At 47.0% G+C, this 275946-nt stretch overlaps 20 protein-coding genes and 3 long non-coding RNA genes across 41 annotated transcripts in view; 12 read left to right on the top strand and 11 right to left on the bottom strand.

Annotated features, from left to right (window-relative positions):
• The window catches only part of ERLEC1 (endoplasmic reticulum lectin 1), a 9072-nt gene extending 1403 nt beyond the window's left edge, over window positions 1-7669 (bottom strand). The window contains 11 exon segments of the mRNA XM_015856681.2: window positions 439-498; window positions 1878-2039; window positions 2456-2585; window positions 3878-4101; window positions 5031-5071; window positions 6190-6253; window positions 6371-6448; window positions 7101-7181; window positions 7258-7362; window positions 7449-7600; window positions 7603-7669. Of these exon segments, the coding sequence (XP_015712167.2) occupies window positions 439-498; window positions 1878-2039; window positions 2456-2585; window positions 3878-4101; window positions 5031-5071; window positions 6190-6253; window positions 6371-6448; window positions 7101-7181; window positions 7258-7362; window positions 7449-7600; window positions 7603-7660 (1155 nt within the window). The 5' untranslated portion in view covers window positions 7661-7669.
• ASB3 (ankyrin repeat and SOCS box containing 3) lies at window positions 7593-38020 on the top strand. Of its 3 annotated transcripts, none has more exons than XR_001553703.2 (11): window positions 7593-7741; window positions 16552-16763; window positions 17081-17239; window positions 17758-17870; window positions 18419-18554; window positions 18833-19010; window positions 19525-19722; window positions 21463-21714; window positions 22635-22768; window positions 23714-24037; window positions 35560-38020. XR_001553703.2 is itself a non-coding variant. In XM_015856673.2 (10 exons), exons 2-10 carry the CDS (start codon window positions 16568-16570, stop codon window positions 23980-23982), a joined length of 1635 nt encoding a protein of 544 aa, XP_015712159.1. In that variant the 5' UTR covers window positions 7593-7741; window positions 16552-16567; the 3' UTR covers window positions 23983-24655. The 3 variants fall into 3 exon arrangements, 1 of the variants encoding a protein (XP_015712159.1); XR_001553704.2 differs by having other exon boundaries at window positions 35504-38020; XM_015856673.2 differs by lacking the exon at window positions 35560-38020 and having other exon boundaries at window positions 23714-24655.
• CHAC2 (ChaC cation transport regulator homolog 2) lies at window positions 8518-16003 on the bottom strand. The gene is made up of 3 exons (XM_015856701.2): window positions 15816-16003; window positions 13274-13309; window positions 8518-11348 (listed from the first exon to the last, which is right to left on the bottom strand). Exons 1-3 carry the CDS (start codon window positions 15948-15950, stop codon window positions 10965-10967), a joined length of 555 nt encoding a protein of 184 aa, XP_015712187.1. The 5' UTR covers window positions 15951-16003; the 3' UTR covers window positions 8518-10964.
• On the bottom strand, window positions 25916-29668 carry MALL (mal, T cell differentiation protein like). The gene is made up of 4 exons (XM_015856704.2): window positions 28220-29668; window positions 26763-26930; window positions 26376-26504; window positions 25916-26135 (listed from the first exon to the last, which is right to left on the bottom strand). The coding sequence occupies exons 1-4, from the start codon at window positions 28319-28321 to the stop codon at window positions 26073-26075; spliced, it is 462 nt and encodes a 153-aa protein (XP_015712190.1). The 5' UTR covers window positions 28322-29668; the 3' UTR covers window positions 25916-26072.
• NPHP1 (nephrocystin 1) lies at window positions 29971-44121 on the bottom strand. Of its 4 annotated transcripts, none has more exons than XM_015856656.2 (20): window positions 43962-44121; window positions 43390-43454; window positions 42152-42212; window positions 41594-41730; window positions 41010-41217; window positions 40607-40708; window positions 39848-39936; window positions 39320-39362; window positions 38849-38933; window positions 38105-38199; window positions 37613-37741; window positions 36659-36733; window positions 36312-36422; window positions 35186-35268; window positions 34515-34591; window positions 34199-34295; window positions 33690-33802; window positions 32001-32074; window positions 31595-31639; window positions 29971-30407 (listed from the first exon to the last, which is right to left on the bottom strand). In XM_015856656.2, exons 1-20 carry the CDS (start codon window positions 44025-44027, stop codon window positions 30129-30131), a joined length of 2034 nt encoding a protein of 677 aa, XP_015712142.1. In that variant the 5' UTR covers window positions 44028-44121; the 3' UTR covers window positions 29971-30128. The 4 variants fall into 4 exon arrangements, with proteins under 4 accessions (XP_015712142.1, XP_015712141.1, XP_015712143.1 ...); XM_015856655.2 differs by lacking the exon at window positions 43962-44121 and adding an exon at window positions 43639-43809 and having other exon boundaries at window positions 29976-30407; XM_015856657.2 differs by lacking the exons at window positions 40607-40708; window positions 43962-44121 and adding an exon at window positions 43639-43809 and having other exon boundaries at window positions 29976-30407.
• On the top strand, window positions 39930-41440 carry LOC116653256. The gene is made up of 2 exons (XR_004306813.1): window positions 39930-40191; window positions 40806-41440. It is a non-coding gene; the product is annotated as an uncharacterized LOC116653256 (long non-coding RNA).
• MTLN (mitoregulin) lies at window positions 43832-44865 on the bottom strand. The gene has a single exon (XM_032443889.1). It carries the CDS (start codon window positions 44488-44490, stop codon window positions 44092-44094), a length of 399 nt encoding a protein of 132 aa, XP_032299780.1. The 5' UTR covers window positions 44491-44865; the 3' UTR covers window positions 43832-44091.
• On the top strand, window positions 44334-58302 carry LOC107310737 (two pore calcium channel protein 1-like). 2 transcript variants are annotated; one of them, XM_015856645.2, is made up of 19 exons: window positions 44334-44431; window positions 44570-44652; window positions 46294-46408; window positions 46946-47074; window positions 47312-47428; window positions 48528-48646; window positions 48848-48949; window positions 49985-50111; window positions 51118-51319; window positions 51910-52054; window positions 53803-53988; window positions 54396-54460; window positions 54745-54832; window positions 55120-55189; window positions 55758-55977; window positions 56075-56165; window positions 56492-56605; window positions 56969-57087; window positions 57779-58302. In XM_015856645.2, exons 1-19 carry the CDS (start codon window positions 44411-44413, stop codon window positions 57907-57909), a joined length of 2244 nt encoding a protein of 747 aa, XP_015712131.1. In that variant the 5' UTR covers window positions 44334-44410; the 3' UTR covers window positions 57910-58302. The 2 variants fall into 2 exon arrangements, with proteins under 2 accessions (XP_015712131.1, XP_015712132.1); XM_015856646.2 differs by lacking the exons at window positions 44334-44431; window positions 44570-44652 and adding an exon at window positions 45131-45474.
• A 374-nt stretch (window positions 58303-58676) lies between these two features.
• BUB1 (BUB1 mitotic checkpoint serine/threonine kinase) lies at window positions 58677-76368 on the top strand. Its single transcript, XM_015856630.2, has 25 exons — window positions 58677-58765; window positions 58840-58899; window positions 58970-59114; window positions 59458-59654; window positions 60504-60544; window positions 61221-61327; window positions 62314-62366; window positions 62473-62663; window positions 63005-63165; window positions 63482-63792; window positions 64640-64692; window positions 66295-66432; window positions 67415-67510; window positions 68422-68518; window positions 68892-68964; window positions 69406-69586; window positions 70166-70244; window positions 71292-71491; window positions 71759-71899; window positions 72528-72643; window positions 73680-73841; window positions 74035-74192; window positions 74276-74453; window positions 74729-74835; window positions 74993-76368. Exons 1-25 carry the CDS (start codon window positions 58680-58682, stop codon window positions 75186-75188), a joined length of 3327 nt encoding a protein of 1108 aa, XP_015712116.2. The 5' UTR covers window positions 58677-58679; the 3' UTR covers window positions 75189-76368.
• Window positions 76369-81213: 4845 nt separating this feature from the next.
• On the top strand, window positions 81214-90202 carry BCL2L11 (BCL2 like 11). Its single transcript, XM_032443279.1, has 4 exons — window positions 81214-81346; window positions 81536-81881; window positions 84259-84371; window positions 87002-90202. Exons 2-4 carry the CDS (start codon window positions 81545-81547, stop codon window positions 87089-87091), a joined length of 540 nt encoding a protein of 179 aa, XP_032299170.1. The 5' UTR covers window positions 81214-81346; window positions 81536-81544; the 3' UTR covers window positions 87092-90202.
• LOC116653126 lies at window positions 83377-100821 on the bottom strand. Its single transcript, XR_004306501.1, has 3 exons — window positions 100404-100821; window positions 91237-91344; window positions 83377-83985 (listed from the first exon to the last, which is right to left on the bottom strand). It is a non-coding gene; the product is annotated as an uncharacterized LOC116653126 (long non-coding RNA).
• Window positions 100822-104907: 4086 nt separating this feature from the next.
• Window positions 104908-137429, bottom strand: ANAPC1 (anaphase promoting complex subunit 1). 7 transcript variants are annotated; one of them, XM_015856612.2, is made up of 47 exons: window positions 137096-137429; window positions 136768-136929; window positions 136582-136633; window positions 136191-136303; window positions 135742-135824; window positions 134270-134343; window positions 133870-134018; window positions 133142-133362; window positions 132325-132534; window positions 131602-131697; window positions 131190-131280; window positions 130998-131063; window positions 130454-130591; window positions 129362-129502; window positions 129060-129120; window positions 128352-128539; window positions 127516-127590; window positions 126259-126524; window positions 124904-124995; window positions 123901-124040; window positions 122418-122496; window positions 122276-122312; window positions 122109-122179; window positions 121805-121983; window positions 119919-120145; window positions 118709-118827; window positions 117910-118181; window positions 117212-117446; window positions 116677-116768; window positions 116378-116512; window positions 116145-116227; window positions 115912-115990; window positions 115255-115329; window positions 114151-114227; window positions 113790-113880; window positions 113647-113700; window positions 113184-113377; window positions 112873-112959; window positions 112237-112354; window positions 111315-111392; window positions 110830-110897; window positions 109109-109244; window positions 108533-108619; window positions 107929-108024; window positions 107414-107612; window positions 106230-106364; window positions 104908-105274 (listed from the first exon to the last, which is right to left on the bottom strand). In XM_015856612.2, exons 1-47 carry the CDS (start codon window positions 137306-137308, stop codon window positions 105159-105161), a joined length of 5850 nt encoding a protein of 1949 aa, XP_015712098.1. In that variant the 5' UTR covers window positions 137309-137429; the 3' UTR covers window positions 104908-105158. The 7 variants fall into 7 exon arrangements, with proteins under 7 accessions (XP_015712098.1, XP_015712100.1, XP_015712101.1 ...); XM_015856614.2 differs by having other exon boundaries at window positions 133870-134015; XM_015856615.2 differs by having other exon boundaries at window positions 134282-134343.
• A 24-nt stretch (window positions 137430-137453) lies between these two features.
• LOC116653127 lies at window positions 137454-141171 on the top strand. The gene is made up of 2 exons (XR_004306502.1): window positions 137454-140438; window positions 140596-141171. It is a non-coding gene; the product is annotated as an uncharacterized LOC116653127 (long non-coding RNA).
• Window positions 141172-142978: 1807 nt separating this feature from the next.
• On the top strand, window positions 142979-162289 carry MERTK (MER proto-oncogene, tyrosine kinase). Of its 2 annotated transcripts, none has more exons than XM_015856633.2 (19): window positions 142979-143472; window positions 146622-146994; window positions 147233-147333; window positions 147520-147693; window positions 149468-149554; window positions 150341-150456; window positions 152306-152489; window positions 152799-152950; window positions 155842-155992; window positions 156615-156768; window positions 158085-158170; window positions 158276-158371; window positions 158667-158747; window positions 159393-159485; window positions 159563-159681; window positions 159898-160007; window positions 160356-160515; window positions 160895-161031; window positions 161747-162289. In XM_015856633.2, exons 1-19 carry the CDS (start codon window positions 143394-143396, stop codon window positions 162201-162203), a joined length of 2910 nt encoding a protein of 969 aa, XP_015712119.1. In that variant the 5' UTR covers window positions 142979-143393; the 3' UTR covers window positions 162204-162289. The 2 variants fall into 2 exon arrangements, with proteins under 2 accessions (XP_015712119.1, XP_015712118.1); XM_015856632.2 differs by having other exon boundaries at window positions 142980-143472; window positions 155839-155992.
• Window positions 162290-162409: 120 nt separating this feature from the next.
• Window positions 162410-168268, top strand: FBLN7 (fibulin 7). Its single transcript, XM_015856688.2, has 8 exons — window positions 162410-163500; window positions 164808-164967; window positions 165044-165214; window positions 165387-165512; window positions 165584-165721; window positions 165795-165932; window positions 166465-166603; window positions 166737-168268. Exons 1-8 carry the CDS (start codon window positions 163411-163413, stop codon window positions 167107-167109), a joined length of 1335 nt encoding a protein of 444 aa, XP_015712174.1. The 5' UTR covers window positions 162410-163410; the 3' UTR covers window positions 167110-168268.
• A 5054-nt stretch (window positions 168269-173322) lies between these two features.
• Window positions 173323-197646, top strand: ZC3H6 (zinc finger CCCH-type containing 6). Its single transcript, XM_015856623.2, has 12 exons — window positions 173323-173974; window positions 183180-183357; window positions 184574-184699; window positions 186059-186314; window positions 187432-187553; window positions 189483-189599; window positions 191082-191193; window positions 191677-191786; window positions 192062-192315; window positions 192765-193279; window positions 193546-193785; window positions 195195-197646. The coding sequence occupies exons 1-12, from the start codon at window positions 173883-173885 to the stop codon at window positions 196691-196693; spliced, it is 3621 nt and encodes a 1206-aa protein (XP_015712109.1). The 5' UTR covers window positions 173323-173882; the 3' UTR covers window positions 196694-197646.
• Window positions 197416-207921, bottom strand: LOC107310728 (vinculin-like). Of its 2 annotated transcripts, XM_015856619.2 has the most exons (8): window positions 207282-207921; window positions 206940-207155; window positions 206686-206869; window positions 202944-206195; window positions 202363-202533; window positions 201881-202053; window positions 201479-201596; window positions 197416-200523 (listed from the first exon to the last, which is right to left on the bottom strand). In XM_015856619.2, the coding sequence occupies exons 2-8, from the start codon at window positions 207143-207145 to the stop codon at window positions 200266-200268; spliced, it is 4362 nt and encodes a 1453-aa protein (XP_015712105.1). In that variant the 5' UTR covers window positions 207146-207155; window positions 207282-207921; the 3' UTR covers window positions 197416-200265. The 2 variants fall into 2 exon arrangements, with proteins under 2 accessions (XP_015712105.1, XP_015712106.1); XM_015856620.2 differs by lacking the exon at window positions 201479-201596 and having other exon boundaries at window positions 200314-200523; window positions 206940-207921.
• Window positions 207922-208020: 99 nt separating this feature from the next.
• NAPB (NSF attachment protein beta) lies at window positions 208021-214746 on the top strand. The gene is made up of 11 exons (XM_015856683.2): window positions 208021-208192; window positions 208645-208724; window positions 209013-209129; window positions 209562-209608; window positions 209726-209803; window positions 210104-210159; window positions 210636-210720; window positions 211028-211132; window positions 211598-211666; window positions 211967-212017; window positions 212205-214746. Exons 1-11 carry the CDS (start codon window positions 208095-208097, stop codon window positions 212307-212309), a joined length of 891 nt encoding a protein of 296 aa, XP_015712169.1. The 5' UTR covers window positions 208021-208094; the 3' UTR covers window positions 212310-214746.
• A 54-nt stretch (window positions 214747-214800) lies between these two features.
• On the bottom strand, window positions 214801-222611 carry GZF1 (GDNF inducible zinc finger protein 1). Of its 4 annotated transcripts, none has more exons than XM_032443878.1 (6): window positions 222498-222611; window positions 219992-221348; window positions 218365-218459; window positions 217617-217784; window positions 217041-217198; window positions 214801-216920 (listed from the first exon to the last, which is right to left on the bottom strand). In XM_032443878.1, exons 1-6 carry the CDS (start codon window positions 222514-222516, stop codon window positions 216564-216566), a joined length of 2154 nt encoding a protein of 717 aa, XP_032299769.1. In that variant the 5' UTR covers window positions 222517-222611; the 3' UTR covers window positions 214801-216563. The 4 variants fall into 4 exon arrangements, with proteins under 4 accessions (XP_032299769.1, XP_032299771.1, XP_032299770.1 ...); XM_032443880.1 differs by having other exon boundaries at window positions 219992-221361; window positions 222498-222605; XM_032443879.1 differs by lacking the exon at window positions 222498-222611 and adding an exon at window positions 222049-222175 and having other exon boundaries at window positions 219992-221361.
• Window positions 222251-230867, bottom strand: LOC107310716 (GDNF-inducible zinc finger protein 1). Its single transcript, XM_032443877.1, is given in 8 exon segments — window positions 222251-222526; window positions 222528-222634; window positions 223548-223705; window positions 224207-224374; window positions 224970-225064; window positions 226501-227439; window positions 229099-230403; window positions 230486-230867. Coding segments are annotated over 8 exon segments (2982 nt in total). The 5' UTR covers window positions 230587-230867; the 3' UTR covers window positions 222251-222417.
• Window positions 230868-255974: 25107 nt separating this feature from the next.
• CD93 (CD93 molecule) lies at window positions 255975-260868 on the top strand. The gene has a single exon (XM_015856671.2). It carries the CDS (start codon window positions 256690-256692, stop codon window positions 258352-258354), a length of 1665 nt encoding a protein of 554 aa, XP_015712157.1. The 5' UTR covers window positions 255975-256689; the 3' UTR covers window positions 258355-260868.
• A 4006-nt stretch (window positions 260869-264874) lies between these two features.
• Window positions 264875-267628, top strand: THBD (thrombomodulin). The gene has a single exon (XM_015856672.2). The coding sequence runs from the start codon at window positions 265129-265131 to the stop codon at window positions 266770-266772; it is 1644 nt and encodes a 547-aa protein (XP_015712158.1). The 5' UTR covers window positions 264875-265128; the 3' UTR covers window positions 266773-267628.
• A 563-nt stretch (window positions 267629-268191) lies between these two features.
• On the bottom strand, window positions 268192-270620 carry SSTR4 (somatostatin receptor 4). Of its 2 annotated transcripts, none has more exons than XM_015856690.2 (2): window positions 270386-270620; window positions 268192-270252 (listed from the first exon to the last, which is right to left on the bottom strand). In XM_015856690.2, the coding sequence occupies exon 2, from the start codon at window positions 269802-269804 to the stop codon at window positions 268623-268625; it is 1182 nt and encodes a 393-aa protein (XP_015712176.1). In that variant the 5' UTR covers window positions 269805-270252; window positions 270386-270620; the 3' UTR covers window positions 268192-268622. The 2 variants fall into 2 exon arrangements, with proteins under 2 accessions (XP_015712176.1, XP_015712177.1); XM_015856691.2 differs by having other exon boundaries at window positions 268192-270156.
• Window positions 270621-275946: the final 5326 nt, after the last annotated feature.

The following is a 275946-nucleotide window of genomic DNA, read 5'->3' as shown; positions in this document are numbered from 1 at the left end:
AGCAGTGAAGATGACTTAATGAGTGGAATGTCATTTCTAGAGCAAGTCTGCTCCTGTCAACATGACATCTTCTTGCATTTGGGACAAGCTATGAAGGATGATGTTATAGGCTCAAGATTCAAGTTGGTGGTCTCTTCAGAATAGTCATCTAGGCTGTGAAACATATTTCAATGACCAGAAGAGCATTTCCACAAGAAAGACACGTTATTTTCAGCTTTCATTATCACTGTGCTCTACCTGACATGGCATCTGTGTTACCCTGCATAAACTCTTACACAGCACTGAGGATTCACGCTCTGAAATCCGTGCTCTTAAACCCAAAATGCTGATCAGCCAAGACAAGGATGCTGCTTTTTTCAGACCAAATACGGATCCTCCAGCTTCCCCATCGCCACCCGCAGCCATCTAGTGGCAGAGCACAGAACTACGTGCACGTACCTCGTGATACTGATGAACGTATTTGCCGTAGCAGAATTCATACTTCCACCAACCGACACCCTAAGGAGGGGTATAAGTTCAGCATTAAACCAAAATAAAGCCCCCAAGCAAACACTCCCATTTCCCTCCTGACCCAAAACCGCTGGTTATTTTAACTGTAAAACTCCAATCTATTAATCAGAAATGTTGACTCCTGATTTGCATTGAAACAGAAACTCTTATTAGACAAACTGGCACAGTCAGGAGCTGGAATAGAGGAGTTCAAGCAAAGAGGACCTCGTTTTTATGTAAACTCTTGAGAAAAGCTGCAAAAGAACTAAATTCTTTCAACTATTTGTATCCCCTCTATTCATCTTGGACGGAAATGTTTTCTCTTACAAAGAAGGGAACAACTTCAGGTACCTTTGCTGGCTGTTTATGTTTAATCTGTTCTTTTCTGGCTTTCTCATTAACAAAATCAGCACAACTCTCATTTCACTATCTGTTCAAAGTCAAATCTGAAGACACCTTTCTAGCACAGACCTTGGTATAAAAACCTTCCCTTTACCAATGCAACCATGTGCAAGAGTACTGTTATAAAATTAACTTGACGTGGCTTCCGTAAGTTCTGCACTGGTTTTATTTAGATAATAGATAATATCGTTGCTTCAGCTTTGCATTTAGCCCAGCACAACCAAGCAAGCATGACTTAATGAGTCTTAAATAATCTTATGATTGTATTAAGCATGACTTAATGAGACTTAAATAATCTATTTAAGTACCTGAAAGTCAGGGAAATATCATTTGTGAGCATTAAGACTTCCAACTCTCTGCTCTTCAAATCCCAGTGAAAGCTATAGATTTACACCCCAAAAATGCTTTTCTCTTCAAACACAAACCAGTCCTATAACTAGCACAACAGGAGCACAATGTACCCAGAAATAACTGTAGTATTTGGTGGGTAAGGAGGACAAAAACCAGACAGTAGTGCTGGCTTTAAGGAAGGTTTTGCCACAGCACAATGCAACACTGAGATGCTGTAGGCTGAACATAGCCAAGACAGCATATTTAGAGATCCAGGATAACCATCCAAAAGCAGGTCTTGAATTTAGCAAAGAAGAATACTTGTAGTTAAGGCTGAATGAAATATCACAGAACACAGAATCACCAAGGTTGGATAAGACCTCAAGATCATCCTGGCCAACCATCCACCTACCATCAGTATTTCCCCATTTAGTACAACATCTCAACGTTTCTTGACCACCACCCGGGATGGTGACTTCACCACCTCCCTGGGCAGCCCCCTTCTGTTATGAGGAAACAGTGTGGCCCCTCACCTCCCATTGAGGGACTGATTTCATAGGGAAAGAAATTTATGTATGTACATGCATGCACACTTACAAAATGCTATGTGCAATTAATGAGTAGCTATTTGACTGTACTTAGCCTTTATTTCTTACCCCGTGGAAACAGTAGGAACCACTGAGAAATTCCTTTATAAGTTGGTCGTCAGTCAGTTTGGAGATGAGGGTTGTTCCTACAGTTAATAGCTGATGGCTACCAATAGCAACAGGCTTATGAATGGAAGAAAACTTTTCTTCTTTTGTTGAAGGAGCTTCTTCCTGAAATTAAAGTATATACAAATTTAATACATAGATTTAATACAGAATCATAGAATCACCAAGGTTGGAAAAGGCCTCCAGGATCATCCAGCCCAACCACCCACCTACCACCAATATTCCCCCACTAAACCACGTCCCTCAGTGCACTGGAACAGTTCTTGAACGCCTCCAGGACAGTGACTCCACCACATCCCTAAGCAGCCCACGCCAGCACCTGATCACTCTTGCACAGAAGAAACTCCTTCCAGTGAAGTAAGCTACATAAACAAGCAACAAACTTAAAGACTGTTCCAAAGTGTGATGTGCCCTTGTAATGCAGATTAAAACAGCCTGTTCCACCACACTGCACGTTATAGGTATTATAACATGAACAGTAAACACTTTCAAACTTAAGAAAAAATAAAGAAACCCCCTACCTCTTTAGCTCTTTTAAAAGGCATCTTCATCATTTCTTGCTGTTTCTCCAGCTGCTCCAGATTATGGGGTTTAAGTGGGGATCCAGGCAGAGACTGGCAAAAGATGTCATTCACAGGGGAAGCCCTAAACCTGTCCGAATGATTTACAGATAAATCACTTAGTATGCTTTAAAGATAAAACATGCTTTTTTTATTGTTCTACATTTCTGCTTGGCTTGGGGCAGTCAGTTTTTCCCTGCAGTTACACCACCACAGTCAAAGCCTCGATGTTCTCACAACTGATGCAAGTTCCTACAGAAACAAAATGTAGGGTATGTCTTCTTCCACTGCATATATGCCATTATTCCTCTAAAGCTCTTTGTTAGCTATTCAAAAAGCAGCTCAAGAAAGGAATAGCAGAAGGATGAAGCAGGGTTACACCTGCCTCCTTACTTTACACAAAGCAAGGTACCACTAAAAAGGAAAAAGCATTTTAAAAGTCAAATAGTAAGCAAAGAAGACACCAATAGTTCCAGTGGATATTGTTCTGCTAAGATAGTGCAGCTGCATCACTGGATAAGATGATGATTGCAGATAAAAAGGGCTGTGTCTGACCATTACTTATTTACCCCCTAAATGGCAAGCATTTATCAATTGCAGTCGAAGATTTTACCATTTGGACTTTGTAGCCTGCTTCAGAACAGCAGTTAAACACTCGCCTGTTCTGACACCTCTGAGTACGGGAAATTCAGAGCTCCATTGATGATCTCCCCTTTCATTTTTATGCATTTGCTTTGCAATTCTGTTTACAGTCCTGAGAAGGTCAAAACTATTGAAACTAAGAAACCAATCCTGGTTTTTGGAAAATCAACACAAACTGTGAATGCTTCATGTGAAAAATGACTCAGACAGCAGAAGCAAAGGCACTAAACCAAGACAAACACAGGTGGGAACTCCCTAAGCTGGGTGTACTGGTAAAATAAGTCTTATTAAAGTTACAGCTGAAGACAGTACTCTTGTTTTCTGAGATTAAATACACAAGTTGAAGTCTATGCACGCATATATGGCAGATGGGCAATGTGCAGTAACTGAATACCATGAAGATAAAGTAAGAGAAGAGACTGGGAGACTTCTTAATCTGCCTGCAACCCGCAGGCCCTGGTTTGTGCTTCTCCAGAATGACAGGGTTAGAAACTTAACTGTTGAAAATAAAGTACTTTCCATCTGCTTCTCACACAGAGTCAACCAGCAGACTTCCAAAATGCAAGCATTACCCAGCTTAAGACGAAAGCTTTTAAGACTTGGCAAAGTTGTACTTGCCAAATAAGTACATACAAGTGTCACAACTGCATAGCAGAAACCACAGGTGGATAGAAGGCTCATATAAGCACATGCATGGCAGCTGATGAAAACTTGGAGATGGACAAAATTTGAATACTGTACCTATATTTAGGATGGTTGCATAACAGAGGTGTCAGTATAACCACCTCATATTCACAAGTTGTAACTTCTGCTACTGAAAGAATCTCGTGTTTAGCTTCTGGATGACAGATGTACATGACTGTACTCGATCTGGGGAGGTTCTGTCTCAAGCTGCAGGGTGTGCCATTTCCCATTTCTACGGGATAGTATGGAGTCATCTGCCCCTCTATGTTTTTTGTGGGTATCTAGGGGGGAAGAAAACAAGAGTTAGGAATCACAGTAAAACTCCTCTGACTTTTCTGGAACAGCAAACACTGTAACAGTGTGCAGAGCCAGCAAAACTAGACTGAAAGCCCCAATTAGTGACTTGGATTTGCTCTAACATCCAAACACATTCTGGGTTACTGCCTGCAGCTCTGCTGCACAGATGCACCGCACCATGTGTGGCCTGATGACAAGTCTGACTGTAAAGGCAGCTGCTTCCTGTGCACAGGTTGCCCAAAGCTGCAGTTCTAGGAAAGCTTCCCAACTGGGTGCAATGTTTTGGAAGAGCTCCAAGCCAGCTGTGTTCCTCCTGCAGCCTCAAGATAAGGAATTGTGAGCAGCTCTGCCAGAGTCAGATCAGATCTGAGTGCTGCCTTCGCTTCAGTGTCAGGCCACGAAGAACCTGAAAGGGCCAGCTACAAAGCCATCTAAGGTGTCACTGCTACAGCCTTCAACACACCCATCCGAGAGCATCCCACACTATCTTGGCTAACAAAGTTAACAGCACACACTACATAAATCGCACCTTATGAAGTTTGAGACATGGGTGTAAAATGCATTTTGAATTAAAGTATTTTAAAGTAAAGGTACTCAGTAAACTTCTACTTCTGGAAATTAATTCCCCAGACTGACAGAAGCCCCCATCCCGGCTCTATGTTTGAAGCAGCCATCGTTCCTTGCTACCAAAGTTCTGTTTGTATAACAGCCATGTTAGAACCCTCAAACGAGGCTGCTTTGCTCTGCTGTTGCTTGGTCTAGTACAGGTTTTCACAGCCACTCTATACCTCGGGAACAGAGTTCCATTTTATTTTTATGCTTGTTTTGGTAGGGAACTACTTATATAATCTCACCACATACGAACTGCCTCCACTATGATGGCAAAAGTTAAAAATAGATGTTTTTCACTTGCCTCTTTTGCACTTTCTTTTGGCTTTTCCTTCTCTTCTTGATCTAGGGAATAATTAAGAATGAGATAAGCATAAAATCTGTAAACCCAAAATAAAGTGAACTCACACGGAGGATTTTATATGCTTTGTCTATTGTACTTTGTGTATTAAGCTGCCAACAGACAATTGTACCAACGTGCAGGTGCAAAAGAGGAAAGAAAGGAAATAAACAGTGATGTGGGATCCAGAGCAAAGAGAACAAAGAGGGAGTAAACATCTCCACAAAATGATTCTTAACCTCAATTAGACATCTACAAGCTGCTCTGTGATAATTAATTACCTCTGCACGGGACTAATGACAACACAGATGCTATCTCACTAATAAGAAAAACCAAACATCACGGCTTCTTCTCAGGACTAAGATCCATAAGCGAAGGCTGGAAGCAGCAATTTGAAGAAATGGGATTTATGGCTTTAGAATTGCTCCAGGATTAAGGCACTGAAGCTAATTTCAGGATGAAAAAACAGCAGTGCTCACCTTTCATGTACTAGCCTAGAATTAAAACTAATAAACTCCCTTGTTTCCATCAGCTTAGTTCGTTAGTTTTTAGCCTTCTCTGAACAAACGTCCTCCCTGTGTCAGGGATGCAGATATTGCCAGGTGTGTGCACAGAACTTCTGGCATCCACAAGAATTCCTGGGCAAAAATGCAAGTGCTCAGAACATTATCATAGACTGTAAGCTGACTTTGGGGCTCAGCTCCTTTATTTCCACCAGTGTCACACCTCAGAATTTCTGGATGTCTGTGGCAGAAACACCAACAAACAACTCTCTAACAATTCCAAGGATCGTATCTGCCTGCAAAGGCTCTAAGTGCGTGGGCTGGCAACCCATGTTTTATTACACAACAGCTGAGCCCAAGGCATGCTACGTGCTCTGCCCATCGGCTGGAAAGACACATCTCTCCATCCAAAAAGGAAGAGGCACAAAAGGACAGACCATCAAGCAGACTCACCTGTCACATACTGCTTCCATCTATTCTACTACGTATTTTCTCTCCCTCTGCACAACTGCACTACTTCTTTTGCATCGGGAATCAGTTTCCTAAGGCGTTATTTCTCAAACAACAGTAATTAAAAACAAAAGAACTTGCGAGCTTTAGTAAAACAACCTAAGACAGACCTGGTTCTGACAATGGGGTCTTCATCATCATATTCCCGAGATAGTATTCTTGGATGTTTATTTTCTGCAAGCAAAAGAAGCTTATGAAAGTTATCATTGTCCATACTCTTTCAGAGGAGCTCTGCATGCTTCCAACAGTGAGGGAGGCGGGACTGGGAGCTCCAAACAGCAAGAAATTCACCTGTCCTGTTTCTTTTTCCTCGTGATACTGGCGGATGTATTTCCCATGGCAGACCTCGTAAGTCCAGTAAGATTCAATCTTAACATGGAAAGCAAAAGAAGCAACTTTCTGTTTAGATAAGATACCCCTAAAAAAATGACATCTCCCCTCACATTTCTGGCTTTTGCAGCAATGAAACGCAGACCGAGCTAGTGGATGAAAGCAGCCTGAAAGCAACACCTGCACCTGGTTTGCTCTGCTGCTCAGCACAGCTTGTTTGCTATTGGTATTTTTCCTCGCAAGACACGAGTCTTGCAAACAGGATGGCAGAGCAATGCACAGCTGCAGGGCCTCATCCTGGAGTACGTGTGGTCTGAACCTTCAATGCTTCTTTAGGAACACCTGTCCCAGAACAGCAGTGTGGGAAGGGCCGTGCTGGTCTGTTGGCACATTGCTGCTTTACTCCTGCAAGTAAGCACTTAACATCCACAGCTTCACATCGTTATTACAACAGGAGAGATGGGGGTATGAGTACATCGGGTCTTCAGGTGAGAATTTACCAGTAAGATCAGAACAGTAAGCCTGCAGCATTGCAGAGAGACGGGAATTTACCAGTAAGATCAGAACAGTGAGACTGCATTACAGAGAGCTCGTTTTGGAGCAGGACGGTGCACGAAGCCTGAGTGGCACCACCAACACACCCCACACCTGAACGCGGCCCGGTGCCAACAGCACGGGAAGGGCGGCTCACCCTGTACGAACAGCTGCTCTGCTTAAACAGCGGCTCCAGCAGCTCTCCCGGCGCCGGGCCTCGGTATTCCTTCTCTTCTTCCTGTGGGGAGCCCGTTTGTGTTCGTTACCTCCATGTGCCGAGGCCGCCCGCCCCGTGTCCGCGCAGAGCCGCTCACCTCGGCGCCGCCCGCCGTCAGCGGCAGCACGCACTTGTAGCGCTCCTTGTCGGCCGTGGTCATCAGGATGTAGTTGTCCTCTCTGTACAGGACGCCCGTCGTGGGCTGAACAAAGCCCCGCGTTACTCGGCTGGGAAACGGCTTCCCACGGGGCCCTCCCACCCCGCCCGCATCCCGCGTCCCGCACGCACCAGGCTCAGCTCGGTGCCGGGCCAGTTCACCCGGAACGGGACGTCGTCGCTGAGGTGCGGGAGGGCGCGGCCACCCGAAGCCACGGCGGCCGCCAGCAGCAGCCCGCACAGCAGCGCCCGGGGCCGGCAGCGCCTCATGCCGCCCCGCGGCCCCGCAACAGGCACCGGGACACGTCTGCTTCCGAGCGGGGCGGGACGCTCCGCATCCACATCCGGGGCGGCCGCGGGGCGGGGCGGGGTTTGGGCTCCGCCGAGGGACGGACGGACGGCGGGTGTAGCGCGGCGGTACTGAGGTGAGAGCGGCGGGACACGGCGGGCGGCGGGAGCGGGACACGGAAGGACCTTGGTGTGGGACTGGTGAGGCCGCAGCTCCAGTGCTGCGCTCAGTGCAGGCCCTCACTGCGACAAAGGCACTGAGGGCCTGCAGCGTGTCCAGAGCGGAGCTGTGAGGGGTCTGCAGCACCAGTGTGATGGGGAGCGGCTGAGGGAACCGGGCTGTGCATTGTGCGGGAGAGGAGGATCAAGGGAGACATCATGGCTCTGTGCAGCCACCTGACAGGAGGCTGTGTGGTGAGAGGTAACAGCCTTAAACTGCAGCAGGGGAGGTTCAGGTTGGCTGTTAGGCACAAACAGGACAGCCACAGCTCTGTCAGTGCTCACAGCCCTGTCCGGCCTGATCTTGAGTGTCTCCAAGGATGGGGCACTCACCACCACGAGTAACCTGTGCCAGTGCCTTACTGTCACAAACTTCTTCCTTATATCTGGTCTAAACCTCCTCTTTTAGTTATAAACCATTTCCCCTTGTCCTGACACACAAATCCCTCTCAAGTCCATCCCCTTCCTTCTTTGAGCCCCTTCAGCTGGAATAGTAAACTGCTGTAGTTGGCAACTGAAATGAGGGTATGGGTGAAATCAAGCTTCTGCAGAAGGCTGCTAGAGAAGCCCAATTACTTAAGAACAGCATCTTTCATCATGACATCTAACAGCATTTTATAACGAGATGCTATTAAGATGCACAGTGGTGTCCATCCTACTACCGGGTACATCTTAAAGATAACATCACCAGAAGTTTCTTTCTCCAACACCATTAATAAACGTGATGCGTTTTATTGTATTGAAGTTGCATGCACAAACTGGAATGTATCATTACAGATATTATTGCAAATGTTCTGAATCTGGAAAGCAAGTGAACCAACAATGTCCTGACTATAATTAAAGACACAAAATGTAGAGCCATACAGAACCACAGCGCCCCAACACAGTACTTAAATAGAGCTTCAAAGAGAGAATCATTGCTGATGTTTGTGGCTCATTAGTGAGCATGTGCATCCCTTGCCCTGTTCTGAGGAACACAGATAAGCTTGGGAGGAAAGAATTAAAACATGCAAGTGGACCTGCTGTCCCACGTGTTTTAACTTTACTACAGCTTGGCTGTATCTGAGGCAAGCACAAGAAAAGAAGTGGACTTTGTTTTGCTGAGGGAGGAACACTTATGTATCTGTGACATAAATCATACCTAACATTTTTAGTAATGGCTGAATATCCCCTAACACTTAAGATTTGTTCTTTAAGTCAGAGGGGATAAATGCATGTGTTAATGGCATGTGTTTGTCGGTGTTGGCTATCGCTGTCAGTCGTTGGTGTGCGAAGTCACTCAGATGTTGATGTCATTACATGGTCGGGCATCTGAATGACTGACATAAGGACACCTGGATGTCCCCACCACCCTCCTGTCCTGCTGTACAGGTGCATTAGTCAGGGCTGCTTTTCCACTCAGTTGCATCAATCCTAAACCATCACAGTGCAGTGGACAATCAAGACCCCCATAGGAGTTTGCAAGTAACTCATGTACTGATGGAAGAATGGGGCCTCGCTACTATGTGTGATTCGGATGTGATCAGATTTGCTTCTGCAGGTTAGAGTCATCCATCAAGTAAGACCCTGTTACCCTTTTAAAATGGCAGCGTTCAACCATTAAACAGCAGATTCTAACAAGTAATCTGCTCTTATTTCCCCTCAGTGAGTGTACATGTGAGAGATGCCAGAAACACACTGAGTTTGTAACCTGGTCTTTAAGAAATATAGCTTTTTTAACTACGTATTTCAAGTGGTCTCATTGTTTAGGATTTAGGTTTCAAAGGTAATATCCTACAGTCTGCTTATCTGGGTGCCTTTTTCAAATGCTCTTTTAGACTTTTGTAGGTGGCTAAGAGAAATAACAGCAGCGTGTTATTCTGATAACCTCATCGTTTTTGAGGGATTACAGATATAAAACAGGACAATACAAAGAAGGAAAACAGACAACTTAGATAGTAGAAAGAGATGTTTTTGCAAGTACTAATGCAAAATATGAAGACACCCGAACTACTACTAAACGTATGCATTCCCTGTATGAGAAGACCTGATGGTACGTGGTATTTTGTTAACATACAAAAATACGCTTTGAGAAAAGTCACAAAAATAACATTTTGAGAAGTGAGACGAGTTGTTGTCAGGAAGCTCCACTGACCTCTGTTGTGCATAAAGGAAGGCTACTGGCCTCAGCTGGTGGCTTCCAACCGTGGCTGACTGGCAGCCCGTACAACACATGTCAGTTGACTGAAAAGGGGGTTCCTTTCTTAATGACCTTTTGTTTCAAATCCCTGAAATGTTGCTCAAAAACTGCTGTCTTAAATTGTATCCTCAGAGACTGGTGAATTTTCAAGACATGGAATTGCACCAGCATTTAAAGGCAGATATCAGAGCTGAGTTTCTGAGCATTCTTGCTGCACTGTGGCTTCAAGTCATACTCTTAGCTAATTTCAACAATTTATATTTGTTCTTGATATTAACCTTGAACAATAAAATAAGGCACTTGTACAGTATCGCTTGTTATGTCAGAGTACCCCATGCTGTGCTTTTCAGGTGCGTGACATAAGGAGCCAAGGGCAAAGACTGCTTTCCTACCACTGAAACGCTTTATCCTCTGTGCTTAAGGACAAACTAGGATCTATGGGATGAGGTCACTGATGCAGAGGAATAACTTAATTTCTGTGAAGGTGAACACTGATGGAAGTGTCCTACCATGCCTTTACTATGTGATTTACACGAAGTACTTCACGTCTCTCTTTTGCTGCGCTGAGCTCCATGCTGGTGGTCTTGAATTGGAAAGAACCATCACTTCAATGACTCAGGCATTGCATGTGAACTCAGACTTTGATCATAAAAAATACTGTGAAGATTTTAGTTTAAACCTATAGTAATGGAGAGGCTTAAGTGGTTCCCTGGTGATGCCTGGGTAAAATACCAATATACCAAATTCAAACCTAAAACGCTTCCCCTGCTGCCCTTTCTATTGATTCCCGAAATAATGTTTTTTTTAAAACAGTATGTTTTAATGACTAACTACTCTTCTGAATGCAATATTAAAATAAATAAGATAGCATAGTACAGAGAAATATGCCTCCAAGTCACATACCCACTGTGCAACGCAACCATTCCTCTGAAGATGCAGCAATACTATTGGAAGAAGTTATTCTATAGGCAGTTTAGGTTTTGTTCTTTTTCCAGGAGTTCCTTTACTAGTTTCTCTAAGGAGTAGAGATGCTCATCTACATCTTCTGGTACAAGATTTCTCATAGAATCAGCGAGTTCAAACAGGTATTCCGTGTTTCTTCCACTGGGACCAACGGCGTTAATAATCTGCTCGGCGATCTCCTGCAGAGGCGCAGGGCCCAGGTAGTTGGGGTTATCGCGACTGCCGATGTAGAGCAGTACATCAAAGGGTTTTACTGACGAGTCCTTTGGGTAGAAAAGAACGGTGGTGGTCCTGTATCCTCCCTTCTCTCTGAAGTCCAGGTATGCCTTGACTTCACATTCTTGTCCAGCTGGCAGTCTGTAAGCAATACCCCACACACAGCCCTGTGGGAGGACATAAGAAAATCCAAGCAGGGTTTAAAAATTACTCAGAAATAACCGTATTTCTGCTTAATTTTGGTAAAACACTTGACATTTTTTTCTGCTATTTTCAGGCTTTTTATAGCTATTTCTCGCACTGTTCTTGGAGTCCTAAATCAAGAGCGCTGTTCTATTTAGGAAATCTTCAGTCAAAATAGTAATTAGGCAGATCAATCCTGTCTCTACCTTCTTCCTGCTGCTGAGGCTTTTCTTATGGAACAGTTTCTTGTTGCAGCTAAATCTGAACTAATAGATAGCCTTCATGAGCTTCTGAACGCTGTCTATTAGGGAGCTGACTGAAGGATACCAAGTATCTTCCAGACCTCACAAAAATAGTGCAGTGAAAGTTAAAACTGTAAATAGTGCTAAATTCCAAGTAATTTTGATAAAGTCCTTCCTGTGTTTTCAGTTTCCCTTTTAAGAGCAGGCTGTCCCTCCTGTCACAGATCTGGCAGCATGAGAGCACTAATGCTGCCACGCTGTCACTGAGCCTAAGAAAGAAAAGCTGAGCTGAGCCTCGAGTTTGCACAATTAGATGCAGCAATGCCAGCTCCTCAGCAAACACTGACGGGCAAATGGGTGAGACCTGAGTTTGCTGTTTCTGTTTGTTTTGGTTTTGTCTGTTTGATGCAGCACAGGAAAATGACCGTGGTCTGTTATCCATTACATTCATGTATACATACAAGCACCACTACTTGATTCATTGTGCTTTCAGTGTAGGTGAATCCTATTTGAGATAAATGGGAAATTAAAAGCCAAGGAGTACAGTGTTCCTTATCATCATGGTTTCCTTTTAGATGGCACGGAACTATGGACAGAGCAAATTAAACTGACTGTGAGCTCAATGTTTGCAGACAGCACAGTGCCTCGCCGGTGCAGAATGGAGCTGGGGGCTGGCACTGCCAATGAAAGCACCGCTGCCACCAGTGTTTGGGTGTGTGTGCAGGGGAATGATGGCTGTAGTCTGTGAAGGGAGACTCCAAGTGAGCTGCTAAGATTGAAGTAGAGCACGTTCATATCACTTGATGTTTGTGTAAGATGTGATTATCTGGCTGTACCAGATTCTGGAGGAAAGGGGAAAAAAAAAACATCCAAACAAAACTGGTTTGCTAAGGGGAAAAAAGTTTCTATGTTTGCTTAACAATAGAAACAGAGGGACAACAAACATAACCATTCTTTGTTTATATAGGAGTCTGTAACATAATGGTACCCAGCAGCACTGTGATGTGCAAAAAACCCCTACTAGAAAGGTACAGAAAATCACAATGAGGGACAGCGCACTGCGTTTTGCTGCTTCTGCTAACTGCACAAACAGTCAAAGTTTACAACTGCTGCTAAACTTACCTCTATCTCTGAGCTACTTTGACAGAACTAAGTAAAATCTAAACACATAATTGTGGCATTTCATTCCTTAAAACGTTTTATCCATGCAGCAGAAATTAAAGCAAGCAAATCTTTTTAATCGCTGTGACTTAACCTTAATTTGTTTCAGTTTTTATTTTGGGAGGCTGAGATGATGGCTCTCATGCACCATCTCATGTCTGATATCAGTGCATCTCCAGCACCATACATACTGTGAAAGTAAACGAGCTTGCACTGTATAGCAGGAGAGCTGAAGTGACTATGTAGGAAAATACTTTAAAATATACCTTTGGTAATAATAGACACAAACTACTTCCAGTTGCTTAGTTTAGACTGATGGATTTATTTGAAGTAATGAAGAGTCACTGGTGTAACTCTCAAGTCATTTTGAGAAAACGCTTCATTTCAGTGAAGGTAACTCAATTATTGGCTTGTAGAGAAGCAAAAATGAATAGTGACTTACTACACAGGCTGGGAACACAATAGGACAGTCTCTATACTATAGAGACAGAACAGGAGTACTGTACCTCAGGGTCTTCAACCAGAGTCACAACTCTTCCAGGCTAAAATTAAATGAAAATCCTTGTTAGTTCAGTCAGCAGCTTTTACCGTAAATGACTGGTGACAATAATTAATCAGTGCAAAATTATCCACAGGATCCCATCCTCAGGAGCACGCTGTGTTTTCTCTAGAGCAGCAGTGAGGTGAACCTTCTCCCTTCTCTATAGGAAGTTTATATTCAGGCACAGCAGACTGATGTAACGTGGAAATCTAGCGTGGCTAAATGAAGCGAGATGCTTCCACTGCTGCCTTGTCTTGCACTAACCATCTCAGAGAATTATAACTATACATTATGGCAACTCCTAAGTAACTTCCAGCAACTGTAGGTACTATTTATTCAGTGTAAGCCATTTCGTCGTCTTAATAGCTGCTTATTTTTGGGAAAAAGTGGGCACAGCTCCTGTTCACCTGGGCCATTTGGGAACAGCCTCAATCAGTAAATCACCAGGGGCTGTTTTACTGTCATTCAGCTTTAAGCCTCAAGAGAAGCTAGTTAACACACTGCACTAATAATAGTGCTGAAGGGTTCACCTTGAGTTAGGCTAAATATACCATTGACTGTCTGTCTGTCGAGTATATCTTAACAAAGCTCATCTGGGCAATAACAGTGAAGTCACGCCAGGCTGTCTCTCACTGATGGGAAATTAGTGACGATCAAATGTTTTGCTAAATATTTCAGGGTTAAGAAGCTGGGATGGGTGGTGGGATGGCAGAACAGTCTGTTTGTCTAGGGAGGGTCAGGCTCTGTTTGATTGTTTGCAGGGAACTTCCTAAACCAAACAGTGTTATAGAACCACACATATTACCTCTGCAAGCTAAGTAAAGGAAATAGCATCTGTAAATGACTGGTTATATAATATAAATGAAAGCCATTTCCGCTGTGCCCAAGCAGCGCTGCAAACTTGAATGGTCTCCTAAGTCAGGTGTCTTTGAGGGGCTTCTGTCAGTTTTGCTCAGCTCACAGTCCCTCAGGTCTAGCTTATGTGTCCTATGAAATCAATAGGGCAAACAGAAGTAAGGTCTTCCACTGCTACATGAGATTATTTTCAGTGGTACATCGAAGTGCTCAGATCCTGAAGATTCTCTCAAACACTGGAGGCTAAAAATCCAGTTTGTGAATGTGGAAACCTGGTTGTTTTGCAGAAGGAGCTGGATTATTATCATAGCCCGAGCTACGTGCTTTGCTACTGGAAAAAGAGAAGTTGTAAATGTTGATGTTTTCAATGTATTTCCTCCTTTGCAGCTGAATAGAGAATGTGACTATGAGGATTTGTGCTCAAGGGTTTGGAAACGGTAGGAAGTCAAATCATGACTAAACCCAGTAATGCTAAGGTAGAAGCCAGCCTTACTAGCAGAGCTTTAGGAAAGTCAGAAATGTACTTTTAGGAGTGAAAGCACTAAGATATGCTTTAGTTATGTTCTATTAAATAGATGTTTATTGCTCCCCTAGATTTTAGTCTGAGAAATGGGAATGGGAAGTCTCTGTGGTGTGCTTCCTCAGCACAAAGTGAGGGAGCCCCTTTGCCTTGGAATAAGCAGCAACAACTGGTGGACTGAGTAACTGCAGAAGGCATTAACTTGCTGGTGCTGGGGAGGTGTGTTTTGTTAATGCTAAGCATTTCCATCAACAAAAATAAAACACATTCATCAACAAGCATAAATAATAACATGCTATTCCTAAACATAAATAGAACACCTGCTCAGTATGCTTGTATCCATAAGCACCGCGAAAGTCACCTTCTGTCAGAGGTTGGAGTTAGTGCTGGTTAGGACTGCATGAAATTCCTTCCAAGCTACATGCAGCACACTGTGCTTTACAAGAATCCTTCTGCCTTTGCTAGGGATGCCCTATTAGCTGCAGCCTGGCTTTAGAGCAGTGTCAGCAGGGTGCAGGTGTGAGGGCTGAATACATCTGACACAATATAAAGCAGCACTGAATGCTGGTGAGTTGTTAGCGCCATACCAATACAGGATCCTACACATTTACAGTGTGTTCCCATTTCTGATGACTCAACCGTGAGCAGCATCTGCAGCTGTACATAACGCGGTCCTGCCACATCAGAGCCATTCATCTAACCTGCTGTCCTGCCACATCATTCATCCAACCTGCTGGGCGCTTCTGGCACCTATTGTCCCCTTAGTGGCTGCTGAGCTCTTTAGCCCGTCTATGGGGAGGGCCACAGCACAGTGAAGTGGTGTTATTCCGGTGCCTTAAAAACACAAGTTCCGACCAAACAATATAACAGAATAAAGGAGAAAATTAAAACTGAGCCTGAAGAAGTGCCTCCCAGCGGCATGGTGGAGCACCAGGTGCCCTTGAGGCGCACTGTGCAGCTCCCAGCGGTTAGGTTCCAGGTGCAGGGTGCAGTCAGTGCCCTCAGGGCCGGCCCAGCGCGTAGTTATGCCGGCTGTCACTTGGCAGGACACGGTTTGGGTCGGATCCGCCCCGACGGCGCCGGGCGGGTGCCGAGCCCGGCGGAGCTGACAGAACCCGGCCGCCCCCCTCACCTTGCCCGGCACGCCGCGGTGGTCGGTGCTGCCCTGCCAGAACCGCCGGCTGTATCCGCGGATGCGCCCCACCATCTTCTCCTGGTAGGGGAAGTCCACCTTCCAGATGAGGGAGCCGTAGCCGAACACCCACATGGCCACGGCCGCGCTGCCCCGACTGCGGGCGGGACGGGACGGGCATGCGCACTGCGGGCGGGGCGGCCGCTCCGTGCCGCCCTCCTCCCGCCCTCCCGGCTGCGGGGCGGTACCTCAGTGCCGGGTCATGGCCGTGTGAGGACACGGTGCTGCTGCTGCCCCTTGTCCTGTGCTGCACAGCGCTACTAACAGCCGCCCACACACAGCTGGCTCCTGCACCTCAGATAAGGGCAGGAAGGTGCCCTCTCCCTCAGCCTGTCCTCACACGGGGCATGTTCCAGGCCTCTCGCATCATTCTGTCCCTCAGCTGTTCCTACAGAAGTTCCCCATCTTTCTTGAGCTGGGCAGCCCAGCACTGGGCGCAGTGCTCCTCACCATGGCAGAGCAGTGGGAAGGATCACCTCCCTTGCCCTGCTGCCCTCACTCTGTCATACACACCTTTGGCCTTACTGGCACCACAGCATGCTGCTGGATTATGGCCAGGCTGCTGGTCACCAGGAGTCCTGAGGCTCCTTCTGGCCTTGTTCTGTGGTGATTTGGGTGTGTTTTGTACTAACAAGCAATGCTTTTTTTCTCCTTCCCTCCCACCTTCCCACTGCAGGGCTTATTAGTAAAGGATGGATTTCACAGAGGCATATTCCGACCGGTGTTCCGCTGTGGGGCTTGCAGCAAGAGAAGGGAATGCTGAAGTGCTGCAGAAGCTGATCGGGCAGGGATACAGCCTTGATGTCCCTGACAACAGAGGCTGGATGCCAATCCACGAGGCGGCAGCTCACTATTCCAGCAAATGTCTGAGGCTGCTCATTAATGCGGGTGAGGAAAAATGATGTGAAATCATTAAAATCGCAGCTCAACTCGCCAGTGATGTAAGTTAAATAGATGTATTGTGTTCCTTTGTAAATTTGATTCATAGATATTGATAAGATGTGGTAAAGAAAAAAATGGCAATGTTATAGTCTGTGAATGATGGCTGGTTTTACTTCTCAGTCCAAACCGAGTATCTGTATATGACCAGCAATAACTGATACCCTGCGAGCCTCACACATCCAGCACCTCAAGTACTTTAGGTTGAGAACTGTGTTTTTTTATCTTATTGTTAAATGTTCCTTTTTCATTGTCCTCATCTGTAGCTCCATCTGATAACTACATACATTCCAAGACATTTGAAGGGATGAGTGCGCTGCACCTTTCTGCACGCTGTGGGTCCTTGGAGTGTGTTGGGGTTCTTCTGGAAGCTGGAGTTGATCCTGACCAAGTTACCACCGAATCAAACACCGCCCTCTTCCTAGGTGATGCCTTTCTGCTCTCAGAGTGACTGCTATGAGGGAGAAGCTGTGCTATAGTCCTGACTTAATTCTCTGTTTGTCGTATTTCATGCTTTTGTAGCCTAAAGAGTAGGCTTGGGGCTCAGAGGTGGAGTAGATCTAGAAACCACTCATTTAAAGAAAGTTCTGCTTCGGATTATGTCTTAAAAAACAATATTGAAAACATTAAATAGTTGGATTCGTTAATTAATTTATTTGTATAAATTAAAAATATGCCTTATGACCAGGTTTCATATTGATGGTGTAAAGTTTTAAACTGCACGATGGCAGTTTCTATCATATCCAACCAGCCATTTTGTGACTATGTTTCTATTCCACCTCCATTCTTTCATTTTAAATGTAAAAGTGAAGTAAGCAAATATAAACAGGTATAAAATCATTAGGAAAGTTGTGTCAGAAGCCTAAGTGATGAGACCACCTGAGTGTTTCAGTGAGTTCTTTAATAAGATGTCGGGTTTTTTGTTTTACTGTTTGATTTGAAGCTGTTGAAAACGGGCATGCAGATGTTGTCAGGTTTCTGATCCAACATGGAGCAAGTGTTGAAGGATCTCATTCCTGGTCTGGGTGGAATTCTTTGCACCAAGCTGCATTTCAGGTAACCTGTAACCGTATCATACCATTGCCATGTAACTAGTGTGTTCTGTGTAGTAATTCACTGACCTTGTCTTTTGATCAGGTGATGTTTCCCTGTTCTACCTTAACAGTCATTAATGCTAAAGGGCTTGCAGCGGACTCAAGGGTGTGTCTAAAACTTCATGACACGCTGATGTTGGGAAGCAATAATTAAAGTGTTATTAACAGTGCACGCACTTCCTGGCTCACTTACTGTATGTGGGAAGTGAATGTCTTATAGTATTTACTGATAAAGTCCTGTTGAGCATCTCCTAATCAGTGAGATACGAATTGTTTCCAGGATAGAAATATAGTACTATAATATTTCCAATAAATCAATTTCCATTTGCAAATGAGCAAATGTGAAAAAAATAAACTCCTCAGATTTTTTTCCAACACTTCTCTTGTCATATCTTTAGAACAACGAGTATATTGCACGTTATTTATTTCTGCTTAGAGTGTGGGGGGAATGTAGATGATGGCATTTCCCCATCTGGTTCTTTTGTTATGAATAAAAAGTGTTTATTTCAGCAACACGTTGAGATAATGAAAATACTCCTGGACAAAAGAGCAAACATCGAGTGTAAGGATGACTTTGGAATTACACCACTGTTTGTTGCTGCTCAGTATGGAAAGCTGGAGAGCTTGAGAACGCTTATATCCCATGGTAATGGCAGTCTTTTGTTGGGCCTTGTTTTTAAGCTTACATCAGATGCCTGTCGTCAGACAGAATTGTAATTCTACTTTTGCACTTTGTTAAGTTCACATTTAGATAATTAATTGTGATACCAGTTGTGGATAGATGCAACACCATCTGTATTAAAAGTTGCTTCAGTGATTTAGTGTGGTTTTCAACAAGTGATAGTAGGAAATAGTACAACAGTTACGTGTTAATATTAATTTGTTGTTTATTTTACACCAAGTAACCTGAAGTCCTTTTGTCAGGTGCAGACGTCAACTGCCAGGCCAAAGACAGAGCCACTCCACTACTGATTGCTGCGCAGGAGGGCCACGCCAAGTGTGTGGAGCTGTTAATATCAGAAGGGGCAGATCCAAATCTGTACTGCAATGAAGATAACTGGCAGTTGCCTATTCACGCAGCAGCTGAGATGGGCCATAAAAAGTAGGTGGTTAAAAGTTCATTCAGAGCAAACATTCTGGTAATAAAAGCCCAGCCAACAAAGGGAATGTTCAGCTCTAGGAGAAAGGAAAATGGGTTTTCAAGCTGATTTATAGCTTAGAATTTCTAATTCCCTTCATATTTTAAACACTTCAGCCGTCCCAGTAAAGCAAACAACCATTTTGAAGTCAGCATCTAATCTGGGCCAGTCTGCAATTTAATGTATTTAGAGGGTTTTACACTGTGCTGAATCAGATACTAATTCACTTAGTAGCCATATTACTTTTTAAATGTCAATAACAATAGCATGTGATTTATACATGACTTGAACAGTTCTTAATTAGAAAAACTGACAAGAAGGGGAGGCTGGTTGTTCTTCAAAGCAAACTGAGTAATGAAGAAACAGGTAGGGTTTTCTTCTGGAGCTGTAATGATGATTCAAATAAATGTTTGTAAGTTTGAAGCTCCGTTACTGCGTGAGATTGCACAAATCAATATTGTTTTTTAATACTCGCAGTATATTAGAGTTGCTAATACCAATTACCAATCGGATTTGCGACAAAGGAAAAGGCAAAGTGAGCCCCGTGTATTCTGCAATTTATGGTGGGAATAAAGAATGTTTGGAAATGTTACTTAAAGAAGGTTACAGTCCAGATGCTCAGGAGTGCCCAACCTTCAGCTGCAGATCACCCATGTGTATGATTTTCCAAAGAAAGTGAGTACAAATCTCATGTTCTGAAATTATTCATAACTCCATTGGGCTGTATCATTACATGTGCAGGGTTTTCTTGACCTTTCTCCTCAGCTCTTGAGCTGGCAGAGTTAAACTGTGAGTAGCAGGCAGGTGTGTGGGGTGGTTGTGAAGGCTCCTGATGGGGAGCTTGGCTCTCTGGCTCCTGTACAGAGTGACTGCAGTCCAGTTCTTGTGCTTTCAGAAGGCCTTATCAACACGTCTCTGTCTTGGGAACACAACTTGATAATTCAATCCAGAGGATCTTTAGCCAGATTTGGAAATTACTCTGTGGAGTAGTGAGCTGTTAACTCAGAGAACACTTTGTCCTCCTCCCAAACTGATGCAATGTATAAAACGTTTATAATATATATAATGCTTATATACTGATGCAACTCAAAGCAAGATGGAGAGTCAAATCCTTGCTACTTCTGGGCAGTGCTGAGCTTTGTACAGACATGTAATGCTTTATAATGTAACTGAGTCTTGAGAGCCATTATCTCATAGCATTTATACCTTGGAACAATGGAGAAATTTCGTGTTGTAGGGAATAAACTTGAAAACAAATTAGTTCACCCTCTGTACACAGCATTGTTAATGTGAAGTAATGATATATGCCTAAAATGCTCCATTAAAAATGTATCTCATAAAGACTTTTAAATCTTCTTTAAAGTCACATTCTAATGGAATGATTCATGTGTATTAATCAAAATTTGTTGCTTATACCGCCATTTGAATTCATGAGGTTTGGGTAGTTGTGAGTTTTGTCCAACCCCTATTACTAGATATTAAAATACACTTTATCTAGTAGACCTTAAACAGAGATTTTGGGGCCAGCTTAGATTGGTGATTCGTGATTTCAGTTTTCTCTTCTCGTTTATTGTCTTCCACACATGACCTGTTCTCAAATTCTGTAAGGAATAATAACCAATTTAATCAATACCTTAATGGCTCAGAAGTTCATCACCTACAAACTGGCTGGGATAATCCTTGCTGTATGCATAGGAATATTTGTGCCTACTATAACTGGTAATGATAACATTTATTTTAATGGAAGTTGGCTTTTTTTTTCTTTTTTTTTCCTTTTTTTTTCCTTTTTTTTTTGTTGTTGTTGTTTTGTTTTGTTTTGTTTTTAATTAAAAAGCAAACAAAATTGCAACACATTTTAAAATGTTGGCAGTATTTTGGTGGGTTGCAGAGCTTCCCACAAACACAGCTGCATATAAACCTTTAAACACCACAAATGTTGGGCTGCTCCTGGAGTTCAGCAGTGCAGCCTTTTGCTCTTTTCACATACTTGTGCATCTAACACACATGACATTTTCAAGGGGGATGAGCAGAGTGCTGTCTGTTCCTAACAAGCACATGGCAGAGGAGTGGTGTGGTGGTACCTCTGTGCTTCAGTTGCCCATAAATATGGTGACTTTGGGCTCATCTGTTTATCACCAAGGCTTGCTGTGAAAAGATGGGAACTGGAAGGAGCCATGTGTCCTTTTTTGAAGACAGAGAGGAGAAATGTGTTAAGTGCAAGGATTGGAGACACAGAAAGCAGACTTGATTTAAACTGATTGCAGTCAGAATGGAGTGATGAACTTCTCTTTGGGTGAGGGAAGGAGGAGAGGCTTATGGTAAAGCAGTCTGCTTTCTTAGCAACAAGAAGTGAACTAACAGACGCCTTCTGTGGAAAACTAATGGAACATCCTCTTCCTTGTGTGCTGCTGATAGGTTTTTTAATTTAATTGATACTCTTCTGAACTACGGGATCACGCTGCTTGGGATAAATTTGGGATACTGCCTGTACCATGACAAGTTTGCTTTGTTTCGACGCTTCTTGAAGATATGCTGTCCACTGCCTTCTCAGCAGGAGCTACCAGAGTTTCTAAGCTGTGCAATTAAAGCCCTTGATGAGTACAAGGAATGGCTGCCTTATCTGCTCTCAGCTGGCTTTGATCCAGTGAATTTACTCTACAGATTCTGGTAAGCAGATAATGTTACCTTGTTTTCTCAAATACTGTACGCTCATCTGTAAAGCTGTTGCTGATACTATTTAACATGTGCCTTCAGAGGACAGCACAAGATACTCACATGCCTCAGTCAGGAATGGTGAGGGGGGTTATGGAAGCACTGAAAAAAAATCCTAGTGGCTGGATTGAGCAAAACACATTTCTATTAGGAAGAAAGTTAGAATGAGGACTGAATGGGAGAAGCATATGTAAAGAATGGCATGTCTGCTTCTGCCTATCATATTGCTACATTTTGCATGTATTTTTGTGTGTTCAGAGTGTTCAGACTAAGGGTGTTCTACATCTAGCCAAGAAGATGTGCTGTGAAATAGCACAGCTGTTCATCATGTGTGATACTAAAGCAGCTGTTTTACTTGCTGTTATTTAAACCTCTGTAAGGTATTGCTAGAAGTTTAGAGAGTAAATCATACTGATTTCTGAGTGCTTATAAACTATCTCTGGTAGGAGAGTTTCAAACTGCAAACTTTGTTGATCTGTTTTTAAGTAGTAAAACAAATACATGTACTCTGACTTCTGTTTCCCCACACGTGATGGTAATGCCTTTTGTGCTCTTGTGCCTCGACACCTTACTCAAATTTAGGTGTAAATTGAATAAGAAATCAGTGCAGAAAGGCACTTACATTTGAGAGCAGGTATTTTTCTCTTGCAGTCTGACCAACTTTGGAAAAAGTAATGGAGGGAGATAAAATTACACTGGTAAAGGATCACGCTGTCAAAATTACATTGAATTTCTCCTTATGTTTTAAGCACAAAAACAGGAAAAAGTAGATGAAGAATTTGTTAGAGAATAAGTAAGCCTTCTGTGTGTTGTTTCTATTAATATAGTTACACTGTTGTGTAAAATGATATTTTACAGTAGTTTCTGTTACTCAGGATTAACTCTCTGGGTGAGGATGCTCTTAATTTAATTCTGGAGTTTACGAACTGGAAGAGGCTTCCTCCAGCTGTCGAGGAGGACCTTGCAAACTACAAAGAGAAGTTCACTTGGACTCCCAGGAGCCATTTTGGTAAGCAAAACAATTAGGAAAGAAGTTTATGTGTATAGCAGTCTCCAGGATGTAAGTGGAAAACAGCTCTTTGTGTGAGGGAGGTCAAAAAGTCAATCAAAACTGCCTCTCCAGAAGCTGGGCAGCAGAAACAACAGTTACCTTAAGCAAACGAGCAGAACACATGGAATCAACACAACGCACAGAACAAGCTGGGGATGTAAGGATGGGGCACAGCCCTTCCAAGAAGGACCTGGCTGTAGATGGATGGCAGCTGGACATGAGCCAGCGCTGTTCCCTCGCAGCACAGGGAGCCAACTGTATCCTGGACTGTATCCAAAGCAGTGTGGCCAGCAGGGTGAGGGAGGGGATCTGCCCCTCTGCTCTATGCTCTGAGACCTCAGCTGGAGCACTGCGTCCAGATGGGGAGTGCTCAGTGCAGGACAGACATGGAACTGTTGGAGCCCGTCCAGAGGAGGACCACAGAAATGATCCCAGGGATGGAACACCGCCCTGTGAGGACAGGCTGGGAGCTGGGCTGTGCAGCCTGGAGAAGGGAAGGCTCCAGGAGACCTGAAGGGGCTATAAGAAGGAAAGGGACGGGCTCTTCAGCAGGATCCATTGTGACAGAGCAAGGGGAAATGACTTCTAACCATCTCTCTCCAAAGAGGGGAGATATAGCCTGATGGTTTGGACCCACAGGTCTTCAGGCTTACAAAATATAGAGCCCTGTAAAATTCTTAATTACAACATAGAAGGATAAGTGTGGCAAATGCGGAAATGATTGCAGTTAATATTATAGCCAAAATACTGACTCTAGCAGCTAAGTGTCCTTCACAGACAAGAATTCTATCTCAGTATCTGGTATAGACTGGAGCTTCATACCAGGAGCATCTGTCTAAAGCAGGTGCCTGTGGATGAGCAGTGTATGACGTTGTTCCCTGTTTGACTTTTGTTATTTTTCAGCTGTCATTCCTTCCCTGTCTCACCTTTGTCGCCTTGAGATCCGGTCCATCTTAGGGAGTGAACGTCTGCGATCTGACCGGTTTATCCGGGCTTTGCCCTTGCCAGTCTGCCTGCAGGACGACCTGCTGTACCTACAGCTGCTGCGTGTCAGCACTGTGCCAGGAGCAGAGGAGAACCTGAGGCACAGCGAGGAGGGAGCTCCCTCTGCTGCTGCCTCCACCTCTGACCATACAGAGAACAGGGATGCCCGTAATTCCCCTGCTAGGTGATGGCACTGAACTCGGTGGCTGCAGACATTGTAAAGGCAGACAACAGAGAACTACTGTAAGTAACTTTGCAGTAAGAAGTCTTTTCACACTGTAGTTTTATATTTTGTTGGGAAGTTTGTTGAAAGTTCAAGGATGTGCTCATCAAAAAGTCTGTTGTAGCCTTCTCAGTCTGCAAATGTTTTCTGATTTTGAAAGGAATTTATAACTCTTACGGAGTAGAATTACCTTGTTCAATGAACAGAGGCTGTACATAGTAGTTGAAGTCTATTTGTTCAGGCACTGTTAATAGACACTGCATTCTGAGTATGGCATATACCAGATGAAATATCTGGAAGTCGAGGACCACAAAATAGTATCATTATTCTCTGCTCCTGTCTGTTGCTGCTCTTTGTCATTAGTGAAAAGCAGATCACTGCCTAGAAAGATGAACAGGGTTTCTGCCTTACTCAGTGACTAACACAGCAGTGTCTTTGAAACTGTAACTTTGGTTCTGAGCAGTAATTTCTTAAGAGCATTCCCCACACCTCAGACACGTCTACAGTGAGCACTGAACTCTGTGTGAGCTGCATCTGAGATCTTGAGAGAGGTTTGTTGCTCTCTTTGACATAGGTCAAAGTTTGTGTTCTTTGGTAACAAAGCTGGTTATGGAATAAAGGCAGTCCTTTTCTCTGAATGGCATTTCTTGCATAAAATCTGATTAACTTGTGGTATCTTTTTAAATACTTCCATACCACCATACGTCAAGCTGCACATTTTCTTTATTGGTGTGCAGCACGTTTTTGCATCATTCATCATTAGTGAATTCTCCTGGTGTTGGCAGCCCCTTCATAACAAAGGACATATGAGGAAAAAAAATAATGTTGACGAGTTCTTCCCATTTTCATGCTGGTTTCACTTTATGCTCCATCCTGCACCTAACTGTTCGGAAAGAGGCAGCTCTGCCACAGCAGCTTCCCTGATTGGGTGAAAATGACTGTGGGAAGGCCTGGAGAGCCCTCTGCTCTATGGAGGAAATTCACACTTGGAATGTGGGGACTGTCCCCAGCCATGGGACTAATTAGCACTTGGGTTACCAGGTAATTACCACCCCCCTTTGACAGAAATTCCCATGCGAAAGGCCAAGACCTCCCCCCGCCATGACAGCAGATGAAATTCCCTCTTGGATTAATGGTTATTTTCCCCACACTTGGAGGAAAATGCCCTATGGAACAGCAGAAACTTCCCTCTGCTTTGGAGAAAATTGCCATTGCGAGTGCAGAGAAGTTTCCTGCACATGTTGGGGAAGAGTTCCTCCTTGGAATGCAAGCAGTCCCCTCTAACCGCACTCCCTTGCCCTCCCATCCTTTGCAGCCCCCATCCATGTGCATCCCCACTCAGTGATTTCCCAGCAGTGCACAGATGCACCCAGGCTGGTGTGGGCAGCAGCTCCTGGCCGCACTGCGTGCTCCCCTGTCCCATCATCAAGGTACATTCCTTTCACCCCTTGCACTGGGTGCCCTCTACACTCAGCAGCTTGTAAATCATTCATTTCCCATGTAGCAAGATACCTGTCTACAACCTTTGAGCCTGGTGGGGCTGGGTGACGTTTCACAGTGGGAGAGGCAGCCCGAGGTGAACAGGAGCACTTACAGTGCTGTGCCAGCATGGGCACAGCAGCAGAGCAGAAATGCCCTGAAGCAATGAGATTGCCCAAGCTGTTTGCCTTCCCTTTACTTGATTTGCAAACCTTCAGCCTGTGGGGCTGGGGTGGATTTTGCAGAGGGCTCTGCAAAGCAGAGGGGCTGGGGCAGGATGGGGTGGAGATGAGGAGACATGCTGCTGCAGGGGAGACTGCTCTTCCCAGCCCTGCCTGGCTTCTCCCCTGGGCTCAGCAGAACATTGGAGCCCACAGGCCCCAGCATCAGATGTCCCCACAACCACAAGGACACAACACCATTGTACAAAAATCCTTCCTTCAATGAAATGAAGAAACAACCGTGTCGCGCTGGGGTCAGTTGAGGTGCCAGGACAGCATTGGGAGCCCACTGCTGCCTTTGCTTGAGGAATGTCCTCATCCTGAAGACTTGAAGCTGGTGCCATCTCCACTGGGCTCACTGGTAGTAGTTGCTGAAGGCATGAAGGATATACAGGAAGGTCGTGATGAAGGCAAAGAACTGCAGGAGAGGAGGAGCAAAAACATGGAGTCAGCAGAGTTGTACCCTGTCACACAGCGTTCTCTGTCTGGGGAAACCACTCCAGCCTCATAGAAGAAGCAAAGTCCCCACATTGCCCTGGATATCCCTGAGCTGCTGAGCGCCATGAACCCCATCGTGCTGGCTGCACAGTGTGATGGACAAAAGATGCTTCTGCATCTCCCCAGGAGAGGCTGCCAGGGCACTTCTGGACTGACTCACCGATGCGGCACAGTTGAGTTGGTAGTAGAGTGGTGAGCTGAAGTGGAACTCAGAGTTGATTGTGGCGTTGGCTTGCAAGACAGCAGCACTCATGTACAGAATGGCTGTGGCACCGTGGTACAAACTATCCTGCAAAACACAGGGGTGGTGTGGATCAAAAATCGCTCTGCCTTACTATCTCCCATTCACCCTGGGGACAAGGTGCTGCTGTCCAGCCTCCAGCATGAGTGTGCAGATAGGACACACACCCAGATGGGGGCTGGAACCAAGCGCTGCCCGGCTTCTTCCACCCTTGCTGTGTCCCCAGTGAGGAAAGGACACTTGTATGCAGACAGACTGGCCAACCCACCTCCACCCACCTCTGCCCATTTCTGAGCCAATCCTTACCAGCACTTTCCAGTTGTTGCTGTTTCTGTGAAATCCGAAGAGGTAACTTATGAGGAGCAACAGGGAGATGAGGCAAGAGGTAAGGGACACGTACATAACCCATCCCTGCAGCAGCGGGAAGGAGACTGAGGTAGCGGCAACGAGGATCCAAACCCAGGCCCCGCAGATCTGACGGCGACAAACACAAGCATCTCTGGTGAGCACAGGATGGGGAAATCCCTTTCTTTACCCTGGATCCTCACATTCCTCCTTCTCAGATCAGCCTTCACCTTTGGGCAGTGCAGCCCAGCCTCTGTGCAGGGCATCGTTGGACCAGCAGCAGCATCGCAGGCTGACACAAGTTGCCCTGACTGCTCTTGGGAAATACCTCCCAATGTTTCTTACAGAAAGGAAGCCATGGCTGCTTTGTTTGACAGAAGGAAAAGCCTCACCCCGAGGGCTTCGGCAAGAAGCCAGAAGTGCACTTTTATCTCGGAAACGTGAAGCACTGATGTCAGCCCAGCCCTGCCTGCACGTTAATCTCCTGGGCCTGAAATCACAGCACAAGGAAGTCGTCTCCTGACTTCACACAGCAGCCCAGGGTGAGTCGCTTGCTCCATATCCACCTCAAGTAATTCCTGAGCAGGATATAGCACGTAGGGCCGCTTCAATAAGCTCAGCACCTCACCAGCTGTGTTGGACAACCTCCCTGCTTTACACTGACTGCACACACAAGGTGTGGATGGTGTGTGCTGCTGGTACCACATCGTGGCAATGAGCTGCTGGGCCCTGTGTCAAAGTACAGCAGCAGTACATACAGCCAGGCAGGCTGGATGCCCTCTGGACTTGATCACAATGCAAAGATATATGGAATTTATATGGTACAAGAAGCCCACTTGCCTGTAGCCCTTTAGACCTTGCAAGGACTTAATACAAAGAACAAAATGCCTTTGATTATAAGCTCTTCTCAATTTCTGTTTGCTAAGTAGAGCTGTTGCTGCTGCTCTCCAGGCACACAACACTCTTAGAATCACAGTCACAAAGTTGGAAAGGACCTATAAGATCATCTAGTCCAGCGGCCCTCCCTTTACCATACCTACAGGAAACCCCTAAACCATATCTCCTCGTTCCCTATCCAGGCGCTTCTTGAACACTGCAAGGGATGGCAACTCCACCACCTCCCTGGGCAGGCTATTCCAGTGCCTGACCACTCTCTGAAAGCCTTTCTTAGCTATCTGGCAGCCCCCTGTGCAGGCTCTGTGCTGGTGCCGGAGCTCAGCTGGTCCTCAGGGTGCACCGAGAACAATTTAGTCAGGAAGAGCGCTTCTGTGCGTCCAGTATAAGCCAAAAGAAAAGTAGTTACTTTTCATTCGGGCTATTCTCGGGATCCTTCAAGGGCTACTCACAAATTGTTAACTCCAGCGTTCCCTTGAGTCGCTACCCAGGTGGCAGAGCACAGCAAAGCTGAGGGTACTCACTATCTCCGGCAGGATGAAGGCGTAGGGAATGGTTTTAAAGATGACGGGTCCGGAGGGCAGTGAGGGCTGCGAGGTGGCTGCAGTGGGAGATGCGGATGCCATCGCTCCTCTGCTGACGCCGTGGCCGCTCGAGCTCCGCTAGGCTCGCATGTGTCAGTGCTGCACCACTCCCTGCGGGGTTTTAACTGACACACCCGTGGGGACGTAATTGCAGAGACCAGCCCAGACTGGCACCGCGCTGCTTCCTCCAGTCAAAGAGACTTCACTAACCCCCCAGTTACCTCCTAACGCGCTCTGCTGCCAGCACAGGGATGGGATGGGCTCTCAGACCTGCCAGCACTGCCACTAGCAGCAGCACACGGTCAATTTAACAAGAAACGAAAAAGAATCCGTGCCATACTAGCACAGAAATGTTTCCTACAATCCGGTTTGTCCTTGGCACTCTCTCAAGTGTGAAGTATTTTCGTTTCCACTCTCTCTGCCTCCTCCCCTTTCTGCTCAGGTTTCTGCTTCTTGTTCACAAGAATCCCCCACACCCACAAGACATGTCCAGCCCTTGAACATTTACAGCATGCCACGGCCTCAACAAACGTTTTCTACAGGCAGTTTGATGCATTGGTAAAAGATCGGAGAGTTTTTTTGCTAAGAAGAACATCCACTAAGAGACGGCTCTGATTTCCAGCTCCTCGTAGCTGTGCTTTGGATTCAAGGTTCTGACTCACCCACTCAAGAAGTGTTGGAAATAACCAAAGGAATAAAAACCTGAAGGTGACATCTCTGGCCTGTGTCACAGAGTAGACAGAAAGACCCCATCAACTTGGGCAATACTCTGCAGCAGGAGGAGGAGGATATCCTACTGCGATATCATGTATCTCTATTGGAAGGGCCAAGTTTAGCCCTAGGAATTTGGCTTCCAGGCTCTTGAACAATATAGAATAGAATCAGATCCATGATGAGGAACATCATCTGAACCTGTCCTAGGCCAGGGAAACGTGCTTTGTGGGACTTCCAAAGGCTCCAGTTTAAAAATGCTGATCATTGAAAGACCTTGTTTCAAAATATCTCAGATCAGTTAGGATGTAAATGCACATGTGACTTGGTAAAAGCTCACCCCATCAAACACGGTGGCAGTGTGCCCATCCCCATGGACAAAGCGTGCAGGCATCCGGATACACCAGCACACAAAAAAACCCAGATGAGTAACTTCCTACCAGGAGTGTGTAGCACGTAGGGCCTGTGGTTACACAGCGCTCAGGGAAAAGAAGCCCTAAACATCATGGTCCATATGAGAAATACCCTGCAGCTCATCAGCCTGCACTCAGAAGTCAGCACAGTGGGCTAACCCACAGACTGGCCATGCAGAGGGGAACCACAGCATTCCCTGAATTCTCACCACGATGTATTTGTACTGGGTGGGGTCAGGCACACATTCCTGTGAATAAATCAACCTTTTCCTGAGTGAGAACGGAAAACAGCAGAACAGTCTAAATAAGGAGCAACCTGCAGTCTGCTGATTGGACAACAGATTGCTTTCTTCCTGACCTTGTTCCACAGCATTCTTAAAGATGGTGGCTGTTTTCCTTGCTTGCTGCCAGTCCACTCGGGTACTTTCGTTCACCCTGGTCAAAACAGAACTGGGAATCAATTGAAAGCTGTGCGAGAGAAATGCTGCCCCAGCATTCGCTCTGCTTCAGCACAGGACAACCGTGGCTACAAGAGGCTCATGTAGCAACAGAAAGCCATACACTGCAAAGGGGAAAAGGTAATATAATTTATTTTAGTCGAACCAATGAGACAGTGTTAGTCTCCCTCAAAATGTTGTTTTTAATGTATGAAAATATTTCTTGCAATTCAGACACAACATTTCTCTTTGGCAAAAGTTTACCTACATTGCTACCCTACAATCCATTCATACTGTGGGACTGTTTTTCCTCGTTTCTCCTAAGAAATCGTAGGCCAGCTCTGAGATGTCAAAAGCTGTTTGAGTATTTTCTGGGGACAGCAGAGACTGAAGGGCACCATCATTGTCTCGGCTCTTTCTCAGGAAGTCAGCAATCACCCTCCAGCGAGACGCTTCGGACTCCTCATCTGCCCACTTGTAGCTGGGGAGCAAAGTGGAGCGGAGGAGAGGGAAGGCTGAGTTGTGGTACACCTGGATGAACACAGACTTCAGGAATTCTCGGTCTCTCTGCAAAGAAAAGCATTTGATAACATGCAAATATATGCTGTGCTGTCAAGCACTTCTACATAGGAAAAACAAAACAAGAACATTCAGTTAGCTCCCACTTCCTGGGAGAGCAGACCTTCTTCAACATCTGCCAGTGTTGAAGCATCCTCAAGCATCAGGCTTTCTCCTGGTCCTACCTTCAACTTTGGACAGTCCCTTGTAAAACATGTTTAATTTAGGTTGGGCCAACAGAGGAAACACCACACTGGAAAGTCTAAATAAAAAGTCAACAGTGAACACCATTTTCTTCCTTTTTATTAGTGTATTAGTACTTAATATCTCACTATTAACTCATCTAGTCCCAACTGGCATTGGAACCTCTTTGCTACCCCTGGGAAGCCAAACAGTTCATGTCTCAGCAGAAGATTAGCAGCTGAGTGTCATAAAAGCATGCAAGAAGGAGCAAGACCAAGCTGTCATGCCAGGCAGCAATCCTGCCATAGGAGCGGCACGTGACAAATCAAGTAAAACTGGATGGTTCTAGGATCCTGAGGTGTTATTAATTCACTGAGCAGATCAGCTTACATTTTGGATGAATAGCCTTAAAAAAGCTGTTCTGCTTCTGTGGCGTTTTGCTTTGTTTGCAGAAATGGGGAGCACTCTCTGTACATCTATTCGGTAGCGTACGCAATGAGGACTGCTTACAAGATGGGAAGAGCCTTGCATCAACACCCAGTCTTTCCCATTCAGTTATCTATAGCTACTCTCTGTTCAGAGGATAGGAGACAGGACTAGACACAGGTAAGCTTGCTGATGTGTCCAGTTCCATTTGTCTGCAGCTGTCTGCACACCAAAATGGGAGACCAGAAGCGTTTGACATAGGGAGACTGCAGAACCTGGGGCCTTCCTCCAGGTAGACTGGAACAGGTCTGGAGCTGGGAAGCTGGAGAAGGGAAGATTGTCTTGTGGATGCACACAGCCCTTTTATACCAGTGGAAAGATTTTGCCAGGCAAAAGCTGCAAGCACATTGTGAAAGAGGGACACAAACCTATGACATCTTCCACATCAACAGTTATATTTACAAACACTGAGACATCCATGATGAGGGGAACTATTAACTCCAGCAGCAACACTGGAAGAAAGCTTCTCATTTGTATTAAATTCAGTGTACGTCAAAGAAAAAAAAAACAACTTGGTAATGTATTACCTTTTCTGATCTCTTTAAAGTTCTCTCTCTGTCCACCCAAGCGCTCTGAAACGAAATGTAAAACATACAATGGGAAATCAGATGAGATTGTGGACATCTGGCAAAGGTCCACTTTTACCTGCAAAAATCTCTCTTTCTGCAGCTCCACGGTGGTTTAAGCCGTTGTTGTGGCCCTTCTTTCCTCATGCTCTAATCACTAATTGCTTTGAGTCCCTACATCCTTTTCAGATGTGCTCAGATGTTCTCTTGCTTTTCAAGGCACAAGAGAGCTGCTTCATTATAACTTCTCTGCTGCTTGGCTTTTCCATTTATCTTTTCACAGTATAAATGAAAAAGCTCAAATTACATCAACTAGCTGGGAATTCCGACACACCAGATGAAACTGAACACTATACAGAACACATACCCGCAGCGCATCCATCAGGTCTGGCTGATCCGTGAGTTGCGGAAAAGTTGCTAGAATAGGATTACAGATTAATTCTGGAACAGAAAACAAACACATTGGAGGCAAAGAAGAAATCAGATGGTTTTCAAGGCAGAAGACGTGCTGTGCCTATAAACAGCCCCCTCCCCAAACTCTTCAGAGGGAAAATTGGCTGTAATAGTACTCCAGAGCTGCAAAGATTGAAGAGGTCTCTGACAAGAGCTTTCTACAGCAAACTCTCTAATGGCTGAGATGCAGTTAGCAAAGGACAGAACAGATGTGCATGCAAAAAGAGGAAAAACAACCAAAAAAACCCAATCCAAGAACCAGTTTATTAGGAGAAGCCAGCAAGTGTGATACCATACCAACTTAACCCAAGGGTAGAGGCAGAGTGGGGTGGTTTCCTCACTGCTGCACCTGTCTTTTTTATAAACATCTGAAACTGTGACACCTGGTTTGGATGTTGTGAATAAACATGCTTTCATTCTGCCTTGATCTGGCCTGTGTTGCGTATGGTTTGGGGATAGCTGGACAACAACTGCTTTTTCAGAACACAGCAGGCATTTTAAGGCACCCACTTTAGAAGTATTATTGACTTTTAAGTAAGAGCAGCCATTTGCCTTTGTAACATCCGAATGAAAAAAGGGAGAAAACTGCAACCTGAACAGCTTCTGAACTGAGGGGGTAAAGTCTTTAAAACAACTCAAATCAAGACTGAATCCAAATGGCAGCAATTTAACAGAGATCATCAGCCTGATGTATTGTCCTATGTTACAAAGTTCAAATCAGGCAGCTAAGGTGGGTCTTAGTTGGCCTTGAAACACTGAGCATCTTCAGTTTGTCAGTGACAGGCTGAATAAATAAAGCATTCATTCATTCATTCAAGGGTCTGACTTGTATGTACACTTCGACTGCTCGCTGTCTGAAAGCTCATGAAAACCAGGAAGGCAGTTTAGTTCTAAGCATCTTCAAAAGGTGAACCCGTAATTCCGGTGCCTCAGTATGGCATCACATGGATTGTAGGTTAAAATGCTTAGTAAACGTACAAGGAAATGTATTTGCCATAGGAACAGTCTGGGAAAGAGACTGCCATCATTCTGCCATCATTCAGTCTGGGAAAGAGACAGAGAAGAAAGCACAAGGAAATTACTCTGCAGTAGCACTGCCAATCCATGTGTAGTAGAGTTAAGACATGTAGTGTTTTCTGTATATCAAGTGTGAGTGTGTAACAGGAGACTGTAAGCTATCACAGTTCTGCTGAAGGAAAGCAAAACTACTGCGGTGGTTTCTGCCATCTTGCTGTGTGAACTGGTGCCAAACGAGGCAACGCATGAGATGCAAGTTGAAATATTTCTAGTTTGAAATGCAAACACACCAAGAGGCTGTTCCCTTCTGTTAGCAGGGACAACAGCTTTCAATTTGCTCCCACTGCACCTGCAGACAGAAAGTTTAAACACTGAAATCCTTGACAGAGGGAACGTGGCTTCCGATCAGCACCTCTTCCCTACCAGGAAACAAAATGCTAAGAGCAGTCTGTGTCATTGAGAGTTGCTCCTGCAGCCCCATTTAATGTTACGAAGGCTCTGGAGTGACTACTTCTCTTTGGGAATGTGATCCTCTTTTAAACACCCTCCACTACTGAATTCTTCCGTACAGCAGCACAATCCTTACCTGCACTTTGCATGTTTATTCTGTCTCTCAGGAGTGCGTCACCAAGTATTTGTCGATAGAATATCAAGAGATGGATGCAGCACATACTGCCAATTAACGTTTCTGGTAACAAACTATTGGGAAAAGAAAGAACACGTAATGAAGTTTTTATTCAAAACGTTCCTGCAAAGCACTGCTCTCAAAGTAAAAGAATACCGACAGGTTCAGAGAGGTGCCTGTATCAGCTCAGATGGGCGCCTCCATGAAGCACACAGCCTGGGAGGGCACACACTGATACAGCTCTAACAGCCAGATTTCTGCTGTTGCAGTTTTCAGTCTCCTCTAATTTAAAGCTTTTTGCTTGTTTTCAACAGTACAGTTTTAAGCCTCAGAGAATGAATGTAACACGCAGGTGGGACAGCGCTCAGATTTTTCCATAGCCTGTGTTGCAGGGAAGGAGAACACTTCAGACAGATCTCTGGGACCATTCTAAGCTACACTCTCATTTTACAGCACACACTGATACTTACTTCATGATGTCTTTTGACTGCGTGCTTAATGACCTCAGCTTCACTACAAGCACAGGCTGCTTCCTGAGTGATATAAGCTGATGAAGAACACCACTGCCTGATGAAGAAATAAATACACAGTTAATTAGTCACTTGGAAATAACACGGAGAATTATATTACGTGAATAGATATTGACATTTGCAAAACATGAACCTACAAAACAATACCAGACTGTGGTGACTGCATGTTAAGAACAGCCCCAGCTGAGCTCTGGGTGCTATAAAATAGGTATGACATATATTGTTTTACTTATGAAATGTTTGTGGGAAACCATACCTCTCCTTGATAGCGATGGGTCAACCTCAATGCCTCTCTCATAGGGAGTACCACCATTTAATGGCAGCTCATACAGTCTGTAAAGGAAGAGCAGCATGGTAAAACAATGTATGGATATGTGAACACAGCATAACTAGGAGAGAAACCTGCTATCTCAAATAAAAACCTGGCAGTGCTTGGGATTATGGCTGGTATTATATGTGAAATGACTACAGCTCACCACTAAGCAGCAAAACCTCAGGTGATAAATTTAACACTTGTATTATATTGGGAAACGAGTTGATTACTGGAAGTTAGCAGCAATGATACCAATATTTTCCTTGTATGCAAACTATCCGCTGTTTCACTCAAGTGTTCCTAAGGAATCACTGCTGAAGCACTGAATTTTAGATGCAGAAGGTTTTAAATGTTTAACTATAATGTAATCACAGATCTGTCAGTCAACGTTGAAGTAACCACGTGATTTCACTCTGCAGAGACCGTGTTTGACTCAGTGAACAGAAAACAATGCTAGAGACCAGATTTAGAAGAGTTACAAAGGCTAATACTCACATATGAGGTTGGACTACACCTGCCCATATCAATACCTGCCCATGTTAGATATGAACTTCACTCCTAACCTAAAACATGTATATGTGTAGATACAGAGATGGAGAACATCATAAACTTACTTGGAAGGAACAGGCATTCCATCAGAAGTAAAAAGCTTCTGAAATGCCCAGCCACAGCTTAGCTCCTGTCGTTCACCTGTTGACTGCAAAACAAAAGAGGAATGTAAACCTGAGCAGCTTAACCAGATGTTCTACACCACCCAGCAGAAAAGCTATGGTTGATCATCCACATAAAGCCAAAAAAACCACACTGAAGGAAAACCTACATATACCAAATACTAGAAAGCTTTACTACCAAGGGGAAATGGAGCAGATTCTGTGTGCCAGCTCTATCCTAGATCAGCTGCATGACCCTGAGAGTACCATTTTACCTTTCAGGATCTCAACTTGAGTGAATACCAAGTGAAAGCACATAGAGTTTCTTTCTTTTTAAGGTGGTCTAATGGATGAAGCAGAGAGAAAGCCCCAGAGCACTCCTAACAGGTAGGAACTTGCGCATACTCCTTTGTTTAACAGCATTCTTCAAATAGAAGCTGACAACTTTATATAACCTTGACTATTCAGATTTGCATAAGAAGGGCTTTATCTCTGGTTAGGACTCTGTGAACCATCACTGCACATCTTCACCACCAGCACTTACACAGTCTCATAGACAAAGCAGCTGAGATCTGAGGACCTCCCCCAGGAAGGCACTGTTTCCTTCAAACAGTAGTGCTTCCTATCCCCCTTTCTGTTAGTTCTTATGGAAAAAGTGCTTTACTACCTACTGTGTCGCCAACCACTGTACGTTCAGAAGCACCTCCTAGATGGATAGAAGGATATACCTTACAGAGACCAGTGTTCTATAAAACCCAGTAACACAGGAGAGAAAAGGCCCTTTGTGATCACATTACACAAAGTCTTCAGCAGAAACTGTTTTGGCATAAGAAAAACTACATTTATGTCCTGTAAAGAATAAAAGGCTTTCTCACAAATTATTGCCTAAAACTAGATTTTCTCAAAGCCAACACTCTCTCCTCACTTCATGTGCCAAGTTATAGACAATTTTACAATGTCAAGGAGAAAACCCCGAAACTTCCATTTGGATATCACAGTCCTCTGTTAAGATACTGCAGCTTACCATGGAAAGCAGGACAGCTGATTTGCTTGCTTTATAAACATGCTCGAAATGATTTTATACACTTACGTTGCGAATGTAAGTGATGCCAAGTTCGAATAGTAAACCAATGTCTGAAGATAAGGAATTGGACCTGACAAAACAGTCACCATCCAGTAAGCTGGGTGAAATGCCTGTTACCTTTACAGAGGGGGAAGAAATAACAATGTACATGTTAAGAAAAAGAAAGCCAGCAGTCACCTCTGAATTCTAAAGTCAATTAAACACATCACTAATTTACATAAGATCTCAGACCCAACCCCATTGCATATAGAAGAAAATGAGAAGTGGAGAACCAATTTGAGTTGAAACCATTGCTCTGTTTATTCTTCACGTTGCCTTTAACCACGGCTGTGCTACGAAGCACAGATACCTACCCTTGCAGAAAAGGTCCACGTCTGAGGGTTTTTAGGTTGCCACGTAGCTCTCACTGTATGAATGTTACTCAGTACCTAAAACATGATAGTAGGGAAAAATGCTAAAACAAGTTTTAGCAGCAGTGCCAGGGCCTCACCACCCTGTAAGTAAGAAATCTGAGCATGACCCTGCCCCAAATATTCCCAGGCCCATCAGAGAGAACAGAGCAGCCCAAACAGGGCTCACCTCCACTAACACAAAGAAGCACAACAACAGGTGGAAGAACCAAAACTGTGGATGCACAGAAATGGAGTCCCCACCCCAGCCCCTCCCAGGGCTATCTATGAGCTGGGTGTGACACCCATCAAGATGAGTTAACATGAGGGACACCCAGTATCACAGCCAAAAAAGGGTGCTGCTTAGGGCTGGGAGGCCCTGTAGGGAGGGAGGAAGAGAGAACATCTTGGGACTGCAGGTGCGTAATGTGATGTTCAGAGGAGGAACCACGGCAGAAAGAAGACTGAGGTGGTTTGTGGAATGCACTGAGTGGGACATTACAGGGGTAAGGGGATAAAGCAGTGTGCTTGTGAGAAGGCTGCTATGCATGCCTGGCCATGCCCTGCCCCTGATCAGTGCAGTTTATCCTGTCTTCTCATTCAACTTCATTTCTCACTCTTCTTTTTTTCCTTTGTACGCATGAATGGGCTCTCTGTTCTGTGTGCATGCGCATGGAGGCCCAAGTTTCAGCAACCAGAGGCAGCCCACAAGTCGCAGGAAGACTACATGTGACTGCAACTGAATGAGAGTACACACCTCAGCATGCTGTATCAAGCCAGACTAATAGGCAAGCAGGTTGAGCAGCCTGGGAGCCAGTTCTGAGTATATGTCTCTGAGGCAACTGGAGGAGATGGCTACCAGAGGGACCAGAGCATCACGTACACCTCATCAAGACCTCTGTTGATAATCAAACTTACCCGACTGCCATCGAATAGACAGAGTCGAACGTGTCTACTGAGAACCTGAATGCTGGATGCTGGGAGAGGAATCGTTTTACAGCTACACAAAGTTACAATCAGGGATACTCGAGTTGGTATAGGGCAGATCTGAAACACAGGCAACAAAAGAAGGAGTAAATCTAGAGGTTCTTTCTGCACATGGTTATCATTTTGTGTTCATTTACAGAGATGACTGACAGTAGTAACTATTGGACTGGATTCCTTGACCCACAAAACTAGCATCGTACTGGTGGCAGCAGCAACATTTCTTCATGTACATAAGATGTTAAAACATATATTGCCTAAAGACTCTAGGTTGACAGTGAAGAACTCTATCGTTATTTCACAGCAAAATTGATCTACTAATACAAAACTTCTTTTTTTTAAGGTTGCTAGCAGTTCATATCTACAGGTGTTGTCATTTTCCCTGGAACCAAAAAGCATCACAGCTTTCTTATCAGTCATACTCACAGTATTTTTTTCAGGGTCCCACACCAAATCTTTAAAAGCCAGCTGGGATGGAGTAAGTTTAGGCTGCAAGAAGTAACTTGCTCTGAACTGATTACCTGAAACAAAAGCCATTGAGGTAGTAGGTAGGTAGGTAGGTAGATAGATAGATAGATAGATAGATAGATAGATAGATAGATAGATAGATAGATACCCTAAGAGTCTTTTATGACCATTATTGCCACAAAATGAATGATGACCAAAATTCAGATTTGGCTAAGGTCCGTTTAAAAATTTGACAATACTGAAGAGGTTTCTACTACAAGTACCCTCTAAAATGGGAAAAGCTATTAGGAAAAGTCTTCTGCTGTATTCCATTTTAGAATCATTGGAATTAATTTTGTTGACTAAGCTACTGACTGGAAACAGCTTTAAGTGAAAAGATTAAGAAAAATGAGATATGTTGGATCTTCTGAAGTCTCTTCATGGAAACTCTGTGAGAAGAAGGGAAGGATATTAAAATTCATAATTTTCTGTCATGACAAAAAACAGGAAGAGTCTTCCTGGATTTCACTCAGATAGATTCAACTTATTTGATTAAGGGGAAGAAAAAAAAACACCTTTTAATACATTATTTAACTGGCCAAGTACACCCTCAATTACAATAAAGCAATGAAGATTTTAGCCCTGTCACTATCCTATTGGACTAAAAAATTCACAGCAGGCACCTCTAAATCCTGCATTGCAGTTATTGTGAGAAAACCTTACCTTCTTCTAAGAGCTGGGAAAGTGTGGATAGACGGAATCCTGCAGGAACAACTCCCATGGCTGCCAATATCTCTACTGTGTCACTCTATTAAAAAACAAAAGTGGCTATTTGTGTTCCTGCTGTTCGACAGCTAATTTGATTCTCATTTACCAGTCATACACAACCACTAGCAAAGACCTGAGGTATCAGCCACCTAACTTTACTTTGAAGCTGGTTTGATCCAATCCAAGGAATTACTTTGTGTTGTGTATGACCCCAGACAGACTCATTCTGTTAAATCCCCCTTCCATTACAAAGCAGTAGAGGCACAGCCTGTTAACAAAATAAAATCACGCCCATGAAAAAGAACTGGTGTTCATTAGAAACAACGGTCTATACTATGAGACGTGGTGATTACTAAAAGTCAAATCTTGTTTAAAAATAATTAACATTAAGATAGATTATATTGATACGCAGGAGATAAACCCTACCTCTGTGATAGCTTTTCTTACAGCACTCCAGTGAGAGTCTGTTCTGGAAGAAAAAAAGAAAGATTTTTCTTTCATAACATGTTATAGTCATGTGGACAAAAATCTGAACACTAAATACATGCTTGCTGCATTATCCAATGAGCTGAAACATGAGGTGACATGAGGAAGGGTGGGCTTCCAGGTGGTGGCAGAGAAGTGACAGAGGCAGCTGTTCCTGTGGAGAAGCAGATTTTGGTTTGGACAGGAAGAAGGGCTGAAGTTCAGCATGAAAGTCCATTCCAGCTTCTCCATTAGAACTTTTTGTCAGTGAGGCCCAGGCTCTTGGAAGCCCAGGGCAGGCGGGAAGCTGGGCCTTTGCTCAGCTCTGGACAAAGAAGACTGAGGGTGGATGGAGGGCAGCAGAGATACCCCCACCAGGGCAGCACCACAGGATGGGAAAGGCCTTGGCACCCCCAGCACCTGGTGGTTGCTATGAGGGTGGCAGTTGGCCAACGTTATACTTATTTGCCTTTGCATCATTCCATTTACCTTTTTTTAATTTCAGTTCCATCTGCTGTTTCATCCACCACTTCTATGTGTCCATCACTTTCCTCTTGGCTTTCATCTTCATTATGGACCTATAAATCAGATTCAGAAGGGATAAGTGCTGGATTTTTTCACAGTTGTGCTCTTAAAAATGTTTTCTCCAAACACAGCACACGTGAATGGCTTAGAAGAGGAGATCTGTCTGTAACGACTGTCACTGAACAACTCTGCCCTTAGGTCTGCAGCTACAGCAGGGGATTGGACTATTCCTACAAAGACATTCTAAGCAAGAAAAGAGCCACCCAACAAACCCTATGTTCTGAAAAGTGCTGTTCCACTGCGTAAAGGTCAGTCTAGCAGAGCTCAGTGAGCCAAATTGTGTACCCACATTTACACGTCCATCACAGCTGTACACTGGATACATGCCCAAGAATAAACATACTAACACAAGTAAGCCATTAAAAAAACAGGGGGAGGGAACAAAACTTTAACAATCAATTTCAAAAAAGGTCTTTTCCCATCAAATCACCAACACAACCCGGCTTTTACATGAACTGATGCTTCACATGAATCACGAAAAGCAAGGATTAGTCCACTACAGCTTGGAGCCTTCAGAGCTGATCTTTAGTGGCAGACTACAGCACTAAAATACCACTGCATGCACACGTAAGCACTGTGACCGATTTCAGGCAGCAATATGATTAATGTACATAGCACTACAGAGGTGAGGCTAGAACAGGAGGCCGCATGCAGCACACTAACCGCCAGATAGGTCCTAGGCACGAGGCCTCTCTCCCCTTTTGAGTTCTCGGCTACCCACCAGCCATCCGCCTTCTTATCATGTATAAGCAGGACTTCACCTTTCTTTGCCATTAGGAGAGATGGAGAAAAAAGACAACCAAATATTTCAAAATGACACCAAACACGATTTGAATAACAATTCAATTGTTCTCTCTCACAGGTCACAGACTACAGCCACAGATTCTGCTGCTACAGAAAGAGGCAAAAGAACGCTGAACTGCAGTAAGGGAAATGCAGACTGGGGGAAGCCTTTCTTCCTCAAATCTTTCTGAATCCCAAAAGCATAGGATTTCATTATTGCCACCACTTAATACAGAATGACCCGCAGCACCAACATGGCAATCAATTCTATGGGCCTGCTTACCGTAAATGTGAGGTCCCCTTCCTGCTGTGCATTAAAGCTTCCCACTGCAATGCATTCTTTAACATCAGGATCATCCAAGTTATCCCCATCTTCCTCATCTGCTTCTTCACTTTCTTCTTCCTCACTGCTTTCACCATTGTCATCAGCACCCTCATCCTCTTCTTTATCTTTGTGTTCTCTCCGAGAATCTTTCAGACTCCCCTTGTTCCTACCCAAAATAAATCAAACTTTTTATTCACTTTTTAATTTTATATATATATATATATTTTAATTGCTGTTAAAGCCTTACAACACGGGCTTCCCTGTGTTATCCAGAAATCTCTTTGTAGACTCTGGCCTGACCTGAAATGGTTTTTCATCCCTAAGAATACAGACCACAGTACAACCTACGTTATATCTCAGCCATTAAACAAAATCCTCGGAAAACTGCAGCGAGGCTCTCTTGATTTCATTAATAAAACAAGCCCCAGGAGAGCCAGCTCTTTTGCAATAACTAATAAGGAGGATAAGCAGTCTTTGAAGGTTCTTTCCAGTGCTGTATGTATGACACTATTTAAGTACAGATGCTTGTTTGGGTTACTTACACCGTGTCCTTTGTAGCTGCATTGTCCTTATCCAAGACATGACAAAATTTCTGCAGCTGCTGGGATAGCTTTAGCAACAGCTTTTCTTCTTCTTCTTTCCTCTGATCGTAATTCCCCACAGGCGCAGGCTCGTCAGCCTGAGGAAGGAAAATACAACAAACCTGGTGTTTCTCTACAGTTTTACAGACACATCTCATGAGTTTTGATATTCCACAGCAGTGATAACTCCCTGCTTATGATATTTTATTGCCTTTTACTTCAACAAAATGAACTTTCACACTACATTTTCAAACTACATTCTCCTCTCCCAACACAATGGAGTGGGTTGATAAACACCTTTAAATATATTGGGTCAAGAAAGATTTTAATGCGCATAACAAAGCATTAAGAATATGCTTTCAGATCATATACATTAATCTCAGAGATCCCATTCGTAGGTTATGTGGTGCTAGGCATTACTTTCATCCTGAGGCATCTGAAATTGAAGCAGGTTACCATTCTCTGAATATTTACCACAATATGTTACAGGGAAAACCATTAGCAAGTCTCTATACCTACCTTTTTCAAACTACGAAGAGTATTTGTATTCTCGTCCACCAGTTTCTGCAGCTGAAAACACCTGCATTGAAAGCAAGACAGACAGCGTTACCTTACATCTGGTTGACGGGATATTGAATCACAAAATCACTTAAATGCGTATGTTTAGATGCCCATACCTTCTCAAAGCTGTATGAACACAAAGCTTTACAAAAAGAGACCAGTTTAATTCCGTCTGTAATTCATAAACCAAGCGTTTGGTGTGTCCTTAGAAGCAGTGTTTTAACAAAACTCAAGAAGCAGCAGCAGCAGATTTGGAGCAGAGGGACAAAATAAGATAATCTCCTGGCTCTGACAAGTTCTTGGTGTCAATCATTCACACAAGAATCCCTGAAGAACAAAGGGATGCGCAGCTTCACTGCTTGTTACCTGTGATGTGCAAGTTCCTGCTTTAAACAACTTCAGCCTTGAGGATTTCAGACAACCTGTGTGGTTACCCGTGCTACATCACTTCACAGGCACTTGCTGTCACTGCCCACACCCAGCACTGGGCAGGGTGCTGAGGGAGCCTGTTGCTGTTGCTGTAGCCTAGTGCTGCTCGGGGATAAGGCAGGAGTGCCACTGCACTATGAAAGCTGAACCCCTGCTTTCCATAATGCCCCAAAGACCAGGTAACACTGCATTAAGTAGAGGCTCTGGTGACTTCCCAGGCTGAACCTCAGCAAGAGAGAGCTGGTTCTGTGTCCTGGTATAGCATAAGTGGAGGCAGGTGATGAGTGGTGTCCCACAAGGGTCTGTCTTTGGATGTGCACTTCTGCATCTTTATCAGTGACTCTGACAGTGGGATTGAGTGTGCTGCTGACAGCACGCTGAGTGGTGTAGCTGATACAGCAGGGGAAGGTGGGATCGTTCAGCCTGGAGAAGAGAAGGCTGCGGAGAGACCTCACTGCGGCCTTATGGTGCCTCAAGGGAACTCATAAATAGGAATGGGAGCAAATTTTACAGTCTGAGTGTCAGGACAAAGAGGAATTTGAGGTTAGACGTTAAGGGGAATTTTCACTCAGAGGCAATGAGACGGACACAGGCTGCCCATAGAACACAGAATGCCCCACTCCTGGTGGTGCCCACGGCTGGATGGAGCCCTGGGCAACAGGGTCAGGTTGGGGTCAGCAGTTTAAGGCGGGGGTTGGTGCCCAATGGTTGTTAAGGTCCGTTCCATCCCCGGTACCGAGCTCCAGGCGCCCCGCAGCCCCGCTCACCTCTGCCTCAAGGCCTCCCGCTGCCCCACGGCCGCGCCCGCGCTCTCTGCCCGCAGCGCCTCCACCTGCAACACAGAGGGGTGCCGTCAGCTGCCGGAAGGGCTCCCCAGCGGCTGCCGGTACCGGTACCGATACCGGTACCGGTACTGATGCCGATACTGATACCGGTACCGGTACTGATACCGATACCGATACTGATACCGATACTGATACCGGTACTGATGCCGATACTGATACCGGTACCGATACCTGCGCCCGCAGCTCCCTGCTCTGGCGCTGCACTCTCTGCAGTGGGCTGCGCGCCCGCCGCCCCGTCATGGTCGCTGGGCAACGGGCGGCGCTGGGAGATGGCGTCACTGCCGGGAGCGCCGCGAGCGTGGGCCGGGATGGAGGATATGGAGTGTATGGAGTATGAACACACAGCAGGAACGAACACACCGAGTCCGACACACACACTCGTTTAATGCCCCGTTTAATGCCCCGTTGGTGCTGCCGGGCGCTGCTCCGTCTCCCCGCTCCCCACTCGTTCCGTCACGCCGGGATCCGCCGCTCGCTGCGCGCCGTGTCCTCACCCACGGCAGCGATGAGCCCGCGGTGCGGTCGGTTCGGTCCGTGTGATCAGCGCTGGCTCCGGGCATCGCCGGGCGGCGGGTCCGCGTGGCTCCGGCCGTACGATCGGGAGCCGGGCAGGGCGGCGCGGGGTCAGGCCGCCTCCAGCTGCTGCCGGGCGGCGTCCAAGCGGCGCTGCAGGCGGCTCTGCCTCCAGCGCAGGAAGCGGCGGCGGGCGCGGGCGGCCTGCCAGCCCACCACGACACCGGTGGCGAAGGCGGCCAGCAGCGCCCAGCGCACCGAGCGGGGCCTCAGCGCATCCAGCACCATCGGGAACGTGGCTGCAGCGCTGCGGGCGGACCCTGCGGCTGCCGCTCCTCCTCCCGGCCCTTCCTCCGCCTCCCGTTTCCGCCGGCGGGGCGGGCCCGTTAAATGCCGCGGGGTCGGCGGGAGGTGAAGCGTTTCCCCGGCCATGGCTGAGGCTGCTTCGCAGGTAGAGCCCTCGCCTCGGGCTGGGAGGTGGCACGGGGTGTAGGGCGGCGTGTGCTCCATCCCCGCCTGCGGGGCAGGGATATCGCCCTCTGCCCCCCTCCCCAAGCACCCCCTGACCTGTGTTTCTTCCCCTCCCCAGGAGCTCCTGCTGGCTGCAGCGTTTGTCTCTGATGCTCAATACAACAGAAATATCCCTTTTAAGACTTCCCCCGAGGCTGTCAGGTAAGGGGGCTGCAGGGCTCCGCTCCCCCAGGCAGCCTGGGAGGGGGCTGCGGTGGGTTCCTTCTCCTAACGAGTAGTGGGGCAGAGGCACGGCTGCACTGAGAGGTGCTGGGGGTTGAGAGAGCTGCAGGTGGGGATGTGGCACTGAGGGGTATGGTCGGGTTGGGCTTAATGATCTCAAAGGACTTACTCCCCAGGAGGGGAGTAAACTCTTCGAAAGGGCTGATAATAGCAGGACATGGGGAAATGGTTTTAAGTTAAAAGAGGGAAGATTTAGGTTGGATGTTAGGGGAAAGTTCTTTACTAAGAGAGTGGTTAGGCCCTGGAACAGGCTGCCCAGGGAGGTTGTGGATGCCCCGTCCTTGGAGGTGTTCAAGGCCAGGTTGGACGGGGCCCTGGGCAACCTGATCTAGTAAATGTGTATGTTTGGTGGCCCTGCCAGGCAGGGGGGTTGGAACTACATGATCCTTGAGGTCCCTTCCAACCCGGGTCATTCTGTGATTCTGTGTGATTCTGTGACTTCTCCAATCTCAGTAGTTCTCTATTAGGGGGAGCCGGCCTGTGTCTGCTGAGCTGAATAGCACTTGTGAGGCTAAGTGGCCTTCTTGGGTGGGATTGTAAAGGGCTGAATTGAAGCCAGGATGTGTGTATTAGATACAACTCATTGCATCTTGTGGGAAGACAAATTAAACCTTTTCTTTCTTTTCTTTTTCTGAAGGTAAAAACCAAAATGAAGCTGTAGTGCTGGCAGAGATTAATGAGTATGGACAGCTCAGTGCTTGCCTGCATGGAAGGAAGTGCTGGAGTGTGACTGCGTGGGGTGTGAGTTACAGGGTTCTGGTAGCCAGGTAGAACGGCTCTGTGCCAGCTGGGTTGGTAATGGGGGTAACAGCTCACATGCACCAACACTTCAGCTACTCCTACGAGCTTGTGGTGACTCTGCTCAGGTGCTTTTTAGCAAGGACAGTGGCTGCTAGAAGCAAGCAGTCACTAACAGCTTGTTAATGGGCAGTCAGGTAGATGAAATTCCCAAAACCAAAGCTGTTTTGCCTGTAATATTGACTCTCCCAATTAGCTGCTGGTACAACATCAGTCCCACTTTTAATTCTCTTAGCTTAGCTATTGGAGCTTCAGGGGCTTTGTACCACACAAGTGTGTTTGCTGAGTAGTTGGACAGTTTTTACGTGGTGGTGTCTTAGTGCTGTTGTTAAGGACAGCGTTGTCATCCACTTTATCACCTGCCTTGTACCTTTGTCTGGAGTGATGGTTGGGCAGGTGAGGTGATTACCTGGCAATGCAGGCAGCCTACCAATTAGCAGAGAAACCTGGTGCTCTCTGTGTGGATGTGCTCCAAAAGGAGCCACTATTGCAGCCTCCTGTGGACGACAGAGCTGGATGTGTTCATGATTAATATCAGCAGTCATCAGAGGCTTTGCTAGAGGGGACAGGATACTTCTTGACTTGTGTGTGTACATAGAAAAGCTTACTCTGCCAGAAACTTTTGCACACTTCCCTTTTCTATCTGTGTTGATGCACCCTTCTTCCTTTACTGTTTGGGAAGTGTGTGCTGTTTTTCCAGGACACCATATGGGTATGTTGGCTGAACCCCTTATTTATGATGCCTCTGCCTTCTCTCTACAGGCTTTATTATCTCTATAACCACTGGTTTATGCGAACAGCCACCTACTTCTTCATCTTTCTCAACCTCTCCCTTGCAGTGTTTGAAGAACCTGCTGTGTATCCACTCCCTTTCCTGGTGAGTTTCCAGGCAGTGCAGAAGTGATAATGCAGCTACTATTGTGCTACTCAATGGTTCATGCTTTAGACACCTTATCAAAGTGTAAAGAGGTGGTTGTTGCTGATCTTCCTGTTCATACTTCCCATATGCTGGAATGGGGACAAAAATGGGCATAGAAACTAGATAGGGTCCCATGGACATCCATCCACAGTGGCTGATTTGATCGGGCTGTGTCGCAGTGCTCCCTTCCATATCTTCAGCCTTTGTTTTTTTCTGTACCGATGCTTGTGATTAATGTATTCCTTAAATCCTAACCAAATACAAAGTTGCAGGCTCTAACCTGCACTCAACAGGGAATTCCACAAAAGGAAGCCTACAACTATTGCCAATGCATGAGCATATGGAACAGCCAGCAGCAAAACTCACTGGCGAGACTTTTATATGGGCCCTATTTATTTTGTCTTGCCTCTACCTCAGCCTGAGAATCCTTATCTGTATGAAGAAGACTAGAGTTGCTTTTCTTAGTCCTGACATGAGTCCCTTGTCTGCCTGCAGGCCACTTCCTCAGTGGAGGTGTTGTGCCTTCTGGTGTTCTTTGGCCGATTGATGCACTTTGCCAAAATCACCCGTCGCAATGTGTTTTGGAAGGATACCAAGAACATCTGCATCATGGTCGCAATCCTGGTGAGCTGGGAGTCACAAGGGCTGAGCTGGGCTATGTGGAGGCAGCTTTTTGTTCCTGCTGTGTCCTTTCTGGGGTCTGCTGTACGAGGGCCGTGGCCAAAGCAATTGGTGCATCAGCCTGTTCTCACAAACCTGGTGTATTTGTATCTGCCTGGTCTAGATGGTGAAGGTAACTGGATTGGCTCATACATGGTTCCAAACTTGTTTCTGTGGATTTTGATCCTCTTTCTTCTACAGCTGTCTCTGACTGATTTGGCCATATACGGGGCCCTCAGGATATACAACATAAAGAGTGTTCGATGGTCGAGAATAGTGAGGCCCATCTTCCTGGTCAACTTTGCAGAGAGCCGCCAGGTAAGGAAGGGATCTAATGGGAGGAATTCCTGCTTCTGGACAGCGTGCTGCTTTCTGAGAACTGAGGGAATGGAGTAGAATGTAGAACAGCAACGTTCAGATTCCTTTAAGTGAATTTCTGAGATGACCTGGAGCAAGACTTTGAGATGGAGAACAGGGTACATTCACAGGGATGCTGCTTGAGCATAGTGCAGAGTACTGCAAAGCATCTTATGCCTGTGGACTGGGTTGCTGCTGTCCACAGCCCTGAGCATGCTTGAGACTGAAACCAGGGCGTCGTGCCATACACAGTGCTGTCCTGTCATCTTTGCTAAAGACTGACACTGCATAGAAAAAAGGATAATGTTTTCTACAAGCTCAGCCTATAGGCTGTGATTCCTTCAGTGTGTATGGAGGACCAATCTCTGTTTGCAAGCAGTTAGTTGCTGGTCTCAGAAGTAGTAAATGCAAGCAGTATATGCAAACATGTACAAGGAGACTGTTTCTCCTAGAGATTGGGGCCGAGTTACTTATTTCTGGAAGTCTCCTAGGCAAACAAGCACAAATGTTACACAGCTCTCCAAACTGAGCTTGTGGTCCAGATGGATGGTTTGGACTCTGCTCCCTACTGTCACTGGGAGATCTTTGCCCTGCTACCTGAGACTATTCAGTCCTCATTTGCAAACAAACCGTTGTGCTGTGGAGGCCTGCAGGAGGGAGCAGGTGAACTCTTAAGTTTGGAGCATGTTTAGTGTCCTGAAGTGACAGACTTGTGTCTCTGACCAGTCTTTTAGAGCAAGAGCACCTCAGTGGTGCCACAGGGCTGTCTGTCCCTCGTCTAACTGAGTTCATGATGCAATGTAAACTGGGAGGATGAAGAGGAAAGCCCTGGTACTCTTGCACTGGTTTGCCTGAGTAGCAGGGCAATCCTTTTGTTTATCCTAGGTAAACTCATGTAAGAGTAGAAAGAGCTCATGCAGTCAGAATCCTTCCTTCCAGGCAGCAGACAAGGCCTTGTGTCCCATTGTGATTGCTTGTCCCTATGCAGGTGTTCTGTCCTGATAGGAGGGTGATAAGAAAACTGGGCACTGCTTCTAAACACTTCCTTTGTCCCTGACAGATTCGAAGAGCCTTCCGCAGCATCCGCAATACGCTGCCAGAGATCACCTACGTCTTCTTGCTCTTCATGTTCAGCCTTCTCATGTTTTCCCTCATGGCCCTGAAGCTGTTTGGTGAAAGGTGTGGAAACATTTTAGGTTTTGGGTTTGTTTTTTTTCTAATGCTGTTCAGAGCATGTTGGGATGAATAGCTGTCATCCCTCTTTAGCAGGAGGGATCTGGCAACTCCAGATTTCTACTAAATACAAAGTGCTGATACCTGTAGTTGCTGGAGTGGGATGTGGTCTCTGTGCTTAACACCGGGTTGTTGCCTTCTTTCTAGGAACCTCCAGACAGCAGAAGGCCTGCCATATTTTAGAGACTACCTAGAAATTGTGTTTGACCTCTATGTGTTGGTGACAACTGCAAACAGCCCGGATGTTATGTATGTATGCTGAGCTTGCAGTCCTTGTGTTGTGAATGCTGCTGTCTGGCTCCTAGTGGTGGGGAAAAATAACAACTCTGTGATACCAAGTTGTGATTAGTATCTGTGGCAGATGACATCACTTACTAGGCCCATTTGGGGAATATTGGAGGGGGGAGGTGGGGAGCAGGGTAGAATCTTCTAATACTACCTACCCATGAAATGAACTGTGCTTGTTCTGCTGCTGTGTTTTTTCTCAGCTTCCTATCCTTCTGGCATGAGAAGTATCTCAATTGAACAGTTAAATGTGAGCACTCACACCCAGCTGTCTGAGCATTGCCTTTTGTGGAAAGTAAAGCTTTCCAAAAGACCCATCAGCCAAGTAAGGCATCAGTCTAAGAGATAGATCCCCTAGCTCATTGATTAGAACCTTTTCATAAAGAGCAATAGTGTGCTCTAGTGATTGGATGTCTCTTCTCTCGTGATGTTAGTGGCAATGTGTATGCAGGCTGTCATAACTTGCACTGCTGTGTTAAACTTATGAGAGGCTTGGACTTCTGAGCCTCATTTGTTTTGAGGTGTTACCATTTCATTGGGAAAGATGGGATTGAGGGTGGAGTGGGACTCTCATTAGTGTGCTGAAGATGTTATGGGGAATAGAACTGGAGTGTTATGGGGACCCCAGTTATTTCAGTGGTGAAATACAAATTGTTCCCCTAGGGAACTGAAGCAGAAGTGCAGTGAGGGACCCTGAAGCCAATAACTCACCAGTACGACTGAGACCCCAGCTCAAGACTCTGTATGTCTAAACTTAGACATGCTGACAAAAGTTTAATGCATGTCTTCTTTTCTGCATCATGTCAGTGAGGGACCAGTTAAACACAGGATTCAAACTTGGAATTAACCTTTTGTAACTCAACTAATAGACAGAGGTTTCTCCTTTCTAATTCCTCCAGGGAGACTTACTTTATTATCCAAAACATTCTGCAATTCATCAGGAAGATGGTTTGGTTTTATTTCCCTGTCTGCTCAGCAAGTAATGTCTCTTTCTTCTAGGATGCCAGCATTTGACTTCAGCTCATGGTACGCCCTGTTCTTCATTGCCTTTGTCATCGTCAACACTTACATCTTCATGTCACTCTTCCTGGCTGTTGTGTATAACAACTACAAAAAGCATCTGAAGGTAATAAGTGGAGGGGTGAACTGTGATCAGCAGCTACCTGCTGTTCTGTGTAACCTTGCGTGGGGGCATCTGGCCTTCCCTTGGAGGCTTCTGCAAGATGTGGAGAAGGTGACCAGCTTCTCCTGAATAAACATACAGCTTCCAGCCTATTCTGGTTCTCTGCAAATAAAAAGCACAGGTCTGCTTTTCATATAATGGAGATTACTGCTAATTGTAAGTGTGTGAAAATGAAATACTCTATCGTGGTGTGTTTGAAGCAGGTGGGAGGTGCATGTCTGTGAGAGGATTAGTTCTAGCAAAGAAAATCACTGCTTCTATGCAGTCTGTTTTCAGTTGGCTGTAAGTACACAGCATGTGTTTGCTGCCACTGCATGGACTCTCAGGGCAAGGCAAATGTGGAGGAAGGTTGAAGTAAATCTGAACTCTTGCTTCTTCTGCACCAGCTGAATAGGTGCAGTTTGGATAGGTGTGATCAAAGGATGAGAGCTGGAAATTCCTCGATGCCCCATGAGGGGGTTGATCCTCCTACCCATTAAGCAGTCTGCTAGGTTTTTCACCAGGCTACAGTCTCCCAAGGTTATGAGCTTCTTTAGTCTGCTTGTAATCTCATACAGAGAAAGATCTACACTCCTGATGCCAGCAGTATTCCCTTATAGATGGCAAAGTGTGTGTGGACGAATCCTCTTTCTTTCTGTGACCAGCAGGCATGCAGATCCTGTGATGGTTGGGAGATATTGCCTCATCTCCTTCCTGTTTGATACTATCCTTTGTCTTCCCTTCCGTTGTTTTCAATGCACCTCCCAACAGTAAGCAACCCAGTGATCCCTCCAGAGGCCCGTGGTTGCCCATTAAATGGCATTTCTCATCACCCCATTGATTTTTGCTGTACATCATATCTAGTATTACTCCAAACTTGTTCTTCTTACATCTCTGTGCTGGGGAAATAAGACAAACAAAGTAGAGGGAAATGTGACCAAAGCTGCCTGAATATTCTCATTCTTTTTAGAATGAAATCCGTACACTTGCTTACATGAAGCGCCGCAAGATGATAGAGGCCTTCAACCTTCTGAAGGAAGAGGAGGGAACGCTGTCTGTGGTTAGAGAAGCCCAGTGGAAGCAGCTTGTCAAGCTGGTGGCTCCCGATATCAGCAGCTCCCACAGAGAGTTGCTGCTACGCATCTCAGATGATGAGCAGAAGGGTTTCATAGGTGAGCAGTGGGGCCCACTGTGCTCAGGGGCTGGGGAGGAGCTTGGTTCCAGAGTTGTGCTGCTGGGACTTGTGGTACGTAATGGATTGAGAGGGACCTACTTCCCTCTCCAGATTATTCAAGTCCTGGAGGGCTGTTCTTTGTGCCTGTGCTGGGGGCAGTCCTTCATGGCTATTTGTCAGCAGGCCAAGTTCCCTAAGAAGGGTTCTTCCTCTTCTCAGCACAGGGCAAACATGACTTCCCTTGTTAGCAGATTCCTCCAAATAATGTAGCATATACTCTTTTAGAACCACTTGCTTTGTGTTGTCTGGAGTCAGAATACTGGGAGAGATGGGCTGGTCTTGTCAATGCTAGATCACTGGAGATTTGTCTTGTTTTTTTGGCCGTGCTTTGAGCCAGTCTGTCAGGAAGGGGATGCAGGAGCTGCATTGAATTTTACCTGTTTTGTGGTGCATGCCTCTTTGGATTTGTGCTTTGCTGGCTGCAGAGGTATCAAGTCCAGCTTGCTGCAACTCGTATGCATGTAGGTTTGCCAGACAGGGCTGTTTTTAAATGACAGTGGACTGATTAGTGCTCTCTCCCTTCTGCAGACAAGAAGTCCTTTGTACAGCTGGCAGATCTGCTCAACATCCAGGTGATTACCCTGAAAATACGCAGCCATCCACTGGGGCAGTGGATGCCTCGTATATACAAATCAGCAGCGAGTCAGTTCCTGCGCAGCGTGGTTAGGCACAGGTAAGTCTGTATTGGTGGAACAAGCAGCTCCTAACATGTAAAGCACTGTAGAGCAGTAGTGTTGTAAGTAAATGCTGTTCTGGGTGTCATAATGAAAGATTCAGGCTCTATTCAGGAAAACTGGGGGTTCTGCTTTTGAAAATGCTTTGTGAATTAACTGCTTTCAGCCTACTTTTGCTGGGTGTGGAGAAAGTAGACATGGATGTTAGTGGCTCTGTGTCTCTTCCAATCCCATATGTTCTTAAATAAGTGCTGAGTGTAGATAGCTTTCCCTGAAGGCAGGGAGTGCTTTATGGCCTGCTTAAGACCAGGCTAAAGGCTTTAATGGAAGGTGACTAGACTGGATGTGGCTCTGGGCAGCCTGGTCTGGTGGTTGGTGACCCTGCACACAGCAGGGGGGTTGAAAATAGATGATCGTTGTGGTCTTTTTCAACCTAGGCCATTCTATGATTTTATGGAAGTGGTGATCTTAAGTCAGCAGTAAAATCTGCACTGTGTTGTTTCATCAGCTTTTATTAAATTGGTGCTGTGAGTTGCTAGTGCTCTGCTTCACATCTGAGTCTTCCCAGAAATGCAGAAGTTATGGAGGTTGGGAGGGACTTCTAGAGATTGTCAGCTGTAACTCCCTGCTCCAAGCAGGGTCAGATGGAGTAGGTTACTCAGGGTTGTGTCCAGTTGAGTTTTGAATATTTGCAAGGAAAGACTCCACCACCTCTGTGCGACCTGTTCCAGTGTTTAAAACTGAGGATGGTCAAAAAGAAGGGGAAAGCTTTCTTGTTTAAATGGAATTTCCTGTATTTCAATTTGTGCCTATTGCCTTTTGTGCTTTCACTGGATACCACTGAGAAGAGTCTGGCTCCATCTTCTCTACACCCTCCCATTAGGTATTTATACAAATTAAGACTCCCCCCTGCCCACCAACCTTTCTTCCCTTCAGGCTGAACATCACCAGGTCTCTCAGTGCTGTGTGTCAGGCTACTCTGTTCTTTAAGCATTTTTTCATGCCCCCTTTGCTGCACTAGCTCCAGTAGGTTCCAGTCTTCAATGCTGGGAAACCCAGATCGTTCCATAGCACTTCAAAGGAGGCCTTCAGCATTCGTGACCTGTTCACAGCTCTCCTGCTAAGGTAGCCCAGGATGCTGTTGGTCAGCTTTGCCAGCAGGGTGCATTGCTGGCTCACATTCTGCTTGTCGACCAAGACACCCCTCTCTCCATATACAGCCGGCTATGTGCACTGTGGAGCTGCTTTTCAGCTGATCCATCCCATCTGCCCAGCTGCCTTCCTCCCCTTCTTCCCCAGCAGCAGGACTTTGCATTTCCATTTGAACATGATGAGACTTCTCTCCATCCACTTTCCCAGCATATTCAGTTCCATCTAATTGTAGCGTACCCATCTCCTCCCAGTTTTATTTATGGACTTCTGTTTCACATGACCAGTTCTGCTGCTTGATAAATGCTGCTTGACTTTGTAGAAGTCAATTGTAATGAATTTCTGAGAGCTTAATACTGAAAGTAGTGGCAGTGGTGTACCAGGAAGGCTGTGTTCTGTGCTAGACTTAAAGAGTAAATCTCAACTCCACGGTAACTTCCCAACACTCAGCTTTTGCAAGAGCTGATGGGTAGTTACCTAAATTATAATATCAGAGGGAGCAGGCACAGAACTCCTGAAGTAACTGATTTTATTGTACCTTGTTGAGAATGGTGAGCTGACTGTTTTTGTTGTTGTTTTGTTTTCTCTCTGCTTGCAGGGGATTTGTTTGGACTTACGATGTGATCATCCTAATAAACGCAATCTTCATTGCTCTGGATGAGGAAAGCCCTTATATTTCTTATGCAGAGTGGGTCTTCCTTGCTTTATATATAGTTGAGATACTTCTGAAACTATACACGTACGAACCAAGGGCATTCTTTGGCAAAAATCAGTTCTGGAACTGGTGAGTGTGCATTAATGTGAGATCTTTGTGTTTTGTTTGTCAAGAAATGAAAGTCTGAGGAAATAGGTTTCCAGAGACAACTTGTGTTCTGTGATGCAGTTAAGATGAGTTTATGTATGAGAGGACAGTGTACTCTTTCCTGTCTAACAGACTGCTGTTCTCTGCCCCTCTGCCAGCTCCAGTCAGCTGTGACTGCAGTGTATGAAAATAGTGGCTGGGCAGGGGAAAGTATTTTGCTAAACAAAGCTTTCCCATGTCCCTCTGTTGCAAGTAATTCTGAGATGAAGCAGGGCTGTCTGCTGTACAGAAGTAGTGACCCTTCTTCCTCTCGTGTATGTCATGTGGGAGCTTAAGTGCCCATTTTGTGTTGCCCACAAATCTAACAGCACTGCCTTCCCTCATGCTAGGTTTGATACCCTCATCATCTTTGCTGCCTTGACTGCAACGATACTCAATACCACCCTGAAATCGAGTAAGTGCAGCTTGAGCAGCCTGCATGCATCTGGGAGACTCAGTGGTTTTGAGTTGTCTTTTGCCATCATCTTGATCTTGGGAGGCTTTTTGGCAGGATAATGGAGTTCCTGTAGGGTTTCTAAGAACCAAGTGTGTTGTGTTGTTTTTCCCCCTCACTAATGACTACCTGTTGTGGTGTTTAAGTGTTTAACAAGGACATAACTCTTACAGATGTAAGAACGTGCTTTATATTGATACTGACCTGCCTGTTTTTCAAAAGACAAATCTTTTTTCTCTTCTCAGCCACGAAGTATAACAGTCAGCAGATCCTGGACATTGTCTTCATATTACGGGTCCTCAGGCTAATAAGGATCGTTGACAGTATTCAAAGGTGATGAACAGAATGGGGTAGGGATATGTTTGCGGGGCAAGCTGGATCAGGCTGGCAGAAATGGTGCTATAAGCTGCTCTGTAGGGGTTGCTTTAGATTAATCATGGCAATTGAAGAAAACATCCCAAGGCCTTGTCTCAACTTGCCTGGGATGAAGCCAGCTGTTGCAACCTCTCTGCAGTGATAAATAAGGATACATGGGGAGCTGGATGGGATGTAATCAGTAAGCATGAGCTTTAAAGAAAGAGCCTCCCTATAGAAGTGTTATCATAAATCATTTGCTGTAGGTTCCGAGTCATCATGAACACGCTGATAAACATCGTGCCGACCATGCTGACGTTTGGAGGGCTGACTCTGGTAAGAAAACCTGGTATCTCTGCTCACAGCACTCAGTTTAGCAGGGATGTGTTATAAGTCTCACGTCTGGTTTTCAAGAGGATAAACACAAATGTTTGGGAGTTGGGCCACTGAAACTCAGTGTACACTTGGTTCTTAGTCATTGCACATCTTCACATGTACAGAAGGGTTGGGTTAATTGCTAGTCGTCAGGTCAGAAATTGCCAGGGCATCGTGTCCTCCATGGGGCAGCTAAGGTGTTCAGTGCAGTCTAGGCCTTGAGTACTATAAGGAATAAAACTATGGTTTGGGCGAGAAGCTGAATGAGTACACTTATTTTGTAAAATCCCTTTTTAAGAATAGGTTTTCCTCTTAGGATATGAGAATGCTTTTTTTCTGTGTATTTGGTCTGCAGTTCTGGGCAGGAATAAGTCAAGTAGTTGCTTTTGAGGGGGCTTAATCTCTTAAGACTATGCTACTCTTATGCAAACTGTTGAATCAGTAAAAACTGAAAAGCTGCTGGAGTTTTTAGACCTGCCACGGGGCTTTCTGCTCAGTGGAGAGCCTGTAATGATGTTTCTCTTCCCAGGTTGTGTACTGTATATTTGCTATAATTGGTATGGAGTTATTCCATGGGAAAATCCAGTTCTTCCCTGCAAACTCAAATGCTCCTTATGCCATGGAATGTGGAAACCAGGCTCTCAAGGATTCTTTGTTTGCCCGTGGAAAATACTGCAAGAACAACTTCAACAACTTTGCATCTTCCTTCATTGTTCTGATGGAGCTCACTGTAGTCAATCAGTGGCACGATATCCTTTGTTTGTAGTTTTATCTGGTCCCTCCCTTAGCACTACTGTAGAGCAAGATCTTCTCCTTTAGCGGTTTCGTCCTTAATTCCCTTTATACTCTTTGCCAATGGATTTGCCAGTGTGACTGCTCAGCCTGCGAAGCTTTATTTCATTGCTTTCCACATTGTGATGGTTATAATTATTGTCAAGTAAGTTTTTGGGTTTTCTCTTATCCTTAGTGGAGTGAAGAGGGGCTCTGACCCTTGCCAGGGTGGTGTTATGATACTGAGATCGTGTATAGTGTGCTGCTCTGACATGCATCCTACCCCTCTCTCTTTTGAAGAGCCTCTTGCATCTGTTTTTAACTCTGAGTGGTGTTCTGCCTTAGAGCACATCATCTCCAGCAGACATTGCCATAAGCCCTCAGTACCTAGAGCTGGGCTATGAGCCTGTCTAATCAGAGTAGTTGATGTCTGAAGCTGGAGGGTTTCCAGTAAGGAAAAGCTGCTGTGATTCTACTTCTCATTTCTTTCAGCATCTTTGTGTCATTCATCTTGGAAGCTTTCTTTGTGGAGTACTCCCTAGAGAAGAGTGAAGTGGAGACAGCCATTGAGCAGAAAATCCAGGAGCTGGGAATGGGAGTTCAAGAGTAAGCAAGCCCCCTCAAACAGTAGTGCTGTGTGTGGTTGGCTTGGGTCTGGAGATGCTTCCTTCTCTGAGTGTGAACCGAGGCTCCTCTTCCTTGTCACAAAGATCTTGCTAATCTGTTAGACCTTAAAGGTCTTGGTCTAGGGCTGGCAGTAGAAAGTAAATCACTTTCCCCTTGGAGGTGGGAGCACAGTGAACTGTCTGCCTCACTGAGCTTTTCTGGCTTTAGACTGGTCATCCAGAGGTAGGAGAGGTGCTGGAGACCAACAGTGTAACCATGATGCTTCTCTGGTCCAAGGGAGTGCATTGCTGGTGTGTTTTCACGTGGGCCCCTGTAGGATAACTTCTGATTTTTCTTGTGTAGGGACACACTCCAGGATGAACAACTCCTCGATAACATGGAGAGTGCTGACAATGACCTTGAGGGGGAAGGTGGAACAAAGGCACAGCCTAAAGGGCTGGTGTTCAAAATTGCCTCCAAACGTAAGTGTTGCCCTACGGGTTCTTTCAGAGGTGTGGCGACTGCTACCATTATGTCTTATGTTTTTATTTAGAAGGCCAAGGCTCTGAACTGTCCCTGTTAGTTGCTCTGTCTCTGAGGAAGTTCCCAAGCACTTCTGCTTTCTTTGAGCCATGAAAACAGCTAAAACTTGGCTAGAGTTGCATTGAGAACTGCGGACTCTGCTGTTTCCTTCTAATTCTGGAGCAGCTTTTCCTTCTTTCTCTTACAGTGTGTGCTTGTCTTCAGTAGCCAGTCTGTGGAAACACTGCCTTGGTGGCTGGGGTCTTGCTATTGCCAAGAAGCCTGTCTTCTCTCCTTCCTGTATGTGCTCTGAACTCCTCCTGGCTTAGATCATGGGGTGACTATCCAGTGCTTACCTCTAGTTCAGTGCCTGCTTTATCTTCCACTAGATTTCTTGCTGTACCTCTAACCCATGCTGTCTGGGATCACAAATCAGTTGAAGGACACATGGGAATAGGTGTACCTGAATCTGTAAAATAGGAGTCTGTTCTTTACAAGGGCTCAAAGTGTTGAAAGGCAGATGGGGCATTTTTCTTGCCTCTGTAGTGTGAAACAGCAGGAGCAGCCTTTGAGTAAGAGCTCTATTAAGGTGCTTATGTTGGGGAAAAACAGACATGAATGCTTACAGTGACTCTCTTTTGCCACTTCCAGGGTACAGGACAGTTGATGCTCTGCTTCAGCGTATGTTTGAGGCAGAGATACCTCTTGAGGATGAAGGCCCTTCTTTTGAAGAGATCTTAAACATGTCCCCTGGTGATCTTACTTCTGAAAGAGCTGTGTAACTTGGGGCAAAAACAGTGGTCGACAAGGAGGAGCTAATCCTCAGCTGCACAGGCCTCCAGTATATTTTCTGGCTGCCTGCCTTCAGTCACTGTGGTGAGGTGCATCGTGGATGAGATTAAACAGTTGAAGGGGCAGCTGATGTGGGAAATGGTGTTGTCATGTAGAGGAGCTTTATCTCATGTAAAGTCTCAATATAAACGTGGAAACTGGAAGTGCTATCACAGGAGAGCAGATGGAGGGTTTGTGTATCCGGCTGTGTAAGCCAAGTGCAGTATTCAATATGTTATGAAGCACCTATTCCTTATAACTGGAATCTTGTATTACAGCACTTTTATATGCATCTATGGAGCAAAGTAAGCTGCATTAAACAGTTCTTGTTAGTACACAGTTAATTATTGACATCTGTTATTGTTTAATGGGGGGAGGTGGCTGGGTTCGCCATGTCCCTCAACACAACATCCAGTCGTTCCTTGCACACCGCCATGGTCGGTGACTCCACCACCTCCCTGTGCAGTCCATTCCAGTGCCTGAACACCCTTTGGGAAGTAATACTTCCTAACGTCCAGCCTGAATCTCCCCTGCTGCAGCCTGCAGCCATTCCCTCTGCTCCTATCACTAATGACAAGTGAGAAGAGGCCGACCCCCAGCTCCCCACAACCTCCCCTCAGGGACTGACTGACAGCACTGAGGGAGCGCTGAGGTGCCGGCGGGGGGCGGGGCTTAGCGGTGGCCGTGAGCGGGATTGGCGGGAAGGAGTTGACCAATAGGAATGCAGCGCCGAGCCGCACCGCGCATGCGCGGCGGGTTTAAATCAGCGGCGGTTGGCGCAGGGATGGATGAGGAGCGGGTCGCGCGGTGAGCGGGCATGGCGGGATGGGGGGGGGGGGCTCCAGTCTGTGAGCTATCTGTGACCCTTGTTTGTTCTACAGAAGTTACGAGGCTCAGATCCAAAACTACCAAGGGAACGACCCGCTGGAGCCATGGGACAGGTGGGTGTGTTGGGTGCCGGCAGCCGCCGTGGCGCTGGGCCCGTCTCTAACCTACCTGTTGGCTTGTCAGGTACCTGCAGTGGGTCGAGGGCTCCCTCACGCCTCAGGAGAAGCAGAAGCGGCTGCCGCGTCTCCTGGAGCAGCTGGTGAAGGCCTTCCTGGCCGACAAGAAGTACCACCAGGACGGCAGATTTGTCAGCCGTTGTGTTAAGCTGGTAGGTGAAGATCTTGTGAAAATAAAGCTATCCTTGTGCTTGGCAGCTCTGTGGCTGAAGGCAGCTTGTAGCTCCTTATCTCTAAGTTGTGTGTTTGTGTGCAAATGCTTGGACGGAGTCCTCTTTCCTGTGGCTCACCTGGTCCCCGGTTACTTACGCTGCAAGAAAGGCACTGAGGGCCTGCAGCGTGTCCAGAGAACGGCAGCGGAGCTGTGAGGGGTCTGGAGCCACCAGTGTGATGGGGAGCGGCTGAGGGAACTGGGGTGTGCAGTGTGGAGGCTCAGGGGAGACCTCATGGCTCTCTTGCAAGAGCTTATGTGTTATGTGTCTTTGTCTTGTGCAGGCAGAGTTCATCAACACTCCCTGTGTGTACTTTGACTACCTGTCTGGTCAGGGGATTGGTACAAATACCTCCATCTTCTATATTGCTTGGGCTCAGCAGCTTGTAAAAGAAGGCCTTGTGCAGTGTGCAGTATCTGTGGTTCAAAAAGGACTTCGCAACCAAGCACAACCACAAGAGAACCTGCAACAGCTGTATTGGTAATTGACACATCTCTTAATTACTGAAATATTTGAATAGCGTTCAGTTGTGGGTGTTGTTTTTTCCTTGGGTAGATATGCTGTACCATAGCAGAGGCAGACCAATGATTATTGCTCCTTCAGTGGAGGAGGCCCAAGAAAAGGAGAGTGCTACAACTAATTGATTCATCTCCTGTCTGTTCTTTTTTAAAACAGATTAAAAAATATAGCATAGTCTGTTCTACTTCACAAACCTACCCTGGATTTACTACTACGTGTGAACTTTGTTAGTTGAAAGCTGGAGCAATTGGCCATGCTAATGGCACCCGACTTGTGAAATGATTGTATGCTTGTGATGCTGTGCCAGTTGGATGTACATCACTTTGTAGCTGCAAGTACTTCTGACTGTCAGCTGGATGTACAGTTGTGCTGATAATTGATTCAATTGTTCCTTGATTTCTGGTTAATGGCAACAGCTGGAACTGCAGTGGAATTAGACATCAGTTCCTGATCTGAGTTGAATTTCAAGTCTGTGTTAGAGACACGTTGACCATCATATGTAGGTTCAGTTCCTTGTACTTCTCTGCAGGCAGGTCTGCTGGAGTTTAGCATTTAGCTGTTGGAAATGCTGGAGCTGGTGCTTATCATGAGATGTTTCCTCTGCTGATGATAAAACAACCCTATTTCCAGCTCTTGCTGTGTATTGTGGAGCTTTTATATGACAGTAAGGGTCCTGTAGCTCCATTGAGTATTTTAGAGTAACATTTCTAGGCACGGTGGTTGTGTACGAAAATCAAAGGTTCCTGGGGGTGGATGGGAAGGAATGGGAGACAGGTTACTTAATAACAACTGTTGTTTCTTGCAATTTAGCTGGCTGCAGAATTATGATCCTTGGAATCCTTCTCTGCAAGGTGAGACTACAGCTATTTGCCTGTGAGGTGTACCTAAGTTAGATCAATCTTTTACTTCAATCAGTGAGTTTTGTCGAAGTGAAGGAAGCTGTTGCATACTTTATTTCTCTCAGCTAATCTGATTTCTAAGTGGATCTTCACCTAAATGAGCTTTGCACAGGAAACCTGCTGTGTTGATTCTATTCTATAACATTAAGATGTTAAAACATTCAGCAGAGGTTTACTTCATGAAACAACTGAAGGCTGGGACCTTGCAATTTCAATACTATGTTGTTTCTATAATAAAGTTGGGAGTATTAAATAATCAAAATAAGAAACAATTTGAGTTGCACCTCTAAAATTAGAGTAATAATATTTTAATAACAACTTAAAATTCAACTTGGTGACGAGCTTATGCACCTTATCGGACTTGGGTAGCGATTGAGTGTTCTATCATTGGTAACTGAAAATGACAGCAGTATTTTCTTTGAGAATGTAATAATGTGCACTGTAGAAGACTGAACAGAGAGCTTTCATTGAATTTTGCAGCTAGTTTTGTGGCTACGAAGTGTAATAATTTGCCTGTAGAAATTGGTTTTTCTTCTGTTTTCTTAAGTGTGTTCAAAAGGGAGTATTAGTTGTGAGTAGAAAGATTTATCATCTGTTCATTAATACAAGCTAATATAATCTGTCCCAGGTGCTGCTACTGTAAAGCCACTTCAAACTTCAAATGCTGAAAATCAAATGGCTCCTCAAACGGGTGCTACAATTCTAAATGATCCAGCATACACATGCAGAAATCAGGTAACAAACTGGGGAATTAGTACTTAGCAATTGTAATTAGTAAATTAGTACAAGGAAGACTGGAATGTTCATATCCAATAACACTCTCCAATCTAAACGCTGTAAGGAAACCAGTGTATTCTAACAATGTCTTCCAGGTATCATGAACGTTAGTGGTATTTTTTACACCCTAAACATCACATATGCATAGGGATATTTTGACTAATAGAAATGCTTAATCACTCAGCAAGTTTCCAGTGATCACAGACAAAATGATGCCAGGTCAGTCTGCAGCAGGTTCTACTTGAGGTTCTATTTGTACCCAGTAGTAATTTTTATTAACTATACAGTCCAAATCCTGTCACTCTTTAGTCTTCCTTTGCCCCCATCCCCACAATAAAACCAAAAGAGAAACTGTGCTACTTCTAACGCATCTTAGATAAGTACCAGAATGCAGCACTGTTGATCTTCTGAGGTATGGCAAAGCTAGTTATGGTTCTTCACAGCTTTTCTGGCACAATGAGATGAAACGTGATCCTGGGGGATATCATCTGCCAGTATTGACCAGTGTCATGGGATGATGGAATAGAGCTTAAAGTTAGTCTTGCTGCCTGCCACCTAGCCAACCAAGTTGGATGGCTTGTCAAAGAAAGAAGTTGGAGAGGGCTGTCTAATCTGTTCTTAACAAACCCAGGTGGTTTCTAACTTAGGCTTTCTGAGAACTTCAGCTTCCAGATTTACATCTGTCTGCCTGGATTCTCTGGAATCTTGCTCATCTTCCAAAAGGTCTGAGATTACAGCGAACTGTTATACAGCTAATTCTTCAGGAATAGATTTCTCAAGTTCTTACTACTCATATAACTCTTTCTGATCTGCTATTGCTACGCTCATGGCCTGAGTTGCCACCTCTTCAGTCAGAATCTTAGAGACTTTCTGGTTGCTAGTCTTGTCAAAATGGATGGTGGCTATAATACTGGATTTCTTTCTTCCCCTCTCTGCAACTTTAGGGTCCTGATTCTGCTGGTACTCAGTCCTGCTCTTCTGATGGAAAACAACAAGTGTAAGTTTAAAAAAGAATTGGTATCATATTTTCTCTGTGAGGAAAAATTGACGTGTTCTCAGAACAAAATCGATGAACTGAAATGGAACTCTATTTTTCTTCACAGAACGTGTGTTACATACATCTCTAAATCTGAAGTTCTTCCTACATCGTTGTCTTCTGCTGTGGAATGCAAACAGGTTGCAATGTATGATAAAAACCTGCTCATTTGTGAAGGCTCTGAACTTTCATTTGAGGAACTGAGAGCCAACCGATACTTCAAGAAATACGAGCGCTTCAAAAGACAAAGAGAACAGGGTATTCTTCCATTTCAATCCAGCTATTTCTAAAGCATTCTTATAGTGTTGGAAATCTAGTGCCTGTCTGTACTTATGTATTTTCAAACTCCCTGTTAAAGCCTGAAAACTTTATGAAAGCTCAAGTTAGTGTCTCTGTTCAAAAACAGGGTGGAATAAGCTTGGAAGTATCAGTTAAAAATGCCAAGTGACTGAAGGGTTATGGTATTTGGTTACCTTCAAATTCTTCAATTCCCAAACTGGCGGCATGTTCTTATTTAGAATTTAAACTCATCCCTGGGTTTTGTCTTCTGCAGTGTGGATCTTTGTACTGTTTTATGACATATTCTTTTATTTTCTTAGAAGAGGAAGAGAAGGAGTTTGTGAAGGAAAAAGAGGCCGCTGTCCTTGAACTGCAGGCCCTGCAGCAGAAGCTGGAACAGCTCACTCAGCTCACCAAAACCTTGGAGGAAACTAGGCTGGAACCTGCATCTACAACATCTGTTGCACCAAATAAGACAGTGGTGTGTATTATGATCAATAGGAGCAGTCCTCATAAAACTCTTTCTTAAAACTTAACTGTGCTGTACCTGGTAACCTGAGTGGTTTGTTAACCAAATCTGGAAGTCGAGGCTGCAATATCTGACTAGCATAGATAACTGCCATAACTTGAAATACACAACGAAGAGAATTTTAATTGCTAAACCTCAAAGATTGGCATTGCCTCTGAAATTTCTCTTAAATGTGAGGAGCAGTTGTAAGTTATGTAAAATGGCAATGGTTATACATGTATATTATACACACCTTTGGGGGTTAAAAGACTCTTTCTTGTTTCTAAAGGTACACCCACATGTAGCACTCAATGCAACTCTGCAGCAGAGCAGGATGGCACCTTGCCAAAGCTCAGGTCTGGTACCACACCAGTCAAATACTTCATTATCAAAATCTCTTATGCTGGAGTCAGCAAAACCAGCTGGCCACTGGATGACATCAGCCTCCCTGACGAAAGCACCGCACAAGGAGGACACGGTCACAACTCAGCAGGAGCTTAGAGAAGTCCAGAATGGTTTGTTACACCCTCCATTCAATAATGTTTCAGCTCAGGAACAGGCACATCACAACTCAGCTGTTCGGTGGAGCACCAGAGAAGAGTATGTATAAACAGGCTAATTCTTGCTCTGTGTCTTTACTTGAAGCTGGCAATTAACTTGGGGGGAAAAAATAAAGGCAGGCTTTTTCTTCTTCTGAAAAAAATCTTAAGAACTTGTGGAAACTGATATTTAGAAGACATAGATGAAACTTTTATAAGTGATGGTCCTCATTTCAGTTTTTAATTCCTTTGACCTGTGTTTTAGTTGTAATAACTAAGAGTAAATTCAGTACACAACCAAAGTGATTATTCAGCATTTGTGTCCCTGGCATGCCTGAAATAAACTACAGAATGTGCTTAGTTCATGCAGATCCCAGATGTTACATCTTGGCTTCTAAGGTCCCTAGAGAAGAAAAAAAAAAAACGCTTGTATTTATTTTCCATGTTTTGGTTTATATGGCAGCTAATAAAAGAAACAATTTGGTGTCAGGGGAGAAAGCTAGGTGTACAAAATGAGTGCAGCTGAGGAGACTTGACCAACAGGAAGAAATGGAGTTGGTTGTCATTCATTTATGTCATAGGCTTACCTGGAGGCAAACTGTATTCAAGTATATTTGATGGCTGCATTTTTATCTTTTTCAAAGGACTGCTGCATTTCTGGTTTTGACTATTGGCAGCTGAGAATCTTGGACAGAGTGGGAGTGGGTCAATCTCTAAAGTTTACTTTTGACTTCATTTTTGCCTCCTTTGTGGGGGAGGGCTGTAGGATCGCTGATGTCTCTGTGATGTTTCCTTTGTTTCAAGTCTAGGAAAGGCCTTCTTACTGGTTAGAGTACATTATGGTTAAGTCCTGAAATGTAAAGAAAGGTATTTATTTCAACTAATGGTTTTTAATTCCTTTTTTGAAGGCACTCTAAGAAGACATCATCCACTGGACTAACTACTTGCGTGGGCATGGAAGGTAATAAACTAAGTTTTGACAGATACCAACGTGGTTGGTATGTCTTAACTGGCTGGGGGTGAATGGCATGTAGCATTTCAGTTTTGGTGGACCTATCTGAAAGCTCCTAATATTCAATATAAATGCATGTGAGACTTTATTGGTAGCTCTACCTTGTGCCTGAAGTCCTACATCAAATTTGGAAAGACAGCATTCCAGTCTTTATATTCCCATCCCATTTAAAATAAGACAAATTCTCTAACTTTAAAGAGCACCTAACTGCTGAAATTCCTTCCCAAATGAATTGTGAAAACTTTGATTTTTATATATATAGATAGACAAGACATGGTGGAATCTCATTTTATCGTTAGCAAGAATTCTGAAGGATGGACCTGATAAAGTTTTTTGTCCAGAAGACTGTTGGATACATACTTACCTGAGATTATATAGGAGCAGAAAATGACTTCCTGAGTTTCCCTTGGGACCCCCCTACTACTTGTAGTTCTGCATTAAGATGACCAAGTTGGTGTTTCGTATTTCCAGTTTCGAACAAGTTACTGTAGGAATCTGAATAGTTGACTGTTGCTTGTGGCTTTTGCCTTCTCCTCAGGCATCAGTACTAGTCACAGTCACCACTGATAAATATTGGTTTTAGTAGACTGGTATTCCAGAGAAGATGAGTCTTGTGCTAATTTGTTTTGAGATGCCATCTTTTTAAGTGGCAAATGATGATTTGCCCTTGGGAGGGGATTGTTCTCAGGTTAAAACTGGGAAGTTAATGGGAGCATGATTTTAATTCCATTGCTCACCTGCAGAGATGATGTGGCAGAGAAATGAGAGCAAAATACTGAAATACAGCTGTAAACTAGCTGAAATGATGACTCATACAGACAGAAATAGACTGTAAGGCCTACTAATCCCTTCCAGGTTTCAACTGGTAGTGCTTACAGGCTGTTTATACTTCATTAGCCCTGTGCAAACTAACCTTGTCTGTGAACTCCAGGCTTCCCTTATAATGCTTCCTTCCTCAGCTTTCTGCCACAACCTTCAAGGACCTGGGGACAGATCTTAGAGTAAGAATGAGGGCAAAACGCCCTTTTCCGTGTCATCTTTCACTAGGTCACCTATCCTTCTGAGTAGTGAGCCTGCTTTCCTGAGTTTCCCTAGTTTGTTTGCACAAGAAGCCCTTGTTGCCACATCTTTCGCTCGTTCCAATTCCAGCTAAGCTTCTTTCCTTCACCCCACACTTATGGGCAATTTCTCATTATTTCTTCTGTGTATCCAGTCCCCGTTCCCAATTTCTGTGCAGTTATTTTTGGTTTGAGTTCTGTTGGGAGATCTTTGTCTTTGCTGGCTTTCTGTCTGCTTGACTCGCTGTATCAGAATGGATATTTCCTGAGACTTGGTACCGATGTTTTCAAAGACCAAACGTCTGTCCAAGGTTCCTTCTGCCCTTCAGGGTAGTCTCCTTTGTGAACCCAACAAACAGATCACTGAATAAGGCAAGGTCTGCTTTACAAAGCCTCCGAGCTGTCATTTGGTTACTCCTCTTGTTTGCTGCTGAAATGTTAACAAACAATCCCAGGCTACTTTATGAATAATTTTCCCTGTTTCTTTTTCCAGTATCTAGAGCTGGAAATGCTTCCTTTGCTTCTGGAAATGCTTCTCAGGCTACGCCAAACACTTCACTGGGAGGAGCAACGCAGGCAACACCATTCAAAGTGCAACCTTCACCTACAGTTCATACGAAAGAAGCATTGGGTAAGCATTTGGAATAACATGCTAGCTTCACCGGAATTTATAGGATATTGCTTGTTAATTTTAGTGGAGCAGAATATATAACAAGGCTTTCTATAAGTGGGCACATTTATACATCTCTTTCAAAGAGGGAAAAGAAATAAAATTAATGGTACCGGTACCATACCCTTCTTTTGCAACTGAGCAGATGACCCAATACTTTTACTCCTCCTGTCTTAGAAGAACACAGTCAAACTTATCTCAAGTAATAAATACTTTACTAACACATTGTTAGCCCCAGGCTCTGCTGCTTCAGGCAGTGTGTTACTTGAGCTGCTCTTGTCAGCCCTGTCTGTGACTGAGACCTGTAACAGGCTAACATGGAAGAACAATCCGAAGTTTATAATTTGGGTTGAAGTTGAGCTTCCCCCAAAGCTGACACAAGTTTAACTTATGCAAGAGGTCTTCTGATTTATTAAGTAGACATCATCTTCTTTTAAACATTGGTTTTTCAAAATGCTGAGATGGAAATTGCAGTTTAGTTTCTTATGTCAGATGTGGAGTGGTAATATCCTGATGCTATTCTGTCCACCTCATGCATTCCTGTCATGTTATTCAATTTTGAGCCTCTTGACTTCTGCCATATAGGAAACAGCTGCAGGTAAATCTATAGAGTTTAGAAATACAGACCTGGAGTTCCTTGTTATATATCCCAGTCTCTAGTGAGATGAAGTTGCTCCTTCAGAAGAACTTTAAACTGTGTGTTTGAGAGATTTAAGAATAGAAAAGTAACTGGACCAATAGTTATGTATTGGCTAAGTTTGATCTTCCTATTTTGTTCAGTTATGCAGTGTGTTCAAATGAAATAACAGGGAACAACTGATCACTGGGATTTGATAAATATTAAGAATTGTAATAATTAATTAACGTTTGATTACTACACAGTGGAAAAACCCTTGACAGTGTATTTTCTGTTGGATGGTATTCTCTTTTCATTATTTGTTAGGATTTCTAATGGATGTATTTCAAACACCCGTCTTCCCTGAAACATCTCCACTTGAAGAAAGCGAGGAGCAATTTGAAGCCTTTTTCTGCAAAAGTGGTACATGCTTTTTTCCTTTTGTGCTATGAGATTTCACTGCTTTGCTTCCTGCTTACCTCTACTCAGCAGTCCTCATTATTGCAAGGTAAAAAGTTCAAGTAGGTGTAGAATGAAGGAGCGGCTTCTTAACTTGATAATGGATTTACTGACAAGGTTCTAGATGCCAGTGCATCTAGAGGAAGATGTGAGTACTTTACTACTAGCAGCCTATTAATGTTCTAATTAACTGCTGGTTCTCTGTAGACATTTTAGTGGTATTAATGTCTTAATTTTGAAAAAGGCAGATCTACTACTTTAAAAGCTAAGATTTTATTTTTCCCTAAAACATTTTGCAGGCTGGGTGTTAGTCTCTGAATCTTCAGCTTATCTGTAATAGCTGAGATTGCAAGCCAGTGCCTGGCTTTCAGACAACAGTGAGTTCAGAGAGGTTTTGTAATTGACGAGATGCTGCCAAGAAAGCTTATGTATTCCTGGATACTTTGTTTCTGAGACAGAAAAGTCATCTTCATTTCCAAAATTATATAGGAAAGAGCAGCTGAGTATCAGCAGCCCTGAAGGTGCTCCTGCTGTAGCTGATTGTAGCCATGACCACATCTTTTACTTTGTGTCTAGCACTTGCGTATTTGCCTCTCCATCTGCTTTGTTTTCTTCCACTTTATCTGAGGTCTTCAAGGAAATCTATCTATTTCAAGTCCTTATGTGCCCAAACTAATTCATTAAGCTACTGACCTTCCTCGAAGCATGCATCATAGCTCCAAATAGGTGCATTGCTCTAGCATATCTGTACCTGACATAAAAGATAAGTGCAATAGCCCAAAAGAAAAGCTACAAATTCAATCCCATCACCTCTTTTGTTGGGGGAGGGGGGAAATGTGAACTTTTGTGAACATTAGTGATCTTTTATCTTTAAGATCTTGATGGAAATGGAACCTTGAAAGCTAATGTCATCGCCCCCATTGTACCCATGTTTTCTATCTTTGAAGATGAAGAGGAAAAAGAGAACAATAGGTAAGGAGAAAAAAAAAACCAAACAACTAAGGCTTATTAAGAAGATGTAGAATATAATCAATGCTACGTGTACAATTTTTCTATGACTGTATTTGCAGTATCAGGATTGATTTGAGTAAAGTCAGTGAGCTGTGGGAAAGTGGCATGAGAAAGCTGCAGTTGCTTCTCTGTAGAATTACGCAACCTTCCTGTTTTGGACAGCATTCTTAAGGTCCTTAATTTTCAGGACAAGCGTGGATAGAATGATTCTTTGAGCTACTGCAAATTCTCTAGGTTATGCACAAATGGGTTTATTTTAACAAGTCTATCTTACTATAAGTCTCCTTTGAAATGTTTCTAGGGAAAAGTTATTCTAAATTGCCTTTTTTGTCAGGATTCCACCACCAAAAATCAGGACAGAAGAGCCCAGGACTGTTGGAGAGCGTCCTTTGACTGACTGCACAGGAGTGAGTGTTTGGTCTTATTGCAGGAGTTAACCTTGACATCAAGGGGCTTAGTAGTTAGAGGGCATATACCTTTGTTCTATCCCTGTCCTGCAACACTGGACTTGGTAAAGTCTAGATATACCCCTGTCTGTTTTCTGCCAATGAGATGAGCTTTGGAGAAGCATTGAACTTTAGGCTGCTTAACCTTTAGTCTTCTTTAGACTACTAGGGCAATTTCTTGATGTCCAGCATTTTGCTGTGAAATTGATTATTGCCCACATGCAGATCTGATACTAAACTAAATAAACCTGTGATTTAGGTCATGTTGCCACTCCTTTATTTTTTGCATGTTGACAGATGTACTCTGTGTTATTGAAGTGACTGGTAGCATGTTGCAGTGCAGATCCTACAGGTTAATTCTGATGGCTTAGCTTAAGTCTGTGTATTTATTTTCCCATCTAGGAAGAGACAAGGACACCAGAGTTCTTGCAGGATGATTGTATAGTGTGGAATGCATCGTGTACTAATAAAACATTAGCTTCCTGTCCAAACAACACAAGAGACTTTACAGAAGCTGCCCGGCTTGTATCAACACCGTTTAATTACCTGTCAGTGCGTTCACGGCAAGCTTTGGAGGACAAAGGTAAAACAGTGAATGCTTCAGGTTTAGAGCATCAAATTCAATGCTTTTCACCTCCGTTTCTGTGCTGTAGTTACCTTGTAGGCCTTGCCAAGTAAAGCACTGGTACTGTTCCTGCTGTTGTAACTTTTGAATGCAAATCCTTTGCAAAACAACTGCTAGGAGTGTATGAGCACTTATACTTTCCAAATTTTTTTTTTTTAATTGGGAGCAAAATAGATAAGGTGGCAAGGGACCAGGAGAGCCTTTGCCTTCTGCAGAGGTTCAGATCTATACAGTCTTTCTAGACTCTGAAAAGTCAAACAGTTGACTGAAATCCCAGCATCACCACCTTTGGTGAGAACCCTTATTATTGTTTACTCCTCTTTCAGCCCTGAATACTCTCTTCTAAACAGATCAAGCTATTGTGTTTCCCTCGACTGTTTTAAAATAGGCTTGTTCCTTTCTGGTTCTCATGATACCTCAGCAACTTCCACAGTTGCAGTGTTGACATTCCCTTCTTGTGTTGGAAATAATATTCTGAATGTGCTCGCCTTTGGGGCAAAATAAGCATGTATTATTGTTGCTGCTTCCTTTGTTCAGCTTCCAAGAATGACTTGCAGCAAATGGATTTGGAGTTTTCTGAAGAACTTCACAAGAAGGCAAAAACTAAGAAGCTAAGGTATAGCATTGACTGGGTGAGATTTTCAGGACTTCAGATAGCAATGCAAATTTATGCCAGAGTAGACAACTCTGCTGTGTTGCAATTGGGTCAAGTCCTCCAAGTAATCCAGAGCAAACATACTGGTATCAGCTTGACTCTGTTTAGCATACATATTAGTATTTTGTGGAGCTGTGTGAACCTGTGGTGATAGTATCTGTAAAAATGCTTGTGTAACTTAAGCTTTCTGGCAGACAACATGGGTAACAAGTGCTCTAACTATTGTACCGTTACTGTAAATGTGTTACTGTCCCTGCGGGGCCACAGTAAGAGCGAGCTGATAGTGCTACTGCAGCATCTGGGGAAACAGTGTTTGCAGAGTGTGTGGGTGAAAGTGACACGTTTGGCAAATGCCTGACTTTCATTGACCATAGCAACTTAATTACTGCACTGGTGGTTGTCTGGACCTCCCATGGTGTCTATTTAAAGAGTTGCAGTGAGGGGCTCAACAGTACCTTTTTCCTGTAATGCACATTTCACACTCAGGTGAAATGATTTAGTAAAGTTGTGATCAAGTAGAGAACTCAATACGCACATTTGAAGGCAAACTTCACCGTGTCAGTTCTGCCTGCATGCTTCCTGTTGTGGGGTGCATTTTTCAGTGCTATTAATGTGGAGGTTGGAGCAGCTGAGCAGAACTGTTGATGTGGGAAGTATCTTCGATCCAGAGCGTGAGGTGTTCTACAGAAGATCTTGTCAGAAACCATGTACAAGCATTATTAAGGGGTCAATGATTGCAATGCATAAGAGTCATGAGCAAATAAGGAATGCTGATAAGCCTGCTGGACTCTGTTGGCTTTGAACAGATTTATTTGTTGCTTGAAGTAAAAGGTGTACGTAGCTTGTAGAGGTTGTTCTTTTTCTTTATGTGGCTAGCCATGCCCAAAGTTCTTATGGTTATGGCAAAGGCAGCAAGTGCAGATGCTTGTACTTGTGGCTTGCTGAAGAGGTAAAAATGGCATGGCAGTACTGCCAATTAAAAGTTGTTTTTTTTTCTTAAATATATAGCCCTGCTTTTAAGCACATTACAAAACAAGGAGAGTGTCGAGGAAATGCCATCACTGCAGCTCCTCCTCACAAATTACATGAGCAGATTCCCACTAGCAGAGCTGAATATTCTTCATCTGTTGGGGTGGACAAGACTTCCCTTGAAAGACTGCCTGGAACTGAGCAGGACAGCAGGACAGCCACGACTGGTGGAGCTTCAGGTATGGAGCCTTGGCTATGGTTTTCTCCTGTGAAGTCTGAGACTGGAGCAGTGTCATGTTGTTGGAGCAGTGCTTTGTTCCACTATGAAGGTGGTCATTGCAGTAAGCACAATGCCTTGTGGCTCCTGCGAAGAAACTGCTGCTTATACACAAGCAATGGAAGGACAAGCGTGGTTTAATCATGCTCATTCAATTATAAGCTTGTGGTACCTCTTTGAAATGACACTTTCATTATGGCTTAAATATTTTTCTTTTTTTTCTATGAAGTTCTTGTTGAGAACCCTTGGGATAAGGAATTGATCTGCAAATTCTTATCAGAGCTCCCTAAGCCACTCAGTACCTACACCAACTATTTTGAATGGAAATCTGTTCTTCCACTTATCCAAGCGAGGGCTGAACTCCATCTTGGTAAGAGCTACTTCAAACATTTCATTCTGAAGCTCTTGTTACAGACTTTTCTGGAATCTGAGCTGTTTATTTTTCTAATCCAGCTTATGCATATACCCAAAGAGTTCCCAGGTTATCTAGACTTAAATTTGAAATTCGACCTTTTTGTTTTGTCTTTTATAGTTAGAATACAACTGTTTTAACTGGTATTCTGAGTAAGGAGGAAAAACTTTTGCTAGTTTTCCTCTCCTGATAATCTATGATGCAACTTTTGCACTTTGTATGGGACAGCAGCAATCCTCTGTCAACAAAGCCCGTGTGACAGTAATTGCAACATACTCGTATGTAAACATTAGTGTTTACTTTGTAAGAAATGCACTTTGGAGTCGAGCAAAAATAGAAACACTGATTTTTTTTATTATTTTTTTTAGTACACGGTACTTCACAGCGCTCCTTCTCAAGGGTGATTATGGGTTCTCTCTTATGAAAAGTTTGGTTAGCAAGAAGAGCAAGTAGAGAAAGCTTAGCGCTAGCATTAAAGCACTAACTTATATATGATTGGTGTGTTTTCTTTTGGTTAAGTAATTACATCTTTTTTTTTTGCTGAGGTTTGCAAGTGGGACTTGTTAATCTCTTCTGTCTTGTAAAGGTTCCCTCTCAGTCTGTGTGGACAGCTTGGTTGGAGAAGGAGCGTTTGCTCAGGTCTACCAGGCTTCTGTTCTGAATGCAAGTGACCCTAGAAACAATCAGAAAGTAATATTCAAGGTAAGTAGTACTGGAAAATTCAGTAGTCTTTAGGTAGTCTATTACCTCCCTGGATTTATTCTGCTCAGGTCAAGCTTTCTTCAGTTTAAGTGCTGCAATATCTGATGCATTCTGTGTGGAAAGTTATTTTTATCAACTTTTTTCGATTGATTTCCTACTGATCTTCTCTCTATCGAGTAGTCACGAGTCACCTGGCTATAATTCTTATGATATCTTTCTCAGCTGAGCAAAGCTGACTGCTTGTGTGAATGCTCTTAGTCCACAGCAAGTGAAAATGTGTCTAAATTGATGCAACTGGTGATACTATAAGGATACACCGAAAGGGCCATGCACTTTCCCAAGTATGTACCTGCTAGCTTTCCACAAGTATTTTGCACTCAGCCAGCACTCATTTTGCAGTGTGCAGACAGCCCTTCTGGTGGCAGCTGGCTGTTACATACTCTGCTAGTTGATGCCTCTAGGGTGCAGTTTTATTAACAAACAAGCTTGTCTAGATGGCAATCATAGATTGAGCAGCTCCCTCCCTGCTCTCCTCTTCTGCAGGCTGCTTCACTGCAGAAATGAGCAACAGGTGATAGGATGGACTTTCATCAGAACTACTGCCAAAAAGAAAGTCTGCACAACTGTGAGGTCAGCTTAGTGCAAGGGGGTTATATTAGATCATGCAACCCCGTGTCTGCTGTTGGCTAAAAGCCCATGTGTACACGTACTACAGCCTGGCTGGAATGTGGCTGTGTGATTGAGTCAACACCTCACCCCCGCCAGATCTTTTGTTCATAGCTTTGAAATCTTTTTGTGAATCTACAGTACTTTAGTTAAAGACTGACATTTTAAAGAACATTGAAAAGTGCATAAACCACAATGGAACAGTGATTCAATACGATTGAGTTCATTATCCCTGAGGTGGGGTGCTGTTGGTATATTTTGTTTCATCAAAAGTGATTAGGTACATTAGTCTGATGTTGAAGAGAAAAAGCTGAGAAGAACTGCTTTATTGTTAGCAGTTATACCTAGTAATGAACCTATTTTGTTACAGGTCCAGAGACCTGCCAATCCTTGGGAATTCTACATAGCAACCCAACTGGTAGAAAGACTCGATCCAAGTATACACCATCTTTATATCCACCTTTATTCTGCTCACTTCTTTCAAAATGGAAGTATTTTGATTGGTGAGCTCTATAACTACGGGACTTTGCTGGTAAGTGTGCTCAACTTGTGCTCTGAACATCTGTGTTCCTTTTTGAGTGTGATATGTAGAAGTCTCTTCACTTCATGTAACTTCATAGTGAGCTTAGTCTGTGCTTGTTATCAGTACAAACATGCAATCCATATGGAATTGTTTCTATGTAGCTGATGGTTCTCTCCTGTCTTTGGGTGTTTTTTTAATGCAGAATGCCATAAACATTTACAAAAAGCTTCCTGAAAAGGTGATGCCTCAAGCATTTGTAGTCTATTTTGCTGTAAAGATTCTTCACATGGTAGAAGAGCTCCACAACTGCAAAATCATTCATGGTGACATCAAACCTGATAATTTCATGCTTGGAGAAAGGCAAGTTTTTCCCTTTGCTACGTGAGATGCCTCTATATTGTGGTATTATAGTCTCTGACTGCTGCTTCTTGTCTTGGTTAAAGGTTTCTGGACAATGATACGTGTGACATAGATGATCTCTCTCATGGTCTGACGCTCATTGATTTGGGACAGAGTATAGATATGAAACTCTTTCCTGAGGGAACTGCATTTACTGCAAAGTGTGAAACATCTGGGTTCCAGTGTATTGAAATGCTGACCCAGAGACCATGGAACTACCAGGTAAGAGATTGTGTAGACAGCTCTGATATTCAGGGTTTAAGGCATGCATCTAATATAGAGTATAGAAATAATAACCCTCTGCACCAGTGCTGTAAGTTCAGCTCATTGCTCTCAGGGCATCATCCAGAACCCTCTTCTTAATGGAGACTGCTCTTTTAGCTACAAGGGGCGTGGAGGGGATTTTTGCTTTGGGTTCTTCCTATTTTGTTTTTGTTTGTTTAGTTTGTGATCTGGGTATGCCTTTTTAATGTGGAACTTGTCTGTGCTTTGATTAGACAGACTACTTTGGCATTGCAGCAACAGTCTACTGCATGCTGTTTGGTACTTACATGCAAGTAAAGAATGAAAATGGTGTCTGGAAGCCTGAAGGATCCTTCAGAAGGTTGGTGTCAAAGATCCTTCCAAAAACTTTCTCCTCTAGAAAGTACTGTTATCCTTAAACCCAGAGCTAATGCTTCATGAGGTAAAAGCAGGAAATAATATCCTAGCATTTTAAACTTTGAAGATTTATTTCATGCTTCTTTCTTGGCTCTTTGCAGGCTTGTCAATGCTGAAGTGTGGAAAGAGTTCTTTGATGTCATGCTAAACATACCCAATTGCCATAGCCTGCCTTCTTTAACCACTATGCGCAACAAACTGAAGGACTTATTTTGCAAGTCATATGCAAAGGAAATAAAGCTCCTCAGGAGAAGACTGGTTGTGTTGCTCATAGAGCACAAACGGTCACGAAAATAGGTGTTTAGCTCATAGAGTGATTGAGGATGGGAATGTCATGCATGTGGGATATTTTCATAACATCTTTGAAGCCTAAATATTGTTGGTCTAGCTATAGGAATGGTAACATTCACGTTTGCATGGGATAGAGCAGAGATGTCATCTTTTAGATGTTAATGGAACTTGCCCAGTTTTAGTGTGGGAAGCACAGGCATGTTGGAGGGGCATAATACGTTGTGTATTTTGGGGGGAGGAAAAGCTTCTGAAGAGGGCTGTACAGGTGAAGTAATTGCATTCAACTTCCAATGTATATAGGCTAGGAAGTATATTGGTACTAAACACTGTCCGGACAGGTGAAAGTCAGGCTGATCTTTGAAACTGAAGGAGTATGTGAGGTGTTCAGGATGTGTTTTCCTCAATATGAAGAACAGCAAGCAACTTTGTGGAAGGAGCAGACTGCTGGAAACTGAGCTGTAACTCCAAACTGCGGTCCTACCATTGTGGAAGACTCCAGAATCTCTTCTAAGAGAAGACAGTAATTGGATGCGAAATAGTGTGTGCTACTGGTTACAAGAAGGTGAACCTCTGTGACTTACTAGCCTTCATCATGGAAAACAACATGTGCCATGTGTAAGAACAGATTTCCCCCATGTCTCTGTTCTTCCACGAAACGCTGCTGGAGCCACCTGCAAATAACTATGGAACACGAGTGAGTGCAGTTCTGAGCTGTGACAATGAGCGCTGCTGCTTGTCCGTGTATACAAGACTGCTGATACTGCAATTCCTTGAGCTTTGCGGCCTGTATATTCACAGTGCTTCTGTTCCACCTTTATTCTCAGCAACTGCAAATCTCAGTTTCAGCATGGATGAGATTTGGATTAGATGGAACTGAACTGACACCCGTCAACTTGTTTGTTAAATTTGCTTCTGAACAGCCAAGAATTATAGGTGTGGGCAAAAGCAAGAGGCAAGTGTGTGTGTGTGTCCATGCGAGAACTGAAATAGTTGTTTCCTGGTCATGATGAGGTTTGGTTTTCCCTTACTGCGGCAGCAAGTTGTGCTGTGGTATCCGGCACCTTGGTCCAGAAAAGCTTATTTTGTAAGTACCCTTTTTTTCCTCTCTATTTTGTTTGTTACAATTAGCTAATTCTATGCATTTCAACTACAACAACCAATAAAACAGCGCTTTGATTTGCTATTACCAGCGCAGTTTGCTTTCTTGGGAGTTTGGCTTGACTTACGTGAGTCTTGTCAAATGCTGGATGTCAAACCTGCTTAGATCTGGTGCTAAATTAAAGTAATTCAGCAACCAGCTGGAGCACAGCAGCCCCACAGAAATACCCAATGTGGGTTTATCTCCTTAGCTCAGGAGCATGGAGCCACGTAATCTTGTTTGGAGCAACGTATCCACGCTCAGTCTTCCCAAGCAATCTTTGCAGGTCTTCAGACCTTCTCTGCTTTTGTATTTCTTGACTGACTGATGTCTTGGTTCTTGCAAGTGACCATTTAGAGGCAGGGCTGGACACAGGCTGCAGGCAGGAAGGGACTTTAGCCTCTTGAGCTCCCCTTAACTAAAGAATGACACTTCTTTTTGCTGCTCTCCATCCTTTTGCACTTCTCAGCTGAGACTTGCTGCTGTAACATCTGCCCCTTTCCTAGATCCACACCTCTCACCACTCCTGTGCTGAAGTGCACTGATCCACCTTCCCTCTCCATCCAGGACTCCCATTTCAGGGCTCTCAAGGCAGTCCCCTGTGCCAGCGTGCGACAGCCACGTGCAGCAGGTTTGCCTTTGGCTGCCTGCCCAACGAGCACACCGCGGCTTATTACTGCCTTCCTCTCAGCCTCTGTGCCCGCTGATTGATCTTGGAGTAAATACTGAGACTTTGTTCCTCGTACATGGGCATTGCTGAGCACTGATGCTGTGCCAGCTGTGAACAGCAGCTCACTTGTGGCATGCAGTTTGTGATTAAGAAGCGGGGCTCACCTGGAGGTTCCCAGCACTGAGGCTGTTCTGTTCCTGAGGACGTTTCTGTACAGGGATAACACGGGAAGCTGTGAGCAGGAGCCCCCTACGTGACAGTACGAAGCACACTGCTGTTATTTTGGAAGCTCAGACCTTAAAAGAAGGGGCTGCTTCGGCTCACATTGCCTGACTTGCCAAAGGCTGACTTTGAAAAACAACAAAGAATTCAAGCGAAGCCTCACCAGTAATTTGCCTGTTCTTTCCTCTTCTCTAAGATTACTTTTTAAAGGGACCTTCCTCCTTCAGAAGTGCCAAGGGTATGGTTGCCCCAGGCTGCTTTCAGGGCTGTTTCTGTTTAACTAAGAGCCTGATCCTGCCCTCTGGGAGCATCCAGCAGCAAGCGAGGTGTGTGTTGGAGCTCCACTTGTGCACTCACCCAGCTTCCCTGCTGCCAGCCCCAGCAGAGCAGCCTGCAAACACAACTTCCCCCAGCTGCTTTGGAGAGGGGCAGGATTAGCCCCAGGTTCAGTGAGGGTGTTATTTATGTCGTGCATCCCTCCACAGGAGGGAGACAAACAACAGATTTTCATCAATTTCCCTGTTCTTACTGCATTCGAGGGGTGCTTTGGTGTTGGTTGTTTTCAGTGGGTATCCTCCTCAAGCTGTTAAACCTGGAAATCACCCCCTGGTTGGGTAACTAAACTGAGCACGGGCTGCCCGATGCATCACCTGGATGCTGAGAAGAGGGCAGGGATAGTCAGCCCACGAGCTGAGACTTGCCATATCCAGAAGGTAGAGTTTGTTTTTTCACAGCACTTGCTATTCTGAGACCTCATTTTGGCCACGGCTGCAGTGGGAAAGGCAGCGGCACAGCGAGCTGAAATTGCAGGCTGCTTTTGCTTGTAGAGGTACTGAGGGAACTCTCGTCCTGTTGTTTTGATAAATCCAATTGCACTGTAGGAAAGCCTGTTGGTGGGAGGGGCATTGGCTGCAGCACATGTGTCATTTTTGGTAATTCCCTCCTTGTTTATCTTCCTCTCCCAGCTCTGGAGAGCCCCGCAGCTCTGTGCCACGTGCGATGTGCTGCTCTCGGAGTGCTCAGCCCTGCTGCACGCTGCTGGCAGCTCCCTGGCCCCTGCTGTGCTCTGCCTGCTGCTCCCACTCTCCCTGGCATGGTGTGGGGAAAGCCTTGGGGTTTGATCCCAAACAGCTGGCTGCCTCTGTCAGCTGGAGCGCATCAGCTGGAGTGGGGTTGAAACATAAACACCCGGCACTGGGGATTTTTATTCCTCCTCCCCTGAATTTTCTTACGTGCAGAGCTGCAGCCAGCTGTTCCCCGGCCAGGCACAGATCTCTGCCAGCTGCAGGAGCTCATTTCATTTCATATGTCAGCTCATAGTGCAACCTACAGTGCTTCTGAGTGTGGAGTAGGACCTGGGGATACCCAAACTTTACCCAACCGCGTTCACTGCCCTATTCCTGCCTTTGCACGCTAATGGCACGGCTGGGGAGTTCAGGTGTGTGACCCATATGTGCTCCCTCCCAGGAGAGCACAGGTGTGGCCCCAGCAGCTGCACCCAAGCCTCTAGAACCCAAATGTCAGGGTCACGACTCCAGTGCCAGAGCCTCTGCCTGCTCGCGTGGGTGTAGGAGTTTCACATTGTTCTCTACAGCCGGTAGAGGCGAGCTGCAATCTGCCCTGGCTTTCAGCTGTGGGGAGGCGCTGGCTGTGATTTCCCCATGCTAGGCTCCTAGATTCCAACAGCTATAGGGCGGTGTGGGGCTGAGGGGTGCACAGCTGCTGGGGACAGCTGGGGGTGCTGCCCACGCTGTGCAGGGCTGGGCCTGGGCTGCTGCTACCCGTGGTATTTCCCATTGAAAAGGGTAAAAGCATCCCAGGCTCTGTGAGCATGGTGATGGGGGGGGGGGGGGGGTGTCTTGTTTTCTAACCACCTTGAAAACAAGCTACTAAAAAAGAGCTTTGAGAGCTCAACCCAACCCCCTGCTGCTGAGGCTGATGTTTCCTCCTGTGTGCACTGAATCCACACCGATGCCAATCTCTAGGTATCCCCAGAGTTGCCCTTTAGAGATAGCTCATTCTGGGGCCCCCACCACCCACACCCAGAGGAGAGATTTCCTGGCGCGTGGGTGGCTTGCTCTTTCTTCTACAGAAAACCCAACTTTGTTCAGTTTTTTGCTGGGTGCCATTGGTGCCTGCAGTGAGGCAGAGCCCCCGGGGGGGGGGTTGGCATGTGTTTGTGCCATGTCCTCTGATGGTTTGGTTGCCACCTGTCACCGTGCACCTGCTTGGTGCCAGCAACATTCCCTACCGTGGCGTGTCAAACTTAATGCAATTTTTTAATTGCATTAAGGGAAGAAACAAATCACAAAGACAGAAGCTGATGAGATGGACGCGTGGTAATGCAGCAACAATCCCATAGGGACACAGAGCTAATGTCACCTGTGGTGCTGCCAGCCTGCCCCACTGAGTGCATGTCCACTTGGGGGTTGCATTGCCATCCCACACCATGCACATCCTCAGCCCTTGGGGGTTATTTTGTGTGTCCCACAGCCACTGCTGTCCCCATGCCTGTGTCTTGCTGCCTCTGAGCAGCACCACTCTTCCTTCTTCTCCCAGATAAGAATCTCCCTTTTTCCCCTCACCCCTCGCCACCTCTGGGGCTCCTCAGTCGATTCACAGACAGCTCTGTGTATATGTGTGTGTGTGTGTGCCTGGAGGGCTGAAAAGTGGCAGTATTTTGCAGAAAGCATGCCCCGTAAAGGTCAGGCTCCCAAACCCCTTCAGATAAAGGCTCATACTTCAGGCATCTGGCTTAAACTGATTACATCTGCCGGCTCTGTGTGAAATGCCATTTATCACAAGGGGCTGGAGAAGCACAAGTCATCTTTTTCCATCCCAGAGTGGAGCAGAATGAAGCCCCTCGCAGCCCACCCCATCAGCCAGCAGTGTTGAGGTGCTTGCAGGGCTGTGCCCATCCCGCAGCCCATTGAAGCTGGTTCATATTGAGCTTGGTGGGGCTGTGGTGCGTGAGAGAGGGCAGTCCTTGGGAGAGCAGGGATGTGGCCACTCGCTGACCCCCAAAAGGCACCGAGATGTGGTCTGGGTGCACAGGACATCCTGTTCTGGTGAGACATTTAGCCTCCAACCTCTGTGCGCGTGAGCCACCCACACAGAAACCAAAGTGATCTGCGGGGTGAGGACAGCAGAAGCGTCTGAGTGCTGCCGGGCCTGATGCATCCCTGCCCAGCCCGGACACGACGGCACCTGGCTTGTATCAGTGCGGCCAGCAGGAGCAGGAGGGGACCGGCCCTGTATGGAACCTGGAGTGCTGCGCTCAGTGCTGGGCCCTCACTGCGAGAAAGGCACTGAGGGCCTGCAGCGTGTCCAGAGCGGAGCTGTGAGGGGTCTGCAGCACCAGTGTGATGGGGGGCGGCTGAGGGAACCGGGCTGTGCAGTGTGGGGGAGAGGAGGATCAAGGGAGACATCATGGCTCTGTGCAACCACCTGACAGGAGGCTGTGTGAGGTGGGGTCGGCCTCTGCCCCCAGGGAACAGCCATGGGACGAGAGGGGATGGCCTCACGTTGTGCCAGGGGAGGTTCAGGTTGGCTGTTAGGAACAATTCCTTCTCCACAGAGCGGTGATGCAGTGGCACAGCTGCATAGGAGTGGTGGGGTCACCGTCCATGGAGGTGTCCCAGAGCCGTGGGGATGTGGCACTGAGGGACGTGGGCAGTGGGCACGGTGGGCTGGGGTCGGACTGGGCGATCGTAGCGCTCCGTTCCGCCCCCATGCCCTGTACTGCGGTGTAACAACACACAGTAACACACTGTAACACACTGTAACACACCGTACCGCGGTGTAACCCGCTGTATCTCGCTGTGCCCTCACAGATCCCCGCACGGATTTGAGCCGTGCAGCCTGACGCGCTCACGCTGCTGCGCGTTCCCGGCCGTGCTCGCAGTGCTCCTGGCGGCTGATCGCGGCGCGCTCCCGGCGGAGGGCAGCGGAGGTGAGCGGGGCGGGCCGTGGTGCAGCGGGGCCGTCGGGGCGGTGCTCGCGGTGGTAAACACGGGGCGGGGCCGCGCTGGAGGCGGAGGCTGCGGGCGCCGCGCTCAGGGCCGCCGGGTGCAGCCTCCCGCCGTCCGGCCGCCCGCTGCCCCTTCTCGTCCCCGCGACTTCGCCGGCGGCACCGTGAGCGGAGCGGGGGGGAGGGCGGGGGGCGGCGGGAGGGGAGCGGGGCGCGGGGCGGGCGGCGCGGGGCCGCGGGCAGAACAATGGGGCCGGGCGGGGAGCGGCGGCGGGAGGAGGAGGAGAAGAGGAGGAGGAGGAAGGGGCGGGCAGGGCCGGCTCCCGCCGCTCAGCGCTCCGCTCCGCCCGCAGGCGCAGCCCATGGCCAAGCAGCCCCCCGAGGCGAAGGCGCCCCGCGACCGCCGGGCCGGGCGGCTGCCGCCGGGAGAGGGGCCGGGCCCGGCCGTCCCGTTGCGGCCCGGAGCCCCCGCCGCGTTGCCCGGCGCCGCCCGGCCCGCCTCGCCCGGCAGCCCCGGGCCGTTCGCCATCCGCTCGCCGCTCTTCTTCTTCGTGCGGAGATCCCCGCTGCTGCAGCGCTCCTCCAGCGGGTACTTCTCCTTCGAGGCCGAGCGCAGCCCCGCGCCCATGAGCTGCGATAAGGCCACGCAGACCCCCAGCCCGCCGTGCCAGGCCGTCAGCCACTACCTGAGCGCCATGGGTGAGTGCGGCGAGCGCCGGGCGGGGCGGCTGCCAAGGAGCGATGCGGGGACGGTGCCGTTCGCTCGGCTTTTATTTTCCTTCCTTTCTTTCTTTTCTTTATTCCCCCCCTCCCGCCGCATCTCTGCGGTTACAGCTGCAGCGCTGACTGTGCCGTGCCCTTAGGAAAGGTTTGCTGCCCTTATGAGTTTCACAACCAGCTCCTCGCGTGGCACCGCCCGCACGGCGCTCACTGCTCTGCCCGGGGCAGGTTGAGCTTTGCGGGCACTCAGAGCCGAGCCGTGCTGTGCCGTGCTGTGCTGTGCTGGGGGCGGCCTGCCCGTGGGAGTGCCCGAAGAATGTCAGCCGAGCCCCGCAGCTGTCTGCTGCTGCCCCAGGAATCTCCGGCGGATGTTTGGCTCTCGCTGGGAGCCGACCCGTGGCTTTGCTTCTGTGTGCCCTCCCCGTGGCAGCGGGCTGTGTGCGAGCGGCACGGCTGTGCTGGCCTCAAGTCCTCGCTGGGCTCTGGTGAGGCTCAGAGGGGAAAGGAGTAGTTTCATCTCAGCCCTGGGTAAAGCAGAGGAGCCTTAAGGTGGAGGCGTGTGTCGGTGTGATATGGGATGGGTGCTGCTCTCTGCCCTGTGGTTGTGTCGGAGGGGATTTGTGTTACGTGTTTTGGTTTCCACCTGTGAGTGTGGGCACGGCAGCGCTGCTTTGCTGGGCTGTGCATCATCCTCGTGCCACGCTGCTACTCAGGGCTGTGCCTTGCTGTGGGTGGAGGTGGCAGCTCCTGCTCCACGGGTGACACTGGGTTGGGAAACTTGGCAGGCGCCTCCTGGGCTTCAGGCTACAGACTTCGCTTTGGCACATTAAGAGGAACGGCAATATAAAACCATAGAGCTGTTGAAATAGGGGCTATTAAGGTTACCTGGTCCAACTGCTTTGCTGTGAGTTCTGCCCCCCAAGATTGGGTGTACCCACCGCCTGCAGTCCCGCTATGTTGATGTCCCCATCCCCAGCAGCCCGAATTACCCATTACAGCTGCCTGGTGTGTGCGGAGCCCCCATCCGTGTGGCTCACGCTGTGGGGCCGCGGCTGCCCTCGGGCAGCACCAGCTCCCGCTATGACTGTGACCCCGCTCTGAGAGTTCCTCTGCCTCTCTGCAATTATGACTGGACGCTTTTGATATTGCGATCTGGCAGCGCCGCAGAAAGTCCTTTCTGAAAACCTCAGCCCGATTTCACTCTCAGCCACGCGTCCCTGCAGTGGGGCCACGCCGTGCCCTGTCCTGCGTGGTGCCATTGGGCTCCTGTGTGGGCTCCGCTCTCGTGCTGCAGTTCATTCAGCGACCAGGGGAAGAAATAACACGGGGCTGTCCCGGGAAGGCAGCGGGCACTGCTACTACAGTGTGAAAACAAAACAGCTCCTTGAGCCAAGCCGTGTCAGCTTGGCTCACAAATACATTTTCCAGTCGGGTCAGAGCCAGACTCCTTATTTAATATACTTTTTTTTTTTTCCCTTTTTTTTTTTTACTGCCCTACTAATCCTTTGAATATTTAGAGATTGGAAGCTATTTGTATTCCCTCGTGAGTCCTTTTGAGCTTGGGTGCCAAGTTTGTGAACTGCTCTGTTTTGTTTGGCGTGGTGTTTTTTTGCAGGGCTGTGTGTGTGTGTAGTGTTTTCTTTTGTTGTTTTCTATCTTTATTATTGTTTAATTTTTAGGCTGTGTTTCTTGCTCAAATCTGAGCTTTCCTTGGCAGGACGGGGCACAGGTGCTGCACCGGGGGTTGCTCATTTCCCCTCCAATATTTGGTGGCTTGTACCGTGGTTTTATCATGTGCTCAGGAACTTAAAATGGAGACTGAAGGGCTCGGTGCTGTGTATTCAGCACTGATAACTGATATATTAGCTCTTTTTTTCTCCTTTTATAAGTTGGTGCCATTTTCTTGAGCCTGGTTTATTTTCTGCCGAAGTGCTGGAATATAATATTGAAGAGCTGAGCCTTCCAACCCTGATGTGGGGATTAAAAGGTCCTCAAGTTTGTTCGGAGTGCACTTTGTCCAACTGTGGCTTTCCCCTTAGTGCAACAGAAACAGCCGCCCTCCTTGTCTTCTTGGATGCCTCCGCTGCTGGGGGAAGAAATAAGAATTAGATCAAATTATCAGGGCTGAGGTTTTTTTAAGGTAAAGGGGAAAATAAGGTTTTGATAGGGAAGAAGCTGCTGATATAATAACAAATAAAAGCCTACCAATAACACAAAACCGATACTGGTACAAGCCTGATGCGCACGTGTCACACAGCGAATCTCAGTTGCATTCTACCCAGGTTTAATGGAGCATTTGCTTTTTGAGTTGTTCCCTGTTTCCAACGCTCTGGTTTTGTTTTTTTGCTCTGTGCAGCTTCCAGGTGGCGATCTCATTCTCTTGCAGAAGAAATACAACCAGAAATATGGATTGCACAGGAGCTGCGGCGCATCGGGGATGAATTCAATGCCTCCTATTGTCCAAGAAGGGTAATTTTTTCTTATTTTTACTTTCCATTTCTTTACGCACGGTCTCTAAAAGGGAAAAGCTTAATCATATCTGGAAACTAGCTCTGTGGCAAGTGTTTTGCTCACTCAAATGTAGAAAAGGATGCGCGGGTGGCTGTCGTCTGCTGCCGCCGCGTCATTGAATATACTCAGCAACACCTTTCGAGTTGGGACCGGAGATTTTCGGGTATCGTGGCTTCATTCATGGTGCTGAGAGCCAGTAAAGCTTCATCTGTTCTCTGGGTTAGCGATGAGCTGGTGATAAGGAGGGAAGCACGTAAGGCAGGCAGAGCTCAGGTGCAGCTGTGTGTTGTTGGGGTGGCATCGGAAGGGGCTGTGCTGAGTAGCTGGCAGCTCTCATGTCCCAGCACTGTTGTTTTAAGGGAATTGCTGCTGAGAAGGGTCACTGGTACCGAAGTATAGTGACAGGTATGAGCCTGCTCTGGTAGCTTATTTCTCCTAGAAGAATTCAGCAAAAGCTCTTTCAAAAATCATATGTTTCCTGGAATCACTGAGGTTGGAAGAGACAGCTTGGATCATCCAGTCCAACCACTGACCTGTCACCACTGTGCCCACTAGATCTGTAAGGCTGTAAAATCTCACCTTGAAGTGGCACAACAAAAATGAGAGGTACTAACATGCACAAAAGAAAAGTCAGCACAAAGAGATGAAGTAACAGCAATTATCGGAGGAGCAGTGATAGCTGATAACATGCCTCTCATCCATTGTTCACAGCTGCATGTTTGTACATGTGGTTTCTAGTCCATCTCCCCTTCCTTTGGCTCACCTGTGGGAAGAGGAGGCAGGAGACCTTGGTGATGACGTGCTGACTGCCCACATCTTTATTCATCCTCATGAGTCACTTCCTCACTGTGTCCAGAGTCTGCACGGCAGAACCTCTTTCCCAGAATGGGTGCCTGTCCTGGTGCTGCCCCACATCCACTCCTGCCTCTGCTCCCTTACCAGCTCATTCTTTTGGAGTTCATATGTTTTCCCCTGCTCTGGAGTCAGCAGCTTCCCTCGTGGATTCGCTCTTGTTCTCCCTCCCTGTGCACGTGGGTGAGGGCTGCAGCAGGGCTCGTTGGGGAGTGCAAGGGCAAAAGTAGCATCGCTTCCCACAGGCTTAATTAGTCTGATGAATTCCTCTTGTCTGTTGCATCCAGAACCAAGCAGCTTTCAGACCATTTAAGTAATTGCTGTGGATTTATTGTTCCCAGCATGCTTGGCTATTGCTCCCTGAAAAGTTGTCTTTTCCTTCTGTGAGCAGCTTGCTGTTGAAGAAGCTCACGCTTGCAGAGCTGGATTGGCAGCACAGCACCAAGGAAGGGATAAACACAAGGTTTTGCTGGCAGCCTGCGTTGCCATCACCCTCCAATCGCAGCGGGTTCATTCGGGTTTGCCCTTTGAGTACAGGTGGAAATGAGGAAAACGGTGCCAAAACGGTGCTTGCCAGACAGGTCGGGGCTGTCGGACGGGTCGGCGCTGCTCCTCTGCCCCAGCGTGCCCAGCTGGGGGCCCTGGGGACAAGTACCTGGCTGGGCCCCCAGGAGGAGTCCCCAAAAGCAGCCTGGCTGTGTTCTGTCTGCCCTTAAAAGCTCCCCAGGGCAAAAACAACACAGGGAATTGGGTAATTCGGCATCGATCCACCTTGACAAAGAGGTTGAGCAAGCGGGAGTGGCTGCTGTGCTATCCTGTCTCCAAGCCAGCTCCATGCACTGCGGATGCATGGTGAGCTGAAAGTGCGCTGCTCATCCTTCTCCACCTGGCTGTGGGATGTTTGAGCATCCTCTGTGGGGGATAGTGCACTCTGTGTGCCCCTGTCCCTGTGGGAGGAGTGTGCATATCAGTGTAAGCAGCGTGGTTTCTCCCTCCAGGGCATGTACAGACATGGTTCTGCTGCAGTAAATATAGCCTGAACCACACCATGCTCTGACAGCGTGGGAAACCAGAGGTGGTGGTGCTGGCACTTCTGTTTCACTGGGGAGGGAAAACGGACCCCAAAAGTAAATGCTCTTTGAACGTTGATGTGAAATACCAGTCCTGTGCTCAAAGGAGGAGTGCTCTGCTGCACACAGAGCCATCAGAGCTGAAGCCATAGCCATCACCATAAGTAGGAACCTGCCTCTGCTACCACTGCTCTTCCTGCTGCAGGATCTTCATTTCTAGTTGGGTTTTGTATCGTTATTATTATTACCTCCCTGCTTTTCCTAGCACAGCTTACTGCTTGCTTCCACACTGCAGCCTCAAGCAGCGTTACGCGTGTCCCACACCCAGGTGAGGGAGTCAGAAATCTCAGTTTCCAGAGTTGGTGAGAGCTGAGAACTACGTGCTCAGCCTCGCTTGAGAGCATTGGGGTATTTGCCCTATTTGTGTTGGATCATCTTCTGCTTGGAAGATATCTCAAGTTGGCTTTGGTGAACTTGAGTTGAGCCCATGTTCTGAATGTGCTGGGGGGGAAATTCCTATGTTCCTAGTGGCAACAGTAGGGAGAAAGCTCAGAGTTGCAGTAAGGAAGGTACCATGTTCAGTTTCCTCATGTGCAGGAGGTGTTCAACTCATGGTAGTTGGGAATTCAAGCCACTTTCTTACTTTCCACCCTGTTTCCTTCCTAGGGTTTCTTGGATAACCACGCTGGAAACCCCCAGGTGGTCATTCTGCGCCTCCTGCATTATATCATCCGCCTCATCTGGAGGATGCAGTGACGCCAGCTGTGTGGGCTGCTGGGACTCAATGGCTTCTTCCAGAAACCAATGGAGAAGAGCCGATGCCAGAGCTTGGGAGCTTCCAAGCTGCCCCCCTGGCCTGGGCATGCGTTGGCCGGAGGAGGGTGGATTTCCCACATGGACCTGCCGGGATGCTCCGAAGCTAGATTTTTATCTGAGAGTGGTGTTTACTGTGTTTCTCTCAAATTTTTTTAAATTTTTTTTTGTAATTATTGTTTTTTAATTGTCTCAGAGAAAAGTCCTCAGTGATGATGTTTGGTCATCGTTTCTGGAAATCTGTTGGCTCGTCTTGGATAGGCCTCAAGACCCTCCAGATCCAGCTGATCTGCAGAGCTGCCTTATTTGTGCTGCAGGCGTTGCAGGGAGCGTCGGATGCGCCCCGGCTGCTGCGCTGCCACATCCTCCTGCCCACCAAAGAGGATGAGGATGGAAGAAGGGCAGAGGGATTTTAATTAGCACTTCTTTTACGTGTAAATACCTAACGCTACCCCAAATCCAACTTCGTTTGCGTCATGCAAATAGCCTATTTCCTGCTGACTGGTTTGGTTTTTTTGTTTTTTTCCCCTTTTGTTTTAAATTCTGAATTTCAAGACTTAGCTGTCAGATTCCCAGGGTCCAAAATATCACAACCAACCAACCAAACAAAAAACAATCCACCAGGTTGCCTTTTTAGAAATTCTTTCTATAAGACGTGTGAAAATGCTTATGTATTGTATAATATTATAATATATAATATCGGTGACTGAGTAATTCAGCAATAAGATGTCCGTGGAGGCAGGTTAAAACAGTTCCCAAACCACTGCAGTTTTGCACCCAGTGACAGGTCCTGCTGTGCGCCTCCAGGAACTGTTCTAAGGCATGGTTAGCGTGTTGCTGTTAAACCCAGGAGGGTTTTTGGCACACTGGATGTTTTGTGGGATCCTGTTTGGACTGGACCAGAGCGATGGGAGATGTCCTCAGTCTGCAGGCAAGGAGCGAAGGGATGAAGACCTGAAAGTTCCTGTGATGGGATCCAGCTGGATGAGGGGCCGTGCGGCGCTGAAGGATGCAGACTTGCTTGTGCGTGCTGTTCAGATGTTACCAACTCATCATGGAGCGTGGGGTCTGCACTCTGCTAGCCTTGGACAGGGCTTCTCCTCGTGACACATCTCCTCCTCCTGCCTGGGAAGACCTCAGCAGGTGTTTGATGACCCAGGACGATGCTCTGTCTCTCCTCCCATCTGGAGACCCTGCCACGTGGCTCGAGAAGGACACTGTGTATCCCAGTCAACAGAGACCCCGCCATCATCTCTGGTTCATCTCGTATGGGAGGCTTCTGCACAGCAGGTGCTTTTTGGGGCGTGTCATTGCTTCGACCGCCTGCATTTCTATGCACAAACGTACTCCTCTCACCTTGAAAACTGTCCCCTTCCCTCCAGCTGGTGCGGAGATGGTCCTAAAATCACCTTCCAAATGCTGCAGTTAGTTCTGGTTTCACCAGCACCATAAGAAGAAGAAGAAGCAAACCCAGCCCTGTGACAGCGGTATTTCCCACCGCGCTGCCATATGCACGTTGGGAAAGACTGTTCTGCGTGCCATTGTGTGAAGATCAGTGTTCCTATGTTAGAAGAGCTGTGTATAGTCTGACCTCCTTGTGCTGGCTGGGAGGTGATGACCCATTGGCGTGGGGCTGTGTGCCCCTGATTGCACTCGTTGGAAGGAGAGCGGAGCAATTCTGGCTTTTCTGGTCCTGCGTCCCATGGAGCACACCAAAGAATGGTGGCCAGCACCCAGCACTTTACCCTGTCCTCATGGCTCTGTGCTGTGGAGGAGAAAAAGAAGGGGAAGAACGCAAGGGATTGGCACCATCTGGCTTGGGCTGTTCCACATCCAGCCTTCCCAGCCTGAAGGCAGAGGAAAATGTAGCTCCAATAATAATAATAGTAGGCTTCATCACTGCAGGGTTGTGAGGATTGTTTATTTTTGGTTTTCTTTTCTTTTTAATGTCCCCCATAAAGAAGAATGATGGTTTAAAATCAGCAGTTCAACTCACTTCAGCAGTGTTTGCCGATGGATTTGGGGCGTTTTAAGCCCACGTCACCTGTGCTCTCTGTTCTGCCAAAACGATTCCATGAAGTTCAGTGGTTGCAGAGAGCCCCAGTGTGCTGGATGGTCTCACGCCACACTTCACGCTTCTCAGTTGGTAACTGTAAATACCTGACTATTTATTAGAGTAGGGCACTGTATTATTTTCATCATCTGAGCCAAATATCTGCGTGCAATGTATTCTCTTTCCATTCTCTCATGTAAGTTTTGTACAGCTTATAAGTAATCAAAAAAAAAAAAAAAAAATCCTGTTCTTTCCTAAACTTTTTTTAGAGTTAAACTTGGTAAATACTGTAGATTTCCCCCTCCTCCCCGTTTATTTCCCCCCCCACCCTCCACCCCTGTGTAATCAATGCACTCTACTGTTCCATCATGCTGTAACTTGTAGAAATGATGTCTATTTATTTCCTGCTTATTTAAATGCCTGTTGAGGTTCTGTCTGCCCCTCTCTCCTCCTGCCCCAGGTCTGTGGTGTGGATGGACCACGTGAGTGATGGACCTTCCAGCTCTGCCCGCTGGATTCAGCGCAGCCGACGCAGTGCAGAGATGATTGGTTTGAATGGCCTGAGTCCTGCACTCCCATAGGGATTTAGGCACCTCTAAGATAATTGCAGCATTAGTGAAAGTCAGGGGAAGTTTGGCTTCTCAACCACAGTTTTGGTCCTCCCTTCTTTAAAACCACATTGTCTTCCATCTCAGCCAAGACCCCGGACCAGCTTTTATCATCAGGTACAACTGGAGTGCACACTGATGTCCCAATTAATCACTAACTCGTTTCATAGGACCCAGCATATGTAGCATTTTTATTGCAATTTCCCTGGCTTACTTGTGTTTTGCACTGATGAATTTTGGACAGGGTAATTGCCACTTTACTTGTGCAATACTGCTGTAAATAATTGCAGATCTTGTTTTTGTTTTTTTGTTTTTTGTTTTTTTTTTTAAGATGCAATCTTTTATGTTCTTAATATGAGTTTTATATGAATAAAACCTTCAACTGTTTGACTAGTCACGAGTGCTGCTTTTTTTTTGGGGGGGTGGGCTTCTGGATGGATCCTCTGCCAGGAGATGGTTGATTTTAGGTGCCTGCAGATGTGAAGAGCAAGGCGGTGATCTGCTCATGTATTTAATTCAGTAGAGCTTTACAGGACTTTTTTCCTTCCTTTTGGCTTCTTTTCCTGTGTCGTTTAGGCTTCCTTAGTGAGGTTTTTGTTTATTTTCTTTTGTATCCGTACTCACAATCTGCCCATTGATGCCCCCATTTCGCTTTCCTTTCCCTTGGCCCTCCTTCCCTTTTCTGTCCCAGGTTCTGAGCCCTCCTCAATGTTTTATGGCCAGATCCACTTCAGGCTTGGAGAAGTTGAAAGAGCACAAGGGAATGGGATGATGGCTCCTTGCTCTGAGCCATCTACCCCAGCAATTGCTCACTTTGCCTTTATTTCACCACAGATAATAGATGGCAGATAACTGATAGCATCAGCTGTGGTTTGGAGCAATTATTTTGCTGTGCTCGCTCGTGTGGGGCTCTCAGCACAAAAGGAGCAGCCACGAGGTGATTGTGGGGCTTGCGAAGTTCAGCAGCAGAGGATGGGCAGAAACAAGAAGCCAAACAAGAAGCCAAGCATGCAGCTATGTATCTATGTACACCTCTCTGCTCCCTGAATGCAGCGCCCAAGCCGCTCGTTCAGGATTAGCACACCTCCCTTTGCTGGGAATTTGGCCCTGACCATGAGTCACAGTGGCGAGGCGAGAGCAGGGCTTGTTTCTGCAGAGGCAGCTGCACTTCCCTGTTTGTTTGTGTCTTGTCTTGTTTTGGTTTTAAGCTGTTCAGAGTCAAGGAGGGCTTACTTGAAGATCATAAGGTTGGAAGAGACCCAATGACGATCCACTCGAGCCGTCAACCCATCATCTCCAAGATACTGCTGTTCTCCTTCATCTACCTCCTCAGCTCTCCCAAAGCCTTAAGACTGCTGCCTGCTTTAGGGTAAATATTGATAGAAGGACAACAATAATTAATCATAAAATAATAAAAGATCCCCCACCTCTCATCAATCCCACCAGGCTCTTGGGAGGCTGCCTTTAACCACCAGTTTCCTGCTGCTCATTGCACACCACCGGGACGCTTTGGCTCAGCGCTGTGATGTTGATGGCTGAAAGGAAGGAAGAAAGTGGGGAAGGAATAAATCCGAGATAAATGTGCCCAGGAACCCTGGCCTTGTGAGAGGCTCCCAATGAAATATAATAAAATCAAGAGCCCACCCCGACCTTGACAAACAACAAAATATCTGGATTTTTTTTTTTTTTTTCTCGTGCTTGTTTCAAATTACAGAAGTTCTTGAAAGGGAAGTTTATAGGTTTCAGGTGCTATTTTAGGGGCTTCTTTAACTCAACAATGCCCGTATTGCCCAGCCAAGACCGCGCCATCTACCTGGGGATTTATGGTCCCATTCAGAATTATGGCGGAACTGGGATGTTAGGGGATGATTCTGGGGACAGCCCTGACCCCTCTGGGATCGACATCTTGCCTCTCATTTGGGGGAAAATCCCACAAGTCTTCCAAGCCAACTAACAGGGCCTTGGCCACAAGCTGGAGACGGGGCCAAGCCAGAGTGACCTGTGCAGGCAGGTTGTCCGCTGATGGTTCTCCCTCTGTCTTTGCTGTGACTCATTTTGGAAGGAGCTCAGCCTGAACCCTATGACCTCGGTGAGCCAGCAGAGAAGGGGAAATGCTCCCTGGCAGCATCCCACAGTCCCAACTGGTTTCTGCCCATGGCCACCAGCCTGGCCTAGGAAGGCTCTGGCCACATCTAGGTAGGCTATGGCCAGGCCCATGACAGTCACGGCCCATATTGGCCACGGCCCCATCCTAGCTTGCCATAGCTGATGCAATGGTGGCCATGGCCTGGGATGACCAAGAGCAGGTCCCAGTTGGCCACAGCCCAGCTTGACCATTTCCCAGGTCCACCAAAAACATGTTGTTTGGTCTCTCTCCAAAAGACTGGCTCTTTCTTTCTGTGGTCTTGCTTCAGTGACAAATTAAACCACCATCCATTTTGTGCTTGTTTGAATGATGACAAACTTCCTTTATTCCTTGAAAAGGGGAAAATACAACCAACCAACAGTTTGATCATGGGAAAAGCCACGTGCATAGCTCATGGCCACATGTGGAGCTGCTCTGAGCCTCTTTCAGCTGTAGCTACTGACAATACATCTCGTCTTGTTGATGTGGGACAATCTAAACCCAAGAATGTCTGCTTTGAGCATAACAGTGGGTTATGCTGTGTGGAAGGAAGCCCTTCTGAACCTCATTGGAGGTGATGATGTGGAGAATGGCCACCAAAAGCAACTCTATCGAGGGGCTCCTCCTGCCCACACCCTCACACTACGGCATTAAGCTTCTCTGTATAAATAAACAACTCTGAATGTCAGTTTCATCGTGGCTGGAATTTTGCTGGATTTCTACCTGGGATTAATTTTCTTCTTTTTTTTTTTTCTATATTAACCTATGAAGCCAAGTGTCTCTTTCCAAAAACAGTCTACGCAGGTAGGAGCCCTGAGCATCCTTGGGGTGCCATAGAATGATGAACAAAGCCTGGCCCAAGCTCCATCCCCCAGAAATGAGGATGAAAGGGTTCAGGGCCATCCAGCACCAGGGGAGTTGCAAAGCCATCCTGCCATACCCTCACTATATTTTTTTCCAATGACTCGCATCTGACCTTTCAAACACCTGTTCAGCCTAAAACAGCTAAAAATACCCACCAAGCTTTGCATCTGATTTTCATATTGCAACAAAGGTCACCGTTTCCAGTGGGTTTTCTTATATTTCTGGTGGGTTCTGGGATGTTTGAGCCCTGGGCGCTCTGACTTCACCACGGATGGGTATCTTGGAGGGGCTGGGTATCTTCACCAGGGATGGGTATCCCTGGCCTTTAGGGCAGGATTTCCCAAGCACTTCCCTTCCCCATCACTTCCCCAACAAGTCCTGGATCTGTGTGGCTGTGGTGGGGCTGGCTGCATCTGCATGGTGTGACAAAACCGTTTTCCTTCTATTGCTGGACTCCTGAGAGTCCCAACAATATCACAATGGCCACCTAGCTCACACTCCTTCCCCAGCAGTCCTAAGCCAAATTTTCCCAGCCCAAGGACACACAAATCCCACCAGCACCGAAGGAATAGGGTGGGAGTTTCTCCTGCCTGGTATTTTGATGGGCTCATCTTTTAATGTTGTCGGGAGTGCACGGGGGAGCCTTTGCTGCCCAGCCGTGTGGGCTGTAGTTAATTAAACCACTCTTTCTCTCGGTGTGATTCCCAACATCACATGCCAAATGGAAACTTTTTGACAAAGGCATCGGTTTAATTAGGGAGAAAATGTTTGAAGGCGATGCTATGTCAGCTCCCAAAGGGGGGCAGGACACGGCGGGCAGCAAAATGCCACCTCCCCAGCTGTGCACCAGCGCTGCCACTGCTGCTCTAATTGGCTCCAGTTTGCACATCTGTGTTGGCGCCGGGCTCAGCCTGGAGAAAATGTGAAAATAAATGGTTGGACTTTTTTTTGCTTTTTCTTTCTGTAAGACAGAAGCTGGCAGCACAAATCCCCCCCAGTGCTCCCTTGGGACACCCGGCCCAGCGCTGGGTCATGGGGCTGCATCGCGGCAAGGAGATGGCAGCAAAAATGTGAGCAGAGGGACACGACCTCATTCCTCCCAAATGAAAGATGGATTTCTAAGCTCAGTTGTTAATGCTGGGTCTAGCCCTGACCTTGGGATTCAGGTGGTGGACTGCTGATGGTGCCTGGAAGTGACGGAGAGTGGTTTTGGTGGCACAAGGATGTACCTAATATCCATGTTTGCTCAGAAATTATGGCTTGAATCTGTGTGTCATTGAATGCAAGGAGAACATTGCTGTCCTGGACACTCTAAAACCAGTTCTAAAGAGCAGTTCAGGGAGCAGGGCCTCTCTTGACCATGTGAACACTGTGCTGGCTCTAATGGATGCACTAAGGGCAATCTCCTTCATTGCATCCCTTAAGAGAAGCTACAGCCAGGGTGCGAGGTGGCCACCAAGCTCTGCTGCCAGCCATGGAACGCTGTGAGTGAGCGTCAGCATTCAAATTACTTATTGGCAGAAATGGGTTTAAAAATAGGTTTTTTTATGATAAACAAACTAACCTCATACAGGAAGTGAGCTGCAAATACTAAAAACTCGTACGGTGTTAAACATTTTGTCCAACTTTCTTGTGGGTTTGGCTTCGTTGGGTTTTTGTTTGTTTTCTTGTTTGTTTTACCTGTTTTGTTGCACAGAGAAAGCAGTTGGCATGGGAAAAGGGGAAAAGGTGGCTGGGAATAGGGGCTGCTCCCAGAGCTAATAGAGCAGGGCTGCCAGGCTCACACTCACCCCCCCCAAAATACAAACACAGGGTTGGGACACCAACCCATTGCTGGCATTGAGCTCCCGCATGCCCTGAGCAGGATCTAGAGGGACAAAACCCAAATCTGGCCCCAGGGTGATGTTTGGCTTGCCTGCATCCCATCCATATGCACGGCACTGATAGGCAGGGAAGAAAGGAGAAAAGCCACAGAAACCAGCGCGATTCAGGGCTGTGTGCTGAGAGCAGATTTGGTTTCTCACAGCCCTTTTTTTCTTATGGAAAACAGCAGGGAGGTAAAACGGTGCTGCAGGGATGCAGGAGTTGTGCCGTGTAGGGCAATGGGCAGTGGGGTTTCTGCCCTCCTTTCACACCCCAAATCAGAGCCAAGCCCCGGCAATGCACAGCCAGCTTTGAGCCACAAACACGGTGTTTCAGTGCCTTTGGGCTTTTAAAGGCGTCTGCTGCTGCTGCTGCTGCTGCTGCTGAAAAGGTTAAGCAGTTTTCCTACCGAAACCCGAGTGTGGGCTGTGAAAGAACATGTTAATGAAGAAAATTTCCCCAGGGCTGCTCTTTTATTATCACCAAAGCCATCAAGTTTCAGTTTGAGTTATTTGTATTTATTTATATATAAAAAAACACAAAGATTAAATAAGTAGAACAAAAACAAAAACCTCATCCTAATTTCTGTGCTCAACCTGATTTATTAAGACAAAAGCAACTCCCCTCCAGCAGGTAGCAAGGCAGCTTGCCGTGCTGAAATGGGGCTGAAAAACCCTCCTGCATCACAGCACCCAGGTTTTGCTTTCCCCCTCACTCTGCTCTATGGGGCCAAAATGATGACATTCACTGTGAGATTGCAGTGTTTGCAGAGAGAAAACAACCTGTCAGCCAGCCCCTAAAAAGCACCACCGTGCCCAGCATTGGCTCAATGCAGGGATGGGCTGCAAAGCAAAGTGCATCTCCCCCCAAAGCATCAGCAGAGCCCGAGGGCATGGGGAAGGGGCTGGCAGCCCCCAGCACTGCTGCCCCTGCCCCTTTTGCTGTCAGATATTAACAAGGGATCAGGTGATGTTTCTCTCTTGGTGTGTTTTCACTCCTGTCGCCAGAGACCTGGTTAGAAAACACACACACACACAAAAAAAGCCCTTCAGTGGTCTCATCGCCTTTAATGCGTTTGTTTTTCTACATATTTTATGTTGTTGGCTTTTGTTATCAGTCTCATCTGCAATTTGTGGCCAATTCTGTCATGCTTTAGGCAGACATCTTGTTCCCAAAACTGTTTGCAGCCTTTCAGTTACAGTACAGTGGCAAATACAGCGCAAGGCCGGCTGTGGCGTAACGAGAAAAAGGGCAGATTTAACCCCAAAATCACCCTCGGGTCAGATCCACTCTCCACAGAGGGCAGGCGGTGTGTGGGCAGCTCCGGCCTGGCACACCAACCCCTCTGGATACCATGGCATGGAGCAGGGCAGCCATGGTGCTATTTCCCAGTGCTTTACCCCCAAAATGCAAAGCATCCCATCCCTGCACAGCTGTTAGGGTCTCATTGGAGACATGAGGTGCTGGGGGGGCCATGGGGCAGCCCACAGAACCACAGCAATCCCCCCATGCCCCCTCACTAACCCAGCACCACAGCCATTAAATCACTTGAGCGCTTATTTACCACCGAAAACAAACGCCGCCGACCCGGCGCGTATTCAGTATTAATATCGAAACCAAAAAGCAAATTAATACCGCAGAATCAAGGGATTTAAAAATAAAATGAAAGTCACGCCGGGGAGGGGCCGGTTGCCGCATTCCGAGCGCGCTCTGTGGGTTGTGGGCCTGATGCCCACCCAGCCGGCCTGAGGTGGGGGCTCAGCGCCGCCATGTCGTGCTGCTGGACATGGCCAAACGAATGCAGCCATGCTGGGCAGGAAGGGCTCATGGCCAGGCCTCACGTGGTATGGAGACAACGGGAGCGAGGGGCCGCATTCCCAGCCGTCCCCGTGCCCCACACAGCCACCCATCACCAGGGATTTTCCACCCAGCCACCCCTGGTGGGCGGGGGGCATGACACATGCTGAAACCCCGCTCCCCTTCCTGGCCCTGCCACCGCTGCATCGCCGCCTCCCGCTCAACCGAGCCCACAACGGTTTCCGCGAAAGGGCCGTTGGCAGCGGCGGCTGCTGGATGGGGGATGACGGACACAATTTCAGCCCCTCTGATGAGGGGCACCGCAAGGCCCTGCCGCCCCAGGGGGCTCCGCTGGGGGACCCCAACACCACCGCTATGTACACACCAAACTGCTGGCCCCCCGTGCCCCCACTGGCAGCCCCTCATCCCTGGCACACGTGGGCCGTGACGGAGGGTCCGGTAGCCCCTGCCAACAGGCTGTTGTGCACTGAAATGGAGTGAAAAATGAGCGTGCCGCGGGTCTCCTGACGCCGTCTGCACTTCCTGTGACTACGCGCGGCACGGCGTCTTTCGGGCTGATCCTTCCTCTATTTATCGGATGGCAGCGTGGGACAAACACACATCCCAGGCCCCCAGCACAGAGCAGAGCACACACAGAGGGCTGGAAGCCGAGCTGCAGGCTGCCCTGTGCCCCATAGACCTCATCCCCACGCACTGAGCTCCCCATGTCCTGGATGGAAGCAGGGAGTCAAAACACAGCTACAACAGGCTGGGTTGGAGCACAACTTATTTTGACTCATCCACTGCTGGGCCGCCCGGCCCACCAGCCACGCTGGTATTCACAGCATGGAGAGGGGGGAAGGCACCCATGCGGGTGAGGTTTGCAAAATCCTTCTAAGTTTGACTCATGTGGAAAGAGTGAAACACCAAAGAGTGTCCTGAAAGTGGGCAGCACGGAACGCTTTTACTGCACAGCTGACCACAGTTGAAGAAAGCAGAATTTCGGACAGATTTCAGACAGCCATTTTGTGGGGGGTGGAGGGGGTGGAGGTGGGCCCGGGGTTCGGCTGCTGTTGGGGTGGGTAGGGGCAGAGTGGGGGAAAACAATACAGCCTGCACTTGGGAACGAGCTCATCTTGCTCTTTTCTAAGCTACACCACACGATGGTGGGGAGGAATGGGGCTGCTCTACCTGGCAGGAGCCATATGGAAAACCACACTGGGACTTCCATGGTGAGGGGGGTGAGCAATTGCCTCCATAGCAATTGAGATAAGAAAGAACTAACACACAAACACTGCAGCACAATGTCGAGGGCTATTCACTGCTGCAGTGCATCGAATGAAAGTGGAACCCAGGGAGAAGCAAAGCGCAGCTTTCCGAGCAAGGGGTGAGTGGGAAATCCCAGCTGTGAAGTACATAGGAAATAACATCCCCGGCCCCGTGGGGTGGCACAGGGCTTTGGGGAAATGCCCCCAGGTACGGTGCGGCAGCCGGGCGCCTCGAGCATCGCAGCGCGGCTCAGCCACGAGATGCCAATCATCTCATCAAAGCCAGCTGAAAACAAAACTGAGAAGCAGCTTGTGGTTTTACGATGAGCATTGGCATAAAAATATAGAGATTTTAAACACCTTCGGTGTGCCGTGAGGAGACACGGGGGGTGTTTGTTTGTGAGGTTCAGCAAGGTTTGCTCATGGATCTGGGCAGCTTTTTGCTGCCCTCTGCTCTCCCCGGAGGCAGACACGGGGCCATCGGGGCCATCAGGAATTAGAGAACCATTAAGACTGGGAAAGGTCACCGAGTCCAACCCCATCCCACCCCCACCGTGCCCACCGCCCACATCCCTCAGTGCCACATCCCCACGGCTCTGCAACACCTCCAGGGACGGCGACCCCATGTCATGGTTTTGTGCCCTTTCCTTACATTCCATCCCCTAAAAGCACGGCACAGACATCACAACACAGACAACGAGGCTTTGGAGCCCTCTTGGTTTGTTCAAACCCATCATGTGCCCCTTCCCCGGCGTTTCGGGGAGGTGCTGCTCCAGCCGCGGCGCTCTCAGCCCAGCGCTTCCTTTTCAGCGAAGCCCTTTTTCCTCATTTCTGAGTCATTTGGAGATCTAAGCGCACAAACACCCCCGGCTTTCAGAGCGCAAATTACGGCAGGGATCAGCCCGGCAGCACGCGGGGCGTGTGCAAGCCCTTACTCCACATAAACACACGTCAGGCTGGACGCCTTCCTATTCACACTCACAAAGTGCCTATTGCCGGGCTGATACGCAGCGTATAAAGCAGAAAATCAGCCGAAAAATGGAGAAAAAGCCGCACCTTTGCACGCTCCCCCCCCACCCCGAACCCAGTAGCGCCCCGGGGTGCCGCAGCCGAGGCGGGGGAGCTGTGTGCGGGTGGAGGGCAGCGCCCATCACAGGGCGAGATGAGCGATGTGATAAGGCGCAGCCAGACGGTGCCTCAGCGCCCCATCGGGAACGGCCGCCGGTGGGTGTTGGAGTGCCGAGCCCCGGCGAAGTGTCCTGAGACACTCATTTCAGACAAGCGTATGCAAATCAACGGTATATAAGGCTAAACCCTCCCACCTGGGGTCAAACCACATCCCATTATAGTGCGGCGCTGCGCTGAGCCGGTGCCGGGAGCGGGGCCGTGCCGAGGGCTCCCCGGCTTCTCCATTTTGTAGCAGCGGGGCCTCAGCCGCTGGGAGTGGGCGGGGGACCCCCGAGTCACCCCATCCCCTTCAGGATCCTCAGGGTGGTAGATCATAGGATCGTTACGGCTGGAAAAGGCCGCTGGAATCATCCAGTCCAGCCGTCGGCCCATCCCCACCGTGCACACCAACCGACCGTGTCCCTCGGACGGGACGCCATGCACCGCTCGCACAGATACGGGGATGTTTGCCCCAGCCGCGATGCTGGCTTTGCAAACCAAAATGCAACTTGGAGGTGGAACTATTTACTCTCAGCTCCGAGGCTTTGCCGGGCTCCTGGAGGGAAGGAGGAGAACGGCTCCCGCCCGTTATACAAAAGGGTTTGTTTATCCCTGGGTTAGCGATGTTTGCTTTGGAGCCGCTCCAGACTCTCGCGCACCGCCAGAAAAACACGCCGACAAAACACCGAGCGCCCGCGGGCGGCCGCAGCGCAGCGCAGCGCCTCGTACAACCCGCACCGACCCGCAGCGCCTCGTACAACCCGCACCGACCCGCAGCGCAGCGCCGACAGCCCCGGTACCCCCGGCCCAGCCCGGCCTTGGCCCGCGGGCTCCCCCCGCCGCCAGGAAAGTGCATCTCCCGTAGCGTCCCTTCCTCATCGAGTCGTCTATCAGAAAACGCGCACATCAAGAAAGCAGAAAGTCGGCAAATAACCCTGTCGGCTGGTAGCCCTGTCGGCAAAAAACAAGAGCAGGGAGGCAAGGGAACGGGAGCACCGTTTCCCAGCCCACGTTGCCCAAAAGTGATGCTCCTCCTGCAAGGTTTGGCCCCTCTGTATCACACCGGGCCCACCAGGGGTGTCAGGGCTCTGCGGGATCCCGGCTCGCGTTCATCAGGACGCAGAGATGCCGGGCACGGAGGGGAAGGTGAGCGCAGCACGGAGCGCTGCTTCCAGCCCCAAGGCAAAGCCTGCGTGGCGGTGGGAAGGTGAGAGCCAAGGGACGGCCACGAAGGCAGCCCGCAGCCGAGCCTGCTGACTCATTTTTGGTTGCACGGGGAGGTGCAGCACCTCTCGCCTCCGCCATTCTGTTCCATGGGGTTTTCCCTCTCCCCTTGTTCGAGCAGGAGCTGAATTACCAAAAGTGCTCATCACGTGGCCCCGAGAGTGCAGACCCAGTTTCATTTACTGTAAGTGCACGGGCTCAAAAATACTCCGGTTTCCCGCAGAGCAGAAGAGATGCAGGAGGTGAGGGCTCCGCAGCACGCTTTGGGTCCCTGCACCCCACTCACCTGAGATGTCTCCTCGGGGGGAAGAAGCCCACTGTGCACAGCTCATCCTCCATGGGGCCACCAGTGCCAACCCACCGCTGCGCTCCAGCATCCCCACGGATCTCCTGCACGCAGGGTATCGCAGAGGGAACGCGCCTTCCTTAGCAGGATGGGATGTGAGATGCTGTGAGAGGAGGGCGGCCTTCAGAAAGCAACTTTCAGCCATTAACACGAGCCGGCTGCTGTGCCCCAGAGCTGCGAGCAGCGGGATGCTGCAATGGGATGTACTGGAGGTTGGCTTCAATCCGGGAGGCGCGTGGAAATAACAGAGGTGGGAGGATGCAGAGGAGCCCTGCTCGCTGCAGCAGGGCAGCAGCATCCCTGTCTCATGCCATATGGATGCGTCTCATCCTTCCCAAGCTCCTGTCTGGGTTTATAGGGAGGAGCGGATCGGGGCAGCTTTCCCACGGCCGCTGACCAGCTACACCCACTGGGAAGCACGTGGGGTTTTTCCCATCAGAAAGTGCCTTTGCTATGGGAAACTGTGGGCTGGGATTGCCCAGCTGGGAGACAGAGAGGCAGAAATGGGGATGGGAACCCAGCAAAGGCTTCTGGCTTTTCAAATCCAGTGGGAAAACTCCCACGTGGAATGAAGGCAGAGGCCTTCGGAAGCCCTGGGAAAGGTCTTGTTTCCAAGGGTTTGCAGCAAATCTCTGTGTGGGAGATGGGGACAGAGGCTCTGCGTGTCCCCAGGGTGGCAGAGATGGCTCCAGGAGCAGCTGGGGGGCTGGGGAGGGCTGGAACTGGGCTCCCATTGCAGGGTGAGTGCAGCCCCATGCTATAGCTTTTAGCAGCACCACACCCCATCTTCCTCTCTTGCCTTATTTAAAGAGCGAGTCAGATTTGCTGCCATTCCAAATAAGACCTATTAAAAGGCCGGGAGGAGAGGAAAAACTGCTGACAGCAGACTTCATAGGGATGAAGAACAAAGAAAGAAATCCCAGCCCTGTGTTACCTCCAGGCAGGAGGAACCCAGCATTCCAGCACTTTGGTGCACGTGCCGGTAGCCATCAGCCCAACAACCTCTGTGCAACACGGGTTTGGCTCTTGGTGGCTGCAGGAAGGAGCACTGGCTGCACAAGCAGCTCCATGGCTGCTGCAGCACCCGAGAAGGGAAAAGGGAGTGAGAGTAGATGGCTCCCTCCCTGCTAATGGCTTCAAGGTGCCACGGGTGCCCGGTGTGCCAACACCTGCCTGACTGCGGCGCACGAAGCAAGGAGCTCAGTCACAGCTAAACCATGAAAGAAAAACCACAGCGACCTGAAGAGCTTCTGAGTCACTCCCCAGCCGCCGCGTCAGGACATTCCTCCTCATCTCACCAACAGCCACAGGTGGCTCCGGAGCATGGTGGCACTTGGGGTACCCACACAGCCCGCTGGAGCAGGCGGCGATGTTTGTGCTCCCCCCTGCTGCTGTTTTCCTTTCTCTCTCATGGAACAACCCTCCCCACTTTCTGCCCCACTGAGTGATTTCGCCCCCTTCCAACATGGTGATGAGCATCAGGGTGGCAGCGGGGCCAGGCAGCGATGCCGACAGAGGTCACTGTTGCTGTAGAAGCACCAGGGCAACGGCGCGCCACCCAAAAAGGGGAACGCTGGGGGGAAGAAGGCATCGATTGGGCCGGGCAGGTTTTGAAAAGGAACCTGCTGCAGCGGGGATGGGCACGGGGAGAGCCAAGGACAGAGCTGTGCTATGGGGCTGGCGTGTGACGGCACTGGGTGGCACCAAGGGGCTGTGGGTGCTGCGCTCTGCTCTGTCACCGTGCAGGGATTCAGATATGAGTAAAGCAAAGGCAGCCAGCGCACAGCTGGTCCGGGTGGGGAATATCCCTGTCATTGCCCAAAGCCCACGCACAAGAGCTGCTGGGTGCAGCATAACCTCCCCCCCCCGGGCACCGCAAGTGTCAGCCCACAGCTTGAGACTGCACTCCTGGTCCTGCCAGGTGCAGGCAGCACTAATGGAAGAGCCCCAGCTACTCCAATGTGCCCCTCCACAACCATCCATCTCCCCAGCACGCATCTCCACCGCACCCACTGAGCACAGCACTTGCAGTTCCAACACACACCATTCCAATCTATCTTCACCCCATGCCAAGGGCAGAGCCCAGCCCAAGCAGCAAACAGCAGCACAAGAACCACAAGCATTGCAAGGACTGTATATAAACGTTTGCATTATAACTTGCAGCAGATATATGGGTTCAAGTGCAATAGAAACACCCAGCAGACAAAGTAGCCACGCTCAGCATTTTTAGTCTCATAAAGGCAGCAAGCAGCACCTTACCCTGGGCAGCCAGTGGAGTGGGCACTGAGATGAAGGCAGGCTGCGCGTGGCCGGGAGCGAAGGCCGCTGTTCGTAACGGGCGCCAGAGCTGCTGAGCTGAAACTCCCCCCGCGCTCTGCCCAGATCATTGGTCCAGGTCACGGTGGTGGCTGCTTTCAAATTCTGTTAAAAGCTTAAAAAGGAAACAGGAAGCCTCGCAGCTTCGCGCAGCTCACACACACACACACACACGCACACCCACGCGCCACCCTCCCTGCAGGCAGCTCCCGGCTGCGCTGCCAGCACCACGTTGGACATGTCAATATCTACAATCCTCAGCTCCTTCCTCAGCTCAGCTCCCGCACACCTTTGCTTTGGGGTTTGGTGCAGCAGGACAGGAAGCTGCTGGTGGCCAAATCCCAGCCAAAGCCTCATCTATCCCACAGGATGGTGGCAGTCCCCTCTCACAGGCTCCTATTGGACTTTTGTCAACCCAGAAGAGGATGTCAGCCTCCCCCGGACAGACACGGTGCAGGAGCACATAAGGCAGAACCAAAACCAAGCGGCAGCTCCCAGAGCTTCCCCTTCCCAAGCCAGCCCATGCACTTAAGGTTTCAAAACCACCCTGAGTTTTCTGCACAGCTTGTGCTCAGCACATTTACCCCATTCATGGAAATTTTGCCCCCCTCCAGGTAACTCTGGTAGAGGCCATCTGGGATGGGAGACAGCCAGCCTGAAGCCCAGAGGTTTATTTAAACTCACACACCAAAGGAAGTGCCTGTGGAATAATATAGGTGGGTTTTGGTTTTCTTTTTATAGAACTAAAACCCAAGGTGCCTGTTTTCAGCTGTCATTGAGGCACTGCCAGGTGCTCCCCTCTCTCCCAAAAGCAGATTCTCCATCTCCTCATGCACTCCAGGCAGGAACTTCCTTCAGGTCACATCCGATTTCCTGCAGCACACACTGCTCCACCCAGGGATGAGCTGCACCAGGATTCATCTGCTTTTGCAGCTCCCGCTCTGACCTGGAGCCAGCAGCAGGAGCTGGAGGACAGGCAGCCCATGTCAGTGGGAGCAGCTCAAGGGCAGCTGTTCTGAGTCCCACGCTTTGTCCATCACATCAATTAACCTCCTTTGGAACAGAACATTGACTTTCCTGTGATAGGTGCCCAAAGTTCTGAACGGCTTTAAAAAACGAGGGGGAGGAGATGGGATTTGTCACAGGCTCAATATGGCTGGAATGCAACTCCTTGCTTCAGGACATCTTAAAACCACCGAAACCTCAGTTATTACACAATAGTTCTTTAGGAAAAGAACCCCAACGTTACAAACTTTAAGTGTTCTCAGACATTTTGCTTTGTTCAAAATCACTCTTAGTTGCCTTCACCCATTTCTACCTTCCCTAAGGCCCTCTGGCTCCCCTAGGTGAGGGCTTGGAGAAAAAGGGATGAAGGTCACTGCAGAATGAGATCAAACTTCACATTTCAGAACAGGCCAGCCCAACAACTTGGCTCTGGCTGCTCTTCTAGAAGTAATCATTCAACCTCGGGCTGCTTTTATTGGAGTAACTCCACCTGTTTTATGAAAAATTAAGTGCTTTGCCTGCCCAGAACAAACACAGAGCCAGCCACGCTCCAAGTTCAGTGCGCTGGGGAAATACATCAGGAATTGTAGCAGAGATGAAGGAAACACAAACGAATGCCCAATTATTTAAATTGTCTGTAAGTAGTTTCAGTTCTTGCCCAGACATAACGTAACATAGTGGAGGCAGGTGTTTTCTCAGCAGCAACTGACTAATTGCAGAACAAAGGCTACAAAAGGAAAGAGATGTAAACAGCACCGTGTTGAGTAGATGGAGGACAAGCTGGAGCAAAACAGTTCAGACCCAAAGGAACCTTATTGTTACAGAAGGCTCCATGAGAAGGGGAAAATGGAATGAATGAGACTGAAGGATCATGTCAGCTCTTGAGTAGCAGACTTGGCAAGGCACAAGCAGCATGGCAGGTGGCTGGCTTTCCCTTCCAACCTCAGCCCCAAGAGGAAAAATCAAGTCTGGCATCTTCAGGGCTGCTCATCTCCTGACTGACATCTACAGGACCTCATGGAAGCAAACTAAGATGCACTGCAAGCAAGCTACAAAAACAAGGAAGTTCCGCGGTTCCCAACCAACGTCTTTTCAGAACTCAGCACAAAGTAGGCACTTGAAATTGATCTTTAGTTACGAAAGTAAATTTATTATTTGTTCACTTTTAGATAATTTTTACTCTTGTAACAATTCATATGCAGCTCCTGGTCACAGTTATCACAAAGGGGATGGACTGAAGTTTGTTGTTTGTGAAGATCCCAAATAATAGAACATTTTTACCTTGGTGTTTTTGAACAGCATGGAACAACACTGGCTCTGTCGCTCAGTAACCTCATGTAAAATGAGCATGCTGCAGACTTCCATGCCAGAACACTACAGCACCATGGACTGGGGATTTTTAAGCAACACAGGAGCAAGCCTTAGTAACGCACGAACCAGCACGTTCCACTGCTTGAACTTCAAAAGCATCTCGGAAAAGTTGGTGATTCCTGGAGAGATGACAGAAAACAAAACAACAATCACGTACTGGTGTAACACTCACACAGGAACGGAACTATCAAGAGAGGAAAGTGTCAGTGCTCAGGGAGAACAGCTGGAGATGTACCACCAATTTTGCTGCAGTGCCTGTTTAAAAGCAAGTCCTTGTAACAGAGTTTTAAGACATCTCAGATTTGATTAATATAGCGTGGACTCCCAGAACGGAGGCTCGTATTGGGCAAAGAGAACACAAAAACAGGATTTCCATCAAGGCCTAAACACACCATTAGGCACTTGACTTGAAAGTACTGATGATGAGAACCAGAAGCTTGTACTCATAGGGTGCCACAGATCTAAACATGACTCCTGTGCTGGGAGCTGAGGCCTTTGGCAACATTCCTTTCACCACTGAGGTGGTGACATTCATTGCACACCACCGAGCAAGCCACACAGTTCCCCAAATCAAAGCCCAGCTGCACTCCTTTTGCAGCCTGAGAAACCAAGCTGGTCCTCAGGCAAACGGAGGACTGGTATCTCCCCAGGTTGGGCTCAGGGAGGACCGAAGAAAAGCTGCCACTGGAAATCTAAAAGGGAATGCTATCACTGTGACTAGGGGCTTACAGGAAAGATTTAAGGTCACTTAAGATACAGCTAGCCTAATGAAAGGAACGATTACTCCTGCCATTGGCCATCTCATCTAGTCCTGCTGCCTGTGAGAATATCATTTCCTGCAGGTCTGGAGAAAGCCAAGACTTTCACAGTGGATAACGCTGGCTTCTCTAGTCCTGTATCAAGTCTTTAACTTCAGTGCCCAGACTTGAGGCAATTAACAAAGAATAAAAATTGATGTTGATGGCTTTTGCAGAAGCACGGCCACGTAACAGAGAAGGATGCACTCCATTCAGCATACCAGATCAAACCCAAATGCATGTGTCCACCCAAATTCAGCAGGTACTCCAGCCTTACCTTCCAGGCCTCCAGCTGCCAACTGACCAGGCATTGGGACAGAGTGGTAAACGAGGAAGCACGCCAGCATGTTCTGCTGGGATTCATCTTTGGGTTGCCTGTTTAAGTAGGAACGCAGGCAGACATCCCCTCCAGCTGCAATGTATGAGATACAGTGATGAAATTTAGGGAGCACATGATGGTGGAAGAAAAGGTGAGGCATAACAGTACACCACCAGGAAGAGCTTGCTGAAAAGTCTCCATCTCCCCATAGGAGGTGGGTTAAGGGTTTTCTTTAAAACCTTCTGTTACAGACAGCTTTTACCCTACACCTTGTTTTCTGCTGTGCTCAACCCTCACTCTTGCTCCAGAAAATGATCTTAACTTCTTAAATTAAAGAAATTTCCCCTAAGGTAGCATAAAATCTTCTGAGTTAGTAAAACACTATGGCCATCATACTTAATTCAGTGGATGATGCTGCAGTCCTAATGTACTGAACGCTAAGAAAACTAAAGGTTGGTTGCCCCATCTGAGTTTTGGCACCACAACCACACATGAGAAGATAACATTAATGCATAAACAAACACAGAAGTACTTAAACAGAACAAGAAAATCAATAGTACAAATACCATATTACTGATTTCCTGCTAAAAGAGAGTACCATATCACTCAATTCTGGAGACTCTCCAATCGCAGTATCACTACGTGGTCAGAGAACACTCCAGCATTTGTAGTTTTGGTGTTAATATTTGAGAGATTAAAGACTCAGAAAAAGAACAGCTACTTGGAGGGCAGTAGCTGGAGCTTATCAATTGGACTCAATCGGTCAAACACATTACATTAACCCAGTCTTTCCCTGACAGACTTTCAGTACCATGCTGAAGAAAGACTAAGCAGTAAGCTGGTAGACAAGATATGTAAGCAGCAGTCATATGTGAGCAAGACTTCAGCCCTCTGCATAGGCAGCGTTGCTGAAGAAGTCCCTTCAATTCTAAATCCCATCCTGTTTGTCTCAGGTACGTGATATATGATACTAAGGCTAAAATACATGGCAAACAAGTTGGTGTATGTTAACATTCATTGCCTTCTCCTTTTCAGTACTTTGAGGCAAAAATCAACCTTAATCAGCAATCATCCCCAATCAGAAGGTACTAAGAACACTGAATCATGACCACAGCTGCAGGTTTAAAGTCAGTTCACTATACCTTGAAGCCACTGATCCAGAGCTTTATCAATAGTGCACTTCATCACAGGCAGAAATTCAGAGTTCATGAAGAGTCCTCTGTTTGGATTCCTGCTCATCCTCCCCTGGTGACATCTGGAATTGAAGAATTCTAACACCAGCTTTATCTGCCCCAGCTCAAATGTCTCAGACATTTCTCCTCTTTCCAATCTCCTCACAGCCTAGTAGAGGGAAATACAAAGCAACTGTGAGAATGGGAACTTAATGGAGAAAGGAAAGGAACCCTAAAAACTCCCCTCTCCAAGGGCTCCCCTCTTTAGCACCTACTTAGAAGATCCATCAGTGAACCTCACTGTGTAATTATAATTTCCACAGCCTTAAACTATTTTCCAATTTGCTTTTAAAATCACCACTCCCTTCCTATAAGTTCACCAACATATCCCCTCTATTCTTTGTTTCCATAGAATGGTATGCAATAAACATTCTTATGCCAAAGCAGTTTAAAGAAAACAATAACAAATACAGTATTTACTTCACCTGATCTATTGCTATGTACGTGGGCAGCATCTCTGGTTTTTCTTGGGTAACGCACTCATAGAGAATTGAAGAGAAAAAATCCAGCATTTCCTGTTTCTGATAAAACACATATCTTATGAATTGCACATGCCAGGCACAATTTATTTCAGGTTTTTACACTGCTTCAATTTCCTTCCACTAAAGTCAGCCCATGCACTGATGTTCCACAAACTAATAATAGCTAGGCAATGCCATGCAGCCTGCTTTCTTTCTGGTGATTGTTAATACTAGGTGTAACATAGCTGTATTTTACTTCCTGCCTTAGGTGACTTAGTGCAAAGAAATGCACAGCTCCCTTCTGCAGGACACTGCACAGGGCTCTCAGGATTTGGTCAGTGCAATCCACAATGAGCACAGCACAACCATTGGTGTATTCTGCAGCTTAACCAGCTCTGAGGTTGCATGAACAACTATAGAGTTAGCACTATTTTGTGCTTTCACGCTACAAAGCATCCCTCAGAAAACTCCCACAGGACTGAATTTTGTCCCTCACATCTTAGCAGACTTCTTCCCACCTTTGTTTCATGAAAAAGGAAGCACGGTAGTTCACATGTAGACATCATACCTGGCCCATGTTCACAGTTGGTTTGCAAAAGTACTCAGCAAACAATAATAGAGCAGGATCAGATGTAAAAGCTGAAATATCTTCTGGCTACAAAACAAAACACACTCTTAAAATGGACTTTTTGGTTTCATCACACAATTGAAATAGTGATTTATATCCATCTTTTCCATCCCCAGTACACAAGTGAGAACAGCGCAACCTACGAAAAGCATATCATGGGCAGAACCTGCCTGATTCTTCTGTGATGAACATACATTTGCATGGCAGCTGTTGGCCTAAGCATATTGCACACCTCCCTTAAGCAAAACAAAGGACTTTAGCACTCATAACCTGGTGGCAGTGCTACCTGCTGGAAATAACACAGCCCAAACCTGCTGTGCTTCCCCTTTTGTCTTTCCAGAGGTGACATTCTCAGTTCCTCACAGCCTGTCCTCAGACACTCCTCTGAGGTGACATCACTTCACTGCCAAATCCTTTGTTAACAAAGTTTAGCAGCTTTCACCTCTATGTGCCATGCTGCCCTTGTAAGAAAGCCTCCATGCTGCTCTGCATAAGAACCAGTAAAGGCAGTGATACCTTGAATGACCGTGCTTCGTTCCCATGAGTAATAGTCTGTGCTGAGAAACTGCGCCAGCCCATGGGATCCTCCTTGTAGGAGAGCTGCCCAGCTCTCAGCTTCACGTACAAGACACCACCCTTTGAAAGAATTGATCTGAAATAACAACAGCGGTGCTTACTTTACATTGGCAGATGCCCACAATGAGGCTGACCTGCAAAATAAACATGAACTCCACAGCTTATGCTTTGCCTCTATTATTTAAACTTGCACAAACCAACATTTTTTATGTATCTTCCAGGGAAGACTGCTATTAAATGGTGATGTGGAGGCAGGCAATGGTGATGAAAACAAGGTAAGCCCTGCTAATAAAAGGAGTGTAACTTCCTGAAGCAGGTTTTTGTCCAGCACCCAAGGAAAACCACACAAGCTGGAAGCCACAGCTCTAAAAGCACGCTGCAATGCTGAGCAAGTCCTTCCTCAATGGCAAATAAGCAGAAATGACCCAATACAACCCTTCCTCCCCAACCCTGACCAAGCCTACATATAAAAGCATGCAGCACTTCAAAAGTTACACTGCTGCAAAGCAGCTGCATGTTTACCACATTCAGAGTGTAGGCACCGGAATCCCTGTAACAATCAAGTTCTCCAAACTGAAGGTAACTGCTTTGCATAGTACAAGCAGATTGTGCTGTGTTAAGGCAGGAAAAAAGATTTCTCATATATGCTTTTACCTTCAAAACAATGCCAGCCAAGTCCCTGACACTGGAAAGGTCTTGGGACATGATAGAGTAACCGATGTTGTGACAAGAGATGGCAGAGTCAAAGCATCTGGAGTGCCAGAGAGCAGACAGAGCCAAAGGCAGCAACCTCCTCAGCCACCCATGCTGCTTTCTGCTGCGGCAGTGAGTGCTGGCAGGCTCTTTAGGGGCAAACAAGCACTGAAGTGTTAGCAGTCTCTATAGAAGGACAAAGCTGTGCCCTGCCAGCTCTGGTGTAGCAGATGACTCAGGATGTGTCTGCTGATCTGGAGGACTCCACACTCCACATCAGCTCTGTTATTGCTAAAGGCACGGATCAACAGCCGCAGCATTGTAATGCTTAACTTAATCTCAATGGTGGCATTTCATGTAACAAGAACAACTACGCTGCTGCTGAAAGATGCAGCTGGCTTCTTCCACACTACTCACGGTGACAAGTTACACTGTAGGTTGCTAAAAGCACCAAGTGAGAATGATTTTACTCACAGATACTGTGATTCCGGTAAGATTTCTGTTTTTCACAGTTGCCCAATGGAGAGTTAAAAATGCAGTAAGCACTGTATGCTACATGTAACATCAGAGAAATAGTATTTCACAAAGCGGTAACTGCTGGCTAATTACTGTATCAACAGCCTGGGAAACATGACATCACAACAACTCAAAACTAAACCAAAACCATGAGATTCAGATGGTTTCTGGTGCTGCTAAATCCCGCTACCAATATCTGTGGTTTTTACTATCAGGTTTTCCCCTGACCTGTTTTTTGCATGAATTATTCTCATCAACAGGTGAAACCAACTACGCAGTTTCTTTCTTCGCTTTAAAGCGCCATCAAATGCACAACAGCAATCTGATCAAAAGCAGACTGCTTTGCAAACCGTAGGTGTTACAAGTATGGGAGTGTGTTGGTTTTCTTTTCTCTTTTATTTTGAAATAAATACGAGGTTATTATTCATTTAAGCACTACAAATAGTACTTACTTGAGATGACTTGTTTCGTTGCTTAAATCTATTAGAAGTTCCCAGTACCGTGGTCCCTTCACTCTGATCTGTTGATTTAAGCATTTTTATTATGAGGTATAACCAGAAACGTAACAGGGTTTTCTACGTAAGCCTAAAGCCCTTTCCCTGCCATTACAAGGGGAAATGACCTTTTATCACGTTACCCACTCTGAAAACATGAAGGAGGGACTAGCTTTGTCTCTCTTGCAGTGAAGCTTTTGGTACAGGGAAACCCCTGCTACATCAGATCTTGAAAGCATGACAGCCAAGACCAAAGAGAAGCACGTGCCATGAGACAGCATGTGCACTCACAGTGACAACTGCCTTCAGAGCCACTGCTATAGACAGCATTGTCCACAGCCTGCCTAGTGTTGGGTCAAAGAAACTTCACCAAGTGCTCCTGCACCACAGGCAGCACACAACCCATGTAATTATATTCTCCATTAAACATGGACTTCTTTTACCTGCTTCAGCAAGTGAAGCTCTGGAAGAAGCGTGGGTGCCATCATTTCCTCGGTGGTTTCTTCATACCATTGTGTGCCCTTCAAAATGCCATCAGGATTCACATATTAGTAAAGCTCACTTTCATGTGAAAAGAAAGAAAACGTGCTTCTTGCAACACAGTTGCAGAGGCCAGTCAGTTTCTGTTGCTGAACTCTGACTAAATACATAGCTTAGCATTACCTTTAACATTACAAGACATAAGCCTGAACTAGAGAGCTACTTCTCATAGAAGAATCACCACACAACAGCAGGCACACTCCATTGAAATCCAAAAGTTTGAGAAGAAAATGATAGTATGGATAGCCCTATCTCCTCCCACAGCAAGGAACAGAACTTCAGCATCTTTGCCAGACCCATGGAGGATCTGCACTGCAACACTTCTCCCCTGAAATCTCAGCAACCCCTTCTTTAGGTCTTTCTCAAGCACCACCCATCTCACGTTAATCTATATGAGAATAAACAGTAGAGAAAGCATTCTTCCCCAGAAGGCACATCATGTAGAGAGAGACACCAAGTTGCCAGTCTCAGCAGAATTAGAAGGCAGCTGTTAAACCCACAAACGGCCCCAACCACCTCTGCATCTTTGAAAGTTTTCTCTTTAGAAAAATGAGAACTACAACTCTGGGTCAGCTATTACGTACTTGAAGAGTTTGTGGTGCTTTTTATTTGTCCTGTATTCTCCTCTCTGTGTCATCAAAGCACGTGTAACGTGTGAGTGGGCTGAACACAGCCCTTCAATTATTTGCCTAAAGAATCAGGCTTATCTCCACAACTTGAAAACAAACCCAAAACTGCAGGCCACAACAATGAAAATAGCAGAGCTTTGGTGTATCGGAGTTTTCAGTTGCCTCCCACACCTCCTCAAACGCCTTCACTCCTTACCTTGAATGTAACTTCTAACAGTGCGTAACAAGGAGTGTTTGAGTCCACATCAACGGGTATTAAGAGCCTTGGATCCGCTGCCAGCACGTACAAGTGCCGCAAAGCCTGAAGATGATACCTGTGTGTGGGGAAAGGAAACTCAAGACAAGCAGTACAGGCACAGAATAATCCCAAATAGTAAGCTACACACAGCTCAGTAACTACATACAGCTGTCAACTGAACTGAAGTTAAATTTGGAGTAATTAAGCAGGTTTCAAAGACTTCCTTAACATGGTATGCTTCAGCTAACAAGACAGGACTTCATGAATTTTAATTAAATTCATGAAGAATCATAAACAGACAGATCTTGCATGACTTTTTTTTTGCTGAGCAAGCTGGAACAGATAAGTCATTGTAGCAGAAGCCCCAGGACACCTGTTTGCATTTCCTCATTGATCAATGATCAGAACCATCATCTTACTGCTTCTGCTATTTACATTTCTTCAGGGGATGAACCTCCAAAAAATTAGCTATATCGTGCCTATATAAATTTCCAAGAGAATTTCTCTCTATAACCTCTATTGTAAGGAGATTATTTAGCCTGAAAGTTAAGGAGATATAAACTTTAAAGAAACATGAAGTTAACAAACACTTACCTATTGTCTGTGCTGTGAACAGGGAAGTGAGGGTACAGAGCACAAAGGAGAGCAGCAATGGAAGAATTTGAAGTGCTCAGTGAGTATCTGTTGAAAAACATTATCTATTAGTCTTACTGCCAACAAACACATGCCACTACCACAGATGTTCAATATGTTCTGGTCTCTTGCATTCGGGAAGGACAGTAACAAAGTACAGAAAAGGAATTTACAAGTGTATACCCACTAAAAAAAGAAAAAAATCGTGCACTGCTCCAGCTGTTGCAGAAAAGGTGGGGGAAGAATATGGCTTTAGGAAATGGCAAGTTTACCTTCCTCCTCCCAGAAAGAGAAGCCCCAAAGCCATGTGGTGAGCCAGATGGAATCCATAGTTCATCTCTCCGCCGGTCTTCTTGTGCATGAAACGGCAAAGCTGAAGAACTTTCAAGTTTCCAGAGCCAGCCACCACCATTGCAAGAGACAGCAGCAGGACGCTCAGGCACGTTTCGAGATTATAGTGACCTATCTTCATGTAGAACAGGGAAGGTGTCATTACACATCTGTGGTCAAATGCACTTCTGATCTGTCTAATATGCTGCTGTCTACCCCAGACTTTGAAAAACCACATTCCACAGAAAGAGGGAGAGTGGGGAAACAGTGAAGTCCTTAACAGTGATTCACAACCCTCCTACATGCTGTAAGTCTGTAATACACACAAGTAAGAGGAATGGTTCTGCTTGCATTAAGGTTTCAGTGATGGTAATCAAAGTAGAGAGAAAACTTGGAATAACTTACTATAGAAGCTGTTGGTGCTGACAAACTTTTCAGGAAATCTGTTGCGTATTTATCCTGGAAAGGAAAGAAATGCATGCTGAATAGAGATACAAAGGATAAGCTATAGCTCTATGGATTTTACATGAAGAAATCCAACCTCTTACCAAGCAGTTAAATGCTGCCTTATTTTCTGAGCCAGCAAATCGAAATCCCAGTGACAAACATGCCCCAGCAATGATGTAGACATGAGCTTGCCTAGTAAACAACACGAACAGGAATTGATGAAGTATTTATCTTTTTTATTAATCTGAGTATGCACTAAAAGCTCTTATAATAGGAAAAAAAAAAAAAAAGAAAAAAGACAGACCCTCTCCACTACAGAGAGAATAAATTCCTCAGATACCAGGGAAAGATTTATTTGATCCTGATATGTCTTCAAAAGTTCAGCTGCATTTTATCAGAAGCAGAATTTGGCTTTGTAAAATATTCTTTTATATGCAAGATCATCTTTTACAAGTTACTTACATCAGTGTTTCTAAACTCAGGTCTTCTGATGAAGGCAGCTCTGTTGCATGAAGAGGTATACTGTTCTCTCTTATGATCTATAAAAAAGGGTAAGAGAAAAACGAATAGAGAGGAACCTCTCTAAGCCCTCCAGCCATCAAGTGTTCACGTAATACAAAGTAGGTCTGTTTCAAAGGAACACAAGTTAGCTTTGCTTCAACATGTTACTGCTCCACTGTATTGCTGATCCAGAAAGCACACTTTTTAATGCTTGTGTATCTGGTTCCTTCGATATTTCTAGAACAATGGCATTATTATGTCAGAAGTGTGACAGTGCACTCAGATATCAGAAAACAGAACAGGATGAGATCTTGAGAGGCCAGGGAGTTCATCTCCATCCTGTATTTCTAAAAGATATAATCTAATTTGCTCTTCAAAATCCCAAGCAACATATCCTGGAATACAGTTGATCCTCCTGTAGAGGAGCTTTGCACCGAGTTTGTCTGGTCTTTGCAGAGGAAAGTTTAACTGCTTCCCCCTTCTAGTATCATTGTCATGAAGAATTCCATCCAATAATGCTACACAGGATGTGAGCCGCCAGGGCTCCTGGAACAGTCAAAGAACCCTGCATAACTATTATCTCTGTCACATAAACAAACTAGATGTGTTTAAAATGGCCAGAAACACCTGATGTCTTTAAGTCCAGCAGTCTTTGGTTCAAGCCCTTACTCAAAGAAAAACCATCTTCAAAGCTATATCATATTTGCTCAGGTTATCTTATCCAATTCCACTTTGAATAGTCTCAGAGATTCTGGGCTTTCCTCCTAATGTCTGATCACTCCCCTTGCAAACACTGTTTCCTTACAACACAACAGAAACTCCTATGTTGCAACTTGTGTCTGTTACATTCATCTTTTCCTCCTCTCTTCTCTGGCCTCAATGTGGTATGTGAACAGTGTTAACTGATAGCCCAGCCCACAGCCTCTCTTAAGTCAAATCACATTTCCCCTATTAAGAAAGCGCAGCAAATTAACATATGCTTTATTGTGCAGCTCATGCAACTGAGGAAATGTTCACTTGCACAAGACAGCAGGGTGTAAAACTAGGAAGCATAAATATACCTACTTGAGGCACGTTGCTATCAACCCATTCAGTGCTGGGCATGATGTCATCCCACAAAATCAGACACCGAGCTAAGGTCTAAAAAAGTGATAAAACCAAAAGGTAATAAAGAAAAAAAAAAAAGTTAAATCAGTGTTAGTTTTTAACATATTACAACATGCATCCAGAAATGTAGCTGCTCCCATTAACAGCTCCATTGCTGTTTCTTAGCTTTCATATTAGAAATGGCAAAATAGCTTTTATTTCAGTGCAATTAAAACTCTGCTTGGAGATAAAAGAGACACAGAATAAGCACTTGGGAAGCCTGTATCTTTAGCTGGTAAGCTGACATGAAAGCACATTACAGCTTACACAGATGCTGAGGTTTAACCGTTTGTCAACATTGAAATTAATTTGTGAAAAGCTATAAAACAATCACTTAAACATTCAAATTACTCAGCTCGAGATGTATCCTTCAAATGTTTCTCACCAAATTCTGTCTGTCTAACATAGTGTGAGAAGCAAGCAGAGGCTGTTTGAAGGTATGATTCTAGCTGACAAGTAACAGAGCAGCTATCTGTAGAAAGGGTCCTGTATGACAGGCGTATGGAGTTTATTAAAAAAATAAGATGTATTTTTTACCATCAATAAATAGACTGAGAAATAAAAGAAAAATCTTACTCTCAATAAAAGGAACTCTGGTTTTACAAAGTCCAGCAAGTACATGGTATCTGGTGTTTGAAGCCAATCAGCAATGGATCTGCAGAGCACAGTAAAGGAACAGGGTTTTCAGACTGTATTACAGCAACATGCAAACACCTGAGTGAGCCACATGAGGCAAAGCCAACATTATGGCAGCTCAAACTCCTATCACAAACTACAGCAAAGTGCTTGAGTACCTCCAAAGTTAGTACCTGTTATTTGTCTTTAGGTAGATCATAGCAAAGGCAAGCGTGGCTCCTGGACAAGTAACATCCACATTTATTGTGTCTCCTTCCTGCAAAAACAAGCATATACGTGTATACTAGTTGACTAGGAAAGGTGACATGAGTAAAGATTCAAGATCATTCATTAAGATACAGACTTTCGAAGACTTCTGAGCTAATATTACCTTCCCCTTAAACAAGTAAAGAACACCAACACATACCTTAATTTGGTAACTAGGAGACTTGTGCTTCTCCCTGTGCATTCCTGCTTGGAACCGCCTGTGACCCCCAACCATGTACTGGTAAAGCTGCTCAGGAACATTGAGGTCTGACATACCTATCAGATTACTGCCATGCTAAAGAAGAAAGAAAAGAAATAATAGGCAAGTGTTCCCTTACATAACAACAACAACAACAAAAAAAATCATTTAGCCAAGGGAAGGTTTGAAGATGAAATGATTCTCATTAGCCCTGCCCCAAAAACAATAATTCTTCTACTGAAGCGAAAAGAGGCACTTACTCCCAAGCACACCATGCCCAAGGCTAGTCCAGAAGCCAGTGAATAGGACTCCCTGTCTGTGCAGTACTCCATTTCTGGTCCAGGTGGACGTCCTGAAAAAAAAACCAACAATTACACATACTTTGAAGATCGCTGAGCCTACACAAACACCATCAGCAGAGTTCAAGAGCTGCCACTAGTTCAAAAGACTGCACATATCAGATTATCAGAAACAAGTATAATTCCATCTTAAAGTGCATCCCTTTCTCTATGTAGTGAACTGCAGTCTCTTAACTGAAGTTACACAGACACAAGGATGTTGGTGTTAGAAATAAAATCAGAATTACACAGAACGAAGACAATTCAGATCAGAACTTTACTGTTCAGAAGCTCTCAAAAGAAAAATTCTCAAAGGAAAAAAGATGAGGTTTGGGAAATGTGAGGTGCTTATTGCAGTGGCAGAGGTGTAATTAGAAGATTTATCAACACATTCAGATCACACATACATTGTGACTTTCCCAGTCATCACCTTGTTTTTTTCAGTGCTAGCACCCACCTATTTCAGCCAGCAGAACCTCAGCTGTGTGCCTGTGAGCAGTGCCCTGATAGACAAGGCCTATTCCTATCACAGCAGCCACCTGTACATTGTGGGGGACATCCAGCTCTGTTGAAGTTGGTGGAAGCAGGGCAGGTATGTGGATACTTAGAAGCCGCGTAATGGCCATATCCATCGTGCCCAGCTTGGCAGCAGAAACACCAAGTAACAGTCCAATACTTGTCATCTCATGGCCCTGAGAAAAGAAACACCAGCAACAAAGGAATGCAGGTACATTCAGAAAAGAAAGATGCCTGCCCCAGTATCAAAGACAAGTCTCACATTCTCCCTATACACAATTGCTAAAGCTTTGCAGGCAGCTCTTTAGGAAAATGAATACTAGCTTTTATGGGCATAACTGTATTTCCCAAGTTTATGATCTTGCTATAGAAGCAAACTTCAACCTAAATAAAAATTCTTACACAATGAATTGCTACACGTGGTTATAATACAGATATTCACTTCCTTGTACTCCTGACATACAAGATGTTTTAAGAACCAAAACTATGATTAGCAAAGCATTTCTGATATTTGCCTGCACCAGGAAACTCCCAATTTCAGTTCTTAAATACGCCGCTTTCTTTTTTAAAGCCTGTTTTGTTCACAGAAATCACATCTCAGAAGTATTTTTCTCTGCTGCTTATGAAAGAAGGCCTCACCTTTGTTAAGTAGTCATGTATATTGAGTGTGGCAAGCTTTGTGAGATGCCCACTGAGACCCAGAGCCATGAGGAAGCCAGCATATTCATTTGCTTGTTCAGCATTCTTAGGTTTGTTATAGATAATCCAAGAAGAATCTATCCGTGAAGCAGGTGCTATCTTCAGCCCAGCTGCTACCCCATTGTGAAAGCTAGCCCAGCAAGCCATGTTAGGAGGCACGTCGATATTCCCACTGTTCAGATCAACTGTAGAGTTCCTAGGAGGAGCACGGCCTGCCCATGAAATTGAAATCATTGACAGCAATTAGGTGAATGTAAACCCCGTCAAAACCTGCTCTGAATTTCAGTAGATTGCCAAGTGAACACTGGCAGCATGAATGTCATACTTCCAATCTAAAGACAATCTTAGATGTATCTTAAGGCACAACAGATGACGAGCACAGCACACTGGATAAAAAGCTATGAGGGCTCGCAGTACCTGCTTTCTGTAGACGACACTGAAACAGCTACACATCCTCGGGCAATTGCACTATTCTCTGCCAATCAGAATGTGCCTGATATAATGTCTGCACTAGAAAATAATGTTGGTCTTGACCACTCCAGGAGAAAACACTAGCAAGCAGCAGATTCAAAACAAAAAGTGCTATTCTTTCCCAAAGCCCATTTACACTATAGAAGAAAGACACAGAAGGTGCTGTAATATTGCAAGAGGTCAAAAAAAAGAGGGGTAACAACTAACAGAACATGATGTAGTTTCTTAAAGAATTAATTTCTTCAGAGGAAAATACCAAGCAACATACCAGTTAGATTCAGCTTAGGAATGGGCAGCTGTTCTGCTGGAATAGGATGATAGGAGAACAAAGTAAACATTCCTCGTCCAACAGGCAGTGCCATGGTTCGCTGGCACAGCTGTAACAACCTGTTAAGGGGACCAAAACAAAAGCCATTGCTTAATATATTCCAATAAAGTGAGACTACATATAACAGGCACTGGATGGACAGCTTTTTTTTCTCCTGATTCAAACAGTATTATGTTCCCCCTCTTTTTTTCTAGTAGGTTGAACTTAAAAAACCAAAGACATCATTTCAAGATTAATCTCAAAGACGCACTTTAACTTATGAGATGTTGAAATGTGTCTGTGTTTTTCACTTTAAGCTAGGTGCTGGTTAAACAAACCTGCGCTGCAGTTTAACAGCATATCAGAAGCGAGGTGAAAGGAGAAAGCAAAACAAAGTTAATTGCTGTGTGATCTTGCTATGACTAGTGATCACATCTAGTAATAACAGCATACAGAATTAATAGTCTACTTCCAGGAATACTGACCACAGTTCTCTATGATTTACTCTGGAAATACTTTCTAGACTTGTTAGATTACTCAGCTTGTTAGGTCAGGTAATAATGTGATGCATTCCTTTAGTTTTCTGTTTCTGTAGGGTGTTTTGTATGTTAACAACACTCTGAAGTTTTGGGTTGTTTTTTTTTTTCCTCCCTTCTTTATTTTATTTTTTCAAAGACAACACAATTAAGACCCCTAAAACGACTGAATAGAGAAGCAGAACAGGGAGGTGACTGACGGGGCAAGCAATAGCTCCAATAGGAGCTTTCAAGAGCAGGATAAGGCAGTGAACTTGCATTCTGTAGAACTACATCCCCTAACTTAAGACTTGCTTTGACCAGAATAAAGGGCTCTCCATGTTATAAAGTAGATAGACTAGAGATAGACTACAGTCACATGTCCTCCACAAAGCAGATACTACTTATATTAAATAAATTTCTAACCCTAAATGCCTCATGGGGTTCAAACGAACAGACTCCCTCATGTGCTGCTCCAATCCCAACAACTGTCGAATACAACACAACACAGCTTTGATGCATATTGATCCTTCATTAAGATCTGCCTACTTCAGTGCTGTGTTCAGACAGAAATAGACCATGCAATTTGATAAGACATACTTAAGAATATCCATTTTTCACCTAAGTGAAAGCCTGCTAGAAACAGAATTCTTTACCGGTTCTCTTTTTCTTCTATGAAATCATGGTCACTAGCTTCTGGCATCTGCACTACATTAACACGTACAGGACGGGCACTCTGAAGGAGCCTGCGTACTTCCTGCACTCTCAAATCCTTGCTCCATATTAGTGACATGACCTCATCGTTCATGTTGTTCATGCCATCCTCATCCTCTTCCGATTCAGCTGCAGATGGACTATCAGAAGACAGCACTGGGCCCATAGACTGCAAGAGAAAAGAAGTCATTTTCAGTAGTGCACAAGTGTTGCTAACTATCAGAAGGCATCAAATCTAAAACTAGAAAAAAACTACATCAAAACTAGATCTAACACGGGCTTTCCTAAGGCACATGACACCAGGAGTGCAAAGCAGATTAACAGGTGATGAATGAAAACTAATTTCTTCTGATAAATATGCGCTAAATCTCAATACATAACTGCACCACCCATACAGCCAGCGTCCGTTTTGAAACAGGAAACTCCACCCTGACCTCCTGAGAAATGACAAACAATTTGGTGTTTGAAGATCACTATCCTTTTAAGGTAACATATATTTGAGGCATTGTTGTAAAGCGATAAAATCAGATTTATCATCATTTTAAGATCCAGCACTGTTAGTGTTGGGAAAAGTTAACCAGCAGAAAATTAAATGCATTTTCTAATTAATGGTGCCACATCTGAATGAATAGTTTTACTTTGGTTCTATATGACTAAAAATAAATATTTAACTTTTCTGAAATGTAACCAGATGTCCCTGTTAAAAAAGAAATCCAAGTAATTTTGACATCACTTCCAATGCTAAGACAGTTAAAACTATCTTGACCAAGATGTACCTGACAATACAAGACCCTTTTCCTGACTTCTGAAAAAAGTCACAGTCTCTCTGCTATTATTTATGCAAACCATTAGCCAGCTTTCACATAGTTTTGGATTCTGGTGTCCTCAACAAGAGACACTTCAGAGAGCTCCAAGAGATGCCACTAATTCCCACCATCGAAAAATGATGCTTAAAAGAAAAACCAAGACACTTTTTCCCCCAGGATAAAAATAACTAAGCCCTTTCTGGAAAAAAAAAAAAAAAAAAAAAAAAAAAAAAAAAAAAAAAAAAAAGGAGAAAAATATGAAAAGCGTACTTCAGAAAACAATCCAGATCTTCCAGTGAAAAGGGTGACCCCAGCTATGCCAACTCAGGAAGCAGCTGAAAAGTCATATGAATGGCCTGGGTTGCAAATGACCACAATGATCACCTGGTTTTAACCCCGCTGCTAAGTGCAGGGTCACCAACCAACAGCCCAGGCTGCCCAGAGCCACATCCAGCCTGGCATTGAATGCCTGCAGGGATGGGGCATCCACAGCCTCCTTGGGCAACCTGTTCCAGTGCATCACCACCCTCTGGGTGAAAAACTTCCTCCTCATGCCTAACCTAAACCTCCTCTGTCTCAGTCTAAACCATTCTCCCTTGTTTACATGGGTGGTGATAGGACAGCTATTATTCCCACTCCCTTCTCCCTGGGCCACTGTGATGATGGCAGAGTTTCTAGACAGAGCACCAAAAAGGTAGTACCAAAACATTCTGGAGAGGAAGACTTACAATCAAATTGCTCTGTAGGCAAAACTTCCGAGTACTAAGCTTCAATGAAGTTTCAAATCTGTTTTACTGAATTTGCACAGCTATGATATGTACACTTCCTGGGACAGATGCTGATTTTTATACTAAAACCCTCATATGCATATAAATCCCATATTGCTTTAAGTTTTGAATTCTGCACCTTCCATGCTCCATTAATCTACACTCCCTGAGCATCAGCAGATGGTAGAAGAGCTTCTGCACAGAGTGCTGTGTCCAACATTCAGTATCACCAAATCCATTTATGCCCATACTCACAGATTTACTCTTCAGCAGGTTGCCCTCACATGCCTGTTTGGACAGATCCTGACGCCCAATCAAGACACAAACTGCTTCTGGCCAGTCTGAGGCAGGCTGCTCTCGGCAGTAATATACTGCATCTCTGATAGGCAGAGCCACACCAAATGGAAGAGTCTCCAGATCTCTTAAGGTGAAACCTTAACGTTAGCATGCATGAAAAAAAACCTCAATCAAAACATGATACAATGCTTTTCATACTGTGCAATTCTGATACTTATTTACAACTGTTACCATCTCACACAAAGATAAAAGTTGTTTATACCAATATTAGTCAACCAAATAATTAGCTTCTCGGCGAGGCTGGAAATAGATGTGCTGCGTCCAAAACAGCATCTGTAAAATATTGGAAAATAAAGGAGAAGCCAATAAAACCTAATCAAAAGCTTCACAGAAAATACTCAGAATTTAACACAATATTGAAAAACATACCGATTGTCATCCTGTTCTATTTGTTGCTTTTGTTGCCCTAGAAAAGACAAGGCCATGTAATCCCCTTGTTTCCCAAGCAAAAGGATAGCATATAACAAACAAGACACCAGGAGACAGCACAATGGCATTAAAGCATCATTACCTGAAGTAATTTTGTACAAATAAGGGGAAGCTTCATTAGATACAGCACTCTCATCGCCAAGTATGTACAGAGCCACACTCTGGATAGGAAAGAGACACCATAATACAGAGTCACTTCCTTTGCAGCTATTACTATTCTGCCTATCAGAACAAGCAGAAGGGAACTTCAGTAACTTAAACAGTGGGATGCGTTTGTTACGAAAACATCATTAAGTAAATGCAGATTCAAAGAACTAAAGCCAGTAAACTTCCACATTTTAGGTTTCTAGACTCATGTTTGGAAATATTAATTTGGTTTCCTCCCCTTCTTGAGTACTGGGTACTTTGTGAAGAACCTGGGAGAAGAGCATCCGCACCAGCCAGAAAAATCACAGCAATCCATCACTGTTTCCTTCTGAATACTACCATGCAAGTTGGCACTTCAAAGGCAAAACCACACCTAAGCAAAAACCTGCCATGATTTTCCCAAAGATATCTAACAATCTGCATCGCCAATGTGCCAGCTCTGACTTTGGCACAGAGAACTCAGGTTCAGGCAGAGATGGTGACAGACAAGTGACTGCCTGAATGAAAGGCTCTATTCTTCTTCAGAGCTTGAGAGTAGGGCAAATTTTAAGTGTAAGCATCAGCATTTCAACTTCTTTGAAGCAGAGGACAGGCTGACTCCTGTCAGTTCCAATGGAAGACACTGCAACTACTCTGGGACAGCTGGGTCACAACAGAACCTCCCTGCTCTGTTTATCTCTTCAGCTCAACATCACTGCTCCAAATCCTGTACTGACAGCTTTTCTCCACAAACACTTTGTGAAGAAGCCAACAAGGCTGACCAAAAGATAACATCAGCACTAATAACTACTCATGCAGTTCAATATTTATGTTGATACATGCCCAAGAGAAAAGCCAGGAAATTCTCACTCGTGAAATACAGTTAACTGAGTTACATTATTACTTTGCACATGCCACTACTGCAAACCACAAAAAGCCAAAAACATGAGCAGCGAAGCATAGGCCATTTACCCTGCACTCATATACTCTTCTCCCCAGTCTCCAATACCTTCTCTCACCTGCTAAAATTCATCTACATCCTTTAGTATTCAAGTTGTGACAGAACAGAAGTTAGGTCTTGTGGAAATTCCCCTCTGCTAAACATTTGTTACTCCCTCCCAGAAAGAGGCTGACACCACTAAGTCACAGGAGAACTTCATGCAGACAAATGAGTCCTGTTTAGTATAGTGCAGAAACACCTGGAGATGCTTAAGATGTCCAAACAGTACAGCTACAGCTGTGCTCCTCTGCAGTCATTCATCCCAGTCTCAGTACTGCTCCAGCGTGCTCCTACTGCTTTACACGTGACAGACTTTTCATCATTTGACTTCCCATTGAGGGCACTTCACTCACAGGAAATTAAGCAGCTAGAACAAACCGTGGCCACAGAGTTGTTACGCTGATAGAGGAAAACACGTTATCTTTGCCAGCGTACATACCAGTATTACCAGCTTGCTCCTTTCACAGATTCCTGGTAAGTAAGGATAAGGCTGAACACTTCCTCCCTTTAGACAGGAACTCAGCCACTGAAAGATACTTGGAGGCTCAGCAGAAAAAAATGCGGGATGATGCATGAAACCTGTTTGGATTTAATGGCACGAACAGTCTTGACACCACATTCATGGCAAATGCACAAAAACTGTTTTCTGTTCTCAAAACAAACCCTACACCATTTCTGGTATTTCAAAGCATTATGGATCACATCTGCCTTCTGTCAGATGCAAGCTTATGGCTAGACTGTAATGAAAGAATGAAACATCTTTGTGTCTTTTAAGGAAGTATCAACCTACTGTGAAAAGTAACGTATGTAATTTCTAATTTTCAAAAACCTCAGGGGAACAGTCTTGTCCTTAAACATCAAATCACTAAGTGAGAGAGCAGCCTAACTATAACCTCTTTGTCCTCCCTATTCACAAACACAAATGGCAAAGCCTGACCAATATGATGAGATTATATTTTTTGTGCCAGGAAAAAGAGTATTTTGTTTTGCGTGACCAGCAAATTTCAGCTGGTAGTACATTAAACAGATGCACAAAAAAATAAGTGATCTTATTTTAGCTTTCATCATTGTGCTTTGAGCTCTGATTTCATTTTAAAGGACTATAAACTGAGAGCTTGCAGCAGAAGCACACCTCATTACCAGGTTTTTCCATAGCTCTCCACAAATACTTCTCAGCCAGCCTGAGCTAGGAGTTTGCTGAAATAAAACCATCAACTTTCTCCCAGGTCCTTGCTGTGAAACATCTCATGAAGCACTACACTGAAGGCATCAGCTTGTCACTGCAGGGTTCTAACAGACTTTTAAAGACAAAGGAACGAGACAACCCATGCACAGTTTCACATTTGGTTTAAGTCCTATCCAGCTATCAACATGCTCAGTATTAAGAGAACTTACACACCAATACCATTGAGCACTCGCTTCACATAGCCTTAAAAACTCACCTTGATCAATTATGCAAGTCTGTCCAGAGCTTTTTACAAGGGCTGGATAGTCTCGGTAGTAGTAATCTATATAAGCTTCAAGTTTCAAGTCCCTAGAATGAAAGATGTGAATCATCATACAGTGAAAAACAAAAAGAAAACTCCACGCCTTCTTCCATTTCTGACATTTTCTATTTACTTTTAATATTCGTAATAAACATCAGATACAAGGGGTGAAGCTCTGACTTCTTTAACTAGAGTTGCTTATGGGCATTGCCCCTTTGCAAAGCAAGTAACCTGCATGCTTTATTTCCCCCCAGTGCACTACTTTCCAGCTGTAGTTCTGCTTTGTGCCACACCACCACCACTTACAGCATAGCAACTGTCACTACAACATTCCCAAACTTCCAAATGTTAAAAAGTTAGATAACAAGCTGAGTTTATCTGCAAGATGCGAATGCAAACAACAGCTTCCAGCCACAACAGATACACAGCATTTCATCACAGAGTTGCTTTTCATTGGCATGACAGGATAATGCACAGTTCAATCTTCCCAGGACTAGGGGCTACTTCTGGAAACTACTCCAGTCAACCAACTGCAGTGCCAGGGGAAGAATCTATAGCCAAAGAGATTTTGGTAGAAATATCAAATAAAACTTGGAGAGGCTTTACTGAGTCTTTTGCTTATACAGATAATTGTACGCATGTGTGTCTATACATATGCAATGCAATCTCAATGTGAGGGTGGAAGATGTAAGGATGCAGTCACTGGCTGCAGTAAAAACACCACAAAGATGAATATTTGATAAATCTTGTGAGCTTAGTCAATGCAGTAGACAAAAATGCGAGCTGTCCCGGGTACACAATTTCAGCTGCCAGGGAGGCAACACAGCATGAAAAGCAAGTACTGTGTTTCTTATCATGATCTAAACGGTAAGGTCATGTAAAACCAGAACCGAGATGAGATTCTGGTTATGTTTTAAAGCAAAACAAACACCTACCACCACCAGCAAGAAATCACTAAATGAAGAACACTTTTATCTGAGCAACTGAGCACTGAAAGTCAACAAGGTGTTTTTACTTCTGTCTGCACTCTATGATGTATAACATCTGTTGAGTAGACTTCCTCCCTCTCCCTTTTCTTGTATTGCAGGAGCAAAAGCCATCTACCAAGAACTACTATTTGTGAGTCATGCTTATGCTGGTAAGTGGTCAGGACTATACAAGAGATTTCCTATAACAAATATCTTCAACTGTTATTATTCATTTTCTTCAGAAATATGAAAGTCTGTTCACACTTTGGGTAATCCCCAAAACAATAACATCAAGAGATACTACACAACATACAGCACCTGTGATTTGTTGGTTTGGCATACCTGGCCAGCTGAACCAGAAGAACAACAAGTGACCGATTCTCTTCTCCCATCAGAAGGTTCAGTTTGAACTCCTCATAGACCAGATGAAGAACAAAGAAAATAGCAGGAATATGGGTGAAAAGGAGAGTTGAATAATCCAGGCTAAGGCTCTGTAAGAAGTCATCCTTTGGAGCTAAAACTTCCAGAGGGTCCAATCCCAAGACTTTGGATAGAGGATGAGACTCAAAATTTCTGTGGTAATCAGAGCTCAAGAGATATTCCCAGTCCTAGACAAAGCAAATAGGAGAAAGAGGCAACAAACAATGAACAGACTTTCAGCAAAAGAACTCCATGGCACCACTGCAGAGGGGTCTTCCCCACAACCAGTACAAACACCGTTAAGGTGCCACACAAACCCTGCAAGCTACATTGCACAGATTCAATCGTTACACTGTATCTTCCCATCCTTCCTCCAGTTATGCATAAAATGAATCAAAGCATTAACATTTAAGAAAACAGAGAGATGGAAACTGATTTGAAGTGCCTTCTTTGCACTAATAATTCTGTGTGGCGCCGTGCTGTAATTCACATAGTGCCCCCAGCCTTTTTTCTACTTCCATCACAGCATGTTGGGCATTTACATCTTAACCTGTTTCATACAGATTGCAGCCTGTAAGCCCCATGGGTTCACTGAGCTGCCAACCTACAAAACCTAGTGGCACAATTGTACCACTGTAGCTTGTAAGCTTCTTACAGTGGAATGCTAGTAAGCCTTATCCACTTCATTGCTTGACTATGTTAGAGAACAACCTTCCTACTCTTACCTAGGCAAAACCTGGTGAATCAATCTTGAACACACTGCTAAATTCAGAAAGAACCAGTGCATTCAGTGGAGCATGTAATTTGATGCTCTTAACTTGCTGAAGGTGCTGAGTGGAGGAGAGAGTAAGCCAACTTTTTTTTAAGGGGATAGAACATCTAGGATGTTCTATATGTTCTATTTGTTGTCTATATGTTGTCTATTTGGCAGTCAAAAAACTGCAACGTGTTGCTTTGTAATTCATGTTAAATTCATTCCTGAATCTAACTTCTCTGAAATTGGGACCTGACAAGAAAAGGTCACATGATACAGACGCAGCACAGTGCAAAACAGCTTTCCTTCCCCCACAGGCTTGCAATCCCTGGTGAGTCCAGATCAGAGGTGTTTCTTCTGGATTATCTTAAAAAACAAAACAACACACCCCCAGCTTTCATTTGTCAAAGAGAACTATTTCTTACTTCATCTGATCCTGTTTCTGATGGCCTAGCTTTCTTTGGTGCACTCACTGGTGACGGTGATCCTCCAACATTAAGCTGCAAGAAACAAGACCAAGGTTGTGTAAGTAATACACCAGTCCTAATACGTCCACTCAAACCACACGCTACATGACGTTCCTTTACCTAATTGTATTTTGCTTACATAAAATATGTACTGCAACGAGATGTTTTCTACACACAGCTTATTAGTCCAATGTATGCTGCACAAACCTTGAAGTCTGACTGTCTGACATTTGGTATTGGCTAGGACAGAGGAAATAGCAGGTATGAGCTAATGCAAGTTAATGTGGGTACACACTAATTGCTTTTATTTCATCAGTACACATACATACACCTGCACCCCCTACTCCTCCCATTCTGTGAGGACAACAAGTGTACTTGCTAGCAAGAAATTCACTGACAGAAAACTCCAAGTAAATTCAGATTGAAAGACGTAACTTTAAGTGCTGTAATTTGAAAACTGCAGGGAAAACCTGGAGAATCTGAACTGCATTTTGTGTTTCTAAATCAAGAGGCTTAATTCAGACTACTAGAATAAAATCTTTAATCAATCAGTGTTAGTACTGAAGTAAGATTCTTAATTTATTTTCATCTGATGTGTTAAGCACCTTATAGATATACACATCACAGACTAGAATACACCTGAAATTTAGAAATGCAGAATTAATTCAGTGGCATCTTGTTTTCAGGACAAGAATTTGTTTTTTATTTCAGCACCTCTCTAACCATTTCAAACCTTGAAGATTTATCAGTCGTATTAACACAAGCTAAGGAAACAGACATGTACACTTGCTTACATTACGCGTCCAGGTCAGCTTCTCTGTGTTATAACCCATCATATTCATGAGACAAGTTACAAATAAATTCCATTCCAAGCGGTAACTTGGTCCTCCAGGGGCATTATAAGCATTGTACCACTTGACAAGCATCTGTACAGCTACCTCCTTGGGTAGGATAGCCTTGACCCCTTGCAGACATGTTTTCACTGTTGCAAAAGAGGGGAAAAAAAAGTTAGGCCTGTTTTTCATTACTTCCAATCCTACTTATACAATTAATGCTACAAATTGTTACCGTACTTGGACCTACTTTTAACTCTCCAGGAACTCTTTCAATAAAAGGCACACCACATAACCCTTTGTTCCTTCAGTTTTGGTTAAACACAGACTCTCTAATTCACCACACAAAGGAGGGGGAGGGGGAGTTTTTTTGCTCATTAATGAAAACAAGTTGTGTCTGAACTGACATCTCAGCCCTGAGCAAGCATGAACAGTAAAGCATAAAGAGAACAAAAGAACAAAGAAGTTTCAAGAGTGAATCAGATGAAGCACTCAAAGAAGCAGAGCACACCTAAATGAATGGTAACAGCTGTACAAAGTAAGCCAATAAACCTCAAAATACCTCATACCTAATGCTCACACAGTCTAAGCTATGTATAAACTAAAAAAAAAAGACAAAACCCTCAAAACTCAAGGAATGTATTTCACATGGGAGATTCTGAATCATACCGAGCTCTGAAGTGGCAATTTCAGGAATTGTAATCCGAACCATTGTGTTACTGCTGAGTTCCTGGAGGAGAAAAAAAAGGAAGAGTTGAAACTGCAAAATACATCTATAAGTAGATATGGGGTCTTTCTCCTTCAGCTCAGAATTCATTTATGTATCGAGCATATTCCTAACTCTTAGCTATTTGCCACACTCAAAGTTAGCAACCTCAGATTCTTATATATCTCAGATTCTGTAACTCTATGAAAAATAAGCTTGACTGTTACTAACAAAGTCATGACTCAAATTACAGAATAACACCTACTAAAGTTACTCTGTTGTGGACAGGATCCCTTAGAGCATGAATGAAAGTCCCGTGCTGCTGAAAAGTGCAGTCCTCAACGTAAGTTGAATCATGGAGTTTTGAAGAATCCCTTAGCTCTGGAACTGGTGACAAAAGCATACTCTGCAAAACAGTAAAAATAGCTGCTTAGAATTGTTAAAGCAAGTATCTGAGCAAAAGACAGTTAAAATGACCATTTTTAAGTGTACAGGTATTTTAAAAGTCTTTTCAAAACTATCTCTGAAGTTCTATGAAAATCATAAATAAGGTAGAATATAACAGACATACTTTAAACACCGTATTCAGGGACTCCACAGGAGAAAAGTAAAAGACCTGGCTCCCAAAAACACTTAAAAAGTTAAAAATCATTTGAATGAAAGATGCCCAACTTTAATTTTCAAACAAATAAGCTGTTTTTCAAATCTCCCTTTTCAATTTACAGCATGTGTTTGAGACTTGCATCACACACCCAGCTCAGCCCTCACTGTATTTTCACTTCAGTGAGGGCTATCAAAGCATCCAATCAAAACATGGATAGAGGTTGTGGGGAAGAAGGCTGTGTATGAAAACTAGGGTGGAAAGAGAACGGTCTTGATGAACCACAGAAATTAGACAAGCAGAGACAAAACAAGTCTTTCACAATAGTTACATGAGGTTTAAAGTAACAGGCTTTCTCCTGAAAAATATTCATGATCTCCTCTAGCCATACTCAAGTCTTAATCCTGTACTACTAAGCAGTGAGAAGGGACTAGAAGCCCCTCTTTAAAGACCATCCACACATCTGCCTTCAGCTACTTTGTAATTAAGAAACAGATAGTCAGTGTTTGAAAGCTTCATTTTCACATGCCAAAGATGTTCATAGGGAAGCTCTCACATAGGACTTCATTTTTAGCTAATAGCCATTCCTAAATAGAAGATATCAGCATAAAGCAGCATTTCCATCACTATTTTATGCAATTTAGAAAATACAAGACTACCTTACAGGAAAAAAAAAAAGCTTCCAGTTACTCAATCAATTATGTCAAAGCTATTAAACCTAAAGCTTTTTCAAGGCAGGATTTGATTTCTGCTTACCTCTTCTAGAGGCCCCAGGTGTTTATTCAAAGACTTGGATGGAGTGCTGACACTATCCAAAGGAGTGCTTGGCCGAGGCATTTGGTTGGACATTGTCAGGGATGGAGCGGGCAGTCCAGGAATAAAAACCTTCCCCACCTTTTTTGAACAATATATAGGAAAGCAAACAGTTGATTTTTACATGCTGTATACAGTTCAAAAAATATTTACTTTGAATAAATAAAATTCTTACTTCCTATATCTTTAATATTTTGTTCATTTGAAAGCACTGTATTAGTTTAGCACTTTACTGTTGCAGAAAACAAGCTCCAGAGATTATTCAATTGTTCAATTCAAAAACCACAAGGTGCCAGTCATTCTTAAGAGCCACCCTTCCAGCACTGCATATAAATGGCACTCATTAGGAAAGCACAGGCACCTTATCAAGTGAAAAGTCTACAGTAGCTTCAAATGATAACTTGTAAGGTAGGATGCACCCTCTGCACAGCCTAGTTTATAACCAGAGTCAAACACTTATTTTGGGACACAAAACCCTACTACTTACACGAACAATTCCAGAATAAAGCACTAGATTTCCACTGCCTTCCAGAACCAACAGTGTATCAACACCCTGCAAGAATCAAACAGCATATTCAGCTTCTTGTGTTTAAGAATGACAACAAATGGATGACATAAGTAACAAAGGAAGATACAAAGGAAGATACTTTGCAACTAATAATCTATAAAAGTTACATACCTGCACTGGAGCTGCATCCTTTGCCTGAATATTGGTAAGAGAACCAAAGATCAGCTGAGACTTGTCATTGCTCTCTTGAAACTTAACACACCTAAAGATTTGAGAAAACAACAGCAAATTCCCCAGTGTGACTCTGACAGGTAAAGACAAGGATAAATACAAATACCACTCCAAGTACAGTGAGTGCACTCTTGCAATTTCCATTTTATTTAAATAATCAAAATCATCTACACCACACAAATTAAAAGCCAGTCATATGAGAGGCACTGACACCTGACATCACAAGGGATTCCTCTAGCTGAAGGAATAAATATGTTAAAGACTCGATCTAGACAAATTTTTAGAGTGCTTTGCTCCCTTCCCCTCCCCCTTTTTATTTCTTTAAACCTGTCCCCAAACTAGGAATTCTCACCGCAGCTGGAGCTGAGATTCCACTAAAAAGCACAAGAACTTCTGCCCACAAAGGTCAGTGGTAATGAACACTTTTGATGCCTGGGAATTCTTCTCTCTAAATAAGACACAAAGAGCAGCATAGTGTTGGGTTCATTATAAAAACTTCAGTTAAAGAAAATGTCCACAACCCATCGGGACACCAGTCTTCAATTAGTAGAGTTTCAAGTTGCAAAGAATGTGCCAGTCTCAGTTTCAGCCCATACATGAGAAATTAATTTCCTAGCACTCCAGTCTTTGCATTCACACTTGTTGGTGTGCAGTGCACATGACACTTGGCTTTGCTCTCCCAGTCAGTCTTAAGTTTTAAGTTGAGTTTTGCCCCTTTTCCATAGCAACAGGGCAAGAAATATTCCCACTAAGTTTTAAAAGGGGCACAAATGCAAGAAAAAAACCAATATCAGTGATGGTATTTGAATCTACTTTGCTTGAGAGATCTCACAAAAGTATTCCCTGCCTTGGAGAGCTAGGAGTAACAACAGGTAAAAACTATTCCAAGTGCCCAGCTCCCTTTACAAGTGGGCTGGATGCTTAGCAAGCATCACTTAAATATAAGAAGTGCAAGTTCATGCACCTCTCTTAAAGTACCACTATTTGCAGAAGGCTCACACTAAAATAAGCTGTTTTACTTTCTCTCTCTCTCCCCACTGTCAATCCCACACTTCTCTCATATTCCAACATTCACCTCATTTTTGTGATAGCTTCTGTCCACAGATGATCTATACACAGCTCAGGAACAATTGGTTCTGTTTCTGTTACAAGAAAGGAATCACTGCAAGCACTCTCTGGAGAATGGGTAATACTGTGCCTCCTTGGAGACTGAGCATTGCTGGATGAGTTGAACCTCTGCACTCCCGAGAATGAATGTACTCCCAGGGCAGGTGAATGAGAACGGCTGCAAGCAGAAACAAAGCATTACTGAAAAGAGAGCAAACAAAACCAGATAAAAACCCCAATTAAAGCACACTGAAAGCAAAAAAGAAAACAACCCTAAAACAGCAGCTAGTACAATACTAGCCTCCCTTCCTGATACATTTAATCATATGGAAACAACTCTTCAGCTTACTTTCCATTGTCTCTGTCAAAATCCAGGAGATGAGATTCCAACAGCAAACTAACATTTCAAGTTCTATGGTCCAGACTGTAAAAATGTACTCCAACCTGTGCTCTCTAAATATGACTTTCTTCAACTGAAAACACTCCTGAGACTCACAAGACCTTGAGACAGTCCCCAACTCAACTACAGACTGGCTGTATGAGAACAGAACAACCTCTTTGTCCCTTACACACCCATCATTCCCACCATGCTACAGAGACAACAGCAAGCAAATGTCACAAAAGCATTCCAAGAGTGCTTTCAGATGCTGTAAAAGAGAAGACATAGTACAGCTTAGATGGACAGACATATAAGGGCAGAGAAATACAGCAATGCCACGTGTAATGTCTATCCTATAGCTCATATTTGTTTGGTATCAGGTCTACACATTACGTTCAGCACCCACCTTAAAGCAGCCATGTTGGAGATGGATGGTGAGCGGGACTGCATGCTGGGTGATGACACTGATCTACTCTGGCTGTGAATAGATGAGTAGTTTTGGAAGGGTGAGGCCATAGGTGAGTCTCCTTTTGAAAGGCTCCTGAGTTGAGCAGTCAAAGAACTGCTAGCAGCCACATTCTGCGGTGTGCCCAGCTGCTCTGAGAACTTCAGCACCGTGTTCTGCTCCTGAGAAAGAAGAGACTTCTTATGTACTAATCACACATGGCCAGTACCAGCTAAGAAGCTCAAACAGCTCATGTTATCAGTTAGATGTTAGGATTGCATGCCTACATGGGTAAGGCGTAAAGGCACATTAGTCTAAGCAGTTATTCCATCCAACAGTGCTCTTCCTCCCAGTCACTGACACTACTCCTGTGATTCTTGGGGCAGAAAGTTGTTTGTCACTTTTCTCATGGAGGACAACAACTGAAGCAGAGTACAAACTTTCCAGTACAATGGAAGGAACATCATAAGCACTATATGTTGCATGGCCACTGTTTATTGAGTGACCTCCACAACTGTTGTATATACAGTATACAACAAGCAATATAAAGCACGACTTTTTTTCCTCCAGTAGTCACCCTATTAATAGAATAAATCACAATCGGGCATTTCTAACAGACAAGCCCAAGAATGGCACCTAAACACATACAAAAAACATATAATGACACATAGTCAGTAATAAATTTGTACCTCTGGCTTTACTCTACGAAGAGCCCAGACAGTATGTAAACTCTGTACAGTATCGTAGGTCATCACAATGGAAGGTTCAGCATTGACAAACACAATCCTCAAGGTATAATCGGCAACATACTGCACTCTAGCAGAGCCAAACACACCTGCTAAAGAAGTAGTTAACCTAAGTTAAAGGGAAAATATCATTTCTACAGTACTGTTATCAGATGAAGGATTAGTAATTTTTCATACCCTTTTTGCCCTGCAACCTGGACTTTTATCCTGACCAGTTTCCCTGTTCATAATGCAGCTAAAACAAGTCACTTCTGACTTCTTAAAAGAGCCATTATTGCACATTTTTAATACAGAAAATGCTTGAGTGATACATTAAGCATTTGATGTCAAGGCCTAAACCTACCTCCAGACTTACAGACAAGAGGTGTTATCTCATCTAAGGGATGCAGCATGCTGAACATAGTAGGCAAAGGTTCTCTAAAAAGAAACCAAACAAAGCATGTTCAAAAACCAAATGCTAATAAGCCTAACTGCCCTCTCTTGCAGTTGGTGCTCATGCTGCAATCCCAAAACACTCCTCAGACCTTAACCAATGAGAGCCTGAAACCTAACAGTAAAGACGTATTCCATTAACAGAAGCTCTTCTAATTGAGTAGAGTCAGCCAGTGGCTGGTCCATCAAACAGGGTTTTGCATTTTTCACATAGCACTTGAGAATGACCCCACCTGGTGGCCACATGACAAACTTTGGCTGGCCCAATGAACAGAGTTAGCTCCAGGGCAGCTAAAGGGAGCAAGAAGGGAAGAAGGCTCTTAAACTAGACTCAGCTGTAGAGTTTGAGTTCCACACCATCAGACGGACATCAGGTCATCTGTACCCCTCACACAGTAGCTATAGTGCCAACCATCTGTTGGTGGCAGTGGCAAAAGGGGAAATTCTTATGAAAGTCCAGGTCATGTAGGGTTAACAGCGAGTTTTCTAAAGTAACAGAGCAGGAAAATACAGGACCAGTGCAATTTTATTCCACAGTAATCCCAAAGGGGTCCAGCACAGATGTTAACCAAGGCCAGCCACAAGAAGCAAAACAGGGGATAGCAGGCTGGAAGACCTGAGATACGACAAAGGGTTCAGACCCAATGAAGCAAATCAGTGCCCAACTCCTTCCTTCACTGGAAGGAGGCACTTCACTATCCCTATGGACAGGGTGATGAGAGCACAGCACCAACACACTAAAGAGGTTATTTGCCTGGGCTAAAGCTTAACCTGGTACCAAAATTGAAGTGGAACACCCACTGCAGCCAGCTGGAAATACATGTTTCCAGATTTTTCTCGAATATTTTTAAGGTCTCCATATCTAACCTCAACTCTAATGAGGACTAGACAATAACACTGTGTGGAATGCACACAAACAACAAGGAAGAGCACAAGTGTATACTCAGACTACTTATCAGCAGGCCAACAAACCCCTTATCCTGCTTTTCATCTGTATATCCAGCCACAAAGCACATCATCTACAAACATGGGGCAGGATACTCCAGAAATTCAAAGCACGTTACACCTGAGAGAAAACTCCTCAATGCCAATTTCCCAATGAATCTGACCACCATCATAGCCTGGAAATAACCTCCAGGACAAACCTCAATGAAATTTGGTCAGTAACACTCTGCCTGCCATATCGTGTTCCTAGGATCACTCTCACACAGTTAAGACAACGTGATGTTGGAGGAAATCAGGACTCCCTTCCCAGGAGTTCCAGTTTCAGCTGTCCCTGTTATGAACACACATTCTTTCACTATTCCTCTTCAATTTTCACACATCTGTATGATATCAGTAAACAGCCCACAGCAAAACAATCTAAAGCCACTTGCTACGTACCTGGGTGGACTCGGAGGTACTTCATGTGAAGAACCACTACGCTCCAATAACAAGCCAAATTTTGTTGGCCAGATGTTTGCAACCTATTAAAAGATTAGAGATCCAGTCATAACAAAGATATCAAGCATTTAATGTATTGATAATTTCTCATGATTGAATATCGTGCTGTGACAAAACAAGTTGCCTACGCTTATCCTTAAGATAAGGGTTGTGTTGATGGGAGCTGGTTCTCAAACTACCAAGCTGACATACCCATGCTTTTCCACATTTAGCAATCTAACTGTTACTACTGCACCATAATCAATGCCACACTTCCATAACTGTGGCATATTCACCCACCAGAATCAATAGTTCCAGCAGTCACCAACAGTAGTAACACACACCCTTTACCTGCCCACCACAGTACCAGACAACAAGCCCACTGACTGAAAGCAAGGGGAAGCACTTACCTGGAAGGGTAAAGCAGCAATGTAATCCTTTCCATCCACGCTGTGCACATTTACACATGAGCTCTGCAATATGCAGACACATTTCTGTACTATTTCTTTACCACCTGAAACTGCAGAACAAAGAAAGAGCAGTAAGATTATCTCTTAGATATTCCCTGCACAAAAGAATGTATATTTAAGAGGCAGAGGGTAGCCTTAGTACAACACTTCTCACTGATTAAAATCCTCATGCCAAGAGGGCTGAGCTCAAAGTACTCAGCTGGCATTGCAATAGTGCCAGAGAGGTGGTAGAGACTCCTTCTCTGAAGATGTTTAAGACATCTGGGTGTACAGGGCAGCTGTTTTAGCATGGGGCTGGATTTGATCTCTACAACTCAGCAGTACAACTTACCATCAGCCTTGTCAGATTTCTCCTGCTGAATAGTGAAGTCACACCACAAGGCCTAAAATCAAGCAGAGCACAATTATGTCTGAAGAACAAGTGGATGCTACTATCAAAACACATCTTTCTGTGTTCTCCAGCATATCCTCAACCTCAAGGCACAGTTTGCAAACACACTGTGCTATCAGCACATACCTGCAGCACAGGGCTGTCAACGCTGAATGCTTTATAGGCAGCTGATGCTTCACTCTTACTCCCTTTGCTCCAGATGACCATGTTGCTGGCCACGTACAGCTCTTCATCATAGTCCACTTCCTCACCAAAATCACTGACACCTTTCCTCAGCTGCCAGCTTTCCTTCATTAAAAAGAAGAAACACAAAGCAAAATAACCACAAAAACAGAGGATTTTGTAAGTCGAAGCTACAGGAGATGTGGTGAACGGGCTCAGGAAGTGACAGACAGGTTCCCCTGACATCTCACCACAGGTTTCTCCCCCCATCACCGCTGCAGCCCGGCCCTACCCGCTGCCGTTCGTGGATGGTGACCTCGCGGAGGGAGCCCACCAGGCCGGCCGCCCCGTCGGACGAGCAGAGCTCGGATGCGGGCTGCAGCTCCCGAGGCTGCAAGTTATGAGCGCCGGGATGGCGGCGGCAGTGCTCGCGGCCCCGGGGAACGAACTCCTGCAGGTCGCCGGCCGCAATCATCGTGGCCCTCTCTTCAGAGTGGTCCGACATGGAGGCCCGATATCCTCATTATTTCTGGGGCACACAGCCGCAGCTCCAGCCCCGCTCCGCTCGGGACGCCGCCGCACACGGGGACCAAAGGCGCTCTAGGAGAGGGCGGCCATGTCGCTGTTCCCGCCCTGCTCCGCGCCGCGCGGGGCCCGACGGGAGACGGAATGGCGGCGGGCGGGAAGTTGTGTGAGGGGAGCTGCCCCTAAGGCCAGAGAATGAAGATATTGACTATTTAGTGAATGATAGAACTGCTTACCTCGCTATAAATGATCATAAAGGTCCTTAGTTGTCCCCCCCTTAGCTGGGGGCCACAGGGTTAGATGTGAAATGAAATCTAACAAATGAGTGTTTGTATGTGCTTGATACCCTTCTTACGGGATGGGGTTTGTGGAACAAACTGGGAGCTGGGATCTAAGCTTTGATTAGAATAAGGATTAGATACACATCGCGCAAGGTAATCCTGGCAGGTACCAATATGTGCATGGGAAAGCCCAATAACAAAGACCCAGCAATGTTGTATGGTGCTTCCCAAGGGCTCAAGAACAGCCCTACAACATCTGGTAATGTACTGGATAAAGAATGGAGCAATTGCAAGGAAAGAAATGGACAATTGCTTTACTACTAGGGCAGAGAGTTGCCATTTATGTACCACGGGTTGTCATAGCTCTTATGGAATAAAAGGGACATCACTGCCCCCCAGTAGAATGGTACTGCTTGAGCAAGATGGCATGACATTAAAAAATGCCAAGTGTTTTAAATCCTGCCTATAAATGAGGAAGATGAGATTGTTTGCAAGAAGCTGAATGGTTCCAGACAGACAGATCTAAGTGATAGCCCTCTGGAAAGTCCTGTCTGGGAGCTACTCACTGATGGAATCAGCTTTGTTCTTAAAGGGGAACAGAAAGCTGGATACGCAATTATAGCCTTGGAAGAAGATAGATATCTTAAATGTTAAGACTCCTGTTTATAAGAAAAGAAGGTAAGTTTGGTGAGCTGTTAAATTGTACTGAAACTACTGAAGAATAACAGGTAACACCTGATGAACAGTATGTAATTACCCCTCCAGTAGTGAAAGAATTAACAGAAAGAGCATGCAAGAGCATTCATCTGCAAGTGTGTATATACTAGGTACTGTATTGGAGGAGCACAAGCATATGTGGTAGGAAGCATCATTGTTATTGGTTGCCAAAATGTTGTTCAAATAAATGTCAAGTGGTCAGGTAGAAAGAATGAATCAAATATTAAAAAGACAATTTCAGTAGTTATGTCAAGAAGCGCATTTGAAATGAGTTGGCATTGCTGAGAGCTCAAATAGCCCGCAGCATGATGGAAGGAGCTAATCCTTTTGAAATCTTACACAGAAAATAATAATACTATAAATTTCAGATCAGATGCATGTAGCTGGTTGTCAAATACTTACTGAATATGTCTTTTCTTTGGCAAGGGTCTTTTTCTTCCCTTCTCAGGCACATGCAATTAGGAACTCCTGGACATGCCCACACCTTCCTCAAACCATGGGACCAAGTGTATCTCCAAACCTATGTCTGAGAAGTGAAAAGAACCTCATCTGATACTCCTAACAACAGACACTGCGGTAAAAGTAAGGGGATTGAGTCTTGGGTTCATTACACCAAGACAAAAACAGGTCCGTGTGAGAAGTGGAGAGGTGAAGAAGTCAATTTCCTAGAGCTAAAAATCAAGAGAAATGCATGAACTGCACCTGGAATGAATCGGTAGCTTATTTAGGACTGGGTTGTACTCTTGGAACTCTTTGCTTTTGTAATTTTGATTTTACTCGTTTTACATTTTTAACAAATGTATTGTTGGTAATTTTAGCCTCTGTCTGTTTATATGTTGTGTTGCAGTGTATATCCAAGTGTTGCTTGAAGTCAGCGAACAAAACCTCAGAGAGAACGAGATTAATCTAAACTGCACTGTTAGGTGCAAAGGGGGAAACTGTAGCGAGTCAAGTGGGAATTAATCTTTGTACAAGTCTTTATATGGGCATCCTTCAGATTCAGCAAAGACAACACGTAGTAATACACAGATTGAGTAACCAGTCATAGAGCTGGAGGCTGTACTGGAATAGTGGCCAAGTGATAAGAATGTGTATAAAAGTGGGCTGAAGCCTGAGGGATTTGTGTCCCAGCCCCAGGGATGAATATCCCTGTAGCCTACATGCTTGTGGCTGCCTCAGATAGCTTTTGCTTCTCACAATATACACTGTTTCAAGTGCTTTTCTGTTTTCCTGTCTGCCTTCAATAGGGCTTTTAGTTCTTTCCCTAGTAAGAGTGCATTTCACAGCTCTTCCATTTCCCTTGGCCTGGGAGAACAGCCAAGGGACTGCTCTCCAAGCTGTTGAGGCATGCGATGAAATCCACCCTTATAACCAGGCCCCTCTGGTTTTGGTTTACTGTGTTAACTTCTGCACTGACTGTTGAGCATCTCTTTTGCTTCAGCTTGCTGCAGCTTCCTCAGTGTGGAACTCATTCACCTGTAAAGTTTCTAACCCACTGAGGTTTGTATGTCTAAGGATCAACACAGGCTTGCAATACACACAAGGACTGAGAGTGCTGCAGCCCTCAGGGCTGCATTTCTGACTATCAGCACTAGGTGTCGGGTGATTAGAATGACTATCTTGAGAAGACCGGACAGATTTTGACAAAAGAGTGATGCATTGATGTACTTCATTCTAGAATCGAGTGTCATCCATGTGTAACCATCTGCTTGGCTCCCAATTGTCTGCTGTCCTCCCTTGGTTGTGGTGTCACAGCAGAACGTGCAGACATGCTGCTTTGGGATGTGCTCAGCTGCCAAAATCTGGCAGGACAATGAGATTATTTTTATTCCTGTAAAGACGAGCTTCACTGATGAGGTCAGCACCGTGCTGTTCATCTGCCCATCTTGTGGGTGCTGTAGCACACACACAACTGCCTGTGCCGTGTGGATGTGTCTGCTGGGACCCAGCTCCTCCCATCATAATTTCAGCCATTTGGACATTGCACTGTGGGTTCCCCTCTTCACCTCTCACCCTTATAATTGCTCACCTAAACAACAGGGTGTTGCTGCAGATCACGATTACTAGCTCTCACCGTATCACCACAGGCGTTCTTTCTCCATTCCTGTCGAGGTAGTGTATCAGAAAACACTTTTTCTTTTCTTTCTTTTTCTTCAAAAGAGGGAGAAGCGGTGGAAGCCTTGAAAACATGTTTGAAATTGCATCTCTAGCATGTGGTCTGGGGAATCCTTGCTTCAAGTTGTGACTAAAGGCATTATTGTTTTCTCAGAAATAAGAAGCAGCCTGCTGGGGAAAGCCAGAATTAGGAGAAGTAAGAGTTCACCGAGCTGCAACATGCTTTCAAAATGTATTGCAGTTTCTGGTAGGAAGAAGTAATGCCCTGGATCTGCAGATCCAGGGGCCAAACATATGTGTGAAGACAAATGGGAGTACAAGACGGTGCAATGAAAGCAGCAATTTTGTGGGCAAGAAAGAATGCCCAGAGCTCAGAAGCAAGGATGTTTTAGCCAGCGTCCAACCTTGAGAGATGCGTTCCTCTGCTTTTGTGAAATAATCTGCAGAACAGGAGAAATTGGCCTAGGAGGAATCAGCTGAGCCAAGGGACAGGATGGGCCAAGTGAGAGATGTAGCATGTACAGCGTGTCCAAAGAATGCAGCACAAGAAGAAAGGTATTTTGGTAGCACCACAAAGGGCTCACTTTGCTCTGCGAATCATTTGAGAGCTGTATCCTGTGGCCAGGATGTAACATTTAACACAGGAAAGCCATCTATCTGCCTGGAGCTAACAACACGTTCCTGGAGGAGTCTGCTATTTAAAAGAACAGGACACTACAACGGGAAGAAAAACACACACAAACAGAAAGCAGAAATAAAGAGATTTAATGAAATGGAAATGAAAATGGGAATACAGAAATAGAGAAGGGGGAAAAATCGGAGCGGGTAAGATCCCACGGCCTGATTGCAGTGCCATTTCTGATAAATGAAGTACTCTGTGCTTATTGCACTGACTCCAGAAAGTCTTATGAAGAAACAGTGTCACCGCTCTGAAGCAAAACTGAAAATATCATGAGGGATCAACTCTGGGCTCCAGTCTGGCACCACAGCTCTGGCAGCACTGAGAACATTTGCTGAGATGCTGCTAAGACAAAGCTGAGGATACTGCAGAGCTGCTGATGCTATCAGAAGTGGGTTAGAGCTTCTTGTGAAGGCAGGAGAAATCTACCATGATAGAGATCTTTGTGCTCCCAAACAGGACTCAGCATGAATGTGTGCGTACATAGGACTCCGAGGGCACCGGCCATTCCTCAGCATCAGCAGCTGAAGGGTGGGTGGGTAGGACAACCTTTGTGCTGGAAAGCCATTAAAGTGTGAGTCAGGAAGATCTTCTACCTGTGCTGTGCTACGGGCTCTCATTCTGCATCCTTCAGTCTGGGAGAGGTGGGTGCTCCCTGCAGTGTGGTCTGTGCTGAGCCATGAAGAGCTGAAAGCGCAACTGGTTGGGCTGGTTTGGGATGCTGGTGCTTGACAAGACAGACAGCCTTTGTTTCCCTCTCTTAAGGTCTGTCCCCCACAGATTATAGCCTCATTTCAGTCCTCTTGACATCATTTTTTGAGGGGAGGCTGGAAGATATTTAGAACCAAATCCTGGATGATGCCTGGCCACTGGACAGTGGGAGCAGGCAATATCTTATGGCTCTGGCCAAGTCATGTACTTTGGGACTGTAATATACAGCCTGTTTGCAACTCAATGTTCAGTTTCCCATTGAAAAGACAAAGGAGGAAGCAAAACCATTGCTGACACCAAGCTCTCAGGAATAAGCAGATGCGTGTATTTCTCCATGCGTGGAGTTGGACAGGGATGTCAGGACCTGATAGTCAGGCTCTTTTTTTTCTTCCTTCCTCTATCTTAATCACAGAACCATAGAACCATAGAATGGCTTGGGTTGAAAAGGACCACAATGACCATCTGGTTTCACCCCCTGCTATGTGCAAGGTCTCCAACCACCAGCCCAGGCTGCCCAGAGCCACATCCAGCCTGGCCTTGAATGCCTGCAGGGATGGGGCATCCACAGCCTCCTTGGCCAACAAGCTCCATTGCCCCAGGACCCCCTCAAGCACTTTGTTCCCAAAATATTGCAAAGCCAGCAGCAGCAGGGAATGGAGCCAGACAAAAATGCACCCGTGTGGCAAAGGCTGACCCTGAATGACCGGCTTGTGCTGTGATTCCAGAGAGGAAAGAGAGGTCTAAATGCCTGTTCCCCAGCCTGTGGGTGCTGGTGGGTGCCTGCTGAACACACTCAAAAGATGAAGCTGCACAGAAGGCAGCACTGTTAGGCACAGCAGGAGATGCCAAGCCTTCCTGCAGCAGCTTCGCTACGTTTTGCTTCTCCCCTTTAAGCCGGGCCTCCAGCCACACGCTCCCTTCCGTAGCTGCTGATCACTTCAAGATGTCAGGAGCTGCTCTGGAGTGCAAGAGGCAGCCAGGGGGGAATTCAATCCCTGTCACCAGGGCCTGGGAATGCGCAGTGAATAAGCAGCTTTGCAAGTCAAAGCAGTCTGGAAGTGATTGATTTTTTTGTTTGTTTGTTTTCTGTTTTCCCACTAAATTTCAGACATTTTTGTCTTCCCAACTGAAAAAAAGAAAAAAACCAACAACAAGATTTCAGACTGGATTTCATATGGTTCCTTCCAACAGCTGGAAAGTTACACTTCTGGGAACACGGAGAGCAGAAAGCAGAGGAACACAAGGAGGTCAGGGAGGCCGCCCGCTCCCAAAGCCCAGCCCCTAGTGTTGGGCTGATCTCAAAGCGCTGTTTGTGTTGGTGCACGCGTGTGTCCCGTCGTCACCGCACTGACCACCCCGCAGACCTCGCTACGCATCACCTCGTCCCTCGGGGTATCGCAGCCCGGTGTTGTCCCCGCCCCGTGCCGAGGCGGGAGGCGTGCCGTGCCGTGCCGTGCCGTGCCGTGCCGTTCCGTGCCGTGCCGTGCCGTGTTGTGCTGTTCCGTGCTGTTCCGTGCCGTGCGGGACTGCGGAGCGGGGCCGGTGCTCGGTGCGGCGGCGGGATGGGCGGTGGGCGCTGCGCGCTGCTGTGCGCGCTGCTGTGCGCTCTGCCTCCTCCGCGCTGCGGGGCTGCTGAGTTCGGTGAGTCCGGGCCGGGGCTGCGGGAAGGGGTTGCGGGCATTGGCATCTCCGTCGGCCCTCCCGGTGGGCGGCGGGACCCCGCTCTGTTTGCGGGGAGGGAAGTGATTTAGCGACCTGGATTTGCTAATGGAACGTGCCCCGAGTAGCGCTGGTCGAGATGGCTGCGTGGCCGTGCCGCCCAAAAGTGCTGAGTTCGTGGCACCGGCACGTTGTTTGTGGAGCTTGGCCACCTGGAAAAAACAATGCGAAGAGCCAGACGTGGTTTAGAGGCTTAAAGGCAAAGCGTGGCTGCCCCACACGAGCCGCTGAGGGTCCCTGGTCCATCCGGTGTGGGCCCGGATGCTGGTGGGGTCGGTGGGAAGATATGCTGCTCAGATGGGACGGCAGTCAGATCGGTTTGCTTTGGGCAGGGGAGAGTTCCCAGCGTGGGCTGTGGCTGGGGGAGCCTGCAGTACCGCAAACATACCGCTGTTGTGTGGTTCAAACTGCGAACCTGGAATGTGTCGCACAAAAAGTGTGTGAAGCCCAGGGTGTCTTTAAAAAGCCAGATGTGGCCCCAGGGCACAGCCATCTCGGACAGCTCTGGAGGGCAGGATGGAGGCAGCAGGCCCAAGAGGTGCTCCCCATCCTTCCTCACATCAGGATTCACTTCAACAGGTGCCCGGGCAGAGAGCAGTTGTCAGCAGGTGCATTATTTCTGCTAATACAGGAGTACAGACATGAGGCATATGGGGGCAGACCTGTGCATTTTCTAATACTTTCTTTCGCTGGGATTGCAGTAGGACAACTTACTGACTCCTTCACAGGGCATGCAACTGCTCATTTATTGTTTTCATCTATAGTAAACCATCGTACCCCTTTCAGCAGGCAGACTTTCTGCTTAGGCTCCCTTCTCCAGGCTTGTAGTAGAGGAGGCACAATGAGCATCGTCACTGCTCTGCCACCTACTTGTTTATTTATCCTGGTCCTGTGGTCTGAGCTTTGCTAGTGCTGCCAGTCCAGGTATGTTGAGTGAACAGCATCATGCTTGCACGTGGAGTTTCTTCCATGCCAGCTTATGCTGCTGCAGGGCAGTGGGCACCCTGTGTGTACCTGGTGGGCACTCATGCATGCCCCCTCCCAGCTCTGGGGCTCTGGCTTTTGGGGCCAGCTTGAGTATAAGCAGCTCTGCCCACGGGTGAGTCCCTGGGGACAGGCACACCCCAAACAGCTGGGGATGGAGGGGTGCTCGAAAGGGAGTTCTTCATTCAACAAATTCCTGTTGTCAGCATGAGTCAAAGAGGAAAATATTTCATTCCTGGGCCAGCAAATACCTCTTTCCACTTCATCAGTGCAGAAATTGAGGCTGAGATCCCCTTTGCTTTCTGAAGTTTGCCTTGAAGGGGAACACAAAGGGAGAGCTGGTGATGGCCAGAAACTGAGCTGGGACTGTGTGAGCTGCCCCAGTGCCACCAGGCAGGTTGTACCAAGCACCGCAGTGGGGCAGGATCATGGCTACTCCCATCAGGCAGCAGCCTTCATTCAGCCATCCTGCTGGGCTCAGTCCTGTCAGGAAGGGAATGCCTCCAACCCGGCTAGCCTCTGCCTGGAGAAGGGGAGGAGTTCTCTGTGTTGTTTGTTTGCTTTATCCTGGTCTTTTTAGGGGTTATCTGGCCACCGAAAAGCCACTCACCTGGCTGCTGTGAGTACGTGGGGAGGCTGCATTGAGCTGCAGTCACATGGACTTTGTTTGTGTTGCGATGGTGGAGATTAGGAAGTGTTTGAAAAGCTTAAAGTCTTTTTATTTTCTTTTTCTTTTTTTTTCCTCCTCTGAAAGGGAAACCCATTGTTTTGTGTGTCAGCCAGAAAGCCTTTCTCTGCCCCCCCATCCAGCTTCAAAACTCCTCTTGAGTTCCTGCCTAGAAGCACCATTTCTCAGGGGTTAAAAATAGCGAGCAACTTAGCAAAGCAGTACATCCAGCCTCAAAGTTAGACTGTGTTTCTTGGCTCTGTGCACCGAACGCCGGGCTCGTGCTCCATTTCTTACCATACTAATGACGTATCTTTAAAAACCTGGAGCTGTTTGATGTTTCAGGACTCAGACCTACCCCAAACCAAATGCAACTGAACTCAAGCTGAGCAAAAAGGTCGTGTTTTCTGCCCACAGCATTGCTTGTGCTGTTGTTTTTAACCCTGCAAATAGCTTTATTTGGGAGAGGGAAATTAATGGAGGTGAAACTCCTGTCTGGCACAGTGCCTCACTTGCAGCAAGGGAGATTTACTGATCGGCTCAGGATTTCTGGTGTGCCTCCAGGAGCTCGGAAATGAAAGCACCTATTTGCAGGGTATCCTCCAGATCGTTTCTCCTCAGAACATATGCTTTTGTTTTGGGGGAATGGCTGTCCATGGCTGTGCAGAATGCATGAGGAGGGAGGCGGAGGACCCAGCTCAATGACTCTGTGTGTTAAGTGGCATGTAGGTGGGGGAATGAAGGCCACAGAGAGAGCTGGCAAAGTGTCTTCTGTTGGGCAAATGCCTGCAGAAGGGGTAGTGTGGTGGGAGGAGGCTGCATAGCGGGCAGCTCCTACACGCTGTCTGAAGGCATGTCTCCATCAGTGCATTTATTTCTCCCCCAGCAGATGGGTGAGGGCAGCTCCCAGCAGCAGCAGCCTGACTGGCTCAGCTTGCCTTTGCCAGAGGGGCAGCCACAAAGCTGGGTGGTTTTGTACCCCAGAGCGCTGTGCTTGCCCTGTGCTGCCCATCCCCAGCTGCCCAGCTCACCCCACACTGGGGACAGAGTGGCTTCAGGAGCAGAAAGCCTAAAACCAGCCCATGCAAATCCTCTGCGGGGACTCCCTCCCAGCTGGAAACGCCTGAGATGAGGCCCCTGAAAGGGGTTTTCTGAGTCCCAAATTCCTCCTGCCCGATTCCAGTCCCCTGAGGCGTGATCCAGCACAAACAGCTCCCGCCTCTCCCCTGCCATGAGAAAAGCAGTCTGGGACTTTCTGGGTTGCTTAAAGGTGCTTTTGGAGGTGCTGCTTGTAAGTGCTCAGTCCTGGGACAGCCCTAGGCTCCCTGTTTCCTCCCTGAAGCTCCTACAAGAGGTGCCTCGGAGGCTTTTGGGAAAGTTTCTGGGTCACAAATGACAAACCTGAGGTCTCCTCTTGCAGGTGATGCTGCTGTACATGGAGGCCTGAGGTCCCTCTCTGTGGGAGCCCCGCTGGCAAGGCCCCTGTGGGCAAGGCACCACCGCCCCAAACGAGGCCTCACCAGTGGCCATTGGCCTCCCCAGAGCACAAAGACTTCTACCACCTCCCTGGGACAGCTGAAATTTAACCCCACAGTGGGACACGTTGTGATCAATGAGCTCAAGGATGTTACATTTAACTGCTCCATCAAAGTACCTCAGCTGCTGCTCCGGCCAGACTCCCCTGGCATTTCTCTGTGGAAGGATGGCAGGGAGCTGCACACACTGGACCGTATTGCCACCAGCCACTTTGAAATCCCTGATGAGGAGGAGGTAGCCATGACCTCCACGTTCAGGTAACCGGTGCTGTCCTTCTGTGCGAGGGATGTCCCCAGCGTGGCCCCTGGGGAGGGATGGCTGCCATCAGCTGGCAGGGGTGGGCTCCCTAGCCCTCAAAGGCAGGGTTTGCACACATGGCTGTGTGCTCTGGGCTTACTGATGCTGATTTCAACCCATCTCCCACCTACCTGTGTCCTGTGTGCAGGGCAGCTCTCCCCATTACAGCCCCCGTAACCTCCCCCTTCTTTTTCATAGCATCCGGGCTGCTCAGCGCTCAGATAATGGCTCCTACGTCTGCAAACTCAACATCTCTGGCATTGAGATCGCATCTGATCCCATCTTGGTACAGCTGGAAGGTGAGCTGGGGATGGGCAAGGCCAGAGATACCTGACAAGCTGCCATGTCTGCCACAAACAGGGAGGCCTGGATGGGAAGGGACTGGTTGGCAAAGCCAAGCCTGAGTGAGACAACGTGGGGCTGTTGTTGGAGCCGTGATGCTGAGCTCTCTGAATCTTTTGTTTTTCTGCTTTGCATCTGTGTAGGGCTCCCACACTTCATTCAACAGCCTGAGAAACTGAATGTCACCAAGAACAGCCCCTTCAACCTCACATGCCAAGCTGTGGGCCCACCAGAGCCTGTGGAAATCTACTGGTTTCGTAACAACGTCCAACTCAACGTGAAACCCTACATCTCCCCATCAGTTCTGACTGTGCCAGGTGAGCCCAGAGGGAATTTATTCCAAGGGAAGCAGACACAAGCATTTCTACTTCTGTGTATCTTGTCTGCCCACAAGGCTTATCTCTCAGACACCTCTTAAGGACTAACAAACCTGAGTTTAGATTTCAGCCCTCCAGTGCACATGAGATGTGCTCCTGGGAGTAACCCCACTGCTGTAGGTAACCTGTTGGCCTCCAGCATGCTGCTGCTCTTGCAGGTTGATCCCCTCTGGTCTCTGGAGGACCTCTGCTCAACATCTCTCTGCCAACCTGGTGAAGCATAGGGAGAAAAGTCCTCTGTGATACCAAACCCAATGTAGTTATGCTGTAGAGGCAGAAGAAAGGAAGGATTACTTCATTTGCTCACTCAAAGGACACCACTAGCTAATTAACAGCCAAGCTATAACTGAGTCGTCTTGGCATCCAAAGGCAGACTTTAAAAGGCAGTGAAAGCCGGAAGAAGTGACTCATTCCTCTTGGAATAAATCCTGTTGGCCCATGTTTGGTTGGGGTTTTTTTGGACAGTTCCCTCCGGGTCCAGAAGCCCTGTCACACTGACACAGGTGTCACTTGGTAAGGCCAGGACACTGCAGTGAGTCCTTCACGTTGCAGTAGCTGACAGGCATTTCACTATAATCAGAAAAGCATTTCATTAAAAGCATTCCCCATAAGGATGGTTTTAAGCTTCCAAGTAACAGGCTTTAGATACAGTGTTATATGCTGATGCTGCCAGATTTGGTGTCCTAATATCCTCTATTCATCTGTGGGCTTGGGTTAGTTAAGTTCATTCTACTTGTACAACTACAGGAGGCTGTTTTCCTTCCACCGGGGAGGAAAAGGCTGTAAAAGCAAGGCTTGGACAGTACCCAAGAAGCAATGGGACATGTTGATACAATAGAACAGGCTGGTACATCATTCCCAGTCCTCATTTCCATCCAGGGATGGCCACACCTTCCCCTTTTTGCAGCCAACCTCCCAACCAACTGCTGCACATCCAGGTGGATGAGCTGCCAAGGCAGACGACTCTTTCAGTGCACTTCCATGCACATCTCTGCAGTTTGCTGAGATGAATTAAAGATGCTGGGAACGCTGCACACAGCTGGAACCATTCTGGGAAGGCAGCAAGTGATGCACTCCCAGGCACCTGTGCTACCATGTGTACAGCAGGGATGGCTCAGCACCCGTCTCAGGTCCTTTGCATGAGACAAAAGTCCTGAGTGCTGTTGTTTGCTGGATCAAATCATGCAGCCCATGTTAACACGCAGAGGAAACCAGCAGCACTCTGCGCTTGGGTATTTCCAGCGGACCCCAAAAGAAGTCTTTGTTCTTTATCAGCTGGGAGATTTGAGCAGTCTTTGGAAAGCAGTCATCTGATTCAGTCCGTGGTGGTGGGCTCTTCTGCTTTCTGTCTTTCCCCTTTTGAACACAAAACAAGTGCTTACTCAAGAGGTTGTGCAACGATGTTGTAGAAGCACACAGTCCTGTCCTGTGCGCTGGTGCTGGCTGCATGCACGTGGCTCATGGTGTGGAAGGTGGTGAGAAGGTCTGCATAGGTCACTCTCAGCCAACCAGCTGCCAGCCAGAAGGGCAAAAAGCGGTGGAAAAGAAGAGGTGTTGGTGTTGCTGGAAAAAAATAAAGCGACATTAAAACAAAGGAAGCCACTATATATATATATATGTATATTTCTTTTTGTGAGCAACAGGTGGAGAGTTGGTTTATTTGGGCATTTTGCAGAGGTGCAGCAAACAGGTCCTTGTTTTTTTTCCCCTGTAGGTCTCAATGAAACAGCACTGTTCAGTTGTGAGGCTCACAACAGCAAAGGGCTGACCGCCTCCAACCCCGGGCAGGTCAACGTGAAAGGTAAGTGGGACCATGGTGTTACCTTTACCTGTTGAGTACATCTGTCCATCAGGAGCTGCCCTTACCTCCACACTTCTCAGCACTCTTTCTACACTAGCTGAAGGTGGTGTTTTTAGGATTTGCACATTTATTTTTCCCTGTTTGAAAACGATATTTAAAATCAGGTTGCAGGTAGTAGCACAGCCACCCAGTGCTGTTTGGTCATTCAAAGCATGCCCAGCCCCAGTGTTGCAGCCATGGGAGGAAACACCAAAAAGCACATTTGAAAGCAGAAGTGTCAGACCCAGTGTAGGTTTTGGAAGGGTTGTATCACTCTTTTCCTTCCTTCACAACCGGGGTAGCGCTCACAGTTTTCCATAGGAAATGGTGTTAATTCTTGACATTCCTATTGGGAACCACTCCGGTAATGCAAGGTGTTCCCTAAAACATGTCATTGCCTCTAAGCAATGCAGAGCATTGTTTCAGCTCATACAGAGTACTATCAAAACAAGGTTTTTCTACTTCCCTGCCAGTGGTCTAAAATATCTACAATGCACTGATACAGGATACTGCTGCAGCTCTAACCAGGACAGTTCCTGGGCTTCTTGCACAGTTAAACTGAGCCCCAGGAGCTGCCTGGGGGAAGCCAGCAAGGCCATGTCTGTGCTAAGGCTTAAACCTACTGAGCTTGTACTAGGCATGAGGGCTGTTGTGCCCCTACCAGTACAGTCTGCCTGCCCTGAGCTAGGCAGAGCTTTCCATAGCCCCCCAGCACAAGAGCTGACTGTGCTTGGCTTTGCCTTACAGGAATACCATCTGCACCAAAAACCGTGCATGTCCTGAAGAGAATGGCCAACAGCATTGTGATCTCCTGGGTGCCAGGCTTTGATTCATTCTCTGCCTTGAACACCTGCAGTGTGCAGGTAAGTGGTTGCTCCTGCTTCTACAACCTGGATGCCAGGCTCTTGGTGTTGGCAAATGGACTTTCCTAGTAGCTTTGAAAGGGGAAGCATGAAGTCAAGAAGTCAAAGCTGGGGAGTAGAGTCCTCAGGTGCTGGTAAACTTGCAGCTAGTGGAGCACCACTGTGGTGGACAAGAGGCTTCAAAAGGAGCTGTGGTGAGCCTTCACCATCTCTTCCAGATGTATTTTTTGTAATGGTTAATCTGTCCCCTGGTTCAGGCAGTACATCGTCTGTTCTGCCACTGCCAGGAGAAATCCTGCGTGGACTGAATTCAGCATCTTGTGGCATCCAAAACTTCCGCATTTACAAACCCTCTGTTTTCATTAACCTTCGTGTCAGAGCAATCCTTCTTAGGCTCTTAAACTGAAGGTCCTATCTCTCTCACAGCGTTAAAAATTACATGGCTTTAAGTAGACTGTGTGAACTCTCACTGGTAGGAAGTGAAAATGCTCAGAGGGCTGAGTGGCAGCGGTGACAGCAGAGCTGCAGCTCCCAGTTTGCTCCAGTGCCCTCCAGTAACCCTCAGACAGCTCCCACGAATCAGCGCTGTGTTTGCACCCATGGCCAAGCGAAAGGCTGTGCAGTGTGAGGAGCCAGAGGATGGACTGTTTCCTCCCTTTTCCTCTCAGCCTATTTCTATGCGACATCTCCTCTGACCTCTCAGGGGACAGAGGATGTTGGAAGGCAGGTAAAAGTGAAAGGAGTTACTGAGGGGAAAGGTACCTGAGCTAATATTAGTGCCGTGTCCACCGCCACATTCCTACTGGAGCTCAGGAAGTGGGGTGGAGAGCCAAGGAATTTCCTATGACTTCATGTTCATGGTCCGTCAGTAGGAAATAGCCTTTCAAATTGGAAAACAAGGCATGATTTCTGGCAAAAACACAGCCATGACTAAGCCTTTTTTTCTCCTGTCTCCTTTGATAATCCTCATGCTTGGGTAGCATGGCCCGTCAACCACGTAGATCATTTCTGTGCATTCTGGTGCTTAAAGCAGGAGTTGTTCTTATCGTATCTGCCAAGTTCAAGCTGTTAAAGTTTGTAAAAAGCACATTTTAAAGAAAAAACACCTTAATCTGATAGGATCTTTCTGGAAGACGTGTTTGAGCTGTCTTCTGAGTTATCCACGTTGCTCATGCCAAGGTCTCATTCTTCCCCTCTTCTGCCCGCCATCCCAATGAGGCTGCTCTTGTGGGGTTCTCTGTGTCCTGAGAACTTTGCTGACATGTGTGGAAAGCAAAACAGAAGAGGTGATGCTGAGCAAGCGTGTGGCTCTCATGCCTGATCAGAGCAGAAGCTCGATGTCCCAGCCCCGTATCTGGGGTCAGATCAGCCAGTTAGCGCCACCAGATGCACTGGAAAAATTGTTTATCTTTGTGCAAAAATCATGACTTGTTTTTAATGCATCGAATTCATCCATTCTGCTAAATGATCATAGAATCACAGAATGGCTTGGGTTGAAAGGGACTCAAAAAGCCACCCAGCCCCAACCCCTGTCCCATACCAGCTCAGGCTGCCCAGGGTGCCATCCAACCTGGCCATGGGCACCTCCAGGGATGGGGCGCCCACAGCTTTCTGGACAGCCTTCTCTGGATAATGATGGAGTGTAATGAGGTCTGTGATCAGTCCTTCTAGAGGGTTCGTAAGAGGGAAGAGCAGCATCTAAGAACAAGGCCCTAGTGTTGTTTTGATGGAGGACAGAAAGGGAAGCAGGGCCCTGGATCCTGTTTACAGATGTAAAATCCTGCTGTGCCTCTCAGCCTGCAGGTTGTTGCTGACTAATCCCTGTTTCTGGACTGATTTTTCCATTAAGGTCAAGGAAGCCGTTCCACGAAGCAATGTCTCACTTCTGCTCTTTAACACATCGGTGCCTCCCCACGTGTATCACATCCAGCAGCTGTGGCCCATGGCAGACTATAACATTAGTGTTTCCTGCAAGAATGAAGTCGGTTGGTCGGCATTTAGCCCCTGGATAACAGCCAGTACCACGGAAGGAGGTAGGAAATGAGTTGCTAGTGCTGAGAAGGGTTTCCCTGCTTAAAGTACGCTGTTGTGCTTTGTGCAGGGCTGCCTGGATGAGATGCTGGTCCAGAGAGATGGTTGTTAAGGGTCGGAATATCTTGGTTCTCAATTGGAGAAGGGAAATGTATCCAGATGTGATCACCTGCTGGAAATATTAAAGGCTATTGGAAATAGTCGATGCTGTCTGGCTGAGCTACAGCTCATTTTCTGCCCACCTGCCACCTCCCTTGTGATGCACAGATCTACCTGCCTCCCCTCACCTTATTTCTCTTTGACTTCTGTAGCTCCAACTACCCAACCACTGAATGTCACAGTGTCACTCAATGAATCCAGCTCCTTCCTGGAAATCCGATGGGTGAAGCCACCCCTTGAGAGGACACAGGGGGAGCTGCAGGGATATCACATCTGGCACACGTGGCAGGACTCCAAGGGGCTGGTAAGTCACTGGGGGACTGGGGAAGAGTTCAAGCACAGACAACCCACAGCACTGAGTTTTTAAGCTCAAGGAGCATGTTAGGGCAGGGGACCTGTCCACAGCATATGAAATCATTTGGCACAGCCTTACTTGCCTTCTCCAGGCTTTGGGACATCTTAGGTACTGGGCAAAGCAGCATTAAAGATGGAGGACAGGATCCAATCCAAGCTCTGCTTGTGGCCAGGGAGCCTTTGGATAATTGCATGGATGTATCCAGCCATCCCCTCTGCTCTGTGGTTTGGTCTTCCTCTGTCCCAGGCCAAAAGTACAGAGAGGCACTGACAACCTAAATTCTGTGTGGAAAAAGTGACTCATGCTCTTTTTTTGTAAGATGCTGCATTTTCTGTTCTCCTTTTGTGCTTCTGAAAAAGAGCACGTATAGATCCAGACTGAATGAAGTCAAGGAAACAATATTATGGTCTTGTGACCAGCATGGAAAAAAAAGAAATGCTGACACATTTGTCATCTCTTAAGCAGTAAGTGAAAAACAAGCTGTGCCCTTAAGCTCTGAGAAGCTTATTATTATTATTATTATTAATAAAATTCCCAAGTTAACTGCTTTGGCAGTGAAATTTCTGCTCAGGATTCCGGTCCATTACTGTTCTCATTCTTGCTGGTTTTCAGAAGGCTAAAAAGCCCCACTAATGGGGAGTGAGTTCAGATGGGAAGTAGGAAGCTCTGCTAGGCAGTTATCTTCCAGACGACCTTGGCTGTGCAGATCAAAAGGTGCAGTTGTGCTCAGTGCTACTTTGCTTTATCACCGCATGGGCTTTCTGAAAGGCAAAAATGCCTGTCAGGATGCCCAGAGGACACGAGCCAAGGGCAGGGGTGAGCACTCCTTATCCTAAGGGCTGTTACTGAATTCAGAGGCATGGGGATGGTGGTAGGTTGTGCCACGTCCCCTCACAGAGCATCCTTGGGCTGGTTGTGGAGCTGCTTGCAGTCTGTCTGCTGGAGCTGATTGAACAGACAGACCAAGGCACAGGATCAATGCGCTTGTTGCCTTTTGCCAAAAATAAATGGAAAAGCTTTTGTTTTCCAGACGTAAAGCCTCTGAATTTTGGCTCTGGAGAGGCTGGATATTAAATGCTAGATATCCCCTGCTTCTTTTCTCCCTCCTGTGCTAATGGCCCCATGGAGCACAAGTGCTGTGAAGAATCCTGCCCTTCTCACATCAGGCTTCCCCCCCAAATAACAATCAGTTTGAAAGTCCTGGCAGCAGAACTGCGGTGGGATGGTGGATCTCTGTGTCAGCAGGGCCACCTGCAGGCCACTTTTTCTCCTCAATCAGTTTAAAACACAGCTTTGAAAACTTCAAAAAGCTCTGGTTTTTATTTTTAAACCAGCGATTCTTGTTGGACCCAAAGCTGCAGGAACTGAGACAGGCAGGAATTCCTCAGCTACCACAAGACTCATAAAAATCATGACATTTGGCAATTCCATCCTGACTGAAAGGCTGTCTGCTTTGAAAATGCGCTCATCCTCTCCACGAGCTGTTTGATATCCGTTCTGCCCTGTCCTCAAGTGACACAGCAGGGCTGTGGGAGATGTTAAAGGATCCTAATGCCGTTTAAGGTTGGAGGTGGGAAAATGACCTCGTGTGCGTTTCCCTGATGGACGCCATGAAAGCAAAGCGGTTGGAAAAGAGATGTTTCTCAGGGCAGTGCCTTCTGCTAGTGCTTGTGGAGTTCTGCCTGCTGCTTGTGTGTGTTTCACATCAATCCTGGAGGCCTTTTTGTGAACAGAAATCAGTTCTGACTTCCTCCTCGCCCACCCCTGCTGCCATTTTTGCTTGGCCATGTAAAGTCGAGCAGAAGCACAGAGCCAGGCTGTGGCTCTTCCAGCAGCCAGCCAGATGTTTTGCACATCATGGGGCAGTTCTTTGCAGCTGGCAGTCAGCGGGGAGCAGCAGCAGGCACTTACTTTCTCATCTGCTTGGCTGAGTCACAGGAAGATCAGAAAGCAACAGGGAATTTGCAACAAAAGAAGATCACTTGTGTTTTTATCAAGGAAAAAAAAGACCTGTGCCATGAAACACATTGACATCTCTAATGTCACCGGGCAAGGATACACACTTTTAAAGCTGGAAATATGATTAGCTTGACATAAAATCAGAATATATCTGCCCTAAGGCTTAGTTTCTGTGGCCAGGCAATGGAAGGATGAAGCTGAGAGCATTGCAACAGAAGGCCATCAGGGCAGTGCCATGCGAGTGGTGGTAGCTCAGGGGCTCATGGGACTGCCTGGCACAAGGCTCACAGAGCCTGAGTGGCACCGTGGGGCCGTGGCCATCTGCCAGGCACAGAACAGAGCCCGTGCTGTCCCTGGGTGCGTCAGATCCCCACGCCACGTGGGACAGAGCTGCAGCATCATGGTGGCCCTTGTGCCAGGGACACAGCCCCAGGCAGTGGTACTCACACTGGAGTAGTGCAGGCTGATGTGTAGAGCACCTTTGTGGCCATGAAATGGGGCTGATGACTGCAGAAGTGAGAGAATTGGGAGGAGAAAGGTGTTTCAGCCCCTGGTGTGTGCCGTGCCTTTCCTCCTCCCTTGCAGGATGGCTTTCTTGCCATGGCTTTCTTTTCTGGCTCTGTCCTGCTGCTTCAGTTGATAAGCAAAGAGCAATAGAGGCATGAGACTGAAACGGGAAACAATGCTCAGCTCCTTTCCGGATCCCATCCGGTCCTCTCAGGGCTATTATTCTCCATAAATAACTTGCTGTTCCTTCTGTATTTCCTCTGGGCATCCAGAAACAAAGCCATGCAATAGTATAACAAACTCAGCAAACCTCTGGCTTTCACTGTTGATGTCAGCCCCATCCCATGCCTGTCTTCTCCTCTTGTCTCCAGCAGAACATCTCCTCGGAAGCCCAGCCTAACACCACTGTGGCCATCCTGCCTGTGGTGGCCACCAATGCCACGTGCTCGGTGCGTGTGGCTGCTGTCACCAAAGGCGGCGTGGGGCCCTTCAGCAGCCCGGTGGAGGTCTTTGTTCCTGCCAGTGGTAAGGAGATCCCTGTCTCTGTGTGTGGGAGGTGCTGTGGGAGCACACAGTGTATGCTTTCCCTGACTGGTGGTTTGCACAGATCTGGCCAGAGCTCCCTGCTGCCATCACCCTCTGTCAATGCCAGATGCTGTCCCTGTTGTCCAGGATATCTGGAGGCAGCACCAGGAAATTCATAGAATCCTTAAGGTTGGAAAAGACCTCTAAGATCATCTAGACCAACCACCAAGCCACCCCTACTGTGCCCGCTGCCCATATCCCTCAGTGCCAGAACCCTACAATTCTTGAGCACCTCCATGGACAGTGACCCCACCACTCCTGTGCAGCTGTGCCACTGCATCACCACTCTGTGGCAGAAGGAATTGTTCTAACAGCCAACATGAACCTCCCCTGGCACAACGTGAGGCCATCCCCTCTCGTCCCATGGCTGTTCCCTGGGAGCAGAGGCCGACCCCACCTCACACAGCCTCCTGTCAGGTGGTTGCAGAGAGCCATGAGGTCTCCCCTGAGCCTCCTCTCCTCCACATTGATCTGGGGTGGGCTTCAGTCACTGGAAGATCCTACCCTGCTCTCCACAGGCTGACACTCTTTCACCAACACTGCTAACATGATGTTTCCTTAGGGTTAATTACCTCTGCTCCCTCTTCGACACCATCATCTGGGAACACAGACTCCTTTGTAGTAGCACTGGGCTTTGTCTGTGGTACGGTTGCCGTCGGGTTGATCCTCTGCTTGTCTGTGGTCATCCAGAAAAGATGCATGGAAACAAAGTATGGGTAAGTCAGAGGGAGAGTAGCTGATGGTGGTGCTCTGTGCTGGGCAGGCAGCAGGTTTGCCTGCTCTGGATCCAGGGTGAAGGCTTCTGCCTCTTGCAGCATTGTCATTTCCCATTTTTATGCCATTGAGAGGCACAGGGGAACTGAATGTGATTTTACCACACGGTACTTTCCCTTCCTTCCTTAGCTCAGCAGTGCACCTTTTACTTAATTATTCCTATTTTTAAAGGGAAGTAAACTTGGGCAACTCAGTATGGGAGGTGGCCTTGGCATTTTGACTCAGTAGAGAGAGAACAAAATGTATGATATCCTGTGGCCTGAAGAAACCCCTCCTGCCTTGTCACGCACCAAACCTGTCTTGGTCCAATGGCTGAGTGCAGCAGCAGTGTCTGCAGGGCAGAGATCACTGAACCACACTTAGTGACGTTTTTAGTAGCACAGACAAAGGGCTGTTATCTACTGCAAGGAGCCAGCGCTGCACACTCACCCTTGTGACTTTCTGAGTGGCATTTAATTGCCCTGTCCTATTATTTGTGCTAAATAATTGTGGCGTTATCGGCTTTCCTTATAAGTGGTATCATCTGGATGCCCACTGCTGAATGGAAAAATGATATAATCGACTCCTTTGGAAATACATCACTTCAGTAAGGGAGTTTATTGAGCTGGTAGTGAATGCCGTCTGCTTTGATCTCCCATGGCATCACCTCAATCCCAGTCTGAGAAATGATTGTCTGTAAGAATCTCTTTTCTAACAGCTGTAACATGATGGGAATCTCCGTGTCCTTGCAGTTTTGGTTTCCCTGAGCTGGCTCTATGCGTGGCCCTGCTCCAGAGGGGTAGCACAGCATCTTCCAGCAGCATGCCATGCCCACCATTGATTTTGGGGCTGCGGTGTACACCTCCCATGACTTCTTTTTGGCTAAGGGATTGTGGTGACTAAAGGAGCTACGTGCTTATGTGAAGCTTCGACACGATCAAGGAGGTTGCTGTAGGAAGTGGTAGATCTGGGCATTATTGCTACCATCCCGGACTGCTGTAAGACTAGGAAATGAGTATCCCATTTCCTCCCCAGAATACCTCTGTGACTCACTCCTTTGTAGATCAGCCTTGTTTATCAAGTAGATGTTTTGATGGGATATTGGAGGCAATGGCAGTGATCCAGCGAGAGGGAAATGAAACGGATCAGAGCAAATGTGCATTTCCTCCTTTGCTGCTGATCTCACGGGTAGCTCCGTGGTCACCCATGCCCGCAGCTGTGGTTCTTTGAGCAGAGGGAAGACAGCTGAAGTGAACTCACACCATTTCTATCCCATCAGGAATGCCTTCAGCAGAAATGATTCAGAGCTGGTGGTAAACTACACAGCCAAGAAGTCCTACTGCCGGAGAGCCATTGAACTGACGTGTGAGTGTTCTTCTCATCCCTCTGCAAGGAGGTGACAGGATAGCAATAGGGCAAACTCTGAGCCTGACTCTTCCAGTCCTTCACTCCTCTTCCCCTCTCCTGCAGTGGGCAGCCTTGGTGTCAGCAGCGAGCTCCAGCAGAAGCTGCAGGACGTTGTCATTGACAGAAGTGCCCTCAGCCTGGGGAAGGTCTTGGGAGAGGGTGAGTGATGGTGCTGCAAGGGCTGGGGGTGGATGTGTGGCTGGGCTGATGGGGCAGGGACCACTGCTGATGTTCACATCATTGCCTGGCCCCAGGATGGCAGAGTGTAGGGCTGGGAATTTGGATCCCTGAATTTATGTTTTTGTCCTGCCATGAGGACTCAAGCAAAGCCCTCTGTCTTTTGGAGACAAGGTCTCTGTCTTGGAGCATTTCAGATCTTTGGGAAGGCAGTGGTGTCTCAACAGGCAGCATGTAGAGGTGTGGTTAACGTGGTTGCTTCTTTCCCATGGTGCAGGGGAGTTCGGGTCAGTGATGGAGGGGCGTCTCAGCCAGCCAGAAGGCACCACACAGAAGGTGGCTGTCAAGACCATGAAGTGTAAGTAAACCTGGCCTTGCAGAACCTGATGCTGTTTGTCACGGCGGGTACTGGCGCTCCTGACACCCCTCTCTGGGGCTTTCTCTATAGCCTGGAACTGTTCTGTAGGGATGCTGGCTTCTGCCACTGCTCCTGGTCCTGGTCCTAGCCAGAGAGACACAGCTGTGGCAGGAGATCTGCTGAGCAGATGCTGGGCAGTAGAAGGGAAAGCATGGTGGGATATGGGGAAAGGAGTTTGGGTTGTCTCATGCCCATTTCCAAATGGTGGCCAAAGCCCTGCTGGGAAGGGCACTCTTCTTACAGCCAGTTTTGTCTCGAGGAGCTGGGAAATAACAGGACTTGTCTCTGTCTAGATAAGAGGCCCCGAGCTTTTGGGGGATGCTCATATCTAATCCTTCTTTGTGCTGTGGCATCTGTCCACCCTGACCCAGTGCTTTCTGCATTGGTGTGGTGGGGCTGTTCCCTGCTTCCATGTGCTGCGTAACCCGATGCTGATGCAAACCTCCGGTGTGATGTCTCTGTCATATTGGTGGTCCCTTACCCTTTGCTCACACAGGAACTCTGCTGTGAAGGGATGTGGCAGCAGTGATTAAAGTGTTAAAGCTCTCAAGGTCTTAAATTTCCTGTTTGCCCTTTGCTTTCCAGTGGATAACTTTTCCCATAGAGAGATAGAAGAGTTCCTCAGTGAAGCAGCATGCATGAAGGACTTTGACCACCCAAATGTCATCAAGCTCCTAGGTATGGGGTCCCCAGGTTTGGGCTGGGAGTGGGACCCTGCTCAGGTCCCACATGTGAGCTGTGTCTGTTTGTTCTAGGTGTGTGCATCGAGCTGAGCTCTCAGCAGATCCCCAAGCCCATGGTAGTTCTCCCCTTCATGAAATACGGTGACCTGCATAGCTTCCTGCTTCGCTCCCGGCTGGAGATGGCCCCCCAGGTAACGAAGGCAGGTAGAAAAGGGGCCTGCAAAGAGCAAGGGGTGACCATAGCTCTTTTAGGGACTCTGGGCAAAACCTGCCCACTGCTGTGGGCTCCTTGTGCTCTCTGAAACTAACAGAATGGCTGTCCAGGAGCTGCCCTGAGCAGGGTCCGGTCAGACCAAACGTGCTTCCCAAAGCACTCGGACCCTCTGACCCACATCCTCCCTCCTCAGTTTGTGCCCCTGCAGACGCTGCTGAAGTTCATGGTGGATATTGCCCTGGGGATGGAGTACCTGAGCAGCCGGCAGTTTCTCCACAGGGATTTGGCAGCTCGGAACTGCATGTGAGTTTGTTTTCCTTCTGTTTTGGCCTGGCTAGGTGAAAACTAGTGGAAGTCCCGTGGCTTTATAGTGCTAGGAATTAGCATACAGAGCGGGCTCCCTTAAGTGAAACCTCCCTTGGAGTCTCCTGGAGAGACATAGCAAGGAGACCAATCTCAGGACTAGAGTCCAGAATTTGGCACATCAAACTTCTCTTTCTTATCATGTTTAGAGCTCTATAAAGAAGAGGCAGTCGTATACAGCGTTTCAAGGGCCAGCCTGATGGAGGCATGATCACTGGTCATTGTGCATCTGTCAGGAAAGCAGACTTTGCCTCCCCGTGGCTCTCTGACCCTGTTTGTACCTGGCAGGTTACGGGATGACATGACAGTGTGCGTGGCAGACTTTGGGTTGTCCAAGAAGATCTACAGCGGTGATTACTACCGTCAGGGCCGAATAGCAAAAATGCCAGTGAAGTGGATTGCAATAGAGTCCCTGGCTGACCGTGTCTACACCACCAAGAGTGATGTGGTAGGTACACACTGCTGGGCAGCCTGAAAGCAGGAGCCAAGAGCTAGAAAGAGATCCCTGAGTCCAGTCCTCCGCAGCTGTGGCACTTTGTACTTGTTGTACCTCGCAAGTGCAAAAGCCAGATGGAATGTCGGTAACGGGCCGTGCTGACCTTTCATTGCCTGCCCAGCATCCTGGAATAAGTTTATTGAGTGGGTTGCTTGCCTGTCGTATGGCGTGTCTTATCGTTTCCAATTCTGGGGAAGGCAGGACTGAAGATACAACTATTAGCATTGTGCGAGAGCCCAGTGGGTGCTAGGAAGTGACCTTTCCCCATGAAAAGACTTATTCATTCCTCCTGGAAATGTCCTTGCAGCACTCTTTCCCTTTGTTATCACAGTGGGCATTTGGCGTTACCATGTGGGAGATAGCGACCAGAGGGATGACTCCGTACCCAGGGGTGCAGAACCACGAGATTTATGAGTATCTGTTCCACGGGCAGCGGCTCAAAAAGCCTGAGAACTGCTTAGATGAACTGTGAGTATTTCTCCACTGCGTCCAGGCTGCAAAAAGCCTCCCATGTCCCCGCTCCAATTGTCCCCAGACACTGGATTCAAATAGAAATGTCGAGGACAGAAGCTTTATTTCCTTGTAGGGCTGACAGGCAGGAGTGCACAAGCAGGTTGGCTCTGAGGAGACAGCTGGTCAGAATAATGGTGTGGGCCAAATTTGAAGTGAGAGTGTCTCATAAAGAGCTCAAAACCTTTAATCTCCTGAGTTTTAATATGAGCAGAGTGTGACCCAGGAATGGAAAAAAACATCTTAACTCCAGGCAAAGTGTCACACAGCAACCTCCAAAAACATCCCCAAAGAAAGCAATGTGTTGGTGGGGTTCACACCAAGGGCTGACTGATGATGGGCTGCCTGCAGCAGGTGGTACCAGAGTTCACCTTGCCGGGTCCTGCAGAGGTGGCAGCGGTGCCCTCTGCAGTTTGTGGTGAAGGAGTCAAAGTCTTTATTGTTGTTGTTTCATTTTTAAGACTGTTTTGCCCTGAGTGTTTTGCCTGGGGGTGCTGTGCTCCTTTCTCAACAAAACAGTTAAAGTAGAGGAGTGGGTTTTGCTTTGTTTTAATGCAAAGTGACTCAGGACTCCCCCAGTTTCCAAGCAGGGAATCAAACCAGGTCGTACATCCCGAAGCCAAACACTCGGCAACATTCTCCACGACAGCTGCATTCCTCTCCTCCTTCCCAGGTACGATATCATGTCCTCCTGCTGGAGGGCTGAGCCCGCTGACCGACCCACGTTCTCACAGCTGAAAGTTCATCTGGAGAAGCTTTTGGAAAGCCTTCCTGCCCCGAGGGGGTCAGAGGACGTCATCTACGTCAACACCAGCCTGCCAGAGGAGAGCCCCGATTCCACCCAGGATTCAGGCTTCCCCCACGCGGACTCTGACTTGGAGCCTGGGGACATTGCTGAGCCCTGCTGCTCCCACGCGAAGGCAGCGCTGGTGGCAGTGGATATCCACGATGGGGGCTCGAGGTACGTCCTTGAGAGCGAGGGCAGCCCCACGGAGGAGGCTTATGTCCCACTGCTGCCCCACGAGGGCCCGGCATGGACCGAGGCCGGCACGTTGCCTGTTGGCAGCTCGCTTGCAGCTCAGCTGCCGTGTGCTGATGGCTGCCTGGAGGACTCCGAAGTGCTGCTGTGAACGGAGCCTGCGCAAAGCAGGGTGTGAATCGGGACAGAGAGATTTTATTTTAATAAACAGTCTTATTTCTTCTTGCATTATTTACATACAGGAGTCTGGGCCCTTACCTGATGGAGACCACGAGGTGTTTAAGTGCTCTGAGGATGTTTGATGTCCTGGGAGGCTGGAACTCTCGCTGGCTCACAGTATAACAGCCGTACTGGGGGTGGTCAGGGCTGATGAAGCTCTCTGGGGGTACTTCATACCACGACACATCCCTGCTGTAAACCACCAAGCAGAATCCAAATGAGAGCACGAGGACCTTTGATATCTCCTAGGTGGTTTTGGTTTGTCCCCAGCGCATCTCCACACACTGATCATCTTGGCCTACTTATATGCAGAGAAATGTCTTGCTCCTGCTGATGGCATGATGGCAGGTTGGATGGAGGAGGCCCAGCAGTGGTGGTGGGGGGTTCTGCTCTTCCCATCTCTGATTTAGAGCACCCCACTGCGGGGTGGGGAGACGTCCCTCCAAAACTCTGCCCTGCCTGTACCCAGACCCAGCTCTCATTACTGCACCATGCCCAGCAGATGGTGCAGGGACCCCACATAGTGCACGGTGTTCATTGCACCCCGTTGTGTGTGGCTGAGGGAAGGGGACACGGGCTCGGGGAAGGGGCTGCATGTGCCCCAGGAGTGGCCTTTTTGCAAGCCACAATCATTTGCTCTGCATGGGAATCCTACGGGCTGGTAACGTAGGCTTTGTTGAAGGTGGGGTGCAGCGGTGGAGGTTGGTTGAAATCCAGGTAGCTAAAGAGATAAGGGGAAATACGGTGAAATAGCTGATGAACCGAAGGCAACCCCCTCTTTAAGGGCAGGCCTTAGGTGGCCGCAGGCAGAAGGGCTGCACGCAGCCAGCCCTCCAGGCAGCGTTTGGGATGGCGGTGACCACAGCCGGGGCTCAGGGAGGAGGACGCGGGCTGCCCCCGGGCGAACCCCGAGCCTCGCTCTATAGGGCGAGCTCCGCCATCCTCAGCCCTTATCCCGCTTCACAGGGTGCGAGCAGAGCCCGGCACCCGCCGTGCCGTTCGCCAGGGCTCGGCTTCCCCGGCCGCGGTGCGCAGGGCGGCGTGGGAGGGATAACTCATCCCAGCCAGGAGGCAGAGGTGCCGGGCGGAGGGAGCTCACCGCCTTCCTCCCGCCGAGAGCCCCGCTCCACCGCAGGACCATGGCTCCGGGGCTCCGCCGCAGCCTCCCTCTGCTGCTGCCGCTGCTGCTGCTGTGCCCTGCGGCACGGCTGGCCGCGCCGGCGGCCCAGGTGAGCTCGTCCTCGCGTGGGTCTGGGCTGTCCAACGCGCGTCCTTTGGCCCCTCTGCCTCCCCAGGGCTGGGCGCTGCGGGGTCTCGGGGATGCCTCCTGCAAGAGCACATCTCCTTTCCCTTCTCCCCATAGCTTAGAGCACGCTAAACTCCCACCCCCCAACTCCTCGACCCCCTCTCGCAGTTTGCTGCAGTTTGTTCCCCACCCCAGCAGGTGAGACAAGCTGCAGCTCCGCTCCCCTCCGCGGCACCCAACGCTGCGGGAGGGAGGTGTGAGCGCGGAGGATGTTAGTGCAAAGCGAAGCTTCGGGGTTGGTTTTGTGCCGCTGTTTGTTTGTTTGTTTGTTTGTTTTGCAATTTCCCTGCACCTGAAATCACGAGCGAGTAACGCCCGGAGCAAAAAGCACCGCTGTTTTTGATGGGAGAGAGGGGGTTTTGTTCCGGCTCAGCACCCCGCAGGGAGCTCTGCTGGCTCCCGAAGTTCAAATCGGACCTAACAAAGAGCTGTTTATTGAAGTGCGCGGGATGCCAGGCATCTATTTGCATTTTCCTCCCTCTTCCTGTGCTGTGCGCCCCAGAGCTGCCGCCAGGGCTCAGCTCATCCCCGGCAACCCTGAAACAGCCACGACCGGCGGCTGGGGATGATGCCGAGTGCCCCCAGCACAACGTTTGGGGCTGGCTTTTCTTTTTCTCCTTTGCAAACCCTCGGTTGCAAAGCGGATCAACCCCTGCCCTGTAGCTCTGTTTGCTCGGTCCCAGCTTTGGACCCAGCTCCTTTTCCCATCACACCAGGGCACGGCTGCGGAGGGGGCTGTGCACTCCTGATAGGGATTGTTGTTCATCCCCTGCTCCACGTGCTCTGCAAACCTCCAGGCTCTAAAACTGACTCTGCTTTGCTCAGCTCTCGCTCCTTTCCCTTCGGTTTTCAGTTAATTCCTCAGGAAACCTATAATAAAGATGCCCGTCGCCTGCATGACTCAGTCCCTTGGTAACCATTAGCTTGCAGGCAGAAGTCCCACAAGTGTTTCTGGCCCCAGAAGAACTCACAAGACATCTGTTTTCCTATTATTTTGTAATATGGAAGTGGGACATGGCTCTAGCTCCAGCAGGATGAGCCATGGCATCACTCCCAGAGCTAACAAAGCTATCAGACTGATGTGCTGCCATGGTAGGATGCAGGAGGCCATGCCAGAGCTAGGGATTTCCCACACTAAGTTTGGGTTCAGAACCCCCTTGTTTGGCCAATGGGGGCAAATGATGGGCCCTGGAGGAGCTAGGTGGGTTCTGAGGCTTGCTGTGCCTGCAGGGCTGCCCAGGCAGGCAGCAGCTCCTGGCAGCTGTGCGGCAGATGCAGCAGCTGCTGAAGGGGCAGGAGACGCGCTTCGCAGAGGGGCTGCGCCTGATGAAGAGCCGCCTCAGCACATTGCATGCAGCACTGAGCAAGGCAGCCCCGGAGCCGGCACCTGGTGAGTGCCAGGGAGTGGTGGGGGCTTTGGGATGGGGTGAGCGATGGACACTTCTCCCCAACTCGGTCTATTGCAGTGTCCTGCCCAGCCCCACAGGCCCCCGCTGGTGGGCGGATGTTTGGCACCAAGTACCTGGTGGAGCACGAGGTGCACTTTGCCTGTGAGCCCGGCTTCAAGCTGCAGGGTTCCAGCACACGGATATGCCAGGCTGATGGCAGCTGGAGCGGACAGGAGCCGCGCTGCACAGGTACCATTTCCCCTCCTTACAGAGCTGGATGTGGGAGCATTTCCTGGGATCTAGGTCTGGCTGCAAGACCTGGGCTTACTGGAACAAGAGGGATTCTCGTGGTCCAGGTTTGGTGAAATATCAGGTTATGATGCTGCTTCGAAATACATCGGATAAACCTGGCTTTTTGCAGAGCTCAGCACATGCTCCAGCAACCCCTGCCAGAACGGCGGCACCTGCGTGGAGGGAGCGGGCCAGCACCGCTGCCTCTGCCCACCGCCATGGAGCGGGGCCGCCTGCCAGCATCGCACACAGACAGGTGGGTGATGCAGGGGGCTCGGGTTGGGTGCGTGCCGTGTCCTGGCTCACCTCGCCCCTGGTGCCCTGCAGAGCCCCCAACGTGGAGTGCAACAGCTGATCCTGCCTTCAGCCGCAAGCCGCGCTGTGCCCAGGTGGAGCACGCCCAGCAGTGCCGCTGCGAGCCGGGCTTTCACATGAGCGGCACAGCCACCGCCAGCCTCTGCCAGGGTAAGGGCTTAAGGGGCTGTGGGGTGAGGAGTAAAGGGGCCATGGGTGTGCAGCTCCGCTTGTTTCCCTGCAGATGTGGATGAGTGTGAGCTGTACCAGGCAGAAGGAGCCCCACGGCTGTGCGCCCACCTCTGCGTCAACCTACCTGGCTCCTACCGCTGTGCCTGTCCCACTGGGTACAGCCTGCTGGGCGATGGCAAGAGCTGTGAAGGTGAGGCAGCATGGATGGCTTTCCCACTTGGTCCAACCTTGCATGATTGCCCCCAGAATCTCATGCTTCCCCATTTTCAATGTGATTTCTGCTGCTGCAGTGTGTTTTCATAACATCTTGGTAACACTCCCAACACATATCCGCACTAAAAGCCCTTGGTCTTACTGCTAGGTAAGCCACCCTTACCTTACTTGGTGTGCTGACGCATTCAGCGAGCTTAGCAGAAAGTTAGGAAAACAAGCCCATCCCGCTGCCCTAACCCCTGCTGCCATGGGCAGAAACAGTAGGAAAAGAGCAGGAGTAGATGGAAAATGAGATTTGGGAGTGAACTTAATGCTTATTTCTGTCAGATTTGGGTTTGTAGCCTTACCCTGAAAGAGGCCAGTGCACGGGCAGGGAGGGATGCAAGAGGCAGGGTGCGATGCTTCCATGCTTTCCTTATTCCTGTCGAAGGTTTGCTCCATTTCACCTGTTTTCTGCCAAAATTCACTTGGAAATGAGTGTTTCCAGGTCTCTGCTGACTGTTTTGCAGACATCGATGAGTGCGCTCTGTCGCGGGACAACTGCACGCGGGGCACAACGTGCATCAACACGGGTGGGGGCTTCCAGTGCGTCAGCCCCGAGTGTCCCCAGCCCGGCGGCAACATCACCTATGTGAAAACATCACCCTTGTGAGTGCAGCATGAGAGACCTGGCCCTGCTCTGTGCACAGGGCATTCCAACCCCCCAGTCCCTCCTTGCAGGGAGGGGAATCACTGGAGGACCCCTCCAAACTTTCCTCCTCCTCCTTCATTCCCTTTGCAGCCAGTGTGAGCGCAACCCCTGCCCGATGGATAGCAGATCGTGCCACCAGGCGCCCAAAACCATCTCCTTCCACTACCTGCCCCTGCCCTCCAACCTGCTGACCCCAACCCCGCTCTTCCGCATGGCCACAGCGGCAGCACCCGGCCGGCCGGGACCCGACAGTCTCCGCTTTGGCATCGTGGGAGGCAACAACCGGGGTCACTTTGTGATGCAGCGCTCGGACCGGCAGACTGGGGAGCTCATCCTGGTGCAGAGCCTGAAGGGCCCCCAGACCATCCAGGTGGATGTGGACATGTCTGAGTACCTGGACCGCACCTTTCAGGCCAAGCATCTCTCCAAAATCACACTCTTCGTCTCTGCCTATGAGTTCTAGGGCAGAACAGGGGGAGGCTGCAGGGTTTGGGTGCTTTCATATGCGTGGTGGCCTTTTTTATGGTCCCTTTATAGCATCCTCCAGATGAAAGCACTTCGGGTGCCAGCAAGCACTGGAGCCCTGAAGCCAGCCATCCCCCTCTGCATTGCGGTGATTTTATGAGTTACCAGGTGCTTTTTACACCCACAGCACACGAGGTGCAGCAAACTGCATGCAGGTTATCTGCTTGCTGAGTGTGGGAGCAGGGCGTTACTTCTGCCCACAGCCTCCAGGAGGACATCCTATAACCTCTGCACCTACACAGTGCAAACCAGCAGGTAGAAACCAAGGTGCTTACTTCCTTTTTGATTCCCTTTTTTTTTTGTAGGAAAGAAGCTAAGCTGGTGCTGTCAGCCCTTCTCTGCACTGGGCTGGGCTTGCTTCCCTCTGAACACCAAGACCCCCAGCTGGGATTTGCTGAGCGGAGCTCAAGCTCTTGGTGCTGCTTGGGGTGGTGGCTGTGCCCTGCAAGCCCTGAGGTTGTGTGGCACAACACATTGCATTGCTCAGAGCATGTGGAGAAGTTCTTCCCAGCCTCAGCTCCCAGCACACAACTGAAGCAGAAAGTTTGGGGTGGGACTGTCTAGAAGTGAGGCTATTGCTTGCATTGGGGTCAGCCATCCTGAGGTCTCCAGAGATGCAGGAAGGACTCGGTGCCATCACACTTGATGGGCTGGAGATCAGGGATGTCTGGAAGGTTGTCCTATTCCTTAATCCTCTTGGATGGGGTCGTGCACCTGCATCCACCCATGTCCTGGCATGGACGTGCCATGGGGATGACTTCAGCTGAGCATGGTGCTTGTCTTGCAAGAGCTCAGGGTGTGAATATCTCACTTTTTAAACACCCCTTGTCCTCTTGCAGGAATAGCTGTGGGGTTGGCTCCTGCCATGGTGCTGCAACACGTGCCCAGGTCTGCACCAATGTGTTGCTCACCTCTGCTCCCCGGTGCAGCGCTTGTGCATGTAAACCACAAAAACATTATGCATGTTTCTCTTTCATGTAGTACAATTAAAGGATGATATAGCCTCTGAGTAGGTGCAGAGCAGAATAAAGTATCCGCAGCACGGGTAGGGTGTGTTCACCCACAGCCCACTGGGGATGGGTTCTGGGTTTATGGGACTATAGCTTGCCTTTGTTTTTGTTCTCCTGCGTTATGCTGCTGGGGAGGGATGGGGAGGAGGGGAAGGAGGTGTGGGGATGTGCCAGTGAAGGTGGGCACAGGGAGCTGCTGGGAAGCTCATCTCTTCCTTCCCCCCTCCCTGGTTTCCCAACACAGGGCAGCTCATGCCCAGAGTGAACCAGAGAGAACCGAACTGTGCCTTGAAAAGGGACTGAAGGATTCAGACTGGCATAGTCTGGGGGCTGAAAGGAAATTTAACCACCCAGTATGGCAGAGCCCAAATCCTGCCCACAGCCGGGCGGGATGGATGAAACGCACCTCGGCTGGGAAGCAAGAGAGGATGACTTTCTGAATAGTTTCCATCTGATGCTTCAGCTGGCTGATGAGGCTGGGGATGGGTGTTCGGACCTCTGTGTTGGAGGCTTTCATTGCAGAGTAATCCTTCACTGACAGCATTTTCCCAGTTCCCAAGGCCAGGGTGAACAGGTTTCCTCTCTTCAGGATGCACTGAGGCACAGAGGACTGGCACAGGGACATGTAGGAGCATCTCTGTTCTGCTTGCAAAGTGGTGCCCATCCTCCCAAGTGTTTCTGGCCTGCCCCAAGGGCCAGGATTTGAGCTGGGAGGCTTATATGTCTCATAGCCTTAGCTGGATGCAGATTGCTCTTTCAGCCCCAGAAAAGTTTCAGGTTGGCTCCGCTGTGCCTGGACTGGGCTGGAAACCTCTGGCCAGCATTTGAGCTGACTAAAGGAGATTTTTCCCTCTCCCAGAGCAGCAACTGTAACATCCTGCAGCCTGGAATGTGCAGTGTGAAGCTCTTCTGGCCCTGGTAAATACAACTTCTCACTGGGATAATAACATTTTAGAGCTCAAGAAATAGCTAGGTTTGCCTCTGCTCCCCTACAGACACTGAAGGCAAGCAGTCCCCATGCAGCTGGCTCCAGACTTGCTCTGCATGCCCTGGGAGAGCCCCAAAGCCACCGTTCTACCCCTCAAAGGGCCGATGAGAGCCCTCCCCTGCTCAGGAACGGCACTAATCCCTAAATCTAAATGTATAGAGAGATTCCTGGAATATCTACCAGACCAAAAATGTACATAGAAGGACAGAGGAACCCAGGGGATTTTTTTTTTTCCCTTCCCCACAGAAAAAATAAACCATAAAGACTTAACGTTTGCTGTGGCCCTGGACCTCTTGAACATTTTATCCTGTGACCTGTACCGATCTCCTTCCCCTTTTAGGGAGAGAATGATAGCAGCATTAAATGGAGGACGATCCTTTTCACGTAGGTCTGCCATGGTCTGCACTGCACTGAGGCCTGAAGAGATGACCTGATGCTTGTAGCACTGGCCTTCCTGAGTCACTCTCCCACCTGGCTCGTAGTAGAGCCAGACAAACAACCTGGAGCCCACACTGTCTGCCTGTGCACATCCAAGCCCATCCCAAAAGCTGCTGGATGGAGAAGGAAGTAGCACCTCGTTCCAACTGCTTCCCACATGGCTGCAGACCATCCTGACAATCCATCAGCTGCAGTAGGCATGGTAGGTGTATCCCAGCAAGGAGGGATTGAGTACTTTCCTCCCGGGACACATGAGAATAGGGTGGTGGACAGCCACTGCAGGCATCCCTCTCACTCTCCCAAGTGTCTGTGTAGCCACACAGGACATCCCAATCACAGACTGCTCAGGAAAGGGGTCTTAGGGCAAATCTGGGCAACCTAATGAATGGCCAAACTTTATAGGTGCCATCACACCAAAGCGACCCTCAGACTAACGAGAGAGATCCCCGCAAGCCCGAGGTGACAATTCTCTTGCTAAATGCAGAAGAGATTATTAACACAGCTATTACAAATGGCAGGCTAAAATCTGGACTGTATTACAGCTGTGCCATGCCAGCACCGCCAAGCAGGCCAGCCTGGTGCTCAGTGCATACATTAACACTGCCCTGTCCCCTCCCACAGATTTATATCATGGTTTGAGCCCTTGCTAAAGCAAAAGCCCAAGCACACATTCCACAACACTTATTAATTCTGCTACAGGCCTTAATGAAGAGCTGAACCGTGACATTTTTATTTGTTATGGTTGCTAGGTATGTTGCTAAGCCATACACACTATACCCCAGATCCCAGTATATCTGTAATATCTGAGAGAGAGTACTGGGGAATTTGTTGATCTGATATTGCCAAATTTAGTTACACTTTGAAAATGCTGGAAAAAAAAAAAAAAGAAGCAAAAAATAAGAGCCATTCACAAGCTTCTCACAGGCATACCTTTCTCCTTGACAACGCAAACACACGTAAGGATATTTAACTAAACAGCCTTCCCCTCTCGGTACTGACACATATTTCTGTTTGCTTTAAATTAATGTTGTGGGTACAACTATGCCCAAAGAAGCACACGCGGCTCTATTGCAAACCCCCACGGTGAATGAGTCGTCCCCAAAAGCAGGGAGCAGACCCAGTGCTGTATCCCCATAGAGAAACACCCCAGCAGGGGCTCAGCCACCACCATATACCAGGAATCTCTCTCACTGCACAAACCCCACAAAGTCCATACACCCCCACACATACTATATGAAAAGCAGGGCTTTTATTCTGAATTTGAGATGGTGGAGATGGGTTTTTTTTTCTTCCTATTGCCTAGGGAGATGGTGCTGGCATCCAGCACATGGAGATGCTCGCACACTGAGGACACTAATTAGCCATAATAGCCCCTACCAGCAGCCCTACCCCTTCCCATGCTACCTTTAGCTCCATTTCAGTCTGGAGATGCTCTGTGGCAGTTCTAGCTTCACCTTAGAGCTGCTTCATTTCCATGAATGTGTGTGTTGATCTGGATGTTTGGTTGAACCAGTCCATGTTCTCTCTGCCCTGCTTGCTTAGCCAGGCACGTGGCATCAGATCAGCAGGGATCCTAAGCTCCTGGTATCTGGGGCCATAGATGTGCAAACCCAAGGAGGTGGCTTTTCAGTAGCCTGGTGCAAAGCCAGACTCCTTGACTGTGTTAAAGCCAGAGGCTGGATATGGGGGAAGTCTAGAGACAGGAGTTCTCCCACCCATGCTGTCCAAGGGATTAAGGAGAGCTACTTCCCATGTGTTTTATATGGAACAGCATTACCTGTAGCCCCATGCAGTAGCACCTTTCCTCTCAGCCTAGCAGACCCAGAGGTAAGAAGTCACCTCAGGCTTCTGGATGCCAAAGAGGTAGGAGAGAAAGATCCTCTGTGCAGTGCCAAGGAGCAAAGAGCTGCAGCATGAGTCAGGCTGTTGCACAAGTGGAGCTCTAGTGGGATAATGGGAATGCTTCTTCCATGGGAAACGCTTTGTTCTGCAGACCACGCTTCAGCAGCGCAGAGCAAAGCAGGCAGGCTTTGTTAGCTTCACTCTGCACTCGACTGTTTCTTGTCTGACTTATAACAAGCCCTGGTTGCATGGCATTTTAGGCATAGGCAAAACTCAAAGGCGCTTTTTGTGTGTGAGTGTAAGGGGGTGTAAATGTCCTATATTGGAGCAAAGCAAATGCAGGAGCACCCCTCCCAAATGGGGACCGATGTGGGTGTTCTCATGTTTTATTTTTGTGTTAGGATTGTTGGCACTGGAAAAAGAGAGTCATATGTCCTGAAAAGCCCTGTAAGCCAGGGAGAATAGCCTGTAAAGGAAAATAAGGTGATGTAACTTGCTTGGGGTCTTTCCAAAACATCATGACAAAGTCCCTCAAAAGACAATGTGAAATGAAATAGCATGAAAATGGTTAGAGAACAACAAACGTTGCTCGCTCTGTGAACTGCTGAGAGTCAGCACAGCCGGGGCAGCAATGAATGACCAGCAGTCTGGCAGGTGGGATCGTCTCCATCCCAGTTCCAAGTGTTGTTGTCGTAAATAGATACATGGAGTTAATGGAAGAAACGACGAGCAATGAAACGACAACACTTTGCAGCTGATGCCATTTGTTTGGGTTGGACGAGACTTCGAGGTGCAGCAGTGCAGAAGAGGATGAAACTCACTGAAAACACAAAACGATCCACACAGAAAGAGATGCTAAGAGGAACAAGAGCAGCATCAGAACGCAACCAGCTGTCACAGAATCACAGAATGACCCGTGTTGGAAGGGACCTCAAGGATCGTGTAGTTCCAACCCCCTGCCTGGCAGGGCCACCAAACATACACCTTTAGTCACCTCCAACAGCAAGGAGTGCTCAGGTGGGACCTGCCCCACACAACACCTGAGATAAGAGTACAAAATGAGATGCCCCTTGCTGGGTTAAAGGGCCCTGTTTGCTGTTTGCTGCCCTATTGGGTTCAATAGGGCTCCTCAGTGTGAGGAATCCCACCTGTACCTCAGGGATCTCTCTGTGGAGACGCTTCCCATCAGGTCGGCTTCCTGAGGTAAATGACCCCATGAATTGCACGTAGCTGACCTGACTGCTCACTGCTTGTGTCTTTTTAATGCCCAAAGTGCTGTTTTTAATGGTAACAAAGATGGCGCGTTTCTGCCAGGATGAGCACCCACAGCTTTTATTACAAACATGGGACGCTTTTTAAATGAGCAGGACCGCCTCAGAAATGCGGGGCAGCAGCAGCACGGGACTCTGCGGAGTGAGACGCCGCGTTACAACGTACAGACGGCCCCAGCTCTGTAATAACCAGCGCAGCGCAGCCCCGCCTCCCTCACAGCCGCCCCACACAGCGAGAGGCGCCGCTCAGTTCTCGCGAGAGGACGCGATGGCGGAAGTCGGCCGCGAGACGCGCGGCCCGGAAGCGCCGTGACGGGCGGCGGCCGCCATGGCGGGCGGCGGGGCGCGCACGTGACGCCACAGCCCGCACTTGGCGCGGCGGGGCCCCGCCCCCGCCCTGTCAGGCAGGAGGGGCAGGAGCCCGCCCGCTCGCGCCACGTCACGGCCGCGTGACGAGCGGCTCGGCCCCGCCAATGGGCTTCGCGCTCGACGCGGTGACGCGCCTCCCCGGCGGCCAATGGGCGGGCGCGGGGGGCGGGCCGGCGGCGGCGGCCGGAGGAGGAGCCGCATCGCGGGCGGCGGCGGCGGGCAGCGCGAGGCGACGCCATCGCTGGCCCCGACTGGGCGCGGAAGACGCAGTGGTGGCGGCGGCGCCCCGCGGGCCGAGGCCGCTGAGCGAGCTGGGGGCGGCACCGGTGCTCGCTGCCGCCGCCGCCGCCCTCGCCGCTATCGCCGCCGCTGCCGCCGCCGCCATTTTGTGAGAGTGCCTCGAGCGGGCGCCATGTTTGTAAGGAAGAAATAGGGCAGCCATCTCCGGCCACCAGCACTTCCCTTCCCCCGTGTGTGTGTCCTCTCGTTCTCCTGTGCCCCGGGCCTGCTCCTCCAGCCGCCGCCGCCGCCGCCTCCTCTTCCTCCCGCCCGCGCGGGGCGGCCGGGCGCAGCTGTGCAGCCCGCCCTGCACTGAGTGCCCGTTAGTGTCCCACTAAGTAACCGTGAGTGCAACCTTCATCATCGCTCCGCACGGAGGGACCGGCCCTCCTCCTCCTCCTCACCGAGCCGCCCCCGGAGCGGCCGTGCGCGCCGCCGCCGCCTCCTCCTCCCGCAGCGGCGGTGTCCTGCCTTCCTCCACCTCCCTCCTCCTCACCACACCACGGCCAGCAGCATGGCCTTTGAAAGCCTGTTCTCCAAACCCCCAAACCCAGTTCTTGACCCAAACATGCCCGACTCTGACAGGCAACATGCAGGGGACGAAAGGTCGAGTAACATTCTTCTCTCTCTCCGCTTCTCATGTGGTGGTGATACGAGTGGGGTGATGGTGGTGATGATGATGATGATGATGGTGATGATGATGATGATGCTGTGTTGATGTGCCGAGGGGGTTAACGCTGGCGGGGAGCGGTCACCTTGGGTGGGGGGCTCCGGGGGGGGCTCACCGCATCCGAGGTGCCTTTGATGCATTGGCGGTAGGGTTTTGCTTTATGGAATGCATGCGTTTTACATCTTCATTTATTTGTTCTGCCTGGGAAGGTTGGGGGGCTGGTTTGTTTCTTTTCTTTTTTCCCCATTTCTTTCCATAAATTGCACTTTCCAGCGGGTGTCTGTTGAATGTCACCATTGTTCTTTTTTCTCCCTCGCTCTGGTGCTGCTAGTCAGGTAGGAAAGGGTGTTTGAGTTGGTTTTTTGTTCATTGCTTTTGTTTGTGTGAAATTCTCACCAGATCCATATTTAACGACGTTTTCTTGCCAGATTACACCTTCCACGTTTAACTGGATCTTTTTTTATGCAGATTATGCTCTGACTGACGTTATCTTTGCCACCTCTCAATCCCCATGCGCAGAAAACCAGAGTCCTGTTCCTGGTTGAAAGGACCTCTGTTCCTCCCTCCCTTTCTCTCCTGCAGCTGCTGGAAATTCAAACCCTTTCTCAGGGCAGCTCTGGCCTTCCAAACTAGTTCCAAAAATACCATTGCAGGGCGACAGCTACCAGTCCTTCGGCATCCATCTGTTTGCACAAGGGCAGGAGTTAACGTGCTGTTTTGTCACAGCTGCCTGTTGGTTCTGTCCACCCCACACAGCTCCACAACCCTGCTCGGTCCTTGTTTCAAAGGGCCCAACAACACCTAAAAAGCTCTGGAGTGAATGTTCCCTCACTGGAGGAAGAGTCATAAGTTACAAATTGGGAGACATAGGGCCGTGTGAGCTGACTAACTTGTCCAAAAATCACCCGGTGACATAGTGAGGGGTTCAGCCTTCCTGCTTTCCCCTCCTTACATTTAATATTGAAGTCCTGTAGTTTGTTCCTCGCTGTGCGTTCCTAAAAGAGTTGTATGTAAAAAGCAAAAGCAGCAGCACACTGGGATTGCTGAAGATGCAGCACGTACTTGTTACATCTTTGCAGCCAGGAATGTTTTGTTGAGGGTTCAGGAGTTCATAAGGCTGTGGCTTATGTGGATGCTTTTGTGTTTTGAAGTTCTCATTGAGGCCGAGCCCCCCCCAAAGACATCCCCTGTTTTGCTGTAAGCATTGTTTTGCTAGTTCCTAGTTCCTCATGTGATGCGATAAGCAGAGTTCCTCTTAGCAGCTGTTCTCACCACTGTGCTTGTTGTTAGGCTGGGAGATTGTGAAATAGAATAACTAAGTACTCCTTAACAGCCTGATGTGCTTCCAGGACGTGAGCATTTATAAGCATTGCTCTATAACGCTTTGGTTTCAGGAGAGCAGAAGACTAATGATATAACACACCTTCTAAATAATGCTTTTATAAAACTTCTGCTCCCCTCTGACTTATTTGTCAAGTGGATTCTTCATACACTTAGTGTGTTATAAAACACCCCAAATAGAAATCTTGCTGTATTAGATACATAAATATAATCCTGTGAAAGCTTAGTACCTTGCCTGGCTGAAATGCAGTGTTTCCCCACCAGCTGCTAAACTTGCAAGGCCCAAACAAAAGCCAAGCAGGCTTTCCCTGCTCTAAACCGTGGCTGGCTGGAGGGGGGGCAGGAAGCTCACAGCAAAATGCTTTTAAAGTGCTGAGTTGATTTTGTCCAGTCTCCTGGGTTGGGAGTTGAAAAGCAAGGTGTATTTTAGGTCTGTTCTGTAGTAACATTGTGAGTGTGCTCATGTTATAAGCTCACATGGACTTTTAGTCCATGACTAGTTTGGTGTTTTAAAGCTAATCTGTGTGGCTTTTAATATCTTCTGCCTTGAGTTCGGTGTTTTGCTGCGCTTGTAGCTCAGACTGAGCTGCTCGTTATAGATCCAGCCCATAATAGGAAAGCTAGCGAGGTCATTAACAGATCAATTTTGTGCAGCATAAGTGAATGGCATTTCTGTAAACATTTATGAGTTTGGTATTGAGCTGATCTGCGGAGTTAGGAGAAAGCGGGTGAGTGTTTAGAGCAGTAAGAAATACTAAAAGCCCTTGATTGTTCTGAGATGGAAGCTTTGTTCTAATCCAGAGGCTCCTTTCCCTTGTTTATACAAGGGGCATCTAAATGCATAAGGAAAACTTCATTCTTTCCATGTTTTTAGTTAACTCATGCTCTCTAATGTGTTTGTTCCATACACTCAGAAAACGAGTGTCTCTTTTTAAGTATATCCCATATGGTCACTTCTTCTGTAGGTCATGCTTAGAGGACAAGAAGGAATTCAACTTTTCTCTAAGTTTGAATGTTTTTTTTGTATTCTTGTTTTTAATACTTAAACCATCAGGTTGGTACCTGCTTCTTTCTGTTGGCCATCTCTGCTTTACTGTCATTTAATCTCCATGAAGTGCAGGAAAAATAGCAGTGACCCCGATGCTGGGTCTGAGCACTGAGACAACTCATAGCAGTGCACGTGATGCTTCTGCGCTCAGTGTGCTCTTGGGAATTGCACTGCCACTTTAAGGCCCCTTTTAATCAGCCCATGTGGTGCTCTGCCTATTCTCTATATTATTTTCTCCTGGTTTCTTCTTCCAACTCTCTCCTAGGAAGAAAACGGAGCAGTTTTCCGCTCTTGTCTTTGTCAAATACCATTTAAAACTGCCGATACAACAGGTTTGTCTGGTTCCCTGTAATGGAGAGCTGTTCTGGGAAATGACAGTCAGTGGGAAGCAAAGGGAAAAGCGCAAGTGGCTGGTTGTAAACAGGCTGGGTAACAGTAAATGAAATCCGTATTATACGCCTCAGTTAGACGTTTTCTCAGTTAGTGCTTAGCCAGCAATATTTTGCATGCTGCTCTGCCTGCATCTTGCCTTGATCCCTGTGGCTCACCAGCTCTGTGCTGCAACAGCACAGATCAAGGAAGCCTTTATTGAGCTGGAGGGCTCAAGATCTCCCTATAATCCTTGCTTATGCTGCCCAGCCCCGCCACTCTCCCAGCCTCCCTTGCCATAACCATCTTTAGTGTTAAAGTAAGTGATTTCAATGTGTCTTTTATTCTGCCCATGCTTTGATGCCCTCTGTCTGTATGTGCGCTTTTTGACTTGAAAATATTTACTTACAGCTGTTTGTAGAGAGATTTTTTGTTGTTGTTGTAATAGTTAATCACCAAAGAATGCATTCATGAGCTTTGTGATCCCAGCAGGCAGCCTTGTCCTGATTTATTGTCTATGAGCGTGATTTCAAAACTCGTTTTGACATTAAGAAAATAGGAAATGAAGAGAGAATCGCTCCCTGATGTGCCCTATGGGTAAAAGAAGCTTAGTTACCATCCGGCAAACCCTGCAGGAGTGGCAGAAGTGCATCTGACTGGTGTGGCTGTTGCTTCTCATCCTGTTGGGGCAGAGGAGGTGGTGTGTGCCAATGTCTGTAACTTAATGCAGTGCCCAGCCCCCGTTAGCAGAGGTGGGTAGGTGGCAGGGTGAGAAAGCAGGCCTTGTAGGCTGCTTGTTGGCCTCTGCTGCAGGAAGCTGGGTTTTGGCACGTCTTATCCCTGCCTTTCTGGCTTCCTTCTCCTTTATATGGGAGCACAGTATCTGCTAGAGCAAGCTTAAAAAGCAGAAGGCGGGGCTTGAAAGCCAAGCACTCTGCCCTATAACTTCTCACTGCCAGGCTGTAGGTTAATATCACTGTGCATTTGCAGAGCGGTCAAAACTAAAGGACAGCTGAAAGCTCTGCCCTAAGCAACCTGTGAAACGCTGTGGGAAAGGCCAGTGCTCATTAAACTGCAAGAACATCTACTTTTTGTAGTTCGTATTCATTCATAAAAGCTGCAGTGTACTGGATTGCAAGGAGTCGGTCAATTTTAGCCCTCTGGCATCCTGTTTTAGGCACGTGATTGTTGTGATGTGGTTGTGAGAAGTGATGAAGTAAAGGGCTGTACAGTCACTAGGGTGGGCTGGAGCAGCAGGAGTGCACAAGAAGCTGGAATAAAGGGCTTGAAGGAGAAACCTGGTTTAGGGGTACTAAGCAAAGTGTCCCCATAAAGGAGTTAAAGAAATACCCAGGGTGGCCTTTTTGCTTCTGGGCAATGCCAGAAACACTTGGGTTTTCTCTTTCCTGCATTATATGGCATTATTATGGATGGCAGCAGGATGGGTGTGTGAGGCTGTTATCAGCCCATGTAAGTGGAGGGCTCTTAGTCTGATGCTTGTATATGAGATTGAGTTTTTGGACATTCTGCATGTTTTATGATAACACGTCTTTAATTGCAGGAAAAAGAGGTGGAGATTTAACATTGTGCTCATTTTAGGAGGAGATAAAGGTTACTGTATTTTATTTTTGGACTGTAAAATTTGGTTATCACCAGGAATTAATAGCTGCTTAAAATTAATTTATTACTTAATGTATCAGGGTTCTGCTCATTTATATTTGCAGTCATAACATATTTGCAGAACATAAAGGATGGGGTTTTGAAAGTGACTTGGTCTAAGGGCAAGAAAGGTGATTGAAAGCTGAGTCCGAATGGTAGAAATTAAACTGGAAGCATTGGAGTAATGGTGAGTTACTTCTCATGTTGTATAATTGGTTTAGCAATGGTTTTACCAGACTGACTCTCCTGCCCAAATAATTTGGCTTCTGTGCCTTTCTAATCCATTTTGGAGATGCACTAAAATACATTTGAGGCAGTGGAAATGCTTTCTGATTTTATTCCACGTATCCATCGAGTTCCAAGTATCTGGAAATGGAGGGTTAGGAAGTGATCCATCAGCACTGTTGGTTCTTTCTCCTGCCTGGTTCCTTGAGGAACATTCACTTTGGTGCAGCATGTGTGGAATCCACTGATGTGTGCCTTTCTTGTTGTTCCTTCCCCATGATTTCTGACTCCTTCTTTGCTCCGATTCTTTGTTATCCTTGGAAATGCAGAAGAACACATATCAAATACAGTGGCAGCAGATGCGTGGGGTTAAGTTCAGCCTTCACAAATGCAAGTATAGTATTCAGGAAGGTAACATGGCAGAAGGCAAGAACAATTGGCCAGTGTTTGTTTCTTCAAAGCATCTTTTGACTCCTGAGGTGTGTAGGTCGTGTAGGAAACACATCACAAAGTGATCTCAGTGAAGGATATTTCTGTGTTGCGGGATAGTTGAAAGGTAGCCGGAGCCTTATAGAAAATAAATTGATGCTTTCCTGTTTTTATAGATCAAGAAAATGCTGTTTTTGTCAGACACTTCCAGCAATAATATCAGTGTGTTGAAACACTGTGTAACTTCAGAATCCTCCCTGTGCCCTGCAAAACAGTAGTTCCTATCATCTCTTGTTACATCAGCAGCGTGACCATAGGGATGTGCCAGAGGGGAAGCAGCATGAAACTAGGACCCGTTTCCTAGAAAATCAGCCGCTAGCTCTGTATTTTCCAGACCACAGCTGTTTGTTGACTTTCATTACTCAGAGTGGGAAAGGAGGCTGGATTGCAGCTCTGAAAGCCCTGCCCAGAGCTGCTTGCTCATAGCCAGCTCTGTGGAATAGGAGCTGGAAAGGGGCAGGCTCTGTGCTAACTCAGTAGCGTAGCACTCCTGTTCTCGCTTCTAAGTGGAAAAAAGGCCTGAGCTGAAGGTACTTTCTGCCCTGTCACTTCCTTCAGACTTCCTTTGAATTAAATTATTTCCAAGAAATGGTACATTTTGGACCATTATGTTTTCAAATTAGATTTAAGCAGCGATTCTGATGTTTTTCTTTATGCATTCCTTTCAGTTTGGCACTTGGAAAATGCTAGTTTTTTTTTTAGTGGAAATAATCATTTGGAGAGTAGAGAACTTTGGTAACCGTACCTTTGAAATGCAATCCAAAGGATAGTGTTACTGAGATTCTGCACAGAGGTTCTACCTGGAAAGTTACTTGAGACCTGCACATATCCCAGAACAATAAATAACTCGACAGCAGCTCCCACAGGAGCTGGTAACTGGCAAATGCCTGTTTCCCATAGAGCATTTACAGTGTGTATTTTACTGGATGACTTTAATTGGGTAGATGTCCTTGGCGGAGTCAGCTTTGCTTTCTGTGCATCTCTTCAGTCCCTTCTGGAGTCTTCTCCAGAAGAATCAACTCTTAGTTGGTGATCCACAATCCTATGTGGGGTTTGTGCACCGTGGTTTTTATTAGTATTGGGTTCTAGCAGGTTCAGGAGATGCAGCAGGACTAAACACAGCATCCATGCCTTTCTTTTCCCCTTTTCTCCTCCCTGGCATGTGCCTTTATTCTTCTTACATGAGGTCAGAACCGTGGCTTGCTTCTTTGTGAGCTCAGGACACTGAGGTGGACAAATTGCATGGTGATTCAATCTAGCCTAATTATTACCACTGCCCTAATACCTGTTAGCGCCCTGGGCACTCATTTAAGAGTCATTGTGTGCTTGAGGGCTTCAGCAGTCCAAGACTGTAAACTGCTCTAACTGGAATAAACTATATTGTGTTCTGGTTCCCTTTTCTATCATTTAAGTATGGTCTGCTAATGTTAATGTGTTCAGTTTGTATTGCTTTATTATGATCCAGGAGGCAAGGGAGAGGTGGATATTTTTCCTCAGAGGAGGAAATACATTCTGGCTCCACTCACTAACAAATACTGAAAATAATCAATCCAAACCCAAAGCAAACAAAACAACTGACAGAGCTCTGGACAGAAATTAAGCACTTCGTTCACAAAGCTGAAAACCTGTTATTACAGAGATGAATAGCCTTAAAAATTCAGAGGTGCCTTCCCACTCTTCTAAACCTGTTAGAGTCTCAAGGCAGTTTATTTTGTTCTCACATAATAGATACAAAGTTGTCTTACAGTACAGTGTTGGAAGGTTACCAGGATTATCTCTGGGTCCCAGGTTTGTTTTACTTCTGCTGTTTTCTTTTACACCAGGAACAATTGTTGAATGGAAGTGGCTTGTTTAAATCAGGGTCCCTCCGGATCATTCTGGAGCAAGGGAGCATTAGATGTGGTGGATCATAAGTCCTGTTAAGCAGTTATCCCAGGCTGCAGACTGCATGCAGAGTGGGTTTAGTTCAGGTATCTTTTGGTTTGCATGCTGTAGTGGAAATGCTAAGCCACAGCCTGAACCAGTGATTGAGCACTTGGTGGGAAAGCAGGGCCAACCCAGGGGATCCACCCCTTCCCAGACCTCATTTAGAGGCTGGACATCCCTTCCTGCCTGAGTCCTTCCAAAGGTGAGCAGCTCTTTTCCTTCATTTCTGCCTCCACAACTGCTGCATTTGGGCTCATTCTTATTTTCTCTAGCCAAAGACTAGAGAAACCTCTAGTTTTTCTACCTCGCTGTTATTGTGGTCCTTTCCATCCCATTGTGACATTGCACATACCAAATCATTTTACCTTTTTTCATCTAGCTCTGTTGCAAGTGAGATCAAGACCTGCCACCTGCCTTTTCCTTTTTCAGCAGCAAGGCTCAGACATAAAAATGTCACCTCTTGGCAATGACAGCAGTATTCCTATAGTGGCTTTAGGTCTCTGTATATCAGGAAGACAGATCATCTCTAAATATGTGAAAGTCACAGGGCTTGATAAATCATAGCTTTCCTGAGCTTTGCATTCTGTCCTGAGCTTCTTGTAGCTGTTCGTCACTTCTCTGGCAGGAAAAAAAAAGAAGAATATCAGCAGCTTTGAGGGTTTTTTGTTACCAAATTGTTTCTGTTCAAATACCAGCAGTTTTCCCAGACTTTGGACATGGATGTCAGACAGTTTTCTGCTTAAACAATTGTACGTTAAAAAAACCCAGTGTCTGTGCAGTTCTAATGGTGTAATTGTTCTCAGCTGTTTCATAGTGTAGATCTGAGCAGATCAAAGATCCTCATTATTCCATGTGTAGAAAAGGCTTTGAAGGCCTCTGATGCCCAGTTTCTCCGTTGTTTGAAATACACAGAGGCACAGATAACAATTTGTTATGACTTTTGGACTTGTCTTCCTTGTCTCCCACTCCTGCATTCCCACGGACATCAGAATATATCCTGCAAGGAACTCAGCAGTCATTGACTATGCACAAACTTCCAGCCTTCATTAGCGTGTAGCTGCAGTCCTGTACACGCTCTCCATCAGGTGGATCAAGTTGTATGATGTTTGTTTACTAGTAAATGAGGATTCTGACTTGTAACAGTTATAGAGGTTTCTAAAGAAAACCTCAGTTTCCTATTGTGTTCTTGTCTATGGTTTTCTGCTGTCTGTGGGCTTCTCCCCTTTCTCCAGCTGACAGCATTTCTTGAGCTTCTGCTAAATCTACTGCAGTGATGGGGTGATGGTGTTCAGCACTGGGGCACCAGTGGTGTTTTGTGACAACCTGTGTAGAATTCAGGATTGAGTTCCTATAAGGTTCTGAATTCCAGAAGCAGTAGAAAGTAATGATTGTTACATAAAGCCCAGTTATTGAAGTTAGAAAGTAGTGTATTCTTTCACAGCTAGAAGTAGCAAGTGCCAATTAATAGAAATTGAGATTGCATCAGCAGTACGTAAGGAGTTGGAAAGACATTGGTTTGTGTTGTGTTGGATAGATTTCTATCCCAGGTGAAATATTTTCAGGGTTGTTATTTGGGTCAGAATGTAAAATGTGAAGACTCAGTAAGCATAGATTTTCTCCCCTGCTACTAGTAATTTCTTTTAAAGAATCAACATAACCATGACTGTAGTTCTCCCTTTTGGAACTGCTCAGGATGTTGGCTGTTATACCGAGATGCTACAGACACAGATATTAGTTGCAGGAACTGGTTGGTGTGTTGAAGGAGATGCACTTGTATTTCGGTGCATTCTTTTCCCTGCAGTTCCTGTCGGTCTGTGTTACCGCTACTCCTGAATGTATGATTTCCACAGAGCTTTAATTGGACACTGTTAAAGGACATTTAATGACTTAATTCCATTTTTCTTCAGAAGAAAATCTTGAGTGTTTTTGGGGTGTTACGTGTGTTTGTAGCGTGTACTTGTGTGCATGTGAGAGTGCAACTGGTAGAAAGGAATACTGCCTGCTTTGCTTTTTACTGTGCTGTTATACGGTTGAGCTGGGTAATAATGAGGCAATTTTATTGTATTGATCTTTTCGTCCTACAGAGAAGATGGAGAGCTTGAGGATGGTGAAATAGATGATGCAGCTTATGAAGATGTGAAAGAGCATGGTTCAAAAGATGATAAACAGAAAAATGAGAAAGGACATCGAAAATCACGGAAGAAACGCAAAAAAGAAAAAGAAAAGAAAAAGTCAAAAAGGAGAAGACGGGATAAGCATAAGGTTAGGAAATGCAAACCACATAATGGAAGGGCTTATTTTAATAGCAGCATTTACAGGTTTAGACAAGAATCCAAGGCAATAGAGAAGTCATCTGAAAACAGTATTGCTATTTTAGACAGTTTTTGGACTCGGCATTTTTTGAGTGTCTTTTCTTAATGATGCATTTCAGTCTTGAAGAATTGGTTTAAATAGATTTTTGATACATGGCAGTGCATATTCACACGTTTCAGTGATAGTTTGTATGGGGTGGGAGATCACAAATCAAAGAATAATCGAGCTATAGCACATTCCAGATGATAGGCAAAGCTAACAAGTAAGTTTCTAAACCAAATGCGTGTTAAGAAACTCATGTTTCATTGACTTCTTTTTAAAAGAAGAACAAAATCAGATTGAGTATAAGTGTTGTTTTGTGGTACACATCTTCACTGGATGCTTGTTTGCTATTGGTAAGGGTGATGGTAGCTGAACAGTAAGGAATAAGCTTCCTTGCTCAGTTGTGTTTGTTCAGTTAATTACTGTAGTTATGGAAATGGAAGATTTCATGCTAGGTGAGTGAATTCTTCAGTAAACTTCATTAAGATAATGCCTATAATGTACATTTTAATTGATTCCAAAGTAGATGCAAGAGATTTTTCACCTAAAAAAAAAAAATTTGATTGTCACTGACTAAAAATCACAGAGCTGGAGTATTTTGGCGTGGTTTTGAGGAGAGTGGCAGAAGAATTACAGTTGATTTGTATACAGCTACTTGTCCCTCTGAATCTGCAAAACTAGACAACTAAATGCACCCGGTGTGAACTAATGCTCTCAGCAGGAAATGAGAGGATGCTGATCTGTTCTGTGGTCATATGCAAGTTTTTAGCCCTCTCCAAGATTTCTTTTTTAGCCTTCCAGCATCATCTCGACTATGTTGCATAGAAGTAGGGCTCGGAGGCAGACCCTTGGGAAACTGATGTAACCCAGAGTAACTGCATAACCCTCAGTGTTTCCATGCAAAAGCATCATAGGATCCGATCTATTTATCTCATAAATAGAGTGGGTCATCAAAGAATGTGTTTTCTTTGGTCTCCCCCAGAGACAGTTTGGGACAGTTAAGAAAATGTTTTTGTATACCGGGCTGGTGCTCCCTTTAAGTTAATATGCAGCAGACCAGTTGCATAATAAATTATATAACAGCATTTTAGACAGCTGTTTTCTTCTGTTTGTTTTTTTTCAGCATAACTCCCCTTCTAGTGATGACAGTTCAGACTACAGCCATGACTCTGATATTGAACGTACAGAAAGATCACATAAAAAAAGTAGCAGTTCTTCATACAGAGATTATGATTCTTCCTTCAGTCAGGTAATACTTCTTTAAGCTGATTCCTCGTGTGTTTGTTTGGATATACATTTAAAAATGCCAATGTGAAAGATGCAATTTTTGTTAACTGTTTGATCACAGCACCCCATCTCACAGTGTCAGTTAATACATGTAGTTGTCATGTCCTCTGAGTGGATTTCAATCATCATCTCTGACTTAAATGTAGGTGGTGCAAACAAACTTGATGCAAGTTTTCTGCTGTGGGGAAGTAATTAAGGCTACGCTGGATTTAGGCCGTACTGAGAGGAAACAGGCTCTTGAAAAGTCACCTTTAAATATCTAGAGTTGATGCTGCTTTCTGATAGCTCAATTTGTCCTGGCTTTTCTCGGTCTGCGCAGCTCAATAGCTCTCCTGTGACCACTGGGTGAAATAAAATGCCATTCTTGACAAGTGAGATAGAGTAGCTGGAGGCTTGATGGAACTGCGTTACTTCAGAGGAAGGGATGCTTTCCTTTTAGCCTGAAACCATTCCAGAAAAGTCCAAATAAGCTTGATTTATTAGTGAGCTGCAAATGCTGTCTGCTGAAACTGGAGAAGGGACAGTACTGGCTTGGGAGTGGCCGTAAGGAATATTTCATCTTGACTGATGGAGACAGGACAGATTGTATCATCTGTGTCCAAGATTATCAGGATACGCAGATTGTGAAGGGAAAGCTTTTATTTTAATTGTGGTTCCAACAAACCACTTGTATATTGGTTTTAACAAGTTAAAATTTAATTCTGCCTGCTGTTACTAAGAGAGAGCTTTGTTATTAATGTAAACACAGGAGTTTTGTTTCAGTCCTGCTGACTTTCCCTGAATGGATACTCTTCAAATTGTTTTACTCTGTACACCGAAGTATCCCCAGTTCCAAGAAGTGGCTCATTGCAGTCTTATACAGTTAATCAGCTTTGCTTCTTGACAAATGTCCAGTAACTTCTCAATTTCCAGCAAAACAAGCATTAAGAAATCTTGTTGACATATACATGCCTCCAAACTAAGTGTGAAGAAGAACCTCCTTATAGAAGTACCACTTAGAATGCAAAGATTGTGTGCATAGAAATTGTTTGTCAGTCCTTTGAGAAACATTCTGAAGTGTAAATGCTGATGCTGTGATGTTGGTTGATTTCCTTTTAAAAAAGAAAAGCCAAAAAATTTTTCCTTACATGCATTCAGAGTCAAAAAGTACTAATTATTACTGGATAGCTGATTTGCTTTGTTATTAATACTTGTTTGTGCAGATGTGTAGACAGCATGACAGTGTAACAGCATCAAAACTATTGGTTTTGTAAGAGCAGTTTGGAGGGGTGGTGTTTGAAATACTGAGCTGGTTCTAAACAATACGATCCCTTCCATACAGCATGGACACGTATCTGGAAATTACATGAGTTCACAGAAAATGCAACATAAAAAAAATGTAAAAAGCAAGGAGTATGATGACTATAGTCATTACAGCGATGAAAACTTCGGTAATTATAACGATGAAGAAAAAGATGAAGATTTTGCTGATCAGCTTAAACAATACAGGCAAGCTAAAGAGACGTCCAGTAGTGATTTAGGACTGCCATTTATGAAAGAACCAGTGAAAAAACAGGGGATGAAAGGGATCCAGAAAGGTAAGACGATTTGTATCGTTAGCTGTAGTATTGATGATGGTAGCAGTTGTATGCTGTGTCATTTCAGAGTGTTTGTTTTGAGAGGAGCGTAAGGAGAGCTGCCAGCAGTGGCTCTCCTTTGGGCTTGCAGTCTCTCATTGGGATGTGGCATGCTGTTTATTGGGGAGGAATAATATCGTATGGGTGCACTTCTGCCTTTACTGAGGAAAAAGATCAAGCATTGGGTAATGTGTAAATAGTCAATAAATAACCTGTTTAAAAACAAACAGACAAGATCTTGATTGTGTGGCTGCTTGACTAAGAAGTCATGCAGCTGTAAAGTGACTTTCTGGTGGAGTTCATGAAAGGGTGAAGAAAAGATGATGTGACCTGTGAATTCTGAAATATGACTTAGGCCAAAAATACATACGTCTGTTTTAGGTACCTAGAAATTTTGATGAGTGCCTAAATTTATTAGTATGCCCTATAAGTATGCTACCATCCTTTTCAGTTTGCTTTCTCAGATGTCTACAGAACTTGTTTTCTTTGGTTTTAAATTGATAAGAAGGTAGATAGAAACTCAGTCTCAGTGTTTCTAGTTAAGACTATGACTCACGATGTGCTGATAGCTGGAAAATTACCACCTTGAAACTTCCAGACAGTTGAATATTATTCTATTCAAAGATGTTCTGTCCTGTTAGGTTATGATCTTTGGTTTCTTTCATATTTGCAGGTATATGTGAACACCTGGGTGTCAGTTGTACTGATCAGTTTTGTATTCAGAAAGTACTGATTAGTTCTGTGTTCAGAAAGTGCCCAAATGGCACAAAATGTTTTAAGTATTTGGGCTTGTTTGAAATAATCTCTGCACTTCCAATTGTGAGAAGCTGCTTTGAACAGGATTAATTGTATGTGCACTTTGTCAGTCTGCTGTTGATTTGAAGAGCTCTTCAAAGAGCAGGCAGTTGCACAGAATTATAATTGGTTGTTGTAGTTCTACCTGCCAGCTCACAATTCAGGATAGTGTTTAGGAATTGAGATGGCAAAAAGATTTTGAGTTTTATATTTGTCTATATTTAATGTCTCTAGTTAACTGTACTTTTGGAGGACATTTTAAAAGGTTACTGCTGTGTTTCAGGTATTTCTCAACGAGGTAACAATTATGGTGTTGGTCGAGGACGTGGAATGCAAAAGAAATTGAAGCGTAAGGATCGTGGAAGAGGAAGGGGGGGCAATAAAGGGTCTGATGGCTTTCATGAGGTACGTGGAATTCAAGTTAAATTACTCATGCAGTTGTTTCTAATGACTGGATGCCTTGCTTTAACAGAAGTACATTTATAGCTACATATTTTTTCACTTCTTCTCTTCTCCAGAAAAGTTAAATCCCTTTAGTTGAGTTTTCCTGTACTAGAAGTACAAAGTACAGTGGATAACTTGAGCTGATAGATCATTTCATTGGAAATAATAACAATAAAAAAAAAAGAATATGGTTTATGAGCTTTGGTTATGGATGGCATATCAACTTAAATATTAACTTTCTGAAGGGTGATGTTTTGCTGCTACCAATTCACCTCAGCTTTTTCAGCAAAAAAAAAAGGCAACCTTCACAGCTTTTGCCAGTATCTGATTATGAAGGATTCCTCTTCTTTCCATAGCTAATTGTGGAAAAGGAGAGATGCACACCTTGCTTTTCTTTTAGATGAGACGCCTCTGATGGAGAGCCTCATCCCTGGCACTCTCAGTTGGAGTGTTTCAACCTTCTTTGGGCCACTGATTCAAGTGTTTTGAGGTGTGAGATGGTCACTGGTTTTCACTGCCCCCAGAAAGATGTGGGACATTGATTTCATGTCATATCTGAGTTCATCTTGAAGGGAATCACGTATTAGATCCAAAACTTTGATTGAAATAAACAGCTGAGATTTCTCCAAGTTTAATGCATTCAGATTAGAGAACAGATCTTAGCTGATCCAACTTGAGGATGTCTGCTTATGAATGTCGCAAAATCCGCTATTCATTCTTAGCGTTAATGTTTTGTGACATTCCCTGATTTGCCAAACGAACTGATGTTCACATTTTCAGTCCAGTTATAGTGGAGAAACATCAGTTCCATTTCAGGAGTTCCTACCCAGCAGTCAGATCCCTGCCCGTTTTTGTGGAAGTTTGCCATTGGAAAAGCCTGTTTTCTGTTCACGATCAGGTCAATAGATGACTGTCTTGTGTTGCAAAAAAGACATTAAAGTCAGATAATAAGGGAGTTGAGGGGAAGGATTGGCTAAATATAGTCTTATGGCTAAGGAGGTAGATTAGAGGTCTGATTGTTCATCTTCTGACTGGTACAGGCAGTACTTCATATTTGGTTAGACATTTGTTAAACTAGTAAAAACAGTAAATAAATTTGTTTGAATGTAACACCATGCGTGGTGGTCATGTGGGTAAGAAGGATTTGATAACAATGGACTTGTGAAGGAACTGTGAAGGTAAGTGGGCTGATGATCTGGGATTTCTTCAGCAGCAAGAGAGGAATGCCAGCAGGTCATGCACCAGCTGAGCTGCTGTTCAGTCCTCTTTTCTTGCTCTCTTCCCAGAAGTGAGTTGTCAGGAACACTTCTGTGCCCAAAGTCTTCCCACTCATCACATGGGGGAACAACTCCATCACAAAAGTCATGCAGTTTGGATCCAGAAGGGTAGAGGAAGGTAGAAACTGAGTGGTGGTTCAGGCCAGGGCACACAATGCTGGAACAGGGTGTCATCTTTCTCATATCTGTCTGTAGGATGGAAATGCCAGCTATTAATCGATGTACTTACCAAATGGACTGATGAAGATTAAAGGCTGACTCCTGGTGTGCTGTGCCAGCAAGCAGCAAACACTGCATGGTTTGAGGGAAAAATGGGAAACGTTGCATTTGGGCTGCTGTGCGACTTGAGAGTTACTTATTTGACATAAGGGTTTAGAGGTGGTGACAGGTTACAGAAGTGGTTCCCAAAGCCTTTGTGCAGAGGCACCCTGAATCAGGGGATGCTTGACTTGGTTGGTAGCCATGAGTCAGCCCTGCTTTTTAGTATAGTATTAAGAACTTAATCCTGGTGTAGTCACATTTTAGGATAACTGCTGAACCAAATTTGCTCTTAACGTTTTTTGCAGCTTCACTAAATAAGTAAACATCAGCAGAATGTTTATTTTTCTTACAGGATGGCAAACCAGTGAAGAAATGGGTTAACATGAGCCAGGAATTCATAAATCAGCACACAGTGGAACACAAAGGCAAACAAATCTGTAAATATTTCCTTGAAGGGAGATGTATTAAGGTAAATATGCACTGTGTCTTGTTGGCTTACTTCTTTGCTGCAAGGGAGGGGAGGAGATGTGTTGTTCTTTGTTTGCTTCAGCTGATGCAAGGAAAACACGTAGGTTGAAACTGTGTTTTGACTTCCTCTGTTTTATGTATTTATAGATAAATGCTAACAGAAGTGCTTGTGAAAAAATATCCCGTCTGTTAAATGCTTAGGGTTATGACTGATTCTAATGAGTGATTGCTTGCTAAAATATGCAGCAAAAATATCTTTGATAGTATTACAAACTTAGTCTGACAGTGTATCCTATGTAAATATATAACAAATCATGGAACCTGTAGATAGTCAATGATTTCTGAACGTATTAGATTATTTCTGTTTTTTTGCTACCAGTAATTTCACATCACTGAAGAAATTAATTATGCTGAATTATTTCTGTCTGTAAAGAATGAGGCTGTAGTAATAGTTCCCTTACCAAAGAATTGAAGTCATCTTCCTTCAGCCAGCAAGTGGAAGGCAACAGGAAGAAGAGAATCCTATTCAGAGCAGTCAGCTGTCAAGCAAAATCCCTAGCGGGACAGTCTGTTATTGCATTAGAACTTTGCTATTGCTTCATTTTGAAGCTTGAGCTGCTGTGAAGTTGAATCCTGTGCTGTCAGAATAGTTCAGTCAGTTACAAATCACACTCCATGCTTCTCAAATAAGTGAGTGCGCCATTTATATCTAGTTTCTCTGTGTATTTCATGATAGAACATTTTCTGTTGCTTTTTGTTTTTTGCATTATGAAATTAAGGATGAAATTTAGCATGCTTTTCTTCCCAGACAAGGGGGGCAAATGAAATAAACACGTCTTCTGCTGGCTTTATGTATTTTTAGTACGTTGTACTCAGTGAGATGAGTATTTGCTGCCACCTTCAGTTATAAGATGAGTAGTTGAAAGAACTCTTAGTGTGTTTGTCTTGAAAGTGATTGCAAAGAATCTGCAAAAAAAAAAAACAAAAAAACACAACCCTCTCTAGCAGCTTAACCCTAATGTACAATGTGCCAGGGTTGGCAGCTTGATGTCCTACATGGAAGAGTCAAATACTTTGCTTATTGGACTTCACAGTTATCTCATGTGTTGTTAGAGTCAGGTTTACTGATTAAGCGCACTGTTGCTTATATGTGAAAGAACTTTGATAAGGCATTGGTTTAAATGTCTTTTTAATGCTAATTGCTGGGTGGGAACAGAGAAGACAACTGGTATAGTTAGAGCAGCTTTTTTTTCCTGTGACCGTCATATGTATTCTTTAGAACCCAGATTCAGCAGTTGTTTCTCTGTGTCCCACTTCCCCCTGTTGGTGTTTTGTTTTTTTTTTAGGGGCATGCTTACAATACAATCCTGTGTTAGCAATTATAAAAAGCTTAAATTCAGTGAAGGAGAATGCTTTCCTTGAGATGTGAAATGGAACCACTCAGTATTTTGGACTGATTACATGTTTCTCTTCTTATTTATAGGGAGAGCAGTGTAAATTTGATCATGATGCAGAGATAGAAAAGAAAAAGGAAATCTGCAAGTTTTACATACAGGGTTATTGCACCAAAGGAGAGAACTGCATTTATTTGCACAATATCCTTTTAAAAAAAGTACTTGAATTCAACCAACTGTTCATATTTACTCCTCATTCACATAAATGATTGTAGAGGGTGGCTGTTTCTCTTCCTAGGAGTCCATACCAGTTTCTGTGTAGATGCACTAGAGGAAAATAAGTTTTCTGCTCAAATTGGAGGTAAAAGTACAATGTGTTTATCCATATATTTTACATACCTTTATAGCTGTGTATATTTAAATCCATGCTGTGTTTCAGCTTTATTTTTTATCATAGTCAAGTCAAAAACAACGCTAAGGTGACAGTAAGATAATAATTAGTAGAATGATGAATGAATCTAAAAGGTAAGTTGGTTGTTAGCTTTCAAGATTATTAAGATAGTGTTTTGGAAAGATGAAGTATTCCTGAAGAGCTGAAGGATGACTGACAGCTGAGTTTCATACATGTGTCATGGTGCAAACTGATCATTAGCTTTTGTTAAGAATCCTTAATATATTGCTTACATGAATTCCCGTGCAAGTTTTACCATACAGGAGCAAAATGTTATCAAGGAGATAAGTGCAAATTTTCTCACGCTCCCCTGACTGCAGAAACAAAAGAGCTGCTGGATAAGGTGAGCAGTTTGTAGTCTGTAAACACGAACTTTGTTCCTAAAAAGAATGGGGGGATACTCCTGAAAATTTTCATGGGGTTCTGGGGAAATGTGATGCTATTCAAAAACAATTACTGTATGTTGGGTCTAATCAGAAAAATGCTGCAAACTTAACACTAAAAGGCATTATGCATTCTAAAATGTACGTCATTTAAAGTGATTCTGTGATAGAAATGGACTTCTGTACAGTTGTCCCCTGGTGACTATAAACTATTTGCCTTATTACTTAATTCTAGGTTTTGAATAATGAGGAGGAACCGCAAAATGAAGATGAGAAGGAACTGGAGGAACTCAGAAAGCGTGGCATAGTTCCTCTCCCTAAACCACCGCCGGGTGTTGGACTTCTGCCCACCCCAGCTGAGCAATATCCATTTTCTGAGTCCGATATAGAGAATTATCAAGATCCTTCGGGAGATTATAAGAAAATTCCATCTCTCTTTGAAATTGTTGTGAAGCCCACCGTGGATTTAGCACATAAAATTGGAAAGAAGTAGGTTTTTGCATTTTCTGTAGAATTCTCCTTAGGATGTGGCTACATAAATTCATGACGTATTCTTTTTTTCCCTTAGAAGTGTATACTTGTGAGTACATTGCTAAGTTAATTATCTGTCAGACGCAGGCTATCAGTTATTTACTTAATGCTCTTCTTGAAAGGATTACTTACTGAGCCTTGACCTGTCAGAAAGCTACTCCTTTGGCTCTTGTTTTGACTCTGTGCCTGCCTTGTCTGTCTCAGTTTGCAAGCTGAGCAAAGTTCAGTCTCCCAGTTCATTCTCCTCCTAAAAGCTTTTTATGGTTAGCTCTTGACCAAAGATTTACTGAGATCCAGCAAGTATGTACAGGCACTTGTAAGAGCGAAGAGGGAGAGGAGATAGCTAGTAGACTGTTGACCATTATAGGTGCAGAATTTGATTCATTAAGTTCTTCTTTTGCTTACAGGCCACCAACCTTCTATAACAGCTCATCACCACCTAGACCACCATTTCAGGGAAATGACCCGCATTCTCAGCATATGTATAACCCAGGCTCAAGCCCAGGGCCAGGACCTGGCATGCCACAAGGACATAATGGACCACCAATGCATCCAGGTTCTCCTGGACATCATCCGTGTGGAGGGCCTCAAGGAATGCCGCAGAGTCCTCCTATGCAGGGTGTTCCACCAGGCTTTCTAGGACCGCAGAACCAGAGCGGCATGCCTATGCAAGGACAGCAGGGCGGTCCGCCTATGACACCACCAGGTCTTGGTGGATCTTATAATGCCCCTGGAGTTCAAGGACATATGGTGAATATGCCAAGAGATAATCATTGTCCTCCGGGGCCACAGTACCAGCAGATGCCTGGTGAACGACAGCCGAATATGAATTACGAGCCTATTCAGAACCCAGCTGATTTCTATGACAATTACTATTCTCATCAAGCTGTACATAACTTCCAGCCAGCTAATAACTCTGGTGGTAAGAACATTTAAGAATTGTTGTTCCTTGATGTGGTGGTTTGTAGCACTATAGCATTGAGTCAGCCTGGCTTCACTGCTGAGCAGCAGAAAGAATTGTAGAGAGCCACACCTCCCTTAAAGTCTTCACCATATATATGTTTTCAGCTGATGTTTTCCAGTCATGTAATACGTCCCATTGATTTTGCTTTGTTGTGTTTTAACTGCTCTGCTGTAAAAGCCTGTGCAGGGTAGCTGCTGACTGCTTTGGTTTTTTTTGTACTGCAGATGGAACGTGGCACGGAGAATTTACAGATCACCAGGCACACCTCATGGCTCAAGAGTCTCATCAAGGTGGAAGCGAGTCAGACTGCATGAGTGGCCACATGGGCCATAAACCAGCCATTAATGTACCAGACTTTCTTCCAGCAATGCAGAAAGCCCTGTATGTAAGGCTTAGTCAGAAGCATCAGAGAGATGGAGACTCTGTCAGCAGCCAGGGTCAAAGGGCAATGAGCAAAGAAGAAGGTAGAGTTAATTTCCTTCATGTTCAAAACTTACTTGTTGATCATATGTTATTCTTGAATAAATCTGTTTATTTGGGTTTTCATCATGTTACCATTTGTTATTGTGAGTGCACAAGTAACAAGTCAGTACTCAGGTCAAACAAGGTACTTGTTTTTTTTTTCCAGCTTGTTCTAGACTGGATTCTGAAGTGGTTCTAGATCAGTTCTGAAATGAATGCTTCTCAGTAACTGGACCTTCTGTTTAGAGGGCTTTCAGAGAGCAGTGTAACAGGAAAATGGTCCTGCTAGATGCCTTCTTGTGCTTGTGTCTTGTCACTCCCTGGCAGTGACCATTTGTTTGATGCAGCTAGCGCTGATCAAACTGTGCATTAGGTTGTGCATTAAGTAATGCATTACTGTGCATTAGGAAGTGGTGATGTTGGTGGGTTTCATCTTCATTTTTCTTTTTGCTGAGCCAGAATAGACCACTCATCTCCTTCTGTGAGTATGCAAGTTTAGGTTACATATTAGAGCATGCGGCTGTGTTGTTAAGCTGTATCACTCTCCAGTAAATTGGAGAAGATGGTTGAGAGTTTAGCCTTTAAATATTCTTATTTCTCCCCATTCTAAATCTTGATTACTCCCCAGAACCTTCTAATTTGAACTGTAATGAAGCAGCAAATTGCACATTTGTAGTGTGTCTGTTGTTAAGATGACTGTAAGGCACTATTCTATTTTTCACCCATACCACAGTGGAGGTCATTTTCATCAAGACTAAGATTTTAAGTGTTGCTTTCTTATTAGTACTGTTAGAAATAGTTGTTTGGAGGTAGGTTCTTGTCCTAGTTTCAGATGGGATGGAATTATTTTCTTCAGAGTGTCCAGTATGATGCTATGTTCTGGTTCTAGGAGAAAAACAATGGTGATAACACACCAATGTTTATAGCTGCTGCTAAGCAGTGCTGCACAGAGCCAAGGCCATTTGCAGCAAAGGGCTCAAGGAGCTGGGAGGGAACAGAATTAGGACAGCTGACTTAAACTGGACAAAGGGATGTTCCTTAATGTATGGGATCATGTGGAAGGAGTTTAGATAGGGGAAGGAATAAGCGAAGGACTGTGTGATGCCTAAGCTACCTGCTGGGTTAAACCACAACAGTAATTTACCCAGATTAATGCAGAGAGAGAAATGTAGAGAGAATGCAGCAGAATTTGGGAGTATCTGAGCTAACTTGATCTTTTTTTGTTACTTCAGTTCTTTATTTAAATTAATTTGTGTCATGTTGCAGTTGTTTTTATACAGTGAATGAGGATCTGATACTGGATGTTATTACTCCATTCCTTTTCACTGAGAAGTTATTTCTTCATATGAGTAGACATGTTGTTTTATTCCCTAGTGACCATTTGTTTCTGAAATCTTGTTTTTTTTCTCAGATGACAATGTCAACTGGTACTCCAGCAGTGAAGAGGAGGAGGGGAACAGTGTTAAATCAATACTGAAAACACTGAAGAAACAGAGTGAAAACTTTAGGAATCAGCAACAGCATTCCACAGAGCAGCACATGCTTGGTATTCCTACTGATCCCAGGCTGGCAAAAGATAAAGGTGCAGGGCCTCAGGCTGCTGACCCAAGGCTTAGGGCCTCCCCAAGATCAAACCCCAGAAAGCCTTCGGAATCTGCAGCCTTGGACCCCAGGCTGAGAGATCCCAGGATGCATAAAGTCAGCGACAGTGGTCACGCCAGCTCGTCTCTTGTGGGAGCAAAGTTAGATTTACACCACCCTCACACGGGTGTAAAAGTCAAGCAGAAAGGGATGGATGATGATGAAGAGGATTCAGAAAGAGAACTGAGGGAACGAGCTTTTCTGATTCCGTTGGAACCTTTGCCTGGTGTAACATTAAGGGATCCCCGATCTCAGCTTAGGCAGTTCAGCCACATTAAAATGGACGTTACCCTGATGAAACCAAACTTTGCTAAGCATATTGTATGGGCACCCGAAGACTTGCTCCCAATACCTTTGCCTAAGCCTGACCCCGTCTCTTCAATTAATTTACCTCTTCCTCCACTTATAGCTGACCAGAGACTTAATAAACTGAGGAATCTGAAAAACGATCCCCATCCAAATGTAATGCCGGCTGACCCAAGACTAGCTGCAAAAGCAAAAAACAACTTAGTGGGCAGGAGTGGCTACTTGGATCAGCCTGCAGATTCTCACGCCAGTAGCTCCAGCAAGTTAGGAGATCCTCGATTACAAAAAAACGTTGACCCCAGGCTCCACAGACTGTCTAACACAGATACGTATCACGGGGTCACAAAGGAGTCGCACCCTTCAAAGTTTGACCCTCGCCTTGCCAGATCTGCTGCCAGTTCATCACAGCCCTCAGAAGCTGCCACTGCTAAAGCTGACCCAGATGCTCTGCCTCCATACGCGCCCAAGCTGTCGGCGAGCGGTGTCAGGCTGGGGACTTCGGGCTCCTTACTGAGTGGTATTAGTTTGTATGATCCCCGAGATCACAGCTCGTCGTCGGACGCGGCTCCAGCCAGTTCCGGGGAGAACGGAGAGAACCAGAAAAAAAGTATTTTGAAGAATTCTGCTAAGAATGACCCCAGCCTCTCGGAAGACACGTCGCTGCCCAAGCCTGCCTCCAACGTAGAAAAAAATCCTGAAGGATCAGCAGAAGCTACTTCAGATAAAGCAAACAGCAACAGTAAATCTCAGGCTAAACACTCCAGCGCTGCGCCCGCAGTGCATAATCTTCCTATCCAAGCTTTATCGGGGTTAATCAGACCACAATACAGTGATCCGAGGCAGGTGAGACAGCCTGGACAGGTAACTCAGACACAGGACAACGATCCGAACGGGGAGTCAGATGACAAGTCCTTAAAAGATGTTTTCAAGACTTTCGATCCGACCGCTTCACCATTTTGTTAGCAGTTGATTTTAAGTCTTTTTACTGTTGTGAATATTGCAGTTTTCTGCTGTTTTTGTAACTGGTTTACCTCTTTGCTTTATTTATTTTTAAATTATAATTATCAACACTTTTCAGCTGCTAATCTCAGAACCACACGCAGTTATACAGTACGCTATAGTGTTTGCAAAGCTGTGGTATTTTCTATAGAATACTTTTCCAATTTCAGGGAGACTAATAATTGATGTGTAGGAAAAACAACCAACCAACCAACATGGATCGTGTTAAGAGCTGATGAAAGCACTTTCATTGTAAATAAGTCATTAAGAAAGTCCGAAGACCTGTATATGTGTGAGCCGTCTCTTTCATAAACAGCATTTAGATATGATTGCCACATTTGTATGATTGTATAGATACAAGCAATATTATGTACATTACTGTGAGAGACACTGTTTGACAAGGATTGTCTGATGCATCAAGCCAAACCGACTAACTTAAGTACATGGAAATGATCTAAAAGGAACACGGTGATCCTCCTTTTCCGATCAGTCAACATAGGACATTGGTTTTTATTCACGCAGTCAATATTCTTAGTGTAAAAGAGACCTATATCACATATTGAGGAGTAAAAATGTCATATCTTTTGAAAGTATTTTATTCTATGCTGTATATAGAAGAAATTGTGAAGTACATAACTAGAAGAAAGTTACTGTTAAAAGTGGAGAATACCTAAGTTGTCTAATACAAAAAAGGTTTTTATTTAATTTCTTTTTTTTTTTTTTTCACACATACAACAATTCCGATTAGTGCTATAAGTTACATTGTGGTGTTCATGTATTTCAATGTATTTTTGTATCCAGCCGCTTAATTTGTATTGCTTTTTTTGTATGGATGTAACTGCAGTACTTGTATTCATTGTGTCTTTACAACATTTTTAACAAAAGAATTAAAAAGGGTACAGTTATACGTCTGGTAATGACTGTGGTGTTGACGTGCTGCCAGCTGGCTTAGGCTTGGAGGAACAGCAGAGAGGGTGTCTGAAGGACACAAGTGACGAAGCCTGGTTTCACACCGCTCGCCAGTCGGATGGCGTTGGGTTTTTAAGCAGACCTCATGTCGAATCCCAACGGAGTTTGTGCTGGCTGAGCAGTCCTGAGATCAGACCTTCTGATCCAGAGGATGTTGGCGTTGTTCTCTGACCGCGGTTATCATCACTGCTATGAGAAATGTCGTGCATGTTCTTTAATTTGCAAAGATGTTGCATGCCGAGAGCGCGACTGTCCTCGAAACCTCTCTCCTTTTTGCCTTTTGGGTTGCTTTTTATATAGAGGAAATGTAGTTATTCCTAGCTAGCTACATTTAAAATAAAATGTTGCAGTCTGCTCAATTGCTACCTGGTTCCCTCCCACTTGGAATGTTTCTTTGCATTAAGACTCTTCCTTGGCGGACCTTTTCCTCTTGCTCTCTGCGTGTTGGCTGGGTAGCGCTGGCAACTGGGATGTGATGGTGTTGCAAATTCGGTATTGCTGAAGGCAATAGTGGTTTCAGTTCACTTTCCTATTTTCTTAAGAGTATAATTTGTATGAACGATGTTCTAAATAGCGCTCAGAATATTTTGAGATAACGAAGAACTGGACACAAAACATGGCTGTTAGACCTGCGTAATTACTTCTGCATCTGATGATGTTTGTTTGGTCAGGAATTCTATTGCAAAACTGAGCCGGCTGAATTGGACAGCCAGGAAGAGCAGTTTGGAAAAGCAGCACGTGGATTGATAGGGGCACAGAGAGAGCGAGCGCCGAGTCTGAGTTAAGGCCAAATGCAGGGCTTCGTGTTTAGATGTGAGAGGTTTTTAGATCATATTTGCAGAGTGGACAGCAGTAATCTGAAGTTCTGCAGAGCAGCAAAGTTATCATCACCAAATTGAACTCTGACTCGTTTTCAGTGTATGAGAAAAATAAGGGTCGAAGGAAAAATGCTGATACCAGGGATAAAGTGTTATGCCTTGCAGTGTAGATAGCCAGAGGATCTCAGGTGTTTTGCTGTTGGTCCAGGTGTGGATCCGTTTTGGACTTGCAGATGAAAATGGATTGTGTTTTGGTAAGGGGACCCAGAACGCTAGTTTCAAACACAGGAGATCAACTGCCATGTTAGTACCTTTAATATAACGTGGGGCTTCGTTTGGGGCAAGAATGAGGACAAGGTAAGGAGCAAATATAATCTGAAAGGGGCTGGCTTGTCCTTGCAATTTACTGTCTCTATGTGAAACCTTTCTCCTTCCATCCATCCACGATGGGCCTGGCCGGGAGCTCTGTGAGGGCATCCCCGGCTGCAGTGCAAGTGTCCGTGGGCTGCTTCCTCTCCTCTGCCTGTGCTTGCTTGTTTGTTTGTTGCAGATTTCTTCCCTGAGCTCGAGGTTGCTGTGGTGTGCCTGCTGCTACTGCTCTCTCTTGAAACACAGAGAGGATTCATCGCTACAGTGCAAGCATTGACCTATCCTGTAAGCCATAGGGAAAGTCTTGGGGGGTATCTGTGCCCAACAGAGGGGCAGAAAGGTGTGTGGGGACAGTCCTGCCACACTGAGCTCAGGTCTGCTGTAAGAAATGATTGTATCTCTTGCAGGGAAAGCACTTGCTTCCATCCCTTCCTCCAGCACGGAGCACCCGTTTCCCTCGGACACTTACAACTGCTTTCTGAGGCGGTGAAGAGCAGTAACAGGAGCAGCCAGTACTGGGGGTCCCACGTGTTCCGGATGCCCATAGTTGCAAGGTGGGTGAGCATCAGCACTGAATGTTTTACTGTGATGGTGTGCCCTTGAATTCTGAAAAAAAGGCTGCATTTCAGGCTGTAGGACCTGCTGAATCGGGGCCAGCAGGTGTGACAAAATGCTTCTGCTGGCCCTGGACTGTTGAAAGAGTAAAATAATCTCTGCCATTCAGAAAGACTGAGCATTCCTACATCAGCACCTGCTGTTGCTGCCCTGTGATGAAAAGACTATTCAGGAATTTCCTAGCTTCCATATGTAGCCTGTCTACATATTTTTCTGCCACAAAGGAAAGAATATTAATCCCTCACACTCAAAGTTATTTTCTTTATTGCAAAATGCACAGTGTTTAGTTGCATGACTGCTTTGCATTTCAGAAGTCAGTGACCCCATCCCTTAGAGCTCCTCACTCAGTTCTTCTTTCCTCGGGGTTTTGTAGTACTGTGGGTTGTGTTACTGTAGAAAAAAAGGTGATGGTTGCTGGGAATGCCCTTCAGCTCTCCTTACCGGGGTGGTGTCTGTTGTGTAATACTGCTAGATGAAGAGGAGTGTGACAGGGCCCTGAGAAAGACCTCCCAGCTCTGAGGCGATATGGTGCTGCAGATGAGCAACACCCTCTGATCCTACCAGCTGCCTTTGCTGCTGCTGCAAATGTGTTCCTGCATCCTTCTGTTTGCATCTGGAGAGCACAAAAACTGGCGAAGGTTCCTCCTGAAATGGCATCTTCCCTATGTCAGCATTTCAGAAGTTTCACTGACTGCCGCAGAGCCCCAGCTGTCTCACACCTGCAAGGTTGGGCAGCTCACTTGCAGCAGGAATCCTTTCCTCTTTCTAGAGGTGGCTGCCCATAATTGCATGTCCTTCAATAGATTTGGGACACTTGTGGGTTCCACTGGTCACAGGCGGCTGTCCTTCCACCATGGCTGTGAGTGTGGGCTCAGCCCATGCCTGAGTCTTGCGGAGGCCTAATTCATCCCTGTCTGAGTTTAAGCATCGCTTGGCTCTATGCCACAACAGGTTTTTCCTCCACTCGGTGCAAAAAGCAGCAGCTGCTGCTTCTTCAGAGTCAGGAGCAGGCTGTCGCAAGCCCTGTTGGAAGGAGACAAATATTTATGTACTTGAATCCATTAAGACAAATGATATATGTCAGAACGTAATGACATCTGTATGAGCGATGTGATGTTTCTTTTAGTTAATGCTTAAAAAGTACTTCAAATGCTTAAAAATCTGCTTACAGAGAGAAAAATGAGGCTGTCTCATTGGCTTGTTGGTAAATGGGCCCATACGTTTTGAAAGGGGAGAAGCTGGGTTATAAAGACTTTGTAATCTGGACAGTCGAGATAAAAGAACAGCTCGTTACATCAGGCTGTCAGCAGGTAACCCAGGCAGTACACCTTAAACAGCATAGGTAATGATGGACAGGAGGAGCTTTCCCATGCTTTTTGCTGATTGTCCATCAACCAAGATTCTAATCAGAACTCTTTCAAAAAGGCACGGAGCTCAGCAGGGGTTGTAGGGCTACATAGGAGATTAAGGCACGCAATGAAGAAGTACACCGGCACAGAGTGCAGTTGTATTTGTGCTTGTTTTCAGTGCTTTCACATCAAGTCTGCTCTCACAAACTATTTGCAGTTGGATCAGTCAGCCATTGCTGGCAGCTGCAATGTGAGCTCTTGGGAGTTCTGATCAAAGCCTGTCTTGAGACAGCGCAGAGGCTGAGACTGACACTGACTATTTCCAAATAAAGGCCTCCAATGACGTGCTGCCACTCTCCTCTCCAAGTATGAAATGGGAAGTGGACCAACTAAAGATGACTTCAAAGCTGGTAGCAGTGACAGAGCAGACTCAATGCCTGGAAAAATTGCAGAGGAGGCTTTGGAAACAAAGCAGGAAGGCATTAAACAGAACCATAATGGATAGGAACCTTGACCCCTGGCTATTGCTGACAGCTTCTGCATCCCCACCACCAGACGTGGCTGGGGGAGCTCCCCGTAGCACAAGCTCACCTTGCAAAACCTATTCAGTGTCATCAGCATTAACTTACTTTGATGCATGCTGCCTCGGTTGCCTTCAGAACATGTAAAACTGCTTGAATTAGGTTCTGCGCGTTGCTCACGAGCAGCTCAGAAGAGGACTTGCTCTCAGCTGTGACTGCTTTTACCCTTAAAGACATGTTGAGATATTTTATTGGAAGAGCATGGAAGCACGCACCTCTGCCACCAGGTGCTCTAAAGCCAGAAGCAGCATCCCCTTGCACTGTTGTAGTTTTCCAGGGGAAATGAGGCAAGCAAACAGGAGGAAAGGGCTGCTGGCAGCAGCAGAAAGAGAAGAACCTGCTGAACTGTAACTGAGCTCTAAGCTACACCCAGATCCAACACAGACCTCTGGAGACCACTGTGCACATCCCTTTGAGCCTCAAGGAAATTCCTTGTTGCCAGCAACTCACCTGGCCACGATGGCGAGCTGGCTGCTGATGGTGTGGGTCTGCTCTGCAGCACACAGCAGCTCTGCAGAACAGCTCTTGTCCAGGCAGATCTTCGCAATGATGCGGCCGAATGTAACAAATGCCTGCCCATCAGAAGCTATTTGCATAGCGCAGGCAACAAGCTGCTCCTTGCTCTAAAACAAAATGGAAATGTGATGGGGAGGAGGAAAAATAAACGTCTTTCCTGTAAGATGAGAGCGTCCAGAAAAGTCAGGTGTATTCTGAAATGAGGACAGGACTGGTCATGAGACTTTCATCTTCTTTCAGGAAAGTAATTCCTGAAATTACTGGGTGAAATTACTGGGTGAGATGCACCCAGCGCCACTTTCAGAAGGATGGGATAACAGGTTTTTCAGCAGGCACCGGGCATTTGGTACCTTCTCTAGAAGTCATCTTTATACCTATGAAATTGATGGGGTGGAGGGGGGTGAGAAACTCCGTACCGTGATGGGGCCCTTCTTCCTCAGGAACTGAGTCATGTGAAGCATCCTTACTGCCACGTCCTTGGTGATCTGGGTCATCCTGCTGGGACCTCCCTGCATTCTGTCACTGTCCTCCCTCTCTTGTTTCCCAAAGCTGCTTGTGAAGGAGGTACTGAGAGGACTGTTCCCTTGCTGTCAAGACAACAACTGAATGGTTAGAAATCTAGAATATTGCTTCTGGCAACTGGCAGCAATTGTGGGAGCAGGGTGGCTGTTACTCCTGAGGAAAGCTTACTGAGAGGTCAGGAGCTGAGCAGAGAGAGGTAGTGTTTTAGGAAAAGAAGGGCAGTGCAGCCCCCTGCTCCTAAGGAACAGTGTTTTGGAGATGGATTTATTTGTGTGAAGGTCTCTATTAGGTCAGATACCCAGAACTTAATTGCATGGGGCACCCAGCAGCTTGAACTAACAAAGAAATTGGCTCTGCTGTGGGCAGGGGTTGGACTGTTGGTCACCAGGAGATCCCTGCTAACCTCACTTATCCTTGTACTGAACAGCATCCATCAAACTGCACTAAAAGATAATGGGGGAAGGAACTAACGTACCATTTCACGTGCCTCTCTGATAGCTCTGCTTGCTTGTCCACTCCTGCTCAGGCAAGTTTCTGCTGACTTGGTGGGCCTCAGAGCATCAAGCTGTTGGGCTGGGGAGATCTTGGCTGTGCTGCTGTGCTCTTTTGGAGAGCACTGGTCCCCCATGTTTTGCAGGTGTTGTCTCATGAGCTCCAGGATGTGTCCATTGATGCCCTGGACAGCCTGAAGCTGCATGGCAAGGTAGTGTGCTTTAGCTGACCAGTACCAGACAATGCTGTCCAGGTGGAGATGCCTTTTGTCCTGGTGGCTTTGGAAGAGCTGGCTGGCACTGTCCACTGCATCAGAAGTGAGGACCAGGAGGTGGTCTGCAACAGAGAGCAGGTCTCCCCATGACTGCAGTTGAGCGGTGGTCTCCAGGACATTTTGGAGGGTGGTTTTGACCCACTGGATGTTGGCCATTAGCTGACTTGCCTTCTCTTTAAAAGCTTTTAGGCTCATCTCCCTGCACTCTTTGGGGAGGGAAGACAGGGCTGGTCCAACCACATCTCGGATGACTTGCAGGTGTTCAGTGTTGGCCTTCTCCAGGTGAAGCAGTAACGCCTTGGCCCTGAGGGCCAAGTCTCTCTGCAGGAGCTCAAAGCGAATGTACAAGCTGGCAGTAGGCAGCGGAGAGACCAAGAGGGTATTGAAGGCATCCAGCAGTGCTTCCACTAGCACCTTTATCTCTTCCCTGAGAGTGAGGATTTCACTGTGGCCGCGGTCTTCAGGGCAAGTGAAGTAAGAGAGTCGGGCAGCTTCCTGCAGCCTCAGGGAGGCCTCAGACACAGCAGCTAAGAGGCTCTGCGGACAAAGCTTGTTCTCCATGGCACTTCTTAGCTCCCTCAGGAACAGGATGTCTCTGCCTATGAACTGATCCACAGCACCCAGGAGCACATGCATGCTGATGGCCCAGTGGACACAGTGCAGCTCCAGCCTGGCCTCTCCCAGCTTGCAGGAGCCCTCAAAGGACATTGCTTTCTCAAGTAACACTTTGGTGTTCATCTGAGCATGTGAAAATTTGGCTTGGACCTGTAGAAAGTTTTCCCAGACACCAGGACAAATGGGATTCTGTTTACTACAGGCCATGCTTGCAATGTCCTCTGCTATCTGAACCGCTCCTGCTAAACCCATCATGGTCTCATCCAAAGCTTGTTTGCTGCTCATAAAGTCAGCGGCCAAGATAAAACCAAGCACTTGTTGAGACAGACTGTACCAAGAGCCTGCCAGGGCTGCCAGGCACTCTTTGGTCTCACGGATGGTTTCTGAAAGGGAAAGTGCAGTTTGGAGAAGTCTGTCTTGATGCTGGAGCTGCCCTGGGGCTGTTTCCCTGGCCAAGCTAATAACACATGGTGTCAGTAAGATAATCTTCTGGTACTGCCCCAGCATCTCCATTAGGGGAGAGGAAGCAATAGGCAGTGCTTCCTTTGCTGCATCAATACAGCAGGTAGAGACTTCGAGCAAGGCAGAGCAGGCAGCATTCACAGCTGCTGTATCATGGGCTCTTGTTGCTGCTAGGAGTGCTGTAATGACAGGGTGAATTTCTCCTTTCCTTGGAACAACATCTGGGTGTGAGTTACCTGCTTGTGGGGACGGATTACTTAAGGTATCTTCTTGCAGTTTAGTTTGGCTGGTAATGTTTTTTAACCCAGCATAGGATGAGTTGAGTTCAAGCTCCTTCGTAACATCAGCACCCCGTACTTGTTCCCGCAGAGGGCTGAGGATATCTGGGTGGTTGGATCCATCCAGCCCATCCTGAATGCAGTGAGCAGCATCCATCAGGGAGCTCACTGTCTTTGAAAAGACAGCCCTAGTTTGAAGGCAGGAGCATTTCTCCGCACAAAGGGCCATGGCTGCTTTCAGCTCAAGAATGGACTTGGCCAGCTGCTCAACCCAAACCAGCAGGCCGTTCCTGAAGATGGGGTCTGTTGCTCTATCCACATACCTGACAGCAGCTTCAGTGACCCACCGAGCCCAACTGGTGAGGACAGCAGCATGCCTAGAGAGCCTTTCGGGGTCCTGATGTTGTAGGGCCTTGTCACACCATTCCTTGTGCTTGGCCATTTCCTGGATGGACACCTTCATGAACTCATGCATGCTGATTGTGTCCTCAAAACACTGCAAGAGGTTTTCTGTTGTCCTGGCCCATGCGTGGTACAAGGACTGCAGCTGCTGAGCAGTGCTCGCGTGGGTTGGATTTCTGCTCATTTCTGTGAGCACCGGAGGGAGACTGGCAAGGAGGCTCTTCAAGTGCTCTATGCAGTCGTGGATTTCTGTAGCAGTTTGAGGTTTGGTGCACCTGCCCAGGACAAAGTCTGTCACTCTGAGCACCTGCTGGGCATGTGTGAAGAAGGTGGCAGTGAGGGGCTGAAGCTTCTTCAGTAATCCTCCCTGCTCTGCTGGAAAATACCCTGTATTTGCATGGGTAAGAGCTTCCTCTACTAACTGCCTCAGGGGCTCCTTAGCCTCAGAGAAGGCATTGAGGATTTCATGCAGAGTAGCTTTGAGCACAGCCTGGTCAAGGTCCTTCACCTCCTTTCTCATGGTGTGACATTCCTCCTGCAGGCTGCTTTCTCCCCAGCTTGGCCTTGTCCGTCCCTCCTGCTGACTTACGTGGCAGCAAATGCTCTTTCTGAGCTGTAGGAGAACCCAGCAACGTTTTACCAGATCCTGCTTTAGATCTGCCCTGCACATCTCTGCTAGAAGCATGCAGTAGAAAACTACTGCTTCCACGTGAGCGCTGAACTCGCTGTCAGAGAGGTGAACTGGGTCTGGGTGGTAGAGGAGAGCCAGCAGCCTTTGCACATGATGGGAGAAGGTCCCGTGTCTGTCCTGAAGCTCATTGCTGCCCTTGCTGTTGACAAGCAAAGAAACAAGCTCTTGGATGGTCCTCTCCATCAGCTGGAAGGCATAGTTTTTGGAGCAGTTGACTCGTTGAGGCCAGGAGCACTGAAGGTGGCGGTGCTTGGATTCATGGATCAGAGGAACGCACTCCTGAAGGAGCTGCAAAGTCTGGGCCAAGCGGGTCCGTCGAGGAGAGTCTTGGAGTTCCTGGAGGTGCTGTGCTGTCAGATTGCTCAGCAGAAGAAAGGCCTTGGAGAAGTCCTGGAAAGCACCCAGCAGTCCTGGCACATCCCCCGTATCCCGCAGCGTGCCCAGGCACTCCAGCAGCCAGCTGGCAGCCTGCGTTATCCTCCTTGTCCCAGCAGCACCTTCGATCCGAAGGATCTAGTGCAGCAGAAAGCAAAGGCAGCGTGGATAAGGTTATGCATCACTGTTGCATCCCTCTGGAAATGATACTGTATCTGCAGCTGGGAAGAAAAGAGGTGTGTAGTGCCCAGCAGGCCTGCCCTAGTGAGCACATAGGGAGTCCTGGCATTATCAAGGTTGGATGAGACCAGCAGAATCATCCAGTCCAACCCCACCGTGCCCACTGCCCACGTCCCTCAGTGCCACATCCCCACGGCTCTGGGACACCTCCATGGACGGTGACCCCACCACTCCTGTGCAGCTGTGCCACTGCATCACCGCTCTGTGGAGAAGGAATTGTTCCTGATACCCACCGTGAATTACAACCGGGCACAACATGAGGCCATCCACTCTCACCCTATTGAAGAAACAACTGTTGCTCCAACTAGAGCTCCCGCAGCTGGTCCCAGCCATCTCATCCCTCCTCCAGCTTCACCCTCCCCACCAGCACCATCCCCTCCGGCATTACCTTCACGGTCTCAGTGAGGACGCCCTTTGCTGCTGCAGCCAGCACCTCCCTGTGGCTGTGGCTGTCCGGCTGTCCCTGCAGCTGTTGGGCTGCCTGCAGCACGTGCCTCCCTGCCATCATGAGGGACTGGGCTGTGAGTTGTGTCTCCTCCTGGTATACCTTGTCACTGGATTGCTCGGCCAATCTGGAAGAAAAGCCTCAGAGCTCAGCATGTCCCCATTCCATAAGTACCACCCATCGGCCAGCAAAATTACCTTCTTGCAGCAGAAGCGAGTTCATCAGTGGCTTTGGCTAATCTTTCTGCATTCTCCTCTATATTGGGTAAGGTCTGACACATCCCATCTTCCTGTTCCAGGGCGAGGATTAGATGACAGAGCTCTGCGGCCATGGGGCAAAGGATCCTCTGGATAGCTTTGTTTTCTGTCTGTATTCCAAGATCATAGAGATAAAAAGGCTCCATTGTGTCCTGCCTGGAAAAGAAGGGAAATAAAACCTGGAATGGTTTGGGATCCTTCACAACGTGTGATCCGTTTCAGCAGCAATCTTGGGCTGGAGGAAACCCTGGAGGCCATTGGAGCGTTGAGTGCAGCACCAACCTGCAGGAGGGAAGGTGTGCTGTGAGTGACCCAGAGCTTCCCAGCCCTGCTGTAAGTGGAGCCCGTGTGTGCGTCCCATCGAGGTGCCGCAGTGCTGACAGCTCAGCTCTTAGCAGCTCCCACTGCAGCTGGTGTTATGTGAGCCTGGGCCGCACAGCGATCACCTTCCCTGGTATTGAGTTCTGCACCTGCAGAGAGCTCTGGGGCAGCGATCCAAAACCACGTGGGCAACTTAATGATTAATTCCCTTTGCGGATGCTTTGAAAAGCACAGGTCTGAAGGACAGGACCAGGAGCTGCAGCCCAGGGGCAGCACACAGCCAGGCTTCCCCTGTGGGCTTTCTCACTTTGTAAGCAGCAGATGTGGCTCCTTTTGGCAATAGGTGAGACCCACTTGGCAGCTCCAACCCGCCCTGCATCACCCAGCCCGTGTGTTGCCATGTTTGTGTGCAGCCCAGCACATCTTGGCCAAGCACACTGCAGCGATGGCGCTGGCATCCAGCGCACAACAGGGATGCTGGTGCCAAACTGCTTTGCCAAGAAGAAGGAATTCATCTCTACTTTGAGGAACGGGACAGGAAATGGGCAAACTGATTGCCTCTTCTCCTGGCTTTTCCTGTGCACGTTCACTGATGGAGAGCAGCCGCAGGGAGACCCTTCTGTGTTCTTGTGCAGCCCGAGGCCGTGCGCTGCGTGCACGCATCGTGCGCTGCGCACCGTGCTCCGCCTCCGTGCGCGCTCCCGGAGGAGGAAGAGGAGGAGGAGGAAGAGGAGGAAGAGGAGGCGGCTCCGGGCCTGGCCGAGCGCTGCCGCGATGGACAACTCGGGGAAGGAGCGGGAGGCCGTGCAGCTGATGGCCGAGGCCGAGAAGCGGGTGAAGGGCTCGCACTCCTTCCTGCGGGGGCTCTTCGGGTGAGCGAATCTGGGATGGGGAGGGGGAGAGGTTGCAAGAGGAAAAGGGGGCTGCGAAATAACGGGGTGGTGCGGTGCGGGGAGGTGGGGGTTGCGAAAGGGAGATGCGATGGGGAGGGGATGCAAAAAGGGGGAAATTGCGGAGGTGGGGTGATCGGCGTGCAGGGGGGTGCATAAGGGGGATTGCACGGCCCGGACGACACCCCCGCCCCATAAGCAGAGCAGGGGGTGGCGGCTCGGTGCACGCAGATGCTGTGCTGGGTGGGCGGCTGTGGATGTGTCCGCATGGCAAAGGCCGGCTGTGTTTTGCTGAATAATTGCTGGCACGACACGGGGAGCGGAGGGTGGGAGCCGCGGTGCCCGCAGGGTGCTGTGAGCAGCGCTGTGCAGGCACTGAAACCCGCCTGCAAAGAGGCAAAAGAGGCTTGATGCTCTCTCCTGCTCTCGTCCAGGGGTAACACCAGAGTGGAGGAGGCCTGTGAGATGTACACCAGGGCTGCAAACATGTTCAAGATTGCCAAAAATTGGAGCGGTGAGTGCGGCCTGGGGGAGGGGGGGCAGGACCGAGTATTTGTGCTGTTAAATGGGTCCGTCTGGGGACAGCTTACCACGCTAAACTGGAGCTATAGCAGCCCTCGGGGTGCTGATGTTGTGGGAGGAGGTTTGCACGGAGCCCAGCATCGCTGTGCTGACCTGGGTTGGAAATGCCTTTGGGGCTGTTGAAACTCTGAAGCTTTCCTGGTGCCGGGTGGTTGGCGGCTGTTTCCCTGCAGTTCTGTTCTCTCTGTGGGGTACACTCGGTGCTGTGCTTCTATTCCAGCTGCAGGGAACGCCTTCTGCCAAGCAGCCAAGCTGCACATGCAGCTGCAAAGCAAGCACGACTCGGCCACCAGCTTTGTGGACGCTGGGAACGCCTACAAAAAAGCAGACCCACAAGGTACAGGGGATCAAATCCGGGATTGTTTAGTGCAAATCTTCTTAGCAGCATAGGAGCGCAGCGCCACGGCTTTCAGAGTCAGCTGGTCCGTGTGCCTGGAGAGCCTCTATGCAGCCTGCTGGGGATTACTGCCATTTCTTCCTTGTGCCATCTCTCCGGCATGAGAGAGATGCTTTCTGTTGGCTGGACGTGGCTCGTCCTGATGGTTGTGTCACCGCCTGGTGTCGGGGCTGCTGTGGGATGGTTGAGGTGGGCTCAGTGGGTGAGATTCCCCTGAAGCTGAGGGCTCAGGGTCTTCAGCCCCATAGACATCCAGGTGTGCCCCCAGATGTTCCACATCTCTCAAGTTGTTTTTTGGGGGGAAAGTCTTAAAATGGGCGCTCTGGTGTGCCAGCTGACTTTGTGTTGTTTTTCTGAACACACATGCTGCAGAGGCCATCAACTGCTTAAATGCAGCTATCGATATCTACACCGACATGGTAAGAGGCTGGGGTTGGGGCTGAGCTGTGTGTCCAAGGCACGGTCACTGTGCCCACGTTATGACTGTGCGCCAGGCGGGGAGGAACCTCCTCTCACAGCACTTCTGTCCTCCCCAGGGGCGGTTCACCATCGCAGCCAAACACCACATCACCATTGCAGAGATCTATGAGGCCGAGCTGGTTGACATCGAGAAGGTAAGAGTGCCAGACCCTGTGTTTGCTGCTGTAGGGCACTGAGATCCCGAAGCATCACCTTTATTAAACATGCTTTGGAGTCTGGGGCTGTTAACAAGCATGTGGGTGAACGTTCAAGGGCAGCATCGCGTTTTGAGTTTGCTGGGTGCCCCTCTTGACCCACAGCCCCACAGCGTGTCGTCATCTCACTCCTTTCATCTGCAGAGCGGAAAAGCTTTTGTGAGCATGGTCACTGTGCACTGATCTAACCCAAACCCCCGCTGCAGAAGCAGTGTTCAAGCATAATGTTTCTGTCCCCAGGCGATTGCGCACTACGAGCAGGCTGCGGACTATTACAAAGGAGAAGAGTCCAACAGGCAAGTGGGCTTTGGGAAGTGGTTCCTTCTAGCAGGGAAGGGTTGGAAATGGGGACTTGCCCTAGATTGCATACATCCTCATACTCCTCACCCAACAGGCTCTTCTAAAACATCCTTTGGTAGGATGCCCAAATCCTACGTGATTATTTTAAGCCTAGCAGGTGCCCGTGCGTCATGCCAGTTGGGTTTCTAAAGGATGCTTACATTTCTGTGCAGGGTTCTTATGCTGCAAGCAGACTCATCTTGGTTGGTGTGCCTGTTCTAGGTGCATAGAAAGCACAAAGAGATGAGCGATGTCTGACATCTGGTCGGGCTGTGAGGTCTTTGTGCTTTTCCCTGGGTGTTTGTTAGTCACCTACTTTGTAGCTCGTGGGTTCTGCCTTTTTAGGCAGCAGGCGGAGGCTGGGATGCATGCAGGTGCTTGCAGGTGGCATGGATGCTCTCCTTCCTCACTTATTTTCTGGTATGGATTGCAGCTCAGCCAACAAATGTCTGCTGAAGGTGGCTGCCTACGCTGCGCAGCTGGAGCAGTACCAGAAGGCGATAGAAATCTATGAGCAGGTGAGGTGGGGCAGCCTGTCCTTCTGTGCCTGCAGGCAACACCGCCTGGGCTGGGCGCTGGGTTGCCCTGTTGGGCCTCACTTAAAGAAATCTGAAGGTGGGGATGGGTTTTCCTCTTCGGTGTCTCCCCCTAAAGCTGTCTGGCTGCCCCATAACTGTTTGCACAGACACTGGCATTTGTCATGGCTTTTATTTGCAGACGCTTGGGTGGTACTCTGTGCGGTTTTAATCAGGTGTCGTGCTTGTAATTCAGTTCCTACTGATGCACGTTTCTTTCCCAGCTCCAATAATTCCTTTTTATGCCCAGGTCGGAACAAACACGATGGATAATCCTTTGCTGAAGTACAGCGCAAAGGAGTATTTCTTCAAAGCTGCTCTGTGTCACTTCATTGTGGATGAGCTGAACGCTAAGGTCAGTGGGCTCAGAGTGGCTGCCCCAACCTCCTGCAGCCATGCTGACCAGGGAGGTGTTTCTGCAGGCTTTTATAGGGGCTTGTAGCTGGTGCTGTCACCTGCTGATAGCTGAATCGCTACCAGACTCCAGCATAAGCAGGATGGAGGGTGAACTGCAGCACATCCAGAGTGATGCTCAGGGGTAAATCAGGGCACGTGCTACTGCAGTGTCCAGTGCAGAGTTTTCTGCTTCCTTCCCAGCCTGTGCTCTGGCTGTGTCTGTTTGGTTCTTGCTGAGTGATATATTGGGCCACGGCTCTGAGCAGATTGAGGCCAGATCTGACCCTGCCTCTTCCTTTCCTGTTCTTGTTGGGTTTGCTCTGAATGATTTCTGTGTGGTTTTAGGACCAGAAGAGAAAAAAGTGAAATAAGAAGTGAGGAACTGTGTGTGAAAAGAGCCTGAGGGTGTGCTTCTCTCTTTCAGCTGGCGCTTGAGAAATACGAAGAAATGTTCCCAGCCTTTACAGATTCACGGGAGTGCAAGCTATTGAAAGTAAGTAAAGACAGCATTAAAATAACATGCTCACATTTAGAACTGTAAACTGCCCTTTGTGCTTTTTTTCGCCTTGCCACGGGTTTGGCCTTCTTTTCAAAACGCCTTAAGGGACATCAGACTCGTTCTGTGTTGGATTCAGACCAGGCGGGTGGGAGTAGCAGCAGCAGAAAGATGATTATTGTGGTTAACTTGAACAAACCTGGGTTTGTGTTTGTGGTGGGGAGTTGGTAGGTTGCAAAGGTCCCCCCTCATGGAGGGACTTGCAGTATTGTCTGACTTGTCATGGTGTTCTCCTAGAAACTGCTGGAAGCCCACGAGGAGCAGAACTCCGAGGCGTACACCGAGGCAGTAAGTACCCACCAATCTCTGTGTTTCTATCTGGGGCTCTTTGAGGCGGCCTCCCTTTTTCTCTTGTTTAACAGAGCTCTTTTCTACCTCGGGAAGAGCTGAAGGTTTAAAAGATTACACTTCAAGAGATGCACGGTGCTTGTTTTTGCGGCTGCTTTCCGACTGCTTTTCTCTTTCCCTTTAATAGGTTAAAGAGTTCGATTCGATATCGCGGTTGGATCAGTGGCTCACAACCATGTTGCTTCGCATCAAGAAGTCAATTCAAGGAGAAGGGGACGGCGACCTGAAGTGAATTATTCGTGGTGTTTGTGGCATGCAGCCTAAGTCATTTGTTCTCGTGTTACAGCCAAGGACCACTCCAGGATACGTGATAAAATATCTAGCTTAATTTTGTTGCTTCTAAGTCCCAATGACTGTGTGTTTCTTTAGTACCCTGCTCTTTGTTGTGGCAACGTGGGTAGTTGAGAAGCCGTGCTCTGGGTTATCACTGGCAGGTTTTTCTAAGGTGAAAGGAACACCTCTGGCAGAAATCTTTGTGTTTTTTTGTTATTGATCACCCTGAAGTTTGCACTTAGAACTCCTTTTTTCCCTTCCTGTTCCGTCTTAAGGTTCAATACCATTGAATTGAGCATGTACATTTTTGTGCCAGTGCAGTACAAATAGTAGATGCTGATCTGCTGCTGTATCATTGTTTCCTGTTTTTAAATGAACCTCTGCCAGATACACTTGAATCTTGTGGTTGTTTTGTTTTGTTTTTTTAACGATTGAGCTTTTTAAATGGTGCTAGTGAACAGCTTTGTGACTCCTAGACACAGATACACGTGTGCTGGAAGCATCGCACATCAGAGGGCAGGAGAGCAGACCTAGTTAACCGTGTATTTTGTATTTAAGATCTAAATATAAAGTGTAAGGCTCTTCTCTATTTTCTTGGATCTATTTTTCCACTTTGTTCTGTGGCACAGCCCCTGACCCTGCTACCCTACGATGACTTGACCCACGTAATAATATATTTTTCTAACTTCTCATTTAAATCAGCTCCCGTTGCTGTCTCCTGCAGGTCTTTTGTGTGTGCCAGGCACTGCCCCTTAGCTTCAGTCCCTTTTGCTGTTGACTCAGCTGCCTCGTTGTTGTGACGTGCAGAGGTGTTGGCGGAGGCTTGGCACTGAGCAGGACCCTTGTCTTATTAGGTGTTTGGGTAACAGATGGATGGAGCGTGCTCTGAAGAGATGTAGGCGCTTTAGAAATTCTCCTTGTCGTTTTAGAGATGTGTTTTCAAATGGCTGCAACCAAAGCTCCTCTGTGCAACGCGTTGTTTGACTAGCACTGATGAAGCTACCTACAGTCCAGCGTATAGACTGGCAGACCTGTGAGCCTATGCAATCTGTCAGCAGTTGTCACTTGGCATTTCTCTGCAGTGGAGTGAGACACTAAGAATGGAGACGTAGCTGCTTTAGCAGCAGTGCTGGTGGTGGCAGCTCTGGTGGGTACTGCTGCAGTTTGGAGTCTGTCTTTTGTTTCTCTCGCTGTAAGGATTCTGTCTGCTCCTGTCCTGGCAGCCCATGTGTTGGCTTTCACTGCTCTGTTTTTATTCTTTATGTTTATTGGAGTAGAAAACCATTCGATCAACAGACTGACCTAAAAGGGATCAGTAGTTGTGAAGCAGTACTGTTATTTCCTGCTTGCTCAAGAAAACCAAAACTCACTGCTGCTTTGCACATTTGTTTTTTTTCTGACTCTTCTCTCCAGTCACTTCTTCTCCATAGGCTGTTCTATGCATCAGAACATGGAAGGTGAGACCCAGGAGCTGTGCAGATCTAGGATGAGTCCAGTGAGCTGGGAAGATGCTCGGTCTCCCACACAATTTCAGTTTCCTCACATCTCAGGTGTGTTTTTATGGCCAATGTCTGGCTGCAACAAATCCATCACTGCAGCCTAACTCACCTCATTTCACATCTGTCTGTCACATGGCCTTGCCTAAGAAAGTCTCTGAATTACAGCTCTGTCTGCTCATCTTCATCAGAGTTGCTCAGCCCATCAGAAACATGAAATAAGGGGTTTTTTCCCAGCATGGCCTGGGGCTGTACCAGCATCCTCCATGTGTTCTATACCCAAAAATACTGGGCATGGGCATAGGACACAGCTAGTGTGATTGGCAGGTAGAGAATCTCAGAGCAAGAGTTAGACTGGCTGCAGGTATGGTCTCATTTTGTACAAGAGGACCCAAAGATGGTTTCATTTGTCTCTTTGCTAAGCATAGGCACAGCCTATAGAGAGGTTTGTCTTGACTTGGCTCCAGCACCTTTATAGCCCTACTGAGGGGAGGTTTTACTTCTGTTAATGTCACACAGAACCAAGGTGAGCGTTTTATGCCTTTTTTTTTTGGTTTGTTTTTCCAATTGTCAGTATTGTGCACAGCTGTGATAAGATGCTTCTGTTGCTGGTGGACCAGAAGACCGTACCCATGGGTACCCATAGGGTTCTATGGTCTGTTACCGTGCTCTGGAGTAAATATCATTAAAATACAAATGTTAGTTCTGTATAAATAGGCTACAGCATGACCTCCGGTGTATCAGTCGTAAACTGTTAACAGTTTTAAAATGACAATCTGCCACTCTGCTGTCTTTTTTCCCCCCAGTACACATACTATGAGAACTTATTAATGAAATGGCCTTAGCAAGAATATGTCTTGTGTGAACCTGTACATGAATAAAGTGAAAATCATGAACGTACAGAGCGAGCAATGTTCTTTATGGGAAAATACACAAGGCAGGGGAAGGTCCATCTTCATATTTTCAGTCTTTTAATAAGAATGGTTCATACGCATTAACTTACATCTGTCCATTCATGGAGTACAAAAGCTTCCCTGGCTACAGGTACTAACGCTCAGATTAACTTATGTGTATCTACAAACGCTTTACATTGGTCACTGGGAATACTGAGTTTCAACAGGACGTCATGCTTGAATAAATATTTCAAATATAACCTCTTGGAATGTTCTCTTAGAAAAAAAAGAAAATCCCTTTCTCTAGATTAAGTTATGATTCTATGGAAACACATCAGGCATCCCTTTAAGGTTCAAAAATAGCTCTGTGCCACAGTCTGGATATCTTTATTGCTTTGCCAACCCCTAAGCCTTAGAATAAGCCCTAACCAGGCTTGATTGTGCTTACCTTTGCGCTAATGCAATCTTTCAGTTTTTCTCAAAGCTTCAGCTGAGAAAGCTTCTGTGGAAATACTATATTTATATTAAAATAAAGGGAAATGGAAAAGCAAAACAGAGAAGTGAATTATATTAGCTCCGGGTTTTTAACACATTGACACTGGGAAGCTGGTCCTAAGGTTAATGATGCAGGCAAATTGCTTTTGATTCATTGCTGCTTCCCAGAACCAGAGTCATCCCAGTCAGAGTTGTCACTTGGCAGCTATTTCAAAGCTTCTGTCCCTGCCCAATGACAGCACCCTACTCCTCTCCCCAGTTACTCCAAGGAGGTGAATCTGAAGCTAAACAAAGTAACATTTTCATTTAAGTTCAGCTCCTGTGTTAGCAAAGATGCCCAAGTGAAGAAAACAGAGTGTGCTCACCCTGGGCAGTGACTCTCAGACTTTACCAGCTACTGGCCATGATGGAAAAGAACAACAGGATTTGCTCCCTGTAAGTCTTAATTTAAAAGGAGGCCTGTAGAACAGCAATGCTTAAGCGATGGTGGAGAAAAAGAACACTGCTGACCTATCTGGACCAGCATAAAAGTGCTTAGCTGCAATTCAGCAGGGAAGTGTCAGTAGGCTTTCTGTTCTATTCATTACCAGGTTATATCCTTCAACTGCTCCAGCTTATGTAAAGGCTGACTGAGTACAAGCATCCAAACTGCACCAAGATATACAGGAAAGTAACAACAGCACCCCCACCTGCACAGACACAGCACTTTGCTTCCACTTGCCTATGCAGCAACCAGAGTCACAATTCCTGGAATGAAACTCCAGCTCTTTCCAGAGCTTGTTCCCCCCCCCCTCCTATTCCCAGAGAGGGAGCTGGTTTACTGCTCAACTATTTGGCAAAAGCAGAGACTTAACCACCATTTCCTGAAATGCAAATCAGTGAAACTTAACTTATACAGAGGATTTCCACATGAGAAAATGCTGATTTGTTTAACTAAACCAGTGGGCTGAGTAACACAGCACAGTTTATCTCGATTGTACAGGTGTTATCATATCAAATGTGCACTTTCTTTGTAGCCTAGCTGAATGCAGGTACTTCTGCTCAACTGCACCCACCTCCAACCTTTTATCTGCAGGGAACAACCTTTCTTCAGCTGATGAAATCAAACTGGATTTGGTATTACTCTCCCCTGCCTTCAGGAGATGGAGCTACAGCTCCACACTGCATGTGGATAATTACATTTTGGAAGAAATTCTGGTCATCCAGACATGTCATTCACGTCTACTTCTGCTTCCTTTTCATAGCTTCTCCTTGTTCCCTCAGCAGGTCACTGGCAAAGTCAAATGACTATAAAAATCGTGCAGCTTGAACTGGATTTGTAACACCAAATTACTCCATATTCACCAAAGCGTGAAGCTGTGGCTGAATAGAGTCTGTCTGTGATTGCAGTACTGTCAGCTCACTGAGAGCGGTAGCTATAAGGGCTCCCTGGGGTTCTGGAGTCCCATCTGACTTACAGTCTGTCCCCGTTGCAGAACTGCTGTCATGCAGTGCAGTCACACCCCCCGGGACAGCAGTGAAGCTCTGATAGTGGCCGTTTTCAGAGAAAGACAGCAGCTTGTCGGGCATTTTAGGTAACACATCGTATTCTTCATCTGGGAGCTCTGTTTTGTGAGCCTCATCATTCTTAGATGCTCCTTCAACGATGACAAGGAAGGACTTCCACGGTGTGTTTTTATCATGGATCTGGAAAAACAAACCAACCAATCAACTCAGAAGGTTGAAGGCGTGGAAAGAAGCCCCCTCCAGGCACAGCAAAACTGCCACATCACTACGTGGCCACAGAAGGAGGCAGCAGGGTCTCACCGAGGTGTGCCGCCGCAGGGTGGACTTGTCGGTGAAGGTCCGTCCGCAGGCATTGCACATGAATGGCTTCTCCCCAGTGTGTATGCGATGGTGACGCTGCAGCGCGTTGAGCTGCGTGAACTGCTTCCCACACTGGTCACAGCAGTAGGGCCGTTCACCTGAAAGCACAGCACATGGTGTGTTACTCACTGGGTAACCTCCATTAGCCCCTGTTCTTCATCACAGAAAAAGAGATGATATTCCAGAACAGGAAAATGTCCATATATACACCATGTGGTATTTACTATAGGATCAAAGTAACATGAACAAATTGCATCCCATGGTATCAGGGCAAAATCCAAGTAGAAAAGATGGCAAAAGTGAAAGCTGGGCAAGCAGACAAAAAGGGATTGGCTCTCTGCAGTGCCTTGTTAAAAAACAGACTACATTGAGAATCAGAACTGGTTTGGAGGGCAGAAGTTCAAGTAATGGAAAAACCAAGAAATGAGAAACATCCTGTCTGAACTAAGCACTGGGAGAACAAAGACTTTAAATCGTAATGGTTTGTTTCAAGCAGCAACAAAAAGAACCTCCCACCTGTGTGAATTTTTATATGCTGGTAAAGTGAATTCCTCTGTGCAAACGTTCTGAAGCAAACTTCACATTTAAAAGGCTTGGATCCCGTATGGATTCTGTTGTGGTGCTTCAGGTACTCCTTAGAGGCAAAGCTCTTCCCACACGTTTCACACATAAAAGGTCTTTCCCCTGCAGCAAGGATGAAGAGAATTAAGCCAACGTAGCATCTGGGAACACTACTATACAGAGAGAAGGTTACTGTGTGTAAATTAACCACCTCACAGCAGGATCTGTGGAGACTAAGGTGATATCAGGGATTTCTGCATAAGGCTTTCCCCAGAGGGAAAGCTGAATGGACCACGCTAAGTGCGAGGCCAACCACAGCCATCTAGAAGTACACTAAAGTGCCAAGCCAGCTTCATAATATTCCTTGGACTAACAGTTCTGAGAAAGCCCCTTTTTATAAGGAGCTAGCCAGAGCCTTTATGGATGACTGACAGATCTCTGGACATTGCCCAACACCCAAGGCCACAAACCATGATTTAGGTGCCAGATCCTGAACGGGTTGGAGCTCCTTAATAAGCTCCTTCCACTGATGGCCTTTCCATCTGTAAGAACCTTTCTCACAGAAGTTCTATATCGGGATGAGAAAATCTAATGTTATATCAAGAACTGCAATAAGGCAGTTGGCTTCTGAGTGATGGTAAGATCTCCTGGTTTCACAGCAGGCTGCCTCCTAGGTGCAGCACGCTGCAGAAGCAAGCCTTACCTGTGTGACATCTTTTGTGATATATAAGCATGTGATTCTGAGTGAACCTGACACCACATTCATCACAGACAAAAGGCTTTTCACCAGTATGGATTCTGAAATGAGAAAGCAACATTAAAACACCAAAGTCTTGTTATTACTTTCCTTTGAAGCACACCGCAGTTGTCTTCACTGTGAGAAGAGTGACTATGCCTGCACAAGACTTCACTGTCTTTTGCAAACACCTTCAGCTGGGCTCAACTGTGCTTTATTGTAACGCTGCTCTCATTTTCTATTGCTGCACGGTCAGGGCTCAGAGGACGACTTGTTCAAAGGTAAAATACAAAATGTTACAAGTTAGAAATTGAATCAAGTGTAGAAACCTTATATGAGACTGAAAGAACGTCACCAGGCTGTGACCTAAAGTGAAGTGGTCATCTTCCCATCAGTGGCACTACCAACGCAATATTCCACACAGAACACAAGTGATGCCTTCCTTGACACACTGCTCCTTCAGGGCCATCAGGAAGGATGACCTACAATAGACACACATGGCAATAAGGAGAACAATAACATGCCACTTCTGTGTGGGCAGTTTAATTCCTGGCACTTCAAGCCAGCAGTGTGACCTCCTGTGAGGCTGTGTACAGGAGGGGCAGCTCAAACAAATCTTGCCTGTACCAGCTTCCTAGAGCTTAGATCTTCACCCTGTGCACACCTCAGAGGTCTTCTGAGTAGCGCTGAACACTGCCTTAGATGTAAAAAATACACAAAAAGATGGAAAATTCTCACTGCAGACTGTTACAATACACATATGAGGACAGTGCTTGGTTTCTAGCATTCAGCAGGCTTACTGAATGATCATGGTGGAGAAAAACTGCTTGTGTCAAAGTGCTGTTTGTGAGCAGCAGAAAGCAATTACTTGTGGTTAGGACAGGACACACGGGGATAGTCTGGCTGAAGAATTCTGTTCCTGCGTGTGCTTCCTACCACTGGGAATAAACCCACTGCTCCCAAAAGGCAGTGATAAAGCCCTTAAAAGCCAAGAGCCTTGCTAAAGAGTCTCTCCTTTGAACCTCCAAGACTGTGCATTTATACCTCCAGCTTTGAGCCCACACCTTATTTCACCATTCTGCTCTGGATGCCCTCAGTGCCTCACTCACTTACAGACACTGGCATGGCCTGTTCCTGGGTAAATTTCAGCTGTTTGCTATGCTTAGCACACATAATATGTGGCATTCTTCAATTTAATACACAGCTGTGTCTTTTTAGATTATTTTCATACTTACTGCATAACATTTTGCTACCAAATATAAAGAGGCATCCAATTAGCTAAAGTAATGATAGCCCTAAATGAACAAATAACTCATCATGGGGTTACTTTTCTCATAATACTCCTATGAGCAAAGTTAACAGTGCACTTCAGCAGCTGGCAGCCTGAGCCCACACACCTCTCCTTTGGCTGAAAGGAAATGACAGAACTCCCTTAACCTGAAAAGCAGGAGAAAAGCCACGAAACAAAGAAATACTGAAGTTTTCCAGTCAGTCACTTTTTACACCCCCACTTCACTGGAAGGCTCAAGGTGTGATCCAGGGGATTCAGCTTCTCCCCCCAGAATCTAACAAGGCCAGTTAAGTCTGTTCATACCTCATGTGTGTTTTAAGTGCAGAAGGCTGACAAAATTTAGCCTCACACTCTGTGCACCCATAAGGCTTGTCGCCTGTATGCGTCCTTTCATGGAGCCTCAAGGCAGTTTTGGAGCTCAACCCCTTTCCACACTGCTGGCACTGATGACGCTCCCCACCACCCTCATGAACCTGGAGAATGTGCCTCTTGACGTCCTTCTTCCTCTTGAACTTCTTACCGCAGAGCTCACAAGGGAAGTGGCGCTCGCTGCTGTGGACATGGCGCTGGTGGCTTTTTAGGTTGCACCGGTTGGCAAAAGTCTGACTGCAGGTTTCACACCGATAAACGATTTCGGCTGCGATGCCGTGGCTGTGTTTTATGTGCTTGAGGAAACTTTTCTCATACAGGAATTCCTTCTCGCACGTGCTGCACTTGAAGTTACTGCCCCGTTTCTTTTTGTCCTCTTCGGATTTTTTCATGTTTTCTTCCGTTTCGAAGTTGCCGTCGCATTCTTCGCTTTCAGGTTTGATGCTGTCTTCTGCTTGTTCCTCCTCCCTCTCTATATCACACAAGTCCTGGTCCTGTAGGTAACTGCCCTCTTCGACAGCAACCTCTGCATTCTTCTGCTGCTCTCTCAGCCGCCTCGTGTATTTCTTCTTTGGAATTTCCACAAATACTTTCCTCCCAGCCAGTCTCCCGCTCGCCCTTCTGATTTTGGCATAAGGAGGCTTCATCATTTCCTTCTTTTTGTCTGCTTTCTCTTTGGGTTTGGTAGCTGGCACCTCAAGAGACAGTCCGATTCTGGGCCTGCCACCTGGGGAGCCTGCAGGATCTGGAGGACAGCCCATCTGCTCGGGTTCTGCTACAGCAGCTGCTTTAGACTCCAGCAAACTGCTTGGCTGGGCTGCACTCTCTTCCTCAGAGTTCTGTGATTCAGAGAAATTCTGCAGCTCCAGCAGCACCGATTCAAGCATCTGCTTCTTTAACTGGAAGCAGGTTTCTGAGAGGTCCAAACACTTCAGCTTTTCAGCTATTTCTAGCATGCGCTGCACTCTGTCTTCTTCCACTTCTACCTTCGCAGTATAGACAAACTCAAGAAAGGAAGCAAAATCAGCAACCTGGACCTCGTTCAGGAACACGTTGGTTCTCGGGCCATCCATGCTCTTCTCGTTAAGGAAGACCTCCTTGAAAAATTTGCTCGTTGCTGCCAATACAGCCTTGTGTGCTACGAACTCTGCCCTGACACCCTGGTACTCCACGCTGACCGTCACATCACAGAGGTGGCCCAGGAGACGCAGCTGGTGCATTTCATTCAGCAGGTTGATGGGAGAGGACTTGGATTCCAGTAAAACCGCATTACTTTCCATCTTTCTTCTCTCTGCAAAGAAAAGCTGTTTACAACATGGAGTGTTAGCTGTTAGCACGAAAGCTGATAAAGCTCAAAGACAGCAGCAGCCAAAAACCACATCCAGGTTTCTAAGAGTGCTTCACGTCAGATTTAAGCACTTCAGGTGCTGAAGCTGAACAGGTTGCCCAAGGAGGCCGTGGATGCCCCATCCCTGCAGGCATTGAAGGCCAGGCTGGATGTGGCTCTGGGCAGCCTGGGTTGGTGGACAGAGACCCTGCATATAACAGGGGGGATTGAAACCCCCTGCTTGTGGTCCTATGCAACCCAGGCCATTCTATGATTCTACAAAACTAAGCTTTTTGCCTCTCAGATCTGAGCACCTACATGTAGCCCTACATCATTTCCAGAGTCATTCAGGTAAGGCCTTGCTTCCAACTAATATTTTACATCGCTCTAAAGTTCTCAAAACAAACAAAGCAAAAAAACCTCGAGGTTTTAAGGCACTTCCAGCAACGCCTTCCCCTTCAATGCACTGACTCCTGCTGTGTCCCCAACTGTGCACGCACACCCTTTGCATCTCAAAACCTTCTCTCATAAGCATGGACAGCGCGCTGCCTCCCAGGCCTGTCCAGCTCACCGTCCACCCGCCCCAAGAGGAGCCGTGACGCAGCGCTGCGGCGGCTGCGGGGCCGTCCCACCCGCGGAGCCCCTCAGAAGGCCCGGCACCCACCTGAGCCGCACCGCGATGCGGCCCCAAGGCCTCGGGCCCGGCCCGGCCCCGCCGCTCCTCACGGCCCGGGCTGCGGGCGGCGGCCGGAAGCGCTGCAGAGCAAGCTCCGCCCCACGCCGCTGTCGCAGCGGAAATGACGTCACGCAACGCGACTTGTGTTGCTAGGCCGCGCTTATAGTAATGAATGAGCTCGTCCTTTATGTGTTCACATCGCTCCTGAGAGCGCGTCTTTATTGAACCCCGCAGTGACAGAGACAGTACGGATATGTGCGCATATAGACATCCGTACACACTGCCCTAACAACATACCGTGTAATGCAGTCATAACTAGGCCGCACGAAGCCTCCCCTGCCCGCACGGCCTGCTGTGTTACAGGCACTGGTTACTAACACTGGGTGGCACATGCTGTACTCGGTTAAGAACGAGGCTTTCTGGTTTATCAAGTTTACCTCGGTCAACTGAGCACATTCCTGGAGCCTTCTGCCATCCAGGATCCCGGGAATGTCTCGATTTTGGACCAGTTGTGGTTTTTTTTGGTTGTAAGGTCGATTAAGAAGCTCCTCCAGTGAGCGTTTCGGTCATGGATCTAGAGAGAAAGGGGAGGGCAATGACATGAGACCTTGCAGCGCTCACTGCCAAACAGTGAATTCAATGCTTCCAAATTCAACCTTTTAACCTTATAACCTTGTGACTGGAAAAAGAACCACCTTATGTTCTCCCTTACATTATAATTTGAGGGTAGGAAGGTATAGATGTGTGAAACTATATTCATGGAGATGTTATAAACGATCACGCTAGAGGCTTAAAACACTGCAAAGTGTAGTTAGTATAACACAGAATACTGCTCCTTTTTGTTATTTAAATAATTAAGATACTTAATATAAGTGTATTAAATAACCCACTGTCCTTCCTCGCCTCTCTTAAGATCACGTTTTCCTTTCGAAGGCAATACAGCTATTTGGGAGCTGATTGATTCGGCAGCCAGCAGTGGGAGCTGCTGTGCTGCTAAACAGGAGAAAATTCAGTGCACTGCAGAAATGGATTTTTAAAAGCCATGTACACACTATGTCCACCTCCTAATCTTAATCTTCATTCTTCCACAGTTATTAGAGACCAGAACTCAAGCAACAGTGTGAACCTCCAGTAAGCCGTGAAACTTCTCTCAGTAGCTAAGAGTCACCACCACAGCCTGACTCCCACAAAGGTTTGAGGGTTCATAGGAATTACTTGGTTGAAGGAACCTCAAAGCCCGTCTAGTTCCAACACCCCGACATGGGCTGGTTGCCCCTCACTAGATCAGGTTGCCCAGGGCCTCATCAAACTTAGCTAGGATGGGGCATCCACAGTTAATCTGGGCAGTCTGTGCCAGGGCCTCACTGCTTCCTACTACCTAAATATCCCCCTTTAGTTTGAAACAATTCCCTCTTGTGTCTCATCTGCCCACATTAATATAGAAATCATTTTCCCTCCTGTCTGTAAGCTCCAAGGGGTTGGCGTACCAACACATGTCTGCGCAGGGTGGACATGTCCGTGAAGGTTCTCTCACACGCTCTGCACTTGTAGGGCTTCTCCCCAGTGTGAATACGCTGATGGCGACGGAGAGCACCCTGCTGGGTGAATGTTTTTCCACACTGTTCACAGAAATACGGACGGGTCTCTAAATGGCAAAGAACAGCAATCAGTGACTTTGAAGGCAGTTTCTTTTGGCTCCGATTTCAGCAGACAAAAAGCGTATGGAAGTTTGAAAAGATGAACATCGGGATAAAGCTGTGTATCTAGGAGGAATGTGCTTAGGGCCCTGGCTTCTAAGGTTAGGTGATAGATGTTCTCAGTCTCCCCTGGTTGTGATGGAAAGCCCAAGAACAGGACCCTGATCTTGCAAGGGGAATAGAAGCACTAATAACAGTCACTCCGACGTCCTCCAGCAGCACACAATACACCTCACTCTTCTGGACAAGTGTCACTTGATATAAGATGGTACCTTGCCCCATTTAACAAGTCAGGATCAGTAGCAGCCCTGTGTCTCCTCACCACCTAACTCAAGGAGCTTATAAAAGTGGTTCTGGAATAACATGTCACCATCCAAACTGTAAAGTATTTCAGATCTCAACTTCCAGTGCAGTTTATTTTCTCAGCCCCAATTTGTTTGTTTCATTACCTGCGTGGACATTACTGTGCTGAGCTAGTGAGGCTCTCAATCCAAACGTCTTCCCACAAACCTCGCACTTGTACGGCTTAGCACCCATGTGGCATCGTTTATGGCATTTTAAATATTCATTGGTGGCAAAATGTTTTCCACACACATCACACTTAAAGAGACGCTCACCTGAGTAAGAAGGAAAAGGCACTCTGAATTCTTGCAGAAGCTTGCACCTACCCATAACTCCTTCCTGGCTCTGAGCTGGGAAAGAATCCCTTCCTCCATGTTTATCTCATAGAATGGCTTGGGTTGGAAGGGACCTCAAGGATCACCAAGTTCCAACCCTCCTGCCACAGGCAGAGTTGCCAACTACTAGGTCAAGTACTAGATCAGATTGCCCAGGGTTCCATCCTCCTGATGGCACTCACTCAAATGTTTGGTTTTTTCCCTGGAACTACCATGCTTCATCATTTTTATCTTTTGCTTATCCAATTTCTACATGTCTTTGTCCCTTGCTTCTCTGTATATTCTTCTGTACACGTGAACTTACTCACTCACTTAACCCTTTATCATAATTTCATTCCACAAGACTCCAGTCCCACCCCCACACATCCAGTTTTGTACTTCAAAGTTACTTTTCAAGTGCCTCTCTGCCCCTGGTAGTTCCCTCCTGGTACCCTTCTATGAGTTAGAAAAGGAAGTGTTCACTTCCAAATCCCCACTAATTCTTATCAGGCAGCAATGGGAGGTGATGGAAGGAACAGAAGTATTTAAAGCTTACCTGTGTGTGTCCTTCTGTGGCCAGTGAGTTTCCCTTTATCAGCAAAGCAAGCACCACAGTCCTCACAAACGTATGGTTTTTCCCCTGTATGGGATCTAGATGAAACAAAACACAAAAGGCTATTAATAAAATAGTTCTTGTACTTAAGAGAATATATATCTCTATTTTAAATTATTTTCTATACATAAAAAGTACATTTGTTCAGTCAAGAAATAGAGCATTTAACACTATTTGTGCTACACTGAAGTGTTCCTATTTAAGGGTTTACCTTTTTCTCACTCTAAGGCCCTAGAAAATCCCCTCCCCACCCCCCTTTTTTTTTTCCCACAGGTTATAGTGCATAGTGTAGCACTGGAAGGAAGGAAGCAGGAAAGATGGCATGTTGCTGTAGAGCACATCCAGACTGCCTTCAGCACAGTGCCAGCAGCAGATCTTGAGACACTGCAGGCCACATTTGCAGCTTCCATAACCCCTCAGCCCTACATCACCTGGCCTGCAAAAGCTAAAAGGCACTAAAAAAAAGTCAGGAAAGCTTTGTGTCCAAACACATGCCAGACACCTGACTTTAAACTGGCTCAAATCAAAGAATTCTGAGGCAGGGATCCTGACACTTGATCTCAACATTTGATCTCTCCTTATTCCAACCCAAAAAGCATGACTTGAAAAATCATGCCTAGTTCTTGAGTCGTCAGGAAAAACACTGCACGTATGAGACAGACAGTTACCCAACACAAATCCCAGAAATCACTGTGACAAAACAGCGTAGGCTCTGCTGTTTCAGCTGACACAGATATTCAGACATTTCAGATGTTTCACTGCTTCAGAACCAGCATACCTCAAAATCTTTAAAATCATTGCAATAACACTCAGGAGACAGAATAGATCTACTGACCCCATCACCTGGGTCCACAGTCTCAAAGGACAGGATTCCTCTCTCCTAGTTTAGCCCTCAAGCACTACAAACTATCTGCTAGGCTCACTATTTGTTGAGAAAGATAGGACATTCCATGGCATGATTCACTGTCTCTTGGGGAGGACGCGTTTAACAGATACCACCAGAGAGCAATTCATCCATCTAGCTCTGCTGACTACAGAGGGAGCCTAAATGAGAAGTCCAGCTTTTGTACTGTGTAGAGGAAATGAAATCCTGCACTGAAATTACTTGCTCAGTCATACAGGAAGGTCTTTTTGTCCTGATCTCTGAAGTCCTTGGCTCATTTTTCAGCCTATTTCTCACCAGTGAGAACCATTTTATTCTGAAGGCTCTGTTTCAAATGACTAGCTTTTGCTTCTAAGTTCAGACAGAGCACCTGTTTCAAAATCCTGACCAAAATTTATGCAATGACCAGCTGCAAACAAAACCTTTAGACAAAAGAATTAATCACAGATATTATATCATATCCCAGCACTCGTGTCACAAAGACACCAAGGGAGAATGACTCAGAACTGGGAGATGAGAGGAAAAAGAAGTGCTGAAGTACAAGGGGGCATGCAGGAAGCAATAATGGGAGAAGCAGTACCATAGGCTGACCTGGTATGGATCTTAAGCTGTGATGGCTGAGCAAATTTGGAATGACAAATGCCACATTCATAAGGTTTCTCTCCTGTATGTGTCCGCATGTGAAACACTAGTGCTGTTCGGGAGCTGAGGATCTTCCCACAGACAGAGCAGAGGGGACGTTTGACTCTACCTTCATGCTTCCGCACATAATGTGTCCTCACATCTCTCTTTCTTTTAAAAGTAGCAGTGCACAGGCTGCAGGCAAACTGCCTTTCATCAGTGTGGACGCATGCTCGGTGCTCCTTCCAGCTGTTGTAACTAGCAAACGACTTGCTGCAGATGTCACACTGATAGACTTTACCAGGCAAGCACTGATGGATATCTCTGCAGTGATCCACATACTTCTTCCGGGAAACAAACTGCTCGTTACACTTATTGCATCTTATTACATAGGCGGATTTCCTATTCACCCCACTTTTATTTACCTTCTTCATTTTCAACTCTTCAGCTGACTCATGTTCTTCAGCACATTTTTCATTGGAGCATTCATCATCCTCATCGTCCTCCTCAGTACAGGCTTCATCATTATCTTTAATATCTTCAACATCCAAATACTCTGCTTCAAAATCTCCCTCCTCCTCTCCCTTCACACTCCTCTCACCTTCAGCTTCATTCCCTTCTTCACTCAGTGTTTCCCTTCCTCTTTGAGCTTCTGTACATTTCTGCTTCTGCTCTTCTTGCAGTTCACTACAATCTGCCTGTGTAACAGGTGGCCTTGCAGGGTCTTCCTCACAACTTGCCGACTCTTTGGGCATTGCACCCTTTTCTAGTTCAGCCTCTGACATCCCATCCCATATCTCCCTATCACTATCTTTGCCACAGCTTGCTGCATTTGGTCTGTGTGTAGGTGGAACCACCATCCAATAGACTGGCATAAGCTTCCTCTCTTGCCCAGATTCATGGATTTTTCTGTTAAAACAAACAAACACATGGAACAACTATAATAAGGTTCAATTGTTTCAATTCAGGCTTGTTTATCTTAGAGGAGCTGTTTTCCTTTTAGCTGTTCTTCACACCATTTAAAGAACATACAGCACAATTAGAGAACCAAACAGGGAAATTCTGCATGGAGCTGTACCAGGGAGTTAAAGAAAACTAAAACATCTGAGCCCATCAAGGACAGAGTCTCTGAGATATACATGTTTGTCACCTGGCTGTTACCAAAAGATGGACTGCATATTTTCTTCCAAGATCACAGTGGAGAGTGTAAGAAATGAAGGCCTTAAACCAAGAGAAATACAGATTAAATATATGAAAAAACAAAACAGAGCCCCTTGCAAGTCATCAGTTGCAATGGTTAACTCTTCTTATCGCTAGTCAGGGAGTGGAAAATGAACTGCAAAGGTTTTAAAAGCAAATCAGACACACATCTGCCAGAAATAACATCAGTACAGCAGAGAGAACCTCAGAGTACATGAATGCCCTGAATAGCTTTTACAGGCCCCTTATGGACTTGGCTTTCAAACACAGAAACGTGAGAATTAACAGATGCATTTTCTTACTCAAATACAGCTCGAGGTCCTCCTGATGGACATGTGATTATTAAAAATCAATAAATAACAAGCCCAGATTCTAACAGCCCTCCTGCCCTGGAGAAGAGCAGGCCCTATGGCTTCCCTGAAATCAGATTCAAGGCGAGTTAGCAAAAAGCATGCCCACAGTCTACCATTCCTAGCCTATGTCTAAAATGCTAATATGTTTAAACATAACATTTTTTTTTCCTCAGGGATTAATGCACACAATCTGTATTACAGTATTAAACATAATCCAAAATATAAAGCACAGTGCCAACTCGGATGTCCTCTGAAAAGCACAGAGCAGAAGTGCAGAAGAACAATATGTAAGGTCCTGGAACAGGCTGCCCAGGGAGGTTGTGGATGCCCCGTCCTTGGAGGTGTTCAAGGCCAGGTTGAACAGGGCCCTGGGCAACCTGATCTAGGAACTGTGGAAGTTTGGTGGCCCTGCCAGGCAGAGGGATTGGAACTTCATGATCCTTGAGGTCCCTTCCAACCCAGGTCATTCCATGATTCTGTGAGCAACTTCCAGCATTTTATATGCCTATAGTTACCTGGTGTAGCTACTGCCCTTTCCCTGCTGTCTCCATTTCACCAGATTTTTAATTGATTTGATGGTATTTTTATATAATTTGGCACTCTAAATCTTCATTTTGGAGTGAATAATTAGTATTACCATTTATTAGATATATTATTAAGAATCAATAAAGCACTGGTGTATATTTCAAGAAAGAGGAAAGATATTTTCACATGCGTTTTAAACAGCATGTTTAAAACGCCATTCTTTTGGGGTTCCAATTTTAATATCAAAATCTTCTGCACAAGACCTCTTTGATTCAACAGGAAATTCTTGCCTGAATTCCCAGTTTGGGAAACCTCAATCCAGACTGAGAACTTGATGAAGTAACCTGAAAAAAATCTGTACAGATTTCAACACCCGTCAGATCAAGTCCAAGGAATTCTCCAAGTGAAGCTTTTAGGACTTCAGAAATGCTTCTATCCTGCTGCTCACAAACAAGTGAGAGCTCACACACACAAACACAGAATGCTGTACCTTACATGAGTCTTGTAAGCAGACCTGTGAGCAAAGCTGGCAGGGCAGCTCTCGCACTTATAAGGTTTCTCTCCTGTGTGTGTTCGGATGTGGACTGTCAGGCCACACTTGGAGCTGATGACCTTGTCGCAGTACGGGCATGCCTGTGGGTCCCTCTGCTTCTCATGCACCCTCTGGATATGGTCATTTCTGTCCTTCTGATGCTTAAACCTCTTGTCACAAAACATGCAAGAGAAGCCATGTTCAGCACTATGAACAGTGAGGCAATGTTGCCTCAGGTTCTGGTGGCTGGAAAAGAGCTGCTCACACATGTTGCAGCTGTATTTGACAGACAGATTAATGCCATGCTTGAGCTCCATATGCAACTGGTAATTCTTGATTATGTGGAATGATTCATTGCACTTCTCGCATGCCAACTCTGGCAAGACTTTTGCCACACGCCGCAGTGATCTCCTACGTTTGGTTTTACAGCTAAGATCGGAAATCAAACTGTTTCCATCTTCCCACTGCTCAGACAGCATATCCCTAATTACTACGCAGGCTTCCTTTGACCCAGTCTGACTCATGGGAGAATGAGTATTCCTCTGCTCCAGACTAATGACATCCATGCTAAGTCTGCCTCTGTCATCCATTCTGTCACATTTGCGTAGCTTTGCTGTCCTAGATTTTTGCTGTGGAAAAGCAGTGCTTTCTTGCTCCAGATTTACTGGTTGGCCTTCAATGAGTTCATAACCAGCCAGCAACTTGTTACACTTCTGCCTCTCCCAGAGTTTCCTCTGCATGGGTACTGCCACCACTTGGGAACAGCTACTCAGTTTGCGGTCTTCCTCTTGCTGGATGCAAGGCCACTGTGGCACACCACTTTCACACAGCTGACCTTTCAGATGGAGGCTCAAATCCAAACCTTTCTTTCCCTCTGCTCTTACTTCCTCACAAATGTCAAGCAAGTCCTTGCACTCAAGCCTTTCTGCTATTTCTTTCATTCGTTGCAGTTTTCCTGCTTCAATCTCTACTTCTGCAGTATAGACGAATTCCAGAAAGGAGGTGAACTCTTCTGTGTAAATGTCTTGCAGAGTCACTGTGCAATTCTTGGTGTCCAGCATCTCATCATGCAGGAAAAGCCCCTTAAAATAGTTGCTGGAAGCTGCCAAGACAGCTTTATGAACCAGAAATTCCTCCTGAATTCCTAGATGTTGCGTGTGAACTGTCACGTCACAGAGGTGACCAAACTGGTACAGAGAATGCAGTGCCCTCTGGAGATTAGGAGCCGCAACCTTAGATTTCATTCGAATTTTCTTCTCCATCCTGCCAGAAAAACAGACAGATGTTTGAATGCTCGTTCTTCCATGAATTACCTCTTCATACACATACAATATTGGTCACTTACATAAAAAGCTCAGTGGAGAGCTGTGTCCCAATTCCCAATTTACAAGATGTACTAAAGGCCTCAAGGTTGCTTCTGTCAATGCAACTGTCATCAGCAAACATAGATTATGGTTTATTGCGGTCACAGATTTAGAATTACACTCTAGGATAATCCTTTGGAACCAATATTCTGTAGATGGTAACAGTAACAAAATGTGAGTAACATAATAACATGATACTTCATACCCACCCTTTTCAACACCAGAGGTCACAGCAATTCACAATAAAACTAAGCAACCTTCCCCATGTCTGTTGTATCAATGGGGGAACCAAAGTATAGCAGGTCACTTCCAGTTGTTTCCAGGCTGCTGTTAGAGCAAAGCCCATGTTTTGGCAGTGCCACACCGGACTCTACTCACTGTGACAGGCAGCTCCTTGTCCAAAGCAGGGCAGAAATCTCTGGACCTTGATCACTTTTGTTTCTGTTTCGCACACCCCTCCACATAAACAATCAGACCTGGTGGTTAAAAGTGTGAATTAGTAACTTATATTGTATTCAGGCGCCTAAAGAAATACAGAAAATGTGCAGGGACGAATTATGTATCTTGAAATACATATTTTTCTTTTTCCCTTGAGAAGGCAGTAGTATTTTATTTGGTAAACGTTTCCAAACAGCTTGCTCCTTCTCAGTCATCAAACAGAGGGGTCAGAAGTTTTCTGACATCTTGATGATTTCACAAAGAACAATTTGCACTTTCCCATCAGCTCTAGGGACAGATGCTACGCATCATTACAGTAAACCACATGCCTGAGAGCACTGTGGCTTTCCTATCTCAACCCATATACGACACCTATAACTCTGGAACAAGAAGTCTCATTTACCCTTGCCCATAAAGCACAGCAACACTGCTGACACCCCTACACCAGCCTTTAGATGATCCTAAATACGTGATCTGATACAATCCAATATTCTAAGCTTATATTCCCGATACAACATAGTTTCTAAATGCCTGTTATTTAGCACATATGAAACAGATCTGTCACCGAGGGAGGAATGTTAGGCCAAAATAAACAGACAAAGTAGCTTGCTATTGCTTAAAGGCTCTGCTTAGGGTTGGCTTGCTGTGCTTGCTTTCACTCCTCATCTGAATTATGTTTGACATTACATTAAATACATTCCTGGCAGATATAAGCTTTCTGATTAAGAAGACAAATGCGTCTTCAACATACAGCACTAGGAAGTTGAATACAGTACAGAGCCTAGAGAGAACAGCTTTGAATAGCAAGCTTAGTAAGAGAGAGCTTTGAGAATACTCTTCCTATTACAAGCTACTGCAGCAGGAACCACAGAGGATAATCATCTTCTAATCTGTAAGGCGTGACTTGTAACTTGTGACATCCCAAATAACGTTTTTAAAACTTTACATGTTTGTTTTTTTTTTTACATGTTTCAGTTGGTTTTCTAAAGGTGCCATTAAGAGTCACTGGAACGTGTATTATGTTCTTAGGAAACAAGGGAGATTTCTGCTAGACACTAAATGTCTGTACACTTGAGTTACGCAAAGCCTCAATATCTGTACTCAGTTAGGAGAGAGGATTCGGGATCAAACTCTTCTGAGCTCTTGTTGAGTAATCCCCCCCATATCAGCGGGACTGCTTGAGATCTCAGCCTTCCTGCTCAGCTGGTGCAGAACCTCCTGCCTCCCTTGTCTGCCAGTTCAAAGGCATTGACTCAAAGAAAACAAACAAACAAGCTATTAAAAGACAAACAACTTGGAGAAGCAGCCAAAAGAATGAGTGAAAAAGCAAGGCAGGTGTTGAAAGAGACCACTGAAACTGGAAATTACGGAGGGATGTGCAAAACAGCATTGACTAAATTCTACCAGAAAAGGACTGCTTATATCCAGATTCCTCCAAACACCTAATTAACACTTTCTCTGCCTTACGAATTCTGACCAGCAATGACAGTCTTAGTGAATGCATTCAGCATTGTTTTGCACCTTGTGTTGATCATGATTTTTGCAACCTGCTGAAAGCCCAGCTACTACTAAACGTTTACCCTGTAGAAGACACAGGGAATGCTTGCAAGCTGCAGGAAGAAACACAGATCCAGAGGCTAATGCCTATACTTAGCCCACAGACTCACAACAGCTACCACCTGATCTGTCTCCTCGCTTGCCCTTCTCAGTGTTTTCCAGCACATCACTCCTCACCTCTGAGCAGAGCTGACCTAGTGCTGAGAAGCTCAGTGATCGGTAGAGCTTAAGGAAATCAATGAGCAGAGCATGTGCTAATTCTCTCCTCCTCCTTTTTAAGATCCCCATCTGAGATAAATTCTCAGTACACGCTCTCATGTGAACTCAGCTAACACTTATATCTGATACAGAGCCAAACAAAGAGTTTTGTTCCAACATGATCTCGTCAGTTCATCTGGTTCTAGATTAAATCAGTCTGGGAACTGTTTACTGAAGCGTCTTTCTACTGAAAAAAATACCACAAATAAATCAATTCTCACCTTTTTTGCTTCTTCAGAAGAAAACGAGACTGCTTTTTGTTACTTCTTGGACAGGAAACTTGAGTTTTCTCAAGTAGCGTTGAATAATTTGTTTCCTCTCATTTCACTTTAATGAGATGGAGATCAGAACACAACGTTGCAATGGTGTTGAAACAGTATCTAAGTTGCTTTCTTCTTATTATTTTTGTCCTGAAAACTTGTCAGTAGAGAGTTTTTAAGTATGTTGCTTTCCTTTGGGGGGTAAGAGAACAGTTTCTTATCCCCAGTGGATTAAGAAAGCTGTTTCCTCCCTATCCTTTATATGTCATTAAAGCTTATTGACAAGAGAAAAATTATGAGGAATTCCCACCCAAAGCAATAAGAACAAGGGTGACAGAGCTGTGGTAAATCATTCCCTTATTTAATCAATGAGAAGGACACATTTTATGCATGATGATGTTGGCTTGAAACAACAGCCAGCAATCAAATAGAAAAAAATAACAGTGACATACTTATTAGTATAAGGCTTAATCTTGTTCCTCCACATATGAACACAAGACACCTTGGGGTTCATAATCTTAACTTCGGCTCCCAGCCACATCATTAAAGCAAGCTTACCCAAACCGTTTTGCTTTAGCCAGTCTCAGAACTCAGAACAACTGGCACTTCTCTTTCCTGCAGGACTTATATATGCCTTATATACGTAACCTTAACCCTGCAGAGTGGCAGAACACTAAACTGCTTGTGGCTCACAAAACCAGTAGCAAAAATGAGGAAGCAGGAAGCTAACAGCCCTAATGAATATCATTCTGCTTTACCTTACAGCTAATTCAGAGATCTGGCAGCAAGTTACTAACTTCAGACACTGACTTCTCTGGAGGCAAAGAATTTGGATGGATGCAAGACTTCCAGAACATTAGGCTAAAAGATCCACTGCAAAAGCCAAAGCATATTTCTATTCAATTACAGAACCTGAAAACACTACTGGAATAAGTCCATCTGTTTTCAAAACCAAAGCCTAGTAGTGGCTTCTAATCTGCAAGGAGAGATTTATGTTTTGTTCTGTGCCCCTCTTCTTTTTAATGCTACAGCAATGCATTCAACACTATCTCTCTAGTTAAATGAAAACAGGAAAACTGTGTCTGTAAGAGCAACAGTAAATGTTCCTAGAACAGAACTGCTTCTTGGCCTTCACTGTTCACCTCTACTTGGAGATTTTTATGGGCCAGAGCCTTAACTGATGTGATACAGTACAGCCCATCTGAGGTGAAGATAGTAACAGTATCCCCATCTGTCTGGGAGAAAAAAAACAAGAAAGGTCTAATGTCACAGTTTTAGATAAGCATGCTACTCAATTTATTTAATGCTCTGTTTTTTGCTAAGTACACACAATCTTTGGTTGCTCAAGTCTCCCAAAGTCTTTTAAATTAAACTCTAAATTTCTCATCAGGAAAGCAAAGAGGGACTTATTCCCTAACTTATCGTCCCAGGGAGGGATCCTTTATACCCTTGACAGCTGCTTGCATATGGGAATTCTTTACCTACTGACAGAGTGAGAAGAAAATGAGACCTCCTTTGACCAGTTATTCCCTGCAGGAGCTGCCCAAACACCTCTATGAGTGCACAGTTGTACTTCTGAATGCCTTGGCTAGAACTTTCCCATGTAAGATGAAGGTAGGTAGATTTCTTGTTGTTTTTTCCCCCCTGTCAAGTCAGATAGCATTTCGAGAGTGACTGTGCCGACATAATGTGAATGACAGGAGGATAATTAACCACTGTAAGTGAAAAAGAACGTTAAGAGCACATAAATAAGTGCAGGAGTTACTCACCTGCATTAATCACCTAGAAAATCAGGTTTATTCACACAAATTCCCACACTGGGTCTAGCGAGCTGTCAGAACAGCAACAACACCCACAGCACAACCTGTCACAGCCACAAATGAATTCAAATCACTCTTTATGTGTGGAAAATCGAGGCCACCCACCCAGGCCGTGGGGCTGAGCCACCTCGGGACACCCTCAGCCCCACCTCAGCGCTCAGGCCTCGCCGCCTCCATGCTCCATCGTGAGGCGTCAAGCCCGGCCCGAGGCCCAGCACTCCCTCGTAGCAATCTTACCCTACCGTGCCCCACGCGTGGGTTTGCGGCTGCCCCGCTCCTCTCGCACCGCCTCTGGGATAAGCCACCTTTCCCCCGCACCTCAGCGCAATGGTCTCACCCGCCTGCCCGAAAACAACATGGAGGCTTTCAACTTCGTCCCCTCGGCCGCTCAGCTTTTCCGCCATCTTGAGTGAGGGAAGCGGCCTGTCAGGAGCGGGCGGCCATCTTGGGAGCGGGGCTTTGGCTCGTCCTGCGTGTTTTCCAGGCCCGTTTTTTGGGTCTGTGTGGTAAAAGGCTGCTGGGCAGGGAGGGGAGGGGTTCGAAGAAGTCTTCAGCCAGCAACTAAATAACAGAAACAAAACCAAGCTGGGCTTTCTGAGTGAAGAACCCATGCTGCAGGCTTACCTGCAGGTTGGATGACAATAAAATGAACAGCTTCTGTGGGGACTTTGTTTTCCTAACAATTCATATATGTCTTCTCTAGGAAGATTGGGTTGAAAAAATGCATGAATATAAGAAGCTTTTGCTCAACTACTTTCAGTCAACTTAAGACCAGTCTGTTTTCCCATCTGCAGAATGAAGTGTTTCATGGTTCTTGCTCAACACGTCCCATAGACTTGCAGACTTACATCTGCCACTGAAATTTATTAGGGCCAGAAGAGTTAAACAGAGAAACCATCTGAAACTAAAAACCAGTGTCTTAAGCGAATAGTTTTTGTGTCTGTTTTTGAAACAACCCATGGGCTTGCACAGGGCACTGGGTTGCCTGATGCTGTCTGGGCACCAACAGGGCCCCATCTGTGCATCTCACTGAGTTACATAGGAAACAGCCTTAGATGGGCTACCGAAGAGTCCAAGCTAATGTGTCTTTGTCAAATAGCTCTTTGTCCTAAGAATTTCTGGTTTTGCTCAGAAATCTCAAATGGGGTGTAGTTAAATGGCTCATGTTGCCAAAGCCTCTTCACCTTGTTGTTCCTCAGCATCAATAAATGTCTTATCTCACAGTGTAGCTTTCTCCAACAGCTAGATCCAGCCCCTCCACATCTCCCAGCATGGATACTTTAAACATCTGCAGCCATTGTTCCTGCAGGACAAGACTGCTTCTTGTCCATAACCCAATTGTGGTCAGCTGGAAAGGCACTCCACAAGCTGTCCTTTATCATGTGAACTGATTTTAAACAGCTGATGGATGTGACAGGTTCACTCTGCGGGCTGCCAATGACTTAAACCACACAGGTCTTGTTTCCAATACAAATCACAGATAAATTCCTCGTGGAAACCATCATGTTAGCTGAAGTGGAAGTTTTAATCTTTAGTTTGCAGGAATGTTGGATGATGATTGTAATTCCTTGAAGTAAAACAAATTCCTCAGTTTACGATCTTGCTATGAAGCCAGCATCGCTGGGACTTATCATGCTGTTTACCTTTCTTTCCTCTGCTTCTATTACACAAGTTCGAACCTGGATCCTGTAATTATCAGGCTACTGGCCAGATATTAGGAAACATTCACACAGTTGTACGGCAACAAGACTACTGTCGGAAAGAATAAAAATATTTAGAATAAAAATAACCGGTGGAAATGCAACTGACTTAGGCTTGGATAGGCCAAGAGGCAAATCTTATCTGCTGGATTTCCCACTGAGAGTGTGCGCTTCCACTGTGAATTTGGTTTTCATCGCTGATTATTTTGTTTGTATTCGGAGAATGTTTCTATTGTCAAGATACAGCTCTAGGAGCAGAAAGAATGAGCAGCAATATGAGTGATCCATGCTAAAATGTCAGGATAATATTCCTATATCTTAGCACGGGGGAATGGTGTTTGCTTTTACTTTATCTGAAACCTGGTCTGCTCAACAGTTCTCACCCAGAGGAGTTGGGAGGGAAGATGAAGTGCCAGACTCCTGTCCAATTTAGTCTTGTGAAAGCAAGACTTGAGTGAATTGCTGCAAAAAGTTGGCAGTGCTGTTGTATGGGGTCATGCTGCGTGTCAATCCTTGTGGGTCCCCTTTGGAGGAATTCTCTGAACATTGGTTTTGCATGCTGAGGGCCCTCAGGGAGCAGGGCAGGCTGGGTTTCCTGCTGCCAGTAGTGTATTTCTGAGGTCAGAGAAGAAAAACTTGGTTCTCCACATGCCCTGGGTGCTCTAATGCACTTTGAGTGTTGCTCATGAGTTACTCCATGGCTTCTTAGGGCAGAATCAGATGTCTTCCTCATCTCTAAGAAAAATCCTAATTTCTGGAGGGAAAGAGAGAGGGCAAGTGGCTTATTTGCTCTCTCTAAATCAGGAGCTCTTTTCTGAGCCTTTCAACAGGAGGGATGAAACCAGCTGAGAGCTGGGAGGAAGATGCTGAACCTGAATGCCCTGTGCATGGGATGACTGATCTCAATGCAGGGCTGCTGCAATACAGCAGGACACAACAACTCATTTCATCCTCTCAGCTGAAATACTGCAAAGTCCAGAAGAGATGCACAGCCTGGGAAGACAGATTTTATCTATTTCCTTTGCCTGGGTGTGAATGCCTTGGGCTTTGATCATGATGAATAAGACCAGGAAAAAAGGAAATGTTGGGAAACAGATCTGACCCAAGTTTTTCTGCCAGCCAGGTCACTCTGCTGTGAACACCAGTCCTGCTTTTGGGCACCAAGGTCTTTGATAAGAAAAGTGAGGAATGGGAATGCAGTGCTCCAAATGCCAGGCTAATTGCTGACCTGTCCTTTCCTCTCTAAGCCCACAGGAAAGCTCCTGACACAGGGAGAACTGCTGGAGTGGTCATGCAAAGTGATTCCTGAAATCCAGGGCTGGTGTGAAGCCTCCCAGAAAACATCTGTTCTAACTGCTCTTCCAAAGAAGACCTGTTCTAAAGTCTGTGCTTGCAGGTGGCACATTTTGAGAAGCCCCAAACCCTGCCCTGGCAATGCAAGACAAAACCTCGCTGTACCTCTCCTTCGGGCAGCAATCCTTTCCTTGTGGCTCCGCCAGAGGATGCTGCAGACTTTGGGAAGAGCCCTGCAGCTCAGCTTGTCATTTGCAGCATTTTTAAATGCACATCTGGTCTCTCACTGATACAATCCCAGTCTCCTTGGGTGCAAGACGAAAAGACTGCAATGCCCAGCCCATCAGAAGTTAGCTCTGTGGCTTTCTGGGGCTCAACACCAGCCACTTTGCAAGTGGGGAGCAGGGATGGAGCAGGGATGGAGCAGGTCCATGAAGGGTGTCCTTAAGGGATAAGCTGTCAGCAGGATTAGTGCTGGGCTGCCCCTTTGTCAGAGAGAGAGGAAAAAGAGGAGTCAAGTGGTTAAGGAACCAGGAATCAGATTATACTGGAAAGGGAAAAAAAAAAAAAATAGTCCAATTTGAACAGTTTCCTTGGGGGACAAATTCATCCCATGCTGTTCAGATGACTGTGACACTGAGAGGAATCCAAGCACGTGTCTGCCAGAGCCTTTGAGGAGGAGAGGGCTTCAAAATGTATTTTTCCCAAGTTTGGAGCTGATGAAGCTGAAGCTCTCCTGAACAGGAGCCAAGCCACCACTCAACAAACCTTAGTGCTGTCCCCAAAATGGAGACAGAGCTTTCAGCATAGTCTACAAATGCAAATTCCAGACAAAGTCCTAATGAGAAACAAACAGCAGATTTTTGGTCTCTGTGTCAGTTGTACATACTGGTTAACCTCCAGTGCAATTCTCCATAATGCATTCTGACATATGATTTTGCTGCGAATCTAAGCTGTCATATATACTCCCTCTTACACTGCTTTTGCTTTAAATCATAAGAAGCTGGAACTAGGTATGCTCTGGAGAAAGATTCCAAGGTCTTGGTGTCATTTGATAAGCAAAATGCAGTGCTCAGCGAGGCAGGGTCTTGCAGAGGAGAGGCTGTGTGCTGGAGCGATCCAAGAGGAAAAAGTGCTTTCTTTACCTCTGGCTGATTGTTAATGCCCTTCCAGCAGAGAGGCTGCAGATACCTGCAAGGAACCATGCTCAGGGTGACACAGGACGGTCAGTGATAAACAGGACACCAGACGAGATGGACTAACAGCTCCTCCTGGCTTCGGAAATCGATGAACCTGTGAATTATGGGAAGCAGGGCTTTTTCCATCTACTTTTACTTTGCAGTTCACTCCTGCGTTCAGGCCCTTGTGACACAATATATTCCCACGGCTCCGGAGGGGCTGCTTTTGGGTTAATTCACTGCAATCCTGACACCACGCTCTTGACAAGTGGTGTGCTAGGCGGATGGGAAACAAGATGTAAGAGGTGTCTCAGCAAATGGTTTGCTACGTTACCAAATAAATCCCCCGCACAGCTCATCCCTTATGTGCTCTTGTTTATTACACATATTTAAGCTCTTGGCACATTGTAACCTTCTGCTTGCCCCGTAACTTTGAGAGAAGCAAAATATTTTAACCCGTAATAAACTACAGGCATCTCCCCCAGCAATTGCCTTTGCGAGCCTATGATTTCCTATCCTGCTCTAGGAAGCACTGAAGGTCTGATGCAGCTCTGGGGAGCTCAGCCAAGTTTTCCTTCTGTATGCAAACCTTTTTTTAACTCCATAACTCTTCCTGTTTCCAGTCAAGCCGATATTTAAATGGTTTGCCGAGTCTGGGGCTCGGTGAAAGAGGTCTGTCAAGAGACTACAAAGCAGGTGGATGATGTTTAGTCTCTGGCCAGCAGACGCTGCTGATAGCTACAGGATGCTGGTGCTTTCCCCTATTGGAAACAAACTGCCTCCTGTTTAGTTGCAGGCACTTAAATATTAATAAAAAATGTAATCAGCAAAAGGGGGGAAAAAGCAGCTTATTTTTTTCCTTTCCTCTCCTGCATAGGGCCAAGTGGATTTTAGAGTAAATTAATATTAGCACCTTGCTCCAAGCCAAAAGAAATAAAGCAGAAAATCAAAGTTATTCTTAACGCCAAGAACACTGCAATTTCTTGCCAGATGTACAGTCCCAGCCTCACGCTGCTCATGTTATCCTTTATTCTGACCAAGACATCATTAACATAGCTGCTGACTTGACAGAGGTGATGCCAGACAAACTTCACCTGATTCTAACAGTCAGCTGATGAGATTTTTCAAGAAAGAAACACAAAAATCCCAAACAAAAGGGCCCCATGAGAGGCTCCTGCGGGGTCAGAGCTGGCGGGACAGAGGGAAATCTGTTTGGTCTCCAAATGGGATGGGCAAGGGCTCTTTTACAGTGACAGCTGAACTTTAGATTGATGCTGCCTTGCTTGACTCCGAACTTAACCTGGTGCCTGCAGTTTGACTCTGGCATCACAATTCTTGCTCTGCACCAGTGTGGATCCCCAGAAACTGTGCTACTGACCTCAATTCAGGTGGGAAAGCAGACCCAGAAGAACAGCCTCTGCCTGGAAAAAGTCTATCAATCCAAATTCTTTGGCAATTGCAAAGAATTTAGGTTTGCATCAAGTCTCTCTGGAGGGCCAGAACTGATGTTTGGACCCAAGGATATTCAAGGAGTTGAACTTTTTGCCTTGGGCGTTCCCATACCTCCAGTAGAGATCGCTTACTCCCTAGTTGGGCTGAGAAATGCCCTTTCAATCAGCAGATTGGGCGTGGTGGTTTTGCACGATGAGTAAACACCAAATGCAGCTGCCTGGAGAAATAAACACCTGGCAAAATATTTTTGGAGGATTAGTCATCATCTGTGTGTTTGAGAAGGTTGCATCCCCAGCTGCACAGCGCCTGTCATGGGGAGCCTTCCTGAACTCGTTCCTTTGGATTCATTCCTGATTCTATTGTCAAATGGCTTTGCACGCACTCTGGTTTTTCAGCATGGATGCTGCCTTTCTTGTATTGCTAGGTGTAGTTGTGGGGCTACAAAATGTCCCAAGAAACACCTTGGTGTGAGACAATGGTCAGAGCACGTTGGCATGAATTTACATGTGAGTGTGACACAGGAGGACAATCCCTGCTTGTAGCTGCTGGGATCCCGCAGCACTGACTTCTTGCAGCGGGCTTGTTCCTTTGGCCAGAAATCTGGGTTAATGTCAACACAAGGAGCCACATGCAGAGCTCAGGGATTTCATCCAAGAAACCTGATCCACGTGATTTGAAATACAGATAAACAAAAACACTGCAGAAGGGGAAGGGATAGAAAACATTGGGAAGGCAAAACTATGGGAGAAAGCTGCTTGGACATGGCAGCAGCTACCTGCAGCCCATGCTCAGGGGATCAGTTGTACCCCATTATCACACCTACATTTGCTGCTTTGGGAAAGCTGCACCAGGTAGGGCTTTATTGTTACAGTGCAGCCCCTAAATCCTAATTTTTGACAACATGAGATGCAGCTGGATCAGATAAATCAGCCATCATCTTGCAGTGGCAACTGGAGATCAGCAGCATTTTGTCAGGCTCAGAGAAGGCTCTTCGCAGTTGTAAAGCTCTGGATAAATAGGTCCTCACCTTGCTCCTCACTGCAGAGAGATGGTTTGGAAGCAAATTACAGCAGCAGCAGCATGGAGAAGGGCACAGGAACGCTTGGCAGCAAATTGCTGCTTCCTGCAGTGGCAGCTGGTGAAGCACCTCATGTGTGCCAGAAATGGGCAGGGATGAAGCCTGCCTCCCAAGTACATGGTTCACATGGATACCAAACTGCAGTGCCTCCACAGCCTCTATTTTTGTTTGCAACAGTTTATCACGTTATCTGTCAACACTAACTTAAGAAGGTGTGTAATTTGTAGCATCACCTCTGATCCTACCAGGAACCCGTGCAATCACCTACCAGCTATCAGAAAGAACAAGAGACACAAAAGCTTCTTTGGGCTATTTAAATAATACTGACTTTATGCTTCCCATTAGGTTATTAGATAGCAGATTAATTGGAGGCATGTGATGCATCTAGTCTAGCTACAATACCTCCCTAACTTGGCTTTGCTGGGCGCAGAGAAGCCCAGCCTTTTCCTTTTATCCCACCTCTCCTAGTTCCCTTGAACTGCATCCTGCAGGATGGTGCTGGAGGAACATGGGACACTTTCATCTCATCATGTTGTGCAGCAAGCATTGCTCCCTGCAAGTGGAATCTTGAGCTCATTAAAAACACAGTTAATCCCCTTTTTATCTATCAGTGTTTGTTCCCAGCTCGGACATTAAATGAAGGACAGAAGTTTTGTCCTGCTAGCAAGCTGGTTATTTTTGGAATCCTACCAAGCCCTTGCCCTCTCCCAGTCCCAGAGGCTCCATATGTGAGTGGGAAATACTGAATTATTTACCTTAGAGAGTCACAGTGAAGGGCAGCAATGGAAAAGAACAGGAACTCAATCTGCTCATCGGTCTGGTGGTACCATAGGGCTGGTTCCCAGCAGACCTGGCCTTGCTTCCTGGTCACCTTTGGTTCCATTACCTCCAGACAATGGAAGAAGACAAGGGCTATACAGGTTTACCCCGAGGTCATGGCTGTTTGCCAGCTCTGTTTTCATATTTATAAGAATATGTTTCCTGAAATGCCATTATAAGGGGGAGAAAAAGTTTCCCTACTTCTCACACCTTTGAACAAAGCAGTGGTGACTTCTGCTCAGGCCACGAGCGCATTGTTAAAAGCATCTGCTTTCACTTAAGGATCTTGAAGGATTGCAGAACTCCAGCAACATGCAAATTCAAGAGCTATAGAAGTGCCAAAGTGGAGAAAGTTAAATGTTCCCTCGAGGGTATTTGAGTTTACAGAGTTTTAGTTCACTTTAATTAGAATCCCAGAGCATCATCTGCTGAAGGGCTTTTTCATTTGTGTTTTATTATTCTACATAATGTGTGCATATTCCTTTCTTGACCCCTCAGAGCTGTGCACCACAAGGTGAACTCAACTCAGATCACACTGGCCGGGGTAACAAGAGCCCATGTCACACGAGTGTGCAAGTGATGCTGCCGTACACAGGGGACAAAATGCAGAGGGAGGCAAGTTTGACTCGAATTTCCCTGCACAGGACCTTTCAATGCACTTTCAGTGTCCATCTGTATGTGAGTCGCTGGGCTGCCTTAAATGCACTCTGACCCAACTGCTGGGGAACTCTTGCCTGTTCTGCTGTTGCAAGGAAAGCACAGCTAAATCCCAGTGCTGCTGGGGCTGAGCACAGCAGTGCTGGCTGATATCCAGCTGAGGCTTCTGCTTTGGTGTTTTTTTGTCTTATTTACTTTTCTTCTCTCAGAATGTACATTGCAACTTAGCAGTAAAATTGCTTCTTTTCTCAATTGCTGCTCTCATCAGAAAAGAAATCATGTTTGCAAAATTGATAACGTGATGCAGAACCTGATCTTATCTCCACCCTTTGCTTTTGGCTCGGGAACTGCATGCAAGCACTTCAGCCCTCAGCATCATCCTTGGGCTCTATTTGCTTCCCATTTGCTGTGGTTTTAGATATAAAAACATGTTTGAGAGCAGAGTGGCAGGCTCTATATGCAATTTTATTGCTCTCGCAGGGCTGGGACAGGAAGTGCACACTGGCCACGCATGCTGTGCCCATGTCCCTACCAGCCTCTGTGCTTCCCATTTTATCATTTTCCTTAGCTCGTTTTGGGAAAGAGGTTAAGGAATTTTGCAGAAGGGCTGCCAATATGGAGGAAAATCAGTGGCATTGGGAAGTCTCAGACATCCTCACTGTCGCATATTTTAATCTGTGCAAACGCTGTGTCTGCAGATGGCAGTAAAGAATGCCTTTCATTCCTGGGAATGTGGGCAATAATTGCACTTTGGCCACAGCACCTTCTTGCTCGCACTTGGTCGCTGTGGCAGCACAAGCTGCCAGGACCCACAGGGAGCAGGGACCTTTGGGAGAAGGTGAGCTATGCTGGAACACAGCAGGTGTTGTACCTGCTTTGTTCAGAGCTTTGTAACCTTGGGGATGTCCTTTCATTTCTGTGCTGGTGGCACAGCTGGGGACATGCTGCCCCATGCCACAACTGGCACCAGCAGATCCCAACCATGCCTGATATATCTCACCACAGACGGCTGATCTCTGGCTCTGCCTTCTCATGATTTCTCATTTTGCTTCCTCTGTCTCAGTAAGAAAATATCATCCAGCTCATGACATTTCCTTGAAGTTCCTTGTGAGCTGTTCCCAGTGCTCGCCAGGGCAGCGCTGTACATAGACGGCAGGATCTTGAGCCAGCTTCTCCACCCAGTGCCGGGGCTGATGAACTCCCTGGAGATGTGTTTGCCATCACCATGGCCTTTAAGGAGTCCTGGATCATGTTCTAATTTCATGTTTTTTTCCATCTGGTTTGCCAGTTTAAAGCCATTTTCACACATGGCCAAAAATAACTTCATTTTTTTCTCGCATGAGCTCTGGAATCAAGGGCTTGTGTTGGTGAAAGGACACCAGGCATCCACGGGAGCAGCTGGGACACAGCAGGTGCCTCCTGTCCCCTGTAGATCATGGGTTAGGGGGCACACAGGGACAACCCTCAGGCAAAGAGGGGATGAATGCCTGTATGCCAGCACTGGATTGCTGTCACAGCTCAGACATCCCAGGGTCAGCCCCATGCTGCCCTCTTGTCCACCACATGTCATTGTCCCCGAGCCCCTTCTCACGGGACAGCTTTTAGCCCTGCTGAAAGTAGCACCAAAGGGAGGAGGCGAGATGCTGATGACCTCGCTGCTGATGTCAGAGCAGAGCTCTGCACTACGTTGCCATGGCAGTGGAGCAAGGACCACAACACACATTTTCTGGCACGACGTCAGCCTCTCCCACTGCATCCCAGGGAATGTTCTCACGGGACCATGGGCTTCGACTGCTGCAGTCTCATTCTTGGGTTCCTCATCTTGCAGGTACCTCCCCGTGAAGTAAAACCATCCCATCTCTGCTGCTCCTTCCCTCCCTAGGATGCTGTGCAGGAGTGAAGCTGATAATTAGAGATGCACCGTGGATGTGCTGAGAGATGCCAAGAAATACCATGGCCCTGTGCCTACGTGTAGCTTTATTATGACCTTGCGGTGATCTGGTGTCTTGCTTGAATTTTTCTTCTTTATTTTATTATTATTTTTTGAAACAGCTTCTCTCAGTGAGTATTTTCAGCATCTCACAGTAATTTTCTACACCCAGGAGGTGTTTAACAGAGATGAATCAGCTTTGTCAGGATGGGCAAAGGGGACTCGGAGCCTCAGAGCAATCTGAAGTGGAAAAAAGGCTGTGAGGCTGTCACTGGGGGGAGCTGATCCCCATAGCTGCAGCCAAGCCTTTGGGCGCAGGCTCAGCACGTTGTGAGGCAGCTGAGGGCACGCATTTCTCCCTAAATCCTTCTGTTTGTCCCATCCCTAATTCTCCACTCCTTTCCTTCCTGAGAAAACAGGGGGAAGGAATGTCTGGGGAGTGAGGTCAGTGGAAAGGCTGTACTTGCCTCCATCTGGGCTTGGCTGGGGCTGGGGCACGCAGGTGGCCAGAAGGATGGGTGGGAGGATGCGGCTGTGAGCATCTCCTTTGCACCTGAATGACTTCTGGTGTTATTATTTGATCCCGTGCGAACTGAATGATGTCGGGCCGTGGAATTTTGCTCCTCCCAAAGAGAGGAACAAAGTGGCCAGCTCAGCGCCCTGGCTGCTGAGTTCCACCGCTTGCTCCCCACCTCTCTCCTCCTGCTGCTCCTTTTGGGATAACAATGGCAGGATCCAGATGCTTATCTGACGCTCTCACCACCGCCCTCGGCTGTAGCACGGCGGCTGTGCAGGGGCAGCGAGCCCAGTCCCATTAGGATCAGGCCATAGAGTGAGAATTCACTGGGATTAGGTGTTATTGAGCAGGAGGCACCGCAGTGAAATGGCAAAGCTTTCGCATGTGAATGGTACTAATGCAATCCCACAGCAGCCACGGCAATAGCGCACATGGGTTTGTCACCCGTTGGTAAATCACTAAAATACAGGGTAAAACTAAGCTGTGCAAAGGACATAGAAATAAGAGAAGAAAAGCCTGGCTGCTGAGCTGCAGCTCCTGCATGAGATTTCCTTTCCCTGTACCTGTGTCCAGAGGACTGGCTTTTCCAGTGTCCACATATTGTGGTGATGCATTGCAGACAATCTGTATTTCCCCAAAGATAATCAGAAAACAAGTAATTATCAACCTCATATTGAAGTGAGAGCCACATCAGCCCTGAGGGTCCTTATCAAATGAACCAAGTGAGTTTTTGGAACCAGATTTTTGGAACAGCACCGCCCTGAAGTGCTGGATCAGGACAAATCCAGCTCACACAACACAGACGAAGCTCCGATGTGGCAGAGATGGGCTGTATGGGATATGTGCACGGTTATATGAATAGACTTATGGGAAGAATCTCTGGGTTTTGAATTTTCTTTGACATGGGTTAGTGCTCAGCAGTGAGGTTTTGGAGCAGCAGTGCCAGGCACTTTTCCTACAGCTCTAGGGAGTAGCATGCCAGGTTCTCTACACCGGTATTCTTCCCTCTGAGCCCCAGTGGCTTTTCAGAGAGAGGGGAGTGCTGTTTGCTTCTTATTTAATGCGATATTTTGCTATGTGGGGCCATAAGGGGGCACACAATGGATGCAGCAGCAAGGCTGCCCTGAGTGTGCAATAGCAGTAGAAAACTGCTGATGCTTTCCTGTATTGCGGGGTGCCTCCCTGCAGGAAATAGCGCTTTGTGGTGCGGAGCACTTCGCCTTCCTGCGTGGCTCCTCTGCTGAGCACTGGGAAAGGTGGGGTTGCACCCCATGGCTGGGGAAAGGCAGCGTAACACTGAAGTAACACTTCCCAAAAAGCCCTCCAAGGTCCACCATGCTGCCCCATTATATAAAGGTGAGTGAAAGGATTCGATCTGTGGATGCTGTCAGCTCACAGCTTGACGAGCAGTGATTTAACCATGGCAGCAGAGATGCAGCTGACTGCTGACTGCTTTGCTGCTCTCCCACATGGTGCCATGGAGGTGAGGCTGAGGAGCTGGGAGGAGGATGGGGTGTTAGGCACTGGAGCATGGCAGCCCAAGGAAGGGGACACTTCTGCCTCTGTGACCTTTGCTTGGAACCCCATCTTCACATGAGTCATTACGTGCAAGGAGGGTGTGTTCAGCTTTTCCTGTGCCACCTCCCTCCGGGGACCACGATGCTCCCCTTCCAAGCACGTTTCTCAGAGACAAAGCCTGAAGAAATGGTGCCAGAGCAATGAAAATACACTGCAGACCCAAGCATTGCCTGCACACGTGGTTCTTAATGTGCGGCACGCCTTTCCATCAAGCTAAACAATGCTGACCATCATTTCCAGGACAGACTGCCTTTGGTAACGCCTTAATAAACTTTTCCCTTTGTTTGAGATCTTGGTTTCCTTTTTTTTCGGACATTAAGCTGCTTCCTCTAGTTCTCTGGAGTTCTTCAGATCGAGGTGGAGACACATTTCAGATAAAGACATGCTATTGTTCTTATAGGGAGGAGCTGGGCAAGATCCCCATCCGACCTCATGTGTGCACCTATGGGATACACACCACCTCTCTGGGCAACTGTTCCAGTGCCTCACTACCCTTAGTGTAAAAAACTTCTTCCTTATGTCCAATCTAAGTCTCCCCTCTTTTAGTTAGAAACTATTTCCCCTTGTCCTTTTACAACAGATCCTACTAAAGAGTCCGTTCCCTTCCTTATACAGCCCCTTAAGATACTGAAGACCACTCTCAGGTCTAATGGAGCCTTCCATTCTCCAGGCTGCATAGCCCAGCTCTCTCAGCCCTGGGATCATATATTTGCATGCCAACGGACCTGGTCACTGCTGATTTCTGCCAATATCATCCCTCAAAGCCATAGTGTTTATGCTTCTTGTCATTCTCAAAGAAGACATTGTGTGGAGCAAAGCCTTTCATGATGGTTTGGGACTGAGACCCATCACCTCCATAAGTGAAGAGAGGGCTTGCTTGGCATCACCTGCTTGGTCAGGGGGCTCCTGTGTCACAACAAGCTCATGGCTTCTTTTTTTTAATTAAATCTCTCTCTTAATTGCTTTATTTTAAGTTTAATACTTCACATCAAAACCTCAGCATCCAGGCTCATAAGCTCTGCTTCCTCCAGCCTGACCCCAGGCTCAACTCGGTGCAAACAGACCATCCAAAGAAGCGGCCACCTAGCATGGGTGGTGCTTATCTTTGCCTTCGCCTTGACTTTCTGTTTATACATCATTACGATATGAGGCTTATATTGAATAATGTTAGCTGAAGATAACTCACTTGTTTACATTGGCTTTGATGACACCAGAAATGAAGCTCCAGCAGCAAGCAGCAGCTGGCTCCTGACACATCCTCCATGTGAGAGCTGTGCAAAGGAGATCATTCTGGCTTTGAAATAAATGCAATCCCCTTTCCCTTTGCAAGCGTCAAGTTGAGCTGAGTTGCATGTAGTCGAGTGTTGTAATGTATTAACTGAGTAAGATTCAGCAGATGCAGCCTCTCAAAGGATTTCCACCTCCTTTTCCTTCCAGTACCTGCCACCCAGACCCTGCCTGTTCCTCAGAACTATCTTGCATGTATTTGAGGCCAGCAGCTGTGGGGCGTGGGATGCTGCTGCATAGCCACACCGAATTAAATTTAAGCCATTTTGGGCCACCTTTGATTTTTTTCCTCGATTCTGTGTTTCCTGCTTGGAGGTCCCAGGCTGCAAACCTTAAGCAGGAAATTTAGGGGAAGATCACAGATATACAAACTCTTGCAGGAGGATGAATGAAAGGAGGCAGAAAATTGTGCATTGGGAATAAACATTCCATAAGAGGAGGAAATTCATGTTTAATACAAAACCCACCACTCCCATGGCTTTGCTCCAGTAAGGAAACCACAGAAATTTGGAGGCACCTTCACTCATGAACTCACGTGGGTGTCCTAGATGTAAGTGAGGGCCTCCCAAAGTCATTAAGGGGCCCCAAAGTCTTCACCTTGGATGCCACTATGTCCTGACATTCTCACCTAACAAGGATAAGTTACCCGTGAGAAAGAATCCTCCTGATCAGCAGACACCAAGAGCAACAAGTCCTTGCCTATCCCCCAAAATGCTGCAATTGATTCTCATCATGCCAGCACAGCCTTCATGCAGGCGCCAACTTGAGCAACTAAAAAAATAGGCAGTGTTGCCTCATCTCTGGGATGGAAGGAAGAAAGGAAGTGATGATGGATGGTGGTTTTCCTCCCAGTCCACTGCAATTTCAGCAAGTGGAAAGGATCTTCAAGGCTTCAGGCCTTGGTTGTGCACCTTGAAGGTGAAGAGGAATGAGCAGCTGGAGGAATGGGTGAGAGGCTGTGGGGCACGCTGGTCTGGATGACTGCTGATGTCCATCCTTGGAGCAGCAGAAGTGCCAAAGTCTGCACAGGAGAAGAGCTGTTTGAGTTCTGTTGAGATTGTTGGAGTTGTGCTGAAGTTTTCAAATGTCAAGAGGTACAAAAAAGGCACAAAAGCTTCAGAAAAATAGCCCCACCATGAGTGAAATCATTTCTCCCCAGTTCTGGGGAGCAGTTTGAGATGAAAGCTAACACACAGGCATTCAGCCTTCTGTAAGCCAAGGTTCACCTGCTGCTATTTTGAAACACTACATAACATTTTGGAAACATCTCTCCTATCAAGCAGCATTCCTCCATGGTCACTCCCCAGGCATGAGAGACCTCAGTGTGATGCTTACTATCGACATGGGAAACTCCCAAGCTATGCCAACAGAAGGAAAAAAAAGGCATTAAACTGCGTTAAAGATGTTTTTTCATCTGCTTTTTTTCCCCCAACTTCACAGCCAGCTTGGCTGTTTGCTCAGGCCCTTCCTGAACACACTGCAGACACTGTTTTTGGAAGCTGGGAACTCTTAACAACACTTTCTTTTTATTATTATTAATATATATATATATATAAATTATTCCTACTTTTTTCCAGCTACTGTCGCTGTCGTTGCGTGATGTGATTTATTCGCCATCCCAAGCTCACCAGTGGCTACCCAATGAGAAAGGATGGCTGAGAGTCCACCAGTCTGCATTCAGACCAAGGAAAGAACATCCTTGGGAGCTGGGCAAGGGGCAGATCTCCCCTCCTCCTCTGCAGGCAATGAAAGGGAGGAAGGGAGGCATGCAGCGCCAGTGCTCAGAAGTGAGGCGGTACTCGGGTGGGAACTCACCACTCATTTCCTTTCATCCAGATAAGTATTTGCTTACTCCATCAAAAAAACATCATCAATGCCTCTCCTCTGCCCTACAGTTACACTGGGATTTTGCAATGGTTTTTGTAGAAAAGGGTGAAAATGACAAAGAATGAAACTCCCAGCATGAGCAACTTTGAACGGCGTAACAAGTGGAGAGTGAACCAAGTCTTCCCACTGCTCCCACCTCTACAAATGAAGCTTTTTTCTCTCCCTGTCATTCCCCCCCCCCCCCCCCCCCCCTTTTCCTTCTCCCTGTGTTGATGGAGAGCCAAGGAAATGGGGAAGGGAAGGGAATGTGGAAGCTGTTGGCTCTACACCACAAGAGCTGCTGTGCACTGCACCTTTGTCCTTGTGGTCTTGCTATGGGTTGCTGAGCATTTGGACCTTTATGCCCCTCTTTGAACAGCCCCCTTCCTGTTAAACTAATTGGAAAACAAGCAGAAGCCTTCAGATGGTGAATGTCTGTCCAGTGAGAGTCATTACATCCACTCCCTCTAATGATGTCCATGCTTCCCAGTGGTGCTGCAGCCACAAGACTCACGGGTGGTCTCATTGCTGGATGCTTTCTGAGCCTGCAGCAGATCCAGCCTTCCAAAAAACATCTGCATGGAAACAGGATAGAAGCATTTCTGTATTTATGGTGGGTGTTTCTGTTTTTGGGGTTTCTTTTTTGTTTTTGTTTGTTTTTTATATGTTTTGTATTGTTTTGGTGTTTTTTTTTCCCCCAGGTGGAGTCCCGGCTGATAAAGAGTTAATTAAGGTTTTTTTTTTCAGGGCAAAGAGCTCAGGATCAGCACTAAGTGCTGCAAGATCTCTACCCTACCCTGCTGGGCAGGGTCTGGCCCATTGCCCACAGCTGTTCCCCCGTGTTACCTGAATTTTAGGCTGGAGCAGAGGGCATGCAGTGCTGGTGGAGGGTGATGAAATGCCCTGGGGTCAGCGAGGTACTGAGCTCTGGCAAATTTTGTTGCTGCCTTGGAGCAGGGAGATGTTTTCTTTCTCCTCTGTTAATCCCAAACACATGGCGGGGAGCGTGCAAGCTCGGAACGTGCATTGCAAACAGATGCAGAGAGCTAACCTCTGCTGTGAGCTGATGTCAAAGCATCCCCCTGACTTCTTGGGTCTTTCTTTAAATGTGCAGCAATGGGATGATGGAAAGGCTGGGGAAGCAAGTGAAAAACTGCTGCTCATTAATACAGAGAAGTGAACAACATTGTCATTAGTTCTTGTGGATATAGGGTCACCTTGGAGCATGTCAGAAGGGATGGAGCAGTAAGGAACCCAGCTCCAGGGATAATTTGTCCCCTGAGCAATCTGAATTGGGGAACAAACCCCATAAAAAGATCATTTCAGAGTAATTTGCCATTCCACAGTAAAAGCAGATACACAATTTACGTAGGAAACACCGCCAGGAAAATAAATGAGCATAATGAGTGGAAAGGGAACAGTCTAAGAGTTCTGATCTTCCCTGCACCGTGTCCTCACCACATATGTTTTAAGTTTCTTCCCATTCACCTCCTTGTTATTCCCAGGGAGACAACAAAGAGCTCCTCACTCGGACTGCCGGTGGGTGGAGAGCTTTTTGCTTGGCAGGAATGGAGGCGTCTCGAGCTGTTAGGAAAAACACCATTTCCCCTGGTTTCATTAGCGAAGAGGGTATGGCTGGCCAGTGGAGGGCTACTTGCTGGGAAACCCATATTGTGCAGGCACTGCCTGAGGGAAGTAAGCTGAGAAAGGAAAACCCACAAAACTCATCCCTTTTGGAAGTAAAAACTAAAAGATGTCCTTGCAGGAATAACTCAAACACCGTCTGCATCACATAAACTAACTACTTGGGTGGGTTTTTGTTTTGTTGTTGTTGTTATGGAATTCACATTGCTGGGGTGTTTCGCTGAGGTTAAAACACTGAGGAACATTGGTCCTAAGGCAGACCCCTGGGGGGCTCCATTCATGACCAGCCTCCACCTGGACGTAGAGACATTGACTACAATGCTCTGGCTGCGACCATCCCACTCTTTATCCACTGAGTAGTCCAGCCTTCAAACCCATATCTTGCCAACTTAGAGATAAGGATGTGGTGCGAGAGCAAGTCAAAGGCCTTGCACAAGTCCAGGTAGATGACTTCAGTTACCCTTCCTTTGTTTACCAAAACAGGAAGAGGACCCTTCTCTTTGGCACAGCAGTCCTCAGCCAGGGAACAGACTGCAAGGCAGCTGTATTTTCCTCACCTCTACAGTCCTCTTGGTGCATGAGCAGCTTAATTCCCAAGCCAGCAGGCTGTGGAAAATCCCACCAAGTTTACAGGGCATGGGAGCCATCCCCATGCTCTCCATCAGCTGAAATGATGCCAAGCCATAGGTTTGAAGCATCCCTACCCCAGCTCAAATGCCCCCTGTCTCAGCACTGGATGAAAAGCATTGCCTGCAGCACAAAAGCAAGCAGAGGAAAAACAATGAGAAGCTCAGAGCAAGGTGTGATGCCATGCTGTTTCTTCTTGGTTGGACGGGTGGAGGCTGGTGGCAATGGGAAGCATTACAGTGTGTTCACAGCCCTCACTACCTGTGGACATCCTGATCCTGCAGCTGTTGTGTTTGCATCACCAGATATGCATCTACCTATGTGCATCAGGGTCCCTCTGATGGTGGCCACAGCCCTGGGGATCTTCAGTCTCACAGCACTGGAAGGAGGGCTTAGTAAAATAACTCTCAATGATTACCACCAAAGATTCTGATCTGTTTTCTTATAAGCTCTCTTATAAACACTTATTGAGAAAAATAGAAGAAGGAATGAAGATTTTCCTCAGAATGAAAAAATAAGAACATAATATTCATAAATGCATATCCAAATAGGCATGTTTGTGCATGTGATATCATAATGTGTGTGTGCTCGCACCTGGTTCACAAAGCCTTGCCAGGCAGTCACTGCTCCGTCCTGTTACACTCTGAGTTTTGGAAGTGTTTGTATTTGTTGTTGTTGTTGTTTTTCCCTCCTTGTATTCAAAGTTCTTTGCTTCTCTACTTCCTTCCAGGCTTTTTAAAATAACCCCAGGGCTTTTGACAGCTTGGCTGATGCATTGCATCACGTGCGCTGGCTCCTGGTAGTGCTCTCTGGGAGGAGCTGGAAAAGGGAGGGCAGGGAGAGGGGCCCAAAGCTCCATGGGTTGGGGTCCAAAATCATTGGATGCAAAGATTTCATCAGAAAGATGATGTACCACTGACAGATGGAGACAGATAGAGCACCATAGAAACAATCAGAAGACACTGGTTTGGGGAGCTGTCCCATCTGTAAGAACCTTATAGAACATCACTGTTCTTTTTCACCTGGCTGCCAGGCACGCGAGCCAACGTGCCCATTGTTGCCATAAACGTAATTCAGATGATAGTTAGAAACTAAATGAACTAAATGAATCACCTGACAGTCAGTTTTGTCGCATCCCCAGCCACTAATTCCAACCACTAGGCATCAGCCTTAGAGATGTTCAACTGGGAAACATTCCAGTTAGTAAGCTTTTCCTACTTTAAAAGCAGATGATAAAGATCTGACGTGGAGGTTCCTGTCCTTACAGCATGCTAATCCAATCAGGTGTTATTGCAAGTCACAGAGGAGGCTATATAAATGGTGTTCTAAACCACCATCAGGAGCAGACCCTGCTGCACATCACTATATCTCACCCCAGCTTCTTACACTGACTTACAGTGTCCATCCCCATGGCATCGGGGTGGTGAGGCCCCGTTCTTGCTCGTCCTTGGGGTCCCAGAGGAAACCCAGTTCCTCCTATTCTTCTCAGCAGCTATTTGTACAGGTGTCCCCCCGCCTCCAGAGCCATTGTCCCTTGTCCTAGCCTTGAGCTGTCTGCACAAACACTTGGGGATGATGTCAGGCAGACTGTATACATTTCCTTCTTTGGCCTCTGAGAAATGTTTTTTAACCAACTCCTTCATTATTTTTATTTGCAGCGTGCCTTTGGGCAGGATTTCTGGTCTTGAGCAGATAATTCGGTTTTGATTAGCAGCCCAGACAGGGGTTTATAGACTTGTTCAACCATGGGGGCTGAGAAACCAAACCCTTTTAATTTAAAACCAGGATTTTTCTTGCTTTTCATATAGGAGCATCAGCCCAACCAAGAAGAAATCTTAATAAGTGTGATGTATTTAATACAAGTCATAGAAGCATGATGTATTTTTAAGTTACCAAAAGAGACACTCTTGCCAAACCTATGGGCAAAAATATTAACACGAGCTTTGCAGATGAAGATCTCACTAAGAAGTGCAGGGAGGTGGGGGGGCTTCCTGTCCGAATTACAACCAGCCTGTAAACAGCTCTAGCAGGAAAAGCCAAACATTTGTTTAAAAATAAAAAGCCAGTGGAAAAATTTATTACCTGTATTCTTGCAAATGGAAGGAAAGGATCTGATGGCATGGTCTTGATCTCATCCATAGCACAGGGAGGCTGACTGCCACATCTTAGACCCCGTTAGAAGGAAAAACATCACCAGCACCTGGGGCAACCTCTTATACATCACTTCTCATTGCACATCTAAGTACTGTTGGTTTTGTCCATAACCCCCATTGGAAAGGGTTCAAAGGATCTGGGGCTGAGAACAGGCCATTTTTGGCAGTGAAACATTGACAAAAAATGTTTGTATGAGTTGACAGAAATACATGGTAGACTGAGTGCTTAGTTTGTTGGGCTGTGTCAGATGGAAAGAGAAAACACTGGCAGTGTTTTTACAAAGGAAAGATATGTTCTGGGGTAACAGAAAGGAAATGCTTTTGTGTTGAGCACTGTTATTTTGTAACATATAAAAGGGAATTCTTCCCATTTCTTCCAGTAGGAAGTTTTGAGTAAAAATAATTCTAGATGGCATCAAAGTATTTTTTCCTTCCAAACCAGTGCTGGAGTTTGGTTGCTGAACCAGAATGTTCTGTGGCTTGCAAGTGCTAGCTGTGCTTTCCCTAAGCAACACTTCTTTGCTTAGAGCAGACAGGTAATGCCATCCCATAGCTGGCCAAAGTAGACTGCATGGGATGTTGGCAATAGGGTTGCATCTCCTGCCCTCTCTGTTGGGCTGAAGGTTGTGGCAGCTTTAGGTGTGCCAAGGTCTGCAAGCCAGTATGGGTACCCAGCACCCAGGTCTCCTGCAGGGATGTGGTACGTGAGCAAGTATGGGGAATGAGAACAGAAATCTGTAGTTTTTAGGTTTCAGAGATTTTCATATTTAGGGTGTGAATAGAGATGGAGCCCAGGTAGCTCAGACCCCACAGCTCTTCAGCCCCAACAGAGACAGACATAGTGCCCATCCTCTGGGTGGATGTGGCAGGCATGAGAACATCCACAACTGCAGCTGTTCCTCATCCCAGCTCTGCTTATCACACCACTTGCCTCACATCCCATGGCAGCCCCGTGGTGTGCCAAGATGCTGTGCTCCTCATTAGCACTTGGCTCTTTTGTTCTTCCACTCTCTCATATACCAGATGTTTATATGATTGGGCAAATGAGCTGTCCCGTATTGCTTGGTGTCATTGAGCCTCTCCAGCCCATTCGTCTCCATCCAAACAACAAATGAAAAGCAAAAGGATCATTGTATCTCAAGAGGCTTTTGTACAGCTCTGTGGGACGAGCTATTACTCAGCCTGTAATGCTGTCACCAACTTGACCCCTCCACAAACACTGCTCTAACTGGCAGGAATCAGCTTTAGAAGGACAGTTTGCAGGAAAAAAAAAGAAAAAAGAAAAAAAGAACAAAAGAAAAGAATAAATAAATAAGTAGCTGTCATGTGTTTGTTTAAACATCACAGAGCGCTGCGTTCACGACTTCACCCTGGAAATGACAGCCTCCTGTGGAGCCCTGACACCAATGTAACCCAGCGGACTGCCCTGCACTGGGATCGGGGTCAGGTGATGGGATACTGGGATAGGGCTGAGGCTGCAGCGGTGCTTCAGTGGGCTTGACTCTGTTCTGGCAGCCTGGAGGTTCTCACGACCCAGCTCCTATTCCAGGGCTTGTCCAGCTATTTAAAGCACACCAAGAGGGGAAAAGTGCTCCGAAAATGCAGTTTCTGTGCACTAGACGCTGTGCCAAATATTCAGTCTCTTTCATAGGCGAGGGATCCCATGGCTTGTCGTGTTGTTTTTTGCTTTTTTGTTTGTTTTTTTTTTTGCCCACTTTCAGCAATACATGCTTGAAAGCTACAAGGCCCTATTAGGGATTCAAAAAGTCATCTAGCGGGTGAGTATACCAAAAAAAAAGCAGGATTCAGGCTGCTTTCTCATCCAGAAAAAGTGCCGGCCAAAATAAAGAAAGCACTTCTGCAGTGAAATGCCTGAAATGGGAAGCAGCAGCCTGGGGAGAAGGGAAGAAACAGAGGCAAACATCCCGCCTGTGACCAACACGCAACCACGCTACAGGAAGCAGTAGCCTCCGGTGATAAATAGGAGCCCCGGCAGCACAGGATGCGCGTGGGGTGAGCTCGGCAGGCCGAGGGGATGTGAGGCAGTGTCCGTCCATCTGTCCAGCCGACGGGATGGCTGCGGCCCTGCTGCTGCTGCAGCTGCTGCTGGTGGTGACGGCAGTGGCAGCGGGTGAGGACGCCGAGGTGCTCTGCGCCGACACCGCTTGCTACACACTGCACCGGGCCGAGCTGGGCTGGAGCGCTGCCCAAGAGCGCTGCCAGCATGACGGTGGCAATCTGGCTCCAGCAGGCAGCAGGGCTGAGGCCGAGCGACTGGAGAAGCTGCTGGCAGCCAGCACGGCCACCTCGGCCTGGATCGGGCTGCGGCTGGAGCGTGGCCACTGCGTGCAGTCCCAGGAGCCGCTGCGGGGCTTCACCTGGGCGGCCAGCGGAGAGCCCGGCAACTACTCAGCATGGCTGGCCGAGCCCCACATCACCTGCCTCAGCACCCGCTGCGTCGCACTGCGGCCTGCCAGCTCCCACGGGCCTCCGGGATGGGTTGACCGGCCGTGTCGGGCCACGCTGCCCGCCTTCCTCTGCAAGTTCAGCTTCCGGGGGATGTGTGGGCCCCTGCGGCTTGGGGGGCCCGGCTGGGTCAGCTATGAGACACCCTTCAGGGTGAGCAGCCCTGCATTGGCAGCTGCCCCCTTTGGCACGCTGGCGGAGGTGGGCTGCGAGGGGGCTGCGAGCCCAGCCTTCTCCGTCTGCAAGGGACAGCTGGATGGGGATGGCTTCTCCTGGCATCCTCCTGGGCCCTTCTGCCCCAACACCTGCACCCACAACAACGGAGGCTGCCAGCATCTGTGCGTGGAGGCACCTGGGCAGCCATCACACTGCACCTGCCATCCTGGCTACGTGCTGGGCCCTGACATGGCCTCCTGCCTGCCTGAGGATGCCTGCCACAACAACCCCTGCCAGGGGGCCTGCCGGCCCCGGCCCGGAGGCTACGAGTGCATCTGCGAGGCTGGCTACGCTCTGGCACCTGATGGCCAGCACTGTGTGGATGTGGATGAATGCCTGGAGGGGCCCTGCAAGCATGGGTGCCACAACACAGCAGGCAGCTTCTTTTGCTCCTGCCAGCCTGGTTACCAGCCAGCAGGGCCTGGTGGCCGCGACTGCCGTGATGAGGATGAGTGCGCCCAGCCTGAAGCCTGCCCCCAGCTCTGCCTCAACATCCCCGGCTCCTTCCGCTGCACCTGCAGGACCGGCTACCAGCAGCAGCCTGGCAGTGATGCCTGCCTGGATGTGGACGAGTGCCTGCGGGACCCCTGCCCTGGGACCTGCCGCAACCTCCCAGGCAACTTTGAATGCATCTGCCCACCTGGCTTCCTCCCACAGGACGATGGACATGGCTGCCTTGCCGCGCCCACCACCGGAGAGCAGCTAGCAGGCACCATGGGGACCACCACCATCCTCCAGAACGCCAGCACCATGTGGACCATGGGCACCCGCAGCCCTGCAGCCGTTCCTGGTGGGCTGACACCACCAGCCCCCACGGTGGCAGGGTCAGAGCACAGCCCTGAGCATGGCGCTGATGGCCCCCGTCTGCTCCTCTACTACATCCTGGGCAGCCTGGTGGCCATCCTGCTGCTGCTGGCCTTCGCCCTGGCCCTGCTGGCCTGCAGGAAGAGGGCAGCAAGGAAGGAGAAACCAAAAGCCAAAAGCGCAGCGGACAACTACTGCTGGGTGCCCGAGCAGCCTGAGAGCCGCAGCAGGGCAGGCAGTGAGCGCAGGTAACGGTGCCAGCACTGCGGGGCTGCAAGCAGAGGAAAACCAAAGGGAAGTGGGGTGGGTGATATTCTTTCCGAGATGATTTTGCATGCCTTCATGTCTGAGAGCCTGTTTTGGGGCGTTGGGCAAAGCAGGATCCAATCCCAACCCCAAGGCAGGTGCAAGTGTTGGTTGCGCAGATATAAAGGCAGCCCAAATCATGCTGGGAGTGTTAGCTGAAATGTATAAACCTCTGCTTCCCGAACTGAAGGGTTAATGGGGAAGGAGCAGAGAGGCCGAGAAGGAATGTAGTGTAATACTGTAGGGGTTCCTTGCCCACATTGCTCCTCAGCTCTGCAAAACCTCACCAGACTTGGAAATTGCAGCAAAGGAGAATATTGATTTGGCTTCCTATGAGAAAACGATTAATCTCATCTGTCATTCGGTCTCTCCTTCTCAGATTTAAATTGTGGAGCTCCCAGAGTGATAATTTCCCTGCTCCCTCACCACCAATCCCTTGTCATTCAAATATATATATATATACATATGACTGTGCCTCACCTACACTGTGTTCTGCGGTCTGCTGTTCAACCCTGATGTTCCCCTTGTTCTCAGTGAAACAGGGTTCACATTTTGAAGTGTTTCACTGTGGTAAGAGCCATTAGCTGCAGCCACAAGCAGCTGGTTCTCATTGTTGATATTTGTGTTGTTGTTGCTTTTAGAAGATATTATTACAGAAGCCATAGAATAAGCATTAGCAGCAGAAAACTCCTCCAGCGAAGCAGGAGCTGCAGGGGTGGTGGGGCTTCAGGACTGCTTGCGTTAAGCTCGTGTGGGGTCTGAGCTGAATGTTTTCTCCATCCATCCCTGTAAACAATGCACTGGATGTTGTGTGTTCGCTAACTACTGCATAAAACCTCCAAACACCCTTCAAAGCAAATGCTCTCTCAGGGCAAAGTTTCGCCCCCATCTCGGGCTCAGTCCTGCAAAGAAGAGGGAAGACACATCTCCCTCTGGGAAGCAGCAAGGAGATGGAGCTGCTGGCTTGCAGAGGAATGGGAGCACCCCCAGCAGTGCTGCATCCTGATTATCCCTATGCAAGCAAGCACCTTTTGCCCGAGCAGCAAAGAGGCAGCTCGTGGCCTGCTTTCATTTGAAGGGTACATTGGTTTCCTGAAGATTCTGCTGTTTTTATTGTATACTTGAGGCTTAATTGCAACCAAAATGGGAACTTGAACACAAAGGATTTTGCTGCGGGCAGTGACCTGCATCCTGTTCTTCCGCATGTGGAAGAAACCGCTTTCCTGCTGTTCTTTCTTCTTCATTCCTCCATTGTAAAACAAAACAAAACAGGAAAGTGTAGCTCCTAGCTGATAGAAATGTTTTTTTAATGTTCTGCTCATGCTTCCTTTTCTCCAAGCAGCGGTTTGGAGCAGCAGCAAATACAGCAGTGGCGTTCTTGGAAGTCCTGCAGAAAATTCATAGCGTGTCTTTGTTATGACAACAAGCCAGCAGAGCTTTCTGAATACATGAATAAATTAAGCAGATGAATAATCCCACCCAAATCAGTGGGATAACCTACATACATAGCAAGAAGCCTGCACAGTCAGTCTGCACTAACTGGATGGGGAAGGAACAGTCACAGTGATGTGCCCCCAGTTCAGGGTTGCTTGGTTTGCTGGATCAAAAGCTGAGGTGTTTTCAAAACAGTGATAGTCTCAAGAGCTTTTCTGCCATGATTTTCCTATTATGGTATCATTTAATTGTTCTACACAGAGCACTGATTCCACTCTGAATAAGGGAAAAAGAAGCATAAGCGCAGACTCAGAGCAGGCAAAAACCTGGGAGTTGTTCATTCTGTAAAACCCCTCTGTAAAACCTGTAAGCTTGATTTCTGTTGCCCACTTGGTGTGTTCTGGTGCACATACTGCATCACCAGTGTAGCAGATCCTATGGCAGGAAGGCATTCATACATCCCTAGGTTCAGTGTGGCTCTTCCAAGCAGAGTATTTCCTGATGTTGCTTCCTCCAGCCTGGTGCTGTTCCACTTGGACAGTCTCATCTCCCTTTCTTACTGCCATGAAAGCAGCAGGAACATTTCAGTCTGTGTCCTCATCAAGTTATCCAGGGCCCAGGGTGAAAACCTTGGGCTAAATCAGATGGAACAGGATCAGACAGGTCGGTACCCCCGGCTTACAGTCAGGAGAGAGGGAATGCTCACCATCACTCCATCTGCACACATTGAGCAGGTCCTATAACCTGTCAGGATGGCAGGACTGGCCAACCAACACATCCCAAATGTTTCAAAGTGTTTTTGTGTAACTGTTTATTGTTCAGTTTTTATAGTCCAAGAATCCAGACATACCTCACCCTGTGTGAAAACTGCACGTCAGTACTGAGTTGTGCTTTGTGATCCCCGGAGCAGTGGAACAGCACTGCAGCTATTGGCTGCCTTCAACTGAAAGAAGAAAGTTCTCACATGCTAAACAGCGCTGTATGTTGCTTTCCTGATCAAACACCAATAAAGTCTTAATGGAATAAGTCTTTGGTGATCGTTTGATACATATACTCAAATCAAATCACCAACCCAAGCCTGCAATGACCAAGCAGTAGTTCAGCCACCCAACCCACTTGTGTTTATTCCCATTTGTGACAAAGGCACTGCGAGGAAACAAACTCTGCCAGTAGAACTTAGAGAACAGATAGTGAGTAACGTTAACATATAATCTGCAAAAATACCATGTGCCTTGCAAAGTCAGACGCTGCAAAAACAAATGCTTTAAAGTATCTGCTCATTTCCTCTTTTTTATCTTTATTTTCTCTAAATATTTCCTGGCATTTGGCTCCCTGAAGCTCTTTCAAGGCTGGTAAGTGAGGCTGATGCCTTGCCAAGCAGGGCCTCTGGTGACAATGTGACAGAGGAGAGATGGGGCTTTCCTGAGGACTCAGCATGCTCCTTGAGTGACTCCAGCTGCTGTGCAAGTGCTGGGGATGGTGCAGGGCTCAACAGAAAGCTCACGGAGTTCAGAGCTTACTGTGCTTATGTAAGCAAAACTCAGTGTTTCATCAAATGGGCTGGTAAGCTTCATCCAGCTGAGCACAGAGGAACTCAAAAACTCCTCCCTCCTCTATAAATTGAGCCATGTGTCAACCATCATTTACAGATCGGTTAATTCCCCCAGATTTCCTTAGGGTGGGGAGATATTAAAAAATATCTCATTGAAAGCCTTGGGTTGGAAGGGACCTAAAAGCCCCCCCAACCCCAAACCCTGCCATGGGCTGGCTGCCCCCCACCAGCTCAAACTGCTTAGGGCCCATCCAACCTGACCTTGGGCACCTCCAGGGATGGGACACCCACAGCTCTATGGGCAGCACTGCCAGGGCCTCACCAACCTCTGAGTGAAGAATTTAATCCTAACATCTAACCTAAATCTCCCTCTTTTTTAAGAAGCCATTCCCCCTTGTCCTATCACTATCAAACAGTGTAAAAAGTCATTCCCCCTTCCTGCTTATAAGCTCCCTACAGGTACAGGAAGGCTGCAATGAGGTCTCCCCAGATTCTTCTCTTCTCCAGACTGAACAAGCCTACCTCCCTTAGCCCTTCTTCATAGGAGAGTTGCTGCAACCCTCTGAGCATCTACACGGCCCTTCTCTGCCCCCACTCCAACAGCTGTTGTCCCTGCACAAGTCCATCAGTTGCCCTTCCTTTGTCCACCAATGCCATCACTCCATCACAGAAGTCTGTGAGGTGGCACAGAGGAGAACTAACCTCATTTTTGGGGTCTCCTGTGGGCCCCAGGTCCCCAGCAGAAGGTTGTGTGCTCCTAGCAGCCTGCTTTTAATTCTTCTCTCATTCTTGACATAACCTGAATATTAAAAAGGAGCGCTCTGTCAGCATCCCGGTATTAGGAGCCCCATTCCCCACAATTAACATATGAAAGAAACCCCATGACGCACAGCCCTGTAGCCACAGCTCAGAAAACCCATTGCAAGTGTCCAGTATCAGCATTCCCTTGGCAGAAGGGGTGACGGTGGCATTTGGGGTGACTCAGACCGGACTAACATGAAAACTCACTGTTCTGTTATCACAGCAGACAGCCAGTAGGAGCCTTGCAATAACTGTAAGTTGCAGAGCAATGTGATTAATCAACTTTTATCGAGGAATAGCGGCATGTCAGCAGGAAAGGCATTTCTTGATCTGTGACTCAGGGCCATATGAGCAAACGCCTGGGATGGTTTGGGGCACCAGAGGGAAAAGATCATCGGAATAGAAAAGCATTGTCAAACCATGATTAATCCCATGTCTTCTGCCTCTCATGTCTCCTGCTACCAGCAAACACAAGGGCAAGGACGTCTGCATGGTGGTCCCATACCTCACCCTTCTGGGAAAGCTTTGTTTTGGGATGGTTGGAAGTTTTTTCTTGGCAAATGTCAAAATAGTGGTTAGTACACAGAGCCCTGAAGGGAAATTTATGTTTCTACGATATCTTTATGGAAACAAAACACACTGTTTTTATTCATCACTGATTGCATTCTGATGCTTTGTTTTCCCATTGTTTCCTCCAACCTTCCCCCGGTATTCTGCTGTTTCACTTCTGAAAACAAAACCAAACAGAAGGGGGAAGGAAAATCAAGGCACAAGAAGTGGGGGGGAAAAAAACAGAAAGCCATTAAGATGAAAACTGGGGAAACAAAACACTGCCTTGCTTTTTTTCTTTTAATTTAAAGCTGTTTTGCTTTTTTAAAGCCAAGAAAGATGGGCGTTACCAAGCATTGGTGACAGCTCTCTTTCTGGCAGTGGCCAGAACTCCTTTAGAAAGTCACTGCTGTATGAGTAACTCGTCCTTCCTTTCCTAAGGAATAACTTTCCATGAAGTCAGAGCAAGGGACAGATATCACGTAGGAAGAGGGATGATGCAGGGAAGTGGGAGGGAGGGCAAGGATGAAGGGTAGCCCCGAGGCAGCAAGCCAAGGGAGCTGTTATCCATAGTATTGATGATTATTAATGATCATCATTATCATTAATCCCCATCTTTCCCTTTTTCCCAATGCCCGCAGCCTCCCAGGAGCAACAGGAATTGCTCAGGGCTGGCAGAGGGCACATCAGGCTGGAGGGTGTAATAAAGTCACCTCCTCGCAAGGAGTGGAGTGAAGCAGCATGGATTTGCTTCTCTGCAGAGGATCCCGAGGGCTAATTGCTGCCGCTGAGCCTTCCAAGTAGAAAACATCCCTCACTAAATTGAAAAGAAGGGTCAAATGCCCTTTTCCTTGAGTGGCGAAGCTTTAGATGTTTGCTTTTCATTTTTATTTTGCTCTCGGCCATGTTCTGATAGGAGAGGTGGATCCCGCTAGGATAAAAGCACGGATGGGGCCAAGCTGTCATAAAACCATGAGCAGGAGGCGGCCTCCAACTCCTTCCCCTGGAGAGCCACGTGATTGTTTTTAATTCCAAACCCACCTGACTTTCTTTAATTCCAAGCCCTGTTCCGTGCGTAGCCGCTGCCATGCAGAGCACAGCGGATGTTCTTCTGCCCTCTCACCTCAAATCTCCTGGCCTTGCAAACTTGCAAAGGAAGCTCGCAAAGGGATTGCCGCTCACCCCTGCTGACATCGAGCCCCACAAGTGCAAGGAAGCGCTGTCCCGAGTCCCCCGCTAACAAAAAGCTGCGAAACCCCGAATAGCTTATGGACCTACTTTCCCCTTTCGCACAAAAAAACCTCGGTTTCTTCTCAAAAAGCGACCCGAGCACTGTCCGTCCCCCCGGCGCTGCCACCTGCCGCCTGCGGTTGGGATCGCACAGCCGTGCCGAGGGGTCCCGCTGTTACTCGGCATCCTCTCCCTGAAGCTGCCGGGCTGCTCCGGGCCACCCCCACGGCCGCCACTCTCAGGCAGGAAGCAGCACCTCACCCACTGCCCTCCCGTGCCGCCACCCCTGTCTCCTGCCTGTCCCGGAGGGTCCAGCAGCAGCTTCAGCTCTCCCGCGATTGCCTTCTGTTCTCCTTCTTATGATGTCCCCCTCTCCCCCTTCTCCTCGTTCTATCCCCCCCATCCCCCCTTTCTCTCTCTCCCTCCTCTCCTCTCCTCTCCTCTCCTCTCCTCTCCTCTCCTCTCCTCTCCTCTCCTCTCCTCTCCCTCCTCTTCTCTCCTCTCCTCTCCTTCCTCTCCTCCTCTCCTCTCCTCTCCTCTCCTTCCCCTCCTCTCCTCTCCTCTCCTCTCCTCTCCTCTCCTCTCCCTGCCTCTCCTCTCCTCTCCTCTCCTCTCCTCTCCTCTCTCTCCTCTCTCCTCCTCCTCTCCTCCTCCTCCTCTCCTCCTCCCCTCTCCCTTCCCCTCATATTTCCTTTTTTTTCCCTTTCCTTTTAGTTTTTCTTTCCTTTCCTTCCACCCTCTCTTTTCTTATTTTCACTTATTTTCTTTCTTTTTTCTTTTAAATCTATCTCCACTCTTCTACTGTTTTTCTTTTCTCCTCTCTCCCCTCCCTTATCCCCGCCTCCTTTCCTTCTACTCTCCCCACAACTCCCCCCTCCTCACCTCTCCCCTCCTCCCTTTCCCTCCCGCATCCCCGAAGGGGCGGCCGTCTCTCCCCTTCCCTGCCGCGGTCACGCCCGGCCGGGCCCGGCCCAGCCCAGCAGCACCTCCCGACTCGCGGGGATTTCCTCCGCGCCGGAGCCGCCCCCGCCGCAATCCCTCCCGGCCCGGCGGCGGCCCGTCCCCGGAGGCGCTTCCTTCCTGCGGCCGGAGCTCTATAAAGCGGCCGCCCTGGTCGGCGGCATGACAGAGATTCGCCGCGCCGGCCGCCCGCCATGCGGCGGCTCCCGCTGCCGCTGCTGTTGGCCGGACTGGGGCTGGGGCTGGGGCTGGGACTCGGCGAGCTGGAGCCGCCCGTCCCGTCGGGGGCGCAGTGCCTGGAGCACGACTGCTTCGCCGTCTTCTGGACTCCGGGGTCCTTCGCGGCTGCCAGCGCGGCCTGCGAGCGGCACGGCGGCCACCTGATGACCGTGCGCTCCACGGTGGCAGAGGATGCGATCGGGCTGCTGCTGCGGAACCGCGGCGGGCGGCTGTGGCTGGGGCTGCGGCTGCCCACCCCGTGCACCGAGCCGGAGCGGAGGCTGCGCGGCTTCCAGTGGGTGACCGGAGACACCCGCACCGACTACGACAACTGGGCGCCGTCGGGGCGGCGTTGCGGGCAGCTGTGCGTGGCGGTGTCCCGGGAGCTGAGCTGGGAGGAGCGGCGCTGCGAGGAGCCGGCCGACGGCTTCCTCTGCGAGTACAACTACCCCGACAGCTGCCCCCGCCTGCCGGCCGCCGACGGCGCGTCCCTCACCTACCGCACTCCCTTCGGCGCCGCCGGCGGCGACTTCCTGGCCCTGCCGCCCGGCTCCACCGCGTTCGTCTCTCCGATGGGGCTGCAGCTGCTCTGCGAGGCTGCGGCCGTCGGAGGGAGGACGAGGTGGGGCCGCTCCGAGCCGGGCGCCTGGCCGTGCCGCCTGTCTAACGGCGGCTGCGAGGGAAGCTGCGAAGAACTGGATGGGACTCCGCGCTGCTCCTGCCCCACCGGCAAAAAGCTCGGCCCCGACGGGCGCGGCTGCCTGTCTCCATGCGCCGGTGCTCCCTGCGAGCAACACTGCGTGCCCGACGGGGAGAGCTTCCACTGCATGTGCTCCGAGGGCTACCAGCTGGGCCCCGACGGCAGCAGCTGCCAGGACGTGGATGACTGCGTCAAGGTGCCCGAGGTGTGCGAGCAGGTCTGTCACAACACCGAGGGCGGCTTCGAGTGCCTCTGCCACCGTGGCTACGAGATGGTGGAAGGGCACTGCATGCCCGTCCCCAACTGCAGCACTGGCCCCTGCGACCACATCTGCGAGGACGTGCCCGGCAGTTACCGCTGCAGCTGTGATGACGGCTATGTTGTCGACCTGAAGAATCCCACCCAGTGTGTGAGGCAATGTGAGGATGGCAGATGTCTGGCTGAGTGCGATGCCACCGGCCTCTCCTGTGTTTGCCCCGATGGCTTTGTGACAGACCACCTGCCTGATGGTGTCACACTCTGCGTTGACATCGATGAGTGCGAGAATAACTACTGCGACCACAACTGCACCAACACGCCCGGCAGCTACACGTGCCACTGCCAACCTGGCTATGTGCTCGTTGATGTCAACGACTGCAAACCCATCTCAATGGAGGACAACGTGGATGAGTACTCAGGAGATTCTGGGCCCTCCCTGCCCTTCCCCAGCCGTGTCCCACCCAAGGCAGAGCACCTGCACCCTGGGGCTCTGGTGGGCATCACAGTGGGCGTGCTGTGTGGGGCTCTGGTGCTGCTGGCTGTCGGCTACCACCTGGCAAGGAAGCGCTGCCAACCCCCCAGCTCTATGGAGTACAAGTGTGGCAGCCCCCGTGAGAAGGAGATGGGGCTCCAGCAGGTGTCCGCCAGCCAGAAGGTGTAGGGAGCCTGGCGATGCACAGGAGACGGATGGAACTGGGTAACGTTTGGTTGTAACCCCCCTGGTTTTGTAAAGAGAAAGCAAGGAAAGCAGTTCGTGTCATTGGCTTCTTGTGTTTCCCGTGTCTGTTGCATACGGACCTCTGGCAGCGGAGCACTCAGATTGCCAGCAGTGCAGGGACCCCGTGGAGCTCACCGTGGTGGGGTTAAAGTGCTGATTTCTTTCCCCTCCCACCATTTGGGGACTGTTTGGGGGTGCAGTGGGTATTACAGGAGCACTGGGGTCATTTGTAGGAAGGGCATTTCCAGTGCTGGTGATACTGTGCCTTTTTCCTCTTGTGTTTTTCCTTTATATTTTTCATCCTTTTTAAATTTTTTCATCCAGGGATGAGTTGAATTTGTGTGGATGTTGAAGGCAAAACTTCCTGGTGATGTTTGTGTTCCGGACCTTGCTGCTTGCTTTGCAGGTGTGGGCTGGAGGGTAAATGGGGTGGGAAAGAAGAGTTGGAGGGGGGAAGATCCCTGAAGCAGCCCCCGAGGCTGTCAGTGCTGAGGGTCTGTGCCCGAGTAGGGGCAGCTGCCACAGTGCCAAGCTTTTCAGATGGGATTTTGGGCTTGGAGCTGAGGTTTGTCTGTGCCCCTCAGGCACAGAGCAATGCAGCAGCCCCTGAGATGAACGCCAGCTCCACACTGCCCCAGTTGTCGCTTTCCTGATGTAAATGGTTGAACCCACTGTTTTATACACCCAGCACATGTGTAAATACTTATTTATTTATTGGAAATATACCCTACGCCACGCGCAATCACCTCGTGATGTTGTGTGCAGACCAATAAAGCTTTTACTGTCTGATTTATAGAAACCTGGGAACGAGCTGTTCTTCCTGCCCTCCCTACAGCCTGACCCCCCCCTCACCCTCCCCCGGCATCTCTCAGCCCCTTGATGAGGCTTGCAGGCTCCCCAGAAGCAAAGCAGAGCCGTGCTGAAAGCGTACCCTTCGCTGGCAGCATTAAAATAGAACGAATGAGCCAGAAATAGTGGAGAAAGGGAATAACACGAAAAGGACGACGCTCAACCCAAACAAGCTGGAAGTGGCTGATTTAACGCTGCTCGGTGCAGCTCCAGCTCTGCTCTTCAGTTCCCACAGCCGTGCTCAAAGTGCCCTTGAGGACGATGCTTCTCTGCAGCACAGTGAGCAGCCTTCCTGCTGGAAAGCATCGGTTTGGTCCCTCTGCTTGGGGATATGGGGAGGGTCTATGGGATATTTTTAGCTGTAGACCTTTGTGGAAAGTTTTGCCTTTCCCTTTAAGATGAGGGGAGAGACTCAAGGTGGGCACCTGCTAAGGACTCAAAGCTGCGGTTCCATTTGGAAGGTGGCTTTTTTTTCCATTCTGTTTTGGTTTTTTTTGTTTTGTTTTGGTTTGGTTTTTTTGCCTGGACAGGGATCAAACAGTGGGAAATGCTGGTGGAAGCCTGGCAGGGTCCCATGCAGAAGCAGTGACTGGGCCATACCGTGCCGATGACTTCATGTCCCCTGGGGCAGCACGTGGGTCCCCTCTGTGCCCATCCCATTGGCCCTCCCGTCCTGCATCCTCCCTTGGGTGGAACCCAGCCATTAGCCCTGGGACTCCCCGGTGGCAGTAATCACTCAGCCAAGGCTGGAAGCTGTGTCACGGGCCAGCGTTATGGCTTTTTATTTCATCAGGCTGCACAGCACGGTCAAAGAGTGGAGAATGCCAGGGGGACACCCCAGCAGAGATGGGGGCAAAGTCATCTGAAAAGCATTCTGTTCCCAAAAGGAGGGCGGTGTGGCCCTCCCCACCCAGCACCCTATTTGTGGGGCTGCAGAGGGCACCTTAGAAGGTGGTGGTCTTTGCCAGGAGGGTGCCGGGCTTGCAGCAGGGTTCAGGGCGTGCAGGCTCCTGCTGGCAGGGCAGCGGCGGGCACATGCAGCCCTTGCCCTTGGGGTCACTTCGGGGCACGGCGCGGTAATCCAGGGGCTCTTCCTCCTCCTCCTCCTCATCACCGACAGCCCGCACCTCGGGTGGGCAGCAGCAGAGGCTGGCATCGAGGCAGCGCCGCAGCACACCATGGAAGGAGTGCCGGAAGTTTTCCGAGAGGAACCCATAGAGGATGGGGTTGGCACAGCTGTTGGAGTAGCTGAGGATGAGGCAGGCATTGTTGACGGTGGCATCGAGGCGGCCGGGTAGCAGGAGGTTGACCAACTGCACCACATAGAAGGGCATCCAGCAGACAACAAACATGGCCACCACCATCAACACCAGGCGTGTCAGCTTGCCCTCGGAGCGCCGGCGCTGCTGCCAGCCCACACGTTGTGCCACAGCCCGCATCTTACCCACGATCAGCAGGTAGCACAGCCCCATGGCCAGCACTGGCAGCAAGAAACCCAGCAGCGTGGTATATACCACAAAGGCCGCCGACCAGGCTGGGCTAGGCCATAGCAGATTGCAAGCCACCGCTTGGCCATCACGAGTGACTGCAGTGCCAGCAAAGATGGGTATGGGCGAAGCCACCAGCAAGGAGAGGAGCCAAACGGCCCCATTGACCATCTTGGCCACCCGTGGGCGGCGGTAGGTGGCCGCCCGCAGTGGGTGCACCACGGCAATGTAGCGGTCCAGGCTGAGCACCGTCAGGCAGAATACACTGGTGAACATGTTGAGGCCATCAACGCCCAGCACGGTGCGGCACAGCGCCCGGCCAAAGGGCCAGTGGTGCAGGGCAGCCGAGGTGGCCACAAAGGGGATGCTGAGCATGAAGAGCTCATCGGCGATGGCCAAGTTGAGCAGGTAGATGTTGGTCTTCATCTTGGTGTAGCGCAGGATGACAAAGATGACCAGCGAGTTGCCCAGCAGCCCCAGCAGGCACACCAGGGCGTAGATGCACTGGATCACCACCATGCCTGCCAGCTCGCCCACACGCCCACCCCGTGATGATGGCCCTTCCATCCAGGCTGCGCTGGCATTGGGGGGCACCGCGGAGGCGGCCCACGGCAGGAGATGCTCAGAGTTGGTGCTCATGCTGCAGGGTAGCCCATGGGGGACGAGTGCCGGCCTCTGCCAGAAGGGGAGGGCCCCACACCGCCGTCCTCACCAGGCTCCGGGGATCTCAGGGGCCGTGGGGAGGGAGCGGGGGTGGGGGGCACCGTGGCTGCATCAGGAATCGGTGCTGGCCGATGGAACCCCTGCAAATCTCAATGGTTTCCTTCACCCCCGCAGTGGGAAACGAGAGGAACGCGAGGGCGATCAGGAGAGATTTTACCTCCCAGTCCGGTGGGGATGCACAGCCAGGGGGCTCCCGGCCGAGGGGTTGCAGGGCTGCTGCCGAGGAAAGTCCCGCTGACCTGGATCAGATGACCGACGGGATCCGAACCTTTTAAAGCGAAAGACAGACCGCACTGTCCGGGTTTTCATGCAGCCGAGCCTTGCCGGCCCGCATCACCTGTGCCATGGAAATAAGCTTTCCCGCCTTCAAAACAAATAAATAAATACAATGACACGTCGATATCAAAGAAAGAAAGAAAGAAAGAGGAAGAAGGAAAAAAAAAAAAGCCTAATTTCTGCTCGCTGCGCTCCCATTGAAAACAAAGCATCCGACATACCCTTCCCCCTTCTTTCTCCTCTAGGTGAGCGGGATTCCTCCCGCTCCGGCCATGGTCACTGCGGAGGCGGGGATGCCGCAGCCCTGCGCTGCGCTGGGGGGGCCCGAGCCGCACGCCTTGAGCCGAGCGGGGACCCCACGGCTGGGAGGCGATGGAGGCCTGTTGCCCTGGTGACGGCTGCGGCCCGCCCCCCCTCCCCGTGCTCGCTCCCGCATCCTTCACGCTTCCCTATCTGTACGCTAATTTCCCAGTGCGAGAAGTAACGAGGGGCCGTGCGGGGCGGGGGTGAGGGCTGCGATAGCTGCCCTAGTGAGGCCGGGAGCTGCTGGCCCTTTCATGATAGGATCTGTTTGTAGGGTGGGACCCCCAAAGCAGCACAGACCCTACAGCACATGTGTGCATCCCCATGAGTTTTTCATTTAACAAATCCAACTCACATACTCTGAGAGCAAAGGACTTGGTAATGTGATGTCCATTTACAAGATGGGCTGTAAGGAGGATCTGAAAGGAGGCTGTGTGAGCTGGGGTCAGCCTCTGCTCCAAGGGAACAGCCATAGGAGGTTCAGGTTGGATGTTAGGAACAATTTCTTCTACAAAGAGTGGTGATGCAGTGGCACAGCTGCACAGGAGTGGTGGGGTCACTGTCCATGGAGGTGTCCCAGAGCCGTGGGGATGTGGCACTGAGGGACGTGGGCAGTGGGCACGGTGGGGTGGGCTGGGGTTGGACGGAGTGATCTCAGTGATCATTTTCATCTCCATGATTCTGTGATTCTATGTTTCTCTCCCTTGCCTGCATGTCAGCTCCCAGCTCACTGGGCAGTGCCTATGGGAGTTTTTCCTGGGATGCAGTCTGCAGCCAGCTGGCTGCATTTGTTTATGGAAGGAGTTTGGACTGCAGCAATATAGATAAATGCACATATTATGTTACTGAGAACAGGCTCAATGTGCATGGGAACGCAGGTGCCTATGTCTTCTTGGTGCTCAAATATATGGCCATCGTTAATCCTGCAGCTGGCAACATTTTTGGCTAGGATGTCCTGGCTCAAATGTCCTGGCTGTGGAGAAGCACAGAAGGGGCTGGCACTGATTGAGGGCCTGGGTGAGGACACTGAGGAACATGGTCAGTGGGCATTGGTGGGAATGAGTTGAGGTTGGACTAATTGATCTTAGAAGTCATTTCCAACCTTAATGATCCTATAACACATGGGTCAAGCACCTGGTGGGTGCATACATCCAGTATGTATCTGATATATGGGGAGAACAGGCAGCCTCAGCCTGCACATGGCTTTTGAATGCTGAGCACCCACCCAACAGTCTGCAGCCGATTGACTTAGAGCCCTGTAAATGCAGCACCACGTACTTTCCTAGGCTCATACTTGATGTATTTCCTCCAGTTGCCGCTAGCTAAATATTTGTAAAGGCAAGCCTGCCCCCTGCCCTGCCAGGCCTCCCAACAAAAGGCCCTCAGTGTCTTTTTTCTGGCTGCAACAGAATATCCACCTTGAAATGCAGCCAAAAGAGGGGGAAATGGCTGATGCTGGCCTGTGCTCCTGTTCAAACAGCACTGGCAAGGGGGGAGCAGGCTGGCACTGAGCAGGTTTACCCACCCACAGGGCACAGAAGAATTGGGCTCAGGTTTCTGTGGTGCTCCAAGCCGTTCTCCAGATTCACTACAAGAACAGCCACCAACTCTTCCAGGGTTTGGCTGCCCCTGCAAGCATGGGGCAGGCAGAACCCTTGAGTGAGCAGCCAAGGCAAACAAAGAAAACAAAACCAAATAATCCTTCCAGGCGAGCCCCAAGTGAACTGATCTTCTTCTCCAGTCAGAATGAATGTTCCATGAGATGTGAAAAATGTGCAGAGAGGGTTCCCAGCACCCAAAGCCTGGGGTGGGCCTAGAGATGCGGCATGGATACACCCAGCAGCAGTGAACGCAGGCTGTAACAACACATGATTGCCTTGAATTAGGCCAATTTCCATGGCTCAGTGTTGATGCACACGCTCCTCATGATAAGGTATGTATCATTTCCTTCAGCTAACGGTCCCCGTGGCTGATTACATCACTATCATCAACTTACATCTGGTTTCTAATCTGATTCTCTTTCCAGTTTCATTGCTAAGGAGATTTGCCCTTGCTTGCATCAGCTCCAGCAGCGACATGGTAAGCTACAATAATGCAGTGATCTTAATAATGTTGCACACAAGTCAAATCAATGAAGTAGTAGTTAATAAGTTAGTGGCAACTTAGTGCCCTTGGAAAAGGAAGGGTTGAGGGTACCCAGTGTGACCAAGAAGTCTCACGATTGACTTTGCATGGGCCAGCAAGGGATTTGTCCCTGAATCTCTGGGAAGCACAACCTACAGAATCATAGAACAGCTTAAGTTGGAAGGGGTGTTAAAGGCCCACTTCTCAGGCCTGCTCAGGTCCCTCTGGATGTCATCCCTTCCTTATATTGTGTCCACTGCACCACTCGGCTTGGTGTCATCAGCAACCTTGCTGAGGGTGCACTTAACCCCACTGTCTATATCACAGATAAAGATGTTGAAGAGCACTGTCCCAAGATGGACCCTAGGGGACACCACTTCTACTGCCTGCACCTGGACATGGAGACATTGACCTCAGCCCTCTGGCTGTGACCATCCAACCAATTCCTTATCCACCAGCTTCAAACCTGTATCTCTCCAATTTAGAGACGAGGATGTGAGATAAGGAGATAAGCCACCTCTGGCTATGTCCTCACAATCCAATACAGCTTAAATTATATATTAGGTAAAAAAAGATGCGTACATTCAGCAGAAAATCAGATAACATCATTACCACTGGAGCAGAATAGTCAAGCACAGAAGGAAAAGAGATTTAAAACGCATTCGATTGCATGACAGGGAGGAGCAACCATCGCTCTGCGCATCCCACCCTTTCCCCCAGGCAAATACGTGTTTTCTTCAGTTATCAGTTGTGCAAGGAGCTGGTGGGAAGCCAATGGTGAGCGCTGCCATTGAGACATAAGCTCTGGGCTCCTGGCTGAAGGAGGGTGTGGTGAGCCCTAAAACCCCCCACCAGTGCCCGGTGGCTCTTGTAAAAAAGCTTCAGGGCTGCCCTTAACAAAGTACAAACCAAATCAGTTTGCATCAGGCTTGGAAGTGAATGTCCTTTAGTTGTCACCCTCCAAAAATGCTCAAAGCTGTGCCAAAGCTCTGCTGCCGGGGGACGGGACATTATCATTCATCCTTTCACTCTCCTGCAGCACCACGCAGCCATTTCTCCAAATTGCCTTTTGTGCAGAAACACATGGAACAGAAAGGCGACAATGGAGTTCACGGAGATGAGAGCACGAGCCGCTCCTCCAGGGTTTCGGATTTCCTGGCAGAGCTCACATATCCTTTGTTGCTGAAAACAAGGATCAGCAGAGAGCACCACACCTTCCAACGCGTGCGGGTGCCGGGGCCCCAGATCCCGTGTTTCTTCCTTTGAGATTCAAACAAAAGCTAAAAGGTTGTGTGTGTTTTTTCCCCGTTTCTGGACAGAATGCACCAAGGCTGCGCCCACCTTTTACATCTGTGAAATAGGATGCATAGAACGCATTGGATGTTATATGTACTATATAGCATGTCGAATGGATTAGGTTGGAAGGGGCCTTAAAGAACGTGGAACAAAAATTAGAGCAGATGGCATCTCAATCCCAAAATAATGAGGAGGGGAAAGAGGGGAGCAGGAGCAGCCCTTGGGTCCCACCGGGCACACAGCCCAGCTCTGACTGCGATGTTTGGGCACATTGAGATGCTCTCGGAGGCACGGAAACATAGAGGGAGCGCCCAGGAGGGTCCCCGGCCCCAGCACAGGGGGATGACAGATGGCACATCCTGCCTTTGTTTTCTGAGGGTGGAGGGCTGGGGAAGGCTGATAGCATCGTGCTGAGCTCGCTGCTGTGAGGTCCTGCTGCAAGAAAATAATGCTTTTTTTTTTCTTTCTGTCTTTTTTTCTTTTCTTTTTTTTTTCGCCCTCCGGGTTATATTCAGAAATCAGCCTATGGACACATGTCGGAGGTTTCCAAAAGGGAAGGCTTTGCTATGTCTGATGTCCATGCAGTAGAGACCAGCCCTCCCCCTCTGCAAAGGAGCCCTGGGTCAGGCAGCGGTGCAGTTCCCTGCGGCACACTGACTTGTATGGGGCAGGTCACACCTTGTGTCTTATTTTCCCTCCTCACTTCAGAAGTCGTAGCTCAAAGCGAGGAAAACTTCCCTTTGCCACAGACCCTCTGGTGTAAGCAAGGAGTGGGTGTATTCAGTGATTCAGTGGTCAGCCTGAAAATCACATTGATTTTCTGGTATTATTTCAAAACATCTTTATATTAGAACTTTCCTCCCATATCTACAAGTCCTTGTTCCTTTGTGGCCCTGTCAGTATTGCCAGCTTCCCTTTATATATGTTTACTTTAGCTGGAGCAGAGTCAATTCCTGGTCCTGTGGGAAACCTCAGCCTCTCCAGACTGGATTTCTTCTCTTCCATGGGGCACTTAAAGCACAGAAATTAAAACCAGAGCCAACAACAGGTGCTGTATTGCTCAAGGGGCTCTGCTTGGTCACATAGATGACCCCAAGTGGAACAGCTGCAAATCAGCTGGAAACTGGGTGGTGGTTTTAGAAGCGAAACGTTCATAAAATCATAGAATAGTTAAGGTTGGAAGATACCACTAAGGTCATCATCAAATCCGGTTGCGCCCACTGAGTCATGTCACTCAGTTCACACTGGTATTCATCCAGCCAAGATGCCTGGCTGGGTTGGAGACAGTGGGTAACAAGAGGAGGATGGTGAGGATTTGGGGCAGCCCAGCACAGCCTTGGGGTTGCAAGGAGCTTTATCAGCACCTCCAGCATCAGCAGAGATACTCTGAGCATCAACATTAACAGTGGGGATGGTTGGCTCCTGTCACATCATCTTTCCATGCATTGCTTTGGATTGGGTCCATCCTTATGTCAAATATTGGGAAATGGGAGAGGGAGGTTCAAAATCCTGCCTGGAACAGTCAAGGTGAGCCCATGGGGTCAGCATGGGGTGGGGGGAAGGAAGAGGTGGAACACAGATCCCTGACAGAGGCTGTGGTTCCCCAAGGCAGAGCCCCACTGGCTTTTTAGGAAAAGAAAAAGAAAAAAAAGAAAGAAATAAAAAAAGAAAAAGAAAACCTGATTTTCCTGATATTGTTCTGCACCTTTAAAGGAAATTCCAGGACTGGGGCCGTCAGTGGAACAATGGAGAGAGATGGGGAGCGGGGAGGGCTGATAGGCAGCTCCCTGTGCACCCAGCTCAGTGCTGTGTCAAAAAGGAACAAGGTCCATCAACTTAGTACCATACCCAGGGGTGGGATGTGGACATGTTACTTCTATACCCTGCATTGGAAAGACGTGCTGCAAGGCAAGTGTTAACCTCCCGGCTTAACAACTCAGGCTTTGGCGTCAAATGATTCATTTCAAGGCTCTTCTTTTCTTTTCTTTTCTTTTCTTTTCTTTTCTTTTCTTTTCTTTTCTTTTCTTTTCTTTTCTTTTCTTTTCTTTTCTTTTCTTTT

The sequence above is a fragment of the Coturnix japonica genome, chromosome 3 (assembly GCF_001577835.2).
Source record: "Coturnix japonica isolate 7356 chromosome 3, Coturnix japonica 2.1, whole genome shotgun sequence".
NCBI classification, from domain to species: Eukaryota; Metazoa; Chordata; class Aves; order Galliformes; family Phasianidae; genus Coturnix; species Coturnix japonica.
This window is presented reverse-complemented; position numbering and strand designations above follow the sequence as displayed.

Bases quoted from the DNA above. Each gene is read 5' to 3' on its own strand.
- FBLN7 (XM_015856688.2), top strand. From the start codon at position 163,411: ATGGCTCCGGGGCTCCGCCGCAGCCTCCCTCTGCTGCTGCCGCTGCTG. The intron at 164,968-165,043 runs GTGAGTGCCAGG...GGTCTATTGCAG, and splicing joins AGCCCCGGAGCCGGCACCTG to TGTCCTGCCCAGCCCCACAG. The intron at 165,933-166,464 runs GTGAGGCAGCAT...ACTGTTTTGCAG, and splicing joins CGATGGCAAGAGCTGTGAAG to ACATCGATGAGTGCGCTCTG.
- NAPB (XM_015856683.2), top strand. From the start codon at position 208,095: ATGGACAACTCGGGGAAGGAGCGGGAGGCCGTGCAGCTGATGGCCGAG. The intron at 210,160-210,635 runs GCAAGTGGGCTT...TATGGATTGCAG, and splicing joins AAAGGAGAAGAGTCCAACAG to CTCAGCCAACAAATGTCTGC. The intron at 211,667-211,966 runs GTAAGTAAAGAC...GTGTTCTCCTAG, and splicing joins GGGAGTGCAAGCTATTGAAA to AAACTGCTGGAAGCCCACGA.
- MTLN (XM_032443889.1), bottom strand. From the start codon at position 44,490: ATGGAGCACACGCCGCCCTACACCCCGTGCCACCTCCCAGCCCGAGGC.
- ZC3H6 (XM_015856623.2), top strand. From the start codon at position 173,883: ATGGCCTTTGAAAGCCTGTTCTCCAAACCCCCAAACCCAGTTCTTGAC. The intron at 189,600-191,081 runs GTAAATATGCAC...TCTTATTTATAG, and splicing joins TTGAAGGGAGATGTATTAAG to GGAGAGCAGTGTAAATTTGA. The intron at 193,280-193,545 runs GTAAGAACATTT...TTTGTACTGCAG, and splicing joins GCCAGCTAATAACTCTGGTG to ATGGAACGTGGCACGGAGAA.
- MERTK (XM_015856632.2), top strand. From the start codon at position 143,394: ATGGGCGGTGGGCGCTGCGCGCTGCTGTGCGCGCTGCTGTGCGCTCTG. The intron at 149,555-150,340 runs GTAAGTGGGACC...TTTGCCTTACAG, and splicing joins CGGGCAGGTCAACGTGAAAG to GAATACCATCTGCACCAAAA. The intron at 150,457-152,305 runs GTAAGTGGTTGC...TTTTCCATTAAG, and splicing joins TGAACACCTGCAGTGTGCAG to GTCAAGGAAGCCGTTCCACG.
- NPHP1 (XM_015856655.2), bottom strand. From the start codon at position 43,707: ATGACGGGGCGGCGGGCGCGCAGCCCACTGCAGAGAGTGCAGCGCCAG. The intron at 42,213-43,389 runs GTGAGCGGGGCT...CTTTCAATGCAG, and splicing joins CGGGAGGCCTTGAGGCAGAG to GTGTTTTCAGCTGCAGAAAC. The intron at 40,709-41,009 runs GTAAGCAGGCCC...CTAATGGCAAAG, and splicing joins AAGGGGACCTCACATTTACG to AAAGGTGAAGTCCTGCTTAT.
- BCL2L11 (XM_032443279.1), top strand. From the start codon at position 81,545: ATGGCCAAGCAGCCCCCCGAGGCGAAGGCGCCCCGCGACCGCCGGGCC. The intron at 81,882-84,258 runs GTGAGTGCGGCG...TGCTCTGTGCAG, and splicing joins CCACTACCTGAGCGCCATGG to CTTCCAGGTGGCGATCTCAT. The intron at 84,372-87,001 runs GTAATTTTTTCT...TTTCCTTCCTAG, and splicing joins CCTCCTATTGTCCAAGAAGG to GGTTTCTTGGATAACCACGC.
- ANAPC1 (XM_015856612.2), bottom strand. From the start codon at position 137,308: ATGTCGGACCACTCTGAAGAGAGGGCCACGATGATTGCGGCCGGCGAC. The intron at 136,634-136,767 runs GTATGTGCTGAT...GCTTGATTTTAG, and splicing joins TTGACAGCCCTGTGCTGCAG to GCCTTGTGGTGTGACTTCAC. The intron at 113,701-113,789 runs GTAAGAGGTTGG...TTTCCTTTCCAG, and splicing joins AGGCAGCATTTAACTGCTTG to GATAAATACGCAACAGATTT.
- CD93 (XM_015856671.2), top strand. From the start codon at position 256,690: ATGGCTGCGGCCCTGCTGCTGCTGCAGCTGCTGCTGGTGGTGACGGCA.
- LOC107310728 (XM_015856619.2), bottom strand. From the start codon at position 207,145: ATGGAGCCTTTTTATCTCTATGATCTTGGAATACAGACAGAAAACAAA. The intron at 202,534-202,943 runs GTACGTTAGTTC...TTGTCTTGACAG, and splicing joins TCAGAGAGGCACGTGAAATG to CAAGGGAACAGTCCTCTCAG. The intron at 202,054-202,362 runs GTACGGAGTTTC...ATTTTGTTTTAG, and splicing joins GGAAGAAGGGCCCCATCACG to AGCAAGGAGCAGCTTGTTGC.
- CHAC2 (XM_015856701.2), bottom strand. From the start codon at position 15,950: ATGTGGGTGTTCGGCTACGGCTCCCTCATCTGGAAGGTGGACTTCCCC. The intron at 13,310-15,815 runs GTGAGGGGGGCG...ATTTAATTTTAG, and splicing joins ACCGCGGCGTGCCGGGCAAG to CCTGGAAGAGTTGTGACTCT. The intron at 11,349-13,273 runs GTACAGTACTCC...GTCCTCCCACAG, and splicing joins CTCTGGTTGAAGACCCTGAG to GGCTGTGTGTGGGGTATTGC.
- SSTR4 (XM_015856690.2), bottom strand. From the start codon at position 269,804: ATGAGCACCAACTCTGAGCATCTCCTGCCGTGGGCCGCCTCCGCGGTG.
- THBD (XM_015856672.2), top strand. From the start codon at position 265,129: ATGCGGCGGCTCCCGCTGCCGCTGCTGTTGGCCGGACTGGGGCTGGGG.
- ASB3 (XM_015856673.2), top strand. From the start codon at position 16,568: ATGGATTTCACAGAGGCATATTCCGACCGGTGTTCCGCTGTGGGGCTT. The intron at 17,871-18,418 runs GTAACCTGTAAC...TGTTTATTTCAG, and splicing joins TGCACCAAGCTGCATTTCAG to CAACACGTTGAGATAATGAA. The intron at 19,011-19,524 runs GTAGGTGGTTAA...TAATACTCGCAG, and splicing joins GCTGAGATGGGCCATAAAAA to TATATTAGAGTTGCTAATAC.
- BUB1 (XM_015856630.2), top strand. From the start codon at position 58,680: ATGCAGCGCCGAGCCGCACCGCGCATGCGCGGCGGGTTTAAATCAGCG. The intron at 63,166-63,481 runs GTGTGTATTATG...TTGTTTCTAAAG, and splicing joins TTGCACCAAATAAGACAGTG to GTACACCCACATGTAGCACT. The intron at 66,433-67,414 runs GTAAGCATTTGG...ATTATTTGTTAG, and splicing joins TCATACGAAAGAAGCATTGG to GATTTCTAATGGATGTATTT.
- GZF1 (XM_032443878.1), bottom strand. The intron at 218,460-219,991 runs GTATGAACAGAC...TTCTCATTTCAG, and splicing joins GCACTTAAAACACACATGAG to AATCCATACTGGTGAAAAGC. The intron at 217,785-218,364 runs GTAAGGCTTGCT...TCCTTGCTGCAG, and splicing joins TCACAAAAGATGTCACACAG to GGGAAAGACCTTTTATGTGT.
- MALL (XM_015856704.2), bottom strand. From the start codon at position 28,321: ATGGCATCCGCATCTCCCACTGCAGCCACCTCGCAGCCCTCACTGCCC. The intron at 26,931-28,219 runs GTGAGTACCCTC...TGTCGCCGTCAG, and splicing joins CCTTCATCCTGCCGGAGATA to ATCTGCGGGGCCTGGGTTTG. The intron at 26,136-26,375 runs GTGAGTCAGTCC...CCTCTCCTGCAG, and splicing joins AACTCAACTGTGCCGCATCG to TTCTTTGCCTTCATCACGAC.
- LOC107310737 (XM_015856645.2), top strand. From the start codon at position 44,411: ATGGCTGAGGCTGCTTCGCAG. The intron at 44,432-44,569 runs GTAGAGCCCTCG...TCCCCTCCCCAG, and splicing joins TGGCTGAGGCTGCTTCGCAG to GAGCTCCTGCTGGCTGCAGC. The intron at 55,978-56,074 runs ATATCCTTTGTT...TTCCCTTTATAC, and splicing joins TGTAGTCAATCAGTGGCACG to TCTTTGCCAATGGATTTGCC.